This window comes from Rhea pennata, chromosome 13 (assembly GCF_028389875.1).
Source record: "Rhea pennata isolate bPtePen1 chromosome 13, bPtePen1.pri, whole genome shotgun sequence".
In the NCBI taxonomy this organism is placed as follows: Eukaryota; Metazoa; Chordata; class Aves; order Rheiformes; family Rheidae; genus Rhea; species Rhea pennata.
Window position 1 is genome coordinate 9,338,727 of NC_084675.1, and position 288,358 is coordinate 9,627,084.

Here is a 288,358-nt window from a genome sequence, read left to right on the forward strand (position 1 = left end):
ATACTAGCTCACATTAAATACAGAAAACCTTGCTAAGCCATCCATATCAGACATACAGTATTGTTATCAGATTTACTGTACGTAATAATAAATTACTATCATTATAGTAACCAATAATCTTAGAGATCCTTAATCTGAATATAAATTCCACTATTCAGGAAACAGGGAGGATGCACTTTGTATTTGCTTAGTCCAGAAGTTATTTGCAGTGACCTATTTCTCTAGCTTTGGTACACATACCCTGCATGACCTTGTACCAGAAACAAGATCATAAAGGTATATGAGGCCACATACCTTCTTTGCAGTGACTTCAGATTCTGTAGCTGTTCTGTTCACCGTGGAATATATAGTTTAAGACATACACCAACAGATGAAAAACATGAATTGCCACACTTTTCTTCTTTTCTTTAAGCTGTTCTTCTTTAAGCAATAGTAATCTAAATGCAATCTAAATGTGCCGTCACCCTGCCAAGTTTTATGCCATCCACTGAAGTCTACTTTATGTAGTGTTCTAAAACATAGCCAGAGTGGCTATGATGCTTGTTTGAAGGTATCTAAAACTGATACATTTCTTTCAGAAGCTACCAAAATAACCTATACAAAACAACACATTAGCTTAGACATAATTACTCAGGCAATATGTAAAACAGGCTGCTATATTGTGATATCCCAGATAAATCAGGTAAGTCAGACATGGTATATTTCAAAGCTGAACAGAATGATTTTTGAAGATATTTGGTCCATAGGAGACTTGATACGGAAAAGCAAGGATCTGAGCCCTGTTGCTAGTAAAAGAACTGACAGGCATGACTTTCTAGATCATTATGTTCTTAAGAACAGAAAATTTGACAGCAATCAAGAACATGGTCCTCTCGCAGGCAAAATAAATACTTTGCTATTATCAGTCAGGGACATATCATAAACAATGTTTGAGCTGTGTTTCAACTTAACGGCAAGTCAAACAAGCAGTTCAGATCAAGTAGTTTCTAAAAATATAAAATATACAAACTTGAAATGTTTTATTAAAAAAAATGCTATCTATAGAGGGGATATTTAAACTAATGAATGCTAGCATCTTCAGAGAGTTGAGATGCAGCATATAAAAGTGGTAATGACTAGGGATTTGGCCTGGCCAAGGTGACTGCCCTTTTATCCCCTTAGTACCCGAAAACAAAAGTGTGAAGGGTATTTATACCGCTAGAACAGATAGTCATCTTCCAGCCTGAACACAATGGCTGCTCACCACCTAAAAGAGAAATACATATGTACATATATAGGTGTATGTGTGTATGTGTGCATGTACAGAAACAGAACAACTGGAAGAACTTATTAGTCAACAGGGGCCACAAGAGCTTATTAATAAATAACTATATAAAAAGTCATTTAATATAATAAAAGACATCCTGCTGCCACAACTGTTTACAAACAGCAGAAGCATCCAGAATACAGAATTGCTTTCCTACCTTTCTTCTAGTATTATTCCTAGTCCTAACCAAGCAATAATGAGTTACGCAAATCTTGCTCCTTCTAGCACAAAAAGCCCAGCTGATTTAAATTATGCTACTCATAGAATAAGGAATTACTCACTGTAAGATTGAATGTAAGTTCACTCTTTTAACTAATTACATTAGTAAGAATGTAAATTCTTGTCTGTGGAGCTACCAAATTTCCGTTCTTCTCTGACATGAGAAAATTATCAGAAATTTTCTTGGAGTAAGCCTTTCTTTCTTTTCTGCCCTTTTTGTTGAAGTTCAACACAGTATTCAAATAAATCTCTCAAAATTGAGACACTTTAACAAATAGAATTAAGACTGTTTCACTGCAAAAAGTGATAGTCTGTTGAATTCTTGTTAGATCTTCTTCAATTAGGATTTGAACGAATGGGAATCACTTCTTTAGCTTTGAAGACTGGCCTCTGACTGGTCCCTTCTGGTTACAAAATTGGAAAAGTAGTCCGGGAAACATCTTCTCTCCGCCTATATGTGCTTTTTCTGAGCAGAATTGGTTGGAGTTGTTTATGTGTTCTAAATAAAATATATTTACAGCACTGAACCTAGATATATTCCATTCTGTTATTTAAATCTCTATGACTCAGGTCATGAATCTGCAAGATGCAGACAAAACTATATATGAACTCAGAGCCAGTTACTGTTTCTCTGGCTCTATTTTTTTCTCACTGAGATACTGGATAACTACTCAGCAAGTTCATGTTATCTAGTTAACTTGGAAACAAAGTATATCTTAAGTAGGTTAAAGACAGTCCTCACCTAACGGGGGTCACACCATCGCGGCTGTGGACTACTATAGCTTAGGCTGGAGGTTTTTTAGACAGTTCTGGAACAATCACCATTAAAAAAACAAATAGCTTACATATAGCAGCCAAATGAGAAAATGTCCTTTTTGGAAAAGCACATATGCATGTTCATAATACCTGTTAAAGTAAATTGACTCATATGTGTGCTTAAATGCTTTCATTTACAGTGATGTAAACACATGTTCATGTGATTTTTTCACGTGATTTTTTGAATCAAGAAAAGTATATTTGTTTTGTAACTTGGGCTTCTTTAAAACAAAACACAATCAGTTAAAAAGTTATTGTCCATAAATCAGAGCAGAGAAAAATCTGATGACATGGTAATTCTGAGATCATACAGGTTTTTCTTAATTAAATTTTGCATCTGGAGTTATATTGCTTTTTTTTTTTTTTAAAAAAAAAAAAAAAACAAACCGTACTTCTCTAATGCAGATATTGCATACTCTGCACAGGGGAGCTTTTGCCCTCTCTCTCAAATCAGAACTCTCTTTTTTGTTCCATCAGTGAATTAATCCTCCTGACAGTATATCTGTCAGATGGCAATGTTTGTCTTGAGTGAATAAAATTCATTTAGCACAGGCCTAAATTAAGATAGTAATGAACATATCTGTAATTAGAGCAATAATACATAATTTCTATAAACTTTATTCTGAGGTCAAAAATAGTTCTATCACTTGTAAACTACTACTCAGTAATGACTTGCTATAATTTGCAAATCAAATCATTTTTATATATCAATTGCTACTTTATTTTCACTATTTCTTTTATGTAAGCACTACAAATTCATCTCATCCCTTCAAATAATACTGCCCCTTTAAATCCCAATAAATATGTTTTATTGGTAGGGGTCCTCAAAGATTTTAAAAATTCCAGAAAAACATGCTGAGTGATTGATACATATTACTGTTGTTAGAGGCAGATGACACCAGCTGGCCTCATGCTTTATCCAACTTGCCCGTTAAACCTGCCTCACTGCTCTGAATGAGTTTATATCGTAGGGTCTCGGCAAAACCTTGGAACCCTGTCAAACCTCACAATAATAACTATTCAATATCGTATGCATAATTGCATCAGCAGGGAGACAAAAGATTATTATTATCACTGAGCAACTAAAAGGTACAGAGCTTGACTAAGTAACATTAGCACTTGAATGTTGTATAGTAACAGAGGCAATACTGGTAGGGAAATATTGATCCTTTCATCTCCACAGCTGCTAAGCCTTACCAGATTACAGAATGACAAATGTTAAAAAAAAATAATAAATAAATAGAAGTTGGAGAGAAAACGTAGGAGGGAGAACAAAACTGTGAAATATGTGCAGTTAAGTGGCCGAAGCCACCACTTTTGTCTTATGTATTGATTCTCACTTTATTTATTTATTTATTTGATTGATGACAATGGTGTTTCATGTCAGCTCAAGCCACAATAATATTTTACAACCATGTTTGTGAGAGTTGAACTAAATGAGAACAATTGGATCAGAAGGGCTTCAGTCACATTTCCTTGATTTAGTGAAGCAGGAGCCTATCCTTATGGTGCTCTTGCTAAAACCATCAGTAATTAAAGCTGAGTGCTTAAATCTTTGAAGTTCATCAAACAACATGCCCAACATGCTTGTTTACTGCTAGAGATGTGCTAAACCTTGAAGTCAACCAACCCAGTGAAAACAGTCTTCTGAAGATTTAAAGAGCCTCAGGAAGAATTCATTAGTTACAATAATTTTGGAACAAAAAAAATATAAGCCCATTTTCTTTAAACTATTTTCAGCAAATAGCCCTGAATTTGTACAGATTAGAAGCGCAGAAACATTAATACTGGTTTTGGAGATGCTATCTATACTAATTTTCTGTGAAAGTGGAAGAGGATTACATTCAGAAATATCAATTAATAGAGCAATGAGGTTCTGATTAGAAACAAAACAAAATATGCAACTATATGCAAGTCCATTCCCAAAATTTTGGGGGAATTCAGCAAAATTTTTAAGGAATTTATTTTGAAAAGGGCCTTAAGTATATGTTGAAGCATGTGCTCAAAACATTTGTGGAACTAGGGTTCAAAATAGCGCTTTTCAAAGAGAGCGCACCACATTCCAAACAGTCACTTTAATAACTTTGTTAACAAAGGAACAATAAGTTGTGGTATTATTTTATTATTATTGCCTCTAGCAACAGTAAGTTTTCTCCCTTAAAAATCCATGGCTGCTATTCCTGTCCTACTGTACAAAAGAAATACTAGTTCCTTGAGTTTCTCTCTCTCTACCTGAAACAATGTTCTTATCTTCTCTTTGACATCCCCCTGAATTAAAAACTTTCCACCCATCACCCATGTTTGAAAAATATATTACTTTTGAAAGTCTCTGTGACTTATCAGTACTTGTCACTACAAGGGACTTTATGATTTAACATTTGCATGTATGTAAACTAAATTTCAGGTCTTTTTTTATTTAATTAACAATTAATTTCTACAGAAAATGATAATATGTAACACCAGTTATGCTAGTCAGCAGAGAGGCCTCACAGAACAGAAATACACACATGAAGAAGCTGACATAGAGAAGCATCTTAAATATTCTACAGGTAAAACTTTAATATTATCATAAACTTTAGACACTTCTAAATTCCATATACATCTAGAAGAGAGGAATCACTAAATTCCCTTACATTTTAGTTATATTCTGAGAATTCAGAAACTTTTAGCACTTTTAAGTTTTTTCTATTTAGCAATGTTTAAAAACATCAACTTAATCATGGCTATCAAGCAACCAAAGGTGCTTGGAGTTAAAAAGAAGTCAAAGAGGTTTACAGATCATAAAAAGATATGAGAGCTGTTTCTGAACAAATGTAAATTTGTGCCAAAGTTTAATTCAGGTGCTTTTCTTTTATATACTCGTCTGTTTATTTCTCTGATTATCTATGGGAGTGAGACTCATTTACCTTCCAAAACTGTAAATGAAAACTCTTATGGAATGAATAGAAAATGAAAACTCTTAAATGGAACAAATTATTTCTGAAGTGTTAATAAAATAAAGCTAGTCTACTGGAGCTTTTATACCAACATTTTTAAAAAGCATTTCACTACAAAAGATAAAAAGGTGATATATTGATATTAAAGCAAGCAGATGTTCTATATGAAACCAAGCATATAGTACACCATGAAGTTTTTAAATTATTTTTATCACTGCAGCCTGAGATAGCAAGAGAACGGGAAAAAAGCCTTTTTCTTAAAAACATGAAAAACACTGTAAGCATGCAACAAAATTTTCTGTCTTGATTAAGACCAAAATTCTCCATTTGAGTCTATTTAAGAAAAATATTTAATCATAGTGATATCATAATAAAAGTACCTATGCTCCCCATCCAGCAATAGGCTAGTAAGTCTTAACCACTGCATAGAATTTTACTGACAGAAGAAGAATCATTCCTGCCTCTCATATAAGTCAGAAGTGGATACATAGCATCCTTTCCTCAAAAGAGTCACAAACCAAAGTCCTGGGTTTAACTGGTATGCTAATTGAGGCCAAATTAATCTCTTGTATAAGTTTATCAAAGTCTCTCCAAACTTTAAATATTTGCATATATACATACAGACATAAACCACAGCTCTTGATTCCTCTTATAAAGGTGCTACATGAAGCATATGTATGTTTAAGCCATTTAAGAATAGGCCTGTTTTAGTATTATTTAATTTAACTGAAAAAATAAGAATTTTATATTAGCTAATATATATATATATTCAATTAGCAAATTAGAAGTATGCAATCTCTATAAAACTAAAGATATGAAGAATATATTATAGAAAACACCTGAAAACCCAGGAAAGAGCTAGACCTTGTTATCAAATTCTATTCAGATAGCATGAGGTTGAAAACATTTTAATCAAATGTTAATCTCTCCATAATGTAAAAAGATGCTTCCTATCATTTCAGAGACCTCGTATCATTTGAGGGCACTTTTTGCAAAGATTGGTCTTTGCACAGAAGGTCAGTCTTCCAAGACTTTCACATTACTGAAAAACGCAGCTATTATTTATATTTGATATTCAGTTTTCCATGCAAACTTAATGATCTTCATCTTTGGGCCTCTCATTTTAAAGGTTTTAGAAACACCAAGCTGAAGAACTAGGAAGCTGAAAAAAGAGGCCCAGGTTTGCCAGGGAAAATAAGCATATGTTTATATTAATCAGGTTGATATATCTGACAAAATAAATTGACCATATTTATCCACATTGCTATCTTCCTTTTTTATTCATACTGCTATCTTCTACACCATGTCATAGCTTTATTTTAAAAAGACTAGCTACACTAAACACTTCCTTCTGAAGTCCAAATAACTGTTTAAAATTCAGAATATGAAAAACAGAACAGAAAGTGAAGAACAGGGATATTAGATTAGAGAGGAAATTTTTCAAAAGCATAGAAACAAATTTTCCACAGAAATATTTTTTTACTTATCCAAAAAGAAACCCAACACATCTATTTTGCTAGATGAAACTAGATGAAAAATCTATTTTGTTTCATGTTAGCTTGAACTTAATTGTAATGTTTTATTGAAGTAACATGAAAATTTTCTGTTTTACTCAGATAAACACGAAAATGTGTCATGGAAGTCACATGGCCTCAGGAAGAACATAGGAAATGCAGCTTGTGCAGAGCACATCACAAATGAGAAGTTGGAGGCATCAGGCAATTTTCTTTTAAAAGATTAACATTTGGATTAAGAGTATGGGCTTTTTCATCCCATTAGAATTTGATTTGTTGAGCACTTTGGTCATGATTCAGTAATGCTCTAAACATGAAATCACTGTGCTGGCTTCTCTGAAGTTGATATAACCTTAGTAGGTTCAACGAAATTATCTATTTAGAAAGTAAAAATTAAGTAAAAATAAGCACAAGTAAGCTTATGTACTATGCACATACTATGTGAAATAGAGGCAAAAATACCTAGTATCATGAAGCAGCAAGTCCTGATTGCTGGACGCGGGGAAGTAGCCAGAAAACAATAGATATATAAGTCTAATTGCTTAAAGCACAAGATTTTGGCATTTGAAATGACACAAATAAAGAAGCAAATGACACAAAGAAGCTCAGAAATAAGTGTTACATACATAATGAAATTCTGCTCACCTATTCACATGTACTGTACCTTGCTAAAAATTGCTTCAGCTCTCTAACTACACAGCTGTGTTATCTTTTGTGACCTATGTCCATTTTTATGTACACAACAAAATTAATTTGGCTGAAAGCAAAGGCCTTGTCAGAAGACATTTGAACCCTGTGAAATTACAAGTCTGCAGTTACAACTACAGTACAACTGTTCATTGAGTAAAATACCAGAGTAGCTCATAATTCATGTTTCATCAAAAAACTACTTTTATTTCTGCTGCCACCAGAAAGCATGGCCAAAGCCAACAGCAACCTACCAGCCAATATGTTCTTTCTGATATATTTATTCAGTTGAAATGCATAGCTCACCAGTCGTGATGTTCTATTTTTTCCAGATATCCTAGGTCTCCTATAATAGTTGATCACTAAAGGCTTTTGTAGCTTGAAATGCATGCCTCAAGGTAAATGTTCTAAAGACAAATCATTTGCTACAATTCATTTTTACATCATCATTTGCAGGGTGCAATGGAAGATTGGTACCAAATCCTCTATATGATGCACGCCTTGAGTGTTTAAGTGGACATTTCCCGCTACAGCTGCATAAGGAGAACGCTGCAACTGCATTTTAAAGGTATTTTAGGGAGAGCATTTCATCTACATGTAATTTCATGTTTTACTTCTACTTTTCCTGCCACATCAGGAAAAAAATGAGAGAAAATATTTTGTGTCTTCCCCTCAATACGTGTATGTGAAGTACCTGAAGGGAGGGTGTCAGGGGGATGGGGCTAAACTCTTTTCAGTTGTCCCATGTGACAGGACAAGAGGCAATGGGCAGAAATTGAAGCACAGGAAGTTCCGCCTGAACGTGAGGGGGAATTTCTTCCCTGTGAGAGTGACGGAGCACTGGCACAGGTTGCCCAGAGAGGTTGTGGAGTCTCCTTCTCTGGAGATATTCAAAACCCGTCTGGATGCAACCTTGTCTAACACGCTCTAGGTGACCCTGCTTGAGCAGGGAGGTTGGACTAGATGATCTCCAGAGGTCCCTTCTAACTTTGCCAATTCTGTGATTCTGTGGAAGAGTGAGAACAGAGCAAGTGTACATGATTCCTCCTGCCTAACACTCCTAGCTTCCAAATAATTTCAGCTCAAAGGATTTCCTGAACCTGACGTGGCTATCTGATTAGAAATCCCCAATGGATCTCTCTGTCCAATCCCTTTTTATGTCCACAATTTTTTCCATCACAACATCCTTTGGAAAATAATTTCACAGGTCTACTATACACTATGCACAAGGAACTGGTATCTTCTATTTTGAACAATTAACCAATTAACTTCAATAGAAAAGTCTTCATTCTTTTACTGGAGGGTGAAGAACTGATCCCTACCCACCCTCTACATACAACTCATCAGTCTATAGGCTTCTACCATACTTCCCCAAATCATCTTTTTTTCTAGTCTGAAAAGCTCTGGCCTATTCAATCTTCACTGTGCGGAAACCTCTTCATGCTTCTAATTATCTTTGGTGTCTTTTTCTGAATCTTTTCCAGTTCTAATATATTCCTTTTTAAATGAATGGAGCATTGATACTGAATCCTCTCTTAATCCTTCTGTTTCTCATAGTGCTGGAGATAAACCACTCTTACATATCAGAAGATTTCTTTTAACTATTTATCTCATCTGGAATAAACCTGTGTTATTATGCCATCTATGAGCCCCATAGATCCTTCAGTGATCTAGATCCAGATCCTTTAATGATTAAGACACAAGGGGGTTTTGCCAAAACTGAAAAGGAAAAAAAATACAAAAAAATAGTTTTCTCTTTCAGAAAGTAGTTTTCCTATGGCAGGTTTCGATCAAATTACCCTCAATGGAGAATGCTCCATGAGACCTTCCCCTAAATCATTTCAAATGCAGCAAATGCCTTCTAAGAAATAATATACCTAGAACAATGATTCCTTGGCAAGAAACAGAGACAGCACAGCAACAATTCATTAATAAATGTAACACTAATTGTAACTATAATATGTAGTACATAGTACTAATAAAATGTACTTCACTTCTACTACTTTTAAATTGACATTCTGTTTATTATTATTCCTACCATGCCCATCATCTCAAGTTGCTCTTTGCAATATTTAAACATTCATGCGTGCAAGTGTTTTTTCCTGGCTCAAATCTAGGAAGAAACACAAACCTCTTGAAAAGGGGTTAACATATTAATATTAACATATATAAGAGAGATGATATAACTGAACAAGACATTCTAATGGGGAATCTATTTAAATGTATAAAATTTATCTACAATTCTTTATTTACACTGGAGCAACATCTTTTAGGGAACTAAGCGCTTGTTACTGATCAGGAGGAAAAGAAGGCTTGCTCCAGCATCATTCTTATATACCCTGTATGTTATTTATTAAATTGTTTGTATTTTTCTCTAAATAATTTATTCATATTATCTTAACAACACTTACTGTACCAGCTTACTAATACACAAAAAAATGAAGTTACCAGTACAAAAAGGTTATATGAAGAAAAAAAAGAGGCAGAGGAAGAATTTAATAAAATAACCTTCTACTTTGGCCCTACAAACTATTCATTTCAAGTTAAGAATCTAGATGGTTCAATTGAAGACACTAGAAATACTAACATATGTAAATGTTTGCAACACTAGAAACAAAATGATTGAGCTCCTACCTAGCACCTCTTGTTAGCTCTACGATTTTTGTAGTTGATACATTATTATTAGTTTTCATCAATATTGTAGATAATACCATCAAGCTCAAAGCTCTGCTGTGCTAGGCACAATAAAAATACAATGTAAGACATGTCCCTGCTTCAAGGACTTTACATTAATACCAGATTATAAAGCTATTGAATTGGCTCCCTGAAATACACAGGAAACCTTTTAAATGAAGCAGCCTTTTTAGAAATACACATCTGGATCTAAACCTTGCATAACTGTCAGAAGCACCTTCAAGGTGCTGAATATAAAGTTGGTGGCTGGTGAAAGAAGGGTTGTGAATGCTGTGTGAAAGCAAGTGACCCTGGATTTAATCAATATTAGTCTGACTATTAGAGATCTCTAACAATTGAGCAGCAGTAGTGCTTGCCTGAAACACTCCTGCTGAGTCTCTTGAATAACTGAAGTAACTTTTTTTTTTCCACAACTGGATATAAGCAAGAATAGCTTTCAAGGGAGAAAGGACACAGAGCTAGGAGCCTCACGAACAACTCTGTGAGGAAATGTGATGAGCTTTGTCTGTTTTATAATAAAATAAAATACCAAATGAGAGAATGACTTCGCATAGCATGTGGACTAGCTTGATGGAGCAGCTTGGGAATGTTCCTGCTCATCAAAACTCAGAAAATAATGCAGGCTAAGAGGGAAATTTTACCTATTTGATTCTTAAATGGAAATTAATTCTTTTACATGTCAAAATGATATCTAGGCCCCAGCGGAAAAACAGACTATTGCTTAAAAAAAGCAAGCAAGCAAACAAAACAAACTAACAAGACAGACAGCTTTGATTTGAAATGAAAACAAACAACTACAAAAAGATAGGCTTTCATTATTTTGGAGACCTGGGCATTCTTGCAGATATATTCATGAATTAATCATTAAAAAATTTAAACACAAATAAATCATGCAGTTTGCAATGTCAATATTCTTCAAAGAGTACTGCAAATGGTTATTAAAGCATAGTTCTTTAAATGCCTTGCATGAGCAATCTCTTTCATGCACAGCTCGCTGAATGAAATGTATGACATGAAAGTCCCTGTAATCTGGCAAAACCAAAGAAAATTGTGAATAGACACTAGCAGGATGTCACCATGCCTTAACAGTACAAAAATCTGTTAATGGAACTACTATACATATAGTAAACAGCAGGAGTTTTGGAATGCCATGCAGCTTTTAAATTATTAGCACTAATTAGCTAAATCAAGAAAGACCAGGAAACACATTAGAAGTGAAGACAAGTCTACCTGCATTGCTGTGTCAAAATTACATTTCCAAACAACCAATTAGTAAAGAAGACCTTTCAGCCCAATAAGCCATATGGAAAGTGGGACGGCTTCATTACAGTGGCTTCCTAATTAAAATGTAAAGGCTGCTGATCATTGCATAATTAAACAACATGTCATGTGGTTTCATCTGGCAATTGAAAGCAGCTAGGCCTAAAATCATTAAGGACCAAGACATCATCTAAATGAGTCCAGAGACTGCAGAACTACATCCTGTCAGAATAGAGAGCATCCTATGGTCATTATGGAGATAATATCCTCCAAAGGGGCTGTTATGTACAAAAATGTTGAGGTTCTGTCTCTCAAAATGACTTTGACTTTTTTATATCCAGTTTTCTTACTAATTAGCCTGAAAGAAAAAGGCTAGCAGGGCTAATTAACTTCCAGCTACTGTAATCTAAATATGAAGCTACAGAATCAAAGATTTTCCCTGTGGATATTTCTAAAGTTTTTTGTGAGTAAAAGCTCTGCTATTGAGAAATAATTTGTTAGGTATAAGTATGCCTTGATTCAGATTCAGATGCCTTGATTATGTAGCATCTCAGCACTTTACAGAAGGCCTGAGGAGTAAAACCATTTACAGCAATAGTTGTCTGTAATCCCTATACCACAGGCAGCCCATACAGCCCACACTGATGACCCATAGAAATACTAAGAACTAAACAGCTAATTTGTAGTGCTGTGTATTTACAGGAAAACTTTGGGAGAGGATTGTTTTGCGAAATAATGCCAGTCACAAGAGTAATATTACCGTGAAAATATACACAGCTCTCCATCTCTGCTTTTGAAGTACAAATGGATAATGGACAAATGTAATATTAGCTCAAGTTCCTTTGAAATCAGTCATACTAGATGTGATCTTTCATAAGCAGCCAGAAACAGCATCTCTTCCACATGCCCATCAATACTTCTTACAGAGCATCTTCTTCTTCTCTTGCATCTCCCCTGTGTATCCTTCACATATACCTTTACTGCAAGAACTTCACCAGAATTTATTCAAAACCTTTGCCATTTGAAAATAAATAATGTTAGATCTAACTGAACTTGAATGAAAACAACTTGGCAGAAAAGTCTCATTTTAGAAAAATTAAAAAGTTCTTCATTTCTGCCAGATTTGCAGGTAATGTAGAAATAAATGAAGTTAGGAGAAAAGGAACAAAAAAAATTGTAGTGGCAACAAATACCTGAAAATAGCACAATAATAATAATCTGAAACTAAAGTGAACATTCGGTGAATGTAGTGCACATTTAATATCTCAGCTCACAATGCCTGTTAGAGGTTATCAGCCTCTCACCAAGACTTGGTGAATGGAAAAGAAAATCAATTCAAGAGCTCCCCTAAAACTTCCCTTTTGTTTCTTTCCCTTGTGCACAATTACGTATAATATGTAAACTTTTCTTGTTCCAAAGCATCAGAGACTAATCACAAATTAAAACACCGAGTCTAAGTAAAAGTGAAAGAGACAACTCTCAAAAAAACGATTACCCTTCACAGACTTGGTAGTGGAAAACCACTTTATAAGTGTTATTCTCCAGCACTTTTACTGCTTGTCCTCTCTCTCTCCAGCTATTTGGTGGACTTACACAGACATAAATCTGATCCAGCAAAAATAATTAAGCTTCAACCAGTGCAAAGGATGTGAGAAAAAAGGAAAACTGTCCCTCGATGCCTCTTGTTGAGGCTTGTGCTTCATCTAAACAATTTGACTCAAGAATGTAAACAGAATTATTTCCATTCTAATTAAACTTTGCATTTCCTCTCTAAAGTCTCTGCGCTTCTTGCAGTTTAATTTTTGTGTTAGTTCTACGGCACACTGTTGGGATTGTTTTTATTATTCCTCTTCATTTCTGATCTAATAACTGCTATCACCCTGATGCCCAAAAATTACCCTGTAAAGCTCAGTAGATTCCCTCTGTTGTCTCTAATCTAAATTAAGTCTTTTGCTAAAGATAGCTATAAGAACTGTTCTCTCACTGAGGTTTCTGGAGAACAGTTATCTACTCTGTGTGGTTACACTGCAAATCTCACTTGTAGAACCACAACCCAGGAAATCCTTATAGTAAGAAATCCAACCGTTTCTTCATTCAGCCTCATGTTAACCCCAACTTTTGGCTTTCTGAATCTAATGGTTTTACCCTTTATAAACACTAGAAAGCCCTTTGCAGTAACTGAGTTAAACAATATTGCCAAGTGAAAAATGGACCATGAGGTTTTAGATATTCTACAATTCAAAATTAAGTTTACATACAGTCAAATTTTCCTCTTCTGAAAGAAAAAGTTCATGAGAAAAAATGTTAGTGGATTTCTCACTACATAAAACTATGACATTTCCCACAAATAAAATATAAAAGGATGACTCACCTTTTCTTTATTTCCATAGAAGATAGCACAAAATATAAGGGTATATATGTAGCTGGTCCTTGTAATTCAGAGAGAGTATGTTTATGGAGAGATTGCCTAATTATTAATATGCTTCTGCAAAGTGGCGAGTGACTGCTCATAAATTTATATTTATATGCACGACCTCAGGTCTGGACTTTCATTTTGCTGGGCATTGTTATAAAATACAGTAAAAAGTAAATGCCTTCTTCTGACAAACTAAGAGCTTATCATTCAAGATGATGCACCTGGGAATACTAAACATCAATGGTTTTTAAAGAACTGATCATTACTAGAAGATTGTCATTGAATAGGTTTAACTCCACTATGAGTTTACAAAATATTTTGAATGCTTGTTACTCTGTTTCCTGGAAGACTTTTCATACTGTATTATAAAATTACTGTTTCAGACACACTGTAAATCTGAAGTCTCAAATAAGATTCTTATTAACCTTTAATAGATACATTGAGGTCTTAATTCTGGAATACATAAAATCCTAAAACAAAGTTATGTCCGCCATAGAATACATGCATACACACTGGCCCACCCTTCATACATCCATCCTTGCACAATGAGCAATAAACAGAGCTATCCTTAGACAAACTATTTCCTTTTGTTCTGCCAGAGGTGATGACTTTGCCCATTTCTCTATCCTATCATAAAGTAGTTGTCTACAAATCTGAGCAATCTGACAGGCAATATTCCCCACCCCAGTGTTTCTCCATCGAAGATTTCCAATCAACACTCAATAGAAAATACAGTTTCAGAAAGTATTCTCTTTCTAAGAGTTCCTATGGAGATTGTCAGGTGATTACTGTTTATTAGTCCATGTTCTTTGTTCAAAAACTCTTCTATATCATATAGATTTTCAGAGAAAGTTCAGAGAGAATGGGTAGGGGATGCCACATAAACAACCAAATTCTTTTATCTCCCTCCTAGTTTGTATGACAGAATAGAAATCTGCATAAATATCATCTAAGGATGGAAAATATGCATTAGTGTGACATATAGAGTCTCACAGTTGAATGAAGAAAGTGTGGAGTGGGAGTACATATTTCCTCAGTTTGAGGATGAAGGGATATGTCAGAACACCGCCTCAGATTGCTTAGACCAGAAGCAGAAAAGTTTATTAAAGGCCAGAAGCACCCAAAAGTTTCAGGGAGTATTTTTTTTAGGTAATTAGTCAATGGCTAGAGGCTATGGAAAACAGTAGAGCTGCCCGATAATACCAGTATTGTGCTATTAAGTTTACTTATTATCATAGTATTGTCATCATCCCAGTATTATGCCCATTACTAAGCATAATACTTTTCAGATATGTCTGTTAGTATTCTACTACTTCATGATATTACGATAATTTAGTGTTACTGCTATCTTGAAAGAGTCAAATGATATTACCCATCATTCCTCATAAACAAAATAGTATACAACTCCTAGGAGCAAAGGTTAAGAAGGGAAAAAACAATAGCACAAAAGGAGGGTGGATAGCTGTTGCCCCAAGTACTCGATAACATTTTTGAGAAAGACTTTATCAAAAGACAGCAAAAGAGTGAGAACAAAGGAAGGAGGAGAGAGAGAGCTGGAGAAGAATGACACAGTATGTGCTGGGGGGAAACAAACTGTGAGAAGTTACATGGTAATTGCTTTGCTTCCAGATGAAAAATAACTAGCCTGTGAGTTCAATAGAACTCCAGATGTGCTTATTGTGTAACAGATATATCCTATTACCACTCACAGTCTCAGTGCATGGTTACAGTCTGGCTCTTAAGCAGTGCTCAGCTTTGGAAGTCTTAGCATTGGGTCAGTCCCAGAATCAACCAAGATAGCAGCCATTATTCCAACAGGGAATTAAATTCCAAGTCACTAAAATAATTTAGCAGTGAATTTTATGTATTAAAATATGGTCAGATATACTTTTTCTTTCTTATGTAAATCACGCTTTTTGCTGCTGTTTGCATTCTTCCTCTACTAAGAACAATCTGAGACCTGGCAACATTTAAAGGAAACACTGGCAAATGATTCCATCCTCTTCCTATTTCATGCTACTACTCTTTCAGTTTTGAATGTATCAGTCATGCCATAACTAATTAATGTTATCTTACAGATAGATAAATTAAAAACTAATTTACTTTTAAAGCCATGGTGAACAGGTAGATATGTCTTTTTTTCTTCATATAATGCATTACTTGTTATAAACTGTAGGATTTCTCATGGATATTAAATGTACCAGAACGGAAGATCTCCACCATTCCTCTGCAGCATCTAGGTCTGTTTTCACATACTGTAGACACCTGACTTTTAAAGCAAATGTATGCTATATGTCACTGTGTACACAACATGACACAAATACACTCTTTTTTGCATTCTTGTAACACTGTGGCAGGCCATCTCATTTCATAAACTTCTATAAGGAAAAGGTAGCAGCTAGTTTTTCCTACCTGTCATCAGAGAAGTGGACCACAGGATTAACAGGATTGCGAAATTACACCTGACATTTAAAATCACTAAACTGACTGAGAAAGGATCATTTTAAATGCATCTCACCCAAAGCAGGAATCAGCTACATTGTGTTCCAAAAAAAGGATGAGAATGGCAGACATGTTGCCATATTTTTCTTCTGAGTGTCAAATGTTTATCTTCTCACTGTTTTTTCATTTTCCTATGATACATCAGAAAACAGGAATTCTGATGAGTCTATAAATTTTGTGTCTAATATGTCGCTTCTACAGAGCTGAGGAAGTTAAGTTGAGGAAGTTACTGATACAAGATATAGTCTATCATATTCCTTTCTTCCCTACTATCATTCTTTTATAAGCTGACAAAAACTTCACAGAATTGCTAAAGCTCTCAGACAGGAAAGAACCAGTGAAAAATACACACATTAAAAAGCAAATGCAATAGAATTTCACCTATCCCTCAGGGGCGGAGCAATTGTAAAAGTTCTGCATTCATATCTCCCCTTTTGTATCTATTCAGTCAGATTCCCAATAGCAGCTTGCTTTTTTGACTTTTCAGAAAGGTTAAGAAACAATGAGTACCAACATGATTGCTCAAGGCAGTATCACTTTATGGGACCTTATATTAGCAGTGCAGAGTCACAAAGGATCAGACAAAAAATTGAATTTTCAAAGTATGGTTAAATCATTATCTCTTTCAGTGAAGATGCAGGTTCTTTTAATAAACTACCGGTTTCAGAAACTAAAGCTTCCCAAAGGCAGTGAAATCAATTACTGGGAAACAGTTAAGTACAGGCAACATTGAAAAAGGTAAATAATAAATTAAAATACATAACTCTTCTTAAAATTATAAAATTCTTAAAGCATATTGAACATTAAAAAAAAACACCAGAAAGTAAAATTTTAAGAGATTTAGCAAAAGCAATTCAAAATTGTTCTGAGGAACCTATCTATGGTGTAGGACTGATTACATTTTCTTGTCTACAGTCATTCTTTCCTAAAGGCCCAGGACACTCAAACAAAATCTGGTTTCATTTTAACCTGCAGAGTCAAATTCATTTTGAGTCCAAATACAAGATACAGTAACCAATGGACCCTTTATACCTGGATTCTAGACAATATAATAGGGTAAATACTCTAAGTACTCCTTTGTATCTTTCCTTTAATCTTTCTAAAAATATTTATCAGAAAAAACAAATGCCTTATTATATGCAATATATAAAAATGGACTCTCAGATGTTTAAGTAAATACAACTTCACAACCTTAGAGTACATGCTTAACAATTATTTTTCTGAAATCAATTAAACAGAGTGAAAAGTTACCAATTCTTGTGAGATCACAGATCACACAGAGATACTGATTCTGTGACACTTTAAGGAATAACAAAGGTGAAAAATGATGAGCCTTTCTGCAGCATGACTAATAGGTAATCTCAAAGTCAAAGTGCATAAATAGATGACAAGTATAGGAAAAGTGGTTTAATGTAAAATCTCTGAAACAAAAGAAGCGTGATGGGGATACTTCCCCACCCTTACATGCAATTCTTTGCCATCTCAATTATATCTTGAAAGCTAGCTGGAAATACAAAGGATATGCATTTAATTGTGATCCATCAAAATAACACCGGTTAGGAACATTAATACAAAACTTCTATTAATTCAACACATTAAAATATCAGGATAATTCCAATCTCTACAGAGATGTTACACTACAGTAATCCCATCAGCTTTTTGAGTTTATAATTTTTTTCATAGAAAAACTTCTAAAAAGCTTTTACTGACTATATTTGGGAGAGAAGATGGGAAAAGTCCTTAAGTTCACTAGGCAGAATGATTCCCTTTAGCCCTAGAAAAATACTGTTGATCACAACATTTTCGGGCCACTCCTAAGAATGCAATCGATTATTTCCTTTTGGTATTTAGAGTAACTATTCAGAAGAGTGTTGTGTTGACAGTGTCAGATACCTAAATAGAATGATTTCAGATCACTTTGGCCATGAACAATTTTTGCTAAAAAAAAATATGAATTGCACCATTCAGGGAATCAAATAGAACAGAATTTGGTTCTGTACTGTACCTTTCTACGGATAAAGTGTCCCAAAGCACTTTATAACAGCAGTACAGTTAGTGTAGGAAAATGCAGCAGTCAGAATGCATTCAGCAAAAGCTCACATACATTTACAGGCAATGGAAATTCTTTCATTTAAAGATTTGTTGCCCAGGAACCTAGGATTTATTTCTGTTCATTCTCACAAGAAAGATCTGAGACAAGTTTTTCTTCAACAAGATAAGGATGCTCTTCACATCATATGTGTTAACTGGTTTTACCATTATCTTGAATTGGACAATTCATTTTTTATAACATCTAACAGAATATTGCACATGCAAGTCTGAAAAAAACTGCAGAGGAAATGCTACTAAATACATGAATTCCAAAGTTTTCGTGTAAACTACAGCTTTTTGCTGATACCTTTACATCAGCTGGAGTCTGAAAAAAAAATCATACACCCATGCTGATATTATGGATTGTAAAATCCCCCGTGCAGACTCAGCTTGATTTACATCATTCAGTAGAATGGGAAATGTATGCCAACCTTTACACACACACACACACACGCACACATATATGTTGTTAGCATATTTTACATTGCAGCTATCATAGAGGAAACACTGGGATGTAAGAGGCAGAGCTGAAATAACAATTTTGAGACTGAAAGTCAGCCTGGAACCATTAATTCAAACTCTTGCAGAGATCTTGAAGAGACAAATATAACGACAAATTATTGGAAGAGGGAATATTTAAGGCATGGTAATGCATTTACCTTTTCTGTAAAAATGAAAAGACCCAAGTTTTAGCTTCAAAGATTGCATTTACATTCAGAGATAGCATTGGAATTACAGTCACGTGCTTGTTTTACCTAGTCCACAAATTAGTGGTTACTTCTTGGACCAACTTCACTCCTACTACTCACATTCCCTGTACGTCTTCCGCTCCCACTCCATTCCCAGATCACTCCAGTTGCCAATTTTCCCACCTCATATTCCATTTGAACTGACTCCTCTTTACTCTCTGCTCTTGTAACCCTTTTTTTTTTTTTTTTGCTTTTGGAGAGACTTTGATTGCCAGATTCTTGACTGGAGAGGCATTATTTATGTAGCACGGGATGAAAACTTAGCATGGTTTAGCATTGTTACCTCTGTGCAAAATATCCAACACTAGCATGTAATGAAATTAACATCACTTAAGTGCAGCACATGCACTAAGCTTCACAAACAGCATTCTAGGATCTAATGGGAAACTTCCATTATGCCACTGCTGTCCAAATAATAAATTTTTTTCCTTTGCTAGTTACCATGTATTTTCACTTCAGTCCTGCCTCCAGCAGCCAATGTAATTACTTGGCTTTCCCTAGGGCTGCAAACTGAGGGCAGCTTCAAAATGAGGGTGGCTTATATTAAATATATTTTAATTATTGGCTTCTGCATTCATAACAGTAAAGGCAGTTCTGTTAATCAAGAGGTGAAAATTTTCTTTCACTCAGACCAGTAGTAAATCTCTTTTGGATTTCTTCAGAGAGAAATATCTGGTCTTCACGCCCTTTTTTCTTTTTTTCAGTAAATATATAGCTGCATGGAAACTGGGAATCATAGCTCTGCACATACAAGCAGCACCCAGATTTTCAAGCATCTCCTTCCTGGTTTCTGAATTATTCCAACATAAGAGCTATTAATTCATTCTGATCTGCAGAAATTCAAAGTTCTGTACAGAGGATCAGAATTTAATGCTGGAAAATGACACCACTCTTACTCTTTTAGGCTTTATTTTCAAACCAATTTTCACATTTATTTAAATTCTTCAACATATCTAAAGACATACTTATAATTTATTTGACTCAGCTTCATCCCAAACAGCTATTTCAGTAAGCAATAATTCCCAAACAGCAATTTCAAGTTTTTACTGCTAAAACAAATCAAGTGGGCCTTTGTAATGACATGTAGGTACGGAAGATTGAGCACAAATATCTCTCAGGTCCAAAACTTTTTAAACAGTGCTGTTTGCTATACCACATGACAACAGCAGAGAGTACTGTGTCAGTGGTTCTTCTGGGCACTCTCCAAACATGCTGGACTATAGAAGAAAAAAGCAGATTTTGCTCTGTTCAATTTAGGAACAAGTAGGAAACAAACAATAGTTAAGTGACCTTTCAAATTTTCTTCTTTTAGAAAGGCAAAAATTTGTTTGAAAGAACATGATTGCTTAGCAGTTTATTTGTTTTTTGTTTTTTGTTTTTTTTTGGGGGGGGGGGGGGGGGACTGCACTTGTTGCACCTGTGGATACTGCTATGCAGCATTACCACTATGTTGCTATCCCTATATGTAAGACTACATTCTAGCCTCAGGCCTACTGCTGAGGGAACCACAGATCACATAGCACTGTTGCTCAGAAATTGCTGCTCAAAAGCAATATGGTTAAAAAAAAAGAGAGACAATTAAACAACCGAAGTTTAAAATGTCAGCCAAAAGGAAAGAAGGCAAAGGAGGAAATAGTAGAGATGATTATTTAAAAATTAAAATGTCATTTTCAATTCTTCTGCATATTTTGAAGTAAAACAGTCATCATCCCAATACTCAGTTGGCTACTGGACAGCTAATGGGTAAACTGCAGTGAGACTGAAACAGTTCAGCCCTGGCAAGTCTAAGACAATTCTTAAATTGATCATAGGGAGAGCTTAAGTCACATGGACAATTACTTATTTATTTATTACCCAAACCTAAACTTCAAGTGCTCCAACATTATGTGATGACTATGATAACTGACTCGGGATTTTGAAGCTTGCATATTAGCTATCTAAATAGTTCTGTTAATTGCATGTTAATCATTTATATTAATTATGTTAATTTCATGTTAATCATTTTTTTAAATGAGGCATAGATTTTTTAGTCACTAAGCTGATTTTGAGATTTCCTTTTTTTAAAAAAAAATATCTTGGCATTAAAACAAATACGTTAAAAATAGTAGGGAAATAGAATACTCTTCTCAAACTATTCAGGTCATGGTCCTTCTCTTTATACGGACATTTCTTATCATATAACTACACATCTTTCAGTATTCTAGAACTAAAGTGGGAAAAAGAATCAGGCCTAAAATATCCTATACCTTCTGCCAATTAGTTACACAGCACTGAGGATATGATTCACTGAAATCCATGGGAGTCTTCCTAAAGCTGCTATATTCGTCTTGGTACTCTTCAGTTGCTGATCCTACACAATGAAATCAAGGGACAGAAGACAAACTTTGCAACCTTTATTTAGGCAGACACTGCCTGTATGCAGCATCATGTACATTTCCAAGGAATCTACCACCATGTTTACTAAACACTTCAGTTTTGAGCAAGCTGAAGGTTTCACAGGATCTTCCAGAGGAATACAGAAACTGACAGCAGTCCAGACAGCACCGGGACAAAATTACACTTTGACATTTCAAACATCACCATTAAAATGCGTGTACTGAATTCAGCAGCTAACTGGATTCCAGGTTTACTGACTACATTTAAACTACAAACAATCCTTGCTATGCATTTGCCCTAGATATCTGAAGGTTACCTAACATAAATACAGAAATTACAGTGCTCCTGTTCTCCCAATAATATCATTAGAGGTCTCTGCACAACATTTAGTAATAAAGAACTTTGCCTTATGGAAAATAGCTGCTGAACAATGACATCTGCTGATACTGTAGCCTGTTATACATCTCATTAGAAGCCCCCTATTCTCCCTCACATACATATCCCGCTAGTAGCCTGCACAATAACTTCAGAGCATTTGAGAAAGGGTAAAAGCTTCAGGTTAATAATTCATTCTGAACAGTCTACATTTTCATGCAGTGTGTATCCAGGTGATATTATGCTTAATATAAATTTAAAATATCAGCTTTGAAAAAAAGCAAGCATTTGTGCATTTGTTTTAAGTGTGAACCACTGAATAATTTATTCATAATACCACAATAACCTGTCAGCTATCTTGACAACTAAAAATGAAGTGTGCTGCACTCCTTGGAATTTCCCAGAAATATTTTTTGTGTTACAGAAAAGTATATAGAGAAAAGACAACACAATAAAACCCACGGTCAGACTCCACATGCACAGAAACTTCATTCAGATGCCACTGCATTAGGATCTGTGGAGCCCTTAAGTCATAACAACCTATCAGAAAAAAATCACCTGAAGTGATCTCAGCATAGCTAAAAATGTTCAACTGTCCTTTTGAAGCAGTAATTCAGGTATTTAAACTCAGAAAAAATTCTTGGTGGAAAATACAAGGAAAAAAGCATGTTAGTGGAAGAGAAACTGCCTTAATTGGGTAGTTAAGAGTATTTGACAGGATTATAAAAAGGCAAAACTGTCAGAGTGTAATTCTTCTCCTGGCCACTGGCCAAAACAGTGCAGCTTTTAGAGAGAATAAATAACCTCAATTAGAACAACATCTCCCACACAAGCCAATTTTAAAATAGTTTGCAACATTTCACTTCTATTTGCATGAGAGCTAACTCTCACTCTATAGTTTCCCACTGGATTACTTCAGCATTTAGTCTTTCTATAAAAGGGAATATGCCTCAATGAAAAGCCATTGATAGCCAGCAGCACCAGCACACTTTTCCAATGTGGACAAGCAAATATGCTAATTGTACCAGGAGAACTCATACCTGCTTGAATGACTCCACTCAGACAAAGAGTAGTTTTACCTATCTGTACCATAAGCTGCATCAGTTCAGATATAGCAATGACTCAACTGCAACTGGAACAAATGTCCAGAAAAGTTTCAGAATGATTAGAAGTAATGGGTCAGCTCCCTGCTGCAAGATTTTTATTCATCTTCATCTACCAAAGAGCTTCTCTTCTCCACATGAGCCATAACTTTCCTTTCCTCCAAACTTTAACCCATGATTTTTAAAGGCTAACCATTTTCCTGACCTAAAAAAGCCTGCTGTAAGTCAGGAGAAACTCACCAGGAAGGGAAGACAGAATGAAGATCCCAATATCTGTTCAGTGCTACTGAGACCTGGCTTTATTCAAAAAGAAAAAACCTCATATTGCTTGATATGAACACTGCAAAGCTGTCAGTGTTACTATCCACTCAGTGGAAAGAGGACATTTCCTCTTAGTTATAATGAAAACTCTCATGAAAAACCTTCATGCCTGCTGACACTGACAAGTAAGGAAGCCTTTTTTAGGTGACAAACTTGTTTCTATCCAAGTATTCTGTGATTACAACTTCTACATCAAAAGGGTAAAAAGAAATACATGAGACACATCAGGTTGTGTATTTGCACATCCGGGCTCAGAGCTGCATTCCATCTGAGCTTAGCCTTTGAATTGCTACAACTAGTTTATTAATTTGCCATTTATATATATATACATATATATATTTGTACACATATATGCGTATATAAATCTGACCCACAGCAGGTTTTAGGTGTCATGCAGATAATTTGCTCATCAGTCACTCAACCTTTCTTCATCTGATTGAAGAAACAATATTTGAATTAAGAGACCTCACAGTGATATTTTCAATAGTATCTGCCAAATATTACAATCCAACATAATCTTAGAAAGACCCTCAGAAATCCTTAGCGAGAGGGTCGAATGTCCAGGAAACCAACAAGAATATACAGAACTAGAATCTTCAGTTCTAGACTCCTCTTTCCATTCCCCTCCCTTCTACTACCAGTATGACTTTCCCAATCAACATGGGAAAGACACATTGACAGCAGAAGTAGCAACAACATTAGTAGCATTTCTGCTGGATCGACAGGGACAATTCCTTTCAAGTAGATGAAAAACATGGCATGTCTGTATTTCTCTTGATTCTTGTGGTCAAGGCATTATATATTTATTAGTAGGAGCTCTTCAAGACAATTTAGAAGAAATATTATCTGCTTTGTGAAGTATCTCAGGATTTGGTCCTCCATTGTTTTTTTGTATTAATATTAAATGTACAGTTATATTAAAAGTATGACAAAGAAAAGCATGTTGATTTATTCTCAGGATACCTGCAAAGTATGTTCCAAAGGTGACGTGTAGTCCCCTTGCATTTTCTGACCTTAAGTCAGGATTTCTACCCATCTAATAGCCTATCGCAGCACCAGTTCTGATAAGGTTATCAAATACCTAGAAATCTGGGGAAAATGGCTGCCGCACATGAACAGATCACCTCCGTGTTGTATATTAGACTCTTGCTTCACAGAATCATAGAACCAGTAAGGTTAGAAGGGACCTCTGAAAATCATCTAGTCCAACCTCCCTGCTCAGCACGGTCACCTAAGCATGTTAGACAGGGTTGCATCCAGGTGGGTTTTGAGTATCTCCAGAGAAGGAGATACACAACCTCTCTGGGCAACCTGTTCCAGTGCTCCGTCACTCTCACAGGGAAGAAATTCCCCCTCACATTCAGGTGGAACTTCCTGTGCTTCAATTTCTGCCCATTGCCTCTTGTCCTGTCGCATGGGACAACTGAAAAGAGTTTAGCCCCATCCCCCTGACACCCTCCCTTCAGGGACTTATACACATTGATAAGATCCCCCCTCAGTCTTCTCTTCCCCAGGCTGAAGAGGCCCAGCTCTCGCAGCCGTTCCTCAGAGGGCAGGTGCTGCAGCCCTCTCATCATCCTCGTAGCCCTACGCTGGACTCTCTCCAGTAGATACATCTCTCTCTTGGACTAGGGAGCCCAGAACTGGATGCACTACTCAAGACGAGGCCTCACCAGGGCTGAGCAGAGGGGCAGGATCACCTCCCTCGACCTGCTGGCAACACTCTTCCTAATGCACCCCAGGATACCCTTGGCCTTCCTGGCCAAAAGGGCATATTGCTGACTCATAGCCAATTTGTCATCCACCAGCACTCCCAGGTCCTTCTCTGCAGAGCTGCTCTCTAGCAGGTCAGCCCCCAGCTTGTACTGGGGCCTGGGGTTATTTCTCCCTAGGTGCAGGACTCTGCACTTGCCCTTGTTGAACCTCATGAGGTTCCTCTCTACCCAGCTCTCCAGCCTGTCCTGATCTCTCTGAAAACCCTAAAAATATACTGATTTTCACAACTGAAAACAGAGTACTCGGCTATATGGACCTTTGGTCTGACCCACCACTTGTGTTGGGTGGGAGTCAGGATGCTTGGCTGTGGAGGAGTGAGGAGATAAGAAGCCCGAGACACAAGAGTGAATGCTGGGAATCAGGAAGCTAAAGCGTTAGAGAAGTACTGTGAGGCTGGGACAAGAGCAGGAGTACAGGACATGGGTCCGTGGCAATACTGGGAGACAGGAAATGATGCTGAATCTTGGGACAACAAACATTAGTACTCTTCCAAAATAATACTATACAACTTTTATTTTTATTCAAACTTTTCTGCTTTTTAACCTGTGCATACTTAAGACATAATGGCAAATATTTTTAGGTGATGGTTGCTATGATAAAAACAGGTCCCAATATCAAAATACAATAGGTCTGAGATGTGGGAAATAGAGAATCTAAATTCTGGTCTTACTCAAGGACATGAGCCTGAAGGAATCTATCCTGAAACCAAAATGTACTTTATGGAATCAGTATACACCTCTCCCCTATCCCCACTCAAACATTCTTGATAAATCAGCAACTTCTCACAAGGGAGAAAAAGAAGCACCCGCAGCATATACAATTAAGAAAATAGATTGTTTTTCTCTGTTAAAGAGCATGGAGAGTAATAAACTTGCTATAAATATATTTTTCAATTAGAAAACAAAAAGCAATGTAAACATCTAATGCAAATTAAAAATCAAAGCTTTAAAATAAAGAAGTTAAAAGAAAATGTTAAAAGTTACTATTTAGAAGCAAAAAGAGGTTTTATAAATAATGGGTACACACACTTTATAATTAACAACACTGGCCATAACAGCAATCTTTCTACATGCTGCTAACTGTTAAAATATCTTTAAATTTTCTTTAAATTTTAATTTTAAAATGCTTTCCTGATTTTCCTGAGTTACACATCAAGAAAACACAATCAATATGAGTAGCTCACTTGCTTTACTTCCACATTTCATGAAGATTTTCTACATTTAGACCTTCCAAGATTTATATTTACTGGTCTGAAATCTACAAAAAGGACAGAACGCGCTATAAATTACAGAAATTGACTAACTCATCAAACTTTTAAAAAATGAACAGTTTAAAAGACATAATCATAGGATAAAGAACTAAGCTGAGGCAATAAGTAAATTAGATTTATGTTTTGCAAGTGAAGATCACTGATATCAAGTGCTTACTTGTCTCAATTTATCTTAAGCAGAAGTGAGGGTAATAGGACGTACAAAGAGTCTACAAATGATAAATTACATCTTATTGTATGAAGTCAAAGGTTAAACTTATTATTGCTCACCACAGGCCAACCTTAACCCCAGGATTAATGCCATAAGCAAAAAAAAAAAAAAAAAAAAAAAAAACAAACAAAAAAAAACAGTTTGCACATATAATGCACTGGGATAATGTCTCTGAAGAATTACAAAAGTGAAATGATGCCCCCTACTGCTTCCAGAAAATGTTCCTGTATAAACAGAGTCTTTTAGTTCAAAGTGAAATTATCATGTAAAACCAATGAGGATGTATTTTCAATTTAAGTATTGCTCATTAGCATGACATATGCCAAGAACAATTTATTTCTTCTTTTTCTTTTAATTAAAATACATGAAGAGCAATGCTTTGCAGAAGAAATTCTCAGAAATGTAAACAGCTAGAGTGAATGTAAAATCTACATTTCTCAGAAGTTACGTATTTTGGGAAAGAAGGCAGGAAGATTTAATTCCAGTAATTTTTCTTGATGTATTTCTGAATGCATCAAATTTCAAATAATAACTTTTATATTGTAATAATGTCTTTTGGATAGTAAAGTTGATAAGATTGATTTTGCTGTTAGCTAACAAGTTGACACAATTCATTAACAGCTAACAGAGATCACACAGTGCCTTTGAGTTGTGGAAGACCACAGTTCAATTCCCAACTCAGCTGTTCAGGTCTGATATAATAGCTATAGTTATTTCTTGATGGGAAGGAAAGGGGACAGACTTATTGTCTGAAATACTTCTCAGGGAAAGAGAAAGCTCAAATAGTAAGAGCTAATACCCAAGTCTCTTCTTCATTTGTTCCTCTTCTAAGCCAATGATATCAATACACTTAACTCCTGATTTACATCAGTGTAAGGGAAAATATACGATCTCAGCATTGCTGAGACAGCTGTAAAAAATACAAAATCTTAGAATTGCTATCAGCTATCCTTATTCATTGTTTGCAGAGTGAATACGCTACAGTTCAGAAGTGTTTATGGGAGAAAAATAAACAAAATTAAAATAGCAATGTTAATTGACAAATAGACCGAGTCAGATACTATTCATTTGGCATACGCGTTTACTACAAACTCCCGTTTTCCCCACAAATTCTATCATTTGTTTTTACATTATTTAAATAACACCTCCATTATCTTACATTGGTAATTTTCAACTCAAAGCATGATGAAACACTTATACCAGAGGACCAGATTTTACCTGGTTCTTGTGTAGATGCTTCTGCTGTTGAGTGCAAGAAAACAAAAAACCTACCTATCCTTTGGCAGACCGTAAGAATGATGTGAAATTGCAGCACCTGTATTTTGGATAGACCCACTTCTGCTCATTTATGGGAACTTTACATAGGCAATAGGATAAAAAGCATCCCTTTCTTCCCCAGCCATTCATCTCCAAATGAGACTAAGATAGCAAAGCAAATCAAGCAAAGGAGTTTAAGAATAGATGCTGCAGGTAGGATGAACATATGAGACACTGAAAAGCTCATGTAACCACTATGTAACAACCTAAGGCATGAGAAAACACATCACTGCCCACTGAGACTGAAATAAGAAGTTTGATGTTAATATGCAGAATGACAATCATTATTTATAAAAATTGTGCTAAGTGCTTTATATACAAAGATAAAATAAACCTGAGTTACAATAAAGGCTTATAGAGACACCACATCTAATGGAGAACATCCATAATTTCCTGAAAAATTCCAGATGATCTTTAATGAACAAAAGCAATTAAAACTTCTCATCTTTAAAATGTCATTCTTTCCACCTTGCCAATATTTTATAATAGACTCGAGTGGTGTCATCAATGTGCATCTGCTCAAGCACAGGAACAGGGTCATAGGGGAGAAAATGTCATCGCTAACTATAGATAAATGAACATCTCTTCTAAGCCTGAATTTTTCTTGATGGTTTATCTTTTAAACAGTAACTAGATGCAAGACTAGCTCAGCTATAAGTTTTAACAAAATAACTATTCTATTCAAACCCAAAAGATTGTATCTCATAACCATGTATACTATGTCTCCTTAAGAGTATAATTTTCTAAAATAAACTCCAAAATTAGATTTTGTCCTAGCTTAAAAAAAATTGTACTGAACTCAGAAGTATAGTATAGTTTTAAATAAATATAAATTTTTCTGAAGTCACAGAGAATGATTTTAAACCACTAAACAATAGGCACTGACCAGGCAAGGAATTCCAAGGCAAGGAGTACCATGGCAAAATTGCATTTAACAGTGTTCAAAAACAGATAAATGCAGTTGTTGATAGTCCTGACTTCTTATTTTTCTACATATATGAAAAAAATGTACTGGTTTAAGATCTAATAGACCAGAGATGACTGGAGACTGACATGACACCAGTATGAAAGAGCAGATAGCATAACTCATAGAAATTCAGGTTTCATCTTTCATATACAGCAGGTTACCTCCAAGTTACTTTTCCTTGACTTTGATCTAGGAGTCTTTTATATCAGAAAACAAAACTTACGGCTGACTTCCTTATTACTTCTAGTGAGAGAGGTTGAAATGGGATCGTATCTTCCCAAAAATGTTTTCTTATTTTTTCATCACTGTGAAACCAAGCACATATAGTAAGGCATTCTATTTCTCTAAATATGGTTTTCCAAATGTTAAAGGGTTAGAGCAATTTCCAGAGGTCTCTGTCTAGAAATAGCCCTCCACTGATATTTAATTGAACTGTCTTTGCTCTGAAACACACAGGAAAATACACTGGAGTCAAATGAAAATACATCTTTTTTTTTACGGTAAGAAAAGACAGTTTCATTTGCTTTTGTTAGTGCTTTCACCACTACTGCATAAGTGTAGCATGTCCAGTTGCTGTAGATAAGCCAAATTGACTTGACATTGGTGAAACTATTCTAATTTATATCAGAATAATATAATTAAGATAATTAATCATCAGTTGATGATTAAATCCACTTACATAGTATGATTATATTGGACCCTATTCTCACAGAAGGTCTGTAAGCCTGATTCTTGATTGAATTGTTTTCATACAGATCTCTGAAAAGATTATCATTTGCCATGTAAATAAATCAGAAATCTTTTACACACACTTTGTGCAAGTCAGAGTGATTGTATAGAGTGAGATGCAGTGAAAGTTTGGCTTGAAGTCTGTACAAAAAGTTGAAAATAACACAGTATATTCGGAGAAAAATATATTCTTCTTTAACTGAAAAAAAAATACGTTCTGTACAAGAAAATGTAAGCCAAACATCATCATTCTTTTTCAGACATTAAAGTAAAACTAAAATTTAGTACCAGATTCTGAAAAACCATACTCACTAAAGTAACCAGCATCTATGCAAAAGTCCAACAAATAGGAAAAACTTTACCCACTGATACATTATACTGAATAGCTAGATAGGTATTGCTTTTTACACCTGTAATGTTAACTTATGATCTAAAAGCCTTAGATGACAAATCATTCATTTTCCATTCTTGTTTTGTTACTACTTTGTTTTTGGTATTTAATTTAATTAGGACTTTTAAGATTCTATCTAATTCCTTGGAATATACATGATTGTCCTTATCAGTTACATCTGTCCCCAAAACATTATCCAATTTCACAACCCTTTACTCATACAGATGAAAAATGTTTAGTAAGTTTAACAGTCAAATTCAAGTCAATAGAACCATATATAAGAATAAATAATATTCATTTTGATAAGTCTTAACTCTATAGCAGTTACATTTCACGTAAAGCTATCTGTAAACCTTTATTATTCAGACATAGTAGCTTTTATACCTATTCTCATCTTAGCTTGCACACACAGCAAAACAAAATGCAACTAGGCTTACTACATGCTAGGGCTCTTTAAAGCTTTGAAGAGCCATCATAAGCACATCTTTCAAGCTTATTGCACCCTTTATACTTTGCATTTATTGGTCTCATTTTCCAACTCCTTTACACTGGAGAAAACCTTCCAGAATAGCACAAATGAGCTGTAACGTTGTATTTTAACCAAACAGCTGCAGTACATACACAAGAACCTGGCTCAGTAACTATAGCCAGTGCTTTACAAAAGGTATTTACATTCCTGTAGTCAGACTCAGAAAAGACTTTAAATGTATGAAATTTTAAAAACAAACCCTTGGGCTTCAAAAGTGGTAGAAAATAAACAGTGGCCATAATTCTAAGGCTAGATTTTGATATACTGTAAGAAAACTACTTTAAAGAGCTTTAAAAATTCCTAGTTGCAAGATTAGCAAGATTACTGCTCTCATTAGCATAGTTTCTGAAACTGCAACACAATATATCCCTTGTCAACTAACTTTTTAGATGACAATTAAGCACGTAACACTTTTTTTGCACCACTTCAGCTGAAGCTGGGGTATCTGCTCCTAAAAGACTGCTATGTAATGGTGACATCCCTTCAAATACCACTTGTCATTTCTGCAAATAATTCAACAGCATTCAATGCCCTCTCATGATAAAGATTATAATCTTACATTATCATTTGTTTTGTCAGCCATTCAAGTGAAACTATAATATTTAAAAACACAACAAGCACACAGTGTGGAACTTTTAAAGTGAATCATAATGGTATAGCTATTTACATTAAAAAACACAAACCTGTCTTCTGGAACATTTCCTAGGCTAACTAACATTTTTTGCCAATACACCTGCAGTTTATTGTAACTAATTAAGAAACTCCAGCAAACACACGCAAAATGCCTCAAAAACAGATGCAGACTTCATTAATGAAAAAAACCTACTCACTTTCAGTAATTGAAGTATCTGAAACTGCATTTTTTTTCTTTTCTTCCTTTTATAAAGATTCAGTTATTTACCACAGAATATTTTGATAGGAATTTGGAATAAAGAAATGTAATTTTTTCTCAAATTAAAGGGCAGGCTCAGTTTCATTAACTGAAAGAACTGATTATGGAATATATACCTTGGATCATCTTTAAAACGTTTGCCTTTTGATACTAAAGAAACGTATGCAAAGCTTAGCACTACAAGTTCATTAAGATGGCAACATTGCAATAAGCTCTACAAAAGGGAAACCTGCCTTGATGGGCAAATATAAAGGTCTGTCCCTCTGCAAAACTAGAGGCTTGAACGAGGTCTAGCAGCTTGTCTTTACACAGGATTGTGAAGTTATTTCAGGCCAAACCACTTCTGGCTTTGCGTTCTGTACTTCTCTGTACTTCTATAAGAAGAAAATTTTTAATTGAAGCATACACCAAAATCTTCTAATGAGAGCTTGATATAATCAGAAGTGGTTAAAAATTCTAGGAAAACATTACAGATAACAAAAACCTGAGAGCTCTAGACCTTTTTCTTTCTGAGATACCTAAAATGACTTTGAGTAATAGTTTTAGAAAAAAGAAGTTACCTTAATATTTATGTTATGATTGCAAATTAAAGTTTCTGCTATTCAAATTCACTGAAGATACTTTCTATATGCTAGTATTTAGGGCCTCATCCTGCAAGCAACTGAATATATGTTTAATTGTATGTATAAGAATAATCTCAGTGAAGATTATTATACTGAGGATCAGAGCAATATCTGTAAAAAGCTCCATTATAGCCAGCATAGATCAGTTTACCAATAGGGATTTGAAACACACTTTTAAGATGCAGTTTCCATATTGCTTCAACTAACAGAGTTCCTATTTCAAGTATCTAACTCAAGCACAAACATTTCAGAAAAGCCCAGTTTCATAAAATCATTTAAACAACCAATTTTCAAATGTGGGAATTTTAATAAAAAGCAAAAAGTTGCACAAGGTAGCTGAATCAAGATATTTTAAAACCTGAAAGAAACAGAAATTATTTGTGTGTTAGATATTTCTCCAAAACTAATACAAATAATGAACAATTTGGCAAGAACAACAATTCACATTCAGGACAATTTGCAAAATGTTCCACTAGTGTTCCAAGCATAAATACAACAGCAGGTATTGGTTGTCACCAATTCCCCCTACTGCTACTGGAAAAGTATTGCACTTTCCCTTCCCTTAAATGAGTCCTGGAGGTGCAACCATACAGTCAGAAACTTTCTCCTCTGCCTAAACAGGGCCCACCACTCAGAAAAAGAGAGTTGAATAGCCTTTCTTCCTTGACAAATAATCTTTGTAAGTAGCCTATTAGTAAACACAAGAAAATTTCTGATGTGAACCTGGTTCACATTTGGTTTTAGTATGTGCTTGTAACAAGAGACTTACAGTTTGACTTCCAACTTTGGGAAAGGAAAATTAAGTTTGGGTTGCAATTTAAAATGGGCACCCCAAAAAATGCTGCTATAATCTACATATTTTTTCTAGTCCTGAGTCATAACCATGTAGAGAAAAAGTTCCAACTTGTTTTAATAATTGGTCTATGTTTTTAAACATCAACAAAACTTTTCTTTAACACTGATCTTTTCCACTTACAAAGGCTTCTGTTTGTTTGTCTTGAAAATTTGAATGTGATATACTACCTAAGCTTAGTAGACTGGACCAGTCTTAGAGAAGCATGAAAGCTCCCAACAAAGTTACTTTTTGAATGCAGATCACACAGAATATATACAGAATTATACAGAATACAGATTACAATAAACTCAGTCTCAAGATAAGCGAAAACATACCACAAGGAAATGATGATGTTGAGCACCAAGCACAGTACCAAGCATTACCCGCTTTAGTTAGAAAGCGGTAAGTTTTCAGTTATTACATTTTAACAACAGTGTTGATTTGATAGCTAGAAATAAAAGCATTTTTCAGATTTGTTAATGCTATTTTGTTTAATGATACTTTTTTTTGCTTACATTTTCATTTGTCATTAATAGTGACCACAACGCATCAATGGCTGCAGTGGCTACATTTTAACAGTTGATGGCACCAATCACCCCAAGAAATTGCGTAGGTAAAGGCTAGATTACATTCCAAAAGTGACTGTTATAGAACACCAATGGCAAAACAAAATACAAATGTCTAAATTACACAGAGGAGGATTTCTTTTTAGAAGGATTTTATCTTAGGAGAATAGCGTATCTTTCTCTAATTATGATAACCATCATCAAAACCATATCCTGTCTGTTTAGAATGTGTATATATGTGTAAAGGCACTGTATACGCAATTTCCATTTTACTATGTCACACGCATAAATTATATTCCTTGATGTACTCAAAAATGTAACATTTCAATTTCAGATAGCACAAACTAAGTATAAGCAGTTAGTGTGATTTTAGGATGTGCTAAGAACTGCAAATTCTCATTTGCTTCCAAAGTTCATAAACATGAACACAGATGACTTTATAAAAATTAGATTTGATGACTTTTATATTAATCCTTTCTCAGTGTAATGGCTGAGTAGATTAAAACAACTAAATGTATATATTTTGATACACTGTAAAAAAAATATTCATCTTCCCTTAGGAAGCAACACTTAATGCAGAGCTGCTGAAAATTAAATTTCGTAGAGATCTTAAAAGCAGGGACAAAACAAGGGGGATTCCAACAGCCTGGGTGGAGCTTGGATATTTACCAGGGTCAGGGATGGGAAGAGATGAAAAAGCTTGAAATATTTACTTCTTTGTGCAAGTTATTCAGACTTGTCAACTCTAGGTATTCAAAAGTCTACTAATGCCCTAGAACTACTTTTAAAGAATTAAATTTACTCTCCATGTTTCATTAAGGGTGACTCCTTTGTTTTCTCAGCTATCAAAGCTGAGGAGGATATAGCTTCCTGCCCTATAACCACGAATGACAAAACTTACATTTCTTTCTAAACGAAATCCAAGACGATGAGGCCAGAAGGTAGCTCTGGCAACTGGGTCTTAGCACAAAAGCTCTGGGCTGTGAAATCGAGGATGAAAGAGGAAGGTTTCTGCCCCAGCCGGGTGGGCGAGAGCCAGCCGGCAGGGAGGGACCGTTTGTGTGAAGACTGCGCCCGGGGCTAACGGTCGCGCGGGGGGGGGGGGGGGGGGGGGGGGGGGCGGCGCGTGCCGGGGCGCCCGCGCTGTGAGGAGCCGCTGCCGCCCTGCTCCCAGGACACCCGGGGAACGACGGCGGCGATGACGAGCACTCGCCCATCCAGGACGAGAGCTGCGAGGCAGAAGAAAAACAGCAGGCGCCTGGCTCGCTCTTCAACACCCTTCCGGGCTCCGCAGTACGCGCTCTTCCCATGGTAACGGCCCCAGAGCGGGCGGAGAGCGCCGACGCCCTTACTAAAGATGGCGCCGAGGCGGCGCGGTGCCGCCCCCGCGGCTGTGGTCGTCGCGCGCCGGTGACGTCGCGCGCTGAGCGGAGCGGAGCGGAGCCGCGCCGCGGGAGGTGGGGATTCCCCGTGTTGTTGTCCTGCGGCCCGGCGGGATGGGAGGCCGCGGCGCGGCGCGGCGCGGCTGGCGCTGATGGCGGCTCGCTGGGCGGCCCGCGGCTGCGGGCCAGTGCCGGGGCCGGGGCTGGACGAGTTCACCGTCCCGGCGGAGAAGAGCCGCTTCCTGGAGGGGAGCCGGGGCCGCATCGAGGGCTTGTTCGAGGTGCGGCTCGCCGTGCTGGGGGCGCAGGCAGACTGGCGGCCCGCGGGCCCGCCGCCGGCCGCCGCCAGGATCTGGGTGCAGCTGGCGGGCGGCGGCAAGGCTGTGCGCAGCGCCAAGGTAGGCCCGGGGCTGGGGGCCGGGAGCGCGGGGGCGAGGAGCGGCGCGGCCGTGCGGGGAAAGGCCCTGCGGTGCCGCCCGGCGCCGGGGCGGGCGGGCGGCCGGGAGAAGGAGGAAGAACGGGCGAAAAAAGCCACTGCTTCAGGAGGAAACAGAAACTGCCCCGCCTGGGCAAATAGGTGTGTGCCAGATGCCGCCGGGGTGTTGACGTAGGGGCAGGAATGAAGGGGAGTAACGCAGAAGCGCAGAGTTCCTGGTGACTGCGGTATCGGCTCACCTAGCGCTGAACTGCTGTCGGGGCCCGCTGTGCGGCGGCGGGAGCGCTTCGCGTGCCTGCCCCGCTGGTCTCAGTGCCGCGGAGGCGATCAGGATGTGTCTGTCTGTCCCTCCTTTTCTTTTTTCCTAAGTCAAGAAATCACAAGGAAGTGTTTGGGTATTGCCGTGTCTCATGATTGTTTTTTAAACATAATTCTTCCGTGATATTTAATAGCCTGTTAACGGAATTCTTGCTCACAGTTTAAGCATAGAAGCCTAGAAACTAGCAGATGCAGACTATCTCACCAGACTGTTTACTGGAGCAGATAGGTCGAATGTATTGTTGAAAAGAGCAAAAATACACTAAACTAAAGGGCGGGGGAGAGGAAAAGCTATCTAGTCATTTTGTGACTTGGTGACACTAGTTGCTGTGAAGTAATTTTCAGGTAACTGTTAAATCCTTTATACAGCTAATGCTTTTCAGGGGCTTAGCTGTAATAATGTCATTAATACTCATAGTTGGCCTGTAGTAGAAGTATATCTGCTTTAATCATATGACAAAAAAACTATTCAGAAAGTAGCTCTCAAAGTGAACCGCAATACCTGTCTTCTTGTTTTAGTGGAGATTCTTAAAAATTTATTTTGGGACTTAATTCACTATTGGACTTGGTGTTCCATTTTCAAAAGCTTGATTCCTTAACTGGGTAGTGCATAAGACTTCCTTGTGTGAAATATTTCATAGGTTGAGGTTGTTTAGTTGGCTTTGAAATTGACTGTAAACCAATTTGCTTGTATAGTTGGCCTCAGAAACTCCGGAAGCTGTTACAGGTATCGCGAAAGGATATTCTTCCTGCCCAAGCAGCTGTGATACAACATTCCCCATCCCTGAAAACTAAAATCTGAAAGATAGCACATTTCAATTTTCTATTTGCTTGGTTTCCTACAATCATGCAAAATATTTATAGGAAAACATTTTAAAGAGACCATACTATGCTTTTAGCATATTACTGGCAGAGTTATAAAAGTATAACCAGCCAGGGCTAGGGCTTGTTGGTAGGGCTTTCCCACTGCATATGTTGTCTGGGCACATTTTATCTTACTTAAAACAACCCAATGTCTTATAATACCGAATAATAACATAACACAGTAACATAATAACTAGAATATAACCTTTATATGCTAATAATAGTCTTTGCCTTGAATCCTTTGCTGACCTTGTCTCCCAGCAAAAAGGTACTGAATTTTGTATCTGCTTCCTCTGAGATACAGATGAGTTCATACTGTATTTGATTTTTTTTTCTTGCTTGCTTCTGATAATTGCTTACTTCTGCCCTGAGCCCAATTATATAACCTAATAATTAAAGCTGTGTTAGCTGCATAGCGGTGCTCCGGGAGCCGGTGATTGTACTGTGACAGAAAACTAGGGATTTGTCATTAAATTAGTACGCATGTATACGTGTGTGTTCTCATAGAGTTTGAGCAAGTTCTTATTGACTTCTGTCCAATATTAGCTGTTGAGAACTAGATATGAGTACTTCCTGGTGAAACGTATAGGTATCATAATAAGAATGCCTGTAGCTGATGGAAACAAAGCAACAGTTTAAACTTGTACTGCATTTTGTTCAGATTTTGGTAGCTGTCTTACTATAAGTCCTTCTCTCTTTATATCCCTCCTTCTTCAGAAGAGAAAAATAATAGTAAAAGAAAACACAAGGAAAGAAGAGAACTCTTCAAAAAAAAATGAATTTAAACATCAGTTTTTGGAAAAAAAATCATACATGGCTACTATGCATAGAAAGTATGCATCACAGACTTCATCTTTTGAGATTTAGTAGTCAGCTTCACTTGCTTGGGTTTATGTTAAATATCACAAAGGAGAAGTTAGGCATTAGTTGAGTCTTGAAAGATAAGAGAGTTAAAACACAAGTTATCATAGAATCAGTAAGGTTGGAAGGGATCTCTGGAGATCATCTAGTCCAACCTCCCTGCTCAGCACAGTCACCTAAAGCATGTTAGACAGGGTTGCATCCAGGCAGGCCTTGAAGATCTCCAGAGAAGGCGACTCCACCACCTCTCTGAGCAACCTGTTCCAGTGCTCCGTCACTCTCACAGGGAAGAAATTCCCCCTCACGTTCAGGTGGAACTTCCTGTGCTTCAATTTCTGCCCATTGCCTCTTGTCCTGTCGCATGGGACAACTGAAAAGAGTTTAGCCCCCGTTCTCCTGACACCCTCCCTTCAGGTACTTATACACATTAAGATCCCCCCTCAGTCTTCACTTCCCCAGGCTGAAGAGGCCCAGCTCTCACATCCGTTCCTCATAGGGCAGGTGCTCCAGCCCTCTGATCATCTTTGTAGCCCTACGCTGGACTCTTTCCAGTAGCTCCATGTCTCTTTTGTAATGGGGAGCCCAGAACTGGACACACTTATGCCAAAGCATGCGTAAAGGCACAGTGAAAACAGAGCCCTTCAATTTTCCTAGTAAGATAGACTGAAAACTTTTAATGGAGTCCTTCACCATTTCATCCTATCATTTGTGTAGGTCTTGTCTTAATTTCCAAAAGTAAAACGTATTTTTTTTGTAGAAGATGAGCTAAAATTACTGTCTCATTATTGGGTAAGTAACAATGTTAGTTTTATTCATTCAGGTCTGGAATACAACAGCTCAGAAAACTTCTGTAAGCATAAGACAACAGTAGTGTTGCTGGAAACTTTTTCTCTCTAACTTTTCACCAGCTGTGTGCACTGTTAAAAGCCATCCAAATTTTTTTATAATATCTTTCAACTATGTGCACTAAAATTTGGTATTTGGTAATTGTATGTTTCAGAAATGGATAGTAATGATTTTCATTTCTAATTATTAGTTTGAACCCAGTCTGGAGAAGTTACCATAACAAGATTGTTCTTCAGCTATGTTGCCTGTACAGAACAAGCTCAGAGATCACTGTTGCTGTCTGCATTCCTACCTCAGATACTTGAAAGGATCTGGGAGACTTAACTTCCCTTATTATCTCCCTGGATGGGAACCAAAGCTTATTGACTGCAGAGTATGAACAATTGCATGTTGTTACTGCTTCCCTTGAAAAATTTTATAATAGAAGTTTGTGCTTTAATTCATCAGTTGCAAGCAGTGCGCTTACTTTGGCTTCAGCACCATTTAATAAATGTAATGACAATTTCCCAGATCTTGAATAACCTTTTACTTTATCATTGTCTTATTGCTCTGCAAAAACAGTTATGTGATTACTAAGATGCAAACAGTACATCCACAGATGGATGTCTTTGATTTATTATTAATATTTATTATTGTTATAACTATTTATTTATTGTCATTAGTAAATATAAGAGAGCTAACACATCATAACTATTTAAAAGAAAGGGATAATTACCATTGTGATGGCCCCTCTTTGGAAATTTTATTTAGTAAATTGTTTTTACAAGTTCAGTTTTATGGACTAGAGTTACTCTGGTGCAAGGAATTTGTTCATGACTGGAGAATGGAGATGGTAAAATAAATCTTTCTAGATTTATCTTTTTAAACAATAAATACTTGCTTTTCTTTTTAACTAAAGACTACATCAAAAATCAAGATCTTTCAAATGACTTACCCTCTTAAAGTAAAAAAGTGTAGTAATTTAAAACTTTCTGTTTTAGCTATCAACTTTTTTAACTGAATTCTGTGTATTGCATAGAATTCTGGAACCTAAAAGAATGAATTACATATTGTGTAAATATTAGGAATAAAGTTTCAGATTGCAGATACAAGAATTTTAATCATACAGCCATTCTTAATTTTGAGAGAGAAATGGCAGTGTCTGTGCTTTGTCTGTATATGAGCCTAAGTACTTCAACATAGTGAAAGCTCCGATATCAAGAATGGTAAGGATTTTTTGCATTCATTAGATACAAATGTGGTGTGTTTGAACTACAACTCAGATACAATGCTGCTATCAGTTTTCAGTAAATTTATTTGTAAACAATAGTATGCCAAAGAAAGTCTTCTATGAAATCTATTTAAAAGTAATTTCAAATATCTGGTTATTTCTGTTATCCATTTTACTGGCAATATTTATTTTCTCATATTTCTTTCACTAAAGCTGACTATTTGCCAATGCACTTGCCTGTTACTGTATTACTCTATTACCTAAACAAAACTGGTTGTATTTATATTTATATATATATATATATAATTATATATAAAAGCTTTTCACAAATGAAAGTAGTTTACTTTACTGCCTTTCTCTCCTTTTAGGAGTATATTAAGGGACTCTGTGAACCTGAACTAGAAGAAAAGGAGTACTACCCAAAGGACATGCACTGCATTTTTGCTGGTGCACAGAGCCTTTTTCTCAACTGTCTTATTCAGGATACCTGTGCTGACATAACAGTGCTGGAAATAGGATTACTCAGTATTAAGGGGGGTGCAGAAGCTGTTGTTATGGCTCAAAGTCATGTTCAGCAATTTGTGAAGCTTTTTGAAAATAATGAAAGTTTATTAAGCGACAATGAACCAGAAGTTAAAAAGCAGTTTAGACAATTTGTGGAAGCACATGCAGATAAATACACGATGGACTTACTGATCTTGCCTAGCTCACTAAAAAGAGAACTTCTAACCCTCACACAAAGTGAATGTTACGAAGTAGAGAGCGATATCATAGATCTTACAGGTTCTGAAAGCCCAACAGAGCTTTTACAGAATAAGGCATCCAAAGTAATTGTTGTGAGCAAAGATGGAAGAACAGGTGGTGAAGAAGCAAGAAACAATGCTGGAACACCTGTAACTGAACTTACAAAAAAAATGGACACTGTCTTTTCTGATGCTTCTGAAACAAGTTTTATTCCCATAAATGTTGTGCCTCCTTTAGAGGCAGTAGTTTCTAAAGAGAGACAATCGTGTAAAAGAAGATCATCTGATGCTGAGGAAAGGCTTCCTAAAAAACAATTCTCTTTAGAAAATGATCAGGAATTAAAGTCTGTCTCACACCATGATCCTTGCAACAAGGATTCAGTTATTGATCTGCTTTCAGGTAGCTGCAGTGAATCAGATGATCCCAGCTTCTCTATTAAAGAAGGAGATGACATCAGTGAGGAAATGGAATATAAGATTCTTGTGAACTTTTTCAGAACAATGGGATATTCCCAAAATATTGTAGAAAAAGTTATTGGTATCCTGGGACAGTCTGTGGAACCATTAACATTGTTAGAAGAAATTGAAAAAGAAAATCTAAAATTTCAGAAAGAACAGGAACAGTCATCTCAAAAGCTTAAAGCTATAAATCCTCCATTAGGAGGTAATGCAAATCATTCACAAACTCAAGAAGACAAAAAAATTTCTAGCAATAAAAATCTGCTTAAATCCGGTCATACTTCAAAGGAGATAAAAAATGAACATCACAAAATAAGAGAATTACCAAATGCACAGGTTGATGCAGAAGGTAAAATGCATATGCTTGTATGCAAACCTGCCTCCCCTTCCAGTAAAAATTCAGCTATATCTTGTAAACAAAGAGACATTTATTCCCCTGGTAAAAATCGCAGTTCAAGATCTAGCGATATAGAAACTGATGGCATTGTGACTTGTAGCACTGTACTGGCTGGAGCTCCAAAGGATGTTGGTTTTGTAGCCAGAGGGAGCTCAGATGTGCAGCATATGTCAGCTAAGACTAAAACTGCAGTTCAGCAGAAATTTGCACGGCCCTCAGGTGTACAGAATATTCATCCTGTTCTTGAAGACCAGTTTGGACACTGCAGCTCTTCTCAAGTGAGACCTCTCAAACAGCACCCTTCCCAAACTTCAAAATTGGAAAATCCTCCTCAAGATCCTGTATTGTCTTCACAAATACACACTTCAAATCCTGATAGAGAGACAGTGGGACCATACAGACGTCATGTTGATCCTTCAGTTACTGGGGTTCAAAGATTTATGGATTCTTTGAAAAAGCCATACAGACTGGAGTTGAAAAATGAACCTGGGAAACCATATTTAAAACATATCATTATTGATGGAAGCAATGTTGCAATTTCGTAAGTACCACTCTTTCTCTTTATAAAAAGTTCAATAAACTTTCAAATTAATTTGGGAAGAAGTGATTGCCGTCATATGTATAAAACTAAGTTTTTGCTAGCTAGCTTTTTGGTGAAAAACAATTTGGGTACTCAGCAAGGTTTTTCAGATAGTAGTAATGGCTGCATTGGTAAGATATGGTAAGATTTGATAATTGGAGATTACATGAGATTGATAGTACTCATTTTAATTTCTAACATAAAAGAATTTTGATGTAGTTTTTATTTTCTGCTTAGTAATGGTATTTGTGTTTATGGCTGACTTAGTTATACTTTTCTGCTGAGATACTGTACATAAAAGGAAACGTGGAAACTTATAGAGCATCTGCTAAGAGAATTTCCACGTCATGATGCTGGGCATCCCCAGTTGCCAGAAATGAATACATGGGTTGAAGCCAGCTCAAGCCCATTGCTGTGTTCGAATTTTTCGTTAGTTGTTCAGTTGTTATACTCTGTGTTGGGCTGAGCCACGAACACGCCTCCCTCATGCTGGCCTGGCTGACTCAAGGAGATATTCAGAATCTTTCGATGAACAGATCTGTATGTCTCTGTACACACAAATACACTTGTATTAATGGAAAAAATACGGTTGCATTCTTCAGGTTTCATGGACTTAGACAAAAATGCCTTTAGGTATTGTTCTTTCATGACTATGATGGATCTGCTGTACCTCCTAAACTTTTTCTAGTTTCAAGCTTCATGGAATAGCAAAACGTAAGCAGCTGTTAGGGCTAATAAATACTTATAACTCCTTTTTTTTTCTGCACAACACCTCCGCTCAAACAGAATTCATAAGTGCATTACAGAAACTTTCAGAAAATAGAACTAGCAGAACTATTAATGCTCTTATTCCAGTAAACCAGGGAATAAATTTCAACTTCTTTCCTCTACGTGTAATCATAGCCTGATGATTTCTGTTTTGATAATACCTTGGTGTTTGCTGATACCTTACATAGGCTATCAGCAGATACCTTGAAATTCCTAGGCATGCAGTATATTCAGGAATATTTCTGAAAGTGTTCTAAATTTCTTTCACAGTAAAAATACATCTTGCTTTGTTTTATTGAGAGGCATATGCATTTGCACATGTCCTTCCTGGGACTCTGTTTTCCACTGTTCAGAACAAAACCAACTTTTTCAAAGACTATTAGCTTGAAATGCAATTTAAGGAACAAGGATCTAGTAGTGCAGACATAGAACCATGTATCTGGAAAGGACATGCTATGTATGCTGTGTAGCACCAGCAGGAGTCAAAAGTAAATCTGGATAACTTGCTGCATTTGTAAGACTGAATGTAGGAAGACTGTAGTGTATAACCTTTCCTATCAAGTGATTGTTGACTGAAGAAGAGGGTAATCATCCTTATAAATTGATTTCCATATGTTAAGTAAGAGCCTAGCACTATTCCCTTTAAGTGGCAACGGTAAAATTCTTCAATTTGATCACTGAAGGGTTAATCAAACTAGTTGATTGATGTTTTCTGTCATTTGAATTCTGTAGTCCTGCTAGCTTTCACAGGGAAACCTTACATGATCCACAACTCTGACACTGCATGAATAAAAAAAAGTGTACAATGTTTTGTTACAGTAAATAGCTTTTTAAGCAGACTTATTTCCTCATTGTTCAGACTCAGATAGAAAATAGTGATGTAAAAGTACAAGTAATGACTGAGTCATAAGCTACATTGAACTTCTTAGAATCATTTCCCAAATGTGTATTAATGAAAAATAAATGCAAATTGTTGGGGACATGTAGAAAATAACAAACACACTGCATCCTTTTTTGTCTACTTTTTAAATGTAGAGAGATTTTTTTTTCTTCTACACGTTTCATCTGCAACTGGTAAACTCAACATCCTGTTGTAAGACAGAATATATAGTTTTTCCAGCAGACAGAGGTATATCACTTGTCAGGAGGAGTATGGTATGATGAAACATGCTTTTTTGATGTTTTTTGTTGTATTTTTAAGAACCATCAAACACAATCGAAACCAAGCAATTAAATGATGGTGACTAAACATCTACTTAGCCCTCTAAAGGCTGTGAAGCTCCTGTAGAGCACAGCAGCCTGGTGTCCGTGGAGTGCTCCCCAAATGTGATTCTGTAACATCTACCTCCTGCTGTTCAGCCAAATGAAAACTCTGCTTATGAAAAGGACAGGAAAAATGACCAAAAATAACAGAACCACTGAGACGTTTACATGCCCTAACAAATAATCAATGCAGAGAGATTTGGAGGTTTTTTATGTAGCTATTTTGCAGCCTCCATCTGGCTAAACAAAGTCTTAGTATTTTTTGTCATGTTAGAAAGTAAAGATTTTTTTTTTCTTTTTAGGCCATCAGTTTTGCTTCCCAGTTGCTTGAGGGTATGGATATCTGCTTCTATTGCTATGTATTTTGGTCTCATAAGTGTCCTGCTTTTTTTGAAGGAATTAATGCTTTGCTTGCATGCTTGGACTAAGACTTGAATGGGCTTTCAGAAACTCAACCTACTTTGCAGCTTAGCTCTGGAAGACTGCAAAAAGCTGAGTGTTTCTCTTTCTGACATACACAGCCTAGTAAGAACCGTACATTGATATATTAATCCTAGCATAGGCCTGACAGCTATAGTTTCAATATACTTGCTGAATGAGAAGATGAGTAGAGTTTGCTCTAAGCACTAACAAGTGTTTTAAAACCTACCCCTTCTTCTATGGTGATAACAGGCCTTTCAATGTAGATTGAAGCATTCAGATAGGTATTTTGTCCTTTTAAATTAAATTTTATTAAAATACTGAAGAAACTTGCAACAGAGTTAAGAAATTAGTTAATGGAGTTATATATTTCTGTAATAATTTGTAAATCACGATACATGCTTTTCTTAATTTAGTTACAGAACAAAAGGAAAGCTTGAGGTGGCCTGGAAATCAATCCTTAGAAAGCCTAGGCTTCTGCTGTTTACTGCTTTTTGTAACTTATGATCATCTCTTTAACTTCAAAAATATCTTTTTAGGGTTATCATAGGTTTTGAAAGATGTAGGATAGCTGAGATCAGTAATAAGTGTTTACGGTGGGTACAGGGAAACGGATGCAGTCTTTTGAAATGGATGTTTTGAAGATAAGATTACCCTTGAATGGATTTTTTTTTTTTTTTTTTTTAATTTCATTTTTAATTTTAAATGAAGAATATTGTCATGTGCAGTTCTGCAGGTATAAAATCCTGAAATAGAAGCATTGAGAAGTGGAGAAAGCATAGTTTGCAACATGAGCACTGAGTTTTTCGTGTCCCCTGAAGTCCAACTGAGAGCTGTTAAAATAGTGAAAGTATTGAACAAAGTTTTCTACTTTATTAACCTAAATAAAACATAAGCTTAAGATTAGGACTGCATTTTAAGTTCAGAAATTAGAAGATTTATAAAGGGTAAATCTTCTCTGACTGCTGCATTTCTTAGACTGCTCTTGATGTAAAGAACACTTAATTTTACTAGGGCAAGTACAACATAGGATTTTTTTTTCCAGAAAATCAGTGAGTTAACAGATCAGATTTTCTTCCTTTTACAGTTCTGTTTGTATTTATTTGTTTTTCTGTCCTACATAAAATGTTTCCCTCCAACACTCCCACCTGTTATAGTTATACTTTCGATTACATTATATGTTATATATTATCTATACACTATTATAATACTAATCTAAAATGACCCACTTGATAAATTATTATGTAAATCACTTTATTCACTAATCTAATTCAAAATGTGGAATATTTCTTTGTAAGAAATGCTTTGTTCATGCCATTTTCATTTATAGTTTTATTACAATCAGAATAAGTATCTTCTCTGACCTAAGTATGTCTTTGTTTTTTCTAAGCCTAGCCTCTAATTTAAGAAAATAAATGTGAGGGGAAAGTTTCTGAATGAAAACAGGAGTTAACCTTATGTAACCTGCTATTAGGTGTTTGTAGACTGGAGGTAGTTCTCAGCTGGTGGTCAGTGTCTTTCTTTAAGATTCCTGTTTGTTTCCTTCTCTTGAATCTCAGTCCTTAAAACCTCATTAGACAATAAATAACTAAAGAAGGACTTCTTACCTTTTGCTGAATAGGTATATTGGATCATAGGATAATTCAGATTGGAAGGGACCTCAGGAGGTCATCAATTCCAATCTCAATACTCTTCGTGTTAGATAATTGTTTATTAGTTTTCTCAAAAGCCACTTAACTAAGCTACAAAAATAGGAAGAAGTAAGCATCTTACTCCTTTAAGAGGAAGAAATGATTACCACTGAAACATAGTATTTTAAAAGTCTTTCTTCAAAAAAACGCATTATTTTACTTAAAAACAACTCAGATTGTGAAAATAAAGGGAAAGGAAGCCCTAATATTTTAGATTATGAGCGGACTTCTCCTGTTAATTCTTCAGAACCAATTGAGCCAAAGCTGTTCTGTTTCATAGTAGGACTATATCTGGAACTATCATGAATTGGATGTTGATCATTTTAATATATAATCAATGGATTTCTGAAACAGTCGCTATCAGCCTCTTTTGAAGGAAAACACAGTTCTTCTGGTTACTGAAATACAGTTCTGCTCACAAAACTCAACGTGGACTGAGCAACTTTACCTGTCTTACTTTGGAAAGGCTTTTGAGTTAAGTTACAAGTGACATTTCTATTCTTCCCCCCTCCTCCAGTCATGGTCTAAGGAAATTCTTCTCCTGTCGAGGAATTGCAATAGCTGTTGATTACTTTTGGAAACGTGGCCACAGAAATATTACTGTATTTGTTCCACAGTGGAGAACAAGACGTGATCCTTCCATTACAGGTGAGGCAAATAATTTCCTTACTTTATTATTATTATTATCTTTATTAAACTAAGTTACAGCTAATTGGATACTTCTGGGAATTGAGTAGAAAAGAAATAATTGATAAAACTGAAGCATAAAAGTTCTGGTTGCTCAGCATGCATCTTTTTATTTCAATATACAGTTTGGGATGCTCTGAAATGCTTTGCAAGCCAGCTGACATAGGCTTTTTTTTTTTTTTAAACAGAGAATCTTTCATTTAGATTTCAACCTCTTCCATTCTTATAATAATAGTAGATCTCTAACTGTCAACAAGCCATTCCTGTAGATTAATAGAGAAATAATGCACTTCTCTGCTAATTATATATCAGATTAATTGTCAAATCTCTAAATAGCTTAGAGGAAAGTTTTTATTTTTAAAACTGAATAGTTGTTTCATGTTTTAACAGAGCAGCATTTCTTAACACAGCTCCAGGACGTTGGAATATTGTCTTTAACCCCTGCAAGGATGGTTTTGGGAGCAAGAATTGCTGCTCATGATGACCGGTATGGAACATGTGTAGTGTTACAGTCTTCTTAAAAATCTGACTGGTGATTGTAACAGTAATACTTCATACGTGATAGTATTAGCCAGTTATTCATCCCCTTTAGAAAGGAGCTATATCCAGCTTAAGTCTGAGCTTTACATTTGTTACATCTAGAAATCTATTTTTTAGTATAATAAGATATGTAATTTTATATATACAGTTTTCAGAAATTAATAGAAAATAGCAAAATTTTCATGGCAATTTTAACAAAACAATTGCTAAGTGAATTCATTTCAATTTTCATCATTTGCCTTGAGAAAGAGTTGAATTTTCTGATAATGTTTTATGCTTTCCTGATCATAGTTTTATCCCTGAATGATCTCTAACTTTGGAGTGTAAATCAGCTGCTGAGAGTTACTATTTTGTTTGTTGTTTTGTTTGATTGTTTTTTTAATACTGTTGTGGCACCTAGACACAGACAGGCATTTGGATCAATGTAACAATGTTTAGATTAGTTTCCAAGTTATTTTGAGCAACAGAGATCAACTTCAAAATTTAGGAATCTTAATTCAGCAAACAAGAGCAGTAAGCTTTAAGTGTGTGGTGGTTTTGAGGGAGAGGGCAGTCCGCTAGTGATTACATACCTATTACTGAATTCTCACAGGCTCGAGATATAGTTAGCAGAGCATACTAGCAAGTTCTTTCAGTCAGCTTTCTTAATTCTGCATGGATAAGCAGTTTGCAGCTTTGAAATTGCATTTGGCAGAGAGCCTCAGTTTCTGCCTTCTAAACTAATAATCATTCCTACTTTTATTTTTTTTATCTACAAAGTCATAAAGTTCTTACATCATGAGTATGCCTATTTTTTGTTAGATTGCAAAATCGCATACCTGATTGCAAAACTTGATGTGCAAAAGATATATAAAGTGTAGTGCACTTAATTCATCTTCCTTGTTAAAATACAGCAGCTCAAATCTGTTAGTTTGTAATAATGTTACAGCAAAAAACAGAAGTATGTATAAGGCAGCCAAGTTGGTGTTTTTTTCCACATTACCTCCATAGCTGTAATATTTTTTTTATACGCCCAGCTTTCATATAACATACTGTGTAGGTGCAGTAGGTACAGCTGAGATCACTTGGGAAATCAATGTTGTGTTAACGTACTTATGGTTAAAAGTGTATGTGCCTCCTTTAAAAAAAAATCCATTAACTCTCTACTGAAATAATCTGCATGCAGTGTTTCAACTACCCAAAAGCTTATTTTCTGACGGATAAACAAATCATGCTTTTTATTAAGAAATCGATAGTTACCATTTGTCTTAATTATTTAACCAAAAAATGGTAGCAGTAGTCATATAGACAAGTGTTGATAGACCAAGCAAGTAACATGTATAACTATCGTGCAGAATAAGGACATTGAAAAGTGTCCAAAAATTAATTGGACAATTAAAAAAATGTTCAAAAGAAGTATGTGGAAATAAACTTGGATTGGAATGTGTATGAAATATTGTGCTCTTCTTTAAAGCATACCATTTACCTCTACAAATACTTCAGAATCTTGTGTCTTTTTAGCCTTCAATAATGACTCTACTGCACTAAAACTAATGCTACCTAAAGCATTACTGCTTAAATTTATATGGTAGGTCAAAATCGAGTAATTTCCTGGTAAGGAAAATGCTTGTTTTCAAGTTTTCCTGTAAGTGTGTTCTTTCTGAATGATGGAGATGTTTATTCTTCTAGATATTTGGATAATTTTGAGCAAGGCAGACTATCTTTAACTGTCTTTGAAATGATTGTTACAGATTTTTATTGCATCTTGCTGATAGAACAGGAGGTGTTATTGTGACTAATGATAACTTCAGAGAATTTGTGACAGAATCACTTGCCTGGAGGGAAATTATTCAGAAAAGGTAACTGCTCAGGTTTCTAAGAAAGCTTAAAGGATGCCTGTCTGTACAGTAATGGGCATTACTAAGGGGGGTGGGGAGTGGAAGAGGGAATCTATCTCTAAAGGCAGTCTTTCGTGTGACTCTGGTAGAGCCCAAAAGAAAACTGTGTTTGAGTTGCATTACCTTAATACATGGCCTTATAATCATGTCTTGAATAGGTTAATGTTCCTAATTTTTCATGTGTTCTCTAATGCACTTCTGTTATTTCTTCACGTAAATAGAAGCTTGGTGTAGCAAGCTTCATTCTGAAGCTGTGTTACATCCTGTTAAAATATACCTTTTCTGAGGTCCATTTTTAGAGACTTCCTTGATTTACATGTCATTTCTTCAAGGAGATGTTAAGATACAGGTCCACTGTTAAGGTTTCAGAATCAGTCACTCTTTACTGTAGCACAACAAATAGACATATCTAAATAACATAATAAACAATTACCACTAACCAGCTGCAGGCAAATGTTATAATTGTTGAGTGTCTTTGGGGTGTAGATGAGTTGATGTAACTGTCAAATATCCCAGAGTTGACGGGTGGATTCTCTGTGAATTAGTTTCTCTTGTACAGTATGTATCTTTTTTTTCCTTTCTGTTAAAACAGATCTTACTATCAAAGTATGATCTACTGTTAATCTCCTTTGCCCAAATTTACCATTAATTCCTCAGAGTTCTTACCTTACAGATATCTTCTGAGGGTATTATCTGTGTTGCAGTGACTGGGGTCTGTGTAGGTTTACCTGAAATAAATAGTTAAAAACTGGCTTGTGTTCTCTTAATATAGCTGAAGAACATGGAACTTAGGTTGGCTTGTTATGTAGGTATTTACCTTATTTTCTGAGCGAGTTTTACCCAAGCTTGGTTCTGTTCTTGTACAGTACTTCAGCAAGTACACTAGGTGCGTCATTCAGAGCCTGTGGTTTTCAAGAACTTGTGTTAACATCTGTTATCAGTTTTACTTCTGGGGAAATTCCACTATACCAAATCCTTTCCTTGCAGACAAATTTTGGTTGAACTGTTTTCCTTGAGTGCAGATTTCCCACTGTCCTAAAATGATTCCAGAAAAATGACGGTAAACAGCTAACTCCATGTCCACTGGTTGTTTGGCTTTCTGGTAATGTATGTATTTTAGCTAGCTACTTGAACATCCTGGCAAGGAAGGGGAGTTCAGACAACCAGAAGATATTCTCTAATCATCTAGAAAATCCATCCCAGTCTCTTTAATAATTAAAAAAAAATAAATAAATAAAATAAAAAAGTCAAAGAACTAGATGTTCTGCAGTGCAATGGCAACAATCCACATAATCGCCCATTAAATGGTTTTGACAGCCTAAAACGGTGTTCACTGTTTAGGCTTCAGCAACTCCTAGTATGATATGAAGCTTCTGCTTTATGGCAATTTATGCAACAGAGGTAAAGGGAGAGAAAATATACATTAATAGGAATCTTGAAAAAACTCTCTTACAGGTTGCTCCAGTACACTTTTGCTGGGGACATATTTATGGTTCCTGATGATCCTTTGGGAAGAAATGGACCTAGATTAGAGGACTTCCTTCGCAATGAAGGCTGTTCTAGGTACAAGCACTATTTTCGCTTTTCTTTGAGACAGCTATGAGTTTAAATGTGAAATGAACTGCTTTCATGTTTTGCTTCAAAACACTTCCTTTAGAGCTATACAGTAAAGGTACAGTAATACTAAGCAAGAAGATGGTTTATTAGGATGTCATAGCTTAACAAAACCATGTTTTTTCCTGTTAGTTCATTCTGTTCAGAAACTGCTGGTGACACTTGCATCTAATCAAGATCTCGATCACGTCTAAGAAAAGCAAGACAAATGCCTCAGTAACTTTCTGTGAGGTTTGATTGTGGTGGCTTTCACATAAAGGTGGTCCAAACAATACTGCACTAACCTACCAGGAGTGTGGATGTGGTAGTCTGGTATCCTGCGAATTAGTATGATGCTATCCTGGTTAATCACTTACTCATTATCCATAGTGGGACAATAGGCACTCCAAAGGAGGATTCTAAATTCATATCTTGTGTCACAGGAGAGGTGTTTCACTCTACAAGGTATCTTGAGGGTACTGCACTGTGCGATTAGCAATATCTCTTAAAATTGGTTTTATTGTTACATGGATTTATATTTTATTCATAATCTTAAAAAATAATAGACATAGATCTTGTTTGTAAGATCATTCTATTTTTAGATATATATATTCAAAAGTATGAACTTGCTGTGCATTACCTGCCAAGACTTCAGAGTGGATTTACTCTTTTGCATGAGATAATAAGCTCTTTGCAGTTCTTTCAGTAGCTTGGGAATTATAAATGCTAATGGTAGTGAGGAGTACTGACAGATTTTAGAAACAAGTGATGAAGTAATAACAAATCAGTTGTACAAAAGGCAAGCCTATGCACTTAATAGAAAGTGTAAGCGGGAAGCTAGACTATTGGAAATAGCTGAGGAAAAGAAAACACATATATACCAGCTGATTGTAGGTTGATTTGAAAATAGCCATATGATGTAGGCATCAAAAAGGCAAATGCAGTTCTAGAGCTGCAACAGGAAATGTTAACGAAATATTCAAGCTCTGATGTAAAACTCTTATGAGATGTCTTTTGGAACGTTATGTTTTGGTCACCTATGCTCAAGAAAAATGCAGTGAAAATGGAGCATGTCCTGAGAGATGGCTGTGAGGAGTGTGTAAAAGGAGAGGACCTTTCTTTTGAGAAGTCTAGAAGAGCTTGGTCTCCTAACCGTATGGGTTGTTTTTGGAGAGAGAGAAGGTACCAGTGTGTAAAGAGTTGATTTTGTTCTTCCTTAAGAACAAAAGGTTCTAGGTGTTTTCTAGGTGACTTAAATGACACAGTGAGCATAAAAGGCACCAGTGGTTGCCAGGAGTAAGGTCAGAAACTAGATCTCAAGCAATTAGAGAACCTTTTCATACTGAGTCCTCTCATTGCTCTAATTGCTTTTCAAATAGAGCTTAGTACATTTTATGTACTATTTCCTCTAGCACCGGGAGGATGGACTGTTACATGAGTTTCAGTTCGTGTTTCTATGTTATCTAATGGTATCAGAAGTAGAAGCAGCCCTGAATTTTTTAATACTAGCAGTTCAGAGTGACAACAACTTTTTCTACAAAGTTTGAAATGAAATCTCAATATTTAAGGACGAATATTCAGATACTGAAATTGCTTAAAAAATTAATTGCCCTTACTAGGGATGTCAAATGAGGCAGATTATGGCCTTGATCCTAAAATTTGGCATGGCTGACAGCTCTCAAGTCATGAGCAAAAGTAGATGAGGAATGGTCCCTGGAGCAGCTGAACCCCTTTTAGTCTGCCTGTATTTTCACATGTGATTAGTCACTGTCCATGTGTTCAGTGTATCTTTTTATGTATTTAGCTCTGTAATACTGAGGTTGATACTTCTATAAAATAAGTTCTTGACTGTTTTTACTGTATTTCGCCAAGTAAATGTCACAGTATTCTAAAAGCACATTGGAACTTGTTCTAGATAATGTTAATTGATGTTTTTAGTCACTCCAAATTCAAATTGAAAATTGTTATACCTACTATTTTTTTTCACTTTGGGATCAAATGTCTGTGTTTCTTGATAAATAATTAGGTAAGCAGCAGTGAAGTGTAGGAGTTAAAGGCTTTTCTTTTCTGTGGTTGTTCAGAGACACCTAGCATCTTTTCTTCCTTATTTAATCAAAGATTTTAATTTTGTTCCATAGAGATTTTCTGGCACCACAGAAGGCTTTACAGAGCAGTGGACAATATTCTTCTGAGAAACCTTTCTTCGTGCCAGTCTCCAAACCAACTAGTAGCAATCGACAACCTAAAAACCAAATACATAGCGATCATTCACCAACTTGGCTTTCACTGGAACCAAACATACAGGCTTGTCTTGCGATTCCACCACAGAGATCTGCCTCAGAAACAGTACAGCTAAGAGATGCCCTGATAAAAATATTTCCTGATTATGAGCAAAGACAGAAGATTGATCAAATACTAGCTCACCATCCATTTATGAGAGATCTTAATGCACTGTCTGCCATGGTGCTGGACTGAGTATTTCTGCAGGGTTTTTATATCATGACTGATATGTCTAACTTTGAATGTCAATGTGAAGAAAATTGTTGCTCTGTTATGTTACTTTGTGAATATTCAGAACCTAATTTTATTTGTATAAACAAATATATTTTTTGTGTATGTTTCTATTGCTAATAGATGCCAGGTTTTTGGTAAATTAAAAACTGCTGCTACTACAGATTTGTATTAATATTTTCTGTGAAAAAAAACCCACAAATCTTCTGCTTCATTTGAATTGAACTTACTAAAGCAGTTCTAAAGAACTGTTATCACTTCAAAATACTGTTAGCACTTTTTAAAACTCCTTTCCTCAAAGGGGAAAAATTATATTAGAGGATGAAAAATGACTCTTACATCTTCAGACATATTTTTCAGATGTATGCATAACATAATACAGCATAAGCCATGCTTATACCAGGTAACATAGTTGGGATTTGGCATGTAGAGTATAGATACTCTTAGAAAACCTCTGCTCTAAGTATCTCCTTTAAGTTATGATCTTCTAAATATATCTCCATGGAAGTACAACAAATCTATTTAGTATTTTCAGATGTGAATACTGCTGTATTGTATGTCAACCTGCTTTCATTAGGCCTGCTTTGTGGATTTTAGAAGTACTCAGTATGTTCCAGAGGTCTGTAAACTGCAATTTGGAAATTGCTGCATTGGAGTAGTGAATGTTTGGTGTATTGTTGAAGTACTGTCACAAGGTGGCATAGTGCATCTGTTGGTTTGTAATGATCAAGTAGGAGGTTTCTGACTTACATTCAGAAATGCTAGTTCTTACAAAAAAAAAAAAAAAAAAAAAGATAACAGCAATTGTAAGACTGCTGTTACGGGTAAAACTGAATATTACATGAATAATGTACAGGTAAACAGCTTTCTGATACTGCAGGCAACTAGGAAGCAGTGTATATATGAATAAAATCTTAGTGCCCATGGAGTGAAAACAGATGAAGAAAATACATTTGCTTGTTTATTCAGGTTGTGAGGTATTACTACTTAGAGTAGTTGGGAAAGAAGTTTTAAATTAGAAAGTGTAAATTCACAACCCATCTCAATGGGAAATTTTTGTAATGCTTTCAAAGATCTGTGATATTTATATTGCTAAAGATACCAAAATTGTGCTGAAGGAGTATTGATGTTTTTTCTTTTTTTAAAAAAAATCTAATTTAAAAACAGTCAGCTCTACTTCCTGGTTGCTCTTGTCCTGCCCCATTCCAATTTTTAATGCTGTAATAGGCTAACAGAATGTGTTACTGTTTATTTAGAAACTGCATGCTGTCTTGCGTGCAGTAGATAAGCTACAGTATTCAGTCAGCTGTACTCCATTAAATTTGTTTTGGGACCTACCCCAAAAGTAGGGTGAAAAAAAGGAACCACAGTTCACAAAGGCTGACCACTAGAACCACTCTGAAGAGCAGGAGCAAAGTGAAGATTACTGTGTGTCTGTCTCTCTATGTACTTAAGACTGCCATACCTTCCTTTTCACAGATTTCTGGTGCTATTTTTTCAAATTAGTAAAAGCAAATCAGACTAAAAACTGGGGCAAAAAATTGAGGCTAATAGGCCTGTATTAAACTTCTGAAATACTGACCCTTACCCTGAAGTGTAAGAATACTGGCTTTCTCTCCAGTAGGAATTCCATGGGTTTTGAAATCACTCCTTGCTTAGGAGCAAAAGAATTGGGATATACTGAGGGAAGGAGGGAGCTGAAAGTCTGTTTTTGTCTTGGATGGCCATTTCATATGCCTTATGAAGTTATAAATGGAATGCAGAGTCCTATTGTTTTTTCAGCAGAAGAGAACTAAAAGATAACTGTAGCAGGAGCTGAGGACATATATTTGGAACAGTCTTGCAGCATCTGAAAAAACAGGAGTGAGGACAGGGAAAGAATTTATTGAATGTGTTTCTACATCCAAATGGGAAGCCTTATTTTTTCTTCTGTACACCTCAGTGGATGATGTGTTGGTCAGGGGCAAAGTTATCCTGACCAGCACTTCTGTGCTGTGTGATCAACAAGGTCTGTCCACGTAAAAGCCTAGGCAGGTCCCTAAAGCCTATTGACATGAGTTCCAAAAGCACTGTTTTAATAAAGGAGTAAAGAGAGTTTTAGTAAGGGAGCAAAACTCCACCAGTTGAGGACTTCTCATTAAGAAGGACAGAATCCTGAGGAAGATGAGGGTGATGGCGACCTGGATAATTCTGTGTAGTTCTACATTTGGAGTGAGTCATGGGGACTTTGGTGATTTTTTTTTAATACTTTGGAAGCTCTTCTAGAGGCACTCAAAAGACTTAAGGAAATGGACAAAGGCTGATGCAAGCTATTCTATCACTCCTTTGCATACTGAAAACTGAAACCAACAGTGCTGTACAGAAATGCAGATGAAATACCTGTTTTCAATTTTTTATCATAGAGGAGAAAGAAGATACAGATCAGAATATTACCCTGTGGGGGCAACAAAGATAAGTACCATGTGATTACTGTCGAATAGGGGAGATTTGGTGAAGTACCTGAAATCTTCACTAGCTAGCAATGGGTTAAAGAGCTGTATTAACACTAGTAAATTCTGATGTGTCATTTTTGTGCTCAGCATCAGATTTAAAAGAATCAAAAAACAGGAATATAGCATCAACTGTTCAGCAGAGTGGGATCTGATTACTTCTATGTGATGCAAGATTAGTTTTACTTTCCCCCTCCCTGGCCAGGTGCTATTATTCTTTCAGCATTGAGTTTTAATGTTACAGCTCTGTTAACGAGGAAGATTACAAACATAACCAGTAGTCTCTGAATATTCCTTGAAGATGATGGGTAGAGCTGCTGCAATGATCTGCCATATAGTGGAGGAACACCCAGGGTGGCATCTCAACTGCCCTTCAAATGAAACCATCAGTGTCTGTTTTGTCTTCATTTGGTCTTAGTTCCTTATTACCTTGTTTACTGTAAGTACAAACAGTCTTAAAATTCTGTCTTTCAGTGTCCAAAAAGAACTAGCACTGGATGGAGCCCAGCAGCCTAGCAAGCTTTGTTGGAATCATCATTAGAAACTCATCAGGACATGTTTGTGGTGCTGGTGGGGAGGCAGGTGTGTGGCAAAGAAAATACTATGCAACAAAGTAGGTGTGTGATGCAGCTTTATGAACATTAAAAGTGCTCAAAGTGGAATGAGGAGAAGGTAAAGCCTGAGTGCAAAATTATCCTTTTTAAGTCTGAAGGTAGCCGGAATGTTCCTGATGCCTAGAATAAAGTGGTTTTCTGTGAGATTGTATGTCACTAATACAGCTTTCAATTTATTGGTATTTCCATTGAAGTGGGAAGATTAAAATAGTATTTATTTGATCCTGGTCAGTGTGTCCTTGATGTCTAGGTTAAGATATTCATAATTCCAGGTAGGTGTAACTACTTTTACCTGAACAGAACAATCTTGAGATTACCTGAGAAAGTAAAAAGTACCAAGACCCAGCAACAAGCAATACAAATTCCTGAATATATGTATAATTTCTCAGTTCCATACAAAAATAATAAAATAATTGCTTGATTGCATTCAAGAGTGAACCAGTTAAAAATGCATATAGGTACATTAAAATTGCTATTATGGATTATGTGCAGTCTGTAACTCCCTCTTAAACATCAGTAGTTGTTGCTGTGTGGTAACTAATATGTATTTGCAGTTTAGCTCTGCTATGATTCCTTATACTGCAAATAATGCAGTCTGGATACCAAAGGCTCTCTGGATTAATTGATTTGAGATCAGCAGGAATTAACAATTACAGCTCTCCACTCTGACTTTTAGAGTACTCCAGAATCTTAGCTCAAATTTCAGATACATTATCTGGTACATTATCTCTGCACTGTGTTTCCTACTGTCCAGTAATTTGGTATTTGGGTTTTTTTTCCCCTACCAGTATTAACGTATTGTATGTTCCAGGCACCCTTCCAATCATCTCAAAAAACAGAGTTGACTGAGCTCTAAGAGAAAAAGCACACCAGTTTGAACACGTGAAATATACTGTTGTATTTACTGATACATATACATACACATATATATATATATATATATATATATACACACACTAATTTATATGTAGAGATAAAAATACAAAAGCTTGTCAAAATACTCTGATTTGTGGGAAAGCTGTTGTTAACTGAAAAGCTTAACATGAGTAAGTAAAAATCTCTAGGAAAAGACTAGCTAAGGACTGAGCAGAGCAAAATCACACTTTTTCCACCTACCTTCACGTGGGGGCATTACAGAGATCCAGCGGTAAGCTCGCTGAGGTGAAAGAGCACCTCGTGGCAGCAGCTAACAGTGGTCTCAGCTGGTACGTCACAAGCACCCGTTTGTACTTTTGCCTATGAAAAAATATGAAGTGATTAATGATAACAAAATAAGTGTAAATCATCTTTTGTTTACCACAGAGAGTGAATATGCACAGAGACAATTTGCAGTGCCAGTACTACTGTGTAATTAACTATCTGCCTGTATTTCCATTCTTTTTATAGATTGCTCTGAGATTGGAACTTGGATTTTACCTAGGTGGAAAACATGGGAAAAAAATGGACTCGGATGTGAGGAAATACAGAATTGCCAAGGGGAATATTAATTAAGTTCTGTTTTGGGGGGATTTTTTTGTCTTTTCTACCAAAACTTTCCACACACAAGAAGCATGACTGTTTCTCAGAGGTGCTGAGGCATGCGAGCCAGCTCGCCTGAAACCGCTCGACGCAGCAGCCAGGAGCAGCGGCCGAACCCCGAGCGCCCGCGCTGCGTGGCGGTAACGGGCTCCTGCGTAATCCCCTCCTCGTCCCGCCGGCAGCACCTCTCCCGCCGAGGGCGTCCATTTTGTCTCACCTCAGGTGAGCCAAGGCGCCGCGGGGAAATGGGGCGCCGGGAAGGCAGGGAGGGCGCCGGCGGCCTGCCCCTGTGCCGAGGCTGCGGATCGCACGAAGACAGCCCAGAGCAGGGCAGCAGCGCACGACGTACGCGTTTTAGGTAAGCTCCAACCTCTCTCTGTCCGAGCCCGTGGGCCTCGGGAACGATGCTGAACTGCGCTGCAGGCAGCGCGCCGTGCTGAGCAGTGAACACGCAGCGTGAGGGGTGTCAGAGAGCCTGGAGCTCTGCTTGAGCTCTCAAGTAACTGTCAAAAGATAGAGTCACCTCTCTTTTAAACTTTGGCTATGTTTTCATGATACAAATGCTGTTTAAACTCTGAGACTATCTATAGTAAAGAACCTGGGATTCATTCAATCTTTTTGCCTCGGTATGCAGTAAGATCCTCTGTTCATGAAAATGGGTTTGCTGCAACTGAAGGCAGAGATCCAGGGGGGCTTCTTGTCCTGAATGATTGACCCATGCCTGAAAAATGCTAGATGTGATGTTCTTATTTCAAAATAAATGTACATACTTGGACTAAAGAATAGATGAACCACTCTGAAGTCACACAGTTGCTTAATCAGGTGTACAAACACATTTCTTCAAGAAATTGTCACATAAAACACACTACCTGTATGTCTTCTTTCTTTTATGTGCATCCTGGCTTCATACATTTGTTTTTTAAGAGCTGGTGTGAAGAATATTGCAATTTTTATTATATCTAAAGACTGTTCCTAAAGCATGTTTTGTGCTACTCAACATTTGGCTGCTGAAAAAACACAGCTTGTTTTAATTAGACTACACTGACTTAAGGAAAAGGTTTGGGGGACATGAGATAAAGTCCTATGCTGTCCAGAGAATAGTTTTGGATTTAAGCCGTGCTGTAGCCCTCCCAGCTGCTCCCAGTTTAGAGGCTCTGTGGAGCTCCCTGCATTTCCTGCTCACCATTTCCTCGTGACAAAGCTGAGGGAAATTCTCCAATAACTGCCATATTTTCCTCCCTTTCTATGCTAAGAATTTTTTAATTTTTATTAGAAGCACTATTTTGAGTGAAAAGAGCAGGGACCATTTTGTATGAGTAAGAGTGGTGGAAAAGTTACTCTCTCCTTTTTAGGATTTATTGAATGCCCATCTCCCTGATGAAGTCTTTTAACTCTGATATTTGGTGTGAGGATGATTAGAAGATTTTTGTGATAAATTCAGCAGATCACTGTCAAGGTTTTTTTAATCTTAAGTTTCAGAATAAGAAATACATAATAAGTAATTCAGGTTGTAAGTAAACAAAGCTATAGATGATTCAGCACTGGTATTGCTGGTTTTTCTTTCTGTTTCGGTGCCTTATTAGGGCAGTTATTCTCTGGAAAAATGTTTCTGAACTACCTGTTGCAATAGCAAAGAAAATACCTGAGGAAGTTCCATAAAATCAGTGAATTATGCAGTGTGTCCCTGTGACTGACAGTGTTTCCTTCTGGTTCACAAGCTTGTGGACTGGATTTGATATGAATTCTTTTCTTGTTGGAATTTTTTGTAGTCACATCCAGTGCTATTTTTAGGGTCTGATTTACATTTTTAGTGGTTCTGTCTTATTGGGAAGCCTGTAGCTCTGGTACAGTTCATGTATATGACATGTAATTTTAATAAATGGCATTTAAAATAATAATGACTTTACAAATCCAAAAATACCCTAATCTGCTGTGGGCTATGTGATTTGCTATAGAATACGGAAGAGGATTCTGGTATTTGGAAGAGTCTGGTTGAAAAGTTAGGTGTGCTTCTAATATATCCAATTTCTCCCTTTTAGCACAAAAGGCCTTATAATAGTCCAACTAATGATGCTTGAAGTAATTTTAGTGCCCCGGAACATTTTTCACCTCTTTGTGTATTCACTTAGGTTTAATAAATTACATCCTATTGTTGAAACATGGCAGGTCTGTAGTGACTTTTCAGAGAAACCAACAAATTTGTGCTGAATAAGCTCTGTAAGGTTGCATTATATCATTTTAAGAAGTTAATTCAAAGGAAGCATTTTTGAAAAGGAAGCTGTTTCAGGGTATGTTTGTTTTTCATTTCAATCTTCACTCGAGTACATTTTTTTTTAACAGTTGCAGGAATGTTACTTTTAATGTTTTAAGAAAACAAAAATAATACATCTTTTTAAATCAAAAATGAAAAAATAAGCTCTAATGACATCAGATTTCTGACAAAATATACCACTTGTTTTTGCTTTCTTAACATTTGTCACTAAGTAAAGGAATCACTGTGATTCAAACTCAAAGCAACTCCCTCTTTTAATAGTAATCAACAGAAAAAGATTGGTCATAAAACTATTTTAAATGTTTTCTGAAAAGAAGTATCAGTGCTGGTGACATTTGTGTAACTGTAGAGGGAGCCAGTCGTTAACTCTTCTATTTAGAGGTAAACAGTTGCGTTCTTAGCGTCTAAAGAAAATGTAGAGTATACTGTGGGAGGATCTATGACAACAACAGATAATTGCACTGCTACCCAGCCTTAATGCAGAAGTTCATTTGTATGTCTTGTATCTTTTTGCCCTTTTATTAATATTTTTAATGCTACATGGTGTCTTTTGCTTGCTTTGTGGCTGAGGGAGTGTCATTTTCTTCTATTTGCTAATAGTTTACATTTGAGATGCAAATAAATTGTAATTAATATTAAAAATAAGTTTGCCTTTGACACAAGCTCTTTGAATTCCAAGCTGGAATCAGAAATCTGCTGTTTGGACAGTTCTGATTGATTTCTTATATAGTAATATCTTAATTTTTAGCAAAAAATGACATTCAGAAGAGCTACATTAAAAATCAAACAAGATATCGCAGATTTGCATAGTATGACCAGAGCAGAACTGACTGCTTAGTTTTGCCAGAAGTCAGCGAGCACTAAGGCAGAATACTAAAACTGAGGCAGAAAGGTGCCAGCCCTTCTGCTGGGATGGTTACTTCTGAGCACATGACTAAAGATACCGAAACCATTGAGCCTGACTTCTTCATGTAAGAAACATTTCTTTAACTTGAATCCAAATGAGCCCAAGTCAGTCTTGTTTCTTGCAAAGACAAAAGAAAATTAGGAATATCTAAAAGGCAGACCATGAAAGTCTGGCAGTCTTTTCTGAGAGGAGGAGGAAATATGCTGTGGTTAATAAATACTTTTCTGCAGGAGATCTATGTAGTACAGGGCTGTGAATTAAAAAAAGCACATCAGAGACCTTTGCCAGATCTCATACTGGCAAAACACCAAGAATATGGATACTGACATTCTTGAAATTCTAAAGTGAGGAAGGGGCTTTAAGTTAGTAATATTTGACTTTCATTGGAAACAAATCGATGTTTTCTGTTCTAAGTGCAGCTACCCAAGTATTCTTTACATCTAGAAAGTAGAACTTGTTGAATTTTAACCCTTTAGTCTACTTTAATTCTCTTGACATAGATATAGGAAAGTGTAGCAGCTGCAGTCACATAATGTAAAGAGAAATTTTTAGGGCTGAATGTAAACTAATCTGAAACATCTAACATCAGCATAAACTCAATTTCACAATGTTCTAACTCATTTTCCTTCTAGTGCTGGGACAGAAACTGACTTTTGAGTAAATAAATAAGCAAATAGCACTGAAAATTAAATGATTTAAGACAATACATGAAATAAACTTGGAGAATTTGTACCAGTTCACTATGTGTACACAATTGTTTTTTCACACTAAAAATTGACTAAAAATTATTTAGGGCTCCAATTCCTGTGTGGTGTGTGTTTTAGTGGTTTAGAATTTTACCCATGTTCTTTTCTAGAGATTCACTTCAGCTCTCGCTGCTACTGGAAGAATACTGTGTGCTGGATTCTCAGTTGTCACAGCTGGCATATTGATTTAAACTGCTATAGGTCATGAGCCAGAGCCCTCAGTTCTCTGCTGTCAATAAAAATGCTGAGAAGATAAAGATACAGAAGCTGGATGGTTAGCCTTTGTTTTGTAGCATCCATCAAAGCTCAGCTTTATGTACAGAAATTAAATTAAGCTTTCCAGTAGTACAGCAGCTATGAGTCTTTAAAATTATGATGGATTGAAATAATTCATGCAAAAGCCCAGAATATCGCATCTATAGGGTTTAGTCTCAGGGCCTTTTAGGGACATTATTCAAACATTTCTGGTAGGAGGTGAGTGTGATTACTACTTGAGGAGCTATTTGAGAGGGAAGGTTACAATTTCTCTTAATATAGTATTTAATTATATACAAATCCTGTAAAGGTGTTATGGCCTTTCCTGTAAAGATGTTATGGCCCTTTATTTCTCTCATCACTGATAAGCTCTGGTGTGATTTTGGTTTGTATTATAACTCACTAACAGTGAGTGATACATTGTAAAAAGAATATAATAGGAGTCTGCCTCAACTTGTGTGTATCTGCGTTCGTAAGCCATTCATAAGCAGAGTGATGTGCCAGTGGTTAGTCAGTGCCATAGTGGCAGGTGCAAAAATAGATTCCAGATCTCTTTTTCCCCATCCAGTGTATAAGTGACATGTTCTGATTACTAGGACTGCTACTGTAGGGGTTAAGGATTAAATTCAAGTGTTGCGTACATCTGTTTTCTCCCTCCAGTGAAACTTAGGCGAGGTGTACTTTGAAACACTCATATGAGAGATGAATTCAGCTGAACTGAAAAGGGCAAGTGGTTGTAAAAGGAGATGTATCTTGTGTGTTATCAAATGGTAAAGACTGTGTGGCATTCTACTTAGAAAAGTCTTTCCAGACCAAGGGTGCCATTCTTACATGACAAAATGAGTAGATCTATACTTTGCTATAAAACTATAAAAATTTATGAAGGATTGAAGATTTCTTTCCAGTTTCTTGCCAGGTGAAACAAGCATGGAGTCTGTTCATTAGAATCTGGATTAAGGCTATCTTCTTTGTGGTTAAAGAATGCAGAACAGAACAGAAAGTCTGATTATATATTAGTGTGTAGGAGGATAGTAAGTACAATAAAGAATATTTAGGAAAGGTCTCTGAAACATACGGAGTCGATATATGGAGGGAGTTATATTCCACAAGCAAAAATTAGACCATTTATTTGAAAATCAAATTACTAAAATTTGAATTTAATATTTTAAAGTGTTTATATTTCAGAACAGATTGTATTTGTCAGTTGTAACAATTTACCAGACTGGCTTAGACAATAGCATTGTCTCAATTGTTGCTGTGCAGACTGTATCTGTGGAAGGAACTGGATATTAAATCATATCCTAATGCAGAACACAAGGCTTAAAATTTTACATTTACTAACTGCAGTCATTGATCTGACTTTACTGCCTATCTGAGAACTGTCTATTCTACTAATTGATTTGGCTCTCTGATCTGACAGTGTTGGAAATCTGTGCACATTTTCTGTTGTGCACATTTCAGAAGAAAAAATGGCATATACATATAATTCAGTATACAAAAAAAAATGGAAACTATCATATCCTGGGGGCGGGGAAGAATTACAGACAGAACAAAACTAACAGCATATGCTATAAAGATACATGGATAGATATATAGGCAGCAGCATTTTACTTCTGCTTAGATGATGATCTTCTGATAATGGATACAGTAAGCACAGTAGTTGCTTGTAATACCCTGAAAACCCATAGCAGTTTTATGGAGATTGTATTCCTCCACTTTGTGATTACGGGGTATGAAATTATATATTTGGCGAAACTGTTGTGATGAAGGACATTCGTACTAAATAATATGGTTCTGTCCCAAAATGCAGACTTACTAACAGAAAACAATAACTCACACCATAGATCACATATATTAAAAGAGCATGCATGCATCATGTGTTTTAGTGGAGAGGTATCTTTGTGTCAAAATAGGTTAATACCTATACTGCCTCATGGATAATGGTAAAAAATGAATATGAGAAATAGTTGGGTTTTTTTTAGATAAATCAAAGAAATGTAATCCAGAGTTTATGGATGTGAGTTATATGACAAAATATCCTCCAGCCCTGCACAATAGAAAATCAGGATAGGACAACTGAAAGTATATTGACTCAACTTAAGTTTTCTTGAAGAGCTGTATTCTTCTAAGTGGCCCACGTCACTGAAATATATTGTATAGTTGTTATGTAATGTGGGTATTTGCTTTAGAGTGTCTGAAGGTCTGCATTAGGGCCTGTCATTTTGCAGTTCATCCTGGACAAGATTCACAGTCCCTTGCACTTGCAAAAAGACAAAGCTGCTTTCAATACATTCCTGCTAAGACAGAAAAAAAGACCAGGACGAATTTCATTCTCTCCTCTTAACAGAGTTGTGGGAAAGGAGATGTGGTACATGCTATGACAGGTTGTAGTCTTACACACATTTCCTCCTGAACGAGGTTGCCACCTGAAGCTTTCTGCCCACATGACATTGAAGACTGCTGTGATAAACCCAGAAGGACTCGTAGAGCAAGGTGGTGCATTGAGCACATAATTTAGCTCACAGGTGAACAGAATATATACTGGAATGATTGGTAAATGGTATTGTAGAAACACCTAACAGACCCAGCTGAATTACGTTCTTCTATACTAGGTAATCTGTAACTTCAGAGTAAAAGATAGTGCATGGTATGAAGATTTTACACTACTACATTGAAGATCTGAAGGATTGGGAGTGGAATGCAGACACATGAAGAGTTTGATGGCTTTATTTGTGTCAGGTTTGTTTTTCCTTCAATTTTTTAGTAATCTAGTAGTTTTGTTTGTTGTTTTGTTAGCCTACATAAGAGTAAATGTTTTGGAATAAGCTTCCAGTATTTTGTGCTTGATTCTGATGTATTGATGAATGAATGGGGAAAAAAAAACAGACCAATAATGGAAAAACAGGTTTTTGTGTTTGGAAAGCCTATAAACAATTCTTAATTTCTAAGGACAAAGTTTTGAAGTGACATTTTGCTATGCCTATGTAGTGTATTTTCATGTTGGCTTTAGTCATTTTGTTGCTACATGTTAAACAGCAAGATACAAAGTTTTGATAATATTCTAGTGAAAAAAATTACTAGATCTTTGTCTAATTTGCAAATAAGTGACTAAGTATTTGTATTGACCAGTTATCTAGTTTAATTTTCTAGGAAGGAATTACTACATTTGAGAGAAAATCTAGAAATAACTTAGGAAAACCTCACTATGGTGCATTTTCTAAGTAATGGGAATGCTCATGTGTTTTCTTTTCCTGTTATGATTTGACTGTTAATATAATAAACCTATCTAATAATTATAAGAAGAAATATTATGTTTGTGTGAAGAAATTAAACCAGTTGAAGTCAATATTCTTATCCTCTCTCTTCTGCATTTCAGTAGATATGATATTTATCTAGATATCACTTAGTTTTTCTGTTTTTTTTTTTTATAGTTTGTTTTAATTAAAAATATCATTTTATTTAAACAATTTTGTGGACAACCCAATGACAAATATCTCCTTGCTGTCAGGTCATCCAATCATAATGAATAGTGCTCCAGGTGTTTCAGCTTTTCCTTTTTTTTTTTTTTTTTTTTTTTTCCTTTTTTCTCTTTAAACAGAGCAACTTTTATTCCAAAAGCTACTCAAGAAGTTTAAAAGGCACTTTGAGGTCCAAGGATAAAAATAGAGAACTTTTGGAAGTGTCTAGGTACATACATACCTTAAGCCCTATGGACTTTTAGAGGTACTTTGAAAAGTGCAACCTTAACACCTAAGCACTCACATCTTTGAAAATCACATCTTTTGCATTCATATGATATCACCAAAATGTGACTATATCAGGAAAGGAAGATAAGACATGGATTTACAGTGAGGGGTAAATGTGCTTTAGGTCCCATACCAGTAGCACCATCTGGAGCAGTGCATCGTGTGGCACAGGAATGCACAACTGCAGTCACATAGCTGTGTGACATATCAGTGTAAACTGGAGCTGTCTCTACCCAAATGCTGCTACAGGTCATCACATGATCCCCTCTACTCAAAGAGAGCAAGACTAGGCCTCGTTCCATAGTAGTGAAACAGTGGACTTGCTAAACTTCAGGGGATGTAGTTCCAATTCTGATAGTTGTTGAACTTGCTTTGATGAAAAGGGAAGGGATATAAGAAGAGAGACTCAAAGCTGAAAGCATAAACGTGAAGCAGATTGTACCGTGGCAGCTGCACAGGAACTAGAAGTCTGAACTTTGAAATATGTGAGGAATGCTACGCTGGTTTCACTGCAGTTGTTGGTAGGGGACTAGACTGCTTTTAGGAGTTCATTTTGTGTTTGGTCTTAACTTCCTTATGGGTTCATTTGTTTGTAAGATATTCAGCATCACAGCTAGTAGTTCTTCACTTGCTTGCCTAAAAGATAGCAAGTTCAGTGTCTTGTTGTAGAGATGGACATTGGTAGAGTTTCATAAAAGCTTCAGCTACTTCAAAGTGTCTGTTTTTTGTCTAAATCTGGCACAGTACCATCTAAAACTGGATGGTACTTTTTCAAATCAGAAAGACTATTTCTAGTATGAAGTATGCCATAGAGCCATTCTGAATGCCTTCAGCCCATTAAATGTGTGATGCTTTGATCTTAGGCTGATGTGAAATCAGTGCCTTTTGCCCTAAAAGTGTTTTTTAAAGAACTCCTGATCTGTCTCATGGGGGTTTTGTTTTGCTGGTGTTTTCCAGGCCTCTAGTTTATCCTCTACCAGTAACCCTTGTTGTACCCTGATAGTACAGCATTAAGCATAAAGTTTACTTTAAAATTTTGTGCGCAAGCTATCTTTTTAGAAAAATAAGCTGTTGTAGTTTTAAAATACAGCAAGCAACAGAAGGCTGACATAAAAATGTACTAACATGGTGATATGGTATGACTGATAATGCCATTAATCTGCCTGTATCGACAGTTGTGAGGTAAGCTTCTTACAAGTGTTTGTCTCCTTAGGTATTCTCTTGTGTTTAACTAGTGATAAGGAGATGATGGTCCACTTAACCATAAAGGCTTTTACCCACTGCCTCTGTATTTACTTGCATGATTCCTATTGCACAAAAATAATTTATAGTACAATGGCACTAATATCTGATTACAGAAGTATTTTGTGATATCTTCTATCTTGTGAATTGTTTAATATGAAGCAACGATGCAGAAACGCTTGGATGTGTGAAGTTAGTGAGCCAGTTAATTAAGGTGCAAGAGCCAGTGCACATGTAAATGAAATAGTGAACATACCAATTCATTCATGAAACAAAATTGGTTGTGGGTTTAAAAAAAGAAATAAAAACATCTGTAAGCACACCCTTCTGAGTTTTAGAGCTGTCATAACTGGTAAAAATATATAGATGCTTATCAGTTACATTTTGGTTCAATTTGAAAGTACATCTTGGAGGAGTTTAATGTTTTAACCAGCTTAATAAACCAAATCTTTTTAGTATGTCCACCTATGACTTTACTGCTCCTGGCAAAAGTGAAAAAGTAAAAATTCTCAGCTGTCTCTTCCTTTCTGATGGAAAGTCTAATATTTCAAAAACATGTTTGGGGGGATGTTTTTTGTGAGTTGCGTGTATTTTTTTGTCTTTTTTTTTTTTGAGAGGCACTGTGGTATTCCCGTGGTCTGCAAAGGTGCCTTGAGTGGGTCTTGAGTTCACACAAACTGGGTTAATCTGTGACTTTCACAAAGGGCATATGGTCTTGGAAAGAGCATATGGTCTGGGAAAAGGCATTTATCACAGTGCTGCAGAACCTTCCCAGATGGTTTATCTGTAGGGTAAATTTGGGAGTTCACTTGGGAAGGCTGCATGCCTGCCTGGGGGATCAGTATAAGGTTTCATTATTTGAGCCGGGATGCTCAGCTCACATTGTAATCTGTTCACTGGAACTGTTTCCTCTTAAAAATAGGTCACAAATTAAGAAAAAGAAACAGGCCACAAAGGCAATTGCTGGAAAAAATCCTCCTGACAATGAAGTTGCTATTTGGGAAGCTTATAGCTTTCTGAGTTTCATTAATAATGTCTAATAAATACTCTAAATTTTAACTAGTGTCATAGATCAGCAGCCGAATCCTGCATCTCTTGTTTGGTTAACCTTAATGGGACTACATACTTGCTTAAAAGTTTGGAAAAACTAGTCTCAATGACTGAACTCTTTTTCCAGTAATTGCGGTCCTGAACTCTTTGATGTTTGTGAGGATTCTGTACAGTGGTTTTCTTTGGCACGAATTTTAGTAAGCATTAGACACAGCTTAAATTCTGAAGTTAGGGGTGTAATTGTGAAAATGTATTTAACTTTTTAAAACAGTAGGAGGGAAGAAAAAGATTGGAAAATGCTTTAAATCAGATAATGTAAGTGGAAAAGCTCTTTTTTTGTTGTGTAGTTGCGTTTTTAATTTCATCTAAAATTTATCTTTTTAAAGATAAATAGATAGAGACATTATGCTTTCTATTTATTTCTTTTGAGAAAGAATGTTTTTCAACACTTTGTTTTACTTCTCAGCCATAGTGAGATAAAGAGAAAAGGAGTGAATGACAGGTCATCAGGAAAACTAGTAAGGTCTTGACTCCTGTGGCAAAATTATATTAAAATATGGATTAAAAATGGAAGGGGAAACAGAATAATTGCTTCCAAATATCAGAATTCTGTACTGGACCCCCAAAATACTATCTACCTTTCTATGATTTGATCTTGAGCAAATAACAATCTTTTTTTTGTCCTTATAAAATGGGAATAAATTTTCAATGCTTTTGAAGTGGGTTTTGGGGGGAGAGGGGTGGTTTTGTTTTTAAGTTTTTCCCTACCCTTTTCTCTTTCCCCTCTCTCCCCCTTTTTAGATGCAAGACCCATGGCAACAAGAGAAGTTTGTATCTTCTAACCAAAGACTTGGCTCAATCATAATATGTCACAACTGTAACAGAATTTCTGAAGTTAAGCAATATAGTGTTTGTAGGACATGTATATGCCACCTAGCATAAAGAAACCTTAGTCTGAGGTGAGGTATATAAGTACAGCTATGTTGCTAAAATAATAATCCTTGCATATATCTTCAATAATAGTTACTTGAATGTAAATGAAAATGAAAGTAAACTACTTTTAATAATCTGTGTTTTAAAGTAATATCATTATGTATGGCTAATAGTTTTAGGATTTTAAATATATTGGCTATACTGGCTGTACAGAGCCTGGTGCAAACAGCTGAGTGAGTGAAACTGCTCATGTAATTAACAGTTACTTACTAAGGTTGTCTGACATTTCCTCTTCAAAATCCTGTTATAAGTTTTGACTTTGCCAAATGTTATTTATTTGAGCTGATATTTTACATTTTGACCATCTGAATCAGTTTGAGTATTTGTTTCTGAAAATCTTAGGCAGAATACTTCAAGACTTTCCAAGAGTGAGGGGAAAAAAAAGTCAAAATATTAATCATTTTTTCTCCAAAATGGCTATCAGGAATGTTTATTTGGAACCAAATAAATGGATTGGTTAACAGGAGTTTTTTTTTGTATTGAGAACATGTGTTTTACTGTCCCAGAGGAAATTCACTCTGTTTTGGCCAAGTCCCAAGGCTGTGAACAGTGGCAGTCCTGACTTCTGAGCTATGGGATGGAGCCCAGCCCATACTTCTGTGCCTCTGCAGAAGCAATGCAAGGCAGTAGCCTAAGAAGCTCTGTAAAGTCTCAGTATAGCATCAGAGTTTTAAAGCTTACTGGAGAATAGTTTGTTCCTTATCTATCATAGTTGCTCTCCAGTCTTTCCCACACAAAAATCTCTCATAAAAATTGTATCTAGAGACCTTTTCAGATATTCCTATTTCCACATTTTGTTCCCAGAGTTAGGCTGCTTCTGACTGAGCTAACCTGAAACCAATAGTGTAACTAACTGAATAATTGTTAGTTTGTTTCTAGTGCTATTACGTGTACATCTCCTTTTCTTTTCTTATCCTTTTTTTTTTTTTTTTTTTTTTTTTTTTAAGAAGATAGATTCGTCATAATATGCAGTGGTTGTCTTTAAAAGTGTTACAGGGCTCCAGACTTATCAGAGCTTGACAAAATCTATCGTTATTAAGACTGTTCACATGAGCTGTTCAAAAAACACCTACTTTAAGATTTACCTTATTTTCCTCCAGCATTAAGAGTCCCAGTCTCTAAATACTAGATTACTTAGTTTTTTTCTGTAGTTCTCTCATGATTCACTAGAATAATAAAAAAAAGCATTTTGCTTACTTAATATACCACTATTAAATATCTTCCTTTTCTTATCATTTTTTCAGTGTTGTCTTTTTATCTTTCTAACTAAACATTATTTAAAGCCTAATTTGAAGACAGAGGAGATAATTTCTTTCTAGACTTTCCTATGTTCATTATCATTTCTTGCTTCACAAACTCGGATGAATTTCTTTTCACTACTAACTGATGAGATAAAAGGCTGTAGTTACCATTTTACAACAATGATGAACTAAGCCCAGAGATTAAGGCATTCCTTAATTTTGTGTGCCCAGTTTTCAGAGTACTATAGTATTTCTGTTTCAAGGAGTTTGAGTTGCATCTGTAAACAGTCACATATTCTCGAAACAGTCTTCTGCCTTTTTCCCACCAGTTTATTCTTTTGTTCCTCCTCCCCTCTACCTTCCTTGTTCTAATTCTTGACTCTATCTTGACTCTATCATCATTTCTTATTATAGTTATAATCTCAGTTCATCAGGTTTCTGATTTCAGTCCCAGTCTTCTTGCCTAACATTTACACAAATTACTTGTGTATTTGAAATACTGTATTCTGAAAGGTGAATGTAGGGGGGAAAATATGGATCTTTTAAAATTCATTGCAACTATTCCCTGTTTGTCATCTACTCAGTGGCAAACATAAGGTCCTGAATTAAATGAAATTCTATTGACCTCTATTTTTTGTTTGTGTTTTTTTTTTTTGTTTGTTTGTGGTTTTTTTTTTTTTAAGAATCAGGGATCCCTTCAAAAGATATGCAGTTGTTCACCACTTAAGAGTAAAAGTATTTTTTCAGCTTATGAAACTTACGTAGTTAAATAGTTCAAATACTTGTGCTGACTCCTTGAAACAGAACACTGTGTTCTTTGGGGGGTTCCTCAGTACTGGTAGATTTTACAGCTGTCTGTATGCAAATCAGAATTTAAGATTCCCCGTAAACCCAGTGAGTATAAAGTCTTACTTACTGATATTGAGGCAAAAATAAGGCTCCAGGCTTGTGTACCAAACACCAACATTACATTACAAAACCTGCATTAGATGAGGGGGATGGGAGAAACATACATAAGAGAATTTTTGTATGGAAGGTGTTGTTTCCCTGACATCTCACAATGTCAGGTCTAAACTTCTTCTCTTTTCAGAGGAGCAAATCCAGCATCTAGTTCATACTTCTTACTATCTTTTAACAAAAGCGTAATTCTCTTTTCCTTTACCTGGGGTTTATTGGTACTCATAGTCCTTATCTTCTTTATAGTGAGTGTATTTTGTGCTGCGTAAGCATATTTGGGGAAAGATTGTAACTATTCTTTATTATCCCTGCTATTGCGTTTGCTTAACAGTTAGTGCAAGATAAAGCCCAAGTTTGCTTACTAGACCGATATAATCATGGGTTAGTGCTACAAGGTCCCTTTCTCCAGGGGTTCTCCAAGCCTTCCCCTCTCCAGGTTGAACAAGCCCCACTTCCTGAGCATCTCCTTACAGGGCATGTGCTCCAGCCCTGGCCATCTTAGTGGCTGTCCACTGAACTCTCTTTCTCCAGTTTATTGATGTCTGGCTTGTTTCAGGGGACCCAAGGTGAGATGCTGTCTAAGGGGCCTAAGTAAGTACAAGGGTATAATAATGCCCCTCAATTTATGGGCTGTGTTCCTGTTAATACAGCCCAGGATGCTGCTGGCCATCCTGGCTGCTAGGGCACACTTCTGGTTCGTGTTCAGCTTACTGTTAACCACAGTTCCCAGCTTCTTTTCAGCAGGGCTGCTCACAACTAGTTCACCCTCAGCTTGTGTTCTTGCACAGGGTTAATCCTTTCCAAGTGAATGACCTTGCATTTGTGCTTGCTGAATTTTGTAAGCTACCTTTTGGCCCACTTCGCTAGCATATCTGAGTCCATCTAGATGGCTCCTCTGCCCTCAAACTTATTGGCTGGTCTCCTCATGTGGTGTAATTTGCCAGTTTGTTGAGGGTGCAAGTTGTAAGTTTTGAAGCTTACGATAAAGCTGAAAATATTGAAGAGCTTCCTTATTGTGATTTTTGTCTGTCAAACTGCATGTTTGAACGTGATCAAGAAGGTGATTGCAGAAATGGTTTCTGAAACTTCTAACAGAAGCTTCTTGTGGAGTAAAACTTATGTCGAAAAGCATGGAATGTTTCTCTCTATAGGCACTTAAAATAAAGCTCATTTATTGATAGAATCCTCTTTGTGTGTTGTTTTTAGGTACATATGTTAATTATGTACATACGTTAATTGACATGCAAACACAACAGTTATCTGGTATATGTTTTATGGAAGGGAAATTATCTTCATATGCAGCATTTCAGTTTGGTTGGGCATTTTCAGAACAGCCAAGGCATGTAAAACAGGGAGATCTCTCACACAGAAAATCTGAGAGGCAATGTAAAAGCTTCAACATTCCAGTCCTTCAGTAACAGTAAATCCTGCCAATGAAAACTAGCTAGATACCTAAGTAGAACAAATCAACAGGAAATAGCCCATGAAAAAGTTTCCACCAGAAAGCCACTTTTAGAAAAAAAGAAAAAAGAAAAAACAGAAAGTATGACTATATCTGATCATATGCTCATTTAGTCATCAAGGTAAATCGGGGGAAGACAAGATCTTCTTAATGGTAACACAATTAGCAAATGGTATGGAATTGATCAATGTTCCATGTATTGCCATTTTGCTTTTAACTCTGACTTTTCAAGACATTCTTTGCCTGCCTGGTATTTATCTGCTAATCTGCTAATTAACTCTGTCTGCTGAAAGACTGGTCTGGCAATTTAATAATATAAAGAATTGCTTTATTAAAAAGAATTGCCTGCAAGAGCTCCTGTTGGTAGCACAAAGGGAATTTAAGGCAAATTTATCTTAGCAAAATATCCACATTTTGCTGGTAATGTCACTAAATCTTAACTGAGTATTTTTATTGCTCTGCACATGAGTGTTACAGAAAGCAATATGCCGTGCATTTTGCTATGCAAAATACTAGATTTAACAAAGTCGTAATAATCACACTGTTGGTAGCGCAAAGGGGAATTTAAGGCAAATTTATCTTAGCAAAATATCCACAATTGCTATTCAAGGAATGATTGTGTCCTGCTTCTTCTGATGCTACCAGAATCTGGCTGTGCCCATATTTAGTCTACGTGTTGTATGTAGTTAGTAAAGATAGTTACATTGTATTTTCATAAAAGTGATAGCCAAACAATCAATAGACTGTCTAGACTGACATAGAGATGAAAGGCAGCTGCACTTAATAATTTGGATGTTTACTCTAGGGTCCAGCTTTTTGCATTCTGGAAGGCTAAATTACTTGTAGCTTCGAGCAGAGAATTAGGAGAGAGCATACCATTAAGACCCATCTTTCGGTGCATAAATGGCTAGGTTAGAGATTCCTTGTCAATTTACGGTTCAAGCTATGGAGAAGAAAAAAATCTCAAATGTTCCTAAGAATTTGATACAAAATTAATGTCATCCTGACCCTAAATTTGACCATCAATTTACAGCTAAACAAGTGAGCCAGGTCTTTCACTGGTGCATTGAAGCTTGATGCTCCTTTTCAGCTGGGAGTGCCAGTTCATGTGGCCTAGTATTTATCTCTATTATATTATCTCAGTATCTCATACCTCATTAAAATGAGGGCTTGTTTAGGGAGATGAAAAAAGCCTGCCACCCAGAATAAGAATACAACTGCCCAGTTGTACATTGGGGGCCTAGAAAGAGGGGAATCCATAGTCCCTAAAAGGCCTGAAGTATTATGAGATTTGATTAAAGTTTTAGTGTAGAGCAGAAATATGAGTTTGTTGTAGGCAAAATGAAGCTTCCTGTTTTTTTTTTTGTTTTGTTTTGTTTTGTTTTTTTTTTTTTTTATGAAGGAATATAGGCAGTTGATGTGGGGAAGGGATCACTGTCACCATTCAACCTTGCTGCTTTGTGTTCAGGTCATATTGTTTCTCATTACAGATAGATTCAGATAAAGCAGGTACTAAATGTACTTTGTCTGCCACCTGTCCTGATAAAAATGTATATCAAAGATACGTGGACCCTTGCTGCTAGGAAATTTCAAAAATCACTTTGTCTTAGTTCAGCTTGCGACTTTGCACTCTTGTTATGTTCTTATCAGCAGAACTGTTTCCCCCCGCCCCTTAATGTGCAAATACCTATTCATAGTGATGGTTGCCTATCAATATACTCCTTGACAAAACTGAGCTTCTTCAACCGTCAGTCTCCTGTGCCATTGTTAGGGCCTTTGTGCTGTAAATCCTGCAAAATATTTCCATTCTCAATGTATGGATATCAGAATTGAAGAGAAGCTATTTTTCCAAAGATACACACAAATGCAAGGTATTACATTTTTACTTTATATTCCTTTTTCAAGTGTGCCAGAATACCTTGTAAAAACTACTGCGGTAATAAAATGATTAACCTAGATATTACTGACCGTTTTGTTACAATGTTGTACTAAGAGTTGGATTGTGTTATTTAGTTGCAATGATTCTTGTCTTCCTGTGACTTGCTGCTGCTCAGGGTGAATTTCCATCTAAAATGTACATTTTGTATCTTTTCTGTCTTCCTACATATGCTATCCTACTGAGTATTAATACTTAGTATAAACATGTAACCAAGTGTTTAACATCATAATGTAACCTGCCCTCATTTACAGCTTTTGGTAACAAAGATTTTTACATAATTATCTAGATTGACAATACAAACATGAATGCCATTGATCGAAGAACTAATTCTCTGGTAAACATGCTGCAAATGTTAATACTTATAGTTAGAGATGTGTCAGTCACCTTACTTTTAATTCTTTTAAGATTGTCTCTGTTCCAAATATGATATTCTGGAAAAAAAAAAAAACTATCCATATATGGTACTAAATGGAATGCTTTGGTGCAGGCAGGGTAAAATACAGCTGCTTTACCTAGTGTGTTGTGTGGGTTGTTTTGTTTTGCCTATAAATAACAAACTGACTTGTCAAGTTCTGCTCTTTATGCAGCTGAATGGATAGGGTCAGCTGGAACTGACCCTTTATTAGGGTTCTGTGAAAAGTAACAATACTTGCAACAAAAAAAGTCATAGTTTATAAGAAGTAGATGGGACACCCTGCCTCACAGGTCCTTTTTGTTTTTTACCTAGTCTTGTATTACAGACTAATCATAGTCATAATTCAAATTGCTCCTTAATCCGTACCAAATATTCATTAGTGCCAACACTTCATTACCAGCATATTTTATCTTAAAGCTTAAAAATTCCTATTTGTATCCTCTTAATATTTTTATTAAAATAATTAATTTTGGAGAAGTTGACTAGATTAAAACCATTAAGCAAATCTTGTCTGCAGGTATATATAGCTACAGTTTCCTTTGTTTTATTGGAAGTGCCTGGGTGGAAACTAAGTTTGGACTATGAAATTGAGTTTGTGGAGTGAATTAGCAGGTTGAGAATTTATATTTTAAAATAATATCCACAGGTATCCACTGCTTATTTATGAAGCAGTTAGATTGTACCATATCTGTAGATATTTGCTCTAATGTTATTTTATGGACACATAATACTTTGTATCAAAAATATAATTTATTCATTTAGAGATGATTTCATCTCTGTTGACTTAGTTAAGCAGATGCTTAACTAACAGCTTGTGTTGCTTGGCGTAGATTCAAACACAGTAACTAATTAAAAATACAGTGGGAGCGCTAAGGTGAGAGCTAAAAAGGCCTTCAATTTGCTGAGCTCTGTTCAATCAAGTGTGCATTACTTAATTTCGTAGTGTTTAAAGCAACTTTTGGGATGATAAAGAAACAAGTATGGCCAAAACATTCTTTCATTGGGTTTTCAATATCTCAAAGCAAAGCAGCTGGATTTTTAAGCAATCAGCAAGAAATGTGAGTAAAGCAATCATCTTACAAAGCAGCAAAGCAAAGAGACTCTCTTGTTACAGTGGGCATACATCAGACTCATAGTGAAACAGATTTTGAGGGGGAAATAGTTAACCTGCTCTGAGCTGGCTTGCCTGTAGATGTGCATTAATGATATTTGGTAGCTCTTGACTAGCTCATGTCTTGGATATCATATGGAAAAATGCTGTAGTTAATATATCTTGTAATTTCTGTCTCTGCATTTGCATATAAATAAAGGATATGTTGAGCATGGCCAGGAAAACTGAACGTATCTTAAAGGTAGCTGGGATATGTTGCGTAATCACTTGTGTTGTGCAGTGATGAACTCAAGGCGGGGGGGTGAGGGGGTGGGGGGAATGGTGCTGACTGTGAATTTCATCAGTTTTAATCTTGTGAATCATATTTAAGGAATCTTGGAAACTGGAAGCTCAAAAGGTTTTTCTTCAAGTGTTTGCTGTTAATGCATGTATCTTTAATTGTTGAGTTTTATCGTACAAACTGCAAAGTTAAAGTTAGCTTGCTTTCTGCGGCTGCTTGCTTTTAAAGACTCTAAAAATGCTGGGATGGATTCATTAGTCTTATAGCATGGTGGCGGATTTTTTCAAGTCGAATGTGACACTGGTGTAAGAACAGTGAGTAAATTTTCCTATTGTGTGCCTGTATGTGCAGCCACATTCTTCAGTCATGGGTGTTATTTTTGCTGTAATTCACTTTCTTTGTAAATTTATGAAGAAAATATAACACAAACAGATACTAGTGGTTCTTGAGAAAACCGCTGCAAGATTGTTTTTTCCAGATCTTTAAATTCTGATTGAATGCCATGCAGAAAAATGATTGACGTAACAATCTATTTCATGAAAAATAAGAAAAATTTCCAGAACATACTGTTTGAAAATGGCTGCTATGAGTAGAAGGAAATCTATGTAAATTTGCATGATACCACAAACAAATTCTTTACCCTAACAAATAATCAACAACTACTTCTGAATAGCCTTTACCAGTATATCCCAATATTTGCCATGCTTAATTCCAGCCTGGTTCCTGAGTAAAATCTCTATCATCTTTTTAAATTTGAAGGACATTGAAAGAAAAGGAGAAGAAAAGAGAAGAAATAAGAGAAGGGTGGGGAAGTGTGTTCATAAATAACAGTAGTCTTAGCAGTCCTTCACAAACTTTTGGCTATGAAAAATATCATCCCTTGACCAGGCTTGCCCAATGGGCTATCTAGACTCAGTGGAGCTTTGGATTTTTCCCTTCTACTTATGCCTTTTTCTGTAATGGAAGAAAAATAATGCAGGGTTCTGTGTGTTTAGACATAGTGACCAAAAGATAAGAACAATATGCAGGCAGAAGGCCTTTCTAATGCAATCTTACAATACTAGGGAAGAGGAAGAATAACATTAATACTGATCCAAATCTCAGTGCAGATATACGTGAGAAATGAAAGTTGTGTTGTTCCTCCCCACTATGTATCTTTGTAACCTCCTACATGTAAAAAACTGGTAAAACACTTTGGGAAGCCCTGTAACAGTAGTGTAAGCTGCAATATTTAGCATCTAGGAAGAAAAATATAGCAAAACTTCTATGGTGCATGAATGGTTATCAAACTTCTTGATCCATGGTGAAGCATGAGGTTTTTTTACTGTATATAAAAATCAGCTGTATGTTTTGGGTTTTTTGTATTGATTTCAGTTATTAGGATGAGACTAGTGGGTCTTGTTCCACATTGAGGAATACAAATATTGTTTAAAATATTTGGTTTTCTTTAGTGCATTTGCTTTTGCCTCTCCCACTTCCTTTCAGAAATGTATCAGCAGCTTACAGGCTTTTTCAGTATTTCAAAGGGACAATGTAATTCCCAAATCAGGATGGTGTCAACAGGAGACAGTCTGCCTAGAGTCATTATTTTGTAAGTTATTTCTTTGTTTGCGTTGTGAAATGAGAAGGGGGAAAAAACAAATTGCACACAATTGGCTCCAGTAAATAACAAGTGACAGTAAATGTCTTGTTTCCTGCATGGGGAAGGCTGCTAGCTTGCTGAATTTCCATCTGTGCTCCTGCTCAAAGGAATGAGGCTCAGCTCTCCGTTGTAGCTTGTTATGCAACTGATGGGGCAGGGCTTTGGCTTCTGGACCAGCAAGCTTACATAACATGGCTCCTAATCCAGCACTCCCTTCCCAGCTTGAAAGGATCTTTTTCATAAGGCATTTTCCATAATAAAACTGCTTCCAGATTTCTACACAATTGTTTGCTGAAATAATAGTATCCTAACTCCTAAAGGAGTCATAAAGTGTTCTTCTGCTTTCTTGCCTGGTCTTTCTGTATATGAGTCACCTTCTTTTCTTTTGAATAACGAATTACTTATAGGCTAAAATAGATTGGGGTTCTGTTTTTTTTTTTTTTTTTCTTTCATACCATGGAGACACCTTGGTTTTTTATTAGAAGACTTCTCTCCGTTTGTACAACATGGAAGAAATTGAGGCCTAATACAAATGAGCTACCTTGGTATAGTTTCATTTTTTCTTATGTGGCATATATTTGAAAAGACAGATGACTAAACCTGCAGCTAGAATATTTAGCCTGTGTATTTGGGAGAGGAAAGACCTGAATAATAAATAATATGATATCAATGCCACAAAGCTGTTGTCTGCTGAGATGGCTGCAGTGGTCACTTAAGGACAGTGGGAACTGGGATGTCTTGTTCTTTATTGCAGCCTGGGGGCATGCATTCTTCCTGCTTTAGCAAGAAACTTCCATCTATTATTCTTCAACTCCCTTCATAACATATGCTACCCTTCTCTAGATGCTCAATTATTCTCTGCTTGTTTCCGTCCTTACAGAAATGTATGTGCCTCCCTGATAACTTGGAAGAAACATCTAGAGGATGGTATTTGCATGCTGCAGTCCAGATGACATTTGTATGCTTTGTGGCCTGTGTGCAAATTTCTAAGGTCAATATGAGGAATCCACCAGCATAAGGTGGCATAAATATTTATATTACTACTTGTTCTTCTACTTGACAGAATAAAGGACAGAAATATAAGAAAAATAAGTGTAAATGAAGTCTGCTGAGGATTAATGTGGACAATCTTAACAGGTGACCCTTCTTGAGCAGGGAGGGGTGTTGGAATAGATGATCTCCAGAGGTCCCTTCCAACCTCAACCATTCTGTGATTCTGTATGATCTAGTCGTCTTCCCTCTCCTGTCCTTGAACTGGCCAGCTCAGTTGTGCCCAGTAAGAAAAATATTTACAACTTGTTCCAAATTTGGTATGTCTCTGCATACTCAGCAGTTAGGATCTGGTAGCTTAGAGCTGAGGTTACTTATGCATCTACCAGTGTTGTCAGCTGTAATTGCAGATGATCAGCCCTTCTAAAAATAACCTTGGCAGTGAGAATGTAACACTTTCTACTATTTCAGAAGGCAACAATTCAGAATGGCTTATTTATGAGATTGCATGAAATCTTCTGTTATGTGTGATGTCCATAGCAGTCATTACTCACTTTACTTTCAGAAAAAACACATGCAAATAGAAATATGTTTATTTCAAGTATCCTTTAAACTGATGGAGAAAATGAATAAAGATTCTAAATGTGGTTGCCAAAGTCCTCATTCACAAAGGCAGCAGAGTGGACAGTAGCACTAAAAGCTTCGAGACTGTTGCCCAAATGAGGTGTCTTACACTTATGCACTGTTAACTGTTTGTCTTCAGGAGCTGGACAGAATACTCACTGTGTTAGCAAGGAGTTTTTTTAATACAGGAAACAACTGTAATATTTTTTATACAGGAAACAACTCACTATAGGAAAACTCTTTCTTAAGTCTTCTTTACTCTTTTCAGCTTTTCACTGCTACCATTGGCATTATCACGACTGTTTCTGCTGTTTCATTGTGCAAGCTGTGGATCACTTCTCAACTCCTTCTCGACTCCTTTCCTCCTTTCCTCCCAAAGTCTGGATTGTGCCCAGACCCTGAGGCAGTAATCAGAGGATTTGTTGTTTTTTATCTAGTGGATTCTCTGACACCCAGAGAGCCAATTACTGACTTAAATATAGTGTCTTAATTATTTAATCTGATGTGTTTCTCAGATTGGCCCTTTTGTTTTCCAAGGCAGCATTTAGTGATGATGCTTGATTTGGATTTAAATGACCAGAAAATAACTTGTCTCTCTAAATCAAATTCTTCCAGTCCCCTAAAGGATTGACAAAAAGAACATTAAACTTTGAAAGGAATTCTTCAGATTGATATTTTGAAAAGTTAGTAGTTTAATTGCAGCAAACAAAATCTGAGATGTGGGATCAACCAGTCCAATTCACTGGTTATTTTGGATTTTATCAAGCTAGACATGAAGTGATAAAACACTGAGATCATTGAAATGGAAATGCGTTCTTAGTATCAGCTGGATATAAATGAGAAGGTATATTTAGAGCTTATTAACAACAGTTAAATCTCTTATTAGAAACTGTACATTCTGATTTGTATCTACCTCAGAGGCAAAATACGTATTATTGCACCATCTGTCTCACCTCCACTAAACAACCCTCGTATTTCATATGTGAGAAACTGGAAGTCAATCACAAGTTATGTTTATACAATCTATGTTATTAAATAAACTAGAAAATATGAAAGATTATTTGATCTTTAATATTCAGAGGGGAGGAAGTGAAGTTTCATCCTCAATGGCAAAACCCACATTAATTTCCAAATTTTTAATTGTGAAAGCAGTGCAGAATCAAGTCTGCTATATAGTAACATAGCCACTAAATTGCGTATGATTGCCAATCCAGTTTTTACAGGAAAAAAAAAAGTTATGTGAATTTCATTTTAAATTGTCTTCTGCATTTTGAAAGAATTTGCAATGACTAATAGCAAAACCGCCCCAAAAGTCTGAAACACATTTAATTTCTAAATAAAATCCTAGGTACACATTGGGCAAGAGAAATCTTATGCCACTTTATTTCAATTTTACTGATTCTTTAAGCATAAAGCAAAATAAATAAATAAAAACCTCTCATCTCTCCTTGCAGCTGTTCCCTGCAGCTCAGGACAAAGTCAGCAATAGGGCGCAATATGTATCAATCTAGTGTTATCCTAAAATTAGGACTTAAACGAGAAGTGTGTTATTGATGTAAGAATATTTGTATGATCTGCTATCATGCAATTTTATTATGGACACAATTATATCAAAAATATTTACTCATATCTCTTGGATATGAGAAATATTCCTCTCACCAGGTAAATATACCAATAAAAGTATGGTTGATCTAGAACAACTATGTTTGCACAAGGGACTTCCCCCAAGGTGGCCCTGAGGGCTTAGCTGCCCAGCTACCACTGTGCCATGTTTGTGCTATAGATCTGTGCTAGCATAATCCCCTGAGCATATAGACCTCCTATTTTGATACATGGGATGTATTACTGCAACATAAATCAGCCAAAAGTATAAGGTATGTTTATTAAAAAATCATTATATAGTCACTTTGCATCCATCATAGCATGTAGGAGATGCTTTGAATGAAGGATGTTTGGCACAAACGAAATTTGTTTTACTGGATTATCTAGTTATGTGGCAATCTGGGATAATTCATTGCAAGCAGAGAAGCTACATAATGGGGGAAGATTTCTGTTTATTGGAAAAAATTAAGTTAGCAGCTTCAGAAATAGCCCTGAGTCAGACAGCTAGCTCTATTATTATGTTACTTAGAAGCTAATGTATTATGAACAAGTGCCAAGTATTTCTGTGTAATGCAGAAGAGATTAAATGGAAGCTTCTATTTTTGAGATCCGCTTTGTAGCATACATGTAATCGACAAAATATCCTAGATAACAAGTAGTACACAGATAGCCCTGCTAATTATGAATAGTTATGTAAATAGCTATAATCTGACCATTGTACTTATTGGAGGGATTAAGAATACATACAGATCAACAGACATTTTGAAAAGGAATTTATGAAAAGTCAGTTAGAAGTGTGTTTTTAGATGTTAGTGTAGGAGCACAACTCAGCTATGTAGCTGTTGTTAAAGTCATTTTCCTAGTGTGAGAGAGGGAAAAAGTCCCTGGTATGGCTGGACTACATGAGTATAAGTGTTTTTGAATCTGGTTGAGTGATTTGCACAGTACTTAGTTGCTAGAGAGGATGACAAAAACTGTGCATTTCTGAATATCTGTGTGCAATTCTTGACAAATGCAATATAGTTTTATACATTTTGTATTATTTCTTGCCTGGAAAGGCCAGTATATAAGGTTGCAAAGCTAGGCATGCTAAGAGTTGTTTCTCTTGTCAAGAAATTACAGTGGCAGATCTAAAACTGTTGCTCAGCCAAACAATCTCATTTCTAAGTTAAAGGTCAGAATTGATGCCAAAGATCTTTGCATTCTAGGAAAGTTCAAATCCAGTTTGTGCTGTCCATAGCACTGTCAAAGCAGCCTTTTAAACCAATTTGCTTTATTTTGGTATTGGATTTTGCATGTATTATTTATTTTTCAGAAGTGTTTAGAACTTAACAGACATATCTAGAATAAATTTCACGGGAATGGGCTTACTTAAAACGTTCTTGTTCTCATCCAGAGCTACAGCAAGGAAAAACAAATAGCCAAATTAGCTTGCTGTCTTGGTAATTTTGTGCTGGTGGCATAGGAGTATGGTAGGCGACGTAATGGAACCCTATACCCTAGCATAGACTTATAGACTCAGAATATATTTGTTTTCTGAATAGGTATGAATTGTCTACTTCTGGCTATGTGAAAATGTTGTTCAACTTACTGATGATTGTTTAAGCTATTGTGGGTAGAAGTATTTACAAGTCTTGCACATCTTAAATGGCTGTACTTGAATGCTCCAGAAGAATGTATTTAACTTAGCATTAGCATTTTTGTTCCATGTGGTGCTGTCGGAGGACTTCGCTCCACTACCCTTTCCAGCTGAAACTGAGATAGGTTGTGTCCACCAAAAGGAGCACTGATTTAAGGCCTGGAGAAAAGAAAGGAGGTGCTTCCCAGCCACATGGCAGAGCTGCAAGCGTGTTAGTGGATTGCTGAACACTAGCATAGCACAAAACACTAAAGATAATTACTGCTACTTCATTAAAAATAAAGTGCATATTTCCTTAATTTGAGATCTAATTATTTACTGCTCAGTATTTATTGTATTTGTAATGTAACTGATCAGGTTTTACATACTATTTACAGTTTAAGATGAGGTTCTTCATAGAAAATATGTATTAAACTTACCAACTTTTTTTTCACTCTTTTCAATTAATTAATACTTAGAACCTTTGCAATTTTGGCTCTGCAGATATTCTGAAAGTGTTTGAATAAGAAATCAAGTATTTTCTCTTCAGTTTTTGTTTAAGGGCACTGTTACTTAAAAAAAACGAACAAAAAAGCTACTTTTAAACCAATAACAGTCTTTTCAACAGATATTTGTTGCTTATTAAGAAGTAAAACTTTCACATTGGCTTTAAAATGTCTACACTCTACTTAAAAGTGACTTTTGAACCTAAGGAAGTCCAGTTAGGGAAAGAATTTTCCCAAAGTGTATTTAATTTATTGAGAATACTTTTTTCCTTGTACTTCCAAACAAGTTGTTTTCCTCAAAAGAACAGTTTTCATTCATAAACACAGTTCTCTATGGACTAGATCTTAAAGCTTTCACTTGGGCAAATTCAATTTTGGTTTTAATGATGAAATTGCTTTAATTTAGCCTCTTAAATTTTGAAATTCAAAACACAACATATTGAATGATGAGGTAATGACAAATACAAGAAGATTAATTCTTCTGTTTCTAAGTATTTTGATTTTGAAAGAAAAAATTCTGGAATTTTACCTTCTCAGCTTAATATTACCTCTCAGTATCAGATACTAGTTCTCATTCAATATGCATTTACATTGTTTCTTTAAGCAATATGCATTTGAATAATCCATAGCTAATTTAAGCTATTAGTGATACATAAGGATTACTTGCATAACTGAGTCCCTGTGATATTTTGTAAAGGCCAATCTTCATTTAATTTGGCTCTAAAATTCTTATCAGATGATTGAATAAAGTTAATAACATTAGTGTTATTACCAGTCTCTCCATGACTAGGGTACTTTTACATGATCACTATATGTGAGATACTGTTGTGTTTCTGAAGCATGCCAAAATTTATCCATAGTGTCCTCCTGGGAGCTAAATCCTGTGTGGTATGAACAGAAAGACATGAACAGTGCCTTGAAGGATCTTATGAGCTAACACTAAGTTAATGCAAAGGTTGCAGGCAGAAGAGGAAGATCTGAAGAAAGTCAGGGGTCACAGAAATTAAAAGTAAATTTAAAGAACCTTTTAATATTCATTTCAAGTGCTTTTTTTAAAAAAGGCAAATAGGGTGTTACTTATTGATCAAAGGTTAAGAGGATTTTTGCTTCCTTTCTGAAAGCAGGAATTCCAGAGTTTGTTCCTTGAGCTATCCTGACAGGCAATGAGTCTTAGTTTCTAGTGATAAGGCCCTATTTTTAATGGGCCATTATTCCAATATTGCATATTCCAAAATTCAGGATTTCTCTATAACCACTTCTTTCTCATTTGTCTGGGGTTCTTGGAGGGGTGGGAGTCCTATTTCCACTGTCTCCCAGGAAGCACCTCCACTGTTGTCTCAGCATATCTGTGAGTGAGTATGCTGGTCTTTTTTAGACAGTGATAATATCTGACATTTAACTGGCTCGCTAAAATTCTCCAGGGAATTTCCAAATGGTGATGTACTCTCTTAGCTGCCTAGTTATCTTAACACAATGACTGAGTTTTATCGCTCCTGTCACTGAGGCAGCTACTGTGGTGTCAAGCCAAGAAGGACCATCTGGGATAACTTTGCAGATAAATTCCAGTGATTTGCTTAGAGACTTGTATCTATTTTAAAGCAACATTCTTTGTATAGGCTGTGAGCCACTGTGCGAAAGTATTTGTATCTGAACCTGTTGTTTCCTCTTCTGTTTAACATACTTTTTAAGTTCAAACTGCTTGTGACATTGATTCCTCCCTTGTGACAACTATACTATTATAAACAGGAAGTTTGCCTCTTGTGTGGTTCCTCTTAACTAGCATCATTTTGTTCTCAGGAGGACTGTACACACTAAATATATTCTCTAGATGTGTCTCCTGTCATCAGTCTTGTGCTTGAATTGTTCATTATCATGTCTCTAACTCTCTTATATAACTTATGTGCTGTTCAGATTGTTTCCAAATACAGTTCAGGATGTCTGTTGTGTCAGCTACACTTAAGGAAATATGAAGTATGAATTTCTCCAGTGGTAACGTTTGGCTAAAAAAAATGCTGCTGTTTCACAGATTAAATTTACATAAAATATTTCCTTCCAAGTTTTTTTTCATTAATTTGGTTACAAGGCACAGTAGTTAATAATCAAACCACAGCTACAATGAGGATGAAATTTCAGTCTCTGAAATGCTAAGACAACAGCTGCAGTCCCCTGGGACGATGTAGATCATAAACCGTTGGATAAAGTATTTTCATTTAAGTGGTTCTGGCTTTGAAGCATGCTTCCAGAGCAGATTAAACCCAGACACAGAACATCTTTGTGAACTTTTGAAAAATCTTCCTCATGGAAAAGTTGTCTTACAGTTAAAACTACGTTTATATTATGGAAACCAGCTTCAGCCCAAGAAACCCCATGCAGCACCAAATAATTCTGCTGAAAAATCAAGTAAACCTCTTTCAAACATTTGATTTCACAAGGAGGTGTATGCCAGAGATTTTATGAAATACACTTCAGACTTTCCTTTCTTGTATACAGAAGGGATACTATAATGGTGAATGAAGGCATCAGCAGATACACTGGTAGGTCTTGAGCAAAACATAGTAGTCTGGTTGTTGCTTCAAGTTGGGCCTAGCAGAGCTTGCAAACTGTATTGTGGAAATTAAAATTCCTTAGAGTTTTACAATCAGATCAGTTTGATAGCTATCCTTAACTTTTGATGAAAATAACAGCTATGACCTTCTGATTGGTAGTGCTGATTTTGTGGTAGCATCAGCATGTTATATTTAACTTCTGTGAAGCTGTATGCACAAATCTACCATTTCATTTTTGATGACTTCTTTGCTTTCCTTTCTTTGGTTCCTATGTAGTAATGAAAACATTGTTAGGTGGTCTAACCTCCAGATATTTTTCCTTAGTGACAGCTGGAAAATATGCTAGCCAAGAAGTACCATGCAAAACTATAACCTCACAGGAGCTCCAGCTAAAAAGGAATGCAGAAGTTTGGAGCTGCAAGCATGTCTTCAAACATAATCTAAGAAACTGAGCTATTTTCCAGCCTGTACTGGTAAACTAAACCAGGTTAGGGCACAGATTCACATGCTCACTCAGCCATCCTCACTGTTTAGCTGCTTGCCTGCCCCCAAGGAAGTTCTGGCGTGCTAGTAAGCCTGCGCCCAGGCAGCGTGTGGGCACAGTATGGCTGTGCGCACAGTGGGCACAGAGCAGGGGCTGGACTGGAGGGGCAAAGAGGGGAGTTTAGCCCTGCAGATGTAGGCTATGCTGTGTGCCACTTGCTCCCAGGGTCAGTGACTAGGCTCTGGCCTGTTACATTTACTTGGATAGGTGTAAGCACAGAAAGAGTTACGAAGATTCAAGAAAAATAAATAAAAGCGAGCTAGAGAGGTAGGAGAGGCATGGGTAAAGATAAGTTCTACATTTAATCGTTTGATTTAGGGGACCAAGAACTTCTGAAATGCCTAGAAATAAGATCATACAATTTTGTTTACTATTTGTTCTAGGTAAGTTACTCTTAAAAAAAAAAAAAAAAGAAAAAGAAAGAAAGAAAAAGAAAAAAATAAAGCTTGACTTTTTGTTATACTTGTTTTGCTTTAACTTGCATGACCGCAAATGCTTACCTGTTCTGAAATCGTGAGTACCTCAACTTGCCCCCCTCAAGATTAAATGTACTGTGGATTAATAGTTAGAATAAGATATGTTGGCCTAAAAAGATTAAGCTCTTTTTCCTACTAAAGCACCTGCATAAATATAGACAAATCCAGAATCAACAGAAGATATAAATGTTATGTGGCATGATTCACAAAAACAAAGCACAGATGTCAGACCATTAGTTAATATTTTAATTTTAACTAGATTTTGGCTTTGTATAGGTATGAGTATTAGTAAAGTCAAAAATTGGATATTTTTCCCATCATATTATTTATGTCAGTTCTGTTCTGAGCAGCTGTAAAAATTTCTCTCATGTGAAAGTGCGGGTAGTTTTTATGCAGTGGATGCCAAAATACTGTCACAATAATTATACTCAAATTTTTATTCTTTAACACTTGTAGATCATAAATATAATCAATATCCTACTTGATGTAGCTCAGATATCTTTGATGTAGTTCTCAGCCCATTATCTTAGTTCCAAAGTTAAACATTTCAAAGATCCTATGCCTAATCCATTTTCTGGAATTAAAAGTGAATGAAGACTAATTATACACCAAAGTTTTAGCATGGGCACCTCATTCTCTAATCTCTGAGTAGCCTTACTTTCAATCCATAGCAATGTGAGACTATCAGGGAAAAACTGATAGGACAGATTCTGTCCTTTTAATTAAAAGATACGGCATTTGAAATAAGATTTGATAATTAGGAAAGGGAGGAATAGCTGCAATTTAAAGAATGCTACTATTTGTTTCTGACTACAGTTTTTCAAACAAGCCTAAAAAGAATTAGAAGCTCCCATTGAGATTCAGAGGGTACCTCAGTATGTAGCCCCCTTAATAGGCTGAGGTTTTTCAAAGAAGGAGGGGAGCCTGGAAGAAGTGAACTCTAATCCATTTTTTATAGATGTGTACTACAATTATTTCCACAGTCTGAGTACATTCCTGGAAGGTCCTGCTTTTCTATCAGCTAAGAAGTATACTCTGTTTCCAGAATAAAGTGTAGACCCAAATTTTGTACTCCAAATGATGTAAATCTGGAATATTTCTAGTAATTCCATCCAATCTATGTAAATGAGGGAAGAATGCATTCTGTAATCTCTCTACTATATATCGGTATAACATTGGATTGCTTTTTTTAATTGGCATACTTGGTATCTCGTTTCAGTAACTAACATGAAACTCAAGTGAAATAGAGAAGAAGGTAGTGGCCATACATGTGTCTGCAGGCAAGTAAGTCCTACTTGACAACCTATTAATCTGGTACAATTTTGAAAGAAATACTCAGTTGCAAACAAGAACGTAATACCTACTTCTTAAAACGTTGTCTTTGTTTCAGTGTTCTTAACTGTTGTTGTGAAACAGATCAAGGAATTCAGATTCCTTGCGTACTTTTAGGTTGCAAGGTTCATTTGATACCTTCTCCTGCCTTAGGCACCAGATAGGGTCCAAATAGGACTTTGCTATTTTATTTATGTTGGCTTGTTCTTTGCACATCTAGTTGATCAAGTCCTAGAAGTACTTCTTTCTGAATAGTACTTCAGACTCTTCAGCTGATGCATTTTTCACTTGTTGCGTTGTCTCTCTACATGACAAATCCACTGAAAGCTTTTACCATGTCCCAGATATTTCCATCTTCTGTTCTAGAGAGATGTGAATAGGACAGTTAGATTCTCCAGTGTATCTGGCATCATTGATCATTCTTTGAACTTAATCACAATTTCTCACAGCCTTTGTTTGTAAAGGCATTCTAGAAATGTTAATACCTTTTGTAGACTTCTAACTTTTAAATCCATGTATTGCGTTTCAACAGACTCGTAATGTGAACGGTTTTTGGTCACACAGTACTTTCTCTTCAAATTTCTCAACCAGGTTTCTATGTGCGATACAGCTGCTTTTTTACCGTTTTACTGTGGTACATACTTCTGGCAAATCAGGAGGCTAAGGAATCCTTGTGTGCAAAATGTTTGCAACAGTTGTGATAGGGAAGAGGGACAGGTTTTGTTAGGATGTTGTTTTCAGGAAAAATATGTATGTCTACTAAGGCAGCGCAGGAGGTTTTTTTGGCTAAAGGCTTAGTGACTTATTGGGACAAGACTCACATGTATGAGAGGTGTGGGCATGAATCATCCTTTGAGCCATAAGGACAGGAAGTTGGCTTGTATTTGGACTGGGGGGAATACAGGTTGGTGAGTGCATTTAAGAAAATGAAAGGAAAATAAAATATACAAAAACATAGTATGCTTTTTTTTTTTTTTAATCCTCAGTACTTTTAGTAATGTATGATAACTTTACTTCTTGAATATTGCAAATTCCTATTAAAGCAAATAAGAACAAACTACTAACGAAGTAAGTTGAAATGTAAAAGAGACTCTCATGCTACCTTGTTTTATGCTTCAACATACTGAAAATGCACCACCACCCCCACCTACCATTCAGTCCTCACAGGTCAACTTCAGACTGATTTTTATTAAATCTAGAATTTAGATTTGTATGTTTGCAAGCTGCAGATACAAACAAGCTATGACTGTTTAGAAAGAGTCAGGTAGCTTTCCCAAAAAACATATAGATGAAACATCTTTCCAGGAAAATCCTAATAAATAATAGCCTCTCTAAGAATTTAATCTTCAAGAAGTGGAAGACTTGAATAATACTGTGTTGTTACAAGGACAAAATGGTGTGCCATTGAAGCCAAGCTTTAAAACATAAATGTAGCTTTTCTTTTATGTCTAGATCTCTTTCTCTCAAAGATATGATTTGTGTTATGAAAATAAAACTACAAGTAACTTATGTTTGTAGAAAAAAAGAAAAAATTGGAACCATATGCTTTGAACTAAATTATTACTGCTTTCACAAATGCTTTGTTGTATAGCTTTTTCAGAGTTATTCCAGGTAAGTATTTTATTGATGACAAGCTGAAATTAAATTAGGATATTACACTTCACATTATTAAAAATATAAAGTAAAATAAACCAAAGTATCTTTCTGACTAAAGTTGTCACCTTAAAGAATTTTTGGTTTAGATTATTAAAGCACTCAATAATGATTGGCTGCCCTTGGGAGACATTTGTTAATGTTTTATTCCATGTAAACATCTGGATTCAATTTAGTGAAAGAACATTGTGAGTGAGAACTGGCCTCTCTCCAATTCGCTGCAATAGATGTCTGGAGATTTGAAGGCTTCGTTTGCATTACTATTCTGAGATAAAGTTACCATCAATTCAACTAGCTGAGATTCAATAGGGGCTTTTTAATACTAGTTATCCTTTTTTATATATATATAAAAAAAAAGGGGGGGGGTTCACATGAAGAATACTGATACCATATAATAATCATAAGATTTGTAATCCAAATGTACAAAAACAATCAGGAAACACACTGCACAGATTTAAAAGTTAAAAAAAAAAAATCCAAGACATGGATTCAGTTTTCACTGAATTGATCTTTCTTGTTTGTCATTTGATGTCATAACACAAGTGTGACAGGTTGCATTTTCTGCCTTTGGTAAACTTCCATTGTATTTCCTCAAGAGTAAATTTGGTCCTTTATAACCAAATCTGAGGAGTGCTGAGCTTTTCCTTGAGGTACTGAATACTACACAAAATGATAACGTTGTCATGAACCCAGGAAGCAAATATTCCTTGATAATCATAATATTTATGTTGTTGTTTGTGAGGTATTAGTAATCATGAAGAACAATGTTATTGCTGACTACTTAGTGAACAAATTTAACTCCTGCTGTTATAATGTAGCTGTAACTTCAAAGTAATGGGCCACCTTGATTGAACTTAAATTGGATGGTTAAGTCATGTTCATTATGCAATTTATATATAATGTGTAAATAGTTGGGTTTTTTTTTTTTAAAAAAAAGTACTTTGAAGTGGTATATGCTTTACAATTCTTCTGAAAACTAAAAGCTATAGGTGTGATCCTAAAAGCCTACAACCTCACTATGTCAGAAAGTTAGAGGAATTCTTCAGAGCCTGCTGGTGAATCAGGCCAACTATTGACATATTTGTTCAGATGTGGTATTTCACTTTCACTTAAAACACTCCAGTGTTAGGGGAGATGGTATAAACATCTACTAACTGGCAGGAAAAAGAAAATATGAAAACAATAATGCTCAGAAATCAAGCAGTAAACATCAATTTGAAGGGCTCCATGTTAGGATTTTTTTTTCTTTTTTTTAACAATATTTTTAAAACTGTATATACAGCAGTATAAATGTACAGGTTGTGGATGGAGGATCTATTCATTATGCATGAACTATGTGAATATTGCTTGTTATTGCCCTTATGAGAAAATTCTCTTTGAGATTTTGCTTACACAAATAATCAGCTCCAATTTTTTGAGGATAAAAATACATTCACTTTTTGAGTGTGTCTCTGTAATATTCCTTGGTTTGGTAGAAAACATAGCTATCAAAAGCCAGTGCAAAGGTTGTTCTTGGCCTTCTTCCAAATTTGTTGTAGGTAAAAGTCCATGTGGCATTGGTATCCAAATCCCAGTAGGAGGATGTGGGTGTATACATGGACTGTATATAAACTGTAATAAATCACTTGTTTCAAACATAGTTGATCCTTTTTCTTGTCATCTAAATGATTAAAATTGTGCAGTATTTACTTTGTCTCTTGTGTTGAAAAGGAAACTCTGTACTGAAAAGGAACAGACTCTTCCATGTCTGTTATCTTCTGTGACTGCTTTGCATTCATTTCACTATTTTTATTTTTAGCTCTTTTCTTAGGTTATTCAGAGGTACAATGGACTAAAGCTCCAAAATGAGCTGAGCTGATCAACACCATTTTTATAGTCTGAAGTGTCAAGGAGACAGTTGTTTTTTAAGTTAGGCAGGACAGTTGAAAACTGTGTTCTTTCTGTTACTAGTGCTTTTTTTTCCCTCCTTCTCATCTTCCTATGTTCTCATTTTGGTTGTTTTTATTAGTTGGGTCATTATGGAGTTTCAGGCATAACATTATCCTTCATAAAACTACCAATATTATTATTATTGGTGCTGTTGGCAATATTTCAGAGAAAATGAATTTTCTTTTCAAGTTTTCTGCATAGATTGTATTTTTTTTCTGAGATGTTATTGAATTGCAGAGAGTTTTTTTTTTCCTAAGGAATCCTAAAGGCTGCAGATGAACTAAAAAAAAAAAAATCTCCCTTTTAGATTTTTTTTTTAATAGCATTATATAAGAGCTTCACATACATGAAGATGTGAAGCAAAAGTGATCAACATCCATGGCAAAAGTCCAAAATACCAGGAGATATCAGGAGATATATTATTAACATCATCTTTTTTTTTTTTTTTTTTTTTTTTTTTTTTTTGTCCCCAAAATTAAGGGCAGAAAATTTGCAGAAAATGAGACTGCAGACAAGGACCAAATAATAGCTGAAGGAAGAAACACTAACTCCAGTCTGCTATTTGACTGTGATAGACTGATTGGCAGTAGGATGGTCAAAAAAAAAAAAAAAAAAAAAAAAAAAGAGAGAGAGAGAGAGAAAGAAAAGAAAACTCTTGGTAAGAAGAGGAAAAGAGGGAAATGAGAAGGTTGCCTGAGTTTCTTATACAACAGTGGATATCATAAGATTTCTGAATATTTCCTCAAATATGAATGAAAGAGTAAATAGACAAAGCTTGTTTGTGAGGTAGGTCATTTCCAGCTATGGTCTTGTTTCTATATATTTTGTAAAAGAATTTGAATTCATCTGTTCAGGGGATTTGCACTAGTTATGCAAGTACTTGTTGTGGGAAGACAACGCTTTTGTTTACACTGGTTTGACTTTCAACAAAGGTCAGATGCTTCCATGCAAACTGTAGCTTTTTATGCAACGATCTGCAGCAGGGCTGCTTGGCTCTTGTCACCAATAATCAGTAGCCTTAGCCAGCTGTCAGTAGCTAAAAATCTTCACAATTTCAGCTTAGACTCTTTGGAGATTCCTATGTAAAGAATAAGAAGAAAATTTTGCTGCTTGTAGGCAGACTGATTAATTCTCACTTCCTTCTCACTGCTTAAGCCACAGTCATTTCCAGTTTTTGTGGAGCTTCCTGATTCCAGCACTCCCTTTTTGACAGTGAATAAAACAGCATTTAACACATGCAGTCTGAATATCTCAATTTCTAATTTTAAGCATGTTTTTCACTGCCATCTTTGTGTTTCTGTTTTTGCAGTAGCTTAAATGAGGTCAAAGATTTTGTGCTTACAGTGCCGGCTAATGTATCTGAAATGTAAATATCTGTGGACTCCAGTCAGCAATTTAATATGGCATTTAGGAGTCTTGAATCCCCATTTTTGCCACCACATGTTCATTGTTTTGTTTGTTTGTTTTAAGGTTTGAAAACTGCATTAATAGTCTGAGAGCACATTTTAGCAGGCTCCTGATTTATTTATTGCCCATGACCTGGCTCTCTGCTGGAGCCGTGGAGGTCCTCTGAGTGCTTCAGAAACCATCCGGAGAAAATATGAGGCATTCTGTTAGTATTAGACAGATGCAGGTGCAGTTTTATGCAGGGATCTATGCAGTGTTTTCTTAGAAAGAAGCAATATTTGCTCCAACACACTAGCTGGCATGAGGCCATTGCCTTGCTTTGCCTCCATTTGCACATGCCCCATTGGAACCATTCTTTGCAAAGTATAGCATGAGCAAAGGAAGGTTTGTTTTGTTTGGCTTTTGTCAACATCAACCAAGGCAAGGCTGGTGTCTGCACCATCTTTTTTGAGACACAAAAACAGTGACCTTTTATGCATTTTTGAAGTTACATAATGCCCGTGCTGTTGCTTTTCTGTATACAAATAGCACTTTAAAAAAATACTTGTTTCTAAAAGTAGGCTATGGTATCATTTAAAATCTTTGCAAGATCTTTCTCTTTGGAAGTTTAAATTTAGACTCCTGTGCTGTCGTTTAAAAAATGTTACTTTTCATCTGCTTTCCTTCAGGCTCCCAGGAGTCAGTCTCAACCTAGCACACACGGCATTGCTATTTCCTTTTTAAATCTAGGACAGCAAAGCTACGGCACTTTTCAAAGTCTTGATGTCCTTGTTAATATTTCTTTTTACTGTGAGTGAAGGTAAGGCTTACACAGCAAATGTCCTAGTTTTCAGTTCCTAATTCCAGCAGAAAAGCTTTAGAAAACAGAAGTTTGACAGCCCTTGTATTGATACATAGTAAATCATGTATATTGTAGCTTATAAGAGCTTTGTCCAAGATGAAGGAGATAATACAAAAATATGATAATTTAGGACCCATTTTCAAAAGTCACAGTACATTTTATAAGAATTTCAAATTTGTCACAGTCACTTGATTAAAACGTGTTTGGCTGGTACCTGAACAATTAATGTGTCTCTTACTGGCTCCCCTGTGTAAGAAAAATACTGATATAGTGGAGCTAATTCAGCAAAAGGCCACTGAGATGACCAGGGGACTAAAGCATATGATACACAAGGAGAAGCTGAGAACTGAGTTTGTTCAGCCTTAAGAAGAGAAGGTGAATGGGAAACCTTATTGTTATCTACAGCTATCTACTAGGAAGGTATAGAGAAGAGAGAGGGAGACTCTTCCCAGAAGGTGCACAGTGACAGCACAAGGAATGATGGATGCAAGTTGGAACACAGAAAATTACAATTAGATATGAAGAAAATGTTTTCCCCATGAGGGCAATCAAACACTGGAACAGGAGCCCAGAGAGCCTGTGGGATCTTTGACCTTGGAGAACTCAACAGGCCAAAGTCCTGATCCACCTGATTGTGTGTAAATGCCTACTTTCAGCTGTTTCATATTACCAAACAAAAAAAAACTAGCATAAGTATTGTTCATATACACACTTTTTCTCTTAATTTAATATGTAATATTTCTCTCATCTGAAGGATAGTTTCCTCTTCTGCTACTGTAGCAGAGACTTAAGTCAAAAAATGAAAGTGAATACAAGGAAAATAACAATATGTACTGTGATCCTTGTACTCCTAGCTTTCATTCACTGTTTTGCCAAAGCCACTTATCCCACTACTGATGTGATAGGCAAAGCCGGAATAATCATGGTCCTTCTCCAATGACTGCAGTTCTTGGTATATTTACAACTCGTGCTAAAGAGAAAAAAAGTTTACAAGAGTCAGTACTGTTTTAACTATTGCTATCTGTAATGCAAGATCAATGATTCCTACTTCCTTCCTACAGGCCATCCCTTTTAACTCTTCTAATTTAATTATTTTCTTCACCTTTTCTGGTATTCAGCCATAGGACAAGCTTTGGATACTGTCTACAAGCTGCCTGTGGAATCAGGGAATCCTATAAAATTGCTTTCACTGGAAACTGAAGGTATAAAATGTTAGTGAACTTCTAAGGATCACCCACAAATGTGTACACTTATCCTGTATTTCTTTCTTTCTTTCTCTTAAAGTACTGTGAATGTTTTCAACTCAAAATTCCCCCTGCTTTGTTAATTATTTATTATTAGTTAAGAACAACATTTTCTAAACATAGTTTTTTAACTCTAGAAATAGGAATTAAGTACTGGGGAGCTTAAATGTATTGTTTTAAAAAAATATTTTGAAAATTTTGAGTAGCTCTTAAGAGGAAGTTTGTCTATTCATGGCAGAGATGTTTTTATTATGGGACAAAAGATAATTTTACTGTTAATAATATTTATATTACCCATAATATGCAGGTCTTCTGTGTATCTTTATATGTAAATAGGTTTGTTTCTAATGTCCATACTGTGATTATACTCACTCCTTACCTATGTAACTGTAGGAAGTCAGTATATGGCCATAGGAATACAAAAAGGAAGTGTCATTATTTCAGAATATAGCAGTTATTCAGAAGACCGGCTGGTAAAGATGGCTATAGTATTAGAAATGAGTGCAAGAAACAGAGAACAGAATGCTAGTCTCTAAAGAAATAGTATCCTCATGGCATGTTGAAGTTTTTCCATTTTTAAAGCTAAGATCTGTCAAAGTAGTAGCGGTGGGAAAAATAGAAATGGAGATAATCTGGCAGTCTAATTTTTGCCTTTCTCCTGTACCCTCTCAAAATAGACATGAAAACATTGCTGAGTTCCATAAATCAAATCTACCCCTATGCAATCCTATTAAATCAGCAGAATTGCATCATGATGTATTCATCCCTGCTATTTGGACTTCATAACATTGAGTTCAAGGTGCTCATATGCCATGGGAATAGATATGTCACTCTTGGAAGATACTGGCTTGTCAGATAGCTTGCTTCAGGGCCATAAGTTGACATGGGACGCTACTTGGAAGCCTTTCCTTTGGGGAAACCCCCTTCTGAGGCTAGGAGTTCAAAAGGAAATATTAATAAACACATGCTAGAGAGACAGGGAATACTCCACTATACTGCAAACTGAGAAATAAAGGCAGCTCTAATGATCTCTGAGCGGGTCGTGTTTTGGGGAGACTTCACCTTTTATAGTTTTATTTCTGCATGTACTAGGATACAAAAACTAATTTTAGATCCCTTGTCAAAGTTACATACATATGCCCTAGAAATATGTGCTATTGCAGAGGCTAGTGATAGTGTATAACTCTGTATAGAGTTATACACCATTTATTAGGTATCATCTAAATAACCCTTTTTTTAAACAAACTTTACCGATATTCCTTGGAGCACATACCAAGGAGAAAGTGTGTGGCTGAAGTAAAAATTGTAAGATTCTCAAGGTAAAATGCATAGAGTGTAATCTGTTCAGTCAAGATGAGAAGTGGGACTGCCACATCTCTTGCTGTGATTTGGGCTAGGCCTGTCCTAGGATAGACATGACCAGAAGCAGGGTGCAGTGTGTGGGCTGGGGGCCATGCTCATGTAAGGGCAATCCCAACATCCATAGCATCTCTGTGTTACTGCTTAATGCTCATCCAGCTGGTAAAAGCAACGTAGAGAAAGAAAGTAGATATCATTACATCAGCTTTTAATCGGCTAATCTGTTATGTTCAACTGAACCAGTCGCAGGGACTTCTGCTGTGTGTGACCTTCCACTGATACGTAAACTGGAGTAGAAACTTCCTGTATAAACTTCTATCCCTGTGCACCTAAGTAGCATTGCCATCTGAGTCAATGGGCTTTCATCTCTGTACTCTGAATAGAGACCGTTTTCACAAGCTGACTATGAAGAAATGAAAATAGAATGTGTATTCACTTCTTCTGGCCCCATGCACAGGTCAAGATAAGTTTAATGCCTGCAGCATGCTAAGCTCCAGTTCTAGGAAGGGAGCATAATTTCAGCAGGAGAAGAATGGTGGAAAACGTTTAGCGATCGAAGGACAGTTGGCTTGTACATTTCAGGATAAATTAAGGGAGTTCTGACAGCATCTGGAGGTCCTTTTAGGACCTCTTGGAATCTCTGAAAAATAAACTTAAGTAAATGCTAGGCTTTAAACTTTTTCTGCAGTGGACTGTAGGAGTATAGTATGCTAAAGGTAGAACAGGCATTTTTCTAGATTAACTATTTTTATTCTGGGTGAATCACATGTTACACAGATGTTTGCAGTTGCTGCAAACTTATGACCAGATATTAGGTTCTATTTCCTTATTGTTTTTTAATAATACTGTGTTTATACTTGTTAAACCACTATTAAATGTTTTCTAGCATGTATATTTACAAATATGGTTGTTCTTTTTAAATCCTGATTCACACTATAATATTTTGATGATGCAGTAATCTAGGATTAGATAATTTTAGGATTTGCTTTGTTTTCTAGTGAAATTAGGTTGAAGAGATTCTGCCCCCTTTCAGCTCCTTTTCAAGTTATACCGCTGAACTTTAACACCACTGTCCACTTTCTACCAAAGTGATAGAGGCTTTGATGGCAGTATTCTTCTTTACCATATTAATGAGAGTAAGTGGTTGGATGCTACAGGTGCTCAAATCCCAGTCAGGAAGTCAGGCTTCATTGGTTTCACTGCTCATAGAATGAGTGTCTGTTAATTATACTTTCTTTTAATACTGACAAAATACATAATCTAAAAATAGCTGTAGTAGTATGGAAGTACTTTGGATGATGTAGCTAATAGAACTTATGAAATTATTACATGGTATAATAACTCAGTCTTTCTTTCCAATTGACTAAATCTTTCCAGGACTAAGTCTTTCACTAGTGACATTAACTTTGATAATGAGGCTTCAAAAATATCAAACCAAATAATGCAAGACCTTACACTTATTAAATGATGAATAATCTGCAATAGCTAACAGTTCATTAGGGTGTGGTAGAAGCTTGACGGAGAGCTGACAAATGGGTAGCAAAAAGATGGACTGTTCCCAGAAAATGTGAAGTGATGGTGTTACTTTCTTTGTGGATTATGCTCAGAAGACTGGAACTTGACTTCTGGCCTTCAAAGCCAACTCTTGTTGGCAGTGTATCCCTGTGTAAATAAAGTATTTAGTTCTTTTTTTGGTCGATTTCCTGGATCGTGTCAAGGTTAAAATACATATTAAGAGGAAAATATCTTTAAAGAAAAAAAAGTGGCTTTAAATATTCCTCAGTTTGACATATGTCAAATTAAGAAATATGCGTTTGAAATCATTATATTTAGTTTAAACAATCACATCATATTAGGAATAATGGGGAAAATGTATACCAGGTATATTTTAATATACCTAAATATATGTCTGCTTTGCATGATGCTGAGAGATTGGGTGCTTTTGCATGGCATTCTTCAATCTATACTGGTTTATGTTTTTGAACCCTTTACACCTCATCCCCCCAAAATACTAGAAAAAAAATATTGAAGCAAAGCAAGGTGTATTTTAAGGGAAAATCAGAATTATGAGATGTGATTCTGTGGTTTTGGTGACAGGCTGATAAGGTTAGCTTGTAGACATTTTCGTGTGCTCTAAATTATAGTACTCACTTTGGCAATCTCATAAGTTACCACAGTAGAATAATATATTAATTATAGAATGTATTTTCACTATGTAACTTATGACAAAGTGAGAAGGGTGATGATTATAGCAAATTAATACAGAGTTAAAGTAAGACAGTAGTGAGTGGTAATACAATGTTCAAAAAGTGGTTTGTCCTGTATGATACTGCATCTATGTTCCCTTGAAAGTCTAGAAGGTATATCTTTTTGTTCTTCTGTGTTCAAATTTGACTTACCTTTCAAGATTTATTTTGTGCCCATCCTGTGTATTGATGTGACAAATGTGGGTTTTGTATCATTCTTGTTACCCAAGAAGTTACTAAGTTGAACTGTGAGCTGTTTCATTTGTAGGAACTGGAAGTGCTGTAGCTGGAAAACTCTAGATCTGTTAAACAGGAAAACACTATTATTAGCGTGGGTAGTGATTGTATTTATCATAACCGCATTCTTCTTGTGTGATTAACATGAAAACATTCCCTCCCTCCCTCAAGATTAATTTAGATGTGCAGTATGTTTTACATCTCCAGTAATTAAATTATATCTTACCATGAGTGAAATTAGATTGTGGTGCCTGGAAAGGAGACCATGTTCAGGTTATGTGAAGTCCAAAACTTTGTTATTTAATCATTTATAAGCTTTTCATTTGTATTTTTGAAAAAAAAAAATCTTTCATGTCTAAATTATGCCCTAGACAAGTGCAAGATATATAGATGCTACCACTGTTCTTCATTTCTCAGGTGAAGAATTTGATATGGTTTTGCAGCCTTTTGAACATAGGTCTTAGAATATAGAGCATATATATGGTCTATCCTGTACAACGTCTCACTTTAAAGTAGAAGATCCCTTCCCATTGCGTAGACTCTCATATTCTATTCACCAAATTGCAACTTGCCTACAAAATCCCCATATAAAGGTCAGCAGGATAAAGCGAGAACCTGGATGCCGATGATGATTTTAATTTCCTGCTGCACATATCCAGATATATGCATCTGTGGGCCTAGCTGTTCTCACAAGTTCTCTTTATCCAAGCAGGCTTCTCAGAGGAATGTAGAGGATAAAGAAAAGCAAAATATGGTGGATTATGAAGTAACTGTGGGTGCTGCTTCCCAGCCACTTAAATGTATTGCTTTAAGCATATTATTCCTTTTGTTATCCTTTACTTAATTCCTACAGAGAACTAAAGGTATGTGCACAGTTGATAAATTACAGGTAGCAATCACTTTCCAATTTCCAAAGGCTTGGAGATTCTAACACAGGCTTTGTTAGAAATTTCTCCTGAAAGTGCAGAAGATATAAGGAGTTTCAGCAAAGGAATATAATAAAACAGAACTTTTTATGAGGACTATCAACAAGTGCCTGGGGAACTTTCTGAAGATCTGATCAAATTACATCAGTATTGATAGAGATCAAGCAGAACTGATGCACAAAACTACTGACGAAAACAGCTTAACAGTGTAGACTCTCTTTACAAACCACTGAAATCCTTGGGAGGTTTTCTCTGAATTGGCATATACATACAGAAGAATTATGACAGCAATTTCTGTTTTCTCCATTTCACTTGGTGTAGGATTCAGAATATCCAGAGAGTTCACTCCTGCAGCAATCTCAGATGATAGAAATACCAAGTTCTTAAATGCAAAGCGTGAGTTTGGCTGAAGGGCCATTTGCCTATAGCTCATTCCTGACCCCTAAATCTCTCTGCAGGTTTGCTACAGAGACCATAGAGGGCTGTGTTCCTACCACACCAAGGGGGTATGAACGTTTTCTGACATTCATACAGTTCTACTGTTGTGGGAATTTCAAGACCTTTTACAAATTGGAGTCACAAAAATGTGTAAGTTCATATATATAAGTCTGTTTATACAAAAGCGTAAACATACAAAGATTTTCAGAAGATGAAACTCGGCCTAGGCTTTCAGCAGACTGAGAAGACCTAACACAGTTGCTTCATGAGGCTGAAGATATAGTGAAAGAAATAACTTTTTCCCCAAGCCAGAGAGGGATCTTCTCCCTGAAATGGATCTCTTCTAATGAAAGTCTTGCACAGCAAGCATGAAAATTACTCCCTACAGCCAGTAGAAAAATATAAGGACAGGCAGCAGCTGCTTTTCTGTGCCCTGGGACGTGAAGAGGAAATGGTATACCCCTGAGGAAACTGAAGCCTTGTCTTGCTAAAAGCCAGTAGAGAAAAAATCAGCAAGGCTTCTCTGGTAAGTAATGTTATATGGCTGATGTGGGCACCTCATGAAAAATGGAGTGTGTATAAGTGAATCTGTGTGTAAGCCAGTGGTGATGCCAGGGGATTCTTCCGTTTAAGCATGTAGCTGGTGAATATGAAATGCTTTCCAAAACCACATCGTGAAAGTTGGTTCTCAGTGCTGTAACTCACCGCAGAATGAATACAGTAACGTCAGCCCTAAAAAATGCTGTATTTCTAAGACTGTGTATCAATTTTTCATAGTAAATGAACAAATTCTGGTACTCTCTTCTCCTGATGTCTTCCTTGCTGAGAAGTTTTTTTTTTTTCTAGGCAGCAACTTTGAGTATATGATCCCCCTCTAATAGTTCTGATTTGCCTACCATATCAAACAAACAATCTTCCTCCTTAAATCCACTCACAGCCTCTCCTTACAGTCCATCACCTCTGCATGGTGCTGAATCGTTAAATTCTTCCTCCAGTAACCTCAACACAGGAGGATCCATGCCTTTTAGCTAACAACCTAGCTATTTTTCATGCTTCAGAAGCACATTTAAGCATCTGCAAAATTCTCTCTGTCATTTTCATTTAAATCCCAGTTAGCCTTTTGCTTGTTTTTTTTTTTTTCCCTCCTTTTTTTTTTTTTTTTTTTTTTTTATGCCTACAAAGTAGAGGATAAATATCAGGATGTCAGAGCACTATAACTACTTTCTACATTGCTAACTTTTATTGTCTGTAGCCTCCTGTTTCTCTCCCATCTTATATAATAAGTTCTGTGGGAAGGGACTGTCCTTCTAGGTTTATGTTCATGCAGCAGCTAGCATACTGCAGTCTTGGCACATGACTACAATTTCTAGGCATAAGTGTCAATAAGGTAATATATTACCTGTATAACTTAGCCTAGTGTAAAATTGGACTTTATGCTATTACAACTTTACCTATGTAAACGGACAAATGATCAAGTAGAAATATGTCAATATGATCAAGATCTCTGAAAGTCCAATTGACATAGATGCTTTTAACTAATACGCATCTGTGTCTCAGAATCTGAAGAGGTAGTCAGTTGCAAATTATATGAGGGAAAGAACAAAATTCAGTCTTCCATCACAGATTCTGAGCCATCTAATGCCAGTGCTTTTCCCTGTACATTGTCTCAAATGCAGTGTCAAAAGGATGAAAAATGGTTAGTCACCATTCAGATATCTTGATTCAGTAGGATTATTCCATGAGCTGCAATCATGAAGAGCTGGATTTTTTCTAATCCTCTTGCAATACCAGTCTTGTCTTTGCATGTGCACAGAAATAAGGGAAGAACTGCAATTGGGGAAGTGCTGCAACTATTCAGTCTTCCCCCCAAACATACAGAATCTGCTTTTGGAAACAGAAACCCAGGAGTCCAGGTCCCGTTCTGCTTTTCTTGCAACTTCACTGAATTCAAGGCATTTCAGAACACAGAAGCTTGGTACTATGTCTATTAGATAAGTTCAAAAGGAGATGTATTAGAAAGGATACTCTCAAATTATGCCTGCCCAAGTGAACTCTGGTACATTATAAACACAGTTTAATGCATACATTACTCATAGTTTGTGCTGTAAATAATATAGTCCTTTTGATGTAGGAAATAACATAGTTCACATCTCCAAAACTGTAAATGGCATTTTCACATTAGCCTCCTAACTTTGGGGTATAGGGGGAGGATCTTGTCTGTACAAGTAATATCACACAGTTACAGCACTTGTCTAAGTTAATCTCTGCTAATACACTGAAAATGCATATAGCAACTGATATGAAAGGCAGAGAAATCAAAATTTCCTAGGGTTGCTGGCTGAAGTTCATTTGTATAATATTTTAACATGCTTAAGATGGCTCACAATAGTTACATTTCAGTATCATTTTAAGTGCAGTTCAAAAATGAAGGTAAGAAAATGATGAACTGATAATGGCTTAGAAAAGTGCCTCAGTCAGACCAAGAATTTTAGGGGCAAGATTTTTTGCTTACTTTTTTTCCTTTCATCAGCACAAGAGATAGTAATTTATAACCTCACAGTTTAACTTGTATTGTATCTCTACAGTAGAGATTGATTTCCTTTCTGTGGTATGAATAAGTCTTTTACTGTCTTTATCTTTGGGGTGAGCAGACTGTGGGATAGTATTTTCAATGTTACAGGTCTGAAGCATGCAAGCTTATATACATTGCTGAGGGGATGTATTCAGTACTACTGAGGTAAACAGAAGTCCTTCCCTGCCACCCAATTCTTGATTGTGTTGGTACCCAGACTGCACTGTATAAAATCTTACTGAAAAAAGTTTTGCATAGTGAAAGGATTTTGTAATGGTTAAGTGCCATGTTATAACACAGTCACAAAAGTAGAAAGCTGCAAAGATAAATGAAATTTAAAATAATTTGTAAGGATTTATGTATAAATTTTAGAAGGCCTCTAGCACTAAACCTGTGCACATTTTAGAAGGCCTCTGGCACGAATAAACCCCAGTGTCTATCCTCTAACTAGATTAAATTAATTTCCATTAAAATTCAGCAGATGCAGCAGCCATGGGTTGTTCGTTCCCAGGAGGTACCTTCTCCTTGGTAGCAATTCCAGATACCCTTTTGCTTTGCAATGCCTAATTGTCATACAGTAATTAGGAAGATGGCAATAAAATCAGGAGAAGAGCAGGGAGCTTACAGTAGACATCAGTTAAAGTGGCGTAAAAAGTTAGAAGTGGCCATGGCTTAAAGTAGTTTCTTTAATAGACTTCCCAGCAAAGGTGAAGGAAGCTCTGAAAAACGTAATGCACAGTTCTAGAAGTTGAACTTGAATAGTGGAATAAGCCTTTCAAGAAAGAAATACACTTCTAAGGGCCTTTTATTGGAAGCTCACTGATAAAATGTATTGATTATGAAAATCACTGTCTATAATGACTGAAAGGACAGATTAATCTCTGTTAAAATGCTACTGGAGTCAATTTATTTGAAATTAGTCCCTGAACAGCGCAGTTTAGGATATGTAGAGAGATGATCGAATGTATTGCTATAGCTTTCTCTAACAGTAGTCCAAAATTTCTAAACAGATAGGATGGCTAAAAGCAAGAATAACTTCTTGCCCATACTTTAGAGCTTTTATTCCCATGAACAGACTAGAATTTTCTTCCATTAGCACTCTCTTCATAAGTTTTTAAGGAAGTATGGTTAAATACAAAATACTAGGAAACAGCAAAATTGAAACTATTCGTGGGCCTCTGCTTGTATACATTATGGTGAAGCCTTCAACTGCATCTTATTTAAAAGAACAACATGGTGATATTGTAGGTGTTCCTAATACCGTACATCAGGCCACATAGGCAGCATGGGTTACAGCATTTTACCGTGTCTTGAAGTGCCTCCCTGGGGTGTGCCTGCTGGAATCCAGTCTTAGCTTGCAGGAACCCTGTGGTAACGGAGGCACTGTACAGTGCTTCTCCTTATCCCCACTAGGCCAACCAGAGCAGGATTTGCTCCAAAATTATGAAAAGGATGTGTATTTCACTGTGCAGATGTTCAAATGATGTGCGTGCTTTCTTTCATTTAGAAAGAAATTAACTTTTAAGTGGAATCACAGTGAACACAGGCAGAGCTTGCAAAGGATTTCTGTTTAATGTCTTACTGAATGTTGTTACCATGTCACCCAAAAATACATTGGAAGATGATATCTTTAGACAGCTGACAAGCTATAAATTTTCTCTCAGGCAGTTCTGCAAATGCATGATCTTCCTAAGAGTATTTAATTTTAAGCAAATGAGCAAAATAAAACAAACAAATACAGATTTATTTATAACTGCCTAAGAGATATCTAAGAGAGATGATATTAAATTTTAGGATTACTTTGGTATATGCACTTAATCTCTTCTGAATTAAGTCTAATCATTAAAAAGACTGTCTCCTACTTTAGTCAAGGAGCTGTCTTCTTCACACATCTGAGACAAATTAAAAAACAAAATGGGAATAAAAAGAAGCATTCTTAAAAGGGAAAATTATAGTGACATTATTGATGTTCAGTGTCACCATACCAAATGGGATGGCTAACCTATTCTTGTCATATTACATTCTTTGAATTATCTTGTTGCAGACCAGATTGCATTTTCAAAAATATTTCTCTTGAGACCAGAGACAACACTGTTATAATGACCTCACTAAATAAAAGGAAGCCTGTGACTCAAAAGCTTTCCTGGCAGCACTGGTAACCTAGGGGAGAGCTGGGAACAAGAGGTGCTACAGTGGCAAATGGTGTTACAGTAGCATGAAAAAAAGACTTTTGCAGTATAAAATAGGCATTTGTATCAAAGAACATTATAATGCCTCAGGCTTTCTCTGTACTCAGGTGTGAAAAACAGAATGTTGTCTTTTGTGATTTTCCTCCTCCTCTGGTAAATCAGAAGTGTCAGGAATAATGCACATAATCAGATTTCTTTGTGGCCAAGAGCTGTTTCAGTGAGGCTCCCCCTTTGATTTTATAATCCTCATTACACTCTGTGGTGTCTGCTCAGGCTAAACTCGCAGTAAAATTAAAAGGATTATTGCATGACAAAGGATACCTGATAATAAGTACCCTTATTTTGTAATGTTTTCAGAACACCTAATGTAAGGTGTTTAGCCAGCGTATGATTTGCCGATACGTTTCTAGAGACAACAAATCTCTGAGAATGACAATGATTTTAAAATACATCTTGAACAGGAGTGGACCCTTTCTGTACTGTACGACCTTACTGCATTCATGTCTTGCCGATCAGCAGAACTCTGCTGAAAATTTTTTACTAGCAAGAGGAAAAAATCAAACCTCCCACTAATCCCCCTTCGTTTAAAGCTGCTTGGAAACCTTCGTTCCTTGTCCAAGCTTCCCATAGTAGGGCGCTCGTTCTTACTGATTCATGCAGAAAACAAAAATGAAGAGACTTTTTGTCCCTTTTGTATGGCTAGAGGAAGAAGAGAGGAAAAAATCAGTGAAAGCATGATTTATTTTATTTATTTATTTATTTATTTATTTATTTTGAGAGGTGTTCTCAAAGTGCTGTTATGCTGCCAAACTTTAGTGGCTCAGTCATTGGCCTGGTAACAGTCACTGAGTGAAGGCTAAACAGAGGAACAATGAAACATTCATGTGTATTGTGAGAGCTGGAGCAGTAGGAGCTGGTCAGTGTGGCAGGATCGGAGCAAAGTGTTAATTGCGTTCCTCGACGGATTGGTTGAAAACATAGAAAATGGGGATTAATCAGTGTTTTCTCATCAGAAAACTTGACAAGCAGCCATAACCCTGTGCCAGGTATTTTACAAAAGCAAAAAAGGAAATTATAAGCAAGGAAGGTGATGCCTCTCTCTTTTTCCCTCCAATATGTTCAAGGAAATTATTTCCTAAATAAGTAGGATTATGCTAAAGACCCACTTCATTGAAATGAATTTAATTGAATTGATTGAAATATTTCAGGAAGGCTCAAAATGTGGGCTGTTTTTTTGAACTGAGGAGTAATAATATAATAAAAACTGGGCAAGAATTTAGATAGGAATTGCATAAAATGGAGCTTGATATGGGACTGTGCTTGAATACCTCTTGCAAATGTCCTGACTTGTTTAGTTGTGCCAGCTTAAAGGTGTTTGCATGTGCTGTTTGTTGTTTGTTTCTGGATTAAATTAAAGGCATTGAGTTTGGTTCAGAAATCTTTATATAATATTAAAGCTCCAGCAATCACCTCTTTATCTGTGTATAGAGATTATCTGTCATGCTAATTGAGATTTGGTCATAGTCTCTGATTTAAAAAATGAAAATGCAGATATTTAATGGAGGTCTTATTACTAGGTACTTTTTCTCTTTGCCTATCAGTGCCCAGTGATGTGTTTCTTCAGGGCATGGTGTAAGATCAGTTTTTTCTACCCAGGCATACCCTTTCAAAGACCTCTCCATAAGCAAATCCTCAAAATGCCTTTCTTACCTTGTTCAACCTTATGGCCATTCGAGTTTCAAAACTGAGAAATTATACATGTTTCTCATCATTTTCAAATCAGTGTATGATCTTGTAATTTATTTATTGAATGGCCAAATAGTTAAAATTTTATTTGTGTATTTTATCAAGTGTGTTAAATAACCACAGAAATTTTCCAATATTGTAAGATTTTAAATGATACCTAATTATACATTTCATTCTTGACTCAGGTGGAGTCAAAGAGGACTGGATATTTACATATGTAAGAACAGTGATTCAGGAGATTTAAATTGGTTTTAAAGGCTTTTAAATTTACTTAGGCAGTTGGAATCAAAATCAGGTCAGTGCTGATTGGAAGTGTAATTCATCTAATGAGTAGTTATGGACTCGTGTGAAATAACTTGATGATCTTAAGGCTCTGCTGGAATCTGTACTGATCTTCAGGAGGGCATTGCTTTTGTGGCTCTTTGTGTTGCTAATAGTGTACTACTGCTCTCTTGAAAATCAGAGCCTTTTCTTGTTCCACAACAGAATTTAGATGAATTACTTCATCTGCTTTCGCAGACAGGCACTTGCTTTCCTCCTAAAACTGTAAAGTAATAATTGTCTAGAGATAAGATGGCCATAAGTATCTCTATGGAGCAACATGAACTCTCAGTTGCTAGATAGCCCATCAATGATTGATATATATTTTTTTCCTGTGTTACGTAAAGAAAAATATGTGTATGACCCAATCTTGTGATTCTTGTATCCTAGGATATTCAACAAAACTCAAGCTGGTGGCCTAGATATCAGAAGAGATGAAACTGAGGAAGAAGGTGAGTCTTACATAAGCTATACCATGCTTCTGACAAGTTAGTTGATCTGGTATTACATGAAATCTCCATTTCTGAAATTGCTTCTATAATATACTTTGTGTGTGTGAACTAAAAGATAACAAGGCACCTTTCTCTCCAAAATAACTTTTAAATAGCTTTTAGCTTTTCCTTCATTTTAAAAAGATGAATTTTTGTCTTCTTAACTGTCTCCATTGCTAAACTGAAAACCTTCTATCTTCCCTTAATCTTTCTATAAAAATCTGCCTTCTGCCTCTTCTTTCAAATTCAGCCTCTTAGAAATCCTGAAAAAGACATAAGTTGTAAATAAATCAAATGCATGATATTCAAATAAATGTAGTAAAGAAAAATATTTCTCCATAAAATAACTGAGATCAGTTGTATTAGTTGATTGTGATAATTATTAAATACAAAAATTCATCCGATTTTCTTTTCCAAGTTCTCTGTCTTGTAAATGTTTAAAAATTTAGTCTATTATTAATTATAGTGCAGCTATGTACCATAACATACATTTTCTATGAGTACATCCACAGAAATCAGTTGGTACATCAAGACCATCAAATCCAACCAGTCTAGTGTAATATCAGCTTTAGAATGAAATATTTATTATTTTAAATATTATGTGTTGGATTCTCTTTATTGCCTTCTGAAACTTTAGCTTTTGCATTTTGAAGGTTTTGTTTCCTTTTTTAGTGAAAACTGAATTTGAGGGAATTGCCCAAGTGCCACAAATATTAGAGGTAGGCCCTCGGGGCGGGGGGGAGGAGAAGCCTTTTGTCATGTTGTCATGTAAAGTATTTATCAATAAAATTATGGCAGTCTGAAATACTATATATGTATAAGGATTTACCACTTAAAAGTAGGATATCATATGTACTTCAGAGAATCTCATAACACTTACAAAGAAGGCTCAACTCAACAGTCTATATAAGGAAGTCTTAAGTGTAGCCCAAAATGGCTTTCTTGTTAGCTCAGAATATACAAAAATGTTGCTATAGGAGAATTTGTGGTTAAAATATATGACTCTCATAACTCTCAGCATTTGCCTGAAATATATATATATATATATATTTTAATGAACTGCTGTATGTAGTTGTAGGAGTCTTTCATTTTTTTTTCTGGCATCAGAGAGTTCCCAAATGAAGTTTGGGATATGTAAAATATCACTATTAATTTTATATATATTACATTATATTACAATAACATACATGAACTTAGTAAAATATTGTAGCAACTAACGAATAGTGTGAACAGGTTTATCTCTTAATAAATACAAAATCAACATAATTTTTAAGAAAGAATTGTCTAAGCTTGTCTAAAGCTTAGAGAAGAAAAAAAATACATCTAATGTAGTCTCAGCATACTTTGATAAACCAGCTCTCTCTGCTCTAATTTACTGACTTGTAATTCAGAAATGGTGAATGTTCTAGCGCAATGTTTTGTAAGCTGATCAATGCTTATAAAAGGGTTTTAATTTGATTGGATATATTTTTATGAGAGGAGCTATCAACACTGAATGTATTCCAGAAATATTTCTGGAGAATAAGCTTCACAAATTTTTATATAATCACTTTTAATCAGTAAATATAATATGAAACTGAAGGGTTATGACCTTTACTGTGTACTAATGAAACATAGTAATAGCACTAAACTACAGGTCTAGGTACATATAATACTACTGTGGCTGATAAAGTTACACATTTCTATAGTGGCAGTGTATATTTTTCCCACTAAACAACATATACAAAAGTAATCTCAAGAAATTGATAAATAGTAAAAATTAATATTAAAAAGTTTGAACTTGTTTGTAACTATATTAGCTGATACTGCTAATTTAAGAGTATGCCTGTAGAGTCCTCCATATTACTCAGCACTGAAAAGGGTCTCAGCTGGAGTACTGTGTCCAGTTCTAGAATTCTAACTGAAAAAGAATAAAAGGAACAGTTGCAGAACATGTAAAGAAAAAAGAGGAGATTGATCACAGTCCAAGAAATAGTGATGTATAGATAGAAGGAGCTGATGTAATTCACTGAAGATTAAAGAGTACAAAATCAGAGAAGGGGAAAAGCTTTTTGTGATCAAAAAGTGTTTCAAGAATGGGCTAAGATTATAATACGTAAGTCTTGGGTTATATATCTTGGGAGAAATGCTGCAATAGTGAGGACAGGTAAACAGCAGAATAGGTTTAAGAGGAAAGCTGTAAAATTTCTACCACAACAGTTTTTTATGAGCTGTTTAGACAAGCACCCATCAGGAATAACCAAGGCATAGCTGATTCTACCTTGAGGCAGGGGCTCTAATCCGTATTAGATGACCTCTTAACATGCCTTTGAGACCTTTCTAGTCTGATTTCTGAAGGTAATGAGGTCTAGATGATCTTGCTACACTGTATATTCCTGGTGGCCCTCTTTTATTAGCTTTTGAAGCTATGGGTTAGTTTCACTCCAGTTTGATAGAGGAGGGAGTTTGAAAGATGGTAAGGTTCTTGGAATTTTCTTGAAAATGAATAGAGGAGAAAGACTGAAATAAGTAGCCCTAACAAGGGCAGCATAAACTCTTTGGTCTGCCAGCTGGGCAGCTGGAAGATGTGAACTGGGTGACCAACCAGTTGGTGTGCATGCATAGCTCGGAAGCAGCTGTGTTGTGCTCTCTCTTGCTCAGTTGTCAGCTACTGGGCACAAGCATGCTGGAGCGCTACAGGGGAGCAAGATACGGGGTGCAGAAATGAGGTTATCAAGAACAGGGATGTAAAGTAAAGTGGGAGGTGACTCTGGTGAGGAGAGAGGTAGGGAAAAAAATCCATTTGAAACTAAGTTTGATTAGTTTCTCTAATATATAGGACCGTGAGGCTATATAAAGTTTTCTTCTTTTAGCTAAAAGTTAGTATGTGTTTGCAGGATCAAAGCCTTAACCACAGATGCTTTGTAATAAACCACACAGACTATGGAACTGATGAGGTTTCTGGTTCTCATATCTAAAAATACTATCTGCTACTGGTAGAGAAGCTTTGTTCCTTGCTGTTTATAGATGGCAACCTTCTTTCAAGTTTCTGCCTCTGATTAGGCTTCTGTATGTTTAAAAATACATCAAATAATTGGGCCCATTTTGTACTAAAATCAAAGGTAGAAAAAAGCTAATACTGATAACATGATGCTTCAGGAATATGCTCCTTTCTATCCAGAACAAAAATAATACTTTGCTTAACCATTGCCTATTTCTTTAAGAATTCAAGCAGCAATTACAGTTGGAGCTGGTTGCAACCTAACCTACAGCTTCGTAATCACTTCTGGGTATATCACTACCCATGAACACTTACAAGAAAAGACTCAGTAACCACTGCATAACTGCAAGATTTGCAGGGAAAAAATAGGCACAAAGAAGTCATACTCCAATAGTTGTCTTCCTTTGACAGTAAATAATTGGTATTATTTAAACATGGGAAGATTCCTAAATAGTAGGTGTGAAAAATATTGCATTGCATTACTACAGTAAGATGCTCTTAAGCAGCTGCCTTAAAAGTAATGCTGAAATCTCTCAATAAGAGCTAGGCTTAGCAGATTTGACAGAGGACTGTTGCGCAGAAAGTTGCTGGTCATCCAAATCAATGAGTAAGGATATTGAGAACCATCTGGATATCCAATTAAACTAGCCAAGAAAACGCTTTAGTCATTCAAAAAAAAATCATGAATACATCTTTAAAAATATTTTATTGAAAATAAAATAAACACTGGCTGTCCTCTGGCAAACCTCCGAAAAGCAGCCGTAGAGGAACAGGGTCCTAGTCCAAGAAAGCGCGTGTAAGCGCGTGGGTGACTGCGCGACTCTCACCCCGCCGGTGCGCGGAGCTCCACGCGCGCGCAGGGCGCCGCCGGGCCGGGGCCTAGCGCGGCTCACGCGCAGTTTCGGGAGAGGCGCGCAGGGCTTTGTTGCTAGCAGCCCCTGAGCAGCGTCAGAATGCTGCTCCGCTTGCCGCTGAGCGCGTTCGCACGGACAAGGCGCTTCTGAGGATCTTCCTTCTCCCCCCTCCCCGTTTCTAAGGCCAGGGCTCTCCCCCGGGCGCCGCGCTCGGCGGGCGCCAGGCGGGCTCGGGGCCGCCGCTGCGCCGGGGGCCGCGCCGGCACAGCTCCGCCGCGGCGGGACGGGTAAGGCGGCGGCGCGGGGGGGCGGCGCGGCGAGGGGGCGGCGGCGGCGGCGGCCTTTGTCCGCGGCCCGGGCGCGGCCGCCTCCGCCTCTGCACGCGGCCACCTCTGCACGCGGCCGCCGGCAGGCCCGGGGCGGCGGGGGCTGAGCGGCGCCGCGTGCGCGTGCGCGGCGGCGGCCGGTCGCGCGCCCCCGCCCGCCCGCGTCGGGAGCGCGCCTCGCAGGCAGGAGAGCTCCGCCGCAGCTGGCGCGCCCCCGCGGCGGCGTCTCCTCGGCCGGGCGGCAGGCGGGAGGCAGGGAGGGAGCGCGCGGTCGGTTCGGGCGGTTGGGCCGGCACCGAGCGCCTCGGCCAGCGCCGCGCAGCCCGTCGCCCCGCAGCGCCGACGATCGGGGAGCCAGGCCGTCCGCAGCGCGGCCCCCGCCCGGCCCGGCGCCCACAGGTGAGTGCGCCGAGCGGCCGCGCCGCCGCCTGCAGCCGGCCCCGCCGCGGGCCGCCGCTCGCCCAGGGCCCCGGCCCGGCGGCGGGGGCGGCCGCGGAGGAGCCGCGGCACCAGGCCCGCCGCGGCCTGCGCGCGGCCTGGGCGCCCGGTCTCCTGCTGGCGGCCGGGCGCCGCGCTGCCGCCTGCAGCGGGGCCGAGGCGGCCGGTGCCTGGTGGGGGGGGGAGGGACGCGAGAGCCGGGGGGAGGGCGGCGGCGAGCTGGGCCATTGTGCGCTGGGCTGAGGCGGCGGCCCCGCGGCCCGGGCCAGGCCGCGCGCAGGCCTGCGGAGGAGAGGCCGCCCCGCGCCGCCCCCGCCCGCGGCGCGGCCCCCGCCCGCGGCGCGGCCCCTTTGTGGGCTCGGCCGCGGCCTCGGCCGCTTTGTGCTCGCGGAGCGCGGCCGCGCCGCGCCGCCCTGCGAAGGTCAGGCGCGCCGCGGCGGCGTCCGGCGCTACCCCCGGCCCGCCGGGCACCTCGCCGCCCGTGCGGCCCCGCTCGGGGACATGGCCTGGGGGAGGCTGCGCATCCCTCCCCCCCCCCCCCCCCCGGCTTTCGATCCACCGAGAGCAAAGAGGGGCAGAGATCCTCGCTCATCCCGTGTCCCTGCGAGTTTAAAGGCCTGGAAACATGCAGTTCCTTCGCGTTCTTCCGTCCTTATTCCCCAGGCCCTGCACTTCTGAATTATCACCATTTTAGATGGCTTTTAGATATAGGTAGATTGATAGTGATTATAGTTAAAGACAAAGCATGAGTATTTCTTAAGGAGAAGAATCGGGTCTGTCTTTCAGTAGGGAGCTGATGGAGCTCTTAAGTATTGTAAGGCCACCTTCTGTTTTTTGATTTGTAAACATACCATATTTCTCCAATTTTCTCTTTTCTTGCTTTCTTTCAGTGAATGCTGCCTTTCCTCTGTCATGAGCAGTTTACTCATGCACTAAATAAATAAAATGACTTAATTTGTTTAAGGTGGCAGAAGAGCATATGTTAGGTAGCTAATAGCTAATCAGAGTAGGTCAAGAAGGACGTGGGACATTCCACACACAGGACATAGTTTCAGTTGTCTGTTTATCTCCTTCCTAAACTCTGAAGCTAGCACCATGCATTCCAGAGGGGGAGGAAAAAGGGAAGGGACTTACTTCAACCCTGAGTTCTTCAAGCTGGTCTTTAGGAAGACTGGAGGCTCTGGAATACGGGTAGATTATTACTGAGGCTTTGAGCATAAAATTTGAGTTTCTAGACTTGTTATCGGTTCTAGAAAAGAACCTAAAGAGTAAATCAGATTAGCTGATCTAATCTGTGGACAGTGGAAACTGATGTTTTTCAATACTTTCAGTACTTTTCATAGCAGTGAAAGATTATGCAAAAAGAATAGAGGCTATCAGTTGTATACTTTGGGGAGTTTGTTGTTACCCAAGAGTTGTAAAACTGAGGAGATGATGAGCAGTCTGCTCCTGAAAACATGTCATGACAAAGTATCTTGTCCACTAATCTATCGTTTGTGTTGGAAAGGTTTTAATGCTATAGCCTAATTATACTGTTCTGGAGGAGTTAGCTCAGAAATCTAGTGGCTTCAGCTAAGTAAGTGTGAACTAAGGAAAGTAAATATTTTGAATAGCAGAAGTACTTACTGCTGTATGAGACATTATCTGTACATAGATTTGAGTATTGTTGCTGCTGTGTGGTTGATAATAATTGAGAAAGAAGTACTGCTCGAAGACACCTGCCTCTAATGAAGAAAAGAGAGGAAAGATGAATGTGTTTGGATCAGAAGCAATAGTTACTGATCTTTAAACCAAGAGAAACTAAGTAGGACAGTTTACGAACTCTGTTCTTCACTTAAGATGTTCTGGAAGACTGTGCCACTTCTGCAAGAAACATGATGTTCTTAATTTTAGGCTGAAATAGCTTTGTTTTATTTTTCTCCTCATGACATTGTTTCCAATCTTGTAACTCTTGGCTTTAAGAGTTGAACTGTAAGTTATGCCAAATAAGATTATCAGTGTGTGTTTTGCTTTAATGGTTGTCTGATTTTTCGGGAGCTAAACTGAACCAGAATAATCAAGGTAAATCAATGGTATCTGAAACTCCAGGCATGCATAGGAAACTCAAAGAATGTTGTGGTTGTGATGCAGTCTGCAGAAAGCCAAGGTGAAAATTGTGAAAGGTGAAATTGTGTTACCAGCTACTGACGATAGAGTCACCTGAATGCCTGGTTTATGTAGTTAAAGTGCTACCTGGCTGCAGTGAAGTGCATTGTGAGGACACTGGTAAGCTCTAGTTCATCTCAGCGATCACTTAGTTAAGGCCCAAAGGTTATGGTTTCCTCCCAGATATTTACTATGTTAAATACTGTGAACATGTAGATACAGGGGATCATTTTCACTAGAGTGTTTACTCTTCTATTTTGTTTTTTGAAGGAAAATTGGCATTAAGAAAAGTGAAAAACTGTAGTAGAAAAGATTTATAGTTGATATTCATTTTGGCTCTGATAAAAATGCACTACGCATTAAAACGTTATTTTAAATATTACAATGTTTTTCTCTAGGGAGTTCAGGTTTTTCAAAGTGTATGTACTGTTCACATCTGAGATGTAGAGTTTCACAATAAAAGTGTGATTTGTGTGTGTGTTTGTTCGCAGTGTACTGTATCACTATGTGGACTAGAAGTGGAGAGAGAGATATAAATATTAGGTGGTTACCATGAGATGTTATTGCACATTAACCTGACTTTTTTCTGTTAGCACTCGATTATATGTAACAAAAGTCTTCCCAAATTGTTGACTTGGGGTTGTTTTGCGCCTTGCTATAGAGTGTTTAGCTGTTAGCTATGCTTAGTATAGAAAGAAGACAAAACCTAGTATTAATGCCACATTAATACTTTTGGCTTTTATTCCACACTTTATAATTACCTTTTTAGTTTTAGTTCAGGCTCTATACTACGTTTGTGTAATGTCCTGGACAATTGATTTAAATATATGCCTATTTGTCATTATTTGTAAAATGGTAATTCTTTCTGTTATCACAGGAATAATGAGAGATTTGGTTACTAATTCCGCAGTGCTTTAATCAGATAAAGTGCTAGATAATTACAGTTAGCCAAATGGTGTACTTCTGATTGTGACTTGTTTCTCTTTGTAGAAAGTGAGAGATGTAGATGTAAATGTTTCTCTTTGTAGAAAGTAGTGCTGAGATTGACCGTGTTTTCAGTGGGAAAATAGAGTGTTATTTGAATGGTGAAGATGGTATTTGTCCTTTTGCATCTGGAAGTGCATTAAAAAATTATTGCACATATATTCAGGCAGGGAAAATGGCTTAAGAAGTGCAGCAAAATCATCTTCAGACAGTTGTTGACCATTTCCTTTTTTGTTTGCCTTATCTAAAAATAGTCTTATATCTTTTCTTATAACAATTGGTGACCTTGCTGAGATGTGAAGAAAAGCAACCAGAGTGTAGTAATAACTATTGCTTAAAAATTAGTCATCAGCTCCTTTAAAGTGAAGCAGCAGTTCTTTGAACTTTGGTTTATGTTGCATAAGGTCTTTAAGTTCATATTTTAAAGTTCTTTCCTGTATTTTTCACATATAATGCTAAACAGAACTAAATTAACATAGTTTTGATAAAAGACCAAAATGTTTTTTCAGGGTTTATATTTTGAACACTGTCAAGGGAGAACACTTAGAATGTCATACTTTTTAGGAGTTATTTTTAAACATATGTGTTTAGATGAACATTGACAAAGGGAATAGGTATATACAAAGGAAAAATGTATTAAATTTGGCTAATATACAGATTGTCAAGGAGCTGAAAAGGTTTTAACTGGAATAGGAATGTTTTAAAACAACTTAGTGTTAGATTGGAGGAGGGGATACCTGAAAATAAATTACTTCATGTAAAAATTGTAAAGCTGGTGTCTAGCTTAGAAAAATATAGGTGTATTTAAAGGCTTTATTGCTTCTCTTTGTTGTGTATCACATATCTTTCATGAGAGAAGGCTCTATATCATCTATATTTTACAAGGGGATGATAACTAAAATACTAAATTTATAAGCTATTTTGTAAATCTTGCTATGTGTAGGCTGAAGTGTGATGTAGGTACTGGTTTGAAGAGGAATTTAAAAATTAGTTTTTCCTGTGGTTTTAAACATATGAATGATGACCGTGCATATCATAAGTTGTGAAGAAGAAATAAAAGATGATGTACACCTCAACAAAGTGCAGCACATGGAGAGTACAGTTCTGCAGCAACTTGACAGTTTCTGTTGAGGATGCCATAATTCATGATAGCGTTGCCACTCTGATTTGTAGTGATGCCGGCACTAATGTCGCCAGGATCAGTCCTAAGTCTAGTTGCAAACTAATCACTTGTGAGGGATGGGTAACTTTCCTCTGGTTCACCTCCCAGAATAGCTTGCTGCATGGTCACATAAGTGCCAGTGCTGCTGCAAGAGAAGTCGCCCTCTGATGTCGTTGCAGGAGCACTTGGGTTCCTGTAAGCACAGGCTCACAGCTGAGACGCAGGCCCCCCCCCCGCATTGTCAGCTGGCTTTTGGTATCTTCCTCATGCCAATATAAGTGCTCGTATACTTTTGCAAGGTTGATCTTGCTGAATGTTACCTTGAAGAGAGAAAAGCCAAAAATGGCAGGCAGCGCAGCCATCTCTTTTGTTGGGAGTTTGCTTTTGCCTGTTACAGAAACGATGGACTCGCACCCTAACATACTGTGCGTGCGTGCCGGGAATTGAGGGGCTTCTATCTGGTGTTTTTTTCTTTGTATTGTGGATAAACTATTTTCTTCAAGTGTTTGTAATGGCATCTGAAAGCTTTTAAGAAATACATAATTGAGCAGTTATTAAAGATGCTACTATTCAGGTGCTCCTGAAACATCCACAGCTTCTACTTTCTCTTTGAAAAATAATATTGTTTTCCTAGACTGCCTATAACTTGATATATCAACTTAGGGCTAAGACCTTAATATGTTGTTTTCTGGTCTGTGAAAATGAACCTTGTGACTTTTTTATTTTTTGATACCTCACTAACTTCTGTCAGTTTTTTTAACTAAGCATAGGACACAGAATTTGTTGGACCTTATGACCTTAATTTTCTTAATTTATCCAAAGTGGTTTTGGAAATCATGTTTGAAACAGGCTTCTGTATACATTTGTATACGTTTTTGTGTACACGTATAGAATCCTGTTTTAAGGTGTACAGGGTAAACGTCCCATGTTTAACTAAAATTAGTTTTTAAATTGATGCAGACTTGTTCAATTTTTGAGTATAGATGAGCCTTAAATTTTCTTTTCTCTGTCGTAATATGCATGTGCAGTTGTTGTCTTACAAAAACTGAAAAGGCTCTGCTCAACAAATCCTTTTATTTTTGAGTGACTGTTTTGAAATATATATATATATATATATATATATACACATATATACACATAATAATAATAAAATTACTTTCATTCGTAGGATATTTTTCTCTTTTTGGCGCATGAAAGCGTCAACACAGTTAAGCGTTATAATTGGGTATGGCTCATCTATATATGGCTGATATCTACTAATGCAAGTACATTAAAGATGTAATTTGAAGACTGGTTGCACTGGTATGACTAGGGAGTAATTTGGTTGGCAGAATGGTTAGTGCTGCTGGTGCATTGTAAAATTTTAGTTTGTTTTTGTGCTAGGTCAAGTAAAATCATTAGAAAAAATGTTTTGCAAATAAAAATGTGTATTGTATAATGGAAGTTGAGATAGATATTCTTCTAAAACAGTACATGTAAAGGAGTAATTCTAAAAAAACTTTTAAGCATATTAAAGAAACAACTCCTGACCTAAACAGCTTTATTTTAGATCAGGTGTTCAAAAGTTTAAAGATAAAATTATGGTTTCTTGTGTAAACATAATTCTTCCATGGGTGCACAAGGGCTTCTCTACTGAATAGGGCAGGGGTTCAGTGGAGATGATGTCTCTAAAGCTGTGCCTGAGTATGCACAGGAGGAGGTAGGCTTAGGGTTGCCTGTGCAACATTAAATTTATTATTTTTTTTGTTTTGTGAATGCTTGATCCTCAAACATAATATATTTTTGTAACATTTTTGTAAAATAAAAAATAATACAGTTTACAATTAAGCTCTAGATAATGAGTCATTCTTAGGGTTTGATGCTCTGGGTTCAGCACTGCAACATAGACTTAAGTTCTGATTTAACTACGTAACAGAAGGGGGGATGATATTGTAGAGAAAGGACATGATACTCTATATTGAATTTAGAAAGTGCTGAGAAAGAGAGGACGGAGTAGGAGAAAGATGCATCTACTCTTGTGGTTTCCAAAACATTTGTATTATCTTGTGTCTTCTCAATTTTCTGATAGTGACCCAGGTCTGACTTGAGAATGATTATGGTCGGACTTTAACTTTGTATGCCCTGAAGCATTTCCTAGGCAATACAAATAAATGAAATGGTGAGCATGACTGTATTTTATGTATGCCTGGACAGAATTTAATGGGAGTAAAAGAAGATATAATTCTGTAGCCTGAGAGCTTTTTCTGATGAATTTGAATTGCCTGCTTCAATAGCTAGGCTGTTAGATCTTCATGAAGAAAGTGGTGAGAATTTTTTGGTAATACAAGGGTTCCTCTAAAGAAAGGTTACTGTTGTCAGCTTTCTATAGAATATCAATATGGAGTTGATGTATTGGAATAAGGAAGCTTTCAGACTAGATAAAATACAGTTAGTGACAAAGGTATTACAGATTTTTTTTGCCTCCCTAATTTGCCTCCTTGAGGTAAAGAACAGAGGCCAGTTATCCGTATGTTTTCAGCATTTGAATCATGTCTCTGTAAAGTAAATAGCAATTGCAGTTTGAGTATTACTGATTTTAGTATGAAGAGTGAGATGTTAACATAATTTAACGTAGTGTCCTTCACTGTATAGTGAATTCTAGTTAGTACTAAACAGAAATAAATTTAAATGGGATCTATAAAATTAATTTAGTATCCTTATCAAGTTATTAATTCCCTGTTACATTAATGTCTGAGATTTGCAGCTAGTTAAGGTATTTTAAAACCACTGTAAGGCAGGGAAGTACTTGCCTGTGATGACTCAGAAAGCTTGTGACAAAGCAGGAACTAAACCCAGGTCTCCCATGCAACTGTTATGCCACAGACTGCAGTTCTAGTACAACTACTAATCCCTCTCCCCCCTCCCTTTTTTTTCTTTTTGGTTAGGTTTCAAGGAACACTGAATCTTCGTGCAATGTGGTAGTCTGTGGAGCTAGCAGGCTACTTCATTTCTGTTTGCTGTATCTCAAGATGATAATCCTGGCTAAAGAATGCTCTTACTTGTGAGACAAAACCACATTTTCTAAAATAATGTTTTAGTGGAGAGCATGTTCTGCAGAGCTACAGTCACGAAAACTGTTGGCTGTGTACAGAAAAATGGCCACGGTAGATTCAGCAGTAACCACATTTGAAAAATCAAGTAACTTTATAATAGTGGTTTAAAAAAAGGTTTTTTATGATGAGAATTGAGTCCTTGTGCTGCAGTGTTGCAGATAGAGTTGATTCAGAACTGATGAGCAGGAAAAAATAAGTCACTTAATAAACTGAATTGGTTTTAATGGCAGCACATGAACTTGAAAGAATGGAAGCTAGAAACAGTATTTGCGGAAGAAGGAAGCTTGCAGGAATGAAATACTGAAGTGTTTAAAACTATCAGAAATGTGAAAATACCACTAGGTTTTTCCACTTCTTCAGTAAGGTGACGTATGTGTTATGGTGGAGATAATTTTAGTGCTTTTTATTTTCTACCTGTAGTATACCAACAAGATACGAAAGCCAATGTCCCGTCTCAGATTTCAAAAGCTTTCATTTTAATATGTAAACTTACTGTTCCAAAAATGTAGAAACGTCTGTTTTAAAAATACAAATTTGTCCATTTATGTTTAAAAGTGATATGTCCTTTATCTGCTTTGATTGTGTGATAAAATAAGGACACTATCTTCATCTACCATTCTTCTAAATGTTCTTACTTCTGAAAATTAAATACCTGAGTTAGTTAAAAAAAAAAAAACACTCTTCCTCAAAATAATGAAGGTAGATAGAGTTTCTGTGTAGGTTAGTAGTGGAAGTCCTGATCAGTAATTTCTGATGATGTAAAAGTTCCAGTTGTTGCAAGGAAGAGTAAAAAAGGGTAAGCTGAAGTTGCTGGAGTCTTGTTCAGTCCTGCCCTGCAGATGGGAGGGATTCAACCTGTGAATTGCATAGCGTTAGGTGTCTAGTGCCACTGTTCTGGGCTTAGCAGTAGTTCTTTGGTGTAGATGTCATGTCTAACCTACCTTGTGGCACAACAATTCAGGTGTCTGTACTCAGTATGTCTGTTCCCCAAGCTCCCCTGCATGCTCGGCCACCAGGGAGCCAGGTCTTTACCATTTACAGAGCTCCAGTCATCAGGACTGCACACAGGAATACAGCACAAGTTGAGGATCGCAAGAGTAAGTTGTTGTTTAAGATTGAAGTATTTATGAATTTAAGCAATACACAAAGTACAGAGATCTTTATAAAAATAATCAATGTACATAATCCTGCCCTTCTGGTTCTTCCTTCTACAAAGTGCTTTCTGTGTTGTGATTGGGGTCTGTTATGGGCCTTTCTTTGATCAGGTCTGGTTATTTTTATGATCTGTCCTCTAGTACTGCTTAGTTATGCAGAAAAGTTACTGAGCATAAAATAGGTCTTGAATTTGAATTGGAAAAGTTATTGCAGGAAACCTTTGTATATGAAGACACATTGAAGTATGGGTATTCTTGTCTAGTTTAGCTTTATTTATTAAGGTAGGTATTTTCATGCCACACCCTCTTCCCCGTGTCTGCCACAGGCACAGGATAGTGATGCAATATTGCATGGCTATTACAGTATACAGCGAGGAATATAGGTTTTGCAAAATCAGACTGAGGAAAGAAACACAGCCCCCAAATTGTCACAGTCAGTAAGATTTATTAACACAGAGTTATTTTTTATTTATTTATTATTTTCTAATAAAATATGATTGTATACAGATTGTAATTATTATATCTCTCAGAGCAGAATTAAGTGCTTCCTGCTTTAGATACTTTTGAATGGTAGTATGGTACAATGTGAAAAATAACTTCTTTTTCAGATGGTGTTAGTAGTTTACATTGTAATTGGTCTTCCTCTCTGCCTCTGTAATTTTTATGGCAACATAGAGTAAAACCGGAACTTTTTAAAAGAATCTACCTGTGTTTGTAGAAAATATTGGGCTGAATTACTGTTGGAAGATGATCCCGATTAAGATCATTTCATTGTACTTTGTGTGCAATGAATGAAAATGGAATGTTAATGAAAAAAATTAAACCTTTCCCCTGTTACTATGTTGTTTCAATAGAGTTGTCTGTATTTCCATATGAAGTTTGTTTTGTTAAACTCCGTGTGATTTCTGTCCTGCTGTTTGTTCCAAAATCTGTACTTCTGCTTTATCTTAGATTTATTGTATTCAAACTAAGGCAAACAGCAAAAAGGCACTTCCAGTTTACAGCAGAAGTGTCTAGAGGAAGCTAGCGTGGGACAGCTGCTATTTTAAATTCATACCGTAGTTTGTTATGCTATAGGTGCCGTGTGCATGCGTGGAGGTTCACATCTCCTCCATCAAGGAAGGCTCTGACGGCTGATTGACTGCTGACATTGTCACTGAGGTACAGAACTGGCCAACAGAGAAGAAGGGAAGTTGGTTGTCAAACACCAGTTAAAGTGTTAGAATATGCAGCACTCATTTTTGAGCAGTATTTCCCTATCACCATCCTCACCTCTCTACAGTAGGTAGTTCTGCAGTATGAACAAGATCAAATTATTTGCTTACTTTTAAAAAGGAAGAAAGAAATACGGTAAAGTCCCATTTGGAAGTTATCCACAATGCTTTGTAACGTTTGACTTCAGTTTTTATATTTATTTATAGATTATTTTTTCCTCTGTATTTTTATTTTAACTAAATATAATGGAAAATTACTGCCTCCTTCACATCTTAACATTTTTTTTTATTGTAGTAGATTGCCAAATGTCAATAATATTTACTGTCGTTGCTTATACCAGTTAACTTAATGTATTAATACATATTTTTTTTTCCCAGCGGCAGCATTTGATAACTGCTTTTAAGTATAGCTTGAATCTTCAGGAGTTTCTTTTACAGTTCACTCAGCTCTATGTTTCTATCCTCCTACTTCTCCTTTCTCCGTCTAAGCTCAAAAGAAGGGGAAGATTAGAATCTTCCTAGTTTGCTTTTTAATAATCTGTTGATGGTCTGAATTTAAAAAGAAACATACTTTCTTATTTAACACTAAGTATAATTGTAAGATGTGAAAGTTGGCATGTTCTCTTGATTATGTATTACAGAGTGGTCTGAACTCAGTCTGTTGTTGGTAGGACATTTCTGTAGGTTTCATTCTAGATTGATTTTTTTTTCCAGTTAGTTAGAATTCATTGTTTTTCTCATTGAACATTGTTCCTGAGATCATCTTTCTTTGCAAGACTGGAGTATCCTAGCTATGTAGTCTATAAAAGTTCTTGATAACTTGGATTTTATTCTCTAGAATTCCAGACTAATGGAAGTATGGATTAGTCACATTTTTAAATTTGTGAAGTTCTTTGTTCCATTTGGAAATGAATGCTAACTTCATGATAATAGTTGCTGTGCTAATTTGATTTTTATGTGGTGGTTATATATCAGTTTTATGGTGCTTTTCCTTTTAAATTTTACATTATAAAGTTACTGGGAAGAAAACCTTTGGTAACTAGAATGAGGTGGGTGGATGTTTAATATTCCAGCATAACTATACAAGACAAATAGTTAATCATGGTGGTTAAAATCTCATAGTGCTAGTCAAGGCTCAACTTTTTGTATTGGATTAGAAACAGGTCATTATAATTTGATGGGTGTAATAATGTACTGTTTGTGTTTACATACACAGTGCTGTTGATATCTGCATCTACCACATAGTCTATGTTGAATTTGAAGATCTGGATTACCCACTAGCAATGACTCAATTGGTTACAGTCTTGCACATGAGAGAACATATATGACAGCATCATAAACGTGTTGAGCGTTAGGGTCTGATGGTTTGTTGGCAAACATTTCTGTATCTACCCTTATGTTGCCATTTATACTTGTTTAGTAATTGTATTTTCAGCAGTTCATTTAGATTTTGAATTTTTGCTTTCTGTAGCTTATGTAGCATCCTGAAGAAAGTAAATGTCCGTTTTTTTGCACCTTTGAATGCTGTGTCATGAAAAGTTCTGATTTCCATTGCTTTGCAACTGAATATTTTTTTTAAAAAAAATATTCATATTCAAGTATGTTTAGATAGTTTAAAAAAGTTGAACAATTTTGTGTTACTTTTTTCATGGCTGCAAGGCATCAAGAGTTTATAAATTTTGGATGGAAAGCTTCTGAATTCAGTTAGTTCTGAAATGTGAACTAAAAAAAATATTTTTTTGCATCACATGTAGAAATTTCTAATAAAGCACTTTATTTCTGTCCTTGAATCACTCTTTAGCATTGTATAATTAGATTTTTCCTCCCCAACCATTAAGGTGACTATGCAGAAGTTTGGGGGAGTTTTGTGGATTTTTTTCCTTCAATACTAATATTCAGTTACCCTCTCAAAAGCAAATTAAGATATTAAACCCAAGTTTAATCTATTTGATATGAGTGAAGATTATGGAAAAGTGGATGCTGTTAACTTGAATCTGCCAAAGGTGCCCTCTGTTTCAGGGAAATGGAAGGGATTTGGTTTCTAGAGCGGTGTCTCAACCAGATGCCTTTGCGAGGTGGAAAGCGGAAGTGGCAGGAGACTGGTCATAATGCTGTTGCTAATTCTGTGGCTTGTGAGATATGTTATCTTTTCAGACTTCTCCTAAAACTGCTTTCCTGCTGTCTGTACTTCCTGTGAGCTTTTTATACAGTGGGATTGTTACATCTTCCTCTTTTCACTCTAATTCTTTTACCTAGCTGGAGTTTTCCCTCTTCAGGCACAGTACTTTGTATCACAGTGTAGCAAAAGGGTTTATACAGCATTATCCTCCCCAGGAGAAGTGCTGGAGTTTCTGGTTTTCGGGCAGCTACTTCTTGTCAGAGAGAAAGCCTAGGGCATATTTCAAAAACTTCAGAACATACTCTAAAGAAAAGAGGTTTTAGAAAGCCATTTCTGTGCTCGTTTACTTAAGCTTTTTTGTGGTTGGGAGCTCTCTTGATTCTTAACTGGTGGTGGTGTTTGCGTATTGCACATATGGTTGTGAGTCTCGAGCATACGTTGTATTGAGTTAATGGTTGTTACTGTAGTGGTAATTACAATTTCTTGTGATTGGGCTTTATTTGCACATGTTATAATGCTGACACAAGCTTCCACAGGCTTCCTGGAAGAGCCGTGTAAACAGGACTTGAATTTCAAATAGTGGGAAAGCATTCTTCAAGATAATTTTCTTGACTCGGCTACTGTATCTTTACTTTTTATGGAACCATATCAATTTGTTGCAGTATTAATTTACTTACAACAGTGTGCGCTCTTCAGTTGCCTCCACTGAAACCTGTACTGCAATGATCTTGTCACTGGTGCCTCTTCACTTGGTAGTGCCTGAGCTTTCCTGAGCCGGCGTGTGTACCAGGCAGCTGTGTTGGCTCGGTTTCCCACTCTTGTCCTTTGAGTGCTCTAATTTTTAAAATGATCCATGTGGATACTAAAATATGCCACATTATTCCAAATCTGTTGGTCTTTTCCTTTCCTTGAGATCATTATGCTTTGTATAATGTGTCTGGGTAATCTTTATGCAAAAGGACAAAACTGCTATTGAATGGATCCAGGCACAGTAGAAATCGCCAATTTGTGCAGCCTCCTTGGATTACTAGGACGAGGAAGCGGAATTCGTGAGGGAGAAGTTCTTAATGGGATCTCCAGTTTTTAAGGGTAGTAGTTCAGGTGTATGAGTGGAGCAGCGTTTCCCTCTGTGTTGGAGGGAGCACGGATGGTGCCCGTGGTGCTGCCGTGGGTGCCCTCCTTGGCCACACCCCGCTGTGCCCTCTCCCATGCGGGCGCCTGGTGGGACTGGGCCATGCCTGGGCCAGCGGTGCGGGCCGTGGGCACAGTGCCCCTGCGTGCCCAGGAGGGCCGTGGGCGGCCCGCTGCCAGCGAAGGCAGGGCTGTGCACGGTGGCACGGGAAGCCGCCCGCCGCTCCTGCCTACTCTGCTCGTCTGAGTGTGGCTGGGGGCCGTGCAGGCTGCAGGTTGGTACTGGGGTCCCTGCGATTTCCTGAGGGGTGTAGTTTTCCTTAAATGAGAATTAATAATTCTTAAAATGAACTTTTTTCTTTAATTGTACAAATTTAAAAAAGTTTAATGTTGTGAACATTTTGTGTTGTAGAAATTAGTATTTTTGAACATGACATTTATAGCACCTTACTTCAGTGTTGCTGAGGGACTTGTTCCTGCTGGGTGGGAATGAAGATAACATAATAGCAAGTATTGCATTTAAATTTATTGATTTGATAGTAGTCAAGACATCATACTGCTTTTGTAGTAAGGCTTTTGTAACTAAAAATCTTTTAAACTTTATTTCCTGTTGTGTAGTTGTTTTTACTTGTTTTGTAATCGTATCTTTATGATAGTTTGGTGTTGACAAATACTGTGCTGCATTGTTAACACTTGTGATTAATTTAATCTTTAATACAACTTTAAAAAAAAAACTTCTCTGACTTCCATCATGATGCGCTATTCATTTTTTATGTGAACCAGAGTGGTGAAATGTAGGCTTTGGGCAGGTTTAGGCTTGGTAAATTACAGTTTATAACTTTATCCAATTTCTTCCTTGCCTGTGAAACTCAGCGGTCTGGTTCACATATTCCAGCTTAATTCCTCACTCATAGGGATGGTTGGTTGTGGAAGCTGTGTGTGAAGACTGGTCATATACAGAAATGGCAATAAAACAGGGCTGTATTTTGTTTTTTTCTCTTTAATACTTCTGTAGCTTAGAAAGCTTAAGTGGAAAGTACATTTGTGTGCAAGAAAGTCTTTTGCAAAGTTTGTAGGTTGCTTAATTTAACTGTTGTATGGTCTTTGCCAGGTGTAATTAGAGAAACCAAATCTCACCCAGCTTGTCAGACTGCCTGGGGAACTGGTCTGACCCAGTGGTTTCCAGCAGTGTTACCTGTGGCTTACTGGAGATCCATGGATAGTGTGTTTAGTTTCAAGTATGATGAAGCACACACACACAGACTTGCTTTTCTTATTGGAATGTGTGTATGTACAGTTTTTGAAGAGAAACATTTGTAGAATTTTACATATGAGTATGTATACAACTTCCTAAGCTTCTTCCAGGCAAATGGTGAGATTGGAAGGGCTGATCCTCAGCGCTCCGTAACTTGTTCTCCTAAATTGTAGTACAGTGGCGTGTTGTCAAGACGTTCCCACTAAAGGGATTAGGGGAGGGCTAGCCACGGTGCCCAGGCATCACAGAACCCCTTCGCAGCAAATTGTTGTGGTATCACTTCCCCTAAATGTATTTGATTGTCATAGATACCTTAACCTTTCCATCTAAGCTGGAATGCCACATAAAAAGAAAATAAGGCCAAAGGTACAAGTATTCCTAGCGTATCTCCACAATATCATTTAAAGCCCAGCATTGAATACCTGCACCATTGTATGGCTTTTGTTTACAAAGAAGAAAAATTGGTATTTCTAGTCGAACAAGCTCAAGATGGAAGAACAGACTTTGAAAGGGAGAGATGATGCTGGTAAATGGGCATGGAAGACTCCAAACCAGTGACTGGGTAGAGTCTTGGACACAAATGTTTTTCTGGCTCTGGGTTGGGGAGAGATGCTTTTGCAGAAGAATTTGAAATTGCCTACGATTGCTTTGAATGTCAAAGAATAAGTTCATTAGGTTTTATAAGATGTTTTACTTGTTTGACTCTCTTAGTTCCTTCACTTGGTGCTCTGATAGCACATGTCTTCCTAAAGCATGTGCAGTATGCTGCTTTGAAGTATCCAGTCCAAGTATGAGTAAGTTTGTGGATGAAATGATGATAAATATGGGAAGCTTGCCTATTGCCTAATATTCCCATTGTAAATATAAAAGGAGATTAAGGATGAGGTTTATTTTGCGAGCTTTTACATCACCAAAAGATACAGAACTAGTATACTTGCAAAGGAGCATTTCAGGTGGTTGAGGACTTTACTGTGTAATAGAATCCAATTTTGGATAGCATTTTTCTTAATGTATAGAGTTTATTTTTTCAGTATTGAGGGTTTAATTTTTTGGTAGTACTACTGCACTTACAAAAGATGGAGGAGAGTTGGGGTTGCAGGACAAAGTGTATTGTCCTTTTCCCCCTCTGGTGTTCCCAGTGCCCCAGAGGACAGCAGGGCTCTGAAGGCATGGCAATGGAATAGAAATGAGCCTTTGCTAAGAAGAAACTTAAGTGTCAAACAGATTAAAACACTTTTTCTCGTGCAATAAGCTTGACATTTTGAAAGTGTTTATTGTTGTTGTTCTTGCTTTCATAGCTAGCAGATAGCATCCGTATACATTAAAAACAAGTTATTTTTACTATATTGCTGAATGCTGAGTTGTTTGGTCAACTGTCTGTTATTTTGACTTCGAGATATCTGAAAGAATAGAACTTCAGTTTAAACTTCACTAAACGCAAAACTTCATAAACAATGTTTTTTTTGAAGTTGCTAGAAATGTTAAATTACTTCAACGAAAATTCATTCACAAAAATAGGAGCTTTTAAATTTCTTGACTTGTTTGGGAAATTCAGTAAAATAATTGTTTTGCATTTCTATTCTCATATTTTCATAAGTGGTCTAGTTCAGCAAGCTGAAACAACAGATGCATGTTACAAGCTATAGGACTTAACAGAGTAAAGAAAATGAAGAATCAATCATCTACCCTGAAAAACCAGTCTAGTAATCTCCTTGGCTATGCTTTCCCTTGTAACTGTTCTTCATTCTTTTTTTCTTTATGCTTATACAGTAAGCATGGTTATCCAGAAGGTAATATATCTGGAAATTCATTATTCATTTCAAGTGGCTGCTTTCTTATCTCCTCAAATACACAGCCACTTAAAATTCAGCCTTAGAATTGTTAGGTAATGCTTCCAGTTGTTATACACAAATGATCTAGGCGGAATATTTTACAAGTGCAATATACAAAAAAGCCTTCTTTGAGAATTTCAGTTACATTTTTAGCATATCATCACTTATCTTCCCTGCAGGTTCCAATACGTAAATTCCAGTTCAGAGTAATTAGCAGAACTTCTTCACTTGTTAAATTGGCATGCCATGCAAATGTTCAGTATGCTGTACAGCAGAATTGGTATTCTACATGTAAAGTTTCGACAGTTTGCATTACGTTTGGTTTTTGCTTGTATCTAGTTTCTTTTGAAGTTTCTTTGTAAATCAAGAAATAACTGCATGCAAAAGAAAACAGAATGTGGTTAGAGGTAGTCTCTGCTGTGTACTCATTCTTTTTTCTCTCCTTTGTTACAGAAATGAGCCGTCAGACTGCTACAGCACTACCGACGGGTACTTCAAAGTGTACGCCATCACAGCGAGTGCCTGCGCTGACTGGCACTACAGCTTCCAATAATGACTTGGCTAGTCTTTTTGAGTGTCCTGTGTGTTTTGACTATGTGCTGCCACCAATTCTTCAGTGTCAGAGTGGCCACCTTGTTTGCAGCAACTGTCGCCCCAAACTTACGTGCTGTCCAACTTGCCGAGGCCCCCTGGGTTCCATTCGTAACTTGGCTATGGAAAAAGTTGCCAATTCTGTACTATTCCCTTGTAAATATGCCTCTTCTGGATGTGAGATAACTTTGCCACACACAGAAAAAGCAGACCATGAAGAGCTGTGTGAGTTTAGGCCTTATTCATGTCCATGTCCTGGTGCTTCATGTAAATGGCAAGGTTCTCTGGATGCTGTAATGCCACATCTGATGCATCAACATAAGTCTATTACAACACTTCAGGGAGAAGATATAGTGTTCCTTGCTACAGACATTAATCTTCCTGGTGCTGTTGACTGGGTTATGATGCAGTCTTGTTTTGGCTTTCATTTCATGTTAGTGTTGGAGAAGCAGGAAAAATATGATGGTCACCAGCAGTTCTTTGCGATTGTACAGCTGATAGGAACACGCAAGCAAGCAGAAAACTTTGCTTATCGACTTGAGTTAAATGGTCATAGGCGGCGATTGACTTGGGAAGCAACTCCTCGATCTATCCATGAGGGAATTGCAACAGCCATTATGAATAGTGACTGTCTAGTCTTTGACACCAGCATTGCACAGCTCTTTGCAGAAAATGGCAATTTAGGCATCAATGTAACTATATCAATGTGTTGAAATGGCAATCAAACCTCTTCAGGCCAGTGTTTAAAACCGTTGCATTTAATTTAGCAGAAACTAGGGTAACCATCTTTGACTGTCAGACAAATTATTTGGTAGACGGAGGATAGACATATATGAAGGTAAATAAAAGGAAAGGCTATTAAATCGCAGGAAGCAGTTGCATGTAGTAACACTAATATATTTAAAATAAGTCAACAGTAAACCACTGAAAATATATATACACCCAAAATGGGCATCTTTTGTATTAAGAATTGATTCTACAGGAAATGTTGTAAAATAATTCTAAAAACTTGTTTGTAGATTGATTGTACTGTTGAAAAGGATACTGTTTCGTGTTTTTGTTTGTGTTTTTTTCCTCCCCTTTTGACTGACAAGCCATGTTGAGTGGTCTGATCTCTGGCCGCTGCTTTTCCCCCCACCTTTGTAAGTCACTACATAGTATTGCTGCTGTTTGTGTATATTTTTTGTGTATTTGCTAATTTTTATTAACTTCTAGTTTTTCATTAAATAAATATGACTTTCTTTTCTGTAATTCAGGTTTTCTCTTTTTTGTATCTTTTTAAAAATTAATTACAGGTGTCTTCTTTTGATATGCATTATTGCTATGGTAAAACTTACTTATATTTCTGTATGTTTGGTAAATTTTGTCTCTTTCCAGTAGTCAATTCATTGGTGATACTGTTCTTAATTGAGCTATTTTGTGAATGTATTGAACTTGAAAGGAGTAATTACGTTCAAAGATGTGTTGAGAAAGGAGGCTCCTTTAAAAACAGTCTAGATGTTGTTGTACTTTGAGTTATATCTTCTAACAAAAATGAAGAATTATTAAGATTTTTCCAAATCAAAAAAAAAAACCAAATTCATGTTTCAAATTTAGAGATGCTTAGAAACTCAGTTGCATCCTTGTATTTGTTGGTTTTTGAGTACACGAAGTATTGTATTACACAGTATTTGTAACTATAAAAACAGACCATTTGTTTAAAAAAAAAAAAGGCAGTCAGAATGAGATGTTTTCAGACTTTTTATATTTGACATTAAAAGAATTCCTGGCAAATTAAAAAAAAATTTTGCTTTTTGCTTTAGCTCAAAGTTTGACACATTAATACTATTGCTCAGTTTCCTGTCCTCATGTCTTTTGGTTGTTACTAATGAAAGTAATTTTCTTGAACTGATCTTGTATATCATTGTAGTGATATGATATACAGTAAAATGCAAATAATTTCTTACAGATATAATTCACCAGCCATAAAGGCTTTTGTAGGATATTGGGCTTTATGCAGGTTGCCTATATGTGAAAATTTTACCATGAATGTATATGGTATGTGTGTTATAAAACATGGAGGCAGAAAAACGAGTAAGTTGAAAAACTGTTAAATCTCAAGCTATTTGAAAGAAATCTTTGTCAAACCTAGTAATTATGGACATCTGTTTGGAGAGGTAGTCTGGCTATTAACTACTTTTGTAACACATTAAAATACAGTTTATTTACTGTGCACTGTCTTAACTTACTTTCTTATCAGAAATTGATCTATTAAGACAACTGTTGTTCAAATTACTTTGATGCACAATGAGGTAAGTAATTCCACAGGTAAGGAACAGGGAAAATACCAGGTTTGATTCATAAAATAGTACAGAAACAACTGGCTCTGTATAGTGGAATTAGGGAAGTTTTATGTTTTAAAAGGTGATCTGATGCTGTTAGTTGTGTACAGATTTCATGTACCAAGTATACTGGTGGCCTGTGACAGCAGACAGGTGCTTCAAAGGAGTCTGCAGTCTAGCATTCCCCCCCCCCCTTATGAATATACAAATAATTGTTTGCCAGTCTTCTAAATTTTGTAATTACTCTTGCCTGATTAAGCTTGTCTGCATTTACCTTGGTATTGTCTTCTGGTCTATTGACAGAAACTCAGCCAAACACCTATATTATTTTTATATGCATATACACACACTCCCCCTCCCACTTGCTCATTCTTGACTGGCTGGCTGGGACCAGCATGGACTCCTGTCTGCCAAGGTGCTCTGATTTTAACACTCCAGTTTGGTTAAGAAACTCTAGCTAAGAACCTGTAAGGGTTGCCCTGAGCAGGCTCATACTTGTAACAGCGCTGTCTAAGTAAGCAAGCGCAGGGCTCACTTAAGACTGTTCGGTGCTGCTGTGTATAGTCTGAGTGGCTCAGCTTCCTTCGTGTGCCCCGGAAGAACCGTGGCTCTTACAAATCTTTATTGCACTGATCTGCTGTGATTTTATTGAGGCTAGAATGGGCTAGTTCTCAAGAGTATACTTTTTGAAGAGGACTTTAAAAATTGTGTTTGTAATAATTTTTAGAAGCTACTGGTATGGTCAGACCTTTTTGTTGTGTTTTACAGGTGACAAATGCTATGGCGTAACTAATGTGTGCTGATCTATTATAATATAAACTGGTATTGCTCTATAAAAATATGTATAAAACATTTAATGTCCATCCGCAGATGGAGCGATTAAACATAAATTATGCTTAGGCCCAGATCCTTGAAAGTATAATTCAGTAGATCTAAATAGTTTGAGGATCTGGTAAGTAAACTGCACTCTGTTTGTTATACAACAGAAGAAAAACGACATACTAAAAAAATATGTAGAGTTTACTGCTTTATCATCTAAAAATAAATACTGTATTAAAGCCTGGCACTGTCTTAGCATTAGCTGTTTATTTTAGAAAGTACTGTCTTTGCTGTATTGGGAAAAGGTTATTAATTTGTTCCTAAATGAATTGCAGTAGATCTTGCATTTGTCCCCATAAATTTTAGCACCATCTCTATTGTTTCTTTTTCCATTGCCCTTTTAAAGAGAGAGAAAAAAAAACTAAAAGGAAAAATATGGATGTGAATATTTGGGTTCTGTCTTGACATATCTTACAAGTTCTTGTTTACAGTATTGCTTCAAAATTAAAGTAGGTTAACATTTTTTTTATTGCTGCCTATACCGTTGTATTATTTATTTCAATTTCTTTTCAGAACTACTGTTATTAAGAGTAAGAATTTCATTAGCCAGCTAGTTTTATTTGTAGCTATTATTTACAGTGTGGGTGGAGGAAAGGAGCTACCACTGGATTCTTGTGCCTTTTGAGAAGCTTCATTATCTTAAGGTAAATTCTGAGGGGCATACGCATGTTTAATGCCAGCTTCACTTAACTGTATTATTAGTGTACTGAAATTATTTTAAAAGATCTTTACTGTTCTAGCTTGCCTGCTGCACTGATTTTTATTCTTGACTGAGTTCAGTAAAGGCAAAAGGAAAATAGGGCACTTACTATGGCTAATGCTTGCTTAAGTAAGTAACAGAGACTATATGGACTTTAAAAAACCAAAAAGTTGCATGTAGCACTGGCTTAGTCAAGCAAGAACATGAAAAACTGTAAATCTGTATAAAGACCATTTAAGTAGCACTAAGAATTTCACCTTTCAAATAAAGTCCATAGGGGCAAGACTCAGGAGCTGGAATGATGGGGCAGGGAAGAGCCATTGTTTAACTTTTCTGAGGTTAGGAGCAACTCCCGGGTTCTTCTGAACTGAAATTGCTGTAGAAATCCACCCCACCCCACCCCCAGTACTTGATCTCTTTCAAAAAAATACAGCTTTTCTACATGTATGAACAGACTGCACTGGAATTCCGTGCGTGTCTCTCTTCTCATTAGTGCAGCATGCAGGATTGTTACTTGATCTCTGTTAAGTTTGGTAAAAACATAAGTAAGTTTTTTTTCCCTACTGGTTTAGATTAAAGAGATTAGATAAAAAGATTAGCTATCATACCTTTCTGGTGTTTTAGTGATTGTCTAGCTGCTTTGCCCTTTTTGTATTCAAGTAAGGCAGAAATATTCTGAGACTATCCATTGCCTACTAATTAATTATTCACTAGCTAAGTTCTAAACTATGTTTATGGGTAACAGTAGAAGTCTTAAAATAATTAAACAAAAGTGTTCTTTCGTTTTTTTTCACTTTATTAGATGAATTCTAATAGTCTTCCATAAATGTTTTAAAAGCTTTTATAAATCAGGTGCAGAAATACCATTCTTGTATCATTAATAGCAATACTATTATATTCCTGGAAAATAGGCTTTCTTTGTATACATAGAAGTTAAAGTAAAGCAAACAATTTTAATTTACAGGCTGCTTCTATATAGTTTTTTTTCACTGATGTATTTGCGTTTCATAAGCCCACTTCAGTTTGTTTCAGAATTAAGAAGCAAGAGGAGAATGTAACGTGCTTGTACTTTAGTACAAAGCAAAGAAAAACTTAGAAATTTGAACTTCGAAGATTCTTATCTTGAGTAACATCTAGAGGAAAATGAGACAAAGCTATCAAGAGATAGCTAACTTGAGATACTGACAGACTTTCTTAAACCTTAAATAATTCAAAGTACCTAATTCAGTATTAATGATGCAGTTTTCTTGGCACCGTGAATTAAATAAACCGATTTAATTCTTATAGGCTGAACTCCAAACATAAGCATGCCAGAATCAACACTGCTCCTAGTTTTGCATCAGGTAAGACTGAAGAAAGATATGTACTTTGCCCCTCCAAAATATTACCAGGCTCAATCTTTTTCATAAAGTCTTCAACTATGCTCAGCCTACTTCCATTGCTGTAAGTACAACCTAAGCAAGAATTAGTACATTTAAATTTCTTTTTAGTTGTTTCCTGTATATTTGTTTGAAAAATGACATCTCCATTGGCATTGCTACAAGTAGAATTATTGCGAGGTACTAAAAGGACTTAATGATTCAGACTAAATTGCTTCTGTTTAAACCCTTCAAGCATTTTTTAAAAATCTCAAAAATTTTGCATTTTTCCTATGATGCTTCTGCTCCTCCTTAGTGTATTGCTTGAATATTTGTTTCCTAAATTCCGAAACTATTTTACTCTGCATCAAGTCAGTTTGGAGTAACCTCCCCACCCTCATTACCTTTCTCTTGCTTCAGGGGCACTTTTATCTGAATACACCATAGAATTTTGTGTTACTTTCTATTTATGGGGATGTTTGCTTTAAAAATGTTATCAGCACTTGACATTCATATAAAAATACACCAAATAAGCTAAGGAATTGTTGTTTTTCAATAGCTTCAGCTCATACTTTGAATCCCTCAGTATGAATTTCTCAGTATCAAGAAATGAGTATTTTTTTTCCATGTTTCTTTGCCAACAGTAGTGAAAAGCAGGAAACCTCCATAAAATGTGGTTGCAGGATGTTAACTGCTGAAGTAATAGTTTTATTTTGATTGCACTCACATCTGCATTTAAACAATTAACTTGATAGTTATAATTGTTATATGATTGATAGTTATTGATCAGTGTTAAAAACTGAAGTAGAAGTAATCTTAGCCTGTCTGCTTAAAGTTTACTATTCAAATGTTCAACTGTGGGCTTAACTGAAAATCCTCCATCAAAAGCAGCATTAAGAACTTCATCTAGACAGCTTGCCATAACAAAAATCAGTTCTTGCCGTACATTCACTGCAATTTCTTCAAGATCTTTTTCATTTCTTTGAGGAATGATAATTCTCTTCAGTCCAGCTCTGTGTGCTGCCAGGACTTTGTCTTTAATTCCCCCAACCTAATAAAGAGAAAAGATATATTAAAAAAAGCATGACACTAATCTAACAAAGTAATTATTGTAGCAAATTTAGAAATCACACCAGGAGTTACATTTTAATGAGAGGTTCTCCCTCCCCCAATCGTTTAGAAAAGTAATTAAAGATGCAGCAATAGTTTTAGCTCATTATATGCTTAACAAGGGAAATATGGCAGTAACGTATTTCGGTATCCTTTCTGTAACAGTTAATGGAAGGAAAACCTGGATTAAAAGTCTAGGAATGCAAGTGCAAGAGTATCAAAAGAAAGAAAAGTCATTACTTGGGGGGGGAAAAAAAAACTTCTAAAGAAAAAACACCTTAACACTTAATTTTTTTACTACGGCATGGTGGAATCCTGCAAATACACAACAGAATATCTTCAAGATAAAGGCATTACTGGGTGGGTGGGTGGGTGGGTAAGTCAGTCCAGTGTGCAATTCCACTTGATAAATAACCAGTTGTACAAGGGAAACACAGAAAAAGCAAACCTGCACCCCAAAACTGTCAAGATAGCTTTGGTCTAGAAAAACAGGCTTCAGTAAGAAAGACAGACACTTGTTTGAGTTTGTAATGAGATGGAAAGAGGATTTTTAAATTAGTTTTTCTTTTAGTCACAGCTACAGCTTTTTCCCCTTAAACTTTTTTTTCAGACCTATTTAAAGACCATGTTAGAGAAAAAAAGCTTGTAATTTTAAGATGCTTTAGAGCAAAGGACAGCCTTAAGTTTATCATAGCAAAAAGGGTAAAATTTACGCATCTGTAAAACGTAGTGAACCACAAAGGGTCATGGTTACCAGAGTCTAGTCTGGACAATGCTACATAGTAGTTACATTGTTTTCTTTCAGGCAGCAGATTAAGCCAAATGGTATGCTCATATGAATTAATACTAAGTTACTAATAATGGTAAGATTCTAGGCAATGTTCAGAAAGAAGAGAAGAGTCATTTATAAAATCTGATTTGGCATTTACAAATCCCTAACATCTGCACCTATCTTAAACAACAAGCAAGATTTGGTGACTGGTGGAATAAAGGTATCTAGAAAGTTAAGCACTTCCACCATGTCAGAGTGAACATGCTGTTCGTTTTTTCACTCTAGCCTTTAACAGCAGGGAATCCTGTCACACTAACTACCACCAGAATGCTCTTTCAGAGATCCTTCTAGTCTGTTATGATAACCAGTTTCTCTCTGGTTTACTCTCTACTGCATTAAACACATACCTTTCAACCTCATCCTTTCTTTATCCATCATTTCATACAAGGTAACTCCCACATCTGCTTAATCAAGTATGCCAGACTCCATTTGCTGCTTAAGTTTTCAAACAAATACATTTTTTTTTCTTTTGCCATCATTCTATGAAAAAGCTTTATGGAAACATCCATTTAGCTTGAACTATGTATATGGAACATTATCTAAAATCACATATACAGGAGTGTTAAACATGACAGTTTCAGTAGCAATTTATGTGAAATTACTGCAAGAGTTGAGAAAACTTTTCAATGAAACTGGAGATCCTCTTTTACTGATAGTTTGAGGAAATATATTTGGAACTATTTTGAATGTTCAGATCTCTAAGTTTCCTTTTCTAATTAAGAAAAAAAAAGCATATTAATTTTAACATGCTTTCTCTGAAAAGATCATGGAGAGCCACTGAGGAATGACCAGTCAGACTATGCTTTTCGCTTTTGTAAGTAAGTGGCTGAAAACAGTTTTTAAACCTAGAACTGAAGAATTAATGCAACTTAGCTGTTTTCTCAAATGGTACTTACTGGAAGAACAAGGCCTCTTAGTGTAATTTCTCCTGTCATGGCTACATCTGAACACACCAGACGCCCACTGAAGAGTGAAGCAAGACAGGTTACTATGGTAACACCAGCAGATGGTCCATCTTTTGTGACAGCTCCAGCTGGGAAGTGCAGATGGATGTCAGTGTTGTCAAGGAGATCAAAACTTCCAGAAGCTTGAAGAAAAAAGAATGGCTTGAATGTGAAAAATCTAAACCTGTTTTGTTCCTGGCCTTTATTCTAAAAGGCCAGAGAACTACAAGTCTTAGCACTATTTATTAACAGTATGCTAAAAAAGCATCATTACACTGATCCTAAAAAAAATACAAACCAACAACCTTGCTTAAATCCAGATTCCCAGACAAAACTGTAACAATTTAGCCAATCAGCTAATCATTTGCATGTGTTGGGAAATTCAAAATAGAGATTAACGTAGGATCAAGGAATTCATACTTTTATCTTTACTATGTCCCAAACCTTAAATGTCAATTTTCAGAGAACACAGCAGGAAAGCAGGACCTTAAGAAAAACCAATATTAACTCTTAAAAAAGTAGATTTGTCATTTACATCTTCCTATTCAATTCACCTGTAGGACATTACTATATATACCTTTACCTCTGTGGTTGAAAATGTTAATTCCAGCAGCATTTCATATGCTTTCACTCCATCCTTTTAGTTTATTAAACTGTCTAAATGACCATAAGTAAGTAATGACAGAAGCTCAAAAGTTATTTGGCTATTATTTTGGCTATTCACCAAACTACAAAGCACACTTCCAGAACTCTATGGTGGTTTAAGTGAGAAAAGACCTCTTTAAGTCTTTTTGATGAAGAGCTGTTTCACTGCAGTTCCAGTCTCCATACAAACAAAACCAACTCAGAGCATTAGATCTTAAATCTAATCTAAGTAAAAAACCTACTTTTAGTAAAAATGGTATCTTACGTTAGAGGAAAACCCGAGCTTTCAGTGTGTAACACTACTGATGAGAAGGTTGATGGTAAGAACGAATGAGAGGCAGTGCCTGCCAGAATTCACAGTAAGCAAAAAGTATCTGAGCACAGAGGCTCTTTAGAAGCATCCTGGATCTTTCTGCATTATTGCATTAAAGCATCTTTTTGCGTTATTGCAAAAGGACATTGATCCAGCTGGGGGACAGTGCAGCGACAACTCATGTTCTGGCTAGACTGACCTGGAGGCTTACACTCAGGGATCTCAATGGTAAGAAAGAAATTAGAAAACCATCTATCTAATTGTAAAACTGGTAAACTAAACGCTTTACTCGCCTTACCTGCAGGCGAGGCCAGTAAAACCTCAGCTTGGCAGAAATCAGTCAGGACAGGAAAGACAAAAAGGAACTGTAGAGCTGACGTCATCATCAGTATAGCAACTATAGTCATCACTGACTGCTGGAGAACCTTTATTCTGGTAACATAACGCTAATGCATTTCCACAATGAGTATGAGTAACTGCCAGTGTTATTCAGCAATGCTAAAATCTATTATCAAAAAACACGAGGATTTAGGACCTTTAATTTCCAAGCAATATTAATGCTTCCTTTAAATCATCTTTGCAATGATGCAAACATTGGCTAATGATGCATATAATCACTACAATGCATTTGGTCTATGCCCATATTTGTCATTTTTTTTACCCTACATACCATTGGTTAGCTGGTATCTCCTTGCATTGCTGCGCAGCCAGCTAATTGCAAGATGCGCCGATTCCTTCATTACATCCCCGAGCTGACCAGTCAGAGTAAGCTGACCTTCTCCATCCATGCGACTAGCTTCCACAAACATGATCTCTCCCCCCAGGGGTGTCCAAGCCAAGCCTATGGCTACTCCTGGCTGACTTAACCGTTCAGACACCTGAAGGAAAATAACACAGAAAACAATTTAGGGAACAATCGTAACTTAAACCACTGCAAAAACAACTTGATAGTTGCCTTCCAAACAACTATATTGATTACAACTAAATGGCTAAGCCCATTTTTTTTTTTTTTTTTTGAGCCAACAGTAATTCTGCATATGTGTAAACATTAATTACAGTGACAGGACCTGTACATGGCTGATTAGCTTGAGGCAGCAGCAAACATCTGGGTATATCACTCCTGAAAAAACATTCCCCACCCCCAGCAGTACAATGAAAATCTTTCCTTTCACTTCCAAGGACTTCAAGTCCTTCAATTGACTTCAGTTTAGTCAGTCCTGACTGAATGCTGCTTTGATTTAATCCACGTGCCAGAGGTATATTGGCACCGACTCTATTACCTACTTGAAAAGTTGTTTTCAAACCTGAATGTTACCTAAAAGCCTTTTTAAAGGTAGTTTTTTGCCCAAATTACTGATGATAAAATAATTTTGTTCATTGCAAACCTTTGTAAATCATTCTGAATAATGAAAACACTGGAGTCTGCTAGCAGGTGACATATGACAGAGGATGGGAAATCTGACTGTCTCTGCTAGTAATTACAGGTAGTTAAGCTAGCTTTACTTCCACGTATGATTTAAAAGTCTGACTGTGCGACACAGTTACTGATCAGTGTAATGGAGGTGTCTGAATTTTAGCCTTGTCTTTTTTTCTTTTTTTTTTTTTTTTAAAAGATGTTTTCCAAGAAAACTTGAAATATTATTTTAGAATGTAACAAATGTTTTCCTGAGCTACAAGGAGTTGGAGAACCTGATGAAAGATCATAAAACTAGTCAGCATTTTCTAAACCATTAAGTTTTTATTTATTACGGGGATAAGTACAAGAGACTGGACGAGTTTTCACTGTGTCAAGCAGTGAGTAGAGCAAAAGACAAATACTCCTTTATAAAATAAAGTGACAGACCATTTTAAAATATTTTGTCTCATCCTGAAATGCAGAATTCAGAGTCAGCTTGATTCATTTCTGAAAGAGGAGTCGTTCATTAAAATATGTGGAGAATTATTTCACTTCTTGGATAGAATACAAAGGAAAGGAGCTTTGCAATACAGAAAAATCATAATAAAATATCACAATTCTGAAATCCATGTTTTTAGTTAATTCAAAATTTCTCAGACTACTTTTATTCCTTTTAAACACCTATACCATTCCACTTCATACTGCTGGCAACTCCAGAGCAGTAAGATGTTTCTTTCCCTCTAGTATCAGCTCATTCTGCACTGCACAATTTACCATAATCTTAACACTTCCCTTCCGTTTGCTGCCTTCCAAGAGTCAGCAGAGAAGTGAAATAACGAGACTTTGCTCAGACGCCGAAAAGGCAAAGCTGTGTGTACGCAAAGTTGCGAGCGTGACAGAATAAGGCCAACGCGCGTGACACCGTGCTGTTTCTTGTCCTCCATCTTGCACACTGACAGGTGCAATATGCTGCAGGTTTTAGACCCTGTGCAGCCACCCCGCATCAGCGGCTCACACCCCTCTGGAGAACAACGTAAATGCAAACTGCCATCAACTCTCTATTAACCATCAGCCCAGCTGCAAGATCAGAGAGCTCTGCACAGAAGCCTGTAGGGAGGACGCGGAAGGGGAGGCACGGCCTGACTCTTCACGGAGAGCTCTCAGTGAAGGGCATCTGTGCTGCTACGTACCGTCAAGAGCCAGAGGCAGGAACAGTCCCCTGACTCTGCTGCCAGCTGCACGGTTAGAAGCACTGGGATTTGCAGGCCTCCAGAGAGGCGCTAAGTTATTAAATGTTCCAGTCCCTTACCAAAAAGCCTTGCGGTAAAGCCCATGAGAAATGCCACTACAAATTCTAAAGTAAAGTAGTGCATACACTTACATTTTGGTTTACCAAACAGCAGACCTTTAGCAAACCTCAGCAGAACAATATATTCGTCCACTGCATTATCAGAACAAGACCTCTCTTCCTAAATAAGTGCCAAAACATCAACATTTCAGTATTAAGGCTGAAATCCATCCTATCAAAAAAATATAATCAAAATCAAAACCACTAACTTCTTAATGTTCAGTTTCTCTTTCCTGTTTTGCAAATAGAAATAACTTCCTTTCTGCAATTACAACACCAAAACAAATCACTCCCTCCTCCATGCACATGATGTACAAACACCCTGGTTGTGCCACTGCTAGCTGTAAGCTGCTCAGACACATAACAGGAACAAATTTCTTATGCAAGAGAATTGCTGGAGCAAAAAAAATGTGTCTAAAGTCCTACAAAATGAACTTAAAACAGGCATGCTTCTTGTTAGAGCCCTGTTACTTCTGATTTTGCATTACACATAAGGCCAGATGCATCAAGTGCTGCTTCTTCAGGTCTAAGTTTGATGGCTAAGATTTGAAATGACCCTTGCTAAGGATCACTGTTTCTTGGCGTTGTTTGTGGTTGTTGGCACTTTTCAGAGGCACAACGCAATTAGTGCCAACTCTGACCAGGGCAAAGCTACGCAGACACAGGAGCTCTTGGCACAAACAGGACTCGTATCTGTCAGAAGAGAAAAGCAGCAGAGGTTGGTGGGACTGGTGTTACGCTCCCAGATTCATCTGACAGAGAGGCAAGCTCCTAACTACAGTTATCTCACAGCAAGGCAAAAGAAGCCACTCCCTCTCCTTAGTTCTCTTACGCTCTCAATCATCTATGTATTTTGAAGGGTACAATATCTTTTTTTATTTTCTTAAATAGCATAAATAGCTGTTTCTTTTTCTGGCATTTAAGAAAACCATAAATAATACAGTGTTTCCTTTATATGGTATCAAAATACCTAGTCTATGAAGCATTTTTATTTTTGTTAACATAAGTCTCTATATCCATTTCCTGAATTTTACTAGTTATAATGACATTCTCTGATTAGCTTAGCAATAGCTTAGTAATTGATGTGTCTTTATCTCAACTAAGCATGAAGCTCAAGTGACAAAATGAATTTTGATCTTGGTCACAGTGAAACAACATTTAAGAATGTTCCATTACATTTGTGACTATCATGTATTCTGGCAGCTGTAAATGCTTTCAAAATTTCAGGTACAATGAACAACTATCTATACCCTCTCCTATCCCAAACTAACAATGAACAACATTGGGAGGGGGGAGGGCAGGGGGGATATCAGCAGTAGCTCTAACTATAAATAAATTCAAATTAGTTTACAGACTAATTCCACAGTCTGAAAGCTCTACAGAAAATAGTGAACTGTTGACTGATGGTTAAAAAAAAAAAAAGTTCTAAAGACTCCCAGCGTTTATCATACTCTTCAGTAAAATCTCCTTCCTGTATCAACAAACTAGGCAAGTATCTCTCCCTAGTTTCACAAGAAAGTTAAGGTCCTTTAGACAAGATCTGAGGTGCATAGTTCAAAAATTTAAAGCGTAATCACTTTTCAACCATTGTTCTTCACACTTACTGGCAGTCTCAGAGGCCAACAACTGCTCTGGCCATAGAGACTGCACTACCTCTACTACCACCTTCTCACCTAAGCGTTAACTGAGATGTGACAGGCATATGTATAGGAAACTGGCCCCAGAAGCTTTGATAACTGCCTTCAGAAAACACTTTTCAAAACCCCTAAACCCCTTAAAAAAACCAAAAACCAAAAAAACAACCTACCAAAGCATATGATCCCTAGAGAAAAATATAATATAATGAATCAAAAATACCCATGAAGCATTACAGGAACCTTCCCAAAATTCACTCATGGTACCTCTGAATCACTTCTCAGAAAATGTCAGAGGAATTTAAGTAAGAACAAAATCCTTACTTTTACCTTCTAAAGAACTTCAATTAAAAATGCCCATTAGACTCAGTTCCTAAGTCAGGTCTGTCAGATGATGGAAGAGGAGGTCACTGATCTATACAAAGTTTGGCTTCTGAAATTTTTGTAAATGTGATGGACCTAGTTGCAATTTAGCTCTAATCCATGTGGGTCAACATATTGTCAAATACTTTTTGGCTGCCTGACAGTGAAAAATTGAGCGGCTTAACACCTAGCACATTCATTTATCTTAAAAATAACCAGGGTTATTTCAAGATAAAGGAAAAGATGCATGATCAGTAAGTCTGTGGTTTTCAAGTCTGAGAGTAAGCCAGCATAACTTACAAATAGCCATCAAGTCACTGGTTAGTAACAGCAAGATGTGAACCAGCCCTAAATTACTTGCGGGCTTTTAATGTCCATGTTACCCTTCCAGATGTTTTCCCACCTGACTGTACAAACCTCTTTTCTAGTTTCAGGCTACTCTTTTGGTTCACTCTCTAGCAAACCTCTGCAGACAAAATACACTGCAGCAGCTACCCTGGAGGGGAGGAAGATAAATCACTGCAAGACTGAAATTTCACAGATAACAATGTCTACCTAAACACTCTACCTTGTTCAGACTTTTCTTCTAAAATATAATCTGTTTCTTAATTAAACTGTGTATGTCCCATGAAACACAGCTTTACATATATATACACACACATATATATACACACACATATATATACACACACATATATATACACACACACACACACACATATATATATAGTATTTGGGCTTTTGTTTCATAGAAAAGGTAATTTCACTAACCTAAAACTCAGAAGTGTTTCCATCACTCACATTAGAAAGATAAAGACTAATTCTAATGAGGCCTTCCTGTGGTGCCAATAATACTTTATTAACTGAGCTGAATTAAGGGTTGACTTTAAAAAAATATCCAAGCCAAAAGATAAAGTCTTCATTTTAACCACTCATGAAAATAACCCCTCCTTCCACAAAGCATGCTGTGTCAAAATGTTTCATTAAATCTTTACACATTTTCAACTACTGTCAGGATTATTCTTCCAAAGCCTTACGGTGTGATTTATTCTAACATTTGTTCTGTACGGCGACATGTACGTTTATTTGTGATAAATGAATTAATTCTACAAGTATAAGCTGAATATACTGTCATGCCTTTCTGCTAGGAGCTCTCTGCAGAAGATGTACAAGCACTACACTGAAAAAGTAAAAGTGAATCACTCATTTGAAGGTATTCTCTAAAGGGCTACAGATATCACGTATCCAGTGATAATGGATACGTATCACTGTATGACCAGTTCTATTTGCTTGGTCTCATTCGGGTACTGACATGGGGGTACCTTCCCTGTACCTTTATTTCAGTCAATTATAAGTGGCAAAATGCAGGTCACAAGTGAAGTTTTAAAAGACCATATAGAGAAGGAAAGGAGACCCTCTGCAGCCTACCAAAACAGAAAAACAAATGATGGCCAGCCTGGAGGGGCCTTTGAGGCAGGAGCTGTGCTCTTCATTTGGAAGAATCTTGGGGCCACTTACTGAAACTCAAAGAAATTACAGGCTAATAGGTAAAATTCATTAAAACAGGACTCATGTGGCTGAGAAATTTACACTGAAAAAAATTTACAGATGTGTTGAAAAATATTTCTTCATTAATACATATAGCAAACAGTACACAAAAATAAATCCTGAGGTTCTCAGGGAATTGATGGTGTCTGGATTCATCTCTAGCTCCATTTATGTGCTATTTACTTTCCCTACTAAATATGGAAACATCTAAAAAACCTTTGATACACAGGTCAAAAGCTTCAGTCTTATTTCAGCTTCTATAGGTCAGCAGATCCATGAAATGAGCATGTCTACAGCAACTGCTCATACCAAAAAAACCCCAAACAAACAAAAAAAAACCCCACAGACCCAAACAACCCCCCACCACTTACTCCTGTAGAAAGAGAACAAATTAGCAGAAATTACAGCCACACTACCAACTTTAAATGAATAATCAATTCCAGAACAAGTTCAAAACCAGGAATATTTCTTGGCCTACAATCTAATTTCTAAAAAGTGTCATAAATTTGAATTTATTTCAATCTATTTTGCTTTGGACTGGGAATAGGGAGTACAATTGTAAGTGATTAGAACTTTTGTATGAATTTACAAAATTCAAATTAGTTTTTAGCACCTTTACAAAACTAATCTTCATTATTTGTAGATATCAGAGTACTGTTTAATTTCTGAGTGGCTTGAGAATAAGTTCAATTTACTACAACAGCTTTGCGTGCACCTGCACTTCAAGCATTAAAAAGTTAAATGAGTCTTTCAGTATTTTGATTCCAAAAACCACATGGCTGAACTATATACCTATTGCTGAAATAATAATAATCCAGATAAAATATCTTTTCTTTGGAGGGTGGGGAAACTATTTTTCAGTAATAGTTTCTAAAAATCAGGTAGTAAGAAAAGGATAGACAGACTAGTAATAATTTCCATAAGAATATTACAAATAGTTTGATGGATACAGTCATTCCTATATAAGGTAAAATATTTGCACACTATTGTCTTGATTAAAATGGCCTCATTCAACTGTAATGTATGAATTTTTTTTAATTTACTTATTTTTTTAATGGGGCATGGCAGCTTCCGAGGGATCAAAATGAAAGAACATAGGTTGCTGATAAAGTCACTTAACTGAAGACTCATCTCTTCTACTTAGTTTTGAAACTACAAAATCAAAACACAAGTGCCAACAAGAAAAAAACTACCTTCCTCCAACTCCTTCCAACTTCCACTGCTACCATCATCATCCTCCAACATGATCAGTAGCACTGTCTTCTTTTGACTTGTTTCCTCATTTATTTCTCACCATTAAGAATCTCTTCAACAATAAAATCTTCATATTTGAGCACCTTGGTTTGAAATTAAACAAATGACCCATTCCCAAACATTCATTTTTCTCCGCTATCCCCACACACCATGCTCCCTCTTTGTCCTCTAAATCCCACAGTCCAATTCTCTCATCCAGGAGAGATGAATCTTCTTTGAAAGAAGATTCTTCTTTTAGTTTTCCCTTCACTTGTTTTCTGTGTAAACTTACTGGTTTACTGATTTTCTTTTCCAGGACAAAGACAGCAAAATCTAGTATTCCATCAGCAACTTATACTCAGCACCAGCAAATTATACTCAGTCAGTTTACCTGAACCTAAAGTAAAGCACTGAATAACTGCAAAAACTGAAAAGAGAATCCCAAAGTACTAACTACATTAACTGATGCCATTTTCACTGAATGCAACAAAATGGGAAACTAAAAATTCTTGAAATATGCCTACCAAGGAACAGAGCTGGTTGATCACAAGACCTATTTTTAAGCTAAGAGTCACATTAATTTACAGAATGTCTGAGAACTTCCAGGGTAAAGTGAAGTGGTTTTAATACCTAAAAAATGCTGATGGGCTTTAAGGAGGTATGTGGGACAGTCCTTAACACAGCCGCCTCAGAGAGGGGATTCCTGGGTTCCACTCTTGGCTTCCTTCCCAAGACCACAAAACATCCCCCAGACAAAAGCAAAGTTGTTATAAACTGAAAAAACAGAGCACATTCTCAAGCACTGCTGGAGGCATCTTTGCTAACACAAAATCTGCCATTACATTACTTGTATAATCTGAAATAAACAACCAATCAAAACTTCCTTAGGTGAAAAAATGTCTAGTGGAATACAAAGAAACACAATTCTGTCACTAATACATTTTTAAAAAGGTTAATATTGCACAAACTCAGTCACTGGCAATACAACAGAGACTAGCCAAAACAGACGGAGACAGCAGTCAAGTAGAAACAAATGATGATGTTACCTCCATTTCATACATAGGTGGCCCCAGGATATCTTTTAAAGCATGGAAATCAATTAAAATCGGCATTTCAGGTGGCAGAGCCAGGTCAGCTGTGTCACTGATGGAGTCTGTTTTTGCATCTTCTGTGATATGCTCTTTGCAATCTAAGAAAAGAAAAGATACTTAGGATTTGTAGCAACATAGCAACTTTCTTAACACAAATTATCATGACAGAGGAAAACACAACATTCAAAGAATTGCTCAGAAAAGTTCATGAAAGTGAACTTAAAACATGTCTTTCCCAAAAGACTTCTTGTCAAATTAAAACATAATATGGCATCAAATTTATTTATTAAGCCTAAACACATTCTGACTGTTCAGCAAGGATAATACTAAATCTAGAGCACTGATGGAGAAGCAACTCACTTGCTTAAACGCATTTTAAAGTAGGTCACATAGCAAAACACATGAAGCTCATTTAGGACTTTACACTTTTCATTAGATATGTCCATAAAACCCAGCATTTGCAGGAGACAATCATGTTTAATGTAGTATAATATAAAAATATGGAGCTGAATGTGGAAATATTATTGAAACCACTGTAACTGTCCTTTTTATGTACACTTACAACTGTGCTGGGGTCTCCTCCTACAAGGATTTTAATGCTTGGCTTCTGAAACTTATAAATAAGTTTTGTCAAACAGTTGTCCTGTTTTGCCAGAGGACTGCACTAATTAATGCCAGTCTGCATCACATTCAGTAACATCTCACTTACAAAAATCCCCATCAAGGACAGTGTAACTTGCTGCTCTGTAGCTCCGCTGTCATCCCTCCTCACCCCAGTTCTCGCAATCCCAGTCCCACCTCCCCACAGCAGGCCCCAGCCGTCCCCACCACCAGCCAGCCAGGGCGGGAAAGCGACAGCTCCTAAGTGACCTGAAAACAGCCTCTCTGCTGGGCCCCCATGGTGTGCTGCCTCCTTACAGAGGAGGTAAGGAACGGACCCACTACCCCAACACACCGCAGCCCACCTTCGCTACTATGCGCGCGGTAGTATTCCCACATTATGCTTATTGCTTTGATTAAGCTTATTGCTTTGTCTCTAACGGCTGAGGTGTTACTCTGTGTAAATCTCGGTTCACAAAATCCACTTCCCTGATTTGTTTGGCACCTGGTTAGGCACATACAGCATACAGTGTTCAGTCAATAGAAAGTCTCAAAACCCTTTCGTTATAACAACTTCACCTAGGGTTTTGTGTTGAAATATTCAGATCAGATTCTTCTAAGGTGTCTTGAACAATGTCTTGAACAACCAGCAGAGAACTCCTCAAAGATCAAATTATTTGGCCTTTTCAGAAATACCTGTAGGGGTAATAGTCTTCTGAAAGGGCTATAAAACCCAAATAGTCTAACATCTTCAAATATAAATACCCAAGTGTCATGAAGAAGGAAAGGCTCAGACAAAGCACTAGTGACTGTTAATGAGGACCCTGTAAATATAAAAGCCTCTAAATTATTTTGACTCAGACTGTGCAGCTGGTTGTTTGCATGAATAAGCTGAAGAACTTAAACATCATTTGTACCAGGCCTACACTCTGGACATAATTAAGCGGCTTGATACAGAATGGAGAAGGTAAGCAGGCAGTCATTTTCTCACTGCATTTGATCCAGATGCAAAAGGCTCATTACCGTTTTCTTGAAAGTCCAAAGCAGTATTTTAACAAAACATTTATCTGAGAAATGAAAAATACTTGAACTATCTGGATATTTCTAAGACTCTGTGGCAGAGTTTTACAGCAGTGCCTCATTAAGATAAGCACTGCACTGCACACATGCAGATAGTGAAGATGCTTCATTCCACTCTGAATACACAAGTCTAAGAATACACTTAAAGTGACAGTCTACATTACACAGGATTTTTTTGTATACTGAGCCTCAAGCCTTCTGCACTACTAGTCTAAAAAATAATCTGCTTTTGTTTTTTCCCATTCAAATGACAAGAATGGCTTCCTTTACATTTTAATGCAGGTACAATAATTGAAGATCCAGAAATTTAAACATTATGGGAAGACACAAATCACTAATCTAATCTATTTAATGTAATATCGAAAGGTGTACAGTGGTGCAAATGTAATTTTCAGAATGGACGAAACGAGAATGTCTCATTTCACAAAGTACATACTACCCTTTTATTAATCCTGATGTATAAAGAATGCCTTTTTACAGTTAATATTGTTACAGTACAATTCTCACTAATGCTTTCATACCATATCAAGGAAAACACTTTATAGTACTATTATAATAATACTGTCACTAATCTTTCCATTCTACAACAACTCATTGCTCAAAGCATTAATCCCATTCCTTTACCATGAACCCTGCTTTTGTCAGATGGTCCTCCTGTTGTTTCAGCATTATCTCAATGTTTTTGTTGAACTACTATTTCTGTACACAGTAAATTTAAATACATAAACACTAGCAAGTATAGGAAACAAGTAAATCTGCATGCTATTCCTACAAATCAGATCGTAATTCCAACAGTATGGACTTTAAAAACCTGAGTAACTTGATATAACAATTCCTATTTTGAAACAAAACTGAATTTATATACAACTGATTTTGTGCTATACCAGGATATTTTACCACTTAAAGAGAATGATTTGCCATTTCTGCTTGTTTTTAATTTCACTCAGTTCTCTGTGAACAGCTGAAGCAGATAGACTTCTTGTGAACAAACTGGTAGTTAAGCTTTGAGACCACCTGCCCTATAAAAAGAATAAGGAACTCTTTGTGCTTATATAATCTAATTAGTAGACCCTATTTTATAATCTTTAACAATAACAAACTCCAGACTTCCCTGTTTTCAAAAATGTTAACCTAAACTCTGACCTTTTCTAATTTGTTATAAGAGCACACAGGGATGTTCCAAAATGTAATTACAAACACTAACTTTCTTTGAAAGAAAAGTCTTATTTTATCACCTTATTAGCCATGCTGACTATGAAGAATTTATAAAGACGCAAGTAATTAGTTTTTCCATTAATGATGACATAAGTTCCCTTCCTATCCCAGCAGAATAGTCATAAATCATTTAAAAAGACACCTCTATCTAAAAAAAAAGAGGGTCAAATTGAAATTTCCAGGAACAGGATTTTTGGCTAGGACAACAGCTATATCATCTTACATTGAGTTTAGTTAGAGAAATAAAACAAGAAGTCAAAAAAGTGCCTTTAACAGGAACTACACCTTGTACTAGAAACATCTGCTGATCTACTACTATACTTCCACTTAAAGGAAAGAAACACCACACTCAGCTGTTTTAATATATTTTTTAAAAGGCTTAACTAAAAATACAGATTATGTTTGAATATAAAACTTTCACAGAAGAATCTACAGTTACTCGTCAGGGATCAAGTCAATGTTCCTTAGGTCTCTGTCTCTGGAAGTTCCCACAATGAAACAAACCTTATGTGTAAATACTGCCACATTAATTACTACATATAAATCAGCGTTTACTCTAAAAAGGAATTCCATGACACAAAGATAAAGACCTAAAAATTTAAAGACGTGCACTTTCCTCTAGAGAGGCAATGAAAGTGATAATTGGAAGAGCTGAAAACTTCCTGATCATGTAGCAATTTCTCATCTCCTCATAAAACATATTTAAAATTAAGCACAGTAATATAATGGTCTTAAAACCAAAGATATCTAGCTGTACTACTATAAAAGAATAAAATGGAAACCTGAAAATTTTAAACAGCTTTTTAACATACCATATTCTGATTTGCTGAATTACTACAAAGAAGTATAAAAAGAAAGTAAGTATCAAAGAAAAGCGTTTTGAGTTGAAGCAAGAAAAGGGAAAACAGCATGTTCTTTTTCCTTAAGTGATTCACCAGCAGATGCTTCAGCACATGATTAGACAGGAAAGGATGGGATTGCCCCTGTTGACAACAGTCCTTGATCAAAATCAGGCACAAGCAAGACTACATCTAAAGGCAACTTTCCCTTGTCCAACTTTCATCTTACACAATACATACTCACACAGAGTTACTTCCAAAACATTTTCTTTTGGAAAGGAACTCCTTCCTGGGACCCTAGCCCTACTAATGCTCACGTGCATGCGTGCATTTACTGCTGCGTGCACTCTTCCCCCACGGGTTCAGAACACTCTATCCCATCAACTCAGAGAGAACCACATTCGGAGAAAGCAGGCTCCGACTGGTACAGTGTTTCAAAAAGTTGAACACCAGTATTTCCTAACAATTTGCTCATAATATATCATTTAAAGGATATCTTAGTCAAAAATCTTGACATGTATTGCACTTAAGCACTTGAATTCAAAGTTTTCATGCAAGAATAAATTTACATGTTAAAAATAGTCTGCATATAGAACCAACTTTTGATATAATTTATGCTTCTGGTCTGAACAGAAAGGTAACTCCACGCAATCTGGATAAAGAACCACATACTACATTTTTGTAGATTTTCTAAGTATCATTTTAAGTACCAAGTACCGTATTTCTTTACTATTGCTAAGTACTAACTGTGATAACCTCATCAGAGCTGAATTCAAACTTGAGTTCCTACAGTCATACTACCCTGGAATTCATGCCAATCAGATTTTGTAACCCTATTTCCCTGGGCTAAGACCGACCCTGTGCTGCTAGAAGTGCTGGGTTTTCAACAGAATACAGAATAGGTCACTTTTTGCAAGAGCAGCAATGTTAGCCCAGGTATATTAACAGCTCTATATGCACCAAAAACAGAAGAAAATAAAAAAGTTTATAACTTCAGATTTTGTGAAAAAATGCATTACATCCCAGTTAAGGCAGGGGGAATACAGACTACATGTTTTAGTTCAAGTTGATCACTTGGATCAAACTTTAAATTAAACTCAAAAAAAAAAGAAAAAAAAAAGAAAAAGAAAAGCAAAAAAAGTGCAGATTCATTCCCAAGTAGTAAGACAAACTGTATTACTAGGTTATAGAAATATTTAAGTATTTTTGAAGCCTCTGTTCAATGTAGATAAGACTGATTTACTGAGTTGTAGTAGTTAAACTTACCTTTCCTAAACTTCCTTTCAAGTCTGGAATAAATCATTTTTTGCTTCTGGGTTTCAACCTCTTTGTCATATTATGATGCCTGCATACAGAGTTGCTGCACTGTACTCTTGAGGCAGTTGCACTAAAATAGGTAGGAGAGTCTCACATATTTTTTAACTACTAGAATTTCCTCCAGTGCCGAAGACTAGATGAGTGTCTCATAAATCTCAGATAGTATTTCAGTAAAACATCAGATAGAGTTACTGTACACAAGAATGACTCCCTAGAGATGTCTGAAAAATGACTCCATTTGTTTTTGCTGAAGTTCACTGTATAAATTCAAAGACTGATGCAAACTAACACTCTTCCACTTGTCAACTTCATCATAAAGTGCTGTAGTTGGAAGAGTGAGGAAGGCACTGCAAAGCTGCCGATTTATTTAGCGCATTTCAAAAAATGTACGGCCAAAACATAGCTTGACAGCGTACCTCCGGCATGAGTTCTGCTATGGCAGGTATCCTCCATTTTTAGAGCTCCACTACTAAATGCTGTCAAAAACTTCATGTTTACAAAACCTTGAAAAACATTGCTTCACTTTGAGTTACTAATCTGATTTAATCAATATAGTGATGGAAATTTAGTGGTTCTATCACCTCATTTCCTTCAACTTTTAATACGAATCCATAAACAAGAAGGCACTCAGCTGAATAAACACAATAGGCGCAGCGTCCCTATTCTGATAGGTTACGAAATATATACAAAATGTTTTAGCAAGTTATATGCATAACGCAAGCCTGTAGCTCGCTTTCTCAAATTCACAACTCATGACAACTGAACACATTAACGAAGAGTCTAAAGCTCACATGAGTAAATGATAAATATTTAAAGCAAAAATGAATTACAGGTCTTTTAAAAAGATAAGAAAGAAAAAAGCCACACAACAGTTTATCATTAAGCTATGAAGAGGTTAAAATACTTTGACTACCTATTCTTCAAGAGCCATTAATGGTATTAAAAAAAGAATTAGCGTCACTATGCACAACTGCCCACACATGAAAAAGATAAAAAATTCTACTACAGTAAAATAAAGAAATTTAGGTTATAAATCCCATTATTTCCACCAATTTGTAAGCATTTGGGTTGGGGATATTTATTTCTGGGTTCTGTTTTAAATATTTGGTAACGTCCAGATTGAATGAAATCTGAACAAAATCTAAAACACAAACAACCCCCCCCAAACAAATGACATTCTGCTAAAACCACAGCTGGGTATAAACACATTATTAGTACAAAATAAACCAAGTATTTTGCAGACTGCACCATTCCATACACGTCTTTGTAATACTAAAGATGAGCTATAGACCCACCTGTCCCTTGGAACCCTTTTGTTAAGGCAGCTTTTTCTTACTGAGTTTAGTTTCCAGAAGCACAAAGACAACTGTTCTCAGCTCAGTGCTTCTGGGCCTGCTCCAAGCAGTGCCAACCAAAAATGTTAGCATTTCGTCCTCTTTTGAAGAGCTTAGCTTGCAATTACTGTTTTTACTGTTTTCAAGTCCAGCACTAATTTTGACATTGTTAATATCCCTCTCATTGGACTGAGATGTATAATACAATTCCTTTTTGTTTTGTGCTTTAAAAGTAAAATGATTTTTTTCATAGTAGGAGTTAGTTGTTCTTTGAAACTACTTTTCTATTATTTTACCAAAAGTCTCAAAGAGGAAAATGACAGTTTTTAAAATTCATCAAACATACTGGACTCTTAAACACATTTTAGCTATACCTATCCTTTCAGTACAAAGTTATACTTCAGAAGTATGAATTACATCAAAATAACTATCACAGAAGTGACAGCAGCACAGTGTAAAGATAGCTGATCTTGCCTGATAGTACACTATAGCCCAAAGGCTCAGCGTTCTGGTTCAAAAGGCGGTTCAGGTGTATTTCAGAAAAATCCAGCACAAAGGAGAAAAAGTATATAAAATACAACATGCAATATAAATAGAAAACATTAATAAAGATGTCTTAAAAGCTTTTCCTTTCAATGTATGTGGGACAACTTAAAATTTCACAGTTGTTCATCCACATAGTCACAGCTACTATGAGAGTTCACTTTAGTTAAGGTAAATGTTCAGAGGAAACTGAGCTGAATGAACTTAAGCAAACACTAATTTGTAGGTCAAATTCAATCTTCTGATATTACAGGTAAAAAAAAAAAGTTAAAAGAAGGTTTAATTTTCACAAAAGCAAAAGAAATACTGAGTGAAGGATAAAGGGCCAAGGAAAAGCCGAAAAACTGTCAATAAATGAGTTTCTAGAGACAAGCTACAAAATCTTTTACTGCTGGTAAAACTCCTCTTGGTATACTTTTCTAATTAATAGCACTGCATTTGTATAAACATCAAACATGCTTCCACCCCCAGATTTTATTCTCTGAAGTGGCAGACAGTCACTATTCAGACTTTAAAATAAAGCAGCTTGTAAGGTCTGGATAATGAGTATCTTCATTTGTCCTCCTGTAAACCAGTCTGGAACTGTTCCTGCTGTACAGATGTTAATAGTCAGGGTTTTCCCCCCCATCAGGTTACTTGTGGAATCTTTTAAAACATCAAAACACATAGGTGTCTGTTTAGTATTGTATGTTTACAAGTATTCTGGAGCAAAACTAAGCAGCCATTCTGCACTTACTGTTTTCTGGTGTCCTCTGGCACACTGTTATTCTCTGATAGATTGGCAATATTTCTTGTCACAGAGTCATACATACTCACTGCTGTCTTAACATACTACCTTTGTGGTGCAAATAGTAAATAAACACTGAGAAGACCCCATGGTTCACTCACCATTTAATGGGGGAAAAAAAACAATACATCCAACAACAAAAAATTCACAACAGTATTAAATCTAAAAGGAAGTAAATGCACAATTTGAAAATGCACAGTGGAGTACATTTTCTCAAGAAGGCAAAAATATGGTATAGCAGCTTGAGCATAAGAAACCTCTACTTGAACTGCTATTATTAACCTCCTAGGTGATTACTACATTTCTCTGCAACCAAAACTGTAAACTGGGGAAGGCAATACTGACCCTCCTGTGTAACATCCTACTAAAATCCTACTGAAAGTGCTCATGGAAGAGGCAGACAATACTATTACTACTCAGAACTTTAGAAACCCAGTAAATAGCAGTAATTTTAACTCCACAGAGGTGCTGTCATTAAAGAGTGAAAGACCATAAAATCAATTTCAATTAAAAAATTCCAACACAAACCTACTGAAATAGAAGCCAGCTCATGAAGAAAGCATGCCTGATTCCAGTTCATTACCAACTGATGAACAGAAATATGAAAACTGCAACTAAGCATTGCTTAGTCTCTTATTAAAAAAAGAAAAGTGGAAGATCAGTATAAAAATCCTAGCAAGATATGAAAGCATACACAAACCTTAACTGCATACATAACATACGAAATAGATCCACTTTATTGCTCAATTATCACCCTGGCAGGTTGAGATTATTCCATTTAAGTCTCAAGTCAAAGATCAACACTACTTGATCCACACATTAAAAGACAGTCCCTCTATTTGCAAAGCCTTTTCAAAAAAAAAAAAAAAAAAGGCCGATGAAGCATAAAAACAGGGAAGAGAATGACAAATCAGCTTCCCAGTGACTATATAAGAAGTTCCCTTAGTAATAAAGCATGCAAATGATACGAACCTTCTCCTTCAGCCACTTCAGCACGTTCTGGCTTTGTTTCTTTGTGCTGTCCTTCTGCCACTTTCACTGCCACTGCTCTGCAAATAGCTCCCAGTTTCCGATCCAGAGAGCGGACTCCTGCCTCTCTAGTGTATCTAACAGACACAATTATTTTACTGATAGAAAAAAAGTTTTTTTTTTTTTAATATATATAAGACAGATGTCTTCTGAATTTCAACATACTTTCTTTTCAAAATACATCCAAATAAAGTGAAATGTAGAAAGCAGTAAGGCCTTAGATTACTCTAATAAATAGGAAAAAATTTAATGTGCTAATATCAAACTAATTGTTGTTTGTTGATAAAACTGTTAGGCAAGTCAAACCACTGAGTCAGAAGAAGATACGACTAACATCTGGAACCCAAACTTACTGAAATGCTAAATGATGCTCCAACGACATTGAGTTCTTCTCACGCATGTAAAAAATTAAAAGGAAAGGGTATTTTTTTAAATTCAAAACTGAGTTAATTGAAAGTAGAGGAACTGACTGGAAAGCGTATTTTCTTTTAATCTATGAGTTAAAAATAAATATCAGACAATAACACTTGCTAAATTAAAAATGCTTTTTCTGGTCATAAAATGCTCCAAATCACTGAATGCTGACATACTTCTTCGTTTGTAAATGAATTAATCTTTAACAGGTCTAACAGATGTTTTGGTTGGCATCTTTTCTCTCATGTCCTACAAAAAAAGTAGTTCTAACTAATAGAAGCTATTTTAAAACACTTTTTTTAAAACTTAATTCCAACTTCCAGACACATGTGGCCCATGGAGTAAATAAAATTATGACCTCCATTTTTTCTATGAAGATAATGTAAATAAAATTTGATTAAAGATTGTACTATGTCAAGACAATGGATTCACATACTGAAGGCACTAAAGAAATATTAGCTTGAAATATTTCTGCCTATTCATACTGCTTTGTCAATTGTGCCAGCACAATTGACACACTAAAAACTAGATCAAGGAAATCTCCAGAGAAAGATTTCTGTTTAGTACAGAGAGAAGAGCTAAGAGGAACTTGGAAAAAGCATTCCACAAATTACCAGTTGCTGAATTTCTGAATATATAAAGACTAAATCTGAATATAATGAAATGTTTCATGTTATAAATAATTTAGTTATCAGTAAAAAAAATCATTTAAAACTTAGAGCAATGAACAACTGCTTTACCTGGTAATTATGTCTAAAGTGGTTACTTGTGGAATCTGGATCTGCTGTGGAGTCAGGCCATGTTGTTCAAGCTGTTTAGGAATCAAGTGCCTATGTGCAATTTCAATTTTTTCTTCCTGGGTATATCCTTCAAAAGAAAGAGCAAATGTTTACTAATCATTTTGACCATACACGACAATATCAAATTTACAATTTTACATTTATAACTGTACTGGACTGAATTAATAATCCTTCCAAACACCCAAGATACCTCTAGATCCTCAAAAATGACTCAGGCACCCAAGTAGAACTTCAGAAGAATCTAAAACATGCTGTAGATATTAACATTTACAGTAGTTTTGTTCTAGGTACCTAAAATACTTGGCCTAGTGATCAAACAGCTTAAAGAGTTAAGAAAGGCTGCCTTTAGGTACGTTTATCAAGACCCACAAATTAATTCTCTCTCCAAAGGGACCTTAATGTGATAAAGTAAGCATTAGGCATATTTTGAATAGTTTAGAAAACTGGATTTCATACACACACAAAATAAATAAATAAAACAGCGCTAGTCTCTTCCAGTGATCCTGAAAGACTGGTAGTTTTGGAGCCTTGTAGGGTACCAACTTCCCTTGAGAGTTATCTTAACAGTTAAAACAGTCATTGGAAAGGAAAGGGATACTGCAGTATGTTACCAAATCACTATTTAATATAGAAGCATACAAATAATCTTCAATGCAAAGAGTGGGACTTACTTCTCCTGCAACCTGGCTAGAGCTACAGTCAAAAGACTGGCTACTGTACACAGAACTCAGACTCCTAGCTCAGGTTTGTGAACTGCAGTCTCATGATAATGCATAAAAAACATACCTCTCCTTTACCTCTCTGTAGGGATAGTCCTTTGTTTACTGTGTTATGTCACACAGACTACAAAATCTAGTTTCAGGAAACAGTTCAATTCAGTAAGTTATTTTCTCACACTATTAGTTTTCAGGATTTTCTAGAATTGCTGAATTTTGCCACAGCAGGCTTTAGACATCCTAAAGAACTTATTCTATCATACCAAATATTTTTCCCCCATATATTTGTTATGATAGAATAACTGCAACTGAACTACATTACAGTGTATGCTACTTTTTCCTCCACACACTTGTAAGTATTATGGCATAATATCTAAATTTTTATTTTGGATTTTGTTGAATATGATTTTGGGAATGAGAAGCATAATAAATCATAGTGTAAAAATCTGTATTTGTTTAATATATTTATAATATACATCACAATAAACAGTATTAGGCACCTTCACGTGTTTTGGTGACAAGCAGCAGTCACTGTTTGAATCCTTACAAAACTATATTCTAACACCTGCAATGCTCACATCCAATTTCATTTTCAAAAATTCTAATGATTTTGCAAACAGTTTTTACTCAGAACCATGAATTTGTGGACTGGCAAAAAAAATTATTTTCTCTACAGTAACTAGGTTACACTTAGAAATTCTTCTTTTCATCAGATCTAGTTCTAGACCCAAATGGGTCTCTCTTGAAATGTCTGGTCATTCAATCTAGTTTCCTGTCATGCTTATCTTACAGAATTGCTTTTTATTTAACAAAAACCATCCCAATATTAAAGATCTGCAATAAGTATTTTAATGAAATCACTTCAGTGTTACCTGGAACTTGAATGACTTCCATTCTGTCCAACAGAGCAGCTGGGATAGTAGCTGTAGTGTTGGCTGTAGCTATGAAAAGGACTTGGGACAGATCAAAGGTTACATTTAAATAGTGATCGGTGAAACTGTGATTTTGTTCTGGATCCAAAACCTTAAAACAAGAGTGAACATGAACGGATGCAGTTCCTCAATTAGACATAAATACGCACATTTTTATTACACATATATATGTTAAATCTGACTTGACAGTCATAATATAGACTTTGAATATTAGCATAGTCTGGTCCTCAATATTCTGCCTAGCTGACATTATTTTAAACTAGATTTCGTACCACATGCTTTTGCAAGTTTGTAATAGGACCCTTAATTCTCTGTCCAGTTCAGAGCAACAATGAAATAGATGCTTCCTGTGCATCCCATTGCAGCCAATATGATCAATTCAAATAGCATAAATATTTTTAAGATAGAGTGTGTACAATGAAGTTAAAATTGTGAAGTAGGGTATCAGAAACTTCTGAAAGCTGAATCTTCTCTTTCAGCTTCTTAAGCAATGAACTCTGCCCTTTCAAGAATAGACAATCCTCATTTTTTTCTGTTTTTAATTTTTCCAGTGACTCTGCTTCAGGTCCTCTAATATGCAACAGTAATAATCAGCGCAGTCAGCACTGGAACAGGTTGCCCAGAGAGGTTGTGGAGTCTCCTTCTCTGGAGATATTCAAAACCTGGATGCAATCCTGTCTAACATGCTCTAGGTGACTGTGCTTGAGCAGGGGGGTTGGATTAGATGATCTCCAGAGGTCCCTTCCAACCTCAACCATTCTGTGATTCAGACAGGCAATCGATTCCGAAGGCTGAAAAGGTCTTTCATCTTCAGGCCATACTCTTCTCAAAGGACTGAAGTCATTGTGAACAATCTAACTCTGCATTCAAGAACTCTTAAGATTTATACTGTTGATAGGTAATAGTTCCTTTTCATTTTTAGAACAGTATTTGTCTTCCATCAATGAATGAATAAAATGAAACTTTCACTATTGTCCTCAAAAAATTAAAGTATCTATTTTGGCTAGGTCACCCACACAAAGTATTTCCTCACCTTAAAGAGTCAATGCCACATTCAGTTCTTGGTGTCAGGAACTGACATTTCTGGTCAATTCATGAAGAGGTAAAGAGGAAGCTGACTGCAAATATACCTGGAGAAGTATTTTCAACCCATAGTTGTTTTTTCTGTTTATGTTTTAAAGGATCAAATTATACTAAAAATTCAAGATCTCTCTAATTTTATCCTAACGTACTACTACATAACAGGCTTTGAAATTAATCTTCCACACTGCATTCAATTTTTGGCACAGCACTTAAAAGCACAAACTTAAAGATGCACAAGTACATGGGAGTCCAGAAGCTTTCAGATCCCAGCCACACATTGTCTGGACTGTGCTGCTCTCTTCCAGCTAACTAGAGTTCTCAGGGCTTCCAGCTCTGTATCAAAAAGCCTTCTCATCTTGAAGTCAAAACTAGTAGGGTTTTGTCAGAAATTACTGGCTAACAGAATTTAATGAATTTTCTAACCAGCTTTCCTTGCAAACAGCAGCAGTAAGTACCTATCTTGAAGCTCAGCATCTAATAACTTAAATAGAAAGGCTTGGAATGTGTTTATCTAAGCAACTGATGCAGATGGCTGATGTCAGTTGACATAGCACATGTGGCTCTGTAATAAAATGTGTATTTTCTCTTAGCATTTATTTTGCCTACTATCACTAAATCACTTGCCCTATTCAAAACCTGTCCCACATTTTCTTTGTTCAGCCTTTCACTTGTAGGCACAGAAGCTCTTCTTGTTGTTCTTGATCTCCCTTTCAAATCTCAATTCTAGGTGAGCTCTGGCTTTCCTACCACAATCTTTGCAATGTTCTTTTCCAAGATTTGTGATCCAAAAAACCCAAGCAAACCTAAGAATCAAAGACAAAATTAAATAAACACTGAAGAATAACAACATGCACTCTGGCAAACCTCAGTAATTTACTGCTACAGTGAAAGTAAATCTGTAGCTTAAAAACCAGTCATGTCCTTCTATTGCTTTTACCACTACTTAAATTGGCTACTCTATATGCATGTATTTAAGCTATTATTTGAACTAATTGTTTTTCACTATTAGGTGATATACATATGGTACTTATACAGATCATGATTGTATTAAGGTGCCTTCCTCTAGTTTCTAAATGGTGATAAAAATCAAAAGTTCATTGTATATAGCATTCTACACTTGGCTTCTATACCACCACCTGCGTACCACCTTCATTCCATTTCTTCCCTTAAATTACTGTCATGCTTTTTCTTCTCACATGATGAATTATCTATGCTATGCTGACATGAGTAATTCTCATGTTACAAATAAAGGGACCTAAGCATCTCCTGAGAAACAGCACACTGCTGTCAAAATAATTTATATGCCTATATCCAAATGAATGCACCCCTTGTCCTAGCAGCTTGAGTTATAGCCAAGAACACTGTTGATAATTCTAAAAAACTTAGAATTTGAGCAGTTGTTAGCTGGCTAGAAATTTTTGAACTTTTATTATTCTAAACCCTGCTCAATCTTTGAAAAGTTAAAAAACTTCAGAATAGAAATGTTCTATGATCACAAATAACTACCAAAATACATTTTTACTTCACATTAGAAACATAGTAGATTTTTTCTGAAGTAGAACAACTTCTGATTTTATTTAATTAGTAAAAGCTCTAGTTTTGAAATACTGCAGATTTTAAACTAATTTTTGGAATTTTATTATGACTGTAATAAGTATTTAAGATATTGGAACGTGTATCTAAACTCTAAAAGTAAGGCTTTAACTTAGTGAATGTTATTGTTCATTGGCCGCAAGATATTCAAAAGCTTCTTTTCTTACCCTCTCCAGCAAGAAACTGCTATCATATACTCCCCTTCTTTACTGATGAAGGTAAAGGCCTTGAAGTATCATGACTAGCCAAGCACACTGATGAATAATTCAATTAATAGTTATAAATACCTCTTATCTCAGCTAGTCCTACAATCTCGTCCTACACTACAATCATATGCAGTGCACCCAAACACGGCCTTTAGAAACTTTCTTCAAAGATCTGCATCAAACATTAGTCTCCTATTCAAAGTCTACTTTTGTAGATTTTTCAAGCATGACTTAAACCAAATATCTTAATTCAGCTTACTTTTTTTTACATTAATAGGCACCACTTGCTCAAAATTCTAATCTATGAGCTCAGCCATTTGCAACCACTTCTCAAGATGATGGAAACCATGTATTCTGACACACCACTCCCCTCCCCTTTTTTAAAAAAGGCATTTGCATACGCATATTAATCTCTTCCCTTTTCTAGTTTGTAACAAGACTTTCTTATGAATTCCACTTAGTGCTATGCTGCTGACTAGAGCATTATGTGCTATAATACACAAAACAGTGCCGCTGTACTCCTGTCCAAACAACACTATCCAATAAAGGTAATGCAAATTGTAATAAAAAACAACTTGGATAATAAATATGTAAAAATATGAATTATCTGAGATTTTCTACAAAGGCTAAAACTTCTTTAAACTAACAATTCTTTGTCCTAGTAACTATTTCATAAGATAATACATAAAACAGTATCATGCCTATACATTTAAAACAGACTTTCCAAAGCACATAGAACTGCTCTTCAGCTAGGTATCTCTCCTAAAGTTCAAGTTCAAAAATTTGCCAAAGAAATTCAACTAATAGAAAAATCCTAAGTACAAAAAGAATATTCAGTGAACAAAATATCTTGTTTAATTTGTGGCCAACAGCTCACATGGCTACAAAGGCATCTCTGTACCAGCACTTTGTTACCATGAAATCCAGAATAAGTTCCATGAACATTTAATTGCCTGGCTCTGCTCCTGGTCTGATTTCCCCACATACAAATAGTCACTATCAGGCACTTGGATACATTTCTATTTTCTTCTCTTTTAAACAGAGGTCATCTAAATTTAGAATAAAACATTCCTTTGTTGATGAACAGTAACTGGAAATAGGAAGACATTCTGTTTTGCTTAAGCAACAACTGCACAGAAACACCACAAATAAACACATATCCACTAAACATAAAAATCACACTTTGCTTCCAAGCTTACAGAGTATGTCAGTTTTCTTTCTTTCTGAATGTACCCCACTGTACAGAGCCAGTTACCTTTGCCATTTCAACAACATAAACCACAAAAAGCAGTTGAAAATTAAGCTGTTTATGTCCAGGTATGAGTTCTCCATTAGAAAAGGATGTTTATAGACTAGAGGGATAAACAACTCTCACATAAGAGCACCACTCAGACACAGTTACTAGAGCAATTGCTTCTCCAGATGCAACTAATAGTCAATTAGCAATAACCTGCAAAAAGACTGCAGCCCAAGCAGAAGGTTGGAAGCCAATCTCAGCTGGAATAATTCATGGCAGGAACAGAGTTAACTGCCATTGAGAATGAGGTTTTAAATACAGAAAATAGAAACATCTCAAAGTAGCAGCAAAACATCAAAAACCACACACACAATAATTCAATAATAAACTCATTTCATTTACCCTCACATGTCTAGCTGGATAGGAAAATGATGGAAATGCTAATCCCTGCTGCAGGATAAGCAATGAAAAATAACTGATCATAATCAGCAGAGGTCAACATTAATGAACAGCTGCATGATCAAAATGTTTCCCCCTCCACTCCGCAGGGGGGGGGGGAAGAAGTGATGATTCTCTTTCCAAGAAGTGCCAAATCATTGCTCCATTACTGATTTTGAATGTTTCACATATAACAGCTAGCTAGTTAACAAAATACAGTGTTTTCAGTATTTTTTTATCCATGTATAGACTAGATTAAGGCCAGTTTAGTTTGATATCTACAGGAAAAATGACTGAAGAAATACCAGCAAGCTCAGAAAAAAATAAGCAGCAAAGAATAAAATCCTGCAAGTGGGAAGTACATATAAAGAAAATGCATTTGAATATTTGTTACACAGCCCTGCTTGTTTTCCTTGTACTTGGAGGCTTTTCATGCATTCTAGGAATGTGTACCACACACTTAAGAAATACAGAGTTATAGGATCATAACTGTCATTTTTAAAAGTTAAAAAGAGGACCCATGGTATCTTTCAGTACATTTATATTATTATTAGTCCACGTTAATATAAAAAGATCTAAACAAAGGGCTCAAACCATAACCTGTTCACACACTAATTTTCAAAAGTGTGCTTCATCAAAATAGTAATTTTACAATATCTAACAGGAAGACAATAATAACAAACTGCATTTGTAGAAAGTCATAAAACTTAAAGATGAGTTCAAGATAAAGAATTTCACTTTAAGTAGGAATTTTCATATTAAAAGCACTGGATTAAGCAACATCAGTTAAAAAGGTTCATTAAAATGACTCTGTATGCAAACGTTACCAGAAGCATTCACTTTCATCCCCACTCACAACCCCCCAGCTGCAGAAGTTACCAAGCCTTAGTCTGCCAACTGAGATGATTCTAAGAATACTCCCTAAATCATTTCAGTGAAATTGAGTCAGCATGGCTTAAAATTTAAACAACTGTCTTTTAAGAATCCAACTTAATTTGACTGGAACAGACAAGGAACAATCACAAAAGCAGTCCAGCTAAAATTCTGACAGGATAGTAGCCTCTTACAGATGGACAGGACATACAAGAGTGGTTAAAGGTGTAACACAGCAGTATAATGAAATTCTGGACATATACAATACCAAAAATCATTAACAGCACTAGTCCTTCATCTGCTCTGTACAGCCCCGAGTGTTTCAGTCTAGCCCAGCCTCACTGTGCCCTCACCTTCCTCATCTCTACCTCTCCTCTTCCTCAGTTCTGGGATGGTAAGATGTGCATGGCCTTTGGCACTGGCAGTGGGCTGGAGAAGGCTGGGCTCGTTTTGTTCCTACACCCAAAGAGATGCTCTCTCCTCTCTCCAGCAAACTGCTAGAAAGAAACTGCAGAATATGTAAATCAGTGTGTCCCAGCTGTGGAGAAAGGAACTGTACTAGGCTATCCTCATATCCTATATTCCAGGAAGAAAGGGAAGTAGTAGTTTCTGGCAGCTCACTGCTTTTTTTCTACAGAGACATGGAGCCTGCAAGCCATGCACCTTGATCTATCTTCATCATAATCACTCAGTTGTAGCATCCTGAAATCTCAGTAACTAACCTCATTAATAACATTTCTACAGGTGATGAATTTACAAAATAATCCAAAATATGCCCTAAGAACAACAGTCCTTAATCACATTTCCTAGATTTTACTTGTGTCTTTAAGCAAGTCAACTTCCACATCTCCATACTCCCGTGAAAAAATAACTACATCATGTACTTCAAAATTAGATTCATTTTTATCTTGGACCAAGTCCCACACTAAAGAAAAAACCCACACATACTCACAATAGTTGACTCTCCGTAAAAATTTCATAGCTGACTCTCATTGAAAACATAGACACTCAGCACATCATAATTAGTCAAAGACTAATCCATGACTTACATGACAAATTTAAGTACAGATGGTTAATTAAAACATTAATTTTTAAAAAATGATAAAAGGATGCAAAACTAGCCCATATCTATATTCTGGGTAACATGCTTACTTCTAGCACAAGCCTATGCCATCAAAAGCTTTAAAAATATATTAAAATTGTTCCCCAAAAGAAAGGGAAAACTTGAAGAAGTCCAGCTACCTTCTGGAGGGTTTACAGTTCTTTCTTACATCTAACAGTATTTGGTTATTAAAAAAAATTTATGTCTTAAAATCCCCAAACAAATAATATTAAGGCCTAGATATTCCTGGAAGCTACAGAACACTTACTTAGTTCAGCATTATGCACATCTTTGTGTTTAAGTACAGATCACTGACATCAAAAATATCTTTCTCAATATACCAAGTGATTGCATTTGCATTGGCATGAGAAATTGAGAGCAATCCAAGAGCATTAAAATACACTAGCTGGTATTTTAATAAAAAAGCTGAGACTATCATGCTATCTTTCCTAAATTGCATCTTCCTTTCTGAACTCAGTATTTAAAGTTTTAAGTTAAAAATGAAAGAGAGCTTGTAATTTAACATCTCTTACCTCAAGTAAGGCTGCTGCTGGATCCCCCTGCAAGCTCTTCCCCAGTTTATCAACCTCATCTAAAAGGAATACTGGATTGTTAACCCCAACAGTCTTCAGTCCATTGATAATTCTACCAGGCATACTGCCAACATAGGTGCGTCTGTGAGGAAAAAACGTGGAGAAAAACGGGTCAGATGCTTGAAACAGCAGCAGAAACAGCAAAAATAAAACTCAAAAGGAAAATCTAAGAATCAGTAGTAGCTTTATAACAACTCTTAGTTTTTGCAAAAACTTCTGCAAGTAGTAGATAAAAGTGCTAAATATGCGTTTGAACTAATACAACAAATTATATCAGAAGATGAAAATTCTAGTTCCTTAGTGAATCAGTTGGTTCAGGAAGATGAACTACATACACATTACAGTGCATCGAAACATTATGGCTTAAGAGGCATTTCACATGATTCAATACAAGCATCCTTGAACTGTATAAACAAGCAGAGGCGGATTTGGAAATGTTATTAATACTAACACTTAAGAATAGCAATACTGTCTTTCGTCATTTCAACAGAGTTCACACAATGTGTTACAAATCAGGGCAAAATTCCAAATACAAGGGGTATCAACAGTTCAGCGTACGCGCCACGTGCTTTACCTGGTAATCACAGAGAGAATATTTCTTATTATGTCATTTCAACAATCAAAACATGGAACAGTGCAATGAAACAAGAAATTACCAGTCCAAATTTATTCAGCAAAGCTGGTAAAACTTTTTTGCTACAAGGCACACAGAGCAACCAGGATTTACGCGCATATATACCCATTTGCTGCATTTATCATAGTCTTTTCTGCTTGTGCCGTAAGTAAACAAAATAGTATATTTAAAAGTATGAAATGCCAGTCACTCAGAAAACAGAGGTAGAAGAAGTACTGAATTATGGTACCTATCTCATGATCCTCACAAAGAAAGACATTTGGAACAGGCCTGCTTTGCCATATGATTTGTTTCAATACAGTCCAAAACGAATAGGATGACATTTAGAAAGATGAAACCAAAAATATCGTGGGAGTAGTTGCAAAAGATACTAGAGAAAATTTAAAACATAAAAATAACTTATAATATGAAACAATAATGCTAGTTTTGTGTAATATTTAACTACTGAAGGAATAAATGCATTACTGTATTTAATTCTGGATCTGAGTAAAAATAAAAGCTTTTAATATCCTTTAATAGCTAGAAATGCACTATAATTTCAATTTGCCAATTACCACCTTCACGAGACAGCTGTTAAAGACTCGAGCAGCCAGCATCCAGTAGTTTATCATCTCACTGCTTTTGTGAAGTCTATTCCTTCAGCAAGAGAGCAGCTTCCTCTCCAATGAAGGTGCACTACATAAAATCTATTATAGGTCAAGAATCTGCATGGGAGAAGCTATTATACTAGCATGTCACTTCGTTCTCCATCTGCACACAGTCAACCTTGCCAAAAGAATGAAAGAATCCTATAAAACACTAACGGAAAATCAGGAGAATGAAGCAGAGCTGAAGCTCACAGAAGTGAATCATTTGCAAACAGAACCAAGTTAACCATTGTAGCCAATTTTTTTTGTTTTACGGAAGATGTTTACTGCACCAGTAGATACAGTTTATATACTTCACATACAACGCAACATGAATGCTTCTTAACATTTATCCCAGAAGTAGCATAACATATTTAAGCAAATAATAAATGTTATTCCTGCTTACTTGGTACATTATTCTCAAGCACATACTTAGATTTACAGATAAGATGTGAAATAATGCCTTATATTACAGTGGTTTCCAAACAACACTTGCCAGACTCACCAGGAACTAAGAAGAGTTAACAGAATTAAATGCCACCAAAAAAGCCTATTTCTAAACGTATTTGTACAAGCTCATAACGTATTTTTTATAGGCTTTGTTTACTCGAGTACTTAATAAGCATATCTACGCTCTGTACTTGTATAACAAAGCCATTCCTCACAAGTGAAACTGTTTGAGGTTTGTTTCTTCCAGCACTGTAGCACCATGCTTGCGCTACAAATTTCTGCTAACACAGCTGTACTGCCTGTACTGGTCAGGAATCATACCTTTTCATACTTAGATGAACCTGAAAAAGCCTTCAGCATAGACCAAAACCAGAAGAAAACTGTTCAACTTTTAGAAGTCTAAATAGTGACGTAATATAAGAGTACTTCACACAGAGGCCAGTATGAGAGAAAAAAAAAAACCAACCTCCCCCCAAGCCTCATGGTGATCTCACTTATACCCCTATAAATAAAGGAAGCAACTACATTTTCTTTTTTAATAATAGAAAAATGACATACATGCAAGAGAAAAGATCACATAGTTCCTGTAAAGACAGCGTATCAGCACTGGGGAGATCTTAAAAGCAGTGAGATGCTTAGAAAAAAGTTCAACAAGCCCATCAGGGTGCTTTGTTTTTCTTTAAATGCAAGTTACCATCAAACGCAAAGCAGCAGACTTTTACAGATGGTATGGACGAGTGGTAAACATTAATGACAGCTGTAGGATGTCTGATAAAGCACTTCTGTTTTTGTACTGAGATGACAACTTTATTTGGGTACTAGAACAGTAGTTGCTAGGTCTTTGCCCAGTGAAGGAAGGATTCACATGAACTCCAGCTGCAGACACATGATCCACACTTAAATGGTAATAACTAGGCGTTTCCTGATTGCCCTAGCTATACACCACGCGGAACAGCACACTTACTGAAATACCACTCCATTTGGTTGCACAATCCAATGTGTTTGGTTTTGCTTGCTGAATGTGTCAGTATATACCTTTCGCCTACAATCGTAGTAAGCGGCCAAACACAGCAAACACTATTGTAGGCAGAACTTGTTTTCAAATGAAACTGAACCATTTTCTTCTTAAATGTTTTAGTATATTAGGCCTCCACCAACATACTATCATGTTTCTGCAACGTTAATGGAACTTTCTTTAATTTCAGCCTAATACAGAGTTCCTTACTTTCTCCTAAAGAGAAAAAGAATATAATATTAGAAAGTAAGCCTATTTACACTATAACTCAGAGAAAAGCAACCTGTGTCTCCAACACTTTCATACCACTTCTATAATTCCTTTCTGTGACTGTCACAGGAAGAACAGTCTGAATTCACTTGGCTGGGATTAACTTGGAGGATCTATTCATGCAAAATGACATTACAGAGAGGACTACAGAAAAGCTGCAGTTTCAAACTTGATTAAATCTTAATCTGAAGACATAGCAAAGCAGAAAAAAAATAAAGCAGATTTTAAAAATTGTACTAAACTGTTGATTTTAACTTTACATACACAAAACCTGGAAACGCATTTGGCTACAAGGGATGCATAACTCCTCCTTCTTCTAACTGCTATATAGTTTGGTTTGGGTCTTAAGCTATACACTTCCTTGTTCACTGAAAAGTTATCACACAAAACTCTTCACAGCATTAGATGGTATTTTTCCTTATGAAAAATATTCTGTCTTGCTAATACTTCCAGTCAGCTAATCTTAAGTTAAAAGCTTTAGATATAAAATCTGTAAGGTAACTTACTTCTAACATGCATCTGTAGTTTAATAAAGCCATCAAAAAAACCCACTGCAGTGACAGCCACAAACATCTGAATTTAAAAGTTTTGTCCCATTATCACACAACTCCGGCTGTCTTTATTAAAAATAAGCATAAGATAAAAAGCCAAAAATAAAATAAGGAAAGCAGTAAAGGATTAGTGGCAACTAAACAGAAGTTGTTTACAGCTTCACTTCTGTTTATAACATCAGTTTCACAGATACAGTCTCCCTACTAGGGAGGCTGAAGTCCAACTCCACCCTGGAAAAGTTACTTAATGTCTTAAATGCTGTAATGCTTAGTATTCAACAGCCTCTTGTGGTTTCAGTTTGAATAGCAACATGTTGATTCTCCATTTAAGTAGTTTTCAGGATTCAAATCACAAATAATTTGAAACACCAGAATTATTATTTGTTTAACAATGGTTAGCAATACAGTTTATGAATTACAAGAAAGCACACACTGAAGGAGGAAGACAGTTTTCCTTAATTAAGGAAAGTAAGGTGGCAAAAAGAGCAGGTATTAAAAATTTACAAATCAATCACATGAATACAATGCTGCTGTACACTAAAACCTGTTGCATTACAACAGAAATACCTACAAATTTCTACTGTTCACTATTTAGTCCTCAGTAGCTGCTGAGTATGTGGACAGAATCTATTCTAAGAAAATACTTTCAGAAGTTCCTTTCAAGCTACAAACTAAAGATAAATGTCAAGCACTCTCTGGAAAACAAAATTCCCAGAAATCTGCCACAGAAGAATCTGCACAGGAACAAATGCACATTGCTCATTCTTTCAAGGGAGCCTAAGGTTTACCAGCCAACTCTGAATTTTCAAGTGGTGATCAAAATACATAATCACTTTTTCCCATCTCATATGTTCTGGTCTATTAAGTAATGAAGAGTATATTTTAGTCTAGATTCCTAGAAATAGATCATATCCTTAGATTCCTAGAAGTTTATGCATAGCTTCAGCACAACACGATACACCAAGTCTCCTGCATTCCTTTCAGCTGGGACTGTCTACTTTTGCCCCTAATGTGTTCACACATGCAACTCGCTTACACATTTGGAAGTCTGGTACCACAAAATGAATTTTTATTAGAACATTCCGTATAATAATTGTCATTAAAATGACATAGGGAAGTGGTAAGAACATCAAGATCCTTGTTAGGCCTTGAGAAAAAAGCATACATTACATGCTTTTTTACAGCATAATCTGGAATTGAAGCAAGAAACTATGTTGTACACTGATGACAGAAAACAGCAGTGTAGACATTGGGCAAAGTAACTGCTACAGGGCATCAAGAAAGAACTGATAGCTTTAATTTACAGTAATTTACAGATTTCGGTAAGGAGAAATTTTTTTCAAAAGCATGACTTCAAAACAACAAGATGATTTTACAGATCCTTAGAGCACTACCAAGTTAAATATCCCAAATTCCCTACACTAAATGCAGAAAACATAAAAGGTGATTATTGGAACTGCATATAGTACAGGGATGCTTGGTAGTCACTAATCTACATTACCTATTCATTATGCCTCCAGTGGAGGAGTAGGGAGCGGATTAATATGAAAAAATGGCTTAAAAGACTACAGAGTAGATATACAAGGAGATGCAAGATCAGAAAAAAGTGCTACGAAAAGTCACCCCCCCAATCTCTTTTGAACTCTACCAGTTTAAGCGTCCTTAAAAAAAAAAAAAACAACTTCCTTTTTAAATGGAAGAATAGTACATTAACAAGTTTGATACATTCAAACAATTCAGTTGTTACTCTAGAAACTCACAAGCGCCAGGTTTAGTGTTCTTTGTTCTATAGAACATGCTTACAAGTAATACACTATTTACGTGCTACTTCATATAATTCTTTGCATCCCTTTAAAAGCAGAAAAATCAGATCCAACGTTTAAGAAGTTTGGATTAGATTTTCTATTGAATCTTTCTTCACAGCGCCAGTGACTCAAGATGAAATGTTTGAGAAACATATATGCACTTTTTCATTATCCTCAAAGTACGTCAGTTCTTAAGTCACAACTTTGTGAGCTTTAATATTCTTAGATTTTTGCAGGTCTTCCAGATCTACGTGTGGTTATTCCATTCTGTACCATTAAAAGCAGGAACAATTAAGCATAGAAGCCATAGCTCAACATTCAATGCCCATTCCTATTATTAAAATTCTCCTCTGAGTGAGTAATCATAATTACAGTGCATGAAATAAGATCTTTAGGATGCTTTCTCCATTTCAGCTAAAAAATGAAAATAACCAATACCTTCTGTAATACACAAAACAAAAAATTACAAGTAGGAGAAGATGACATAGTTACCTGTGGCCTCGAATATCAGACTGATCACAGACCCCTCCTAAAGCAATTCTGTGGAATTCTCGACCCAAAGTCTTTGCAATAGATCTTCCAACACTAGTTTTACCGACTCCTGGGGGACCCACAAAACAAAGAATGGGTCCCTTGAGGTTGTTTTTAAGCTGCCTGACAGCTAAGTACTCCAAAACCCTCTTCTTCAGCTTCTCCATAGCATAATGATCATTATCCAAAAGAATTCGAGCTGCACGAATTTCAAGGCGATCTATTGATCATTAACAAGAGAAAAAATATCAGCATATTTACCTTTAAGACATAAACAATTTGTTTCATAGTATGAAAGATACCAATATATTCCCAGACATGTTTATCAATATATAATTCATCAACCGTGTCATTTTTTTAATGAATCACTGAACAAAAACATCATTAACAGTCATAACTTTCCAGCTTTTAAGACTATTAATGCATGTTTTTATTTATTGTACCTAAGAAGTCTAAAACACCACACACACATGTGAATAGAAACTCTGCAACTTTGCTTAAGGTAATAAACTTCCAACCACCTGTGACATGGTATATCTTTGCAAGCTGAGAGCGCAACTTGCAGCAATGAAACATTCCCCCAGCACACTACAGTTTTGGCCATAAAATCAAACACTTCACTCATCTTGGGGTTCTCTGAATATACTGATATTTGTAAGCTGTTCCTTTTACAATTTAATGTTTAACAAAAATATCCACAAGAATATTTCTGAACATCCAAAGCTCTAGTTCAAAAAGGCTGAAATTCATCACCATGAAATTCATCACTAAGAAGGCAGAAGTCAGACATGTTTTTGCTGGTACAGTATATTAAATTTCTTTTTAAAATCAGATTGTTACAAATGCTATTAAAAAGTTGCAACTCTTCAATAGTTGCTAAAAGTAATTAGAAATCCTTTTCCCCTAGTAGAACACCTTCTGAAAGGGCATTCTGCTTGATTAATTTACTCCTGCAGGAGAAAGTCATACTTGATTTTCTATTCTTTCTTCACTTTCTATTTTTGTGTTCTGTGCTCAGACTAGTATCATCAATCTCACAACTTTTCAAAACTATGGTATAAAGCTGAAGTGATACTAAGCTTTTCTATTGTATCTGAAGTCGTAACTATTAAAAGTAACTACATTTTTTCACACTCCTGTTCCTTACTAAACTTCATTAATTTCAGATGTGCCAGGATCTTCTTCAGGAAGATTAATGATCCAGAAGTTTACAGAGGGGTGGGTTTTTTTGGGGTGGGACATATAGATGGCAATTAGCTTGATGCAATTTTCTTCATTATTTTTAAGAGAAACACCACCTTAATTTCTTGTGAAAAAACTCCCCCAAACAACTTTACAGTAATTATTCTACATTCTATTTTTTCCAAATGCATATCATAAACATAACTTTTGAATGCTGTGTTCAAGAATAGACTCTAAAGTACAGAGACATCTCAGTGATCACCATGAACTAAAAACTTGTTTGCAAGACATGAAAAACAAAGCAAGTCCAAATAGAAAACAATCAAAATATGCCAGCATCAAGATTAACAAAAGTGAAATAAAAAGAATTATTCCAATGTTCTAGTTCTACTTTAAGGAGAAAAATCTAGGGAAAGAAATTCATCATTCTGAAAAAATGTAATAATGATTAATATTGTTTTGCCATACAGACATAGTAATGTAGTATGATTAATGTTAACTCCAATGTAGTTAGCAAAAATAACAAAAGCTGTAAGAATGCAGAGGTACTACTTCCATAAATACTAGCAAACACATGACAGCCCCTCCAGGGACTCTCTGAACACATACCACTATCATATATATTGGAATATGGAATATTACAGTGCAAAATGAGGCTAGGATAGTGGGTATATGTACGTGTATACAGATCTTATTTTAAATCAGGCAGACTGTAACATCTCGGTAATGCATTAATGACATTTTTACTGTCAGACCAATAAACAAAAATTTCTAAGACAGGCTTAAGTAAGTTGTGGCTTCTTGTATTAAAATGTCTGCGCAAGAGAGAGCCAAGAATTCACCTTTTGTACTCTTGTTCCACGGCAATTCCACCATCAGTTCCAGGTAATTTCTGGTCAAAGCATATTCTGGCATTGATTGAGGCATCTTCTTTAATCTAGAAATACATACACAAAAATCATTAGATTTTCCAGGAATTAACTGCAAAGTAAAATCTCACTCATACTACAAGACGGATATTTAGTAAACTTGCGGTCATCAGTAAACCTCTTGTTATACGGACAAGAATATCATTCCAACAATTAGGAAATTGTCCTTGCATAAAAATAGCTTATGCCTATGATAAAAGCAGAAAAAAAAATACAATTCTCTATACATATATTACATAAGGAAAAAAATTACTAAATCAAGCTGATACAAAGGATTATCTGCCTACATGCACAGTATCTATGCATTTTTACTGAAGAAGAAACATCGTATCATCACAGACAGTACAGTTATCTCCCTTATCAGGGAAAAATGCAGAAAAAAAAAGACTCGAGCTCTTTCACAGAAATATCTGGATCAGTTTATACATTTATTGTTAACAACTGAGACGTTGTTTGCCTTTTTTTTCTTCTAAGTCTTCACTGCATAATATAGGGACTTAGAGCATGTAGTTTAATGTTACATTAATTTCTAAATCTAGGAGACTTCATATTTCTTTCTGTCCTCTTCTTTGATGTTCAAAAGATATTAAGTGATCAAATCTGTACAGCAAAAACTGCGCTCTACTAATATTTTATTTCCCAAACATAACCAACAAAAATATAGTATCAAGGAAATAAAGATGAAATACAAGTATTTTTTCAAAAAATTAAAATAAGAGAAGAAATCATCACCTGAAAATCTCCTACCTCTTTATTTCCTTAAGACAAACTTTAAGAGCTTGTTCTGACATACTGGATGTTCTAATCTTTTTTTCCAGCATGACAACATCATCATGATCTTCCTCTTCCTCCTCCTCTTCTGTAGCACTTGGAATGTGATTGATTCTTCTAATAGGACGAATAGCTATAACCTATAACACACAAAACCAAACCACAGAATAGCCCCAGTTTCGGGTTTTTTTTAAAGAAGATGTACACTTGCCTTTGCACAGAAACTGCGAGAAAAACATGCAAGGTGCTAAGGGTGTCTTCTTGGTCTTTACAGAAAAAGACAGATAAGATTTTAATCTGATCTAAAACGTTATAAACATGTTCTACAAGTATTAACACTACTACTTTAAAAGGTTACAGCTTTTTTTTTTTTTAGTATATATTTACTAAGTGTATTCATCATAACCATAACGAGCAGGTATTAGAAGATGAACAAAACTAAGAGTTGTTCATGATATTTTAAAAGGCTTAGTACTGCAACTTATAGTACTGAATGGGACAAATCTGATCTTTACAAAAAAGAAGGGCTCTTTTCCTTTCTTGTTTCCTAATTCCTCTTTAGTAAACATATCCACATAGGTATAATGAGATGCAACACAAGACAAGGCTGCTACAGTTTAATAAACTACATCTTTCCCAACAGTACGTGTTATTTCAAAAGCTATCATTCGCCTGCAATGCCATTATTAAAAGGTACATCTTTCACTTCCAAATTCTGCACAGGCCAAAATTTTGTCTGTACACACAGTGCAGATAAACTAGGAAGTAATTCTTTGAAAGAATTTTTAGTCTTTAAAAAGGGGCTTTTATTCAAAATCAGAAAGTAGTCAGATAAAAAAATGTAATGCCTAGACAGCTTAGATATATAAATTGTCAAAGTTGCTGGCTGGTGTTCTCTACAGCTCCAGACTGACTACGTAACATTATGACCACAGCTAAAACGCAGACCAAAATCATGTAGATTCATTGGCCTGTTTAAAAGTGCAACTTTATACTTACTTAGAACATTTAAGAATCCCACATTTAAAGGTCCATACCCTTTTATCATCATCCTGTTTGGGCTTTCTTGTTTTCTGAAGCAGCTTCAGGCCTTCAATTTGTCTAACAAGCAATGGTATAGTCATCTTGAATCGTTCTTCCAGACTAACAGCATCTAAAATCTAAGACCAAAGCGTGATGAGTAGCCAGCATTTTCATGCTAATAGCTCATCAACTGTGAGAAGGCAGAGAGTTCTATCACTGTGTTTTGACCAGAGCTGGAAAAAAAGAGGTAATAAGAAAAGCAAAGCACACAAAAATCTAATCTCAAGTCTATGAAGTTATTTCAGGATTTGCACATTTGTTGTCAAACCAAATCAAAAACTGTGTAACTGTGATCCATTAAGTAAACAGGGAAGACCTTTTACACACAAACAAAAACCTTCAAAAAGTGATACGAGAGCACTGTTTCTCTTCTACTGTATGTTGATAGTTTTCTATCAGCAAAGCTAAACACAGTATGTTACATTTATTCTAAGAAATTCTTTAAACAAAAGACAAATCTCAGGTACTGGTCCAGGGAGGATATAGATAATTTAAAAACTAGACACACTTGATTTGTAAGTGTGAGTATACTTTAAAAAGTAGCAGGAAGTCTGGATTTAAAAACTACAAAGTACTCAAGAAGAATCTTTTATCTCTTTTTAAAGCGTCTTCTTATTTCAGCTGCATTTTCTGCTGCAAACATCTATCAGTATTCTTCTATTCTTCAGTTATTAAACCTCAGAGAAGAGAGAGCTCTTTAAGAAAGTTACAGTACAGTCTCCTCAGGCACACCCAGAAACATCACCTTATACCTTAAGATTTTTTAAAGTATTTTATCCATTATTCCATTTTATACTTCATTCCACTTCTATGTTTAATGATGCTGATGTGTGGAAATGGGTTGAATCAGGCTATCTGTCTTTCCAGTTTCCATCTGCTGCTCTCTTCTTTATCACTTCTAACAAAAATATGGACACGGTAAGTTTGATTTTTAGCTGATTGATGTACCTTTTTCCAGCATAAGATTCAGCCACAATGCACACCTTCACTTAGAACTACTGCATTAATTGCTATTTGGTGTGTTTTGAAAGAATGCAGGTTATGCTTTCAGTTCGAGGTTAAGTGTGTGGCACTGGCAGCAACGAAACAAACACCAAAACTTCCACGTACAGCAAATGAATATAGAAATTAGACTAGTAAGCTACAAACTACAAGGGCTATTTTTACTGTATAACCTTACTTTGACATAAAATGCAAATAAAACTACAGCGTCTCTGTGTTAAAAAAGGCAACCCCCCCTTTTTTCTCAAAAAAAATTTTTTTTTAAAGACCAAAATGAAACTGATTCAGGAGCTGTTATTACTAAAAGGATATATATTAACTTATCAGCTCTACTAGATAAGCAATACATCATTATAATTTGAAGGAAGATTTACCATCTTGTTCACCATGAAAAAGGAAAATCCATATGATGTTGTTATTATTCTATAAAATAAACAGATTCCAACACTAACTAGATTCACTTTACTATTAGGTGAACTCTGATACATATAGATATCTATCTAAAGATTTTAAACAATAGCATGAAAACTTTTTACAAGAACACACACTTAAATGTAACATAAATAGTTCTGCCAAAACATTAGCACTGTACGATCTCAAGTGTAAAAAAAAAAATTTCAAAATTATTTAAAATTTGATTTAACTGTAAGTAACAAATATCTGATTATCCTTAAAAAGTTAAAGAATACCTGAAGCTTCTCTTGGTTGGATGTACGAATGATAGAAGTCAGTATATCTGGCAAAGCTTCTCTAGGCAAATTGTCCAAAAGACGTCTCAGCTTTGCAACAGCAGGAACAGACATATCCAGCATCTCAACCAGCTGTGAGGAACACAGACTGAACAATATTCACTGGTGTTGATGTTTCTTTCAAAATTATTTAAATGAGTATTCAAACTAGAAAGAATTACATCTTTCAGTATAAAATGTGTCTAGGCGATTTGCCAAAAAGCTACTGAAATATACATAAAAATAACCGCACAAAAGTCTTAGGTAAAAGCTAGTAACTCAGCAAAGGCTTTCTGTTTGTTCCAGGAGTTCATAAACATCATCATAGTCTTCAACACTTTTCTTTAATGCCTACATCTTTTATTCCCTTCTCTTTTCCCACCCCCTTAAAAAGAAAAAGATAACTTCCCCAGCTTCTTTAAAATTATTATGATTCTCCCTCTGTACTTCCTTTAAACACATTTTCATTATGGTTGTGGACATCTGTTTATAAACAAGACTCCAAAGAGGTTTCTTTTTTTCCTTTAGTAATGTATTTATTCCAAATCAATCACTATATGTACCAAAATTCTGGAAAAAACTTATTCAAAAGTATTCCATTCATTAAAGTGTCAATACCAAGTTATTATAAAACTAACATACACCTAGACCTATCTTGCAATGAACTGCATAAAGACACTGGAATTCAACACAGAAACCTTAAGCTATAACAAAAATATTTATTTTGGAGCATAACGACTGAAACAGTATCTAACACTGAAAAAGATTAAAAAAAAAAATACAAGGAGAGAGGGCAGACAGGAAACAAGCAGAAAACCCTAAATAAATATACACGCACAACAGTGCAAAGGATTAAAATAATTCACCTGCACTGCATATTTGTAGAACTGTTCTGACAACTCTCCAAGTTCCTCCTCCGATTTACGCTGATTAGTAAACTGCTCAAGTCGATCTAACTGTTCAACTTCAGCAACAGGATACGGCTTCTCTTTCAGCACCTGCAGTATCTGGAACCGGCAGAGGCCCGTAACCAGCAATGTGTAATGAGGCTTGGGCCAGTTGCTGCCAACCACCTGAACTGCCAAAGCAGCGGTGCCAATCCTAAAAACAAGTCAATTCTTTGTGTTATTTGTAGCCTTCAACAGCAGATTTCATGCACTTCTTACTATCAAGCAATAGAGCTACAGGTTGCAAGAACTTCCTGGGTCATTCAGTCCCTTATAACTAAAGGTGACTGAATTACGCAATTCCCTTCAAAATACACCTTAACAAAAAACAAAATCAGACCTTAAAACATCAAAAAGGAGCTAACCGGTAAGCAAACTAAGACAGTATAACTAGATTTGCAAGCACCTAACATTTTTTGATTAATAATTTAACTGAATTCAGCAAGGACAGGAGTGTTCATGTTTCTACTTAAATTGCGTGCCAGAAAACAGAGTATTTTATTTTACAGTTCTTCAGTGAAATCGTGTCTCATTCCAAATAAATGTTTCAGATCACGTGTACCTAACCAAAATACCTGTTTAAGTAGTGCCAATTAAAACAAGAATAAGAAGAAGTTTTTCTCTTGCTAAATCCACTATCCACTAAACGCCCGGTGTGCTACAGCTCTGCAAGCGAGGGACAGTGCACATTTGTTCCTCTCACCCTTCACCCCTCGGAAACACCGTCTGTTTTGGTTTTTGGTCAGCTTACAGGAATCACATTCAAACACACGCGCCAGGTCACTCTGCCGCGATCCTTTTCTCGGGGGGAAGACTGAACCGTTAGTAACGGAGGTAGCCTCAGTGACCCTGCCTCCTCCCTCCGCTCGCGTCCCGTCTTCCTCTGCCCCCTCGCCCCGGTTCTCGAAGCTCTGCCGCGGCGCCGGGAGAGGCTGCCCCAGGGCGCGGCCCCGCGGGGGGGCGCCACAAGATGGCGGCGCGGCGCGCGCACCTGTGCAGGGAGGGCAGGTCGTCGCAGTCGGAGGTGGGGTCGCTGGTGTTGGGGATGACACCGATGATGGTGCTCCTCAGCGAGGTGCCCTTGAGTAGGCGGCTCCGCACCAGCTGCATGTTCCGCGGCGAGTCCACGCTGGTGCGCATGGTGGAGCCGGGCAGCAGCACGCCCTCGTGGGTGAGCAGCAGCGGCAGCCGGCTGGGGATCTGGATGGCGCTGCCCGACGCCATGGCCGCTCCGCGCTCCGCCGCGCCGCTCCCCGGCGAGCCGCCGAGCCCGCGGCCCCGCCCCGTACGGGCCGCCGGCAGGGACACGCCGCGCCGCGGGCGTTTTCGCTGCAGCTGCCGTGCGCCTGCGGCAGGCGCGAGATGGCGGCGGCGGCTCCTGCCCCCGCCGCGGTTTGGCGGTCTGGCGCCGGCGCGACCGCCTCCCTCGGGCGGCTGCTGGGGCGGCCGCGGCCGCCAGGTGTCAGCCAGCGCCCGGGGTTCCCCCAGGGCCGGGGCGTCTGTGCGTCTGTTTATTGCCTTTTTTAACAAGTAAATGTCGTGAAGTCTGACACAAGAGAGATTTGTAACAAAATTATTAACTGTGACGGTTAATCATCTAAGCCCAGTTCTCCTCTGTTTTTACAGGTTATATTTTTTTCCTTAGATCCTCGAGTAAAATCCGCTCTCATGCTGTGCTTGTGCTCGAAGGTTTCTAGACCCCGCTTTCCCGAGCACGGTAGCGCGGGTTCTCCTCCAAGTGCTCCGGGCAGCCCCAAACCGACATGCCGAGGGGCAGGACGCGGCGCCCTGGGGCAGAGTGGGCGCCCCAGGCCGGAGCTTCCCCCACGAGCTGGGCACCAGGGAAGATGGCGGCACCGCTGTTCCCCCCCATTTTGCAGCGAAGTCCAGGCCAAGGCTTTTCCTGGGCGCTGCGGCTGGCTCCAGGGTTGGCAGAGGCCACGCGGCGTTACGGCCGCATAGTTATGCTCGGCCTAACCTTGGTGTCAACGAGGTTATGGCTCTGCTGTGCTCAGCTGATTTTGTATCGCACAATATGACCAATGAAATATTTGCACAATCCTGCAAGAGCCTACTCAAGCGCCAGGGGCTCTGAGCACTCAAGAAAACGTTTGGACAAACAAGAATTTGGAAATTCTCCCTCCCTTCCCCTCAGTAAAAAGTTGCAATATCAAAACTGCATCATGTAATGAACATTAGCCAGTCCCTTGTTAATCAATGACTTGTGCTGTGCATTTTGAACAAAGGTGATCCCGTACAGAGGTGAAATCTCAGAAGCAACAAATATGTTTGTGAAAACTGACAACTTGCTAGGCACAGTATAGCTACAGAGAAAACAAATTTGCTTACTCATGCAGTTTATTAATACCTTAATAATCTTTTGGCCTACTTTAAAATGTCATGGTAACAGGATATATAGAAATACTAAGAATATATTTAAATACAGGAAATTATTACAGCTGAGAAAAGTATCTTCTTTTTAAAGCAGCCGCCTGAGGTACCTTAGGAAGAATCTAGAATTTACTACAGTATTCAACATGACATTTAGAAAATACTAATGCAAAAATGCGCATCACAGAAGATTATGGGAAATAATTTGTGAACTTCCTGGAGTTACAGTTTTTTCCCTTTGTTGGAGATGACTATCCCTGTGGTCACTGAAGGTGGTTTCTCATCTCATTCTGGAGCTGTACCAAAAAATTTCAGAAAGTGCTCTTCAAATCCCTTTCAGTTTCTGCTAAACAACTCTCAGTATCTAGGAATATATTTTATTACACATGTGCTAAGTTTCCAATACAATAGTGCCAGATCTCGGTTAGGATTTGTAGATAGCGTACTCCCTCCTTAAGTTTTTGCTTAAAAACATCCAGATCATATTTGAGCTACAGGCTTTCTGAATCTCCTTGACTAGCAGAACCTCTCTCGATACATGGAGAAACAACCTAGGCGTTAAGGTGTTAAGAGGACTCTTGTGCCTCAGAGTCAAAGGATTTCAGCCTCATGCTCCGACCTCCTCTGAATCTCACTAGCAACTTCTGCAGCAAGTCCACATTATCTAAGCTACAGTGCATTTCCCAGAGAGACATTCAGCCTTAACCTAAAGATTTACTGCAATAGAGAAGCTACCACCTCTACAGCTAAGTTTTTCAATAGTTGATTATTCGTTTTGTTAAAATTTGCACCTTACTTGTAACCTCCAGAGTCTGGCTTCTGTTGTATCTTTAGCTAACAGATAAAACAGTTGTCTACTACGAGAAAAATCCTTCCTCTGTGAGTGCTACCAGTACTCCATGATCAAGTCACCACTTAACTATCATAGAATTGAGCTTCTCTCTCCTCTCCCTATTATGATTTTTTTATAATATTTCATCATCCTTAAAATGTAGATGGCCCATAGTGATCTTGCAAATGTCATATAAAGGGGTGTAATGCTGTCCCCCGTTTGATATTCCCTGCTTTAAAATTAAGCCTTAAATTTGTAGTCCTGGGTATAGCACTGCTTCTCACAGCTTATGTACAGATACTTTGGGATGGATGCAGCACAAATCTGACTAATGGAGGTGCATATCAACATGATGTGGTACAAGACAGTACAACACCAGATGGTATAATGCACCTCTGATTCCCACCTAATCAATCAATGCCTAGTTTCTTAGCTCTGCTTCCACTATCTGAAGCCAGACCAACACAAGAGAATTTTCATAGACTAGAACAGATGGATACTGCTTTAGGCCCCAGTTCAGCAAGGTACAAAACCACCTGCTTAACACTAAGCATGTAAGTAGTCCCATTAATTTCACAACCTTAAAAGACTGAAAGGATAACAATGCTCTCCCTGAATTAGTCAACAAGATCATACTAATCTTTTGCAATTATGATATTCTGCAAGACACATTCCTCCAAGAAATAGAACAGTTCAGAGATGTATTTATTTTATATCTATAAAACTCACATAATTATTTCCCTTTCCCCAGGCCCTGCCCTATTTCTTTATTTACCTGAACATGGGAGAATTCAGTATCTCCAAAAAAAAATGTTTCCTAACAGTGCAGATTTGAGATTAACGCATGTTGCTGAAAAACCAAACCCCAGCCATACAGTGTTACCAGGAAAAACAAACAGAACTCAGGATCCTTTATCTTGAATTCCTTATTTTGAATATATTTAAAAATTTCATAGAATCATAGAATCAGTAAAGTTGGAAGGGACCTCTGGAGATCATCTAGTGCAACTTCCCTGCTCAGCAGAGTCACCTAGAGCATGTTAGACTGGGTTGCATCCAGGTGGGCCTAAATATATATATCCCATATATATATATATATACACATATATATACATATATATATTTACACATGCACATACCTTATTCTCTGTACAATTTTCAAAATGATAAGGCTTTGCAACCTACACCTTAGAGTGATTTCTTTACTGAAGACTAAATAGAAATTTTAGTCTCTTGCACTTCTTGCTGTAAAATCTCACAAGCATCAGATGACTTTTACATAAATGAAGACATTTTTGCTTGTATTAATGCTGTAGCTGGGAATAGCACAGAGTGATTGTCTAAATTAACCTGAGCTGACCAAACCTTTAAACTAACTGCACAAAGAAATTACTGTAGTACTACTGTATAGAAAAACATTTGCCTCAAGAATTATATCCAATGTAAAAAAAAACTTTTAATAGAAGAAGTACTTGCAACTCATATCAGTTTTACATAGTGTTTTCATGATTTTTACTGTAAATAAAATATTTTTATCTTGAATATTTTGAAATAACTATAAGATACTATACAAAAATCCCAAAATGAAAAATCAGAACTGAAACAGAGGTATCAAAATTCTGCTTTTTTTCTCTAGGATCATTTCTTTTTTGAGTTGTAATAGGCAGGTAGAGATTCCAAAGATAATCTGAAAAGCTAATGCAGGAAATTTCTGATGATATATGTCCTTACACCACGAACTGTAAGATTTTTCCACATCTTCTACCTGTTCATCTCTGCTCCTTCTAATGTCCCTGTATTCCTCCATGGTGTAATATTCTCAGTTTATTCCCACAGCTCCTATGCCCTCTTGCCAATACTCCTGGCTGACACCAGACAGCCAAACAAGAAACAGTCCAAGAGACCTGCAGGTAGGCTAGAGCTCTGAGCAGGCTAATTCACCAACTGGCTGACATCAAAAGGAACTGATAGGTGCTGAGTTCTCCTGATTTTTTTTCCCAGTAGGAGCATTAATAGGATCTCTTTCTGCTATCTAGCCACGACTTCTACCTATATTCGTATCAGTGTAATGTGTTTGAAATCTTCAATATTCTTAAATCTACTGGAAGAACTTCAAAATTTATTAGGCTATGAGGGGTGTGAAGATTTGACAGACAGCATAAACACATGCTAACAGTCCCTTTTTCCTTTAAAAAAAAGATAGCTTCTTTGTTCATTTTAATATACTTTATATTTCTGAAAATTTACATTATAAAGCAATAAAACCTTTCCACTGAAACAGATCATATGCTTGCAGTACACCTACCTGTTTTAGTTTGAAGCACATTGCTTTTTTTTGCATCCACTATTACTTTGAGGAAGTAATATTATCATTACTTTAAAGTGGAAGCAATTTAATATAAATACACAGAAAAGAATTTTAACAAATATTATTTTTATAAACGCATAGGAATTGTAAGCTGTTTTGCATTTTGACTAGTTTAACTCTATTTTTGAGTCTGATGTGCTTTAGATTTGTAAATCCTTAACTAGCTCTCACTATTCCAATTCTGATAGATTTATTTTTACATTTGCTACTTGGCAATTATTAGTACATTTTTTTAATAGTCTTTCAAGTTTTATCACCTGGAAGTTCTCCTAATATAAATGCTTTGATTTTAGCTATGTACAAATGAAGGCTTTATTTACACGAAATTAGTGTATCCCAGAGGTGTACACTCTGAGGGCAGACATGAACAACACTATCTTTTTTTAAAGTTATTAAAATAAGCCCAAGTCATTTTTTCCAGCTGCTAATGTGAACATTCTGAAGATACATTTCTTTCTTGGGGGTTGCAGTATAAGCTGCAAACTGATAATAAACTCTGTAGAGATTAATTCCAGCACCGGCATGAAGCTGTTTGTTTGTAAATCTGAGTTGTCAGATAAGACAGCTTCATAGTTGTCACCTCCCTCCCAATCCAACAAAACACTTAAGCACAAGTGCTTAACTTTAAAGATACAAATAGATGCTTTGAACTGATCAAAGCTGTGTTTCTATACATCAGCTAATATGAGCTATTCTGTAAGAAATATGTTAGGTGTACTGCAAAGCACTTAAAATTTTGTAATATATGTGATGAAACAATGCACATATTATAGTCTTCCCAGGTGAGAGATTAGAAGGCATAGTCCATCCTCTGTGTACAAGATGAACTGCATAAAGTGCAGGTTCATTAGATTATCTCCCTCAATAATATTTCCTCCTCCCCAAGTGTGATTCCTACCATCCTGTCATGCAACATCAACACCTCATGAGTGGGAAGCTTACGTAAAGCAATTCAAAACATATCATAATACAACTGGACTGTATTTTAAAATTCATTTGTTTTAATATCACATATTTCTGCTCATTGTAAGGTTGTAGTGGAAATTTTAAAAGTTTTTTTTTAATGTAAATTTTGTATTAAATATCTTCAATCATTCGTCTTTCTTCAGACAAAAGAATCATTAGTTTTGGTTGGTTAGGCTCAGCACAGGGAATGCACGCCAAGCATTGTTAGCAATGCACTCCTGACTACAAGAATGAGTGTGAGACCTTTCAAAAATTTCTGAAACTGTGTGAGGGATTCTTTCATGGTAGCTGTAAACTGCATTTTAGGAGTAACTGCTAACAGACCTCACAAAAACAACTAGACTTAAAAATTCCATCTCCTATTCAGAAGTGAAAGAGAGATCCATAAAAAGGGGGGAAAGGAAATAGGTACATTAAAAAGGCAATTTCAAACTTATTGTTCAAATTTGAAACTGGAGCTAAAAGAGGGTGGTACAAAGAGAGTTCTTGCCTGTCATGCCTACCCAGAGATGTTTTTCACACCAGATGCACACCACTAAATTTACACTGATTCAGAGGAACTTCTGAAGGACAAGTAATATCCATGGGAAATTAAAGCAATGGAATCAGTAGAGCTGATCGGCACAATTAACACTCAGATAAGGATTCAGTTGAAGGGAATTGAAAGAGAATTTCTCATTCAATCTTAACTCAATTTTGCTGCACATAATGTCCTACTACTTGGAGTATGACTTTTTGTGTTAGTCTGCATAGTGCCATATCAGCCTTTTTATGGGAACTGCTAGTGACAGAGAAAAATATGTTTCTTTTGTATAATTTAACTGAATAAAAGAGCTGAATGGGATGAGTTTAAAGTTCATTTATCTTTGGTATCTTTTTGTAAGCTTTCTGCTTTTTAATTTCAGACAAGAGAAAAAAGTTGGGCTTGTAACTAAGAGGAGTCAATTTTCTCCTAGAACCAAGAACATAACTGCCAAAGAAGAGAAGTATATGGAAAATAATGGAGTTACTGGTCTGGCTTATGGAAGTAAATGCTCTTCTGAGTTAAACTCAACCATATTTGTTGTCCATATACTAACAAAGCAACACTTAGAAGGAGCTGCAAAATCACCTTTTCTTGTCCCTCATCAGTCAGAACATTTTCCTCTCTGTATTTCAAATGATTTTTACCTGGTTGCAAGCTAAAAATGATATGTTAAATGACTGGAACTGTTCTGCATTTTGACCTTAAAGAAAGTCCACAGTCTGGGGTCCTCAGGCCTGTTTTCAAATTTACTATGTAGACAAATACTAATGTCTAATTGTTAGTTAAATATTGGGATATATGAGAGTTATACTTTCACTTCTTATCCACTGCTTAATATTCTATCTACTATGGAAGAAGACCTGAACATCTCACTGTGGCAGCTAAATACCTGCTCTGAGGCAGTGTGCTACCATCTCTGACTGTACTGACAGGGAGTCAATCTCATGCTATTAATATAGGATGCTACTAAGGAAATCGTCTTTCTGTATTTTTGCATGTGAAAGAGTTCAGCATAGGTTGAGGAACTGTATTTCCCCCAAATGGATGTGTCCTACTGCAAAGAACGTGTTTGGCTGCGTAGTACACCTAATTGCTCTTTCAGCATAAAAATCAAGCTTTCTCTGCCTCTGCTTCCCAGCAGCTGTGATGGTCTCTTTAACAGGAGGCAAAGGAACGCTGGTGCCAGAAAGTTCCTTGCAAGTTGAAAGTGGCAGTTGACTGGACTGTTGAAGAGCAAGAGAACAGCACAAGCCACAGCACAAAGACGGGAAGAAGGGAAAGAGGCAGGCGATAGGGAAACGAGCACGAGGAGAAATAGGCTAGATATGGAGACACAGAGTAAATATTAAGACAACGACACAGTGACAACATTGAAGGAGAAAGAACAGGAAGGAAACAGGTAAATGCCTTGATTTGCATCTCTTAAAGACTGTCACACTCTGCTGCCACTTTCTGAGCACCTCCTGATGTCACTGTCTCACACTGGGATACTCAGCAGTTCTGAAACCTGGGTATTATAGTTTTATACGCTTGTATAAAAGCTTACGCATCATATTCTGAAAATCTCTCATTTAACTGATTTAACATTAAACAAAAAACATTTTTAATTGATGTTTCTTATACAAAAAAGTGCCACTGCTAATTTTGATGTTATCAAAAAGTGATGAAAAACACTGTGATTAAAGCTGAAAGCAAGAATAAGAAGAAACAATGTTCCATTTCTCTAGTCTCATCCACTGATAAATCCAAAGCAGAGCCAGGCTTAGATTCCCACTGGCTGTGGGGTAGGCTCCTAAAGATCTTGTAAGCCTCAGAATCATATTGTTTTTAAAGAACAGGAGGCAAAGAGATGACATTCTCTAGATTATAACATTATTATTAGAATGTTAATTACAACCACAACGCACTGCTTTAGCAAGTTAGGATTATCTGTGTGCTAGGGGACATTTCCTTTCCTTTCATAGCAAGCTGGGAAGTAATGCATGATCTCTATGCCATCGATAGACAACTTGCTTTGGCTTGTCAGGAAAGCAGCACAGCGTAAGTTGGCCCTAAGGTGACCCCACATTTCTATTTGCCTATCCTTATTTGATTAAATAGTTCATGATTTAACCACGATTTCAAATTCAGGTTATATATAACAAAAACAATGTTTATGTGGTTACTCTGTGTATATATTCATTTTTTTTAATTAATTCAGCACATTATTGCAAGTATTGCATCTATATTTACACAATATTAGTCTAGTATTTAAAAGAAATTTGCTCTGTGATAGACTACTAGTATAGTATTTGCTTGTTTTGAAAGTTTATTTCAGTGTAAAATCTCATTAAACGTTGGTTCTTAATGCTCCCTAAGCTTTACTTGTCATATTTTTGTTCAGATAATATTACTCCACATTTATTTTATCAGACTTCTTCCTCCCTGAATCAACTGGTTGCAGTGTACTGCAGGTGTACTGCTGAGCACCTACAGCTTCCAAGCTGTTTAGCTATCCTTGCAAGTAATTAAGACGTGTTCAGCACATTCTGGTATTTTGCTTTGGCATTTATTTCTCCTCTCTTTGACTCATATTGTATTTGCTTTTCCTGATTTTAAAATATAAGGGACTTTCTATCCTATCTGTTCACATAGGAGACTCTAAATAGTCTACCTGAACTTAATTTAGTCACTCTCCTATGTTTTTTACAGTTGCCTAGCATACTAACTGCACTCTGCAGGTCTGTCAACTCAAGAATGTTTCCTTTTGAATGTTTCCTAATGATTTCCTTCATGATGCATGATGTGCTCTCGCTTTTAGTTATTCAGCCAACTTTTACCAACATTATTCAATTTTTTCCAGAGGCAAAAGCTTTCAAAAATAAAGTTGGGTAGAAGCAGTTATCTTGTTTCTGAATTAGCCAAATAATCCCTTTCACACAGTCGTTCTTCATTATTATCATCTGCACACAGCCAGTTGGCAGAATGTACGCTATATAAACATGCAGCTCTTCATTACTGGCTTTAATTACGATACAAATTGAATGGAATCATCAGCCAAAATGTTATTCATAATTCCATGTTTAAAAAAATATGCTGCAAAATATTACAAATATTGTTCCAGCTGCATTGATTTAAAGCCACCAAATAATCACAAATGTGTGTTCCCTGAGGATGTTTCAGGAAATTACATACTAGAACCAATTTCCTCTCTAATATGGTTTTCTATATTCAGGTCAGGTGCCCACTGACCTCATTGTCTGAAATCCTGAAATCTCCATAGCAGAAACATACCCTGTATACATGGCAACCACATTACCATGTTATGTTACAGATTTCTGTAATGTATATAAATTAAGTTTTAAAACCTTGTTTTTTCGCAGAAATGATTGTATTAGTTAATCAAACAGAAACAACATTTTTACATTTTATCCAATTGGCCCTCTGGCAGAATATGATACTGAATACACAGAACATGGTAGATATAGCTGTATGATTTTTACCTATTGCCTCTTTTATTAAGCTAACTTCACTACGTACAAACTTTTCTTCAGTATCTATTATAACACATAAAAAATGTTCATCAGTGTTCAAGAATTCCTGGGAGTCATGCCAAAAACTGCTGTAGGTAAAGACATGTAGAAAGAAAAAACTACCATTAGGTATTATCAAGTATATATTAAGTAACTGTGATATTTTTTGGTGGTTTACACATGTAATTCTAGTCATTGTGATATGCATGAATTTGTTAAGTCGCACTACAGAGCTTCATGATGAAACACGAAGGATACAGCATGCTCACCAAAACCGTGCTGACCAAAACCACACACAACCTGTGTGATGGACTTCCATTTAGTTAACTTATTCTCTGATAACATTCAAGACTGCAGGTCTGCAAGACTACCGTCTTTAAGACTGCATGGCACCTAAACTATAACCGTATATAGTTCAGCCACCCATTTGGGGATCAGTTCTTCAGGATGACAAAAAATACAATCAGGAAACAGTGGTGAAGTGGGCTACAAATTAATGGAAACAAAAGCCAGCTTAATTTCTCACACATTTTTGCATAAACCTTGAAACTTTAATACTTCCTTTGTTCTTGCCACTTTTCTTTCCTTTTATGGCCTCATTTACCAGAGGTACAAACAATCTTCTCTATCACTGTATCTAGCCATCTTTGGAAAACTTTAATGCTGATATAATAAAAACCAGTAATGTAGGTTTCTTTTAACATAACCTATTATTTCCTAAGTTATGGAAATATGGAATGGGAGAAGAAAGAAGCTGGTTCTTTCAATGTTTGTTTATATGCTATTTAGGAAGGGGAAGATCAAGTTTTGCATTAACACAGAATGCAAATTTTGCATTAGAGAAAGCCCATTAGTTTCAGTTCTGGCATGCAAGCATAAATGAAAGCAACATTTTTGTCCTTATCCATTAATTAAATCTAGGGAATATTAAATTGCTATGCTATGTGTAGCTCAAAGAGGCAGCCCAGTGAGCAGAACAGTGTCACTGAGCACTTTGTTTGCTCTGAAGCTATATGCAAGGTAATTGGCCCGCTAGTACACCGATGGCCAAAGTCTGCGGCTAAAGGACATGCATAATAATGGACTTCTGCTTTAATCTTTGTTTTAATGTAGGCACTCATTAAGATCTCTTTTTACTACCCAACTGTTTTTTTGATTTTGTTTTTTTACAAAATGCATGCAAAAGTTATCCTCAAATTTTTAAAATCAATAGGTTTGAAATTACAGAGCTGTCACCTAGAGGCTGATGGACAGCCATCCATCAGTATGTTCAGTATTCTCCCTCTAGCTTCATCTGCCTCAATAACAGTATTTACCAAGTGCTTACATGGGATATATCAACACACAGTGAATACTGGAATGTATCCATACTTATAAACACATACACACAGGAACTCCTATGGGGCTTTAGCTTAATGTTTCAAAAGCTCACAAAAATTAAGAAAAACACATTATTTATAAAGGCAAGCTCCACAAAAATGTTTCTTTTGCTCTTTTTAACTTATCATTTACCTTCTTTAAAGATTTTTCTACTTCTTTAACACAAACATAACATGAATAAAATTAACCTTCTATATTTACTCACAATTCCTACAGAAGGTTGAGCCTACACAATGTAGCTTAATTTAGTTTTAACATCAACCAAAATGCCCACCACCAGGTGGCGTATGTATTATTTACGAGACGAGTATTTCATGATCTTTCTTTCTGATTTAATCCTATGCTAGTTTTTAAATCATTTACAGTACAATTGTTGAAAAGTCAGTATCTTGATATATTTTAAAAGCATAATTATTTTTAATTCACAATGGCTACATAAAACAAAGAAAAAAGAAGAGAAGAAATAGCAAAGTCACTTTTCAGGGAAGATCAGGATATAGGAAATTAACTGACATAAAACATAACTGACATAAAACAGCAGCTAAATTACAGAAGCACTATTTTAAAATGAATGCAAACTTATGAGTTTGGATTCTTTTCAGTCTTTTTTTTCTTTTTCATTAAATCAGCTGAATATTTTAAATAAGTAGCAGTACTATGGTCATGATTATTATCTCAGCCCCCACAATTTCAAGTTAATTACAAAAATTCAAATAATAGAATCTTCAAATGAGAATGAAAATGTGGCCAGAAATAAAAGCTAATAAAACTAGATTTTTTGATGAACACTGATATAGAAAGAAATTAGGTTTGCCCTCTTTAAGATATGTTTTAGTCAACATATTGTAAAACATTGTATTCAGATATCCTTTTGAAGGTCTCAGAAAAGAGCTCACATTTATTTACTGCATATTCAATATTCAGCCTATTGTGTCATGCGCTTTATTCAAATGTGCTTATGGCCTCTAACCTGTTTCACGAAAAATGTAAGTGATTTCACACACACTGGGTTTCTAGGCTTCAGATACACTTTATCACTTTAAAGGGGAAAGAAAAAGATAGCAGAGAAGAGAGAGAATGGAGAGATTGGGAGTCTGGAATCTGGAAAGAGTTTGGAAACGTGAATTTCATCTGTCCCCAATTGGTTTTTAATTCAAACTCATCCAGCAACCACCTTTTCACAGAAAATATACAGCAAAGACAAGGAAGCTAGTTGTGGCATATTACATGATCATTTATTCTTACTTGTGAATACTTGTACATTTTAAATTCATGTTAAGATATGCTAAAAGTTTAGCTTTAGAGAAGATTTAGTAGCATAACAGGACTGTCAAGATGCTGGTAAATTAATAGAGCATACAAGACCAGGTCATGTGCCTTCAGCAGTTTTTAGTAGAAAGCAGAGAAAGACAAGTAGTTCCTTTATACAGCGTTGAATACCAAGTTGTAAGCTCAGACATGCTAAAAACATAAGACCCAACAGACATATTAAATGCCAATGGTCAGCACAAATTAGCTTTTCCATTGTGAGAATCTGAAGAGCAGAAAGCCTAACAGGGAGGGGGGGGGAAAGTGTAGAAGGGACATAACACCTCTTCAGTGATGATTAAGCATAAAATTTACCATCCATTCATTACGTTCTACATTACTGAAAGACCAAGTACCAGGCCAGCAGCCCTGGAACTGGGGAGCATAAATGTGTTAAGTTTGATCAGCATACTTTTCTGGTCTTGTACTGTAATTATTTTCCCCAAGCTTAAAATCTACTGCTGGAATTTTTTACCAGTGGTTTCAATACAGTCCTACAAATCTACTTCAAGGAGTAAGAATGATGTGATTTGAACATAGCAGTCTGAAAGACGTAACTCACTCCTGGACCATTAGCCTAACAATTATAAATGGTACAAAATTAAATACAGGACAATTTCTCAGTATCTGGCCTCACAGCCACCAACACTAGATCTCTTTTAATTAATATTTAATCTTTTAATTTTAATTATAATTTAAAATTTGAATTAATATTTAATTAACTCAATTAATATTTATGAAGACTGGAAGAGCTGTATTGTGTCTTGATCAAATATGTAGGTGACATAAAACTAAAAGGAAAAAGATAGCACTCCATATAAGGGAACTGCAACGTCAGAGAAACACTAGGGAATCAAGTAGAAAACAGCTGCATTTCTGGGGTATTTGCAAATATATGTATGTACATATAAATATACACACACATAATTCATATGTGAATATGAACATACATGCACATACACTGTTAAAATACAGCTTTGGGACAAGCTGAGTCAGTCTACAGCTTGCAGACTCTTGAGTAGAAAATCTTACAAAGAAATCTGGAAAAATAAATGAGATAATGTAACACTAAGAAAAAGATTGGGGGTTAATAATAAAGCCCTAGTAGGGAAAAAAAAAAAAAAAAAAAAAAAAGACCCTGACCCCAATAAAAGTTTATGAAATCCAGACCTTGGGATTATGCTTTTGGGCATCATCTGGATACAGTAACACACAGACAGACCACAGAGACAGGAAATAAGATTATTTTAACTGAATGGCAAGCCAAAAAGAGCAGAACTTTTTTTTTTTTTAAGTCTGGAAAACGTAGATTTTTTTTTTCCCTCAGACCAATGAGACATTGCACCAAAGGTCATCAGCATCATTAGAAACATTTATCACATAAAAAGCCTAAATTCTCTCAACTTAAAAGTTCTTAATTTAAGCAACTATATCCTCAGTTGGATACCAGAAGCACAAAGTGATGCGAATGAGTATTACATTATAGTTCAGTAGAAAAATCAGTGTACTGAAGATCAAAAAGTAAAAGGAAAGCACACTCTTTATAGTCCTTTCCATGTTTCTATAATTTTGATCTCTTTGATACTGTGGTAATGGTACTTTCTAAGTAGGGAGATTACATGAAAAAGATGCTGATGGAAAGCCTTTTGTAGTTGAAGTAGATGCCTGCTGCACCAGTAAAGTAGCAGACAAAGCAACTCAGATATAAAGACACCAAAATAGCCTAATCAGGAAGGGTATGTAAGCATTTTGTAACACTGTAACATTAAGAATAGCAAAAACAAGTAACAAGTATTTTGTAACACAGCTAAGCCTACACACACACACTTCAAAGGGGAAAACACAGACTTGTAGTACGCTTGCACAAATGAGGTAGAAGAAATCATCTGCAAGCAGAAAAATTTGCATGAAGGATGGAGGGTGTAGAGCATGCAGAAAAGATGTCTCATGAAACTAAAATTATCCTGCAGAAGTTTTTTTTTTTTTTTTTTTTTTTTTTTTTTTTTTTTTTTTTTTTAAGGAACTGTGTGATAGAACCAAAGTAATCCTGCAAATAAGTAAGAAGGATGCTTGGCAAAACCCAGAACTCCATGTCCCCCTAAAAAGATGAACAATGCCAGAAACAGATAAGCTTACTCCCTTTTCATTCGAGGATGGGGTAAGAAGCATAAAACACTACGGACAGGGGAGAGCTGCCCACGTCATTTCCAGCTTTCCTTGCTAAAGAGCTCTCTAGCCTGGTCACTTTGATTTCTGTGACTACAACCATCAAGGACCACGCTAACTATAAGCAACAGTACAAACTACATGGTACAGGCTCCATGTTGCACTCCCACAGCTAATTTACAAGGTCATTAAGGGCTAATTCTTTGACTATGTATTGAAAATAAATGACAGGGATTAAGAATTAACCATTGGTAATGTTCATTGTTAATGAACATCAATCTAGTAAAGCGTTATTTTGATGTTTGCAACTGGCCTAATTTTATCAGTTCTCTAAATACTCCCATCACAGCAATTTCTAATTCCCTGATGCATACATAAATACATAGATTTATAGATACACATGCATCTATTCAGTTGGAATATTTTCCATCTTACATGTCGTCATGACTGGAAAACTCTTGAGGAGTTTACCATCAGGTTTAAATAGTCCCTTAAAATATTACTAGAAGTAATTATGTTCTTTTTAAATGTTTGCTCCAAAGAAAAATCTGAGTAAGAAACTCTGGAAACTGAATATCGGCGCAATGACTACTTCAGCAGCATATCAGGCAGACGGGCATGCAAATAGGAGGAGCTCTACTCTTCAGAAATATGAACCGAGTTTAAAAACAATGATTCCAATCCACCTCAAAGCAAAGTAAGTCACATCTGTTTCTAACTGAAAAATAAAATGCAGAAGTAAAACATACAAATAGTTGAAATTTCATTACTATATTATTATGAAATAATGTGTCTTGCTTACTTTATTTTGTTTGTTAACTGGGTCAATATGTTGTCAGGATAATTTTTAGCCTTAGCCCATAAAGTCTGAGCTGAGTTTAACTGACAGAATACAGCATTTCAGCATTGTTGAAAGGTAACATGAACATATGCCCTGATACTCTGTGCATGCCCTGGAGCAGTACGTGAGAAGGATATTGCTTATGTGTAGCAAATGCCAACCCCGAAGAAGAGCACGCAGCATGTACCAGGAAGAAACGGCTGAGGTCTTGGCCCAGGACTGAGACCTTATCATATCATTAATTAGTAAGTGGTGCAATTCAGATCTATCATTTTATCTATCAAAATGCAGTGTAATCTCTGCCTGTAATCTCTGTCAGCAGATCTTTAAATGCTTCAGAATACTTAATTTTCTACAGTTAACATTTCTAAGGTCAACTTGACAACCATAAAATAAACTTGGAATACCACAATAATACTTTGTATTTTCCTGTAGGTCAGCTGTTAATCCAATGGATGATGCAGGGCTGTTCTCATCAGTTATGTATTCTTGGCTTTCACCTTTAATGATGAAAGGATACAGACACAGTATCACTATGGATAGCTTACCACCATTATCATATTATGACAGTGCAGATCCAAATGCAAAAAGGTAGCACTACTTCAATTCTACTAAATTATTACTGTAAGATTTCTATTTATGTGATGTTCCAGGGTTAGTCGTGATCAGAAATACATGCAAAGCACAATAAATACAATATACATCAGCTGCTCTTATCTGCAAAACGATCTGTGCTGTTTCCACTGTTTTACTTAGTACCTGATACTCAGAAAATAATAAAATAAAAAGGTATGACCAGCAGAAATTAGAAGAAAAGAATAGGTAGGAATTGTGCATAAGATACAGAAAAACAAGAGAATAAACCTAAAAACAGAAAAAAAGCTTTACTCCATCCCTCTCTAAACATTACACAAGAGGCCATCCCCACCCCTAAAATGAAAAAGGATGTGAAGAATCACAAAATCAAGCAATTTGTCTCTTCTGCCAAATTACTGTTTGGACCTAATCAAAAAACCAACAGAAGCTGAAAGGCTTTTGTCTAAGTTGAATCAGGCCCCGATACTCTGATCCTGACTGGTATGAAAACTGAATACAGTTAAATATTTTAATAATCATGATACTACATGTCATCATATTACATATATAATCACACCTAAATGTTCATAGACCATGAGGTGGAGTCAGAATGCTCAGATATTTACAACATTGAGCCAAACACACCGCAAAAGCTTTCTAAAAGGACTACCGAGTTTTACATGTAATGTTAACAACCCCACAAAGTTCAGTTTCTAGTGCTGGAAAGCGATATTCATTTCAGCTTAATATAAGCATTCTGTGAATTCACCCCAGGGGTTAAAAAATACAACGATTTCATCTTGTTCCACTATGGTCTACTTTTAGCTGAATAATTAAGACTGTCTGTCCTCATGAAAAAAAATTCTCAATTAATCTTTCATTTTAATAATTTCCTAGGGGAGCCATTTTGCATAATGAATTCTTTTCATGAGATGTTGCTCTCTGGAAAAGTTCTCTGTATATTACTTCTAAAGATGTCTTTAAATGAATGGATTGACAGAGCAAGAAGATGAATTCTATTACTTAAGCAGTTTCCTACACAAGTGTCTTCTGAATTTTTAGGACTGGAAGAAATAGCATCAAACTTTTCAGTTTTAAATTGGTAAATTTACTTATTTATTTACAGATTCCGACGCCTTTGGGAAGCAGAGCTTGCAAGCGTTGGGCCTGAAAAAGCTTCCTTGGGCAAAGTAGTATGGAAATTTCAAAGAACAAGATTTTTGGTGGATATCGTAGTAAATTTAATTAGCATTATATTTGCTGCTTTAGGACCTGTAAGTTGAATTCATATTTATGAACAATATTACAAATAGGTTTCTTATATTTTGATGCGAGTTAAATATTTTTTTAAATAATTAAAATATTTGAAATATTCAAAATGCCATCTATTTTTATAAAGGTAAATTGTATCACCCAGGAAGGAAAATTAAGATGAAATGTACTAGTCATTCTTTTTTCTGTAGAAAAACATTATCCTGAGCTAAAATTCAAGGTTTGCTTATACAACTGTTAAACAGCAAACACAGGAGCCAAACTTGTGATGAATGAATAACACCAAAATTGGCGAATGTTGTCCCAAAACATGCTCCAATCTGTTAATTTTTCCTTTTTGGTTTACCTTCATTTTTCCACAGATGTATTTGCAGAATTGTTACAATGTTATAGTATAGAAACAGATAAAAATGGAGTCAATTTCCTGTATTTTCATGTTTTTAGAATCTGATCAATTAACATTAACTTCGAGCACTAAAAAAGACAAAACCATTTGTTCTACTTTCTCTTATCCATATACCTATCTCCTCTTGCATGCGAACAGAGACAACACAGAGACTACAGCAGAAAAGACTCTGTCTAATTTTCTCAAGTATACGAAAACAAAATATGTGCTCCATTGCTTTACACCGCATCGTAACACCTTAGCTATAAAAACCCTATGTTGTTAAATTGATACAAAGCCCCTTGTGTTCAATCTCCAACTCACATGAAGGTTTAACTCTGTAACCAATGGTGGAAGCATCTGCAGAACCAGTTTCTTTGCCTTTGCAGCACCTCTGTCTTTTTGCACACTTATGTAACTGAGAGAAAACAGCAAAGAATGACAACAAGCAAAATTTTTTCCTCATTTTTCTTTTTCAAAATTGTCAGTCCTTATTTGCATCGTATCATTAGCATGTTTTCTAGTTTAAAGATTTGATCTTCAAAATGTACACAAGCAGGGATGCTATTCCTGCACTGTCCCTGCACTCTCTCTTTTTTGCCTGTAACTAGTTCAATTGAAAATTGCCATGACAAAAAAAAAAAAAAGAAAAAAAGAAAAAAGAAAAAAAAAAGAAAAGAAAAAGCAGGTCTTGTTGCTACAATGGAATATTCTTATTATAGTCAAATTAACTACATCTTTTGAATCAAAAATAAAAAATACAGGTGATTTTTGGTCCATTAAAGAAATTTCCAAAAAATTAAAAAAATTATTCTTCCCACCTTCATTGCATGTAATGAGAGGAGCTAGCAATTGCCCCGAGCAAAATGAATCTATTTCTTTGTGTTTTTCATAAAGCAATGTCTCATGCTATATTACTGAGATCATTATTTTAATCTTGTGGTATGCAAGCCATGAGCAAAAGCTGGTATTTTACAGTAAACCTAAGAAGATTTCTAACAAGACAGAACATGAGTTTCTAGTATTAGATTCAAGACCAGTGAAGGCTTCATTCACGCAGATTCTCCATATTCAATGCATGACTGAACAGTAGGACTCAAAAGCAATTTTTAAATATTAAAGTACAGAATTTTTCACAAAGACTCCAGCAGCAGTTTTTCCTTAGTCTGGAAAGGGTCTGAGTCCTTTCTCTACTACTATGTATTTGATGTCCAGCTCTTCAAAGGCACTGAAGTACTTACCAGTTATAGAAATCAGTTGCAGTAGGCAACTTAAGTATAGGGTTTACTTTTCATTTCTTTGGTGAGTTAATACAGATTTGAGAAGTGCTTGAGATCAAGGAAATTTAACTCAAAAAAGTCAGAAAATAACAGACTAGAACAATCATTCTACTACATATAACTTTTTAAAACCTACTTTTTATTAATACATTAAAATAGATTTATCTAATATTTACTATAATTATTTAAGTTCTGATACGATTCTTTTATTAAAGCTATATAGTGCTATTACTTACGACATAATTCACAATGCCTCTGTAATTCATCACACTTGAAAAGCAGGAGTAAAACTCATGGGAAAAAGTATGTTTCAATAAATTTCATACTCATTACTCGTGGAGCTGGGATCAGGGCTGAAGACTTCTATTAAAGCCATTCTGCACTGATTCATTTTTCCAGTTTCAAAATCTTTTAGCACGTTTTACTCTGCAGTTAACTTTCACTGGTAGCTTTCTTATGTAGAATAATGATTGTGCTTAGTACCAGCTTACAACTAGCTATTAACCAGACAAAATGAAATATATGCATCCTTCCTCGGGTTAACTGATCGGTGTTCTGCCGTGGAAACAGAACGCATGCACGAAGCACAGCTTAGCTGCCTGAGAGCATCAGCCAGTGCCTTTGATTAATGAGTAAGAAAAGACAAAGCCACAGCACGCCTCCTTTGCCACCCTAGCAACAAAGTCATTTCTGTGGCTGTATTTCCCAGAGTTCAATAACTGCTATTCTTCTCAGTCACTTCATGGATCTACTCTTCCCTACAATGTCTGGAAGAATCTAAATAAAAATGCCTTTGCAAGAAATAAATGTCCTTTTCATGCTAAAGTGAAGGATGTTCAATTCCTGGCTCTTGCAAGTAGGAAGAATCTGTAAGGAGCAAATCAACAGACTGCCACTTCCGCTATCCGGATGCAGTTAGTGCTCAGATGCAGTATCACGCAGAAGCCTACACAGAGTAAAATTTGTAATAATTTAGGCTTAATATACCACTCTTAGTATCACACTGTATTATACAAAGGACTCTGAAAAACATGCAAATTTTTTCAGTTATATTTAACACCATACATTATCAAATTCTAAAGAATAGCTGAAGACTGATTAAAGTCCTTACATAGTGATTACTGATAGTAACAGCTCAGGTATAGACGCTGTATCTACCCATACATACTGTCACTTTGAAATGGAAATTTCTTCTCCAAAGGAGAATGGAAAGAATATATTCTCAGGGAACACTTCAAAGATCCCTTGTTTGGGAAGTGTGAATGCATTTTTTCACTACTTACCCAACCTCAGCCAGTATGACTTGGCACCAGCTTCCAGCCATGACTACGCCTCCCTGCCGCTGCGAGGCGAGAGGCACGACTTGCGTAGCTGCCAAGTATGGAGGAGGGAGTAGGTGATCCTTCAAATGGCTCCAAGGCAAACCAGTGTCTAAGGACTCACAGAAATTACACTCAGGGCTGTTCTTAAAGTGAACTTCCAAAGGTATATTAAGCCACATACTAGCAATGATCTATTTTTGGAATTTTTCCCCCTACAAAAACATCAGATGCAGTCATCTAGTGAGGTTAAAACCAAAGTCCACTGAAGTCAGTAATGACAACTTCTATGAGCTTACATAGATAAAAGAAGAGTTTGGTCAGTGAAATCTTATTTACAGCACTTCTGAACTGCTGAATAATTGACTTTGCAATAGAATTATATGCTATAAATGCTTTTGACACATTTTCCCTCTAATTTAAACAGCATATTTGGTATCATGATAAAGCAGTACTGCTCCTGATTTCATAGCGATAAATTTTCCAAAGATTAAAAAATAAGAAATGAATCACGAGCAAAATTTAAAATATTCTGAAATTACTTTGCAGACCGTGATCATTCATAAAATTCTACAGCACAGCGCAAGCACCTCAAAAAACTTTGTTAAAGGAGTCGGACTCTGCATGGCACTATTTTTTGCTGAATTTTTTAAAATAATATTTTGGGCATTGGCATGGGCCATAAACTACCGTACAGCTATACGATTAAAAAACGCAATTTCTACAGTAGCATTTGAACATCTACTGGAATTTAAGTCTTTGACACATGCTTCTGTCGGTGAGGTAAGTCCTCATAAACAAATGCTATAGTTCACCTTTGGGTTATTTTAAATTGATTTTGTGAAATGCTGAAAAGATAAGTCATATTCACTTAAATCTTGCACTAATAAACAGTAAACAGCCAGGTGACCCTGCAAATCATAGGGCTACAAAACTACTATCAATTTAATTTTTTCAAAAATTTTTTCCTTAAATGAAGAATTATGCATATAATTATTGCTCTTCATATATCTCTGTATTTTTTGCAGGTCATCAACGTACTTTCTCATGATGGTTATCATATGTTTGAAGCAGCCATATTTTGTCCCCTGCCAATGAATGTGCCTATCCTAATTATCATTTGCACAGTCTATGCCTGTCTTATTCTTGGTCCCACAGCTCTCACAGGCACATTTGTTTATATCATATTTATACCTCTACAGGTAAAGTGAAACATCTTCTAATTGCTTTATATTCACATTGACTGATAGTAACATCAACACTGGGGTTTTCAGAAGATAACATAGGCTCATATTTTATGTGGAGTGTGTGCCTGTCTCTGAGGAGCTCCAAAAAATTCTAGCTTTAAATCACCTCTAAATTTTGAATCTAAATAAAAAAAATGACAGTTCAAGTCTAGCTCTCAGTGAATCCATAGTAACTCCATTTTTGTGAAAGCAGAATTCCATTATCTGTGACTTCTGCGATAAAGACTTCCAATTTCATTGTAATAGAAATATATATCTACTATGGTAGTATTGGCTTTTATATTCATGTTGCCACATAAGCAGTGTTTTTTTGAAAACTAGAAAGCATATGATTGGAAGAAAAGATAAGGACCAAATTTCAGGTACAGTGCTCAGAGGAGAACACTTCTTCAGCTTTACATCACTGTACAACCAAAAATATTTTGCAAGAGTAACAAAAAAAAAAAGATATTAAGATTTTCTTTATTAAAGAATGTATCATATATAAAAATAGTTCATAAAGCTCCTCAGTGAGCAGTAGAAAGAGAACTTCATTACTTAATATGAAAATACATCTCCCTTATTTTTACTAAGAAAGGCAGCATTAATATTATTTAATCAAATATTCTTTAGCTTGCCTAGCATTTATATGCACTTTGCAGCATTTCTAAAGTTTCCACTTGAATCCACAATGACTGTGTCAGCTAAAGCCAGCGAGTCACAGGCTATGAATCAAGCTTTGCACAGTAATAAAAAGGGATTTGTAAGACAGGCAGCATTGTATGATTTGAATACAAATATTTGCCAGGCTAGTTATTAACTGCTATATTTGTGTCAGACCAATTAATCCTATGTGAGCCATTTCCACAACCACGGTTGTGGACATCTAAGGTATCAAATGGCCATCGAAGGCACCATGGACCCTTACGCTAGTTATCCGACCAACCCTTCAGACCTTTCCTCCTGCTCAGCCAACAAGAAGGTGCAGGGTAAATAACTAAGACATTTGTGGAAGTTATAGAAGAACTTCATGTGCAAAGTTGTTCTTCATATTTCAGAAGTTCTCCATTTCTTGTATGTTCTTAAAGCAAATTGATGTTTTATATTAATAGGTAGTTACTATTATATATATGTATATTTAACAAAAGCCAATCTTTATTTTTGGTATGCACTTACTAGTATACAATGTAGGTATAAAAAGGTAATCTTGACTGATCTGCTTAGGGACCGAGAGACTACTGTAATAGGTAGCAAAATGTAATAGTAGCCTCAAGAATAAATATTCTACAGGGAATTTGGAAACATATATGCTTGAAAATATAAACTTCAACAGAGATCACAGACCAGTTTAAGAAGGGTGGCCTGTGGTTTTTAACGTATTTCTATTTTATTATATTCACATGTTCAAGCAACTCTACTTATGTTCATTATTTGTCAGATATTTCTGCATTAAGGGAATGTTCTAACAAGATTTTTACAACTTGATTGCAGATAAAGATGGCTAAATTCACAACTGTATTCCGACAAGCAGCAATTTCAGTAACTGATAAGCGTGTGCAAATAATGAACGAGATTTTAACATGCATTAAATTGATTAAAATGTATGCTTGGGAAAAGTCTTTTGCGACAACAATCAAAGGTATAGAAAATTATGATTTTAAAGTAGCATACACGTTTGTAATCGTGGTTTTCTCTCCAGTATCACGAATTCACAGAGACAGTATATATTATCACAGAGAGGATACAAAGAGAACAGTAACATAAAATAAAATAAATAAATAGTCAAAATACATATTTTCAGCATTTCTGAATTTTACTTATTCAGATTTTATTAGTATTTTCTTTTTTTTAAGACGGAAGATGCACATTGAATATTTGCCTTATTATAAAAAATATTATTTATAGCCAGAGTTAATGTCCATTCATGCATGCAATTCTTGCCAATAATCACTACTTCAAAAAGCAGGATCAGTAAAGGAACGTTGCCACATTGAATGATTTGCTCTTAATATAAGAGTTTGTCTTGTATGATGCTGTTCATATTACAATATTTAAAAATTTTTGTATTTCGCAGGTGTAAGAAATATGGAAAAGAAGCTACTGGAAAAAGCAGCATATATACAGAGTATAAATTCTGCTCTGACACCTATTGTATCAGCACTGGCTACTGTCCTGACATTTACTTTACATACCATTTTAAAGCAAGAACTAACTGCATCAGTTGTACGATTTCTTATTTCTTTTTTTCAACAGATATTAGCTTTTTAACTTTGGAGTGTTCTTTTGTTCTGTTTTTACTATGGCATTTTAAATTCATGTACTTATTCTTGAGATTTTTACTAAAGGATAGCTCTAAAATAGAATTGGCTTAATTCTTTTACTGTGCAGCTTGCATGTAGCTACCAAGCATGAGTGACTACTGTTAAATACTGCAAGATAAATATGCAGTTGATAAATGAAGGTTGTTACTAATTGCAGCACATTCTAAATGAAGATAAATAGTTTTCTTGAAGAATTTAAAATATACATTTTTTTTTAACAGCAGAAAAAGAATGGACATTTGGGATCATTCATCATCCACAGGTTCTTCAGAGGTTTAAGCTCTGATCAGTGTAATATTCTATACTGCAAACAGCAAATATTCATTCCTTTTAGAAATCAGAAAGCAGATAGAACACTGAAGCAACAAAGGACATTTTAATAGAAAAAAGAAAAAAATAACGCATAGGGAGTTTAACTGAAAAAAAACAGGAACTCCAGTATAAGAATGAGGATTTATGTGAAAAATAGTTACAAAAACAATGAACTAGAAAGATTTTATTTAATTCAGAAGACAGCATACAATATTTGATATGTTATGGGAAAATGACATAACATGAATTTCAGTTTAACCCATAGAAGAGACTTATTATTTGTGTAGGACTGCAATTCTGGCTGCTTCCTGAAATTCTGTCACACCTGAATTACACATATTCATAAGCCAGATCAATTTTTTGTAACACAGTAATTTAAACTTTCAAATATAACTCGTGCTCTGGGGATACCCAATCTGAGACATCTTTAGAAGGGATTGATATTCAAAAGGTATGGAACACAAAACCTTTCAAAAATCAATTTCTTGAAAATATTTCCAATTTAGTACCTCACAAATATTGCAGAAAATGCTGGCCTTATATTTTTCTATGATATTGATCAATCCTTGGAAAAGAAAATGTACCAACCACCTGCTCTTAAAAGATTACATCCATCCAAGATTACTTGAGGAATTAACTCAAAAATGGTAACACATTTCTGTTCTACATAAATTACACAGACAGGAATGTATGAAAATTGGAAGAAAAGCTCGTTAAGTAGAGGCCATCAATAACAAATCAGTAAATCTGATTCCAGTCCTAGAAAGACACTAAATTCATTTAGTAGGGATGAAATGAGGTCTCACTTTGATGTCAGTAGCAGCCAGATGCTTGCCAACACCAGGAGCAAATCTGATTGATTTATTTAAAGGAAAGGCAGAGAATACTAAGGAAAGCAGGGCATTGTGCATGATTTACTTGTATTTCAGTGAAATTTTTGATAAAACATCACATAGGCAGCTTGTGAGCAAGGTAAAAAATGTAGCTTCTCTGGAAATATAATAAAATGGCTAGAGAATTACCTGGAAGGAAGAGTTATTGTTAATAGATCAAGTGCTTCCCTCATCTAACTTAACCAAATTCAGTGATGTTAAACCAAAGAAGAATTTGCCTCAGGGAATACACGTCATCATATAGTAATGTTCCAAAAATCTCAGTGAAGGGATGCATTTCTTTAAATAAGGAAGATGCATTTCTTTAAATAGACAGCACAAATGAACAGTATATATTTATCCTCCCTCACTATTGTAAAACGCAAATACAACTTTCTTTTCAGTGTTTATTGGAAATGGTAATCTACCTCCTCTATTTCCTTTGCAGGTTTTTAGTGTGATTGCTATGCTTAATGTAATGAAGTTCTCAATTGCAATCTTACCATTCTCAGTGAAAGCAGCAGCAGAAGCTAAGGTTTCTCTAGAAAGACTGAAGGTACATCCTAGTTTTAATATATGTGACAGATTTTTTACGTTATAGTCTATAGGTTACTTCAGGTCAAGAGTTTTGTAGACCTACTTCCCAGATTAGGTCAGTGAGGTTTTTTTCTAATAAGTATCATAATAAGGCTTTGATAGAAGCTAAAGGAAAATTGCACTTTTTTGGGGTATCTAATTCCAAAGAATGAATTCTATTCATACATTTTTGGAGATGTTTCTGATATACGCATGCAATTTACATACGTATCTACAAACACAAATATATTGATCAATTAGTAATTTCTGCTGCAGTACATGTAACATACTCTTTCCACTGCAGGGAAAACAACTTTCTGTATTGATGATGTTGATATATTAGATTGTTTTCACAGAATCTTTATCATATTTGACCATGATGGAAACAGAAGTCATATCTGTACTGATTTAACAAAGAGCTAATCTGTTTTTTCATCTTTTACTAAATAGCATTCTTAACTACATTTCTCTTATTTTAGAAAATTCTTGTAACTGAAATACCTCCTATTTATGTAAGTAATCTGAAAAATTCAGAAAATGCCATAATAATGGAAGATGCGACATTATCTTGGGAACAGTTGAATAACTACAGTGAAAAAAGAAATGGAGATAACACAAACACAAAGGGTGTCCATAAAAATCAAGCGAAACAAGGAACAGTACTTTCTTGCTTGAAGCCACCATCTCAGATACTGCCTAGAGATGCAGGAAGAGAGAATGGCACAACCACCATTTTGCAGCACTTAAGCTTTACTGTGAAGAAAGTAGGTACATCTTAAAGAAACTATACTAACATAATATCCCATAAGGATTTGGACTTCTGGCTCGCCACCCAGTGCCAGTGCTTTTCATTGCCCTAAAAAACAGCAGGTCGTAAAATCTGACTGGCCTTTCCCCTCCCTGCATTTCCTTCAACTCTTTCTGCTAAGGATTTCTCTCTGATGTACTTAATAGGATTAACAATATTTAAGTATTATTATTATTTGATAAACATTAGAAACTTGGAAACTTGGATCAAGGTCCTATTTTTCCAGATGCTATGCAAGAATAGGATATGATTGATCAAGTTTAGTAGCATGTTTGCTTTTTACAACTGTGGACAAAAAAAGAAATTTTAAACAGTTATCTCAACGAAATATCATGTTCTTATGCTATGTATTCCACACACCAAAAACAGACTTCAGAAAGACTCATGTCATTGCATTAATTCAAATGTCTTAATATATTCACTTAATTTTTAGAGTTTTTTTTAAACTACTTAAAACATTTTAGACTTTGTCTTTGAGAGTGTAAAGACAGGATAGGAATTATTTTTATAAATGCAGCTTAGCTATTTTCAGATTATGCCTCTTTTTTAGGGAAAGATTGTGGGTATTTGTGGAAATGTTGGAAGTGGAAAGAGTGCAATAATATCTGCTATTTTAGGACAGGTATGTACATCACTACAGAGTAACATTTTCCTTTTATTTTCCTGATGTGAAAGACATACACAATTGAAACAGTTCTATGTGAGCGCAGGACGTATATGGTTACTCACATTTGCTTCTTTAAAGTGTGGTTAAGTACTACTAATTAAATTGGAAAGGGCAAATCATTCACTATCAACTGCATCAATGAACATAACGCTGTTTCAGAAGACTCTTTTCTATTGTTTTGTTTCCTGATGTTCTGAGAAAGATTGGGACAGGCTGTCAACTTCTGAAACAATAGCTGAACGACGATAATCAACTACTGAGGATTTTCCATATGAGATTTTGGAGTAGATCTAATTGATCCTCATATATTCTGTATGGGAAAAATATATTCAAATAAGAGACACAGGAAAGAATTCACAAGGCAATAATTAACACTACTTTCTAGTAGTATTAGTACGTAACACTAATATAACATTAATAATTATTACAATTACTGATACCTAAGATGATCTACAGCACTCATGTTCCTGCACTTCTCAGGCTATTACCAAAAAGAAAAAAAAAAAAAAAAGCCATGGAAGACCAAAGAGAGCAGTGCCAATAATCCTGTGACACTGGCTGTGACCATTGGAGACAAGCAACAAGAAAGGAGGGAATGAGGGAATGAGAGGAATGGAAAAGAGAGCCAAAAACGATATGGCCTGCAGGCTGCTATTTGCCCTAAACTAGCAAAAGCTGCAAACTACAGCCTAAGAGGACTGGTTACAAATATTTCTATACAAGTTCAGGGTCGTCTTTAGTGTCTTTTAAAATTTCTGGGTTTTTATATTGCAATGTACTTAAATTCAAGATTAGTGCAAAATAGCTTGATCTACTAATTCTCCAGTATTTCAAGTCACATTATAGTGAAGTCAGATATATATTAATCATACAACAATAGAAAACACTATCTTAAGCACTAAACTGCTGTTTCAGATGAACCTCTGTGATGGGACTGTAGCTGTTGATGGAACATTAGCATATGTATCACAGCAAGCCTTTATATTTCATGGAAATGTAAGAGAAAATATATTATTTGGAGAAGAATACAATGAGCAAAGGTAAATGCCAGACTACCACCATCTCTGCAACCCACAACCTCTGACAATTAGACTTAAAAAGCCATTACATATTCATGAATTTGTTGCTACTTTTTGAAATACATAATCAGAACAAATATCTGAACTTATGTTTGTCACCCCATGGGCTGAGGAAACAAAGCTGATAACTGACTTCCACTATCCCCTTTATTGTTGTTCACTCATGCTGGAAAAACAGGCATCATATGGTCATATATTTAATAGACCAGGAGAAGCTAAAGGTATTTAGTTTTTTCTGCATGCTGAACCTTTGGATTCATGCTGTAGCCATTAACACCAAATACAATTTCCCAAGGTGTTAACTCCTGAGTCACCACTAGAAAGAGGTATCACACACTTAAAGGCAGCATTTTATCTTTGATACTCTCAGTCTCCACATAATGTAGTTTTCCAAACATTTCTTATACATGGAACTTGAGCTTTGCAATCTGAGCAATAATGTTTAGCAGTTAAATTGTTTTTATATATCTAAAAGCAATCAATTCATAAAACACTGGATATTTTCAGTCTTCTGGTCTTGCATTCACAAAATTAAATATTGCACCTTATTGCTACTGCTATGTAGTAGTGTACAAACTTCAAATGCAACAGCATACATTCTCTCTTCTCAAGAGAGAAGAAAACTGCATTAAATTTGCCATTAACTAAACAACAAAACATCCTAAAAAATTCAAAATGAGTTCTCAAATTATTAACTAATACTGTACAACCACAGTGTTTTACTTGTAAGATAATTCTGCACAGAGTTCTTAAAATTTGCAAGTTTCCATTTGCTTTCCTAATACTTATCCCTGATAATATCTCATTCCCCCAAAAGTCTTGACCATTAAGAAATCTGCTCTTCATTGTTCCAAACACTGGGTGTGTGTGGGGGGGGGGGGTGGTTTCTAAGAAAGAATGTAATTTGCTTATATGTCCACTCAAGCAGTGCTTACAGATCTAAACCAAAGTAAAAAGAGGATCCAGAGCAGCACAGTGAAAAAACCCTCAATACAGCTTTGGATTAGGTAGGACACCCATGCCACTCAGGCGGCATCACGCAGTTACCAGCCTGGCTTCCGAAACAAATGAAAATTGTGGGGGTTATAGGTAACAACTCAAATACATCTGGCTTTAAAGCTATCTAGGATACTCAATTCCACAGTGACAGAGACTCATTTCCTTAAATTTCTACCTCCCACAATTCATATTTTAAGGATGTTTTACATTTCCAGAGCAGAGTTAGAAGTTCTTAATGTTAATCAGAATGAGATCCAGGGATAAGCATACTGATAATATGTTATCAGTCAAGTCCAAGAAATCCTAAATGAAATCTCATGGCAAATCAACAAGTTGCTGGCTAACAAGTGAGGTCAGAATTTCAGATCCAGTGATCCTTGCCTAAAATGTAAGCTAGATAGTACAACAATATATATCTTCTCATAAAGAACATCATAGTGAGAATTAGAGACAGGTCTGACAGTATGATACAGCTGCAACTTTACGCATTGAAAACAAGAGAGCAGTTTGAAGGACTCAACCATACACCTGTACAGTTCAAAACACTGTTTTGAAACGCAGATGCAACAATTAATAAAAATGCACAAGGTTTTATTCAGATGATGAGAAATAAAAAATGCTAAACTTTTTACTTTCAGATACAATTATGCAGTAAATGTATGCAGCCTAGAGTCAGATATGAAAACTCTTCCTCATGGAGATATGACTGAAGTAAGTATTACTACACATACTAAAAATCTAAATGTGATTGAAATAAGTATTACTATACATGCTAAAATATAAGCAATTACATTGCCATTTAAGAAAAAAGGAGGTGGAAAAAAAGAGATACAAGGAGAGCTTTTAAGATTCTTACATTTCTGTGAATAAAACTATATCATGTTCTCACAAACAAAAATGGTAAAACTGAGTAATGATACAGAGAGAGGTTGACTTGTGTCTTTATAATAAGAAGCTCTTGTTAGCAGTCTCATGAGGATGATTGTTTTCTCTTCTGCTGTTTCAGTGTTTCCACGGATTTGCTTGGTTACTGCAGTCATTTACAGTTAACTAACACGGGGCAGTGCCTCAGCTGGGGTAAACTAAAGTGAATGAGGCTATACTGTATTATAACTGCTAAGTATCTGTTACTGAATGCTGAGATTGGTTCTTTCCAAATGGTGAATTAACTGATGAATTTTCTCCTTTTGGCTTTCTGTTCATATTTGTAAGAATCTCAAATGTTTTGAGGTTAGTCTTAATTTTAAGTGACTAACCCTTGGTCTGCATTTAGGGATTCAAAATGCAGATGAAAAATTTTACAGTAGAAAATTATAATATGATTGATTAAACTAACTATTCAACAGGCATGAATTTCAGATGATGTCATTGCTTCTAATCATCACAGCAAATACTAAGCTGATCAGTCACAAAATCAAGTACCAAGTAGTACCACCCATAATCATTTTGCTCCCCTTGAGATTTCACCTTTTTCTTTCAGAAATTGTGGTGGAATGAAAACAAGTTTCAGCACTGGAGATATCTATCTGTCAACTTATAATAGGTCAGTTATTCACTGACCTGACCTGTTCTGAGAAAGGCCTTTTCCTTCCACTAGCTAGAGAAGTAGCTGTCAGCGGGAAAGATATCTAAACAAAGTTAAATAATTTTCTACTCCTTTGAGGGAGTCTAATTTCTTTAGGTGTCTGTTGAGGGAAAACTCTTGATTACATGCTTCCATTCTTATTTCTGTTTTGGGAAAGACACAGGTTTATATCCTTCAGAAAGATCTGGGATCAAACGCTGTACTGAATCCAGAAAACTGTTAGGTTTGGCTGGATTAATATCATAAAGAATTTTTCTACTCAATTTCTGCCCATTTTCCTTTTACCAGTTATTTGTTGACCATCTCTGTGAAAAGTACTGATTCTCTGAAACATTTTGAAGCGTACAAGAAAACTCATGTGCTGCAGCTAAAGCAGATATAAGAACTATATGCAAAGTATTAGTAAACATGCAGCAGTTTGCCTGAGTAATAACCAGTCTGAGGAATGCATTGAAAGAATTTTAAATGTAAGGTACTTCTATACACAAAAGATCCCCCCATACTACCTTCTTCACTGTTAAGATAGTTCATTAGTAGCTTCAGACAGGTTCACTCTTTTTTTTTTCCAGATTTCACTACAATGAAGAGACATTCTGCTACAAACCTTCATTTTAGTGACTCCTGGACTGAAAAGATGTGATAACTGAAGTAACTAGAAAGACATGAAATTAAGGTCTAAATTTGCTACAAACTCCCAGAAGTTTCAGGGACATGTCAATCAGGTTATGCCTATCTCACTGTGAGGGAATCCTTTCTTATAACCATAACATTACTAAAATTACCAAAGATCAGGAGACACGTGATGGAGCTTCTTTTTTTTTTTTTTTTTTTTTTTTTAATGAATGTGCAAAAGTCAACAACTGCAATACAGTAACACACACACACAGAAGAGTCACAGAATCAAGCCTCACAAAGTTTGTGAAATGTGATGCATCTTCTTAGTGGAAAGCTAAAACTCTTCTAGGTAAGTAAATCCTCACCTGATTGAGAACAAAACCTTATAACAAATGGAAATCAAGGACCAATGCAATTGATAAATGTAGAGCTATCGTCTATAATACTGTGCTTTGTACTGTGTCTGTCCTCTGATTATGTAGTTATATTTTCCTATTTAAAGATAGGAGAAAGAGGTCTCAACCTTTCTGGTGGCCAGAAGCAAAGGATCAGCTTAGCCCGTGCTGTTTATGCCAACAGAGATATTTATTTGTTGGATGATCCCCTATCAGCAGTCGATGCACACGTTGGAAAGCATATTTTTGAACGATGCATAAAAGAGGCCCTTAAAGGAAAAACAATACTGTTAGTAACTCATCAACTACAGGTAAATTTTTTAAAAAAGTTTAGCTTTCACTTATGAATATTGTGATATAAAAAGTATATTTTATAAAATAGTAATATGCAAGTAGGTAAACTAGTATATGCAAGTAAGTGTTTTACACTTGTTTCATTTGATTTCAGAGTTTTCTTTTTGCCCATAGAGGCTGGAAACATGGGGTGGCGTTTTTTCTTAAAAAAAGAGAAAGTGACTTTCAGGAAAGGGTGGAATAAAACAGATGGCCATGAAAGACAGTTAGCAGATGTGTAAACATCTTTAAATGCTTTTTTCAGAGTACAAATACTTTGAAAGGTAAATCGTTAAATGGAAAGCAACTTCATCTTTTGAAAACTGAATAATTCAGCCACTGTTCTCAACAAGGCAAAACCAAGACTCAAAATGAGAGCGAGTATCTACTACTACCATTTCCTATGTGGGCACCTTCGATCATTCCAAACATTCCAGAGGCTTAAAACACGTTGCCTTTGCTGACAGCTGTTTTCTTTTTAACTTATATGCTAGCTTGACCTGATTCTCCCTTTGTTCCCAACATGATCCTGGACTCTGAAACTTCCAACCTGAGTGGACAGGCAGCCCCAAATTTGCATTCAAACAGACACACCCCCAATGCTGGCTGACTCACAGCAGAAGCCATCACCCCAGCAATATATTACGATCTCAGCTTTCTCAGTACTTCATTGAAGCATAGGTGTTTAAGTTCAGAATTACACATGGAATTTCTCCTCTCTGCCTAACAACAGCTCTGGCCACGAAGAACAAGCAGCAGCCAGCTTGCTTTGTCACCCCTCTCAGAATCTGACATACAAGATTGTTGGAAGGCAGAAAACAAGGAAGAGTGGGATGAAATCATGCTTCTTTTTTGGCAGTCTAAGAGAAATGTTGAGACCTTGGAGCTATAGCTGATATCATTTGGCTGTACTAAACTCAGTTCTATACAGAATAAGCACTAGGAAAGCACAGTGAGAATAGCTTCTTTGTCATTATTTCTCTCAACTGCCTTCACTATTTATTAAGCACAATCTAATGAAAGAGCAAGAATATGTTGGTTAGAAGGACAGATATGTTTTGGTGGAATTCATCTTCTCTGTTTTCATCATTTAGGCTGAATCTTTACAACAAAATTGGTTATATTGGAAAGCTGGTTAAAAACTTTAATGCATATAGTTGTGAAGCACAGATAAGAGCATAGACATTTACATGATGGTAGCAAATGATCACCAAACTGCTGAAATTTTCTGAGCTGTGAAATGAAAATTGCTAATTTTCATCATACCATTTGCAAGTACTAGATATTTGCATTTATTTCCACGCAATTGCAATAATTACAGAATTAACTTTACATTTATAAAAACATAGTATTTAGAATTCTGTGATGAAGTAATCCTATTAGAAGATGGAAAAATATGTGAAAGTGGAACACACAAAAATTTGATACAGAAGAATGGACACTACGCTCAGCTGATTGAAAATCTTCATATGGAGCAAGCAAAGGTAACAGTTATCCTTTCATATTATATACACACCACTATTTCCATGCTTTAGAGAATGGCATTTCAAGTTTCATATGCACATTCATGCTTTCTTTTAGACGCCAAAACATATTTTTATTGAGTCACTTATAGAAACACAAGACAAAAGTGACATCTCAGGAAGTTCTCATGAAGGAGCTGAAAATCACGGTAAAATAATTTTTTTTAAATTTGAATTACCGATATGCTGAACAAAAAGGCTATTTAATTATTATTTCTTATTTGTAGTTTCTGATATGTCTGATGAGGAAAATAAAGCACCAAGGAAAGAACCCCAAGAAAGAAGCAATGCAGGTATGTCGCACAGAAACACTTTACTCTAGGTTTTTTCCCAGATTGTTTTTAAACAAACTCAGTGTGAAGCTTAAAGTACATAGATGTTAGAAATTAAAGGAACTGAGCCCTTCAAAACATGCTCTTCACCCAGCACAGCTTGTATCTCCTCCTTATTCTACTCATTATAAGCTTCTGAGAATAGATATTGTCTTACCACTTTTTCCCTGTCTTTGTTTATGGGTTAGCTTAGGTAGAGTTTAAATACATAAAAGCCATGTAAGTCACCTAATTCCAAAACTAAAATCCTTGAAACTCCTACTACTTTTTCTTGCACTGAAGTTTCACAATTTGTTTCTCTGTCATCTGAGCAACTTGGAGATCAGTTTCTAATCTCCATCAAGATTCACAAATTAGCTTTGCCTCTGCTTATACAAATTGCAGGGCTTGAACTGGTGAACACATTGAGAGAACGTTTAACAAGTCCTGCTCAACACAAAAAAACATGAATTGAGGAGGAGAGAGTACGGGTTCCCTTAATCAAATACATTCATTATTAGAAACATGGGGGGGGGGGAATTTTGCAGTAAAAATAAACAGAGAATACTCTGAAAGTAAAATTAGTATCAACATGTGAAAATGGTCATTTTGGGTTAGATCAACTGTCCTTCTAGCCGGGTACCTGCTCTCCAAACAGCCGCCAGAAGTGGACACCTAGCAAAGAGTGACAATTTGGCAAACATACATAGTACTTCTCTTGATATATGCCGAATTTTAACTATTTTCAAATCATAGCCTTCCTGAACCAATTGCAGTTTCTGATATTTAGTAATCTTCAATGGATTTCTTACTTGTGAACTTGTCCAGCCTATGTTTGAACCCACGTAGAATACCCACAACAATTTCTACAGATTTACTGCATGTGTTATAAAGAACCATCTCCTTTTGCTTGGTTTGCTTCATTCCAGTTATTGTTCTGGAAAATACTGAACACTGAATTCCTACCCACTCTCTTCATTTCACTTATGCTTTTGAAGATATCTATCACATCATCCCACAGTTATTTTTTTCTAGCTTGAGGGGTCATTTCACAGACAACAAAACATTTCTTAGCTATACCAAAAAAAAAAAAAAAAAAAAAAATCAATCCAGAAACATTAAGGTGGGAAGTGGGTTTATAATGTTCTTACTTGGAACAAAATTTGTGTTTTGCATTCCTTTCTACTGACATTTATTTTGTCAGGGATCAGGAAGAAGAAATGGAATATCAATAGAGTTTTGTATGCAGACCTAAAAGCTATTCATCATTCTTAGTAAATACACGTAATTTATCACAACCTTCTAGTCATTCAATAACCATTACAAAACCAAAAGGGCTATTTACCATATAGCAGCATCTAGCAAAAGCACAGATTCTACAAATGAATAGGCAGGCACACTTGACAAATGTTCTTATGAAACAGTTAACACAGATTCTTTTCTCTGGTTATTGTGCTAAAAACATGCTTAATATTAGTAGACATTGTTTTAAAAATGACCACATCTACTCCTACAAAGAAGAATTTTCTATTTATATTGCAGCTCCTATAAACCAACTTGTTCAAGAAGAGGAAAAACAGAAAGGTTCGGTGACATGGAAAACCTATCATTCTTACATTAAAGCTTCTGGAGGTACCTTAGGCAAAGAGATTTCTATTAATTTTTCACTTTTCAGCGTACAATTTCATTCTTAAAGATAGGGTTCACAAGGTCTCTGTTCTTCTTTCATCCAAAGCTTTAAGGTGCACAGTATCAAACTGGGTTGTTCTTTGTCTCAGCTAAAGATATCTGCTTTAATGTTATTAGAATGTGACAACCACGCTACATTAAAGAACACATTTTTCAAAAACATAAAATGTTACAAACTTTTGAAAAATGTATAAACTAGAAAGACAGACTGCTTCTTTCTTCTCTAACAGAAAAAATAATTTGAAAAAAATAGAAAAAAAGAAATCAGACATTGCATAGCCAGAGTGAAAATTAAACATCTACATTTGGTTCTCACTAAGATCTTACCAAAATCTAGAACACCTTGGTATTGGTGAAGTGCATTACAGTAAGAAGTCAGCAGTGAAATTCAGATATGATTCGCTATATTTCCAGGGTACATAGATGTGAGATTATATTTAATGGCAATTGCAAACTAGAATCATTTAGAAATATTTTGTTATTTAATTGCATATGTGCTCTTTATCTATATGACATTATTCCGTTGATCTTGAGCTCTCTAAAAAGAGGACTGAGACCCACTTAACAAATTTTTACAGGTGCATTATCAATTTTGAGAATCTCTGTTGGATTTGGGCCCAGTGTGTACTGCTGACTGAACGCTGGTTCTTTTAGATTTAGGGCTTTTGTGCAGCACCCTGTCATTTCTCATAATATGCATATAAAATATTTTCTCTCAGCCATTACTTTAATGAAGTCACTCAGGAGGAGTATATAATGCATGAGATGTACACTCACATGAAAACTTTGGAGTCTGCTCCTTTGGCATGTTTCTGATAAATACCAAGTTAGATATTCCCCTATACACAAACTAAGTTTTGATGTTCTTAAGATTTTATTTGGGCAGAATTTAAATTAATGCCACTAAGAAAAAAACAATTATACAATTATTCTCCCCATTCTCATTTTTGTGAATGGAAGTTCTACATATATATGGAAAGAAAAACAGGTAAGAGTTAAGTAATAACATCTCTGCTGAAAAGCTATCTAGCAGATTATGGAAATATCATGTGTTAAACTACTTCTATTCCATCAATTTGGTGCGATGTTCCATTTCTAGGTTTCACGTTGTCATCTTTCATAATACTCCTTTTTATGCTGATGATTGGCTCTTCAGCCTTCAGTAACTGGTGGTTGAGTTTCTGGGTAGAGCAAGACTCAGAGGTATGTGCACAAGTGTAATAGTTTTCTAGTTTATTTTTAATTCTTCAAGGGATAGTTACAAACATATTTGAGCAATATGAGCAATAAAGTTCAAATCTATTTTATTTGTAATCTACTTAGTATTAAAGAACTAGGTCATTTGCACTGTTCCTTTTTTTTTCAGCTACTACTGCAGATTCATTTTTTATTAATCTTAATTTCTCTTCATCTCACTAACTGCACATCTGTCTTTTATGGTCTTCATCAACCGTCCTGCCCACATTTCAGAGCCACCCTCTTCTCCTAAGATCTTTCTGAAGTTGTTCTTAAAGTGTTCTGGGCTGTTAGTACTCAGTGCTCACTGTTTAATCACTGTTTATATTATGATAGTATAATTATTTATTACTCATATTATCGTTATCATTCCATTATTATTATATATGAACTTAGCTTACATTACTACGACTGCTTTGCTCTCTCCAGTAAATGTATTACATCCTTATTTTCAGTATTTCCCCCTTCCCTCCAATGTGCCATTCCTGGTTTCCTGTGGTCTCCACAGACTCAATCTGTATCATCCTTTCATAATTGTTTTTATACAATACCCCCGTAGACATTCATACACTTCTCACACTTACAGGTTCCTTTGGAATCCTTCTTTTGTATTCCCCCAAACGTAGGATTTCATTTCTCATCCTTTCCTACCCACTGATCCATATAACTAAAATATATTTTATTTTTTCTTTAATTTCTGCAGTATAGAATAAAGTTGACTGACTAGTATATAGAACCATGCTTCTCAGGAATTCAAAGCTGTGTAAATTATTTATGTCTCTGCACTTTCTCATGTTAAGACTGTAGATATGACTCATGCACTGATCTGTAATCAGCATACTGATTTTAACACAACACAACCAGGTTTCAGATGGCTATCATGAATTCAAGAGTGACTTAGTACTAAGCTGTACCCCCCTCACCACCACCAACACAGTATTAAAGAAACTCTTGGGCAAATCAGTTGACTGTATTTCTGAAAGGCATCACACAGTCAGCTCTTCGACCTGGGTAGTCCACTGACCTCCCCTTTTCTAAATAAAATTGAAAAATGCTTTAAGAAGAAGGTACTTAGCTACTGAGAGGAGCAGCCAAAAGAAAGGAAGGCAAGCACAAAACATAACCTCACCTGGTGCTACAAACATCGTAGCACCTTCTCCCTGTTGCTGATTAAAAGCTTACAAAATAAATGGGATATTTGTCAGCTCACTTTATCCCCAAATGTAGATTTCCTACAAAACTTTCACTAACTTTATATTAATACACAGGAAAACAACTTAGGAATAAAATTTCTGTATCCTGTATTTGTAACCCCTGACAATATTAGTATTAGTCTACTGTTATTATTAGAACCAAAAAACAAAATTCTCAACCTCATCTGTTTTCCTCCTAAAAGGATGAAACAGAAATGCAAATTAACCACAAGCAGAAAAAAAACATAAGCAGAAAAAAAAAGTGAAAGATTTTTAATAACACGCTTCTATTAAACAACCAATTAAAAATATTGCTACAGATGGATGTCTTTGTCAGGCTCTTTGGATAGATTCAGTGTTTCTCCTTACTTCAACCTTTTCTTCTTCCTATCTTGTCTATTACTATACCCAGAAAAGAGGAATTAAAATGCTCCTAAAAACATTCCATTCACTTCTTTGCAACAATTTGTCCCTTTTTTTTCCAAGTATCACAGTAAGAACTCTAGCAACTGTCCTTGTTTTAAGTGAAAAAGTATGGTTTTTAGAAAGTATCTGCAGCTTTCCCTATAGAAAATTCTTAATTCAAGGTATTTATATAATGTGATAGATACAATGGGAGCGCACAGAACTTTAAAAATATTATTCCTGGAAGAAGAGAGATCTAGCAACCCGAAATACATTACAGCCACCTGAAACTTGTTACAATGACACAGAGCTCAGAAAGATTATTCTCTATAACTATTAACTTTATACTGCCTGTGAAACATCTTTTTGTTTAGTAGAGGAAAAAGCACAAATAATCAGGTTATTCAGAACCTAAAGAAAAGTCTTTAAGCATTTAATAGGGATGAAAATGGAAAAAAAATCAATAGCCAAATCAAATGGAAAGTCAATTAAAAGAAGATAACTTAAATACAGGTCAAAATTTAGTTCTTAAGTGGTGGAACTGAATGCTGTAAAGCTTTATATAGTACTGAGCTAATGTATCGGCAAACTTTTGTAATAAGTTTCATGAAATTTAAAAATGACAATCTTAAAAACAATATAATATAAAAAATGACATCTAGCTTATAAAGCTGAGTCAAGAAATTCACTGTGATTGAAAATTCCATATAGTTTTCTTCAGACACAGAAGAATTTTTAAGAGAAAGCAGAGAAGATGAGGTATCTTCTGCTTTAGCTGCTTTGTTTTCCTCCACTCCTATGAGCTAGATAACTGCTTATCATCATATCCGCAAAAAATCTAAGGTTTAAATTATGGTTTTGTTTCTTTTTGTTTTAAAGGAAAGCTACAAATTTTTGGATAATGAAGCAAAAGGTATTTCTGTGCTGGCAACCACCTCAGATAACCCTAGAACGCGCCTTTATCGTTTAATATATGGAATTAGCATGGTGACCATGATCATACTAAGCATCGTTAAAGGGTTTGTTTTTACAAAGACAACATTAAAGGCTTCTTCTACATTACACGATAGTTTATTTTATAAGGTAAAGAAACTGCCTTCCTGTTTATAGTTAGTAAAGAATAATTATTTAATATTAATTTTATCTAGACTTCTTTCAGACAGAGATAAAGAGAAACTTGTAAAATTAGATTCATCCTGTTATGAGATAAAATGGAACAGGTCAGATGAATAATTCTCTAGAAGTGTGTACTTCTCTCTGTTGACAGTAAAGAGTTTAGGTAACTGGTTCAGATATAGAAATCTGCATTATAACTATCTGAGCCACATTAGATGAATCCAAGCCTTTGTATCAGGTTTTCTGTTGTTATAAAAATACTATCTATAAGAATGTCTTAACCATGAACATTTGTAAGTGTCTAAACCTTCTGCAGTGAGAAGTTTTCTATAAATAGAAACCAGTATTCTGTGCAACCTGGATATACACAGAGACTACAGCACTTCTAATTTGCTAAAACATAAAGGTGCTATTTTTCTGGTACAAGTTGCAGAACAGCTGAGTAGCGGTAGTATGACTGTGCTCTGAAATCAAGTCCTTGATATCCTGACTCTTGTGCATTTATTTTATTTTTACTTTTTTTAAAAAAAGCATAACAAAATGGTTTTAAGTCATGTTTATTTTACTTTCAAAAGCTTTACTTTACTTTCAAAATCTGCTTTATAAACACTGATGTTATAAAAGCTATAATAAAATTGTTTGCTACTCCTATAATTTTAATCTTAGCCAAGATTACAGCTTACTACACAAGACTAAATACAGTAAAAGATTACCATCTGATTCTGCTATTTCCCTTTATCCACAGGTCTTGCAGAGTCCAATGAGTTTCTTTGATACAACTCCCACTGGCAGGCTAATGAACCTTTTTTCTAATAATATGGATGAATTGGATGTGAGCCTTCCATTTCATGCTGAGAATTTTTTGCAGCAGTTTTTTATGGTTGTCTTTATTCTAGTCATAATAGCCCTTGTTTTTCCTTTTCTTCTACTTGCAGTTGCTATCATAGCCATTATTTTTCTTCTTCTTTTTAAGTAAGTTCACATTCTATTCTTTCAAAGTATTTTAAGTGATTTAAATTTTTTTGTTTGACCTGTAGAAAAGCACACACCAGTGTGTGCTTTTGTATTTTAAACTTCATTTCTGCAGATTCTTTTGTAAAGGCTTATCAGAAACTGAGATCTATAGAACCATATATCTTAAATAGCAAGTATATAAAGCAGAAAATGGCAAGCTGTCAATTATTTTCTGCTTTTTATATAAAGGACTACATTTCAGTCTTTGGTTAACCCATCTTCTGCTGAGAGAGACAAGCCTGTTATCTGTCTCAAGTGAGATTACAGAGGTAGATGTCATCCACTACTGTGACTACACCCAGAGCCCTATAGCTGAAAACAAAGACCAGAAATAGGCCAGGTTAGCAGGAGGGGCATAGTCAAGTAGCTGGAAATTCAATGTTGTAGCATGATAGGCAGCATCCTGCAATGCAGGAATTACGATAATTCAAAGATACCTTCTCACATTCAACCACTGCCCCAGAGTATCCAATTCTTGTGAAAGACAGATGAGTGATTAGGTGTGTTGCTATTCCTCAATTCCTCAATATTCCTCGAGTTTTTCTCCCCTTCTGACAATATACAATTACAGTATTTCATTGTTTTTCTTGTACGCACACAGAAATATACAAGACATTATATTCCCCTCAATTTTTAAAATATGTCATATTTCATTGTTCATAATACATCAAGAATGAAATGAGACAAAATACTTTCTGGGCAAGTGTCTTGTGTTGTTACATTTTGAATGCATTATGAGGACTGAAATATGACAGGAGATTCCGAGTACTGAAAATGCATTAGCAGCATTTTTCTATACTACAGCCTTGATGGAAGACCTGAGAAGAAACAAGGTATGAAATGGCAAGTGTAGCCAGTTTTCAACAGACTAGCGACTAGAGATAAGGAACTGATTCAAATAATGGTAACTACTATTCAAATACCTTTAGCTTTTACAGGCGTTTTAAGCTAAAGTCTACAGACAAATATATACAGATATACATATATATATATATATACACATATATTTATAAAACACACATACACATACATATAAAATGCCTATTTGTTGAAAGTGCAAGCCACTAGGCTGTCCTCTGTGCAGGAAATACAGACTATTTTCTTACTGGCTTCTGAGGGGGCAAAATATTTTTTAAGAGATGAGACTATAGTCTCAATTTTCTCTAAATTGAAAGTAGAACTCAGTTGATAAGATAAAGTGAAGCAGAGGTTGGAGGACTATACAGTTAGGTGTTCTAGGGAGATACAGACACAGCTATAGAGCACAAATATGAGAGCTGTCATTGTACAGGCATTGAAAAGTTTCAGTTCAAATCACCTGCATGCAGCAGTGTCATTATCATATTATTAGCTGTGATTTATACCCACAGATTTTACTGGCATATAAAACCACATACATTGTGTTTCTGTTGTATTACAGAATTTTTCAGAGAACTATCCAAGAACTCAAAAGAATGGAAAATATCAGCAGATCACCCCTGTTGTCTCATATAACTTCTTCTGTGCAAGGTCTCAGTGTAATTCAAGCCTATGACAAAAAAGACAACTATATTAACCAGTAAGCTAGAAAACCATTAAATATTCTTTGTTTGATTTTGGCTCTGATTTAAACAGATAACACTGCCTTCAGATTCAATTGACTCCGGATACTATAGGCTGGTATCCACTGTGACTTTGATAAGACCATTCTTTTATCACCCTATTGTGGTTTCATCAAAGGCATCATGCTATACAAGCAGCAAAAATCCTGTAGATTTTTATATTTAGAAAATGAGCAGCCACAGGGATGCTACCAGTTTCTGCTACAGAATCTCAAAAGAACCTCAAAAATAATAATAATAATAATAATAAACAGCCAATCTCACTGTGACAATTTTTAAAAACAGCATATACTTACTTTTGAGCTTTAAGCAATCTAAGACCCTTTAAAACAGATAAGGTTCAACGACTCTCACTAATGGAATATTCACAAAGGAATAGAGATTTACACAGAAAAAGAACAAAACCTGCAGGCTTAATTTTCACTGTCACAGACTGGACAATGGCCCCATTGACTAGAGGCGACACAGAATCCTACAAGTTCTCTTGGCCATTCTTATTTTATGGTCCATAGAACTGCAAAAAGAAATACAACTTATAAATCACTCTTACTTTAGATATGTACTGGGTGACCAGTGATCTGGCCCACAACAACTTCTGGCTTTCTTTACTTCCACTAAAGCTTCTTAGGGGACACACTTATTTTAAATTTCTCAGGGCCACTGGTTACTACAGATCCATATCTAAAAGGTATTTTTCCCGTTTGTCTCCTCTGGCAACTCTCACATGCAGGGCTGCTCCCCCACCACTGCCATTTCTCTCCCCCTCCTCCAAAGCCAGGGAGAGGCAGAGAGCAGGAAAGGAGATTCAGCCTCTCTCCTTCATCGCACTTGTCTTACAGGTGCGCTCCCTACATTTGAACACAAAATGGTTTTATCACTCTGTGTCTCCTCAGGGAAGCTGCCTGTCTCAAAGAGGAAGAAGGCCCAGCTTAGATCAGAAAAATGAATCACAGGGGATTTGTTTGAACTGGTTTTGTTTTGCAAAGAGACAAAATATCAAGTACACCCAAGAAGAAAAATACTATCAAACTAATATGGGAAGGTTCAGGGAGCTGGAAACACAGAGCATCTGTTATGAAATTTATTCCCAAAGTGACAAGCATTGATCCAAGTATCTTCACATGGTAGCAAGGTGGAAAGAATGCCTGACCTGCAAGATTCTCTTCAGAATTATAGTACATGCCTTAGAAAATGTTGCAATGTAAACTGATTCTTCATAAATCAGTAATAATCTTGTGCATGTGTACTCTAGGCAGCTGTGCTTGCAAAATATTACGAGCAAAAGCATTCATGAAGCTTATGGTACAAATAGTCAGTACTTCATCTCTTGACATGAAACTTTAATTTATATTAAAAACTACATAAAGTTCAATGTTCATTTTTGCCTTCATTACAGGTTTAAAAAGTTAAATAATGAAAATGCTGAACATTTTCTGCTATTCAATTGTGCATTACGCTGGTTTGCAGTTAGAACAGATATCCTCATGAGTTTTGTGACTTTGATCGTGGCACTATTTGTTGTTCTGAGTCCTCCTTCCATAAGTGCTGCATCAAAAGGCTTGACATTATCCTACATCATCCAGGTGAAAAATTATTTGTAGGTTAATCTTGTTAAATTATGATATTACAAGTAATTTTCTTATTTTAGCCAATGTTTATACAATACAGTTCAAAAATTAGATTCTCATGAGCCATATTCTATCCTATTTATAATTGGAAGTATTTTGCAAGCATGTCAAGCTACAGTAATGAAAAAAGGGGTGAAAAGTCCATACCTAAGAAAGAACTTTTGTACAAGTTGTACATGTAGCTAACGTGTATTTCATTGTTACTGAATAGGTATTTCATTTCACACTACTATAGCTTGCTAAACTCAATTATTTCTTGTTTAAATGAAAAACTACTTCATTATGGGCAAAGCCAAGATTGTACTTTCTTCAAATTTAGCGAAGTATGTCCCAGTTATTATTACAGTCTTTGTGTACTGTTAAACACAAAAATAATTAATTGTTCTTCACATAGATGTTTAGAATATGGAAATATAACTTAGTCTTGTTTAGAATGCATAGGAGGAAATGAATCACAGTTTGCTTCATGGGCACAAAAAGAAATTAGAATTGCTTTCTTCATGAAGAAATAAAAGCAAATGTTATTTTTGTCTTAAGTATCCCAGCTTTACACTCCTGAGCTACTTAAAAAAAAAAAAAAAAAAAAAAACACTATTTTTCTGCTGCAGTGCAGCTATTGAAGTATTTCCAATTATAATAAAACCCTGGGATGTAAAAAAGTTTTTTTTTCCCCTTCACTTTAGCCTTTTTTCACCTCAGTTCATTACTTTTATTTATATTTAAAACTCAAACATCTACTCAAAATTAATGAGGAATAAATACACTATAGGAACATTACTGCTGGATTGTTAATGTTGTTAAAAATACATATTTAGTTAAAATTTCACAGTAAATATATTATCTAATGCATTTCATTGACTCCGGAACATCTCCTAAAAGAACAAACTGAGGCTAGGAAAAACACAGGATTTCTCAACAAACTGTGAAAGATTTTTCTAGCTACTGCAGCTTGGCAGTCTCCACAGGCAGCTGTAATAGGTTGGAATTTGCCTCAGGGGCTATTACTGAACTCTGCTGTTGATAAGCTTTTGTATTGCTTCACTCTCTTAAGCATCCTTTTACTTTGATTGTTCAATTTTCTCTCCTCAGAGCTATTATAGATAAAAATGAACAAAAGGTGATTTTCAAACAGTTATATCAGAAATGTTTTCTGCTTAAATTACAGCTGAGTGGACTTCTTCAAGTGTGCGTAAGGACAGGAACAGAGACAGACGCTAAATTTACTTCAGTTGAACAGATAATGCAGTATGTCCTGGTAAGAGCTACCTACAAACGTGGTAGAAAGACCACAACTTACATAAATATTATGAACTCTGTTAACAAAATAAACAGTATTATTAAAGTGGATATATTAATTATTATACCTTTTTCTCCCCTCCCCTTTTCCGAGACATGTGTTCCTGAGGCTCCAAAACATTCGGAGTCACTGAAATGTCCAAAAGGTTGGCCAAGTCATGGAGAAATTATATTTAAAGATTATCATATGAAATACAGAGAAAATAGCCCTTTGGTTCTCACAGGCCTAAATATTAAATTTAATGGTCAAGAAACGATTGGTATTGTCGGAAGAACAGGCTCTGGTAAGATACAGCTTTCTATTTTTCTTTTTGTTAGATTTGTGTTTTCTTGTGCCATCTAATGTCATGTATCTCAAAGACTATTGTTTCTAAATAAACTTATCTAAAAATTGTGCTTTTATACTATGGAGACCCACCACAAAGTCACACTCTTTAATAATCCATACATGGCAAATATCTACCCGGCATACTGCAGGGCTGTGCAATGACATTGTAAGACAATTCTAAAGTTAGGCTGAACAAAACAAACTGCAATGCCAGTATAGTACACTCCATACATATTAATAAATGATATCAAGAAACATGGACTATTAGCGCATGTGAAGCGGTTGGGAACATGGCATTATTACTTCTAATATCTCACACAATCATATCTAACTTTGGTATCATTATGCAACATTTCATTATGCCAAGGAAACATATCCTGCAAAGAGGGAGGGCAGCTGTGAAGCTTCCACTTTAATGATGCACAAAGAGCTAAGAATGTTGTCAGTTCAGCAAATAATGAAAACTATTACCCCAACTCCTGGATATTTGTTTATCCATTCACAGTTCAATAAACATCACAGGTTAAATCAGATTTTATTATCTTTAGTTAACAAAAAAAATAAATCATCAACTTGTGAATTTTCCTGGACATTTCTAAATTCTTTATTGCGTGCGTCAAACTGCCTATTCCAACAAATTGCTCGCACAGCCTGTGGTACATAAATTTAAGCTTGTAAATTGCCCTATATTAGGAGAGTTAACTGTGTAAGTTCAATTTTCATGTTGTTCATCTAAGATACTAATGCTCCTTTAAAATTAAAAACCTTCTAGAGTGGCTTTCAGCAAAATTTCAAAAAAGTCCTTATTTAAAAGCAGTTTTAATATTACTAGTACATTTTTTAACACATGCAGAGAGCCCAGAACGAGTAAGTAAGGAAAATGAACAAATTTTGTGTCCCTTAAAAATCACATACTCCACTCTCGCACACTCCAAATGGTGGATGTGTCATAACAACAGGATGGCAGAGAGGCACAGCTTTTAACCTTTTCCAGTCATGCCCATTATACTGTATTTCGCCATCTACAGGTAAAAGATATTCCATCAGAGGTCAGTCAACGAAGAACCTTCCAAATTTGGGCAGTAGCGCTTTAGATAACTGTTAAAAAAAAAAAATCACTCTTATTTCCTACAGGCAAATCTTCCCTAGGAGTGGCACTGTTTCGACTAGTAGAACCCACTGCCGGCACTATCCTAATAGACAACGTGGACATCTGTACAATTAGTTTGCAGGATCTGAGAACAAAACTTTCAGTTATTCCTCAAGATCCCATTCTGTTCATAGGTACAGTAAGGTAGCTGTTGTCATGACTATAAGTTCACTTTTTTTCCATAGTAAAACAAAAAATGATAATATAGTATTTTAGTGTATTTTAACAGTCACACTGCTATTACAGGAGCTTAAAGCCCTGAGTTCTCAGTACTGTGTTACTACTAATTCCACCAACACTGAGATCCAAATTTCATTATATGTTTCTAAGACAAAGACTGTACACTGCAAACAATCAAAACAAACACTAAGCAGAAGAAAGTACTAACACTCAAAATGGGAAATGGAGACAGATCTTGGTTAAGATTATACCTCAAATTTATAGTCTGAAACAGAGCTGGAAACTAAACCTAAATTTCATGTTCATTTACCCTAGCTCATTGAACCAAATTTTTGAGAATAGAACTATATAAAGTATAAGCTATTACAAAGTATTGGAAATAACCTTTTTTTTTTTTATAGTTAAAGAATTTTTAAACTGGAGTAAGTGAAACATTTTTAAAAAATTCTCCCATTTCAGTAAGACACGCGTTGCTATTGTACAACATACTAGGTTGAAGAGCTGTTATTTCAAGCTGAATTATTCCTAAATCTTTTCTAGCTCCTTCTTTCCCCTTTACAACAGACGATCCCACACTCCTTCCACCCCACCAGTCTATCCAGAATATTACTCTCAAACACTCTCTAGCCTTTCATTTCAGCCACGGCATCTCCACCTTTAAGTTACTACAGTGGTTTCAGACCATGCACAACTTCTCTTTAACTTGCCTTCAGAACACAGTTACAGCATCTTAAGCACACAATAAATACCCACATTTGCCCTGTCTCCATTCACATTCCTTTTAACTCCTCTCCACCCAATCTTAGGGCCCACTTCATTTTCTTTTACAAGACTATCAGTACCATCTTTCGTGTTGTCATGTAGTCTTGGAATACTTTACTCGTCTTGTTTGCAAAGTTACCCTTATACACCATCCTTTTCACAAAAATAATTTAACAGAAAGGTAAATACAACAAAAGCTTTAATGTGACCAGAATCAGAAGTGAGGTAAGGAGCACTTAAGTAAGATTTGCAGCATCAACGACTGCTTGAAGGAAGCGAAATATACTTCATAAAATTTATATATTTATAAAATTTTATAAGTTACTTTATAAAAATACAGCTCTCTTTAGAATAGCAGTGAGCCCCCAAATGCTATTATCGAGACACCAGGAAAACAGAGCTTTTCCTTCTCTTAAGGCTCTGTAAGTACTCAACTGCAGAAAAAGTTGAAGCAGAAACAAAGCAATGAAAATACTCTATAATAAAATTTAAAATAAAATGCATAGAGATAAATTAATTGACCAAATATTTAAAAATAATTGTTTGATAGTTATTTGGCTCTACTATCTTGTATTTTGCCTTTCTTAAAGGCTATTTCTTCTTCTTCCAGATATAACTTAGATCCTTTCAGTAACTGTACAGATGATCAGATCTGGCAAGCACTTGAAAGAACATTTATGAAAGATATTGTATGTATTTTGGGTTTTCAATCATAGTTTTTCTGATAGAAGTATTAAAATGAATTAAAATTAATTATTGTTTACTACTGCATATAATTATTCATGAAGGCTATAATAATGAACATGTACTTTCACTAGTGTGAGTGAAAGCTAAACTAAAACTAAACTAAAACATACTCGCTTGTTTCCTCTTTTCAATTTTATACTTTACAATATTGCCAGAAATTCATGACACACAACTAATTATAAAATCAGACAAGCATGCAGTGCAGCACAACCAGTAAAACGAATGTAAAAGTCTTGTCATTTTTTTTAAATGGACTCTAGATATTAAAACTCCCCGGAAACTTACAAGCAGCTGTTGTCGAAAACGGAGCAAATTTCTCTGTGGGGGAACGGCAGCTGCTTTGCATGGCAAGAGCACTGCTTCGAAATTCCAAAGTAAGTAACTTAAGCGAATGCTATATTAGAAGTATATAAAGAATAATAATCACGAACTACCCCCAGTATGTTTGGCCTAAAACTTTCTGAAAAAGGGAAAAAAGAACCTAAAAATAATCTATTTTTTTTTGTTATTTACATGACTGGCTCATATGCAAGATCAATCTGACTCAAACTTACTTTGTTTTTTTGTGGGTTTTTTTTTTTAATCCAAATACTCAGTGCTCACATTAAGTATCCTTGATTTTTAAAGAATGAAAAGATTTTTGTTCGGACCCAATCCTGCAAATTATTATATGCATACTGAATGTCTAGGACTACTAATATTACAACTGATAAATTCTTTGAAACTTGAAAAAACCTAAAACCCAGGTGATGTGAATTAATTATATATTTTTTTGATCTAAATGAACTATAAATAACAAGCAATTGAAGATAGTTACCTAGTTTTCAGTATACATTTCCCTGCATTCTGATACAAAAACATCATAAGGCTTCATATTTGGCACTAAGTTGCTACTACATCGAATGCTCAAAAGGTTCTTTCTTTCAACAGATCATACTTCTTGATGAAGCCACAGCTTCTATTGACTCCAAAACAGATGCGCTCATCCAGTGCACAATCAGAGAAGCTTTTAAGGACTGTACAGTCCTAACCATTGCACATCGCATAGACACGGTTATGGAATGTGACAACATTCTGGTGATGAGCAATGGAAAGGTATGGAATTAAACCAATTACAAAGGAAACAAGTCTGTTAAGTCATCAAATCCCATACACTGCCACTGTCCGTTTACTCCTTATTGTACGTTTACTAGGACTATACACAGTCAAATACAAAATCTCTGAATCATTGCTTTGCTGGTAAACTTTTCTCTTACAACATATCTGATGCGGAAATTTCTCCTTACGTACACTTTTGCTCTTTCATCCCAAATTTAAACCCACTTCAAATTGCTTTTACATCCTGCATATTTCTCATTAAACATTTGAGAAACTTCAGTAAGGTCCCCTCTCATCTTTAGAGAACAGTGGTATTCCATGGGAAGTATACCTTCTTGATCCTTACTGATGTTCTTTCCCTTTACAAGAAATAGTTTGTTTATTTACTGGGGAAGCCACCTACGACAATTCCATAACACAGTGGTCACAGCACACTACTTTAGAAGAACATGGAGCTCAGACATGGCTAATCGCTCTAAGTCTTCAGATAGAATTCTACGTTGCTGCCACCATTGCTCAGACTAGCCTCTACATGAATCCGTGTATTTCTACGCAATGAAATGTTTTTTCTGAGATGCTCTCTCAGGATTATGCCCACTAGTCTTGGTCATGGGAACAGGAAATTAGTCACTAATCAACCAGAATTCTGAAATCCTCCAACGATATAAACTTCTCTCCTGAACTCTGCTAGTTTACAAAACACCTTCTAAAATTAGAAACATGGGTCTGGAGTTTTATTTCCAGCTCTATCTGTTAACTAGCAGAATTCTATCTAGTTATGAATCACTACAAGAATGATAATTTAGATTCAGAGTATCAAGCATTTTTCTCTCAATCTAGTTTAGAATCAGAAACCTGTAGGAATTTCCTACTTTTTCTGTGTTGTATCTTATGCCCTGTACCATCACCCAAATAAGCATAATAGGGAGCAGAACAGAGAAACACTGATATTTATGCTTAATCACTTTCTTCTAACTTTCAGGTAGCTGAGTTTGGCAAGCCGAAAGATCTTGTAAAAACCCGCAATTCTGCTTTCGCATCGCTCTTGGCAGCAGCGAACAAACTGGCCTCATAGAAGCCTTTAACATTGGGCTGTATGATCACAGGAAATACATGAGTGATAGCAAATATAAATGACACTTCGGATCTCCTCATTAAGTCCCAGAAAGAAGATCCATTAACATTGTGATGTAGCTGACAGTCACACAACAGAATAAGGTTATCAGTCGCATCAGCTAAAAATACCAAGAATCAGCTATCATTAATGCTAGCTGAATAGCTTATGCCATCAAAGTTGTGACCTCTGGAGCTGCACCTTAGCATGTGGCTTACAGTAGCCCACAGAAAAGTGACATTCTTTGAACACTAGGATGTTTATCATCCAAAAGAGTTCAGTATTATACCTGCCTCTGAAAACGAACACAAGATAAACTGACTATGGCGTTCAGGACAATTTCAAAGGGTTTCAAATAGAAAGTGTAAGTAAAATGTTGGAAGCTTTTGGTATTTCTTTAGCATGTGAAGATTTAAACTTTCAAGTTCTTCTCAAAATGCAGTAGGCTTATTGATCCAAAAAATTAAATACAGCTTAATGTCATGCTTTCTAAAGATAATCAAATTATTTGTCACACGTGATTTATTAATCATTACTAACTAGGAAATGTAAGATGCTTATCCACTCTAGAGTACACTTTTCAATTTACTCTCACTTGCTGTTTATGGAGGAAGTACATTAAAAAAAAAAAAAAAAAAAAAAAAGAATCTTCCTGCATAGCTTCATCAAGTTTGCCTTTCCTGCATTGTATGCACTTCTCTGATATTTTTTTCAGGGCCTCAAGTATCAGCACTCATTCCCCTGTAAAGACATTTCAATTCTCCTGATGCAAAATCAGGAATGATTTAATAATTCTACATGCATACGCACAGACATTTAGGCCTGTATATTTATTACTATATTTTCCTCTCTCTAGAAATGAGAAAAACCATCTTCCAACTCTTCTCTTATCACTTATATTTTTTCATATTAAGACATTTCTCAGAGCTGCAGTATTTTTTCAGTTACATACTTTTAAGATATGTTAAAGCCTCAGAAAAAGAACACAGCATGAAGTACACTGAGCTTTCAGAAATATTCTCAAAATTAATGGGTTGTTATCTGAAAATTGACTTTCGGGTAGTCTTAATGGTCAAAATTGAATTCTGATTTGTATTATTTGCTGAAGTAGAATGCAACTACAATATGATTATTTGATACAATTAAAAGAAAATTCGCATACTTTAAGACAACTGCACTGATAACAGTGACAATGTATCTCCCTTGTTATTGCATACTGCTAAATATTCTTCAGTTTCATTCTACATATGATAGCAATCCAGTAAAAGATGAAAACATCTCTTTGCAGTAGATAAGATCATTTGGAATCTCTAATGACAAAAAGTAGCAAGTTGAATATTTTGTTAGTTCACAACACAATGCAATTGTAAATAATTGTACTGCAAATAAAAAAAAAAGTATGGTTTCTGCTTTCTAAAAGATATTCAGATTTGTTTGAATAAAGGTATGGCTGATACGATCTAGTCCCTCCCCTAACCACAGGTGTCTACTGTAGCATTCTCCTTCCACCCATGCCAGCTCTAGCATTGTTTGACATCCTGGGGATCTCCTGTGAACTGTGTCAGTTTGCTGAGATGGTAGAAAACTAACAGTTTTTTGCAGGGTTAATTTATTGCTAGTTCAGATCCTTAAACTTCCTCATGTCTCGGCTGCACAAATGCCACAGTCAGAGGTCAATTTACGTTGCTGCAGGACCACAACCTCAGAGAAGATTTTACTGTTCCCCATACCTTTACTGCTGCTGGCACAGCAAGCCAAAGCCTACACAACTGCTACTCCACATCAATCACTCATCTACACAGGTAAAAGTCTCATGCCAATAGCCTATCCCTGAATGTGAAAAGGATCTGAACAACTGGCATCAACTTTGCACCTTATATTTCTGGCTGTAGATAACTGCAGGCATACTTTACAACACTTAATTGTCCAGCTACCCAGTCTGCAGAAGCTGTAAGGTGGCCAAGCACTTAAATGTTACAAATTAACTCCAAAATAATGTAGCCTGCAAAAGTATGTCTTCAATTATGTGCTTCTATAAAAGCTTAGGCATAATTAAAAGAAAGACACAGATGCTTTCTAAAGAACAGAAGAAAATACAACACACAAAGTTGGGGGGGGTTGGTTTTGTTTTTTTAAACTGAGCCATGTATTGACTTATAAAATGTTTTACACTTGTCACAGAGAAAACTATCTGGCCTTGTGATAACACAGGCAGTGTTTTTGTTTCTGCTCACTGAGGCAGAAGTTGTCAGCAAATATATTAGAGCATCTAATTCACTGTCAAAGTCCACGCAATATTTCCATATGCTATACATTTTTAACACAGCATGTCAGACAAGCCTTTTCACACTTTTATCTGTCCTGCGTTTTTTTTTAAATTACTTTTTGACAAAAATTTCAGATAAAAAGCAAGACTACTAGTAAACGCAAAGTGGAAAGCTTTAAACTAAAATACGAAAGTCTGTTACTGTCAATTAACTGATTAACAGAAATCATTTAAAACCTCTCAGGAAGTTAATGATCACCCTAGATTTACAATTTTCTAAAGCGTTTAAGATGTTTTTCATCTCAGCTGAGGAACAAGGAAGGCCTGATCAGACCTATATTAAACATGATTCAACTGCTTCCAGTATCCTAAAACACTAACATGAAAATCAAGCCAAACAGTAAAAGACAGCATATGTCAGCAATGAAAAGGAAAGCATGGTCTGGTAGATAAATTTGAAAGCCAGAATTATAGATTCTGTTCTTAATAACACTCCAATTTTGAACAAGTCACTTACCTCTCTTATCTCTGTATTTTATAGAAGAAAGAGTTATTGATTAGACCAGAAAGTGCCTTCTCCATTTAAAAATGTGATTAGTGCAAAGCAGAATTCTCTTTATACACAGTGAAATAGGCCTAAACTTCATTACTAATTCAGGAGTTCCAACTTAGCTGCAGACTTAAAATATTTCAGCTTCCTAGCAAATCTTAAAATATAGGCAGTTGGATGAAAAGAAGAAAGCCACTGTAGATTATTAGAGGAGGAGCTAGGAATCACAAAAGCAATTACTTCTCAGAAATAAATTTAAATCATGTAGAATTATCAAATTTTGACATATTACAGAAAACTGGTACACTTATGAACAGAGAAATTCACAAGAATTATTCCATAATAAGTAATACAAAGAAAAATACTAATCCAAATAGTGAAAGCATAGACTCAGATCTCTGTGTAGGCCAGCCATTTCTTCCAATTAATTCAGTTTTGAGGTCCAAAAGAATGTGCATGGCATTCAGTTCAGCAAGTGTAATGTACATCACTGCAGTGATGTTATTTGCATGATTAGCTACATAGATGTTGTCCATAAAAAGTCAATAGCTGTGTTCAAATCATCAATAGCTTCTTATGACAAGTGACCTCAAAAACACAATTGATGCTTGTTACACTTTTTCAAGTGAAAAGCTATGCTACTTCTTCACTTCTTCACAACTTTCACAAAGCTAATAAAAAAAATGAAAGATGCAGAGTTGCAGTTAACACTTCTTAGTAGGAAGAAAGAATATTACTGGCCAAGAGGTTTTTGAAGGAAGAGAACAGCAGAGACAAGAAGGGAGGGTATTCCAAGGGACTGCCCTCAGCAGTAGCTATTCCATAAGAACTGGGGAACAACCACACACCAATGAGTGTTAAGAGACCAGTTATCTACAGATTCATTGCTTTTCTTCTGGTTTGGTGTTTCCAGTAAATTCAGTAGGTATTTTCACGCATCCAATAGTACCCTTGTCATGGCTTCAGACTGTTGCTACCTCTACAACACATCAGACAAATTCTCACTCCACTGCTTAACTGATTATAACTCCTAGGAGAAAAATCCTTAGTCCCTTATTTTACTATGGGATCATGACTCTCCACACTTCAGCCTCCTTATACAATTCCTGCAGGTTGAGACTCCTCAAAGCTACATCTGAGGCAACTTCTCATGACAGAACAGCTAACACAGCCACTCCGCACTTCCTAGTCTCTCCTAGAGTTGTAGATGTCTTTCACTTTCTTAAGTTTCAGCTTATAATCAAAATTGACAACCACACTACTCCACATTCTTGGGCTTTTACAGAGATCACCAGACCTCTCTTCAGCTAGAACCAACAGCAATACCAAGCTGGCTAGCCACTGGCTCTTAGGACAACCTGTTCTCATCATTTTACAGTGCAGGACCGTTGCCTTATTCATGTTTTTTTCCGAAAGTTCACATATGTAAAACTTCACTGCTGTTTAGCACCTTTTGATGTTTGCAGTCAGCACTGTATGTTCTACAAGGATGCACAGGGCTGGAATAGTGAGAAATTTTTTGTTTCATAAATACTCAATCCTGGCACCACTTAAACAATCTTTCACTAGCTAACTTCACTTGACTAATTGGCATCAAATTTACACATCTTTGTGTTTAGTTCTATTTGAATAGAACATCTTCAGTGTCAATTCAGTGCAGATCAGGCATTATAGTTTCACTACTCAAAAATCCTCCAAAAGAATTCCACATAACAGGTTACTGCTTTATGCTCTGCAGAAAGATAATCGGATAAACCTTCAAAATCAGACTGACACAGAGCCCTTAACAAATCAGTTGTCTGAGGAAGAAAATTCACATGGATACACTAAATTTCTCTTTCTAGTCAATCCATTAGATTACGTCTCATTAGCAAATTAATTTCAAACAGGAATGTTAACACCCCCAAAAGCTTATCTTGACTGTTTTTTCCACCTATGACCAGATTTTCAAAACCACTAACATCCATGTCTGCATATACACAACCAGAATCAATTAAAAGAGGAGGGGGGGAAATCCTTACTCTCTTTTTAATGTTTGAAGAAGTTAAACTTCCACAACTCACTCAGCAGCTCCCACTGTGCTGCTCAGTGCCAGGTTTCTAAACAGAGTTGATTATTTTTCTGAGCTCTCTTGAGAAATCTATTCTTAGTCCTCCACTTGCTGAAGTGCTAGATGCTTCCAAGGAAAAAACAGATTGAAAAGGTCTTGCAGGGACTTCACTCTTGTAAGCTGATTCACTAAAATCTGTGGGGATGTCTACAACCTGAAGCACATAAGGCTGCATCATATGAGATAAAAGCAGCAGATACAGGAATAGGGTATGCATGACATTTTCTAACTCCTCCCCCACTGCATCTGCCTCAATCCTGAATTTGAGATGCATAGTGACTATACCTCAGTGCAGAACTGAAGCCTAAGAATTTGCAAATATTTCTCTTTAGCAAACACAGCATCTAGATAGACAGGCAAATAATGTCACCTCAACTGAATGGGAAAAGGAAGGATTCCAGGACTGAAGCGAATACTGGTTTCAGTCTATAAAAACAGCTCTTGCTTAGATTTCACCAAGGTCAAAGGCAGCATACAAACCTTAAATATTTAATATTTAAGCATTTCTCTTCAATTTAATGTTTGTACACAGAACAGATACAAACCCTAACACATGTCCAAAAATCCTCAATTTTATATCCACAAAATCAAAGTGTTTATCAGGTGCATTGAGTTTGTCCCAGTATGCTTTTAGATTCTCAGAGCTGAAAATTCTGTATAATTTATTTGGGTGTTTGTAATCCAAAACACTTGAGATCTCAGCAAAAAAATGTTACGCAAATTACTGTAGCACTTAACTGAGCCATAGTAATCCTACAGTCCTTGCTATAGAATTATTCCACATGTGACCAGAAAGTACCTCTCCCCTTGCCCTAATCCCAACCCCCCAGCTAATTACCAGTAGATTGCTTTATTTCCAGAGAAAGTTTTCTGTATTTCCAGCCACTAGGTGCTGCTCTGGTTAGAGGAAATAGAACATTCAGAACTATTAGAAAGAAAAAGCAGTGACTATTTCATAATATAAATGTGTATTTTCAGTATTTATTTTCTACTTTTTACTATTTTATTAGCAAGACAGCTTCCCTTTACCTTTTACTCTAGGTTTAGCATGAAGATAGCTGTTCCCACTGGTCTCTTAGTCCAAGTTATGACAGATGTACATGAGTGGCTACGAATGATAACATCAAACCTAATTTTGCTCTAACACTTTCTTGTATATTTTATATCACTTAAAAAATATGCAGAAAAGCTTTACTTTTAAATTTGATTTCCAGATATTAAAGGAACTAGCAATTTTATGGGCACTAGGGTTTTTTTTTTTTTTTCTTCCTAAAAATTATTTGATCAACACTTTCAGAGATAATATATTATTAAAAGTAGTCCAATCTCTCTAAATTCAACTGAAGTCCTACAGTGTGATGCCAGCTTTTTCATTCTTTCAGCAGAAAGTCTTCCCTATTAGAATCCAGTGTACATAAAAGGAAAATCATTTCTTTAACTAGAAAGTTTGATGGATCTACATGAAAAAGACAGAATAAATAATGGGCAGAGAGAGGCAGTAATACAACACTTTGTTTTGGGGTAAAAGAAAAGAAATACACAAATCAAAAAGAATCAGATCTCTTATTGTCTTCCTGACATGAATAAATTAGAATTAATTCTTTTTTAAAGAAGTATCTTCACACACTTGTCACAGACAAATCACACAGTAAATGCTAGATAAGTAGATTTTTTCACATGCATCAGCATATATATCTGAAAAATGAAGCTCCAGATTTGGCACTGAAAGCAAAATCATCTCTCCCAATAATCACATCAGAAAACACTCCTCCATTAAAAAAAAAACAAAACTTTTTCATAAAAGAGAACAAACGTAATTAATTTTGAATTATCAAGAAACCATGACACACTACTTTGTTTTTGTTTTCCCTTCTCTGTGTTTCACTGGGAGACTCTTCTCCTGTTTGAATATGAAGTTCCACCATTATGGTTTTAAATTACTGGCCATAACCTACGTTTGAGCCCCAAACTAGGATGCACAGAATATCATGTATTTGAACTAAGATGTAAATGAGAATTTCACAGGCTCTGCAAATGTTTACAGCAAATGTTTTTTGGAACTGAGATTTCTACATACCGTGTACACAGTAAGGTGTAACAAAACAAAACATACCACAAAATGAGAAAAATCTTTTTAATATTTAGTTAGTAAAGCTCTGAATCCAGATCTGAACTTCATGACCCCAAATCATCTCTAGCCTGCACCAGCTCCCCAAAAATCTGCTTTAATTTGTACGAGATGGAACAACCTAGATCTTGGCTGAGGTGGTATAGTGGAGGTCTGGGCATTATAAAGGGACTGCTTTTGCTCAGAGAGTCAGTCTAAAACAGAGAGAAAGGGTAGGAAGCAAACAAAACACAGACAGGTGAAGCAGTTCACCCAAAGTCACCTTACAACCAAACTATTTTTACCCAAAATCTTTTTCAATATTTTTTCAGTGGCTACTGCCCCACTTTGCATTTTTATGGGAGTTAAAATTCAAATGCAATAATCCTACTGCAGTGCTCAAGACAGAGTTGTAAATAGAACGCTGTCCACCAGTACTCAAGCTTAAGCCATGTTACATTTTGCTGGCTTTGGAAGAGCTTCCACATGTCACCAGTTTATTTTAGGACTGCATGTTGGGACCAGGAAAAGAAAATGCCAAAGTGACTGTAACCACCCTACCACCAGAAGAAAGCAAAGTGGCATTAGCAGGAGGAGTGTTAAATAGGACACAATAACTCTTTTTGTATGAAAACCTGCATTCTTGCTACTGTACAGAAATAAGTAGAGCACAGTACAGAACACAACCAAACGCAATTTATTCACTTGAAACACATAAAAGCTTCAAAAAATGGAGACTAACATTTTATTTTATACAGCTGGGCATGCAAATAGTAATGCTATGTCAGGGAAGTATAATCTACCAATATTATATAGTATTAGTAATTGTACATCTATATAGGAAACCGTAAGATGTCAGCCAAATGCTTTGGGGTTAGCATCCAAGCTACATGGCTAGAGCCTCAAAAGCAACAGTTTTCTACAAGTTTTCTCCTTTTTTCAGGGAGTGGGGTAAGGGAAGGTAGAGGGTGCTGCAATCTGAGTGCAAGATCATGATGGAGAAAACTTAATAGCAATGAGCTTCTGGGATAATTTTTTTTTTTGGGGGGGGGTAGGGAAGGGAACCTTCAAAAAGCTCATGTAACAAATAAGGAAAACTGCCTAGAATTCTCACTAACAGTCATCTGCAACTGCTGACTGTAACATAAAATGTTCATCTTGCTTATCCATATTTTCCAACAACTGCCTTTAAGTATATGACGAATACACAATAAAGGCAAGGAAGCGAGCCTTTTTTTTTTTTTAGGCCATTCATAGACATAAGGCAGGTAATTTTATCCAGCTCTAGATGGCTGAGGTTTTCAGATTTAGAATTATATACCAATACAAAGCCTTCTCATGTAATACTCTTAATTTTTGAACACGTAAGATTCAGAAATTCTACAGTTTTGTAAATCCTTTACTCTTTGCTCTTTTGATCAAATGATCAAAATTGTGCAAACTGTATGAAATAGGAAACACAGAGCTATAAGCATTTCACATCCAATAAACGTGATTCTATTTCTTCAGTCACATTGCATCCGTAACATTCCAGAAAGCATGTAAAAGATGATTTCCTTGTGCTCCCCTGGCAAAAGAAAAGGTCAGGCTAAGAGGGACAAAGGTATTTTACACTTTTATCTTGCCAAGAATACACAAATAGATGCACGAACTCATGCTTACTACTCTTATGTGGAAGAATACACATAAAATTTTTTATTGTCAGCAGCTGAAGTTTGGTTAAGGAGCTCCTATCTCTACAAGTACTTAGCCCATGTTTTGGGAGGATCTGAGAGTCTATAAGCCTACATTGTTACTTGGTGAATTTATTACGATCACTTATCTTAGTGAAGCACAGTGATTTCCAAATGAATTAATGATGTGATGGGACAATTCAAATAAAATGATCCTGCTAAGCCTTGACTCTGTTCATTTCTGATAGGAAAGGTCAACTCTTCTGCACTCAAATGTTGATTTTAGCTCAAGTTAAATAACATACTATAAGGCAGATCTCTTGTTAAAATTGTTTTTTCCTTTTAAAATTATTTTGACCTCCATTAAGTTAGTACACATCTCAGGAAGCTGCCTAGCTGGAGGCAGTAGCAAGAAGATCATTTGGAGAAAGTAAAAACTGTGTAAAAAGGCATACAATTTACAGGAGTCTAATCTTCCCCTAATCTTCCTTTTTATATTGAAAAGCTGCAATAAGTAACAGCCCAAGGTTAGTTTTAAATGATGTGCCCACACCACTATTGCCAAAAGAATTTCCTGGTTACTGTTTTGAATAACACCAAGCAAATTCAAATCCCCTCCAGATTTTCTTCACTGGTCAACCCTAACCACAGAAAAATCATTTACCTAATACATAGCTCATTACATTTTTGCATGAAATTTAACAATCCATTCTTGAAAACAACATAATGTTGAAAATATATGAAAATACTATCAGAATTGTATTTAAAAATCAGATGCTTTGCTATTAGCAGTCTAACTAGATCTCTTGAGCTTTATAATTTATTCCTGACAGTGTTGCCCTTAGCCTGTATACCATGCCATAATATATGTCTGCTTATGTGATTATTTGTAAAGCTCTACTCACTGTGAACATGTATAGCAGAATCTAGTTGTTATAATTAGTACTACACTGTTCATCATTTTCAAAGCAGCCATCTCAAAGTAATGAAACATCACAGTCCACACCATACCCTTCGGAGCTAGCAATAGTAAACATTTTACAAAGAAGCAGAGCAGAGTTGCTAGAAGATGTGTCCAAAGAAGGTATCAGACAGAAGCATGATCCAAAATAAATAAGAAAGATTGAATTCTAAGAACTTCCTAGCATCAAGCCATGATCCTATGGCATTAATTTTCAGATTAGACATTCAAGGATGGAAAAATACAGTGATACAGACATGCACAAAGACTAAACTTTCTTTTCGCAATACTGCTGGCAAATGATAGGCATAGATAAAGAGGATGTTGTGAGACACTAAAAGAGAAAGCTCAGAGAGAAATACAGAAAGAAAAGACAATGGAGGGAAAATATAAATTAGATTAGAATAAGAATCACAAGGAGTATAATTTTGAACTGCATCCTAAAATGAACTGGAAAACAATAGCAATACTGGAGAAACTTAGGCTACAGTACAGGTGACAAATTGCCAAGGTGACAAGAAGCCATAAATGATAATTTTAAAATAGTCAAGGCTAGAGGAAAAAAGCCACAAGCATTCATTTTTAGAGACCATTTTAAAGATATTACTTAGCATGAAGAATACACAAAGGCAGAGGCAGGTAGATTTATACACAGAAAAGTAAGAGGACAGTCATGTAAAAAAAATGAGCCTAGAGTTATGGATGAAGAGTGAAAGATGGCAGAATGAACAAAAGATTCCAAAGATGCATCTTGGTTAGAAACAACAAAGTTTACTGTGCTGTTGGTTTGGAATGACCTGGATTTAGATGATCTGGATATGACCTGATTATTACAAAGGTCTTTATACAAGAAAGTAGAATGCAAGACCAATGGGAGTATGATAGCCCCTCTTTCAAGTATTATTGTATTCATTCAACTAAATTAAGTACACCTAAGATAGCTAGATGACTGCAAATGGGGAAATTAAGACTCTTGCCAATTAAATGATTTGTCCAAAGCTTACTCATCCTTCTTCACTGTTGGATTGTTAAAAAGCCAGCTTGCTTAAGCATCTATCAGAAATAGTATGAGTATACACTTATTTGTTTAAGCAGCATATGTAAGATCTCCTCCAACTTTACATTTTTAGGATGGTGTTAATCTGAGAAATAGGGGCCATATTGTTCTTCAGGATTTTATTTAAAGCATGATGAGGCAAAAATCCCTGTCTGCACTAAAATTCGCAGCCTATGCTGCTAAGTGTAAGAGTTGCTTGCACACCTGTTCAAGTTTCCATGCTTTTTCAGAGGCTGAGATGGCAGAGCAACAAAATCCCCACTTGTAAATCTGCCTAAGAAAATTGTAGTAGAAAGCAAATATGCATGTGTAAGCAGTATTACAAATCAGAATAGATCAGCTAGGACTGTTTCTTCATTCTTTCCACACAACAAAGCCTAAAGCAAAAATGATTCACTTTTGAAATGCTGTAGGTTTCAGTTAGAACACATGCTGTTGAACTCACTTTTCTACTGTGTGGAAAACCCTGTCAAGGGCATACAGCCATAGAGCTTTGCCTACAAAGTGCGCAAAAAAACAAAACAAAAAAAAACAAAACAAAACAAAACAACAAAAAAGAAAAACCTCACACACACATACAGGAGTCCTCCACGCTGATTGTTTTCACAGGCACATGAACCTTATGATCACCAAATATGGACATACAGGAAAAGATTGCACAACCATTGCTGAATGGGTTTTCCTATTTCTTTTTTTGAGGCATAGTAAAGTATCTTTTCAGAGAACTAAAGATAAAAATATTTGTAATTCTACTTTTCCTGATGTTATGTTATAGCTTTAAAATATTGTATCTCTGCATAATAATCAAAAAATTGTCACGTATTCTACTTAGGTGGTTTCTTTCTCAATTTACAATCACAACAAGTAACAGCAACAATAAAATAAAAACAAATATATTTTTCAGGGCCATTTACATAGGCCCTACTTACATAGGTTGTCTCAGCCTAGCACAAGGAGATCCACAATTGTTACCAAGGTACTTCTAATGCTCCCCTTTCAGGAGACATAAATGTGTAGCTGTACTGCTCTTGAGCTACAGAAATTCTGAACATCTGCAACAGCCAACTGGAGTCACTAACAATCAGTGAAAGCCTCTGCATCTCTATATTGGATCGCAACTCTGCATCCATGCTGAGTTGGTATGAAGCTGTTCCAGAATCAAAAGGGGAAAAAAAGTGGCTTAGAATCATGTAATTCTTAGCACCCTCTCTTATGCAAGTCTCAATTTTGTTTTTATCAAAAAAGCAATAATCAAAAAAGTATGATCTCCTAGAACATACCATAAATATTTGCTGGCTATAATTTTCATGAAGTTCAATTTAATTTTAATACTATATACACTGTTTCAACAACCAGAAGAGATCAGGCAGTAATTACCCAGTTTGCTTCTTGAGAACTTAACAGTCTCTTCAACGTTTCTCTATATTTAGGCATTTTTTTGAACACTATGTCTTCTGTTATAAACAGCAAACCTCAAAGAAAATCTATTGTCTATTGAGATTATTCAAGGTTGTTTGTCAGTAACTCAATCATTACACTAAGAATAGTACTAGTAAGAGAAATAATAGCTAAGAATTCGTATTCAGTTTTATAATAATGAAGCATGCTCTTGAGTAAGTGCAGAATCACAAAGCCAGCAACCAAGGAACACTGATCACTACAACCGGTGAAGTGTCCCTTTTCACCCACACTCACTACACAGTATAGAGCAGATTGACAGGTATTTCACCTAGCCTTTGTGCACGTGCACCGACGCTCTAGAGAGTCTAGGGAAAAAAACTGACACTGATCTTCGCTATTAGATGGATTAGATGGAGGGCCCTCTATGACTCTGAATACAGACTGCAGGGGTAAACTGCATTCCTTCCATCACCATCATCTGACCTGCTAGCTCCTCTGCCATAGACTTCTTGCATCTTCTGACTGTATTCCCTTCTTGTCCTTCAGCAGAGAAGCTAGTCCTAGTATTGCCCTTATGCAGCAACATGAATGTACAAGGCACAGAAAGCTAAAGGGTTCAAGCTCTGAAAAACTTATAACCTAATCAAGCCATAGAAGTCCAACAACTTCAAAAATGAGAGGAGGTAGTCAGATAAACAGGACAGATAAGGACAGCAATTTGGTGGAGAAAGGATTCTACACATACACGCTACTTACAAAGGAAGTCATGGCCTCTTCCCATTACAGTCTTCATTTTTAAATACAATTCTGTTTAACAGAGGAACAACAATACTGCTTGCATGAATCTGAAAGCTGTAAAGGGTAAAACGGAATCCAAGTTTGTTTGCAAATTAAATAAATGATGAGAATTCCTGTTTATCTGCAATGAATTTTTGCTGTCTCAACATACTGCCTGAAATACAATTATTTATTCAGTTCTTTGTTCAGAAAAAAACGACGGATATACACTGAAAGAAAGACTACTTTCCCATATGAAGAACAGGAGGAAGGGATAGAATGAATCACAGTCAAGAAACATGATCCTACAGTGACAATTGCAGATCCAGAAGCAGTTATTTCCTGTGTTCCTGAAAAAGCGGAACAAACACAACGAAACAGTTAATAGTTACTTTCATATACCCACTGCAAAGATGATTTAAACTAGAAATTGACAGGGAGGACAATATAACCATATTTCTGAAAAGCTTAAGATGAATTATAAGAAGTCAGCTTAACACAACAAAGCACTTTCAAAGCAAAAGGAAGAGAAAGAGTTCTCAGAGAAGTTACCAGAGTAGTTCACTAATTAACAGTTGACAAGAGAAATCCAAATGAAGATACGCTTATCATCCGGATTCTTTAATTTTTCTAATGATACTATCAATGACTTCTAAAAAAAATAGCTTCTTTAACATAATTCCCAGCTCCTGTATTTCAAAATTGCTGTTACTGGAGAGTGACTGGCAATGAAATTGAGTTTTCATCAGCCTGCCACAGGTAAATAGGATTGGAGCTCTCCATCTAGCAATGGCAATATCCTCTAACTTACACTTAACGCTTATCAGAAGCGGAGGGACAAACTAATTTTGCAGTCCTTCCACACCCTATCCTCAACTCGCATTGACTTTTGGTGTGAGAAACATATGTGCAAATTAATTTAGAACAAAGCCCTTCACTGAACACACACAAAGGCTAAACTTGAAACAAGACAGGTTTGGGAAACATGCATGTTAGCTGGGATGGTACCTTTCCTAAGTGATGCAACACATGCCACTGAGATTTTATATTGTTTTTGTGTTTTTAAGAACAGAAGTTATGAAAAATAAATAAGAACTCTAGGGAATAAAATCTCTCTTAACAAACTCAGCCCCACATTATCAAAGCAAAAACTGACTTCTAAAACCTTTCCTGATACAATTTTGTAACTGCATTTCTGAGCACTGCAACCACTAGTAAAAGTTGATGGGCTTCTCTAAAAAGAGGAGAAAGATCAATTAAAATATTTCTAACTATTGCTGTGATACAAAAACAAAACAGTTTTACGTAGAAAATCTAAGGTGACATAGATTTAGTTAATCAAAACAGCTGCTCATCTGAACTCCAGAATAAAAAACAACTGCATACACACATTATTCACCCATAAATGCAGTGCAGATTCATGACATGCACCACTGTCATTATCCATGTAAATACGTTGTTGAACCATGTATATCTACAAAGTGCCTTTTTTTTTTTTTTTTTAACTGAGGAGTGTTTTGAAACCTTTTTAAATGGTCTGAATCATTACTATTATAAATAAATGTTTTTTCTTGGAATATTGCAATGTATGTTTTCTGGAAAGACGCTTATTTTCCCCTTATCCAAAAACAGCAGTGGAATTATACAGAAAACTACTAGATCACATTCATTTATTCTTAAAAAGATAAATCAAATCTATCCAAAGGATGTAAAATATTATGGCATTATTGTCAAATCTGCAGCTAAATTATATTCTTAACTGATGCAGTAATTTAATACTGTACTAGAAAAATCTGAAGTTATCAGCTAGTTCAAATTTCAGCAGCCAAATACTCACTGAAAGAAAAAAAAGGCTTTCTTTTCAGGGAAGGGCTGAAATACTTAATGCAGCTTTTGCTCTGTTCAGTGAAATTAACTACCCTTCTTAAATTAACAAAAAGGTATCGACTTCATTGAAATTGCCACAGAAGCAAACAAAATACATGACAAACATTACTGATTGCAGCAGTAATAATTATTCTGTAAAACTGACATTTCTGATTTCCTTTTAGGAATTAAAGTAGCAAGGTCCTAGAGAGCAAGTGTGATCTAAAATTTATAACTACTGTTAAAGAATTCTTTTTTGTAAAGCTTTTAATTTAACAAACAGTGAAGAAATGTTCCTTTTCTTTTTATTGAAATATTTGACATCAAATATCAACTCGATGATTATATAAAGAACCCAAACTCAAAATTTGCTTTATCACTTGTATTATTGCCTTTACAGCTCGCTCTTCCTGCTTTTTTTCTCTCTTCGAATCTCCTAGCATTTTTCAGCATCTATCATTTATTACCTCCTTACACTTCATCCATTCCCATCTCTGTTTAATATATCTTCTCCTTACTTCCTTCATGGGTTTTCAGTTTATCTACCTTTTCACAACATCCACAATTGGTGTTAGTCCAGTGCATTACTGCTACTGGCACCCACAAGATTAATTATATTTTGGCCTAAAGGTGAATAAAATACATCCATCTTGCAGTGGACAAGAAATATTGTGCATATGTCTTAATATAGACAGAAAAAAAAATCCATGTGGTTCTTTAGAAAGCAAAATATCTTCCATGTTCAAAGTAATCTTTTAAATTAGGAATAATTTAATCTCTTTTAGACCTCAGCAACTCCAATTTCCAAAAGGGCAAAATGTATTCATGTCTTATGGAAAATAGTTTTTTTTTAAAACCATAAAACTTCTGGGATTTGACTATTAAATGTATTCAAACCAGGAATCTGGGGAATTAAATCTTTATCTTTTAAAGTTTTTTTTTCCCCAATATCTTGAAATTTTTTCCTTCAAAAGACAAGCTCTCATTAGCTTTTATGGAATTGATTGGAATACGTCCCAGTAGAAAAAAATTGCAAATTCAGAAGCTGTTACAATAAACACTAGAGAATAACACCCTTCAGATTAGTTCCCTGGTAAATTTGAGCGCTAACATTTTGCACAATAGATTGTGCCATTTTAAAAGCAGACTATCAGTAGCATCTGTTTGAATAAAACAGCAGTACCATATGACAAATTTCTGTCAATTTATGAGTCAACACCTCATTCTTTATGCCATTGGTCTATTCTGCTTGCCTTCAACCATCAGTACTATCTTAAGGGTAAGATGAAACAGAAAGCATAAATACAGCGTTGAAATAATCAGTCACAGGGAATAAGATATATTTTTTTCTTAATTAAAAGTAAATGACAAGATTTCCTCCAACTACTAACTTCATCTCTCTCAATAATTCCATTAAAAATATACAAAAACCAATTGATATTTTGCCCAGACATCTCAAACCCTTTATTTTCATCTTAAAACACACAGAGAACACTAAATTACATCTTTAAGCAAATAAACCAACAGATATCTGTACTTGCTTCCTGAAATCAAGAGTTACTAGAAGTTGGAAGTTAGGCAGGGAGGACTCAAGAGAAAAGCTCTTCCAGATGTTAATAGGCAAAGGCAACAGCTTCCACAGATGTTCTAATTATGAATTCACAACTCTTCCTAAAACAGGGAGAACAGCTATTCCAGTGCTCCACTGCTCTCCTTACGACAGTTCTCGTTATTCATATATCCTCTCAGATTTGCTACATTGCTCATATCCTGCTTCTTCTGCTAGATGCACTATCTGTTCCAAAATTTCTACAGTCTTTCAGCAAGACTAGCTCTGCCAGAGTATCTCTGGAGATAGCAGAGGGCAGCTTCTCAACTTGTAGACATCTACATACTTTCTGGCAGAAAAACAGTGCCCTAACAAGTGTGTTAAAGCCTATGAAGAATACAGAGGTTTTCTTCTTTAACCAGTTAGAGTCTGTTCTGAAGTACAGCACAAATACTCCTTTCTTCCAGCGTTTCTGCATACATGCTAGGGACGACTGGTCTAATTCTTAAAGAATAGTAAGACAAAAAACTTATTTCTGTTCTGGTCAACAGCTTGCTAAGTTACTTTGGCAGCCACTCTTTCCTTTGCTCCTTTCCCTGTAAAATGCAGAAATTCTACAGCGCTTGCAGCTCACATGATGTTATCAAGATAAACTAACATTTAAAATGCTTTAGGCCTCTTGGATAAAAGGTGCTAATGAGCTGAGAAGTGTGATTATCATCTCAGGCCTGACCTGTTGCATTTTCACTGCTCATCCTGGCATCTGCTTCATAGCCCATTACACAAAGCTGCAGCAAAGTAGCTGCAATGAAGCTTTCCATCTAGCTGTACGACCAGCAAGAGGGAAATAGCATATTTAAGCTGGGACAAACAGCATGTCAAGGTCCTAATTTTTATAATGCATGTTTAATTTTCTCGGGCCAAAGACTCCACATTAACTATTTCATGCAGCTGCCTAAATAGCACATACAAGCGTGGCCAACAGGAATGCAATTCCCAAAGCTTTTTCACATAGCAATTTTTAAAATCAGCTCTTACATGCACAATGTATGAAAGACCGTTGATCTTAGATTTGATGTTTATAACACAGCTTTCATTACTGAATATAATTCCAAGAAAGGCAATGTGAATTTACCTATCTGAAAGCCTAACACTGATTGGAAAATTTCTCCTTTCATAAGCAATCAATGAGAACATGCTGTTACGGTTGACTTCATCATTTCAAGGGACTGTTTCTATTTCTGCTCATGGCACTCTTATCATGGCTGATTTCCATGACAAACTCTGGCATGCAGCTCCTTCTGGGCCACACTCAACCTTCAACCCACTCATAACCAGATTATTTTAGCTGATTAAAAACATTTCAAACCCTTTACCCCAAAGCAGGATAATTTACCTCAGGATAATTTCTTATTAATTTTGCCTATGCTGGTTCGCAAAAAAGTTTGGCTCCTTTGTGCTTCCTTTCCTATATCACTCTGCTGGTTTTCTATAGCTCTACAAAACTATGTTTTATGGTCTTATCCTCAGAATGGGGATATGGAAGAAACAGGTTCTATTCCACGCTCTGACCTGAGTTTTTGGGAGACCTGCAAAGTCATGTCCTTTTTATGCATCAATTTATTCACTTACATTACATTTCATACATGACTATTAGAAACTTAGTATTTGTACACCTGGGAGAATTTGTTATTGCTCTTGTAACTTCTATCATATATCTTTAAAAGGAGCACCTATTAGGTCAAAATATTCAGAAATCAAAATATTATCAAACTGGCTATTTTGTTAATTGAAATGTGCTTTTTTTTTCCCCTAAAGAAATTTCAAGGCAATTATTGGTGCAACATCAGCATTTTGCACTTTTTTCCTCTACAGAGATAAATCACCACCAACTGAGGTATTACAACTCAAGACAATCATAAAACAAGATTGTATCCAGCACAAATATAATCTGCACATAATTACGATGATTGTATCACCTTCAACAAAGTACTCAAAAAATCCTATGATGACATTATATACTGATCACCTGCATGTCAGATTATCAGTAGATCACTCAAAATAAAAAGATTAATGAAAATTTGTAAAAATAATAATAATAATAAAAAAGAGAATAAAGAGGAAGGAATAAAGGAATAAACAGAGAAAGAAATAGAGGAATAAAGAGATCATCACAAGCAGCCAAAAAACAGACTTCAGTACAGAAGTCAAAAATATCAGGTCAGCAGGGTCAGCATTAAATTGTATGGAAATTAAAGTTTCTCTCAATTAAATATCAATATTCTCTTCAATGAAATGTCATTTAAATCTAGAAAACAAAGTTACATAGAAATAGTGATGCTCTTCAAATATCCATATAGTCATTAACCTACTATCCACAGCACGTACAGCCTCATTACAAAGACAAGAACCAGTATTTTCATGTATGACAAGTTCCACGCTTAAATTTTCAGAAGTGATCCCTAGCATTGTTTAACACATTTAGCACAGTCAATACCTAACTTTCCAAAGTTCTCGGTGCCATCCAATTTAGGTAGAACAGCAATTCAGGCTTGGCTTAAGTTAAACAGTAGCTGCTTACTACAACATTTGGAAACTTTTTTTTTTTAAAAAAAAAAAAAAAAAAACCCAAATCTTCCTAACAACGCTTCCATGCAAACCCCACATTACCCACATGCACAGTGTGCCCAAAATTCTATGACTATTGATATGTCATTGACATTCTCTTAGTGAAACTGAGATGATACCACTTTCACCAATCAGTTCTAAGATTGCTAGAGCTACTGAGATAGAAATAATAATAATGTCATTAATCAAACAGCATGCTTTTCAGGTTTTCAGATCTCTTCTTTGGGACCACAGCAGAATCATTAAATAAAATGTCGATGGAAACCTCTCTGCAGAACAGTTACTATTTTTTTGTCAACTTACCAGGTAATTAGGGTAAATGTGTGGTAATTCCTGTATTTAAAATCATATCCAATTACATCTCTGTCTTTTCTGAATAAATATTTTAGCCAGACACTTTCTCTGTATCACATGATACAACAAGCGCTGCTCTAGTGTCCTAGAAATACCAATGAACGCTTGGTAATCTAGAAACACTCTAACCAATCTATAAGGAAAAAGCATATTTCACCTTTTGCTGCACTGCTTGTTTGAAAATTTATTTAAATCTTTTTTGTGCTTCATGCTCATGGGGAGAGTCACATCTCCAAATGTAAAATATATGCATGTATATATACAAAATACATATTTATATCTTTTATATACATATATAAATGTGTGCATGTGAGATCTTCGGAGAAGTCACTAATATCTGTTCTCACTCCATTTCTGCATTTAAGACATTTTTATCAATAATATGTTGATAAAAGTCTCAGGTACTGATTAATTTCTGAACTGAATTCAAGCTTTTGAATTCATGTCAAGCTTTTCACAAAGCTTTACTTGTCCATTGGGATCAATGTATTCTATGCCATAAGCAGTAATCTTTGGTTTCTTCTACATTTTACTGATAAGCTAAATAAAATTAGTAACATGACTTGAAATACAGCAAAAAGCAGTATCTTTACAATTCTTTATGTAGACCAAGCCTGGCTTTGCACTCATTCCAACTACTGGTGAACTGAGCTAATGCCAGCCCTTGTGACAATTCCTCTCATCCTATTAATAAAGCTTTAGAAAATACTACACAACCAGATTATAAACTTTTTCTGATACTGGAAAGTTTGACTACTGCTTTTCAATCAAAAAGAAGTGTTCACTGTCAGAGCTTTCTGAGAGTTGATGGAGTTCCTACTCCTACAGAACCTACAGAATTTAGGCCTTCTGAGGGAAAAAGAAAATGCTGAGGAGAGAGCTAAAACTAAATTAATAGAGTGCTCATATAAATTCTCTACCATGACAGCCAAAATTGTTTAGGCTTTCTAACAAAGTTGCTAGAATGGTTACATCATTAACATGCAATTACTTTATTTTTCATGAAATCTAATATATATAATCACTTACAATCAAGTATCCAGCAGTAACATCTTATGCAAAATAAGCTTTAAAGAGGAGATTCCCCTACAACTCATCTGGAACAGCCACTGTAATAACCTCTGGACTATCAGAAATAGGGTTGCAGTCAACGGAACCCAGTAGCTATGACTTCATCAGCCAAGATGATGCCTTTCATGGATCTGTCTTACCTCAGACACATAAGCACTCCTAAAAGAACAGCTCAAAGAACTGACACATAGCAGTGCTCGACGGCTCAAAAGCCATGCTCTGTGCCTTTCCAAAGCCTCTCTGCAAGCCTGTACTCCTGAACAATGTGCTGTTTTAATCTTCTTTACCACACAGCATTTGATCAAAGCACATATTTTTGCTTTAAAGTATTAGAAAATGCTCATACTTGCTTTGTAAAAGGAGATAGGGTTTTGGAACACACAGTGCAAAATACGGAAGGCCCTCTACTTTCTGCACTTCTGCAATGTACGTACAAAGAATGCAAAGACGCGCTATCAGTGCATTAACACTATTAATTACCTATCTACATTAAAGCCTTCCAAGTTTAATTCTTCTAAAACAGTTTGTTGCAGAAACATGTGTGCTCTCTGTATTTTTTAGAAGCACCCAGGATTCTGCAAGAAAAAGTGTATAAAAGGAATTTTTGGAAAAATAACCAGAAGAGGTAAAAGTACCTGCAGTACAAATCTCCAAACTCTTCTCCACTCTTGCAACAATTTAGCCATTTCCACAAGCACTGGCAAGTGTTTAGAGAATACATGACAAGACAGGAATGAGATAAAAAACAAAGCATTGGAGGAAGTAGTAAGGATCTGGAAAACATTTATCAAGTCTCAAGGGAGTAAGAAGATACACAATGCATAAATATTCACGCTTTATTACTTCAATGCTCTACTTTAAAAGGGTAACATACAACAACCTAATGATCATTCCCTTTCCTCATGTTATTATTTAAAAAAACCCTGATGTTGCCACTTTCTCAACAGAATGAATCTTCATTAATTTCATTAGGTTTTTCACACAAGGTAACAGAGGAATAATCAACTTCTGTGGAGGTGACAAGATGAATGTGTATCTTTAAATAAGCATTTAATTAAAAAAGCAGCTATGTGTATGTTTCTCTGTTCTAATACCCATATGCACAACAGGAGAACCTCCTGTTTCTTAATATGAGGTAAATCTATTATAGATTCACTTAGATATATCTATCTTATATCCTTAATACACTTTGCACTGTGTCAAGGTGCAGAAATAAAAAGATTACACATGTGGTAAACTAACATCAAATTCCTTTGTGAAGCTGACTTTCAACCTCATGAAAGATATTTTTTGCACTGCCTCAGGCATTTCTTTTTTTGAGTTGATCAATGTGCAAATTAGTTCCCTGGTTTTGCAATGAGTACAAAGCGTTTGTTCAGAGGAGAAAATATGAAGAATTACACGAGCTTAGTAAACAGATATAAAAACACTGCTGCAGGTGAGATTTTTAGACAGCAACATTGATAATAATAGCCTAAAAAGGAAGCAAAATAAGATTCAAAGATACTGTGAATATAATTTTTAGAGCAGAGCAAAGTATAAAAAAAAGAAATTAAATCTTATAAGATGTAAAAGGTAAGAAACCCCTGAGGTCACACAGTGGAAAGCAACTACAGGAATTGGTCTATATCACAGAAGAAAATAACAGTGAACAGTAATGACAGCTGTGAATTTATAACGCATTTAGCCAGGAGGTTCATGCAGACATGTGAATTGTAGGTATTTTTACCGATATTTTGGAGATCTGAGTGATCCAGGCCAGAAAAAAGGAAACATTAAAAAGGTTTTTACAATTCTGAGGGTCAGAACCAAAACCTAATGTTTTGGTCAACATGGTAGTTCGTCTTACAGTACAGCATAGCATTAAAATCATCAAGACTGCAGACTTCCTTACTCTCCTAACAGAAGACTGCTGGTGAATTTATCTGTCAGCTCTGTTTTGTAACGCAAAAAGAAAAACAAAAAAGAAAGAAAAAAAAGAACTGAAGCTCTTCCAGAGCTTCAGTTTGCTTTTGCACCTAATCAGCATTTAGGTATGCCTGAATATATATATGGCTTTTCTGAACTACAGAAATCTGAAAGCAAAAGACCATCCTCTGCCTAACTGAACCAGTAAAGAGGGGAGGGGAGATTCTCAAACTGATAAATGGCCAAACCAAAATTCTGACGTAATAACACGCTTTAATAATTCTGCAAGTATTTTCCTTAATTTTTTTTAGTTCTTGGGAGAGAAAAGTTACAAAACAAAGCATGCTGATGATATCAAGAGATAGGAAAAAAAACCCAAACCCAACATTTCACAATAGACATTTCAGATCTATAAAAATCTCTTCTCACATATAGATATATTTCAGTGAAAAATCCCAAGTTAGCTTTGTTTTAGTAAACTTGCCCATTTTAATCCATCAACAGACAAAGTCAAAATATACTTGTTACAGTGAGATCAGAATAGAAGTAGAAAACACATGAAAAAACACATATACCTGTCCTTTTCCCCAAGTGGCTATTCAGTTATCTCACTGCTAGCACACTTGCCTTTAAGAACTTAGGTTCCTTCCTAGAGTCAGAATTAAAATTGTCAGATCCAGCAGATCAGAATGACCCAACTACCACAAAACAATGAACAAATACTAAGAGAACAGAGAGCAAAGCAAGACTTAAAAAGACAGACAGATGTCATTATTTTATCAGTGCTTTAGGCCTACTTCGCTTCTAATCCAATTCTACAAGTTCTGCATGTTCCATGCTTCTTAGCTCTAATCAAAGCCTTCCCCCTCCTCCAACTTTTCCACTGCAGGTTTCTAAGATAAATTCATGTTCTCCTAACATAAGACCTTTACTTTGAGCAAAGTGTCACCAAAAACCATCAGTAATCTGGCAGCAGGCTTCTAGTTTCACTGGGTTTGAGTCACTCAACATTAATAGAATGCCTTGATAGAATGCTCTTACGATTTCTCAGATACATCTTCTTCAAAATATAGTTAAGTTATTAGAAATGAAAGCCCAAACAAAAGCTATGCTAAAGATACAGCTGAAACCAGACTGCAAAGGTCTGAGGGCACAGAAAAATCCACCAGAGTACATTATAGCTTGTTAAATTCAATCATCTGATTTTTCATTCATATGCATATATACACACACACGCATATATATGCGTGTGTAGTTATAAAATACAGAATTTTATATATATATATATTTAAGATTAACCATAAAGAAAATTCATTTAAGTGGTGGAAGCACTATGGACATCTAGTGCACATGCCTAACTTTTCATTACAAGGCATCTTTCATCTACTTCTAGAATAAAGTCTCAGTTTAGAAAGAGTACCCAAGATGGAGATTATTGATCTTAGAATTACAGAATACACACAGACTTTGGTGCCTCTGGGTATCAAAACTCTAATGCATGTGATATCCCTACCTTTATAAACTAAGTTGATAGTCTTACCTAATTTTGGTAGTAGACAAGCAGCCTCTCCTTGTGGCAATCACACACTATTCTGTTTTGTTAATTTACAAACAAATTGCAGTATTTATTATCCATATTAGGGCCTAACATGGCATCCGCATACATCTATAAATACTTTTCCTTGAAGGCAACATGAAGTAGCCATTAAGTAGCACGAGATCCTGACTGATTCCCTGTGAAACATCCAATACTGAATAATATTTCAATAGATAAACAGCTATGCAGCATTAGCAATTGCTCCCTATCTTACAGATGTGATCTAAAGTAGTGCCTTTGAATTATAGCAGACAAGCAAGCAAAAAAACCTGTAGATTTAAACAAACAAAAAAATCCCCATCTAAGAAACAAAGCTCAAAACAACACTGGATGCAACAAAAATCAACAGTATCATCAAGGTCCAACAAACTAAAGATGGAAGGTTGATATGTCAGCAAAAATACAAAGGATTTTTAAAAGCTTACCAAGCAAGATTCCTCAATGAGGCAATATGCATGCAAACATGTACATCTTATAAAATTCTTTTGTAGTAAAAACTTTTGCATATATTTGGCCTGTGCTTTGAAGAGAGAAGGCTAATGAAACAAAGAAAAGAGAAGATAGAGGGATACAGGGATACATTTGAAGGAAGGCAAATGAAAAAGGAGAGGACAAAAGAGACTTTTCAATATGAATCGAGAATCAATTCTGCCTTACAGAATGTCCCCTCAAAATAGTCCCTTATATGGCTATATCATAAAATTTGATAGGCTGTTTATATTCATTCCTGCTATCAAAAAGTAGCTCTCTGAGGGTCAGAAACTTTCTGATTTCCAGACCAAGTATATCCAGTCTTATTTGTTCTTTTGCAAGCACAGTCCTTTGGCTTAAATAGCTCCCTTCCTGCTGTTTACTACTCCTTGCTGTGGCTTATAATGAAAAATAATTTATTCCCTCTGCCTTCATTTTGTGAAGCTAAACAAAACCTATGCTTATAATCTCCTCTTAGAAAGTAAAGCTCTCCATTCCTGTGATGATCAACATCTCTCTTTTCCACATCTGTTCCACCCTGAATTCTAAGTAAGATGGACAGATGGAGTGAGGGAAGAAACTACAAGGAAAAAGACAGGAGACGGGAAGGAATCAGCAGAAGAGAGGATAACCATAAGGAAAACTACTGGGCACAGATGAAGCCCTCATGCTTGAAGGTCTAAATGCAAATGTTATCAGTGTTCTTCCCATCACAGTGATTCCTTTTGCAAGTTCCTTCCTTCCTGGAGCTGGCAAGCTTGCTCTTATGCTTAAAGCGGCTCTGAACTCAAGCCCCTGCTTTCCCAAACTTCCTGTGTCACCTGGGAATAACAGAAGCTCATAGGGCAAAGATCAGGTCTTTTCCATGATTTTATGGCCCAGTACAGAACTTGTGATGACACCATGCAACACAAGATGTATTTCATGCAGGGGAAAAAACAAAAAAAAATGTGCATATAAAAATGGCTTTGTACAACTAAGACTTGTATCTCCTTTTACCATAGGTAAAAAATGAGCTTATTAGAAATTAAACAAGAGGCCACTTCAGTGAACCACATCACATTAGAGTTGAAAGTGACCCAAATCACTCCCTGCTGGCAGATGTTCTGTGTCCAGTTGTGCTCTGAATGCAGCAGCAACTGGTCTATGTGACAAAATCTACCTTCAAAATTGTGTTTCTTTCTGACAGAAACACAAGAAAGGCCAATGACTTACATTGCATAGAAACAGATGTTCAACTATGTTCTTTCTTTGAAGAGTTTAAGTTTCATTGAACAAGACAGACAGTAATTGTGCTCTCTCTCACTGTGATTCACCTGCTCACAGTTCAGAACTTTTCAGAAATTGTTTTAAGACGTGACACTTCCTTCTAAGAGATTTGGTAAAGTCATTTAAAAAAAATCACTTTTCCATTTCTAAAACATTCTAAAATGATTACAGTCTGTAGCAGTTCCATAGCTAAGATTCAGTCTGGAAACTTTTACCTCATTTCCCCGACTACAATAGTAAGTTTGCACACACAACAGTGGCACAAAGGCAGCGAGCCACTCCAGTCAGTGACTATCAGCTCTTGTGCAAAACATACTGCGTTAATAAGACTAAACTGAGAGTTACAGAAGCAACAGATGTCACTTGTTCAGCTCTGAAAAACTTTCCCTTCTGGCACCCAACAGTAATATTCAAGGCAGTTAACTCCTTTTATTTATTTAAGGTTTAATCACGTTCTTTTCTCCTCATACTACTTCTTTCAAGCATGGTCATTGTGACAATATATTTAATAGTGTCCTCAGGAGACTTTTTCAATGAGAAAGGCCAAGCAATTACACCTGAAGGGGAAGGGATTTTCTCTTGTACTATTGTGCCACAGCAAGACGCAATGGTAAATAACCAAAACAGCACTAAGTGTCAAAGCTGAACTGACTAAATTACTGCTTTTTACCATGTATAGTTCTGTGTATGTTAACTCTTCTTTACATTCACTGATTTTTCAAAAAATCCCAGAACCTAATCTGCATGACCAGAGATATGAGAAATATTAAGCTGTACAGGATCTTTAAAAAATGAACTGTTGATAACTGATACAAAGAATGGATCTCTAGATGCAAAGAACTACAATAAAACTACAATAATCTATTCAGAATGAAAGAAATCTTACAGATGGCATGAAGACAGAATCTATTTTGTAACAACCAGCATTTAACATTGCACTTGAAAGGCAAACAGGTCCTAAAATAGCAATAACCAAAAGTGGGAGATAATTTCACAATTCCTGCATTGACCACTTCTTATAAATCCTAATGGAAGGAGAAACTCAAGCCGATACCTTTGAAAGCACTGACAGTAGATAAGATTACAAGCAACAACAACTTCTCTCTAAAGGATGTAAGTAGATGACAGGACCGTAAAATCTGTTGTGAGAACAGCAGATGGAAAACTGCTACGTTTTTTCAGGGACCACGTTAGAGTATGTGCTAACTTAAAGCAGCAGATCACCAACAGGATGTTTTTGTCACCACAAACAAAACCCAGCCAACTGTTTCAGTTTGACCTAAAAAGTGCAAATCACACTGAATTCGTCACGGCCGAGTGCCATGTGCTGAACCAGCAATAGGTTTACCTACTTAATCTTTCTACCCTTCCTCTCTTCTCTCCTAGAATACCAACCAAACTTGCCTCTTTTAAGGTTGTAAGTTAAAATATTTGAAATGCATCTTAAACTAAGTAGTTGTTTGAAGGGAGGTTTACTGGGAAAATGCAAACAGTATTTCTATTATCCTTCAAGTTATTCTCCGAATTCTCCAACGTACCAGGTAACCACCTGGAGCTCCCCCTTGAATGATAATTCTGCTCTTCAGTACAAGGTTGTTAGGAGACTGCTGAAAAATTACAAATCCTTTGCAATTAAAATCTGAAGAAACTAAAATGCTTAAGTTATTTTTTCCATAGAGCCATTTGGAGTAGGAACTGAATGGCCTTTCACCATAGAAAATACAGTAAGGTATGATGTAGCCATTACAACTTCACACTACTGTCAGAATTGTAGAGTGAGGATGCTGCAGAGCTGGCCACCTTTGAAGGAATTAACTATAGTAACTGAACTCTGATTTATCTTTACTCAAGAGGAATATTTGATTTTTTTCATTGCTGTTTTCCTGGTTTAATGATTTCACAAAAGAAAAGAAAATATTTACAAAGCCAGCATTAAACTTAGCTAGTATCAGAATTAAACAGCTAATACTACTATCTCAAGTGATGTTACTTCAGTAGTTTTAATATAATGTTTGGCTATTAAAAATCTTCGCAATTTCAAAGCCCCAAAATATTCAAATTCAAGATTCAAATGCTCTAATTTGAATATTCTAGTAATTTTTGAAAATTTAAGTCTCTTTCAAAAGACTATGTCAAATGAATCACAGCTGGAAGCTTCAGGTTAGGTTTTGTTTTCTGCATGCTGTCTCTCAAGAATACATTTGAGAAAGCCAAGTTTAGCTCTTAAATGCCAAATAATTTCCTTTAAGATCTTTTACTAGAGTATTTGTTGGCAATTGATATGGGGATATTTACACAGTATATTTAGTTTTCCTACTTTCCTTCACATACCTAACCATTTCTCTGATATTTTCCAATGAACACAGTGTCCAACCTCTATAAAAGAGATCACTGATAAACTGCTTTATTTCAACAGAAATCAAAAAAGGATGAACAGAGTGCTCCCCTGAAAATCTCCACCTTTCGGTTAAGAGTTAATTACAATGAAGACCTAACTTGAACTGTTAATGTATTCTGAACATCACACATGCTCTCTTCAGTGATGTTCTTCCTCTTATTTAAATCGTTTTCTTCCAAGCTTTGGTCCCAGTCTTACAGACTCACTTGTCTTCTCCGTGCGTTTTCTGCTGAAATAAGCGGGGCTGTGCATCAGCTCTCTCCATCAAACAGCAGATGGAGTCCCAATCCAAACGAATACAGTTATGACACAAAAGTGCTTATCTAAGGTTCTGGTATTGCAGCACACACAGAATTACATGTGCTGTACTTATGCAGGTGTTACACATTACTGATGTGTCAAGCTACAAGTGCTGCACAATAGCTAGTACAAGGACAGTAAGTGTCACTTCCAATATATTCGAGCTCACTGTTCATTTGTACGCACACACATACATATAGATTAACCCCACAGAAAATGCAGAGTATCTATTTCCAATAAATAAAAGCTATTTTTCTTGACAAATTTGGGCACCTGCCTGTGGGGGGGGGGGCACAAGACTGAAGAACAGATTTTTGAGACTATGTGAAAACAATTAAAATAAGTTTAAAAATCCAAATAAGATTTCAAACAAAACTTGGTATCTATAAACTTGAAATACGCTGCAGGATGAGGACACTGCAACAATGGACTTTCTGTAACTGAGATTACAGAAACAATATCAAGTCAATAACAGATTAATAATCAGTTAAATCTAGCCCATTTTTGTAGATATGTCATTGTATATAAGAAAATACTCAAAAGGTACTCAGAAATTCCATGAGAAAAGACATTTAAGTCAGTTTACATTGCATCGTTCTGACTTTGCACCACTGTATGGAGATACGAGAATGGTCATAAATTAGGACTACTTATACAGCTAATCCAAAGCAATTTTAGATAAGGTAGTCTTGATTAATGCCTTTATTGATCTCTCAAATTAACCTAATTAATGAAGAGCTGACTAGAAGCACACACACAGGAAATCATTCTTGAAGAGTCATTCAAAAATCATCTAAATAGACCATTCCATATTATTTGCATCCATACTAATGGAATAGTATAGGGAGGTTTAATGTAAATACACTGTAATGTAAGAGCTAGAGCCATGTTATTCTAAGGTCTTCTATTTATTAGAAATAATCTCCTAAAATAATCATACTGATGAAAAAATGTTTACAGACAAATCTTAAAGAATACCTTTGACCATCGACTTCAAAGCATTCACAATTTTATTCTGTGATTTTTGAAAGTATTTGCAACTTGCATTTACATTCTAGCTGTTCTGACTATCTGAAGAAATGCAACTCTTATCTCAACCATCTCTCGACAATCTCTTGCAATTTATAAATGGTAACTTTCCTTTTTCTGCTTTTTTAATTTTCTCTTTTACAAGGTTTGATGGGCAAACATACCTTCTATATCCAGTCTCATTCAAGCATTTAAATACCAGATATACAAACTCCACAAAGGAAAGGCCACAACAGCAGCCTCTCGACTTCCAATGTCATAAAATACAAGTGGCATTGCATGATGCATTTTCTTTCAATATTATGTTTTGATTTTGCTTATCTGAGCTACAGCCTGAAGTAACAAGAGTAGCATGATGCAGTCTAAAATACACAGGAGCTGTAAAATGTCATCCTGCTGACTCACTATAGCATTAGCAGACACTAATTTGGCTGGATTTATACCAATAGTAACTAAAAAATCATCTATCTCTAGCCAACAGCTGGACAAAACAAGAAAAACATGGAAAAAAAGAATTGTGGAATGTAGTTCAACTTTGAAGAATGGAGTACTCAGATCCAGATAGCCAGAATATGCATTCAGAAAAACAGTCACAAATTACATTTTGGACAATAAACAAGACTCACAGAAATCACTCATCACTGGCTATATTCCCAGACAGTCCTCATACTCCACTCCTCTAATTTCTCTTACCAAAGATCTAATCTGCAGCCTTGAGGCCATTTTCAACGCCAAAATAAGTTTTTAAGATATTTTTAGGCCTTACATGCAATATGAAAGGAAAATACTCCCACTACAGTAGTGGAGTGGCACTTAATTTGACTAGCTAATCTCCTTAGACTCCTGTATTCATGGAGACTGAGGATCTTCTAAAGAGGAAACTTGAACCAAGGCCTAGCTTCACTGTTCTTAATCCCCATTCGGAGGAACTTCATCTTCTACAATAGCTGCAAAGCAAGTCTGTGAAAACTGCTCAGCTAACTTAAGTCACCAGTCAGATGGCAGAAATGCTTTCCAAAATGTCCATCCACAATTTTCTTCAGAAAAAACAAACATCAACTCAATTTATGGCATTGGAATACACACAGGAAAAAAAGTGGTGCACAAAGATATTCAGATGTCATGCAAAATGTGTGTATACTGAAGAGTAGAAGTAGTATCGTATTATGTGACAATGAATTCACTTTAGTATTACAAATCTCAAAACATTATGGACACACTGATGTCCTCAGAGACCAGAAGGCATGCAGAAATTAAAAGCAACATACCAGTGCAATAATTAAGTAATGTTTTATTATCTAATTATAGCTACAAAAATACAACTCCAACCATACTAATTGAGGGAACAGAATCTCTTGTTATAATGAATTCGCCTACCAAAGCAGTAGCTAGTTCTCATTCCATAGTGTCTGTGAAATGCTCCTCCAGCATGAAAACACAACACTCATTTTAATTGGCCTCTGAAAGCAACATACCACTCAGTGAAATCTTGCTGAGGTAGTACTAGATTGTTAGTAAATCCGTTATCACACGAGAGGAACAGTGGGAAAAGCAAGTGAGGAAGGACAAGCAGTTAGAGTGTACTCTTTGGCTAATTGGAGCAGCAAAACACAAAATTAATTGTTTGAATAAATAATTCAGAAATTTCTGACAACAAATATAATTCATTAAAATATACAATTTTAAATGTAGATTTTAAGTTATAGTTTAAATTCTCAACTACAACTTTTAATTCCACATGGCATGAATGAAAGAGGTGGAGTTATGATCCGCTTATTCAGTTTTGCAACATGGATTTTTACACTCAAAACTGTTGCTGCAGAGCAAGGAACCAAACAGACATGGATTGACTACTGATGGCTGACGTGACAGAGCAGATACACATCAAATTGCAAATATCACTATGTACTAGATGCCCATTACTAGGCTGCCAAGCCTGAAGTCACCTGTCTGTTGCATTATGAATAGTGATCTCTGATCAGGAAAAGTATTGTCAATTTGTTGAATTACTTTATTGAGAAACCATCAAGACTGCTACTTAGAGCTACAAATTCTGATTGCTTTTCAATTACTATTTCCCTTTCCATCTCATCTTCTCTTAAGAACAATGGTTAACACCCAAAGGTCATAAAATGCAATAAGCAAGAGTTAGAACTTTTTAAAAGAAAACAGAAACCCTGGAAACCAGAGACCACTCTCCCTGATTTAATCTTATGCTTCCTTTGAAGTCAAATCTTCAATTAATACTCCATACTGTGTAGTACTGCCTCTGTTTCTGTTCAGCTTTTTGTTTTTACATATGTGACAGTCACCAAGTCTGTTTCCTTTGGTATGCACTCAACTTAGCAGTTGCACTCTTATGCACTTATGCACTCTGACAGGCTGCCCCGGTAAGCCCTCTGGGTGGGAAAGTTTGGGAAAAGGGGTATGGGAAGAAAGAAAGAAAGAAAGAAAAGAAAGAAAAAAAAAACACCTTAGACTATAGTTTTAATGTTTCCTCAGCAACCGTCCTTTTGCACAGCACCAAGCACCTTTTCTAAACAGAGCAATATTTAAAATGCAATACAAAAAGCTACCTTCAGACGAGCTTAGAATGGTTGAGACCTAAAATGGAATAGCTCTTGCAGCTGGATGCAAACATATCCTACTCATTTCGTCCAATATTAGTGACGACAAGCCAGTAACAGAGAGAAAGAGGTAAGAACTGTGAGAATATCTAAAAACAGATCAGTTTATCAACAAGAAATATTCAGTCCACACTTAACTAATTTCTATGAAGTTTATTTCTGTAATGAAAATTGGGAAAACAGTGTATTTCTTCTTCTAATTATGTGGTGAATTTTAAGAACTCTACAAGGTTGGTCAAATACTGGAACAGGTTGCTCAGAGTGGTGGAATCTTCAGCTTTGGAGGTGTTAAGACTTGACAGGAGGGGTTTCTGCGCAACCTGATCAAATTAACACTTCCTTTGCACAGAGGGTTTGATTATATGATCTTCAGAGGTCCTTTCTAACTTAAAATACACTGTGAGTCTAATTTCTATATAAACTTCATTATCTTGTCATTGATTCTAAACACATCAGTCATATTAGAACTCTTCACAGAATCCCAGCCCATAAAGCATCACATCTAGCTGCTCTCCTTACCAAATCTTACAATTTCAGGCTATAGGTTTATCCAATATTTCTGAAGGAGAGCTTACAACTGGAATCTAGGCATTAAGCTTTCCCAAGGACCTCTAGGTCTCTGACTTCAAGCCAGGTATTTCCTAAATGAATCCTAGACCCTACAAAATGAAATCTCATTTTAACAACTATTTTGCCACATCTCCCTATAGCCTCCAGAATGGTTTGCTCTCCTATTGCAGTTTTAAAAACTATCAAAATTAATGTGAAATGGCAGAAGTTCCAGAATCTTCTATGCAAGGGAGACACGGAGTCTGAATCCAAGGAATGGCCTGATGTGAGCTGTGAATATATAAACCACAACAAAGGAATTTTATAGCAAGGAGAGTGTGAATACAGCAGAAAGTAGGGATTGTTACCAGAGAAACAGAGATAAGCAAGAATTGCGTTGCTATGGCAACTTGGTGACATCAACAGAGTTTTCCTATTCAGTGCCCTGGGTGATAATGAAGTGACAAAACACCAGTTTCTGTATCTGCCTGCTCCCGGGAGGTGGCAGAACCCCAAGCCTGATTGTTTCACACTTAGGGCACATTTAATTAGTAGGCTTAAAGGTTTGACATCACTATGTTAAAGCCCGTAATAATGTTTAGTTCCTGTGTAGGAGCCCAACAGAAGGCACATGGACTCCAACAGAAAAAGGAATGCCTCTCTCCCAGTGTCCCTCAGGAGCAAAGCATTCCGAAAGAGAAGCAGGGAGTCCAGGAAAAGATGGAAATCTGGTCCACCGCACAGTACTGTGCCTCTCAGGTGTAATCAGGCCACAGCTCATCAGCCAGCTGCACAATTAAATTTAGTACAGGACAAAACAGATCAGGTTATAACTCCTGCCAAATTAATGCTTATTTTTAAGCTTCTACATTCTCCAAGGATAATGGTGTCTCCCCAGGTCATCTTATAATATTATGTAGAATGCTTTAAAGGCAGATACTTCAGACTCCAATTCTTTTACCCCGAATAAGAACTATATCATAAGTATTTGATGAACTAAATACCCTGTGTTGCAGGGGGAAAGCAGATGGAAAATAATGCAACACAAAAGAAAACAAAAATTGTCTTGCAGGAACAAAAATAGACTTCAGAAAAACTAGCAATAAAATATACAGAAGAGCAAACAATATTACACTGTATTGCAAATAATAATCACATCTCCTATTAGGGGCTTGTACTAATTTTATCCATATCAAGGATTGAAAGAGCTGTCTTTTCAAAGCTGTTGCATACAAACTCACAATCTAACTTGACATTTGCTCTACACCAAGAAATACTGAATCTTTAATAAAGGCTTGAGATATCACTCCTATTTATTAAGTGCACAATGATAAGCAAGATCTAAACTTAAAACAGTGGTAAGTCAAGAGCTTTGCAAGTAGAACATTTAGGTGAGTGAGTGCATCTTTGTTTTCTGTGATCACTTAGCAGGACCACTCTGCTTGAGCTAGCTTTAAACTGGAGTGCTTACACACCAGTAGTAACCAAACTGCAGCATTAGTCAATGCAATGCAAGCTGCAAATCCTGTCAAGCTGAATAAATATTCAATTAGCTCACATTGACTTTCTAGCTGTAATATTTGCAGTCAGACAGACAGATAATAGACATACACACCCCAAACTAGCTAATCAAGGCAGAGCTATATTAAACTGGTCACAGCAATGCTGCACTATAGGTATACATTTAATTCAAGCATGAAGAATTTCTTTTGACAGGACAAAGAAAGGAAATCTCATACAAGTGAAATTTCATGGTAAAGCAAGGAACACGATGAAGGTCTTCTAACGTGGACACCATTCCCTATTATTCAGGCTGTAATAATACACGACTATCTAAGCTTCAGAAATTTTAATATGTTTGATCTTATACCAAATTGCATAAATGCAACTGCATTTGAGTATTTCCTAGATAACAGCAACAGGAAGAGAAGAGAAGGAAGAATATAGAAGTATCTGTTAAGTTTTGACTACTGATCTTTGATCTCAAGGTTCTGGCTAGCAAGGAAGTAATTATCTGCAGTCAGAATTGAATTTCATTCTTGATCCAAAGGTACAGTCCTGGTGGATGTGATACGAATATCTAATGAGAAGTCCATTTGTTAAGATATTATCCTGTGGTAGGAGTATTATCTTGGGGCAAGACTCTGCCTGGACTATCTTGTGACAGGAGAGTTTTGCCATTTCAAGCACTGAATAAAGACAAAATAAAAGTATGATCTCCCATTTACCCATTTAAAATCATAAACAAGGACAAAAAGACTTTAAAATACAAAAAAATAAAGCATCAAAAGCAAGGCAGTTTCAGTTCAGACAAACTCCATCTTCAGCATGCCCACAAGACACTAACAAGTGGCCTTAAAAGAACAAGAGAAGGAGTAGCACCTCCCTGCAAAGGTTCACTGTTTCAAATACAATTTGGGAAAACAAAGAAAGTAACAGCAGCTTAGCAGAGAGAAACAGAACTCAAAGTTATAACTGCATATAAACCAATTTTAACTGCAAAGCATTTATCAAATGTTCATCTGTAAGCATCAACAGATTATGGCATGCTAATAAATATCTCTATAACCGCAGCAGATGTAGTGAAATATTTCTTGAGCTGCATTCTCAGCATTTATATTCTGGGGAGGATGTTTACAGGTTTTTCTATACCGCAGTTCTTAAGAGCAGAAATAAAGAGACAAATCTTCAATATTCTATGTCTTTATAGGATATTGGAAGCACTTAATCATTTCACAGGTCTTTAACAATCATTTAAAATGAGAAATTTGGTTTTATATTCATTACCGGTACCATGGGGTCATTTCACTGCCAAAGAAATGAGTCTTGCCATTATATATACAAGACATGACACAACCATTGAAGTTACAAGGCAATACTAAATTTGCCTTTACACTAATGAATTCTGCAAAATGTTGCCTCCCAGGCAGTAACAGTTTCAGTTACCAAAAGATACAAGACAAACCACATAATATTATAAAGCTTAACCAGCTTAACCATTTTTTTAATGAAATAAACTTTTAACACACTATAACTGGAAATCTTTTTTCCATCTGAGAGATGCCCCAAATAGAAGCTTGGATGTACATGTGGGCAGGGTTCAAATTTTCCAGGGCAATGAGGCCCTGTCAGCCAGAATATCAGGAATGCAGCTGTCCTTTCTCAAAGCACCTTGTTCATAAAGTCACTTCTGATAAACAATATATTTAAATACACTTTATTTGTACAGAACACAAATTACAAAATATTTTGTCTTAGGAAATTAGGCAAGAACTTTATAGACTTCCTTTTTCTCTTGTCCACAGACAGTACAAATCATCTCATCACAATTCTGCCAGCACCTTTACATGAAAAAGCCAAATTAGTAAAAAGAGTCACAGATTTTAGTATCTAAAAGGTGCACTGTATAAACAACTCCCATTTTTATGGGAAACCATGTTAAAATGCACAATTTTCTCTATAGTCCATCATGCAGTTTATAGCAAGTAACTTACTAGCTTGTGAAAAGAACAGGAAGGGGATAAAGTTTTAGCTCAAAATTGAGTGGCAGAGGAAAAAGGGAAGATACCAAACACAGTAAAGAGAACAATGGTTCTCAAACACATGCATGTAATTTTAACAAGTTCTAGTCTCCAGTTACACTTGTATTAAAAAAAAAAAAAAAAAAAAAAGATCAATGGAGTGAGCATGCTTTTCAAATCAATTATATCTGTGCTATGCTGAAGTCAAAGAGTAGATCCGACCCATAAGCTTAGGCGGTTATTTAGACAATCAACGTTTTTATCTAGTATACTAGAATTACAAAGGTGTTTTCAGGAAGTTTTTTGAGGGAGAGTTGACAGCCTACTTTCTACCTACTCTATCTTGGATTTGCAGGATCAGTTCTTCTGAATTTCTGTGCTATAAAATTAAGGGCTGTATGTCAGGTATGTTACTCTCAGTATTACACAAAACTTTAGGCATAATCTTTCTAAAGAAGCTTTTCGCTTTAGTTTGCACAAATGTACATTCTAGCTAATTATGGAAATAAATAACAATAATTAATTAAAATACCAGTCTTCTACTTAGTACCTATAGCAAAAATTACAAGGTTAAGTTTTTCTAATCTCAACACTTCTTCAAACTAATTCAGTCTTCCAAAGCAAAAAAGTTTATACATCACCTGTGATTTATACAGTCAGCTACGCACTTTTTATTCACAAATATTCCCTTCTCTGTCATTCTGTAGAGTAGCCCCTTCCTACAGATTGAAATATACGCTTTAGAAGTTCACTTTGGAACTAATTCAACTGTTTACTGTAGCTATTTTGTAGCATTGTATTTTATATTTCTATGTTTATTAAAATATAAATACTAAACTTGGAAAAAAGTTATTTACAGAAATTTACTACCAATGTGGTTTAATTCATTGTATATTCCTTCATTTAATTCTGATTTTTTAAAGTGAGCTTTCTACTGAATTAACAGAGATATAATTTGTCTCCTGACTTGAACTCACTTTCTTTCTGTATTCCAACTACAACACTTAAATACCATTTTCTGCCTAAAAGGAAAACATTTTGAGTACAACTGTAAGAATGGTTCATGCTGTCACCCTCTTTCTTATACCTGAAATCTTCATTTGAAAGTAAGCATAAAGTGATCTGAGGCCCTATAAATATCTTTTAACGCATGTAATTATCACCATTTCACACTACATACTTAGTATTATTCTGTATTTAATACTAGAATTGTATCCGACATCTGGGATTTCCAATATTCTGAAACTAACAAGTTTAAGAAAACATTCCTTACACAAATAAAGGGAGCCATAGGTTTAGCCCTTAATTAGGGCAAGATTATAAGCATTACTCATCTCAAATAGCATTTTCCTCAAGACAGTGTTTTCCTACAGTTCTGAAGATGCACTATAACACAGCTCACTCTAAGGCAGACAGTAGTTCCAAAAGAATACGGGAATTCATGGTCTACTCTAAATGCCAGTGAAGTCAAGTGGAGCCTTTCAGTTCTGTTAACAGGCTTTCTGTCATGGCCCTATACAGTTTCTTTATTTTGAGAAGGTGACATACTTAGCAATTTGGAAAAGAAAGAGTGGCATTCCCCCTACCTGCAAACCATCTGTATCTAATTATGATACTAATTAGGATCTTTATCAAGAGATACAGAAGCTACAAAACCTGACTCTTACAGTACACTTTGCTCTCTGGAAATTGTACTACAGAGAGGTCACTTACAATACAATTTAAATGGATTTTAGTTACCTCTAACATCTGACATTAGCTAAACAAGTGACACTTGTCTTTGGGCCTTGACATCTTGAATTTTTCATTCAAATAATAAACTGTACAGGCCTTCTGAAAAGAAAGGTTACAAAAGAGAAGTATCCAGTGAACAGTATCATACTTAATGCCAGTAATGTGAACTGCAATGAAAACACTAATTTTTTTTTGTACAAGAAAAAAATCATCAAATTAGTAAATGAGATGTATTTCATGCATGATAAGGCTCCTTCTGCGCACATTTTGTTAACATTGCCCTTTTTGACTCATGAAAAGTAGTAAAATCAAAAAAGCTATTTTATTTTACAAAATAAGTGCAGATGATATAGTATTTATTTTGGAATTTCTTAAAAGAGTTTAGACATAAACAAATACATAATCAAATCTAATCTACAATAAAGAACGAAACCAAAAAACAAACAAGACCTCCCCACGCAAATACTTATGGATAGATCTGAACAGAAAATGTCAGTAACACCTTTTTTGAACTCTAGGATACTTGATTATGCTTCTATGTATCTATGAAAAAGTACTTTACTGGTCAACTCCACCACCCAGTATGTTATAGTATTTTTTTCTGCATTCAACACAGATGTAATATTCTCACATGTTTCATTTTTAATAAAATTAAATACCTTTTTTCTAAGAGACTTATTTCATTCTTATTAGCCTCTACAGAAATGGCAAGTACTTAGGAGCTAATCCTTATTCACATTTTAAATAAGGTGTCCAGCACTTCAGGGAGTAAGTAAATCTACCCAGCTGGAATGGATCAAGATTGTTCTATTAACTTGATCCATGCTGATTTACACAAACGAAGATCTCACTCGACCTTTCCAGTATTTCTACAGTCTGTGTCTATGTGTAGATAACAAGGCTTTCTGTTTAGACTAAATCAAACCTGAGTTTCACTTTTTCATTTTTGATTGCTGAGTTACTTCCCTTATAGAGGACTGGCCATAAGACAGATTTTATTTTCTTTCAGGGGTTAAAAAAAAAAAAAAAAAAAAAAAAAAAAGGTAATGAAGGGTAAGAGTGAAAAATACGTTAAAGGTATGCTCAATACTATTTTCAACTTCAAATAAAAAATTACCTAGGCTGTCTTGCACTGTGAGACAAAGCACCACTTTAAATATCCACCATACTAGATCATTTTGGAACAAAATATATTGTGGCCCCAAAGCAGCTTAGGAGTGATTTTACTAAGAAATATATGACTGTTTACAGTCCTGTTTCCTTCCCCCACCCCCCTTCCTTCTCATTGCTTGAGAAATGAAGCCACAGGGAATATTTTGGGGTACTTGAAGAAAGGTAACTAGTTCCACAGTCACTTAAGTGCCTCATCCTCTATACTTGAGTCTAGGAACTGCCTGACCTGGAATAAACTAGCCCCTCAGCCAGCATAAAAAAAGTTCCAACCCAAAGCAGACTTTTACAAGAAGGCACAATTTTCTTCTAGAAACAGAGACTCCTCTCTTGGCAAAATGCTCTTCTGTCACTTGGGGGGGGGGGGAGGGGGAACAGAGAAGAGGCGAAGTCACTATTTCTATGCCTTGTAGGAGAGCAAAAACACAGTGAAGGTCATCTTTTTACTTCCTCCTTTCATTCGCCGCAAATCAAAATGTGAGGCCTGATTTTAGTTCTGGGTTCCTTACACCTGCATTATTAAAATGGAATTAAATCACTTAATATAGTACTACATTAAATTTCTATACTTTTTGAATTCCATGAGCTAGGGCCATGTACTTTGCTTAATAAAGCACCAGCCAAACCTCTGGTCTCATGACAATTTCAATGCAGTGAATTCAGTGGAAGAATATTTGCCTATTGTCTTTGTCCACTCAATTCAAGAGGAGTATATACACACTTTTGTCATACTCTTAGTACACCTCCATTTATTTCTAAAGTTAAATACTTTAGATCTTCAATGCTTTCAACAATTTCTTTTTGTCAAGCGACTTTCAGGCTCTCTCGCTCTCTCTCTAAGAGGCAATTTTTTTCAACTAGATTCCTATAAATTAAATCCATATAAATTAAACTTGCAGTAAAAAGAGGACTGAAGCTGTCACTGAAGTGGCAAGTTATGTGCTGCAATACGATTCTGGCAGTTAAACCTGTCTTTTGCAATCAGCAGTACTCACAACAGTAGATAAATAGCAAAGAAATCTGAGGAAGGAGGGAAGTAGCTACATGTAGGAAACAGGTAAGGATTGTGTAAATATGGACACTAGACTTCTTAGTGTGCTTTGCACTGCTTTTGGAGAAACTGAAAAGCAATGACAAAATCTTTTATGAGCAGTGTGAACTGGGCAATTGTTACTTGTTTCTGGTCACTGCACACACATCCTTTCAATATCAACTTCCTTCCCAGGAGTTGTGCTATGAAACATGAAACCTACATCCATTTGATGAAATTTTTCTGTTTCTAACTTGCTGACTTTATAGCACAAATTCTGTTACTCCTCTGCTTCTGGCTGTTCTCAGTATCTTCCATTTATTTCTCTGCACAGTTTTACCTAATCACAACTTAACATTTAGGGGTATATACCACATTACCATGAAGGGGCAGATTCTAGTGAAACCAAAGAGAAGCTCATTCATTTGTATACTGAGCACCCTCAACGTCTGCACAGTCCTGCTATACAGCCTATGCCAAGTGTGGAGATCTTAGAAACTTTCCAACGCTGCATTACACAGCCGGGGCAGAGTCAGCTCAGAAATCTAGTTAGCAGTGAATAAGTCCCACAGAAATCACTGGTATTGTTCAGTATATTGAGGGGCCTTACTTTACAAACACATTTGTGGAAACTGGTTCCAAATGCTAAATAAACTTACAACTGCAGTATTGATTTTTGACTTATATTATGACCTTTTTAATCAATCAGCAGATGCTACTGAATTTCAGGTTCAAAGTATTTCAGGTAACTTTAAAAATCTTGCTCTAGTATGCTTTAGTAAAAAAACAAAGCCAAACCCTAACCCAGCAGAGAGCACACTTAAAACTTGGGAACCTTATTTTTTCTGATCCATAACATCTCTGAATTATCTTGGGCAAATTATTTATTTGTTTTGCTCTCCTCTCTGCAGGATAGAGATAATAGTATTTTCTTCCAATTAAAGTACTGTGCACTTAAACACAGTAAAGGCTCATATACCAAAAATGAAGGCCACAGAAGTGCCAAAAAGTAAGGTAAGTAAGGCAGTTAAGGACACCAGCTCACCGGAATAGTCACATTGTCAGATGCCATAACTCACTGATCTTTATTAAATGTTTTAGTGTAATGCATATGATAAGAAGCTTTCAACGTTTTTAGGAAGCTAAACATTATACAGGTACAGAAATATTCAACCTAAAGTTGAATTGGCATTCTAAAAGGAAAAAGACTAGAGTCTGAAATTTCAAGTAATGCTTTTCATTAGCCTCACAAAGCATGTCACTGAATACAATTTGTCTTTGTTCTTTTGTATAGATTTCCTTGAGATTCTTAAATTTGCAGGCTGAATATATGGTATTATGAACTCTTTAATATAGATAGATATAACTAAGCATAAAATCTAATTATGTCTATTATTTCAAAAAGGACAGTATAGTTCTTAATACTAAAAGAAACACAGGATGTTTTGCTGGATTACTGGGTTTCTTCTGGCATTCTTCTTGTTCAAAATGAAACAAATAAAGTCCAGCTCATTGGTCCTAGACATACAACCTTCAGCAAGAAACTAAGAGCAGCATCTGTATGTCCTATCTATAAAAAGCAACATCTTTTGCTTTGTATTTACAAGAAAGTCAGAGCTGTTCATAGTCATGAAACCTCTCATTACATAACTACATGTAAGATACTCTCCTTTACATCTAAGTTATTTTTGAAAATGTCCTTTGTGCTCATTTTTCCAGACAGCAGTTATTCTTTAGAGATCTTTCCTGATATTTATCAGTCCCCTTTAGTACTGCTTTCAGGAAGCCATCTGGATCCATCTGGATTCCTGATTTTCAGAAATATTAGCCATTCTTATACTGCTGTGTATTAAACTAAAACTGAAGAGGAAAGACAATAGACCTAGTAACCCCATATAGTGTAGAAGGACTAATTCAAACAAGAAACATTGCACAGATGGATTAGATGAAGCTGTTAAAACAAACCATTTATTTGCTTCTTCCTATCAAGCTGATCACTATGTCATGTAATATAAACATAAGGGACAAAAATTCCTATTTCTACTTTAATTTTCACATTTTTATTTGTTAAAAATGTAAAGATTTCTAAGTAAAACATAGGTTAGCAGATGTCTTCTAGTGTATTGATCAGTAAGAAAATTTCATTGAGAAAGATTAAGATACAATCACTTGCCTCTGACAAGTTCCTAATGTCACTTTTCTGTTTATATAATAAGTTGTCAGCTTCAGGTTGCTACAACTTACTGAAACATGAGATAGTGAATTGGCTTTAGGAGCCAGGAAAAAATAAAAGTACAAATTATCCTGTTTAGACCATTTTTCTTTTATTGCCTCTTTTTGCTATTCATCAGCCTACAATGCTTCATGAAGCCATACGGAATTTATTACAAATGATCCAATTTAAATGTAATCATTTTAAGAGATCATAACTTTCCTATCTCCCACCGCCCTCCCTGGCGCAGTTCTTTCATCCTGTTTGTGATTGTGTTATTCTTTGGACTGGAAAACATAAGAAAAACAAATTTCTTTTTAGAAAGATAAAAATTAAGGATGTGGGTTATACATCCTTTGAGTCATGCTAAAACAAGTAGACAGATACAGTGTTTTAAGGAAAGATCCTTTAGTGTTTATATTCTGCCTACATGTTATATTAATGAAGTCTTTTACCTCCTCCTCTAGAATGACCTAACTCAAACGAGATGACAGCAGCAGCAGGTACATTAAAACTTCATGATGAATACATGTGCATGTACATAGCTGAGACAAACATCCTCATATTATTGAAATCTCATTGGAAGTAGCTTTAATACAAAGCCTTGCTACAAGTCATAGTCCTATCTTAAGTGTGTAATGCCTCCATGGATCATTGCTCCCAGGTCTTGCATGTAGGACTGCTGCTATTTCAGCAGATATTATCATGGAGGTCCCAACTCCAACCTCCTACCTGGCAAACTGAATGCAGCCTCACAAAGCCTTTCTGCACTCTCCTTTGTAACTAGTACCAATACAGACCACAACTGCCTCTTCCTTTGCACTCTTATGTGAGCATCTCATTAAGTTTGCTGCCTTTGCAATGGGCAGGCAAGTTACTATGTGGCTCTTGGATCCATCAAAAATCCAGCTATTTATGCATCTAATAGAATCTCCCACTACCACCACCTGCTTCTTCCTATTCCTAAAGATCCCCTTCATTGCAGCGGTATATCTGGTGGAAGATGATGTCATGCTACATGCTGCAGTGTAGGTCTCATCTAAGAGATGAAATATCTTCCAGCTAAACACCCTCCCTCCCTGAAACTTCTTCCCTCAGAGGGAAGAAGGGGCTACCAGCACTGAAGGGGAGACTTTTGTAAAGCACTTCTACACTGCATAGAGAGAGATGTACCTGTTCCTTGTGTAGGCAATCACACATTGACTCTGTGCAATAAATTCAGCAAATTTGGCAAGTTCCTCTCTGTTACTGTATTTCTACCTGCATCGTGAGCTTAAGTTTCTACAGTTTTTAGAAGTTCATATTAGCTTAACTTTCCCTTTAAGTGACTAGTCTTATTCTCCTCTTACTGTATACCACTGCTGTTAACCTGGTTAAGATACACCGAGGAATATATTAAAAAACAAAACAGTAAGCTCACCTCTGAAGTTCTTTGCACCTTCACTAATGCAGATATAGTCTGTCACAATGTTACTCCCAGAACAAGACACCATGACTAAGGGTGAGCATAAGATCTGTAGGCTGTGCTAAGGGGAATGCAAAGTTTTTAAACACACAGTTTCCCTTTGGAAAATGAAGGACCCATTTGAAAGAATTAAGTGTTTTGGTAGTCAGCTCTAATGAAAGAGCCTAGGAAAGACCCAAAGAAAGCTTACTACTCAGTAAAGAATTTTAAACAAAACACATTATCAAAAGAGAGGCAGACAAATCTTAACTCCCCACATGCCCTATACAGCAAGCCAACAGGCTCCTGGAAAGGAGCACCTATCTAGGTTACTGAGAATAAACTCTTCCTCAGTTATGATAGACTGGGGGAGGGACAGGTGGAAAATAGAAGTGAAAAGTTTTGGATACTCAGTGCAGGGAAAAAGGAATCAGGTATTTAACAAAGAAAATTTGAAAATATAGCTAGGCTATTACAGTGAGAGAGCAAGAGAGATCTTAATGGCCTAGATAACCATCTGAACACAATGGTTATCTTACGCAGAAAACCTTCTGACTCCAAAGTGAGCTTAAGTTGAAAAACTCATCCTCGTACAACTAACTGAAATACACAAAAGTCAGAGGTGGAATTGACTCAAAAACTAGCATGCAAGAAACTCCTAGTCTATGTTTACATCATCTCCTCCATTGAACTAGCTCTAGCACTCTTAAATTCAGACCTGGCTTCTTGCTCTTTTCATAGGTCATTAACACTCTCAATAAGCATGCTAGACTGCACACTTGACATGTGGGGTTTTTTTCACCTTGAAATCTCTAGCAAAGCACAGAAACAGATACAAAAAAACAAGACAGCTCTGGAAATGCTACAGTCAGCCTATAACATGTAAAAGATTCAGATTTGATCACACTTCTCTTAAAGAACGATGTCATGGGCTATGTAGATACTTGATGAAAATGCACAATGCTGTTGCTTTCCTTCAGGCAAGAAGGCTGTGACCATGAACTAAGTTTCCTCCTAATGACAAAAAAAAAAAGTGATTAAAGTAAACAAAGATACATCTCTGCATGGGATCTTAGGATGGCTGCATTTTTCAGAGAATGTAAAAATCTCTGTATGCTCTACATAGAAAATACATAGAGAACACAGCCCATTTTAAGGATTCAATGAATCTTAGTGCTGATCATCATCACTTTTGCTACTTGAATTTCTTAAAACTCTTTGCATAAATCTTTTCCAGCCTGTCCTCATAGCAAACTGCTTACAGAAATTTTCTGGACATTTTCAATGATCGTTAGCAGAACACACACATATCTGGAGCAAACAAAGAATAGATCTGATTCCATATATGCCTCCAGGTATGGTTACAATGAAAAAATGAACAACCAAAATACTAATTACACATGTAATAGTATCTAAAAATGTAGAGTCTGAAACTGGGCTTTTTGACATCAAATTAGTGCAGAAGAATGGGCTAAATATAGACTTCTGTAAAAAGACAGATGTGAAAGGAAGCCAAGTATGATTCCAAGTGTAAATTAAAAAAGATAGTTTTTAACTTGAAGATGCAATTCATTGTTATACTTCAAAACAAATACAGCATGAAGACAGAACTATTTCTACAGTTATCAGATACTCAGTGCACCGCTATAAACTACTAATAGTGATATCAAACAGTTGTGTGATTAAAGCTACAAATCCAGCTTTTGCTTTAGAAAATAAGCTGTTTTTGAGAGCAAATCACCTGTGAAGCAAAAGCTTACCCTTAAACAACTCAAACTAGCCAAAATACAAGTGATTAAGCTATTTGTGTTACCAAATTACATACTATTTTTTGACAATCCATCATGGTGCAATTGTATCTGTCTAAACTTTTTGGTCACATTTCCATACTGTCATGGCTCTCCTGTGATGACAAGGCTTTGACTGAAATCTTACAGAAAGGACAATTTCCTTCAAGTTTAGATTATATTCAAATTAAATAATGTTTTGGAGAAAGAGAGAGGACAAGTTTATTTTGGTAGAAACAGATGGAAAAAATGCAGAACACTTACTTCATGAAACTGCTGTCTTTAGAAGAAATGAAGTACAATTTATTATACATTCATTTTTGCCCATCTGCTAAGTTTATCATTAAGACAACAAATTCATTTTAATCTCTCCCTCCTTCCCCAGCTAAGCAGTGCTATTATGCTTTCCAAACACAGCTACTAATAAAAATAAGTTTTCTGTCAGTCTTTTTCCCAAAGATTTTTTCATTAAATAGCTCTGAAGGCTTCCTCCTCATCTTAGTTACTTCATCTCCTATTCTTACCACCCTCTCTTCCATATTTGCTCATGTGCACTCAATGCTTATTTTTTTGCCACTATTCCTTCTGCTCTTTCTATGAATCTCATTTTTTTTCACTTCTACCTGCTAGTTTCCATTTCAAAGAGCTCCTCTCATCACACAAAGCTATTTTTTGATCAGTGCTTCAAAACAGAAGCAATTTGAAGGTACCCACACAGAAGAATCATTTCAGGTGTCACATTTTTGCCCATACGTGACAGTACTTGCTATGGGGACAAGACGTAAGATCCAACGAGAGGTAATAGCCAACGAAGATTTCATTGTCAGTGAAGCTAAGCCCCTTTCTGACAGGCTGAATTTAATATAATATTCTTCAATAATGAATATCCAATATCCCATTAAAGATACTACTTGTGAACGTTCATTGATATGAGTTTATGTCTAAGGCAGAGTAAACATGAAAGAACTGAACTCTTACTTTGTTGAGTGAAGTCAACTGTACAAAGGAGAGTCCACTCAACCATCCCTGTACAAAGGAGAGTCCACTCAACCATCCCTGCTTACCTACATAGTGAAAATAAGACTCTGCATTCAACTTTCTTTTGTGCAATTCCTACTATGTTAGCTTGACAACTAAGAAAGCTGGATCAATTCTTTAAGTCAGGAAGAAACAAGTACTTCAAAAAAAATGTTTCCCACTTACACAACAAGCCTTACTGGATAACAGGAAAGTATTTTAAGGATCTTCAAACCTCCTAGGTTTACCTTCAGCCTCTTTCACTTTGAGATACTCCCCTTTAATGATTTCTCTGGTACTATTGACATTCAGGCAATTCAGGCAATCCATACAGGGAATAAAGAAGTAACAGCCATGCACAGAGTAAAATCAAGCAGCAAATGCTCCATGGAAAAACCAGCAAGTCCACAATCTAAAAATATTTTAAGGTGTAATATTTTAAACAGTTATGATTTCAAACCTTAAGTCTCATTGTTGCTTATATGAATTACGTCTTAATGTCTTTATGCCTTTAACTTTATCCCTTTAGCTATGGGCTAATGTCTTTATGCCTTTAGCTAGCATGCAACTAGCTGCTCAGCCTTGCATAGATACAGGAAAGACATTTATCCAGCAACAGGAATTAAGCCCCTTCTCAAAACAAGAACTGCCAAATTTATGATACAGCCTTTGTGTGCAAGGTTTACTTAGTCTTCCAATATGCCTTCCCTGATCCTTCCTTGCATTGCCAGAGCAATCTGCAGGTTAGTTCTTACACAAGCTCTGCTAACCTTTAGGGATGCTTTATGTGTTGAATAACACAGGCCTACTTACCAGCATCTGTGGCTGAACAGATATAATATAGAGCTGGCTTTACATCTTTTGGAGATTCTTCTGGAACCAGGACACTTAAGTGGGGAGAGACCGGGGCGGGGAAGGGAAGGGAGAAAGATGGAGAGAGAAGAAAAAGGCTCCCTGTATTTTGTGAAGGCTTACCCCACCCCAACAAAAAAAAAAACCAACCAACCAACCAAAAAAAAAAAAAAAAAAACACTTCCTTGCTACCTCACTCAGATATTGTGCTTGTGGTCTCTAAAACAGAACTATTATACAAATATTTAGTAATATCATCTATTGTTGAAATTCTTTTCAAATTTTCAGGAAATAACCTCAAAAACAAAGTAAAACTTAAAGAATCAACACTAAGTTTGTTTCCTCTACAATATGCTGCAGTGCAGCTGCTTTAAAAAGTGATCAAAGAAGTGTAGTAAGACTTCCAAGATGACTCAGCTCAGCAAAATCCTGATTTTTTTTTTTAAAAAAAAAAAAGTACTTGTGCTAAGATTCAAAACCCATCAGTAAAGCAACATAGTAAGTTAAAAGAAGTTAATCTCTATGTTCACTCACCTTCAGTAAAGCAGTTTCAGAAGCACAGATTAATGTTCAACATGTGTGCTTTTCCCAATTTTCTGTCAAAATGTCTTATAGTGGAAAACTGCTTTCTAGTCATTCTTTAATTCCTTGAGTTACGTGCCATAATATATTCTAGTTAACCTATACAAATCTTACCTCCTCACTGCTGCTAGTCTTTCATATCCTCAAGACCAAGACCTTTTCCTTAAGATTTTTGATGTGGCATGTACGATCAATAGGACACATCAATCCAGGCTGCATGAGTAACCTAGAAACTGAGACCACCTGTGACTTTATTCCAATTCAACAGAACCATACTTAACAATTCATCCTCCTCAAAAACAGTTTTCCTGGCCATTTCAATAGGACTTATACATACATTCTGCCCTTAACAGGGCTGCTATATCTCAATAGGGAAATTTTTTTTGTTCACCTAATTATGTTCAACAATTTCAAGTAACTCAGAGTTCTTTATATCCTAAACCTGTGAAATGCAGCTGTGCACTGCTAATAGGCTGCTATATTCTTCCTTTGCATCTCAGTGGAAGGACATTTGTTTTCAGAATCCACAAAAAAAAATCCAGAATTCTTTTGGATAAAATTATGTCAACATAAGCACTATTCTAGACTACAAAACATAGCTATACTAAAAATACCACTTAAGTTGTTTTCTGATATTCTGCCCCATTAACAAAGGATAGAAAACACTGTCAAATAGATTTTACAATCTTATCCCTCCTCAGAGAGGGATAAACCTGTGTTTCCCATCTTTTGGGGACACACTTAAAAAAAAAAAAAAAATACAAGCTTCACTGGGACTTTTGCCTTCTTCCTCTTTTTCCCCTTAGGATTTTAGTCTGCACGATTATTTAAGAAAACCTAAGCATTCTGCTACCATAACAACATTTAGAATCCTTTTATTATTTTAATATAACCTGTCTTTTCAGGTTCATTTTTCTGATTTACTGTAGAGGAAGATGCCCAAATCAAAGAAAAATAAGATATCAGACTACATTTCTGTTTATTGCTTTGCTAAATTATAGATAGCATACTGAAAGGAACTATGCTGTTTTAATCCAGGTCAGAAAGGAAGCATTCTGGAAAGCAGGACAAAGATGCACTGAAAACATTTGTAAAGTTCAGTGTACTTTTATAGGAAATATTAATAAACTAAAAGTTAATGATAATTGTTGCTTCTTTTTATTACTGTCTTTTATAACAGATTTTTTTGCCCTTGTGTTTCTCTTCTACTGCAAATAATTAGGTTATAGGAAAAACGCAGTGATAGAAGATCAGGGCACTGGCTTAGAATCTCCATTTCCCAGAATTTTGTTCACTGCAACAGTAGTGCTCACACCAGGAAATGCTTTTGTTGGTTCTAGTTTAGACTGGAAGTGTTGGGTGATGCCATAACCTTTACTAACTCACAAAGGGATGTGGATTATCTTTGTGAAAGGCAAGACTGCAGTAATTTGTCATGCTATTCTTATACATGTAGAAGGGTAGGAAAAAATGCATTCCATTTGTGAAAACTGAGTAGTTGGTCTATTTGCCTGGCTAAAACTATAAAGGTCTAGTCTCATAAGCCATATTCATAGTGACAGTGAAGGCTGCCAAAAAGCAGTAAGAATGTCCTATTTTCAGATACGCTCCACTTCAGCTAAAACTGAACAGTCATCAGCTGAAACTTTAGAGGAAATGGCACTAAGAAATGGTTGAGACATTTTGTAGGAAACAGCATCCACATTATTTCATTTCTTACAGCCATCTGACAACTTCTAACTACGTCATGCTGTGTAAAACAATCTCAAAGTGAGGTGATAAGAAGGCAATCCACTGTTTGAGCATGACAGAGAGAGAGGGCAAAGGAGGATCAGTTATGTGTGATCATCAATTAAAGATTACTATAGTACATCATAGTACATATTCACAAGTGATCTCAATTGTGTTTAGATTGCTTTAACCACTGTAACAAAAAAAACCTCAATTTTTTATTAAATAAGTTTCCTTTTATTCTTTCTCTATAATCCCTTTTCCTTATGAGGACAAAAAAAAAAAAAAAAAAAAAGACGCACCAAATACTGCTTTAAAATTCTGATGCCATTATTTCCTAAGGATCAAAGTTCGCCAGCAGCCCAGTAGACTAGCCTATATAGCTACTGAGTCTTAAATTTGCCCAGTTGTCCTACTTTCAGTAATAAGATGGTGTTTTTGAGATTCTTTGCTTTAAGAATCCCCCCAAAACACTTTTGGTTTTCTTGGAATTAATTCAATTTCTTGCAGGGAGGGAAAGGGAATAAAATACAAAGTCAATATATTAACTCCCTTTCTTTCCTTGAAAGCATGCTGAAATTAATCATAAAGTTTGAATTTGTAAGTTTCTTCCACAGAATGATGGGAATTGGGGGAATAAATGAAAAAAATTAATTTACATCCCTGTGAAGAAAATGTCCCTTTCATGTTAAATACAAATTGCATAAAACACTATGGTTAGACTAAATCAAGAATTTACAGTATCCCCTGAGGCATCAGTTTTACGGATCAGAGTCTCTTCCGAACACAGACAGCCTTCAGTGTCCAATTTATTTTGTTCATATTCTCTCAGGACCTTTACAGTATATGACTGATGTTTTTATGTACATATATTTTTGAATTAAAACTCTGAAATAATAACCGTATCTGGAAAGATTGTCAGTGGGGAAACTGGGGGTTAAAGATGCGTGATGTAGAAGAACAGACTGAGGAAAAATAGAACACAAAAGATAGCTTTGGCTTCAAAATGACCTAAAGTTCTGTGGAACCACAGAGATTCAGACATCACAGTGTATAATATCTAGTTCCCAATGCTCTCATCTACACAACAGCTATTTACTTCATTGGGTTACTCATGATCTGTAACGTAGTAAGAGAAAGACAGTCATTATAGACCTTACTTAGCACTTAAGATTGAGCTGAACTTTCTTACATCCTACCAGTTTTTATGCTCTCTACTTTGTCAGTATTTGTTCTCATAAATCCAAAGTTTATGTTCACTCCTTGAAAGCTAATGACAAAAAGGAAGATTTCTCAAATAACCTACAATCTTTGTCTTCACGGAGATTTCAGGTATTAGGCTGAGCTTTAGCAACAGATTAAAAACAGCAGTATCAGTACAATATATCTCCATATCAGATAGAAAGTTCAGAGAAAAACAGAAGCCATTAGTAATTCTCCTCATTCCAGAAGAAATGAGGAAAGAAATAAAGAAATTCAGCATGCATTAAACTTAGACAGGCTTTTAATACCACAGATAAAATTCCATCGTTAAGATATCTTCATCTTTTCATGGATTACCATTTTCAAACATTAAAACACCCTCAAATTCAACTACTTTGCAGCTAGTTGTAATAACAATATTAAACTGTCAAATTCATCAATTCTTCATAACACTTTAGTGAGCAGAAGAAGCCATAATTACAGAAGAAAACCCAGACAAGCACCACTTCCATTCTGCTCTTTAGTATGCATCACAGAACCTAGAAACTTTTCTGTTTGGACAGCATACTGTTTATTCACAAATCAGTACCGTTTAGTATATCTACAAGAGTAAATTGAAAAATATATAAATATTATAGTGGTAATCAAACATCAGAAGTGTTAGCTTTATAAATTCCTAGACATAAAGAAGCATTTGACTTTTACATTGCTGTTCAAAAAAATGTTTTGCTCAATCAGTCCTGTGTACACTGATGACTTAGCTATACTCTACTCCTTAGCTTAAGCTCCTCTTCCATTTTCTTTCTGCATTTGCCTCCCTTCCCCCTCCCTCCTTATTTTGCCTCTTTGAATCTAAGCTTGGAGTCCAGCTCTCAAGAGATTACTGAGTGCTGACTTGTTCCCATTTTTCCATTTTATCCCTGGAAATATAAAATGCCTATGTAGGGATATTTTCACAATGAAAAGATCAAAGCTAATAAATGATGCATCCAAATACAACTCAGACAAGAATCAGAAATACAGAAAAGATCAACACACAATGTTAACAAAATACATCTCTTAAGGATCAGAGGAACTCAGCACCCATTAATGTTTTTATTCTTGAGCCTCATGGCTTTTATTTTACTTTCTAAAAATATATTGGACATCACATTTACCTTCCCTCTCTCCACTGTAAATATGATCATATTCCAAATTAGTGATGGAACAAAGTTATTTTATTAGCATTAAAAACTAAATAAAAAGTAAAAATAGTTTATAACTTGAGATGCAGTTCTACTGTCAACTTCCTAACTGCCTACTTGTCCTTGTGTAAGATCTAGCAGTTCTGCAATTGCAGGATAAGTACTATCAAGACTTTTATCTCAGACTGTAAGTAGTTTTAAATTAGATTTTAGAATGAGGCAAGAATTAGTCACCTTAAGACACTGAGGAAGGAAGAGTTGTTTAAAAGCACATTAAAATACTTTTGTTTTAAAAAAATAGTAACAACCCACTAAGTCAAGAGACTTCTGCGTTACAATACCTTGGTCTTCACCGCAAAGTTTCAAATATGCTAGCGGACACTGAAAAAATAGAAGAGTTTGGGTATGTGTTGACTTGCAGTTCTGACATGGAACCAACACTAACCAACCAGGACAGTTATATGATATCAGTACTTACATCTTGCAGTGCTTTTATAAGAATCAAATAGAAAAAAAAAATAGTTTTGTGAATATTTAATAAACAACTAGAAAAATTAATTTCAGTATCGACTTCTAGATTGTAATTTAATTCATATGCAAATATATTTAAATTATAAATAGGTACAGTAGGATAAAATAAGCAACTGCTAGACTTGAAAGATCTGTTTTATATCACCACTTTCAAGATCTTTCACAGCCCGTTTCCATTCTGCTTATTACTAAATTTTCAAGAAAGCATCTTCATTTTTTTTTTTTTTTTGTTCTGTTTAACCTTCCCGCTTGGGAGTATGTCCCATAGATATCTACCAGTCAACATTATAGCTTTTCAATAAGTTTCTTAAAAAGATATTTTACATGGTGTACAGAGAAACTAGGTAAGCCACAGGTGACTTGCTCAGTTATCCAACCTTTATGCTTTCTCTCTCTTTGTTTGTACTTATGGACGGGAAAAAATTACCAAATTTCTATCCAGTGTTGATAAGATTTCTGGAATAATGCGTTCATGCCCCAGGCATGTGGCAAGCAGTGGCCAGAAACAGTGAAATAAAGAAACTGTGCCATCACACAGCACAAAACTGCCCTAACAAGTCATTATTCTGATCCGTATAACTTAAAAGGCAGCTTTTAAGTATGTTCTTTAAAAATATGACACTATTGGCCTTTTTATCTTCTTTACAAAATTAGTAATGCTGGAATTCTGCAAAGTTGTAGGTCAAAGGTATATTTTACGTAAGAAAATTGCAGTTATAATATCTAATGCACCAAAAATCACACCCAGAATAATGCAACTGGAATAAAGAGAGCAGTGACAAGACTCAACTTGGAAACTGACTCAAACCCTTATAGTACGCTCAGGCACTGAATTAACCTTTATTGGTTTTACACTGCCATGAAGATAAAACAAATGCATTTGTTAATCTAATGCATTCTGCAATCATAATCAGGCTTAGTTTAATATGGTAGAAGCAGCAACTTGAAGACACAAACACATTTTTCTCCTGGGAAAAGCACATCAGCACTGCAGCTGTACACAAGTTCTGGAGAATTTATATGTACACAGAAATTTGCTTAAAGGAAACCGCTAACTATTCTAAACTTTGCTTGTTGAGATGCTGATCATTTAACAAAAAAGAGTAAATGCTTTTCTGCATACTAAAAGCACAAGGAGCTGTGCCTTAAATTATCATTTATCTTTGGAATTGACAGAATTCTATTATGTATCATCTTCATATTATGATTTTTCCTGGAAGCAGGCTCAGAAAATTATTTCTCAAAGAATTAACGCTTATGTACTATTTGCTAATAATTATATATATATATGATGCATGCAAATTATTTTGTAGAAACTCTTAAAAGACTGCATATGTTCAGACGTATTTTTAATTTGAGCACATGTTAAAAGTAGAGATTACTTCCTTGAGTTATCCTATTTTGCATGCAGTTTGTGTTTGAAAATACAGATTCTAATTTCCAGATACTTATTTTCAATACCATTTGGGGCATTTCTTTCCAACTGCATTTCTAGCCACATTAGAATAACTAATGGAACAGAAAACAAATTGATTAGGACTATTAAAACTACAAAAAGGCCTATGTGCTTTTTTGTTTGTTTGTTTTTTAGGGAACAGTGTATTCTTCTGTAATATTATAGTGAAGACAGTTTTGAAAGATAATGCTAACTCAGTAAGATAAGTCAGGATTTTGTATTGATAATGCTGTTGTTATTTAGTAAGGATGTGTCTAACATGGAACAGTTAGTGCTGTGAACTACTGCAAGCCTAGACAACACACAAGGTATTTTGCACCAACACCATGTGTCCTCTCCCAGTGTATCCAAGAATGCTTATCCACAAGATTCCTTACTCCAGACTGAAAACATGCCAAAGACAGCTGGCAGAGCGTTGCCATACTATTTTAAGTATGCTCACTGATCTCAGCAGCAGAGTACAAATAAACCTGCAATTTGTATGGTTAAAATTCTAGCTTGACTGTTTGTTTGGTTGGAATGGTAACATTTGCTTGGATTCATAAATTCTAATAATGGATTTAAAATACATTTTTTAAAAATTTAATAATTTATTAATGAAAGCTCAAGGCCAAGTGACAACCACATTTTCATCATCTCCACATAGAAAAAAAAATCAAGATATATTTCAAAAATATTAACATAGACTGGTTAACAATATAGCTTCCAGCATTCAAACTCTTGGGCCTTGCTCACACTATAATATCGTATCTTCATCTCAGTATCAATCAACACAGATACAAGAGAGCTGTAATTAGCCACATCACCACAACTATATTTTTTGCAGTATGAGTGTATGGCAAGCAGCTTTTGTTAGCACAACAGTGTCAGTCACAAATCACACTCAGTTGTCATAGCTGTATCTGTAGAAGCTTGTTTTGGACCTGGCCAGACCAGCCAGCTTCTCAGTAAATCTATTTTGGCAGTCACTCTGACATTAAAAGCTTCATCTCTAACAATTCAGACTTCAGCTTTACTGCCTAAATATGTTAAGTATTTAGGACCTAATAAAAGCACTAAATACATTATTCCATTAGCTCCCTGTGTGAATTTACAACATAGGCTATAAATGAGAAAGCAGTAGTTGCAACACAGTGATTAGAAGGTCTTCTTCCACAAAAAGAAAACCCCAAAAAACCCTTCAATTCTAAAGTACTTTATCCTCTCAGGATAATGTGTTCCATATGGTAAAACACTAAAAATGCTATTCATCAGGCATCAAAGAAACAGCTCAATAGAATTCCAAGTACACAATTACTGACAAAAATGGTTCATATTAAATCATTTTCAGCAGTAGGTTCCATTTAATATACGCTAGCCACAAACTTTAAGTGTACTCAACACGCATAGTACATCAATTCAGCTCAGATACACTCTTTCTACAGCTTTCCAGCCATTTTGACAAAACACCTTCAAACAAAGAACTTGAGACAATTATAAATTGTAAGTGCCCTTTTCCACAGTACTTATGTCTCTTTATCTAATGTATATAGTTTTCATTACAGATGTAAGAGTAGCAGTGATCACATTAGACTACAAAAAATTATATTCACAAAAGCAAGAAAATTCATAATTAAGGCAGACACTTTCTATTCATTTCATCATCCCTAGACACTACAATTTACAGAGCTTGTCAAATTACCCACCGTCTGAAGATTCAAACTGTACCACAGGATTAAACAGAGACATAGAACAATCTCAGATTGGATTCCTTATTCTCTGCACTGTAGTTGAAATGATATCAATGGTAGTCACACATGACACAGTAAGACTGCTTTCTCCTTGAACTGTTTTCCCATTCACAGTATCCAAAAGAGTCCTCTGCACAAATAACAGTTTTAAATCCTGGTTTCACAGATGTTACTTGTGATTTCATAGTTAAAACCCAGTGTGTCACATGCACTGATCCCACACCTTATTACTTGGTATAGGCAGTACAGGATACCCCACTCATGTTATCTGAGCACTGAGCAGTGTTCTAAGAATTCTGCAAGGGCAAACATTGTTAATTTGAGTTAAAGTCTTTTCAGAGAATCTGATTACAATCACCTTTCTTTTTCCCATGGAGAACTAAATTTTAAACACAGCTTGATCACACCCGAATTTCTTCAAATATATTTGAAATTACTGAGTACTGAAGTGATCAGTTTTGGCTAAGATGTACTATTTCATAGTATTTATTTACAAAATACAAGTAAGACTATTTAGAACTAATAAGATTATTTGGGAAACTGGAAAACATGAAAAATAAAATCCTCATTTCTATGTAATAATAAATGTTTAGATAGAAAAAGTATTCCAATATTAAAAAAAGAAGTACTGAACTTATCATTGTGGCTTGCTTGGCTTGTTCGCACTGTTCAATCATATTGATTTCTATGAGCTATAAAATAAAACACAGATCAGGGCTGAATTATTGACAGAACTCTGCTTAAATGAAAGCAAGTGAGTAAGGCAAGCAAAACAAACAAGGCTAGAAACTGTAGGCCTGGACCTCAGTTTTACTGTCCCAAATGTCTGTTTTAGCAGCTGACTACCTGAAGCAGAAGAAATTGAGAGAGAAGAGTGGCCTATATAAATAGGAAAGCAATATAAACTTTTCAGTTTTCTTTTTTTATCTGTTAAAACATGGGAAAAAAATCCCTTTCAATAATGAGTTCTTTTCACTGGCATGAAAGTACTGCATGAGTTTAATGGTTAGATTATTTTCAAATTTGCTAGAGCTTATTAAACAGCTTATATAATCTTGTATTTAACAAGACTACTACTTCATTAAATAGATAACTTAAAGGAGTCAGGACATTCATTCACTATTTAATGGAAGTTTCACGCAAAAAAAAAAAAAAAAAAAAAATCCAGATAAGCCAGCATTCTGAACTGCAGCAAGGAGCCTGAAAGAAAACAATCAGAACAGGAAGAATTGAAAGACAGCCCAGTCACTAGTGTTGTACAATGCAGCATTTGTTTGAATAATTATTCCAGATCTCATGTCCAAATTGGATGCCCAGATCTAATGTATATAATCTATACAATGTTTTTGTGAAATAGAACACTAGTTTGACAAGCATGCTGTAATCCAAGCTTTCCTGGAGCCAGAAACATTACATCTAAATTCCTAAATTGGAATGACAGAGCAGAAAAATTCTCTTTAGTAGAGGCCAAATGGAACTTCATAATACTGTTGTCAAGCCACAGAATAAAATAAGCAGCTGCTATGTTATATTTTAATTTCATATAGTACATATAATGTCAAGTCTTTGATTGCTTTCCTTCTGATTTTATTAGTCTCTGAATGAATAATCTGCATAAAGTGCATATAATCTAGCAATATATGATTCCCCATATTGGGAAAATTCCTTTACTGAGGGCATTTTTAAAGGTTTTTAACACTTGCATTGAACCTTTTGTTGAGAACAACCTTTGATTTGTTAACCGGCATTACTTGCATTACAAACTCAGTTCCTGCAGCGTGCTTGATTTCTCCCACTTGAAATGTCACTGTGAAGTGAGAATGGGTAACATCTGATAGGAATGAATGTCTGAGGAAAAATCGCAGCTCAAGGATTAACAGCAAACAGCATTCTACCAAAACAAAGGGTATCAAGAAACAAGTTAAAACAGCTGTATCCACACAGCAGAAATCCTTCATCTGGCAGAGCAGATGCATCAAACATTTTCAAAGTGTATACCATCACTGATTTGCTTTCAGAATATTAAATGCTATGTTTATATGAGCTTTTACTGTGCCCACACAGGAAATCAGTTTTAAATACAAAATAAAGCATACTCCCATTCTTTTTCAAATGTTCAAAAGCAGTTTTGCACCCTTTAATTATATAATGCATTTTCTTAAGGTGTCTTATTGTAGAACCATTACAAATTTATGCACAGCTAAATCAGAATAAGAAACATTAATTACAGTATCCTTTTTCAAATCATCAAATATTCCTAATTACATTTGTTCATGAGACTTCTAAAAAAAAAAGGAAAAATATTTCAGAGAATCTTCCCTATCAAGTAGTAATGAAAATTAAATAGACAATTCATCTATAAAGGACATTTGTACCTTCTCTTCCTTTACTTAGATTTTCTCAAAGATAAATCACCTGAAGTCTCAGCACAGAACTCCTGTATTAGAAGTAACACTTTAAGATGCATAAACTGACACTTTCCAGTTCAACCTACAGACACCTTAATAGCTGGATATGGATACCTGCCTAATGACAAATCAGGTGAGGATGTCGTGGCCATATGAGCACACATGGCAACCCTTTCTTGAAAGGTAATGCTAACTTTGGTCTATTCTGTGAGGATGAACACTTACTACAAGTAGCCTGGGCCAGAACAAAAACAAACTCTGCTCATCTTAGTTACAATTTTATGAAAACACTTAGCATATATTTGTTAACAGACATACAGCATTACAGAAAAATATCTGAGCTATTTTGAGTTCAACTGAAAATTACTTTTTGCTGTTGGGATCTGATCCTTTTTCTCAATCATAGCAGAAGCATTGCGTAGCCTCATACCAAGTCTCCAGGAGGCATTCAATCTTTGAGCGATGTCATTTGCATAACAACTTTTGTTTAACAAAATGTTTTTCCCTTTTAGAATTGTCTCTTATTTTGCAATGACTGCAATTAAGAGGGATATGTCCCTTGTTAGTGAAAAATAAAAGAAAACCTATCCTGTCTTGTTTGGCATGTCCTTCTCGTAATATATGGACCTTAAAAACGTTCTTAAGCAATCCTCCTTTTTCCACCATACTTAGAAAGAAATAAAAGAGCTATAGAGATATACAAAACTCTAATCTTTAAAGGTAAAAATAGTAGCTACTGAAATAAGATTTTAAACAGTTTGTACCATAATATAAGCATAGAAAGCAGGTCTAGGAAGTGAAAGAAATTAAAAATGAATTTTAGTTTTTAAAATCATTCTTTGATAAACAGAAACAAATTTCCTAAAAATGTTTTCACTATGGCTTCATAGCTGTAGTTCCTTTTTCTATTCTTTCAAATAATGCAGTCATGTAATTTTTGAGTTGGAAATCTGTTAATTCCTCTTTGAAATTACAAAGCACGTGCTTACATTATTTCCACACTAGTGGATTTAATTCATATTAAAAATAGGCTTTACTTTATTAGTAGAGAACATTATATTGTTATT

At 36.0% G+C, this 288,358-nt stretch overlaps 4 protein-coding genes across 11 annotated transcripts; 3 read left to right on the top strand and 1 right to left on the bottom strand.

Annotated features, from left to right (window-relative positions):
• The first annotated feature begins 35,001 nt into the window (after nucleotides 1–35,001).
• On the top strand, nucleotides 35,002–54,504 carry N4BP1 (NEDD4 binding protein 1). Of its 4 annotated transcripts, none has more exons than XM_062586425.1 (7): nucleotides 35,002–35,251; nucleotides 39,757–41,528; nucleotides 46,227–46,357; nucleotides 46,787–46,883; nucleotides 48,667–48,774; nucleotides 50,269–50,376; nucleotides 52,545–54,504. In XM_062586425.1, the coding sequence occupies exons 1-7, from the start codon at nucleotides 35,006–35,008 to the stop codon at nucleotides 52,879–52,881; spliced, it is 2,799 nt and encodes a 932-aa protein (XP_062442409.1). In that variant the 5' UTR covers nucleotides 35,002–35,005; the 3' UTR covers nucleotides 52,882–54,504. The 4 variants fall into 4 exon arrangements, with proteins under 4 accessions (XP_062442409.1, XP_062442410.1, XP_062442411.1 ...); XM_062586428.1 differs by lacking the exon at nucleotides 35,002–35,251 and adding an exon at nucleotides 39,277–39,383; XM_062586426.1 differs by lacking the exon at nucleotides 48,667–48,774.
• Nucleotides 54,505–54,545: 41 nt separating this feature from the next.
• SIAH1 (siah E3 ubiquitin protein ligase 1) lies at nucleotides 54,546–131,122 on the top strand. 4 transcript variants are annotated; one of them, XM_062586432.1, is made up of 5 exons: nucleotides 54,546–55,988; nucleotides 57,407–57,896; nucleotides 64,331–64,457; nucleotides 107,533–107,594; nucleotides 128,773–131,122. In XM_062586432.1, the coding sequence occupies exons 3-5, from the start codon at nucleotides 64,417–64,419 to the stop codon at nucleotides 129,621–129,623; spliced, it is 954 nt and encodes a 317-aa protein (XP_062442416.1). In that variant the 5' UTR covers nucleotides 54,546–55,988; nucleotides 57,407–57,896; nucleotides 64,331–64,416; the 3' UTR covers nucleotides 129,624–131,122. The 4 variants fall into 4 exon arrangements, with proteins under 4 accessions (XP_062442416.1, XP_062442418.1, XP_062442417.1 ...); XM_062586434.1 differs by lacking the exons at nucleotides 54,546–55,988; nucleotides 57,407–57,896; nucleotides 64,331–64,457 and adding an exon at nucleotides 100,431–100,840; XM_062586433.1 differs by lacking the exons at nucleotides 54,546–55,988; nucleotides 57,407–57,896; nucleotides 64,331–64,457; nucleotides 107,533–107,594 and adding an exon at nucleotides 112,015–112,192.
• Nucleotides 131,123–134,855: 3,733 nt separating this feature from the next.
• LONP2 (lon peptidase 2, peroxisomal) lies at nucleotides 134,856–179,133 on the bottom strand. Of its 2 annotated transcripts, XM_062586430.1 has the most exons (15): nucleotides 178,872–179,133; nucleotides 177,800–178,034; nucleotides 176,895–177,026; nucleotides 175,158–175,280; nucleotides 174,097–174,260; nucleotides 173,263–173,357; nucleotides 171,200–171,458; nucleotides 165,297–165,438; nucleotides 158,172–158,322; nucleotides 156,524–156,650; nucleotides 155,313–155,446; nucleotides 146,581–146,723; nucleotides 138,683–138,890; nucleotides 137,007–137,197; nucleotides 134,856–135,219 (listed from the first exon to the last, which is right to left on the bottom strand). In XM_062586430.1, exons 1-15 carry the CDS (start codon nucleotides 179,102–179,104, stop codon nucleotides 134,998–135,000), a joined length of 2,559 nt encoding a protein of 852 aa, XP_062442414.1. In that variant the 5' UTR covers nucleotides 179,105–179,133; the 3' UTR covers nucleotides 134,856–134,997. The 2 variants fall into 2 exon arrangements, with proteins under 2 accessions (XP_062442414.1, XP_062442415.1); XM_062586431.1 differs by lacking the exon at nucleotides 178,872–179,133 and having other exon boundaries at nucleotides 176,895–177,042; nucleotides 177,800–177,888.
• Nucleotides 179,134–193,913: 14,780 nt separating this feature from the next.
• On the top strand, nucleotides 193,914–229,142 carry LOC134146429 (ATP-binding cassette sub-family C member 12-like). Its single transcript, XM_062586851.1, is given in 30 exon segments — nucleotides 193,914–194,026; nucleotides 194,606–194,761; nucleotides 195,873–196,020; nucleotides 199,552–199,785; nucleotides 200,031–200,204; nucleotides 201,720–201,867; nucleotides 202,303–202,451; nucleotides 204,182–204,289; nucleotides 204,789–205,073; nucleotides 205,432–205,551; nucleotides 205,668–205,739; nucleotides 206,700–206,824; nucleotides 208,501–208,573; nucleotides 210,565–210,768; nucleotides 212,140–212,274; nucleotides 212,372–212,462; nucleotides 212,541–212,606; nucleotides 214,167–214,256; nucleotides 215,413–215,528; nucleotides 218,027–218,230; nucleotides 219,009–219,235; nucleotides 220,698–220,835; nucleotides 222,275–222,461; nucleotides 223,672–223,761; nucleotides 223,897–224,086; nucleotides 225,265–225,424; nucleotides 226,833–226,911; nucleotides 227,230–227,343; nucleotides 227,900–228,064; nucleotides 229,050–229,142. Coding segments are annotated over 30 exon segments (4,254 nt in total).
• The last annotated feature ends 59,216 nt before the right edge of the window (nucleotides 229,143–288,358 follow it).

Excerpts from the sequence above, each read along its gene's own strand:
- N4BP1 (XM_062586425.1), top strand. The coding sequence starts at position 35,006 with ATGGCGGCTCGCTGGGCGGCCCGCGGCTGCGGGCCAGTGCCGGGGCCG. Across the intron at positions 41,529-46,226 it reads GGAAGCAATGTTGCAATTTC|TCATGGTCTAAGGAAATTCT; the intron begins GTAAGTACCACT and ends CCCCTCCTCCAG. Across the intron at positions 50,377-52,544 it reads CGCAATGAAGGCTGTTCTAG|AGATTTTCTGGCACCACAGA; the intron begins GTACAAGCACTA and ends TTTGTTCCATAG.
- SIAH1 (XM_062586432.1), top strand. The coding sequence starts at position 64,417 with ATGCAGACACATGAAGAGTTTGATGGCTTTATTTGTGTCAG. Across the intron at positions 64,458-107,532 it reads GATGGCTTTATTTGTGTCAG|GATATTCAACAAAACTCAAG; the intron begins GTTTGTTTTTCC and ends CTTGTATCCTAG. Across the intron at positions 107,595-128,772 it reads AGATGAAACTGAGGAAGAAG|AAATGAGCCGTCAGACTGCT; the intron begins GTGAGTCTTACA and ends CCTTTGTTACAG.
- LONP2 (XM_062586430.1), bottom strand. The coding sequence starts at position 179,104 with ATGGCGTCGGGCAGCGCCATCCAGATCCCCAGCCGGCTGCCGCTGCTG. Across the intron at positions 156,651-158,171 it reads GGAAGTCATTCAAGTTCCAG|GATATACCCAGGAAGAAAAA; the intron begins GTAACACTGAAG and ends TTTCTTTTGAAG. Across the intron at positions 137,198-138,682 it reads GAGATACCAGCTAACCAATG|CTTCTGGAAGTTTTGATCTC; the intron begins GTATGTAGGGTA and ends TTTTTCTTCAAG.